Source organism: Pogona vitticeps, chromosome 1, assembly GCF_051106095.1.
Source record: "Pogona vitticeps strain Pit_001003342236 chromosome 1, PviZW2.1, whole genome shotgun sequence".
In the NCBI taxonomy this organism is placed as follows: Eukaryota; Metazoa; Chordata; class Lepidosauria; order Squamata; family Agamidae; genus Pogona; species Pogona vitticeps.
Genome location: NC_135783.1, coordinates 246,085,749 through 246,333,406, shown reverse-complemented (window position 1 = coordinate 246,333,406; position 247,658 = coordinate 246,085,749). Strand labels below are relative to the sequence as shown.

At 42.6% G+C, this 247,658-nt stretch overlaps 6 protein-coding genes and 1 long non-coding RNA gene across 27 annotated transcripts; 3 read left to right on the top strand and 4 right to left on the bottom strand.

The window, feature by feature from the left end:
- The first annotated feature begins 4,698 nt into the window (after nucleotides 1-4,698).
- Nucleotides 4,699-7,444, top strand: LOC144586017 (uncharacterized). The gene is made up of 2 exons (XR_013540696.1): nucleotides 4,699-4,893; nucleotides 5,493-7,444. It is a non-coding gene; the product is annotated as an uncharacterized LOC144586017 (long non-coding RNA).
- A 2,639-nt stretch (nucleotides 7,445-10,083) lies between these two features.
- Nucleotides 10,084-86,709, bottom strand: CTNND1 (catenin delta 1). 14 transcript variants are annotated; one of them, XM_020792451.3, is made up of 21 exons: nucleotides 86,078-86,709; nucleotides 56,726-56,841; nucleotides 54,185-54,493; nucleotides 44,250-44,321; nucleotides 43,100-43,258; nucleotides 39,857-40,389; nucleotides 28,115-28,578; nucleotides 27,842-28,025; nucleotides 26,283-26,400; nucleotides 25,142-25,295; nucleotides 24,715-24,732; nucleotides 23,896-23,964; nucleotides 21,473-21,600; nucleotides 19,268-19,418; nucleotides 18,521-18,713; nucleotides 18,269-18,383; nucleotides 16,593-16,680; nucleotides 14,683-14,730; nucleotides 12,917-13,008; nucleotides 12,518-12,577; nucleotides 10,084-12,230 (listed from the first exon to the last, which is right to left on the bottom strand). In XM_020792451.3, exons 3-21 carry the CDS (start codon nucleotides 54,377-54,379, stop codon nucleotides 12,219-12,221), a joined length of 2,853 nt encoding a protein of 950 aa, XP_020648110.1. In that variant the 5' UTR covers nucleotides 54,380-54,493; nucleotides 56,726-56,841; nucleotides 86,078-86,709; the 3' UTR covers nucleotides 10,084-12,218. The 14 variants fall into 14 exon arrangements, with proteins under 14 accessions (XP_020648110.1, XP_020648113.1, XP_072841551.1 ...); XM_020792454.3 differs by having other exon boundaries at nucleotides 10,084-12,227; XM_072985450.2 differs by having other exon boundaries at nucleotides 86,460-86,709.
- Nucleotides 86,710-102,930: 16,221 nt separating this feature from the next.
- Nucleotides 102,931-116,108, top strand: BTBD18 (BTB domain containing 18). Of its 7 annotated transcripts, none has more exons than XM_072985439.2 (4): nucleotides 102,931-102,994; nucleotides 110,832-110,997; nucleotides 112,776-112,999; nucleotides 115,935-116,108. In XM_072985439.2, the coding sequence occupies exons 2-4, from the start codon at nucleotides 110,871-110,873 to the stop codon at nucleotides 116,061-116,063; spliced, it is 480 nt and encodes a 159-aa protein (XP_072841540.1). In that variant the 5' UTR covers nucleotides 102,931-102,994; nucleotides 110,832-110,870; the 3' UTR covers nucleotides 116,064-116,108. The 7 variants fall into 7 exon arrangements, 6 of the variants coding, with proteins under 6 accessions (XP_072841540.1, XP_020647968.1, XP_072841539.1 ...); XM_020792309.3 differs by lacking the exon at nucleotides 102,931-102,994 and adding an exon at nucleotides 106,132-106,779; XM_072985438.2 differs by lacking the exon at nucleotides 102,931-102,994 and adding an exon at nucleotides 106,133-106,773.
- A 5,398-nt stretch (nucleotides 116,109-121,506) lies between these two features.
- SELENOH (selenoprotein H) lies at nucleotides 121,507-125,951 on the bottom strand. The gene is made up of 5 exons (XM_072985433.2): nucleotides 125,814-125,951; nucleotides 125,221-125,349; nucleotides 124,153-124,298; nucleotides 122,154-122,282; nucleotides 121,507-121,727 (listed from the first exon to the last, which is right to left on the bottom strand). Exons 2-4 carry the CDS (start codon nucleotides 125,346-125,348, stop codon nucleotides 122,182-122,184), a joined length of 375 nt encoding a protein of 124 aa, XP_072841534.2. The 5' UTR covers nucleotide 125,349; nucleotides 125,814-125,951; the 3' UTR covers nucleotides 121,507-121,727; nucleotides 122,154-122,181.
- Nucleotides 125,952-128,867: 2,916 nt separating this feature from the next.
- On the bottom strand, nucleotides 128,868-139,481 carry TMX2 (thioredoxin related transmembrane protein 2). Its single transcript, XM_020792347.3, has 8 exons — nucleotides 139,205-139,481; nucleotides 137,494-137,554; nucleotides 134,529-134,642; nucleotides 133,596-133,672; nucleotides 133,367-133,473; nucleotides 131,481-131,546; nucleotides 131,185-131,314; nucleotides 128,868-130,134 (listed from the first exon to the last, which is right to left on the bottom strand). The coding sequence occupies exons 1-8, from the start codon at nucleotides 139,391-139,393 to the stop codon at nucleotides 129,988-129,990; spliced, it is 891 nt and encodes a 296-aa protein (XP_020648006.2). The 5' UTR covers nucleotides 139,394-139,481; the 3' UTR covers nucleotides 128,868-129,987.
- Nucleotides 139,482-139,751: 270 nt separating this feature from the next.
- MED19 (mediator complex subunit 19) lies at nucleotides 139,752-143,386 on the top strand. The gene is made up of 5 exons (XM_020792348.3): nucleotides 139,752-139,986; nucleotides 141,213-141,469; nucleotides 142,442-142,538; nucleotides 142,685-142,779; nucleotides 142,976-143,386. Exons 1-5 carry the CDS (start codon nucleotides 139,782-139,784, stop codon nucleotides 143,042-143,044), a joined length of 723 nt encoding a protein of 240 aa, XP_020648007.1. The 5' UTR covers nucleotides 139,752-139,781; the 3' UTR covers nucleotides 143,045-143,386.
- A 20,718-nt stretch (nucleotides 143,387-164,104) lies between these two features.
- On the bottom strand, nucleotides 164,105-243,366 carry ZDHHC5 (zDHHC palmitoyltransferase 5). Of its 2 annotated transcripts, none has more exons than XM_020792352.3 (12): nucleotides 243,140-243,366; nucleotides 222,528-223,922; nucleotides 183,846-183,967; nucleotides 180,657-180,814; nucleotides 174,886-175,058; nucleotides 174,641-174,743; nucleotides 174,474-174,565; nucleotides 171,199-171,331; nucleotides 170,669-170,792; nucleotides 169,590-169,702; nucleotides 166,719-167,608; nucleotides 164,105-165,820 (listed from the first exon to the last, which is right to left on the bottom strand). In XM_020792352.3, exons 2-12 carry the CDS (start codon nucleotides 222,629-222,631, stop codon nucleotides 165,655-165,657), a joined length of 2,178 nt encoding a protein of 725 aa, XP_020648011.1. In that variant the 5' UTR covers nucleotides 222,632-223,922; nucleotides 243,140-243,366; the 3' UTR covers nucleotides 164,105-165,654. The 2 variants fall into 2 exon arrangements, with proteins under 2 accessions (XP_020648011.1, XP_020648013.1); XM_020792354.3 differs by lacking the exon at nucleotides 243,140-243,366 and adding an exon at nucleotides 242,989-243,126.
- Nucleotides 243,367-247,658: the final 4,292 nt, after the last annotated feature.

Genomic DNA, 247,658 nt, shown 5'->3' with positions numbered 1-247,658 from the left:
GCAAGCTTGCTTACCGGAAGGTGGGCCGTCACTGTAGGGCGGATGCCAAGACAGCTCTACCAAATCTTGTTTCCCTTTTAGCTCTCGTGTCCAGCCTGTAATGGGAGATGAATGTGGACACTCTGGACCAGGTGGCCGTCCTGCATATGTCAGGTAAGTCAATCCCTCTTAAGAACGCTGTTGAAGAAGCCACCGCCCTGGTGGAGTGGGCGCGGAGGCCAGCAGGAGGAGATTGATGCTGAAGCTGATAGGCCAAAGCTATGGTAGTAACCAGCCAGCGGGATATTGAGGAGGGAGAGGCTGGAAGACCTGTTTTACAACCAAAATAGCAGAGGAAGAGCCTTGGGGATAGGCGAAAGTCCTTGGTATGGGCAACATAAAAGGAAAGTGCCCTCCTGACGTCGAGGGTATGGAGCATGCGCTCGGTATCGTTGGTAGGCTGAGAGAATAATGTGGGAAGTATCAATGGTTGATTCAGGTGAAACTCGGAAACGACCTTGGGAAGAAAGGAAATATCGGTATGTAGGACAACTTTATCCTTGAAAAATTGCAGGAACGGTTGGTCAGCTCTGAGGGCAGCCAGTTCGCTGGCTCTGCGGGCAGATGTGATGGCTACGAGAAACAAAACTTTAAGAGACAACAACTTAAGGGAGCAGGTAGCCAGAGGTTCAAATGGAGAACGCATAAGTGCATTGAGGACCAGGTGTAAGGACCACTGGGGTACTAAAGGTCTCATCGGTGGACGCAGGTGCGTAATTCCTCTGAGAAAGGTTTTAACTGTGGGATGAGAAAAAAACCGAGAGGAAGGGGAATCTCTTGGCTGAAAAGAAACAATAGCCGCTAAGTAAACTTTCAGAGTAGAGAGCGATAATTTGAGGTCGAATAAATGACGCAGGAACTGCAGCGTAGTGGAAAGAGACGCTGGTGAGGCTTGAAGTCCCCTGGACCTGGTAAATTTAAGGAAACTTTCCCATTTATGAGAATATAACGTGGAGGTGGACGGTTTTATGGAATTGTCTAATATCTCCCTGATCTCGGGGATATCCTCCACGCAGTGAGGTGTAGCGTGTTCAGGTCCGGATGGCAAACCTTGCCTGCATCCTGTGTGAGTAGAGTTGGAAAATTGGGGAGTCTCAAAGAGTCTATTGCCAAGTCCATGAGGGTTGGAAACCAGGGTTGTCGAGGCCAGAAAGGTGTCACCAGAATTGCTTCTGCTGACTGAAACCGTAGTTGAACCAAAGCTTTTTGAATGAGAGGGAATGGAGGAAATAGGTAAAGCAGACGGTGCCTCCATGAGACCATGAAGGCATCCCCCATTGAGTTCTGTCCCCTTCCTGCCCTGGACGCATACAGAGGGCATTTGGCATTTCGATGGGTGGCAAATAAGTCTATTTCGGGAGTGCCCCATCGATGGCAAAGCTGGTGGAAGACTGAGTCGTGGAGCTCCCATTCGTGCATCTGGTTCATGGTCCGGCTCAGCCTGTCTGCGATTACGTTCTTGGTAGTCGATATGTGGACCGCTCTCAGAAATATGTGGTGCTTGTAGCACCATTCCCAGAGAGTTACTGTTAGGAACAGCAGGGACTGAGAACGCGTGCCTCCCTGTTTGTTTATGTAGTGGAGGGCTGTGGTGTTGTCGGTGACAATCTGGACTCCACGGCCCCGCACCAGGGGAAGAAAGGCTTTGAGCGCCTTGAAGACAGCCAATATTTCTAAATGATTGATGTGTAGTGTTCGTTGTTGTGGTGACCAAAGAGCATGGACACGATGTGGACCACAATGCGCCCCCCAGCCGGTAGGACTGGCGTCCGTGGTGACTTGAACAGTTAGGCGGAGAGGACGAAAAGGTCGTCCTATCTGTAGATGCGGCACATATGTCCACCATTGAAGTTGTAACGCTAGTTCCTGTGTGACAAGGAGGCGTTTCTTGTGATGGTCCTGAAGAGGATCGAATAGAGATAGGAACCATGCTTGTAGGGACCTTAGCTTGAGACGTGCATGAGCCAACGCTGGAGTGGTTGATGACATAAGTCCCAGTAGATGTTGAGCAAGTTTGGCTGGTACTGTATGTCCGGGTTGAAACTTCGTTATTGCTCTGCGGATCTTCATAATTCTGTCCATTGGTAGGAAGATCCTTCCCTTGCGGGCATCGATTGTGGCACCGATATAATTTACTACCCTGGATGGCCTGAGATGTGACTTTTTGTAGTTCACCGTGAGACCCAGACTGTTTAGGACATGAAGGGTGAACTTTGTGTCCTGTATGGCCTTTTTGCTGGAAGACGAGACCACTAGCCAATCGTCTATGTATGGGAAAACATGGACACCGTTGAGCCTGAGGTATGCCGCCACCGGGGCCATGCACTTCGTAAAAGTCCGAAGTGCCGTTGCCAACCCGAATGGTAGGGCAAGGTACTGATAAATAGTGTCCCGGAAGATGAAACGGAGGAATTTGCGATGATCGCGGTGAATGGTGATATGAAAATAAGCGTCCTTTAAATCAATGACTACAAACCAATCGTTTTGTTTTAATAGGTGAATAATGGATTCCAACGTTACCATCCGGAACCGTCGGGGATGCAGGTAAGTATTTAACTCTCTGAGATCGAGGATGGGTCTCATGCCTCCATCCTTTTTGGTTACTGCAAAATATCTTGAATAGAAGCCGTTTGCAATGTCCCTTTTTGGTACCTTTTGAATGGCACCCTTTCGCAGCAAAGAATGAACCTCCTCCTCTAGGACAGGGTCGAATGTAGTATACTCTGCCCGACCTAAAGGAGGATATTCTGTGAACTCTAGACGATACCCTAAAGAGACGATACTTAGAACCCAGGAGTCGGTTGTAATGGTGGACCAGTTTGGAAAAAATGGTAGCAGTCTTGTATCTGGAGTGGAATTTATCTGTGATACCTCTGAGTCAAAGATATTGCTTGTGCTTTCTCGTAGGTTGCTTGAAAGACTGTCGACGTTGGGATGGCACGTGCGAACGGTAAGTAGACGTTGCGGAAGCGACGGGGGGAGGTCTCGATTGTGGTTGGGTCTTGAATTGTCTGTATTGTTGAACCGGCTGATTATATTGAGGGGAGGACTTCTTCCATTGGTATCTGCTAAATCTAGGTTGGGGTTGGATGTAATACGATTTGGCAGTTCTTTTAGCCTTATGGAGTTCTTCAAGATGATTATCTGTCTTTTCACTGAAAAGACCAGAACTGTCAAAGGGCAATCCCTCCACCTTAGCTTTCACATCCTCAAAAATATTTGCAGCATGCAACCAAGCGTGTCTGCGGAGGGTGACAGCTGTAACCAATATCCTTGCTGCTGCCTCAACTGAATGTCTAGTAGCAATCCTCTGATGCTTCGAAACAGTCTGCGCTTCCTCGTAGATGTTAAGGAAAACCTGGCGGGTGTCCTCAGGTATCATTTTCAAACCTGAAAGGGTCTTAAGCCATAACTGTTTTTGATAAGCTTCCAGTGCGGTTTGATGGTTAGCGACACGGAGAATGAAGGAGATCAGAGAATAGAGACGTCTGCCAATCATTTCCAATTTCTTGCCCTCCTTATTGGTGGGGACAACGTGGGCCTTGCCGGATGGTCTAGTACAACTTGTCTCCACGATAAGAGAATTGGGGATTGGATGCTTAAGTAAAAATTTCGCATCAGTCCCATTGATTTTGTACATATTCTCTGTGCGTTTTGCTAAAGGTGTGGAGGCTGAGGGGTGCTCCCATTGTTCTTTAACGATGTCCAATAAGGCTGGCAAAAAGGAGATGCTAGGGGGCGGGGACCGGTCCTTATTAATATCACCGAAAATAAGGTCCTCCTGAATAGGGGCTGGATCATCTACCCGCAGCTTCAAAGTTTTAGCAAGGCGCGACATCATTTGTGAATACGATGTAAAGTCCTCTGAGGGAGAGGGGTCGTGCGGGTCACCTGTGTCCGACCCCACAGTCTCCCCTTCTGGCAATTCCTGAGGCTCAGGTTGGGGAGTAGGCTCCGCCTCCGAGCTCGAAGACCGAGAAGAAAATGAAGCGTCCTTGTCCGACGAGGAAACATGCCCCCTCTTTCGACGTGGAGATTGAACATGCGGTAATTTAGGAGTGGGGCGCTGTGGTGGGATGTGTGCGCCCGACGTCGAAGGTGGGAGAGAAGGACCGAGCGGAGGTTGCGGCAGCGATGGAGGCTTTTGAGGGTTAGCCTCGGCGCCTCTGTGGTGTCGACGTTGACGCCTCCTGGGCGGAGTCGACGCGGAAGATGTAGAGGAGACGTAGATGTATTTAATCTTGCGCCGATGTCGATGGCATTCGGGCGACGTCGACGTCGAAGATGTGGATGAACGGTGCCGACGGCGATGCCTACGTCTCTTGCGCCGGTCAATGGAAGAGGAGTCATCCGACGTCGATCCATATTGACGCCGGGAACGTCGGTGTCTCCCAGCGCCATCCCTGTGAGGGGATCGATGGCGATCTCGGGAGCAGTGTCTCGTCTTTCTCACCCGTTTCCTCGGTGGTGAAGGGTGGTGAGAAGACACTGGAGACACAGAGTGAGCCAGAGAGCCCCGCCCGCTGGATGCGGGGCTAACGGGCAAAACCCAAGCTTGTAGTGGCTTGTACAAGCTGACTTGGCGTCGGTGATGTAATGCCAAGGGGTAAAAGCGGCTCAACTTGTCGAGGGGGAAGCAGTGCAAACGCTTCAGACACAGAGTCCTTATCCCTCGAAGAGTCCTCCAAAATAGGGGACGGGAGGTTTGTGGCTATGGCGGACATCTGAGGAGTGGGGTCCTTGGATTTAGCCGACCCCTTTGATTTTTCCTTCTTTCCAGGTTTCGCAGCGGGGGCTGTCTTAGGAGCGGCTTCTTCTTTGGAGCGGACGACTTTTTGGTTGTTTTTTCAGCAGGTACGTCCGCCGCTTTGGTAGTTAGTGACTGGGTTGCTGATCCTTCCGTATGGGAAGTAGAAGAAGAAGCAGGGAGCTCCATAGAGGATGGTGTAGAGGCAGAGAGAGCGGTGTTCCACAGATGTAATTTTAGCCGCTGCTGCCTCGCCTTCAAGGCGGCCCTAGTAAACGCCTGGCAATGCTCACAGTTTTGGGGAGAATGGGATTCCCCTAAACAAAAGAGACAAGTATCGTGTCCGTCCTGGAAAGGGATCTTTGCAGAGCAAAGGACACACCAACCGAAAGGGCCAGAGGGTGGAGGCGGCATAGACACCCCAGGGAAAATGGCCGGTAAAAAGGGCGGGAAAGGGGGTAACGATTCACCAGTGAGTCGAGAAAAAACGTAGGCACCAGAAAACAAGTCCGAAGGCTTAGAGAAGGTCCGTAACAGTCCAAGGTCGAAATCCTAGTTGACAATCCGAGAAAAAACAATAGAACAAGCAAGAAATAGCAAGAGCTCAAGCCGAAAGAACCACTTCACACAGCGGAGAAATGGAACTGAGGTTGGGGTGGGCGGAGCATGCGCAGTATAGGCACTCCTAATTATGTTTCTTTTACAGAGCTCGAGAACGTTCCGAGGGACCCGCGCAGGCGCTGACTTAACCCTTCATTGTGTGCATTCACAGAAGACCACGCTGAAGAACTTCCTGTTTTACATGTGGAAATAAATGTTCTAATGTATTTTTAAAGGGAATTGAATTGAATTGTCTTGTGACTCACCTTGAGTCCAGGTTGTGGGCACAACGTAGGATGAAAATAACACACAATAAAAATTATTCTATAACCCTCTCAGGAAGACTATGAAAAACTGCTTCACATGATCTTATCCACATTCGTTCTCTGCTCTTCAGGAATAATCTCCTTTTTTTAAAAACCCAAATTTTGCTACTTCTGAAACATTTCCTTATTTTTAAAAATTCTCCTTTTTGTGGTGAACAGTGAGAGGTAGTCTTCCGTATCACTAGACTAACTGTAGTGTGTGGTGATTGAGTGTGCGGTGGTGGTGCATTACACCTTGGAATTAGCATCAGAAGTTGTGCCACCAAAGAAGAAGCTGCACTACAGGAAAAAAGGGATTCCACATTCTCAGTCCACAGAGATATACCTTTACTGACAGTCACAGCACAACTCTGCAAGTAAAGTGTGCATGTAGATTATGTTAGCCCTACAGAGCACAATTTCCCCTGGTAGCACTACATCTACTGAAACTAGTCCAGGCTTATTGACTGTTCAGGGCCAGTCACCAGTTTTACTGTAAAGGAACAAAACTTTTTAACAAGCTCCTTGGGGATTCTAACTTGTATTCAGAGTCCCAAGGAAGGCTGATTCTGGAGAAATACGAACGTGTAACTGTTTTCTAGTTCAGTCAGGACTGGACGAGCTGGGAGCATTTCCTATGTTTGTTTCTTCAAACAGCATCCTCTAACCATCATAATGGACACTTTAAGGAAATAGCAACAACCACAAAATGGAAGCAACTAAGAGGCACAATTATAAGTCTTCTGAAAAATTCTTAATACTCTGCTAGTAGGTGGGAATTTGTTTTACCGCAGACCTCAACCTGATCTTATGGGTCATTTCAGGAGGCTGACACAGTTCATCTCTGACAATCATCACCAGAGTCTTATCAAGGCCGAACAGCAGCAATTCCACTAAAGAATAGCAGGTATAATTCATATATAAGGTGTTGTGCAGGTTTGGGACAAGAACTGCACAGTTCTCCTTTAAACATCGAGTGTTCAAGTACATATAAAGAATGCACTGTCATGAGGATTCCAACTCTATGAGTGCAAAACACACACACAGTCTAGTAAACGAAATTAGCACAAGTCTATTTAAGCTGTCAAACCCACACATCATAACACAAATACTGTACTTTAACAGGAGCATGAGGTAAAACTCTGCTGCAACATTTGCCATTATTAGCTGAAATACTGTACCTAGTACAAAACATGACAAGAGAGCCAACTCCAACTGCCTACTGATTTTTTTCTGAACAGCATTCCCCTGATCAAGCAAAGCCCCTTAGAACTGGGTCATATAGATCTGTGGTGGGAGTTCCTTGTTGGTAGCTTTGCAGCTGCCTAGCATAGAGGCTGGCTGAAATTTAGAAAGAAAGTGTAGACACAGAGCAACCTGTGGCTCTTTGGAACTTCCTTCAGCCTCTTACTAACATCAACACAATTCAGGCTGGACAAGAAAACACTGAAAGTGTGAATGGACGTGATGAATGCTTTTGTATAAATAGCAGCAAGTGCTTGTACAAAAGAAAATGCAGATTTTCCCCCTTCCGCCACCCATATCCCAATCCCATTTAAATACCAGTGAGACACCATCCGCATAAATTCTTCCGGTTTGACAACAGACGCTGGCCAGACTTGGAATTGTTCCAACTGGGTTAACTAGAAGCATTACTGGCCCAGTAGCCCCAGCCTGACTTCCCACCCGCCAGCATTTGGTTTCATTCCAGGCACAAAATCTTTACTTGAAATTAAACATAAGTCAGTAATGATTCTGTATCTACCTTCTGTTATTTGTGTGAGAAATCTCAGCAGTGACAGCAACAAGAACATGTGTGGGAGAGCTTCAAATTACTGTAGCTTACTTGACTGTTCAAATATTCCCAGAAAATGTTCTCACAGACTTTTATCTTACTACACGATTTTGCCTTATTACACCTGAATGGGAGGAAGGACTCAGAATTCATTTTGATTATTGCATTTAACAGGCTCCAACAAAAATGCTCCCCCTCAAAAACGGGGGGAGACAAGTCACAGAATCAGAGTTGGAAGGGGCCTATAAAACCATCGAGTCCAACCCCCTGCTCAATGTCGTTAGAATTCTACATTGTTTGGGGGGGGGGATGATTTGTTTTTGGTGTACAAGGATCCGGGGCCAGAGGTTGGTGGTGACACGTTTTTTAAAAATGCCCAGCATTTTTAAAGGCTTCCAGAAATTGTTACTCACATTTTTGCCAGAAAAATATGAACCTAGAGGCTTTTGCCCACTCCTGTTTTAGTAGCACCAGGAAAAGCAAGGATTCCAGAACTGGAGAACCAGCTGAGAAGATGAGAGAGAGAAAAAGGCTACATGGCCACTAGATAATCCTCTGGCTGCCTGCACAGCGCATATTTTCAGATAAGACATGAGGGAAATTTAGCTCTCAAAAGACTTGAGCGTCTTTGTTTCCTATGCCACTACTAGGTTCTGCAAATATTTATTTTGCAATCTGCTTCACCTCTGCTGGAAAACACGTGTGAATATGCATGAAACATTACGGAAGTCGATGTGATACTTGACGTTACCAGGATGAAAGGAAAATTTAAGAGTTCTCAAAAGGGAACAGACCCTGGAAAAATGATTCGATTCCCCATCCTCATGATTTGCTAAGAGACTGCCCAGGAAACTGCAACAGAGAAAAGGCAGTGTCTGCAATAGTTCTGTTCTCCGCTACCATTAGATATACAGTGGACCCTCGACTTACAGACGGCTCAACTTACAGACTTTTTGAGTTACAGACTTCTCTGGCCGCAAAATTCAGGTTCAACTTGCAGCCGGAGAATCGACCTACAGACCAGAAAACAAAAATGGAACAAAAATGGAACAAAAACAGCCGGTTACAGGATTAATCGATTTTCAATGCATTGTAGGTCACTGGAGACTCGACCTACAGACTTTTCGACCTGCAGCCACCGTTCCAATATGGATTAATTCCGTAAGCAGAGGCTCCACTGTAGGAGTTTAAAGAGTAATGAGCCCAAGGTGTCGCCAAGGACAATAAAGGAACCAAGTTCCTTTCTTGCTGAAGACTTTTTCCGTCTGATGAATCCAACTGGATGATGGAACTTGGCCACACTGGTGTCTACTCCTGCTTGTGACATGCAGATGGAAGAGGCTGGGAAAGGCAACTTTGACAACTGGGAGAGGGTTACTGTAAATGCTTTGTCCTGTTTATGGCACTTACATTTGGTCAACTTGTCCTGATCTGCTCTGTGCTAGTATTGGGAAGGTGACAAATGGCATTTGCTGCAGCACGAAGGGAACATGTATCCTGAAGGTAGTGGAACGGCAATTCTGAAAACTGCTGCTGAAGGCTGCGGCAGTCAAGTGGAAGGAGCCAAATCAAAACCAATTATGTTCAGATACTAACAAGGGAAGCAAATGAATTGAAAAAGAATAGTTGCTCTAGCCTCATAAACTCTTTGCTAGAACATGCATCACAGCTCAGTTATTTCAGAACAGATTCTATTTTTAAAAGGTTTACATTTTACAAAGTGAACCCAAAGGAGAGACACTTCTTATTGCCATGTCAAGTAAATTTTGGCACAAAGGTGAAGGTGGAAGCAGCACTGGCAACAATGGCAGTTTCCAAGGAATGTGAATCTTGTTTTTCAGGTAATCAGAAACTGGCTGGATAGCTCAGTGGTTTAGATCTCTGGCTGCAGAGCCAGAGGGTCAGAGTTCAATTCCCCACTGTGCTTCCTGTGAGTAGAGCCAGCCTGTGTGGCCTTGGGCAAGCTGCAGTCCCAGGGCACCCCCAGAAGGGAGTGATAATACTCACTTCTCTTTCTACCTGAAAAGCCATGAAAAAAGGTTGCTAAGTACAAATTGATTTGGCAGCACATAATTTAGTCTCCCAGAAACATTGATCAGATTGAAACCCAATGGACCTTGCTGTAAAGGCAAACTGCACACCCCCTCACAGAAAATTGGTAATGCCCCTCCCACCAATTTAACCTTTAAAATGGGACTATAAAGAGGACACACCTTGTCTTCAAAATAATTAGTACTACCCATCAACTGGATCACCAATCCCTGAAAAACAAGGAGTGCATTTTCTACACACCTTCATGTAATGGCAAAGTACAGCTTTTTTTTCACCATGAGTGCTGTAGCACAAAAAACAGAAGAAAAGCGGCAATCAGGCTGAAAATCAACATGCTGGGGTGTATTGTGATCTCTGCATTACCCCTTCCTTCTAAGGCTAACATCAGTGCAGGCACAAATCCATCATTTTCACACGTGAATCCGTTTGGCCAGGGGGAAAAATCATCAGCAAATGTAACATCTGCAAGAAGAAGAATCCGTATTCGGGCAGTAGCAGGTCCCCTTGAAGGACAGACTCAACAAGATTTGGACAAGGCAATTCCATTTTTAACAAATACACACTTTAAAACTTTATTTATATAAAAATCATTTTGTTTTAAAAGCATTACAGAGTGAGCGCAGGACCCAAAGAACAACAGGATGCCCCCCCCAATCCCCCAAGGGTGCAAAGGAAAAGCAAAACAACGAAAGTCAGTGAGTTATTAGTTCCGCCTACAGCACTGAATTGGTCAGAATGGGAAGGGGATTTTTGGTTCATCTGAAATTTTTTTAAAAGTGTTTTGCATTAGAAAAAGGTTGAGTGACCCCACCTTGGAAGGCTGATTTACCTGCTTTCCGACTCCTCCCCAAAAATGAGGGGGGCAGAGGGAAAACCTTGGGATTGCTTTTGCTTTAGGCCTTTGCTCTGATACAGTGTGGACTGCAGATGCGGCAAGAATCCCACGCGTGGAGGGCAACTGAGTCCCTTGCAGTTATTGGGCTGAGGCAGAGCTTTGGGGTTGGTAGGGCAGGATGAGGGAAAGGCTATAGCAGTCCTCTTCAGTCACTAAAAGGGGTGGAGCCACCAATATGGTGCCCAGAACTAGTCATAGATTCCCCCTTTATTGCTGCTACACTGCTGAGGACCAAGAGCTGCAGAAACAGGCCTTAAATTCCTCTTGTTCCCTGAAGAGGGCGAGACATTAAGGTGCACATCATGATCCTCACCCACCACCCCCGTGCTTTCACCTTTCCCTCCTCAGCCCCCAGGGCCCTTAAAATAGCTGACATGTTCGTTTCTAGTCTCTCCCAGCTCCAGCTGCCAATACGGACCTCTTAAATTTCAGTATCAGAAATGGTGATATCAGAATTCTGGTTCCAATGCAAGGAGTTGGGGGAGAGCAGGAACAACAATGAGCTCTGTGTCAAAATCTACCCTCACCCCACCCCCACTTCACTCTCCCGTCTAGGCACTCTTCATACCTTCCTCACTCAAAACTGGTAAAAAGCACCAAGCCATTTCACAGTGGCAAAGAAAGGCACGTGTAAATAGTGACAGCTAATAGTTTTTCTCATTCCCCTGCCTGCATGGGAGGATTTGGGCAATATTTACAAAACAGCCTTCTCTCCCTCACGCACTGTCCACATCATCCTGCTTCCCACGCCATCTGCCCTCTTCCCTCACCCTACTCTGCACTTTACAGCCCTGTCTAGGCATCTATCACTTACCTCAAAATTAACCAGCAACAACCTCAAACCAGACATTGTGTGTTGTCCCTGACAGGGTAGAGCAAAAATGGCCTCCCCTACGTCAGAAGACCCCTGCCCCCGATTTCCACCAACTCCCTGGTAACATTACTGTGTCCTCTCCCCACCCCCTCAACTCCCCGCAACCCTCCCCTGAAGCTGCTCTTTCCCCACAAATAAATAGCTTCCTAAAGCTCTGAGTTAACCCATTGCAGATTAAATCACCAAGAAGCAAATAAGAAGTATGGCAGCCCACCCATTCTTTCTCCGCTTATAAGGATCCACAGAGCTCTCATCCCAAAGATGCACTCCTCAAGGCCATCTTGCATTCAGGTAATTCAAGGGTAGTCACTCATCAGCTGTTCCTCCTTTGTCGTCATCCCCCCTCCCTCATAATCATCATCATCACCACCACCACCCAACCAGGAATGTTCCAGTATTCCCAGCATCCTTTGTTGCAAAAAAAATGAATCACACACGAAAATATATTTTATAGGCTACAAGAAGGAGGAGATGGTTTCTTTTTGAAGAAAAGAGCCAACATCTCCATAAGAAAATCTAGTTCCAGTATGGTTTGAGTTCAATTGAAAGTTATCCATCTGCACCAGCGGTTTCCATCCTCGGTAGTAGACACGGCATTCACTGGTATTGTTTTTAAGAGTCTGCCTTAGTCTCTCAAGTGAGATCCATCAGGAATATTTGGTCTTCAGGAATTGCTGCATTTTTTTTCTTTTTTTAAAAAAAGAGAGACAAAAAAGTGACCCAGAGAACTGGATGTGCAGCCATCTAGAGGGAGGAATGAGGGGCTCTGTGGGCATGGGAGAGGGCAGTCATTGGCTGAGTGGCTGGACTTGTGTGCCAGGAGATTTAAAAAAAAAGTCAGTCCATTTCACCACAAAGAGTTACACATGGTATGTTATAAACCCAAAACAGAGAAGGCAGAGATGGCATGTCTAGATCTTCTGCTGTGGAGAGAAAGAAAGAAAAAAACGTTAACATTAACAGCATACAAAGGTTGGCAAGCAGCAGGTTTACACACGGCAAGTGGGATCAGATGCAGAATCTAACTGGCAGTCAAAGCACCCTGTTGTCCGGGTGCCCCAACTTTTTGAAAGGTGATTAGTTAAGCAAGAACCCAGATTTGATGCTACAAGGGTTTGATTGGAGTGTCAGACCAGAATTTCCTACCCCATTGCCAACATGCCCCTCAAGCCCTGAAGCAGAAGAGCCCTATCAGGAAACCAGGACATACCATCGGAGGAGGATAAAACAACTGCTCATTCTCCTCAAGGGATTCTTGCCCTTCCTCCTGCTGTAGACAGAGGTATTGTTAGTAAAGGTGGTGTGATATGCAGAAGAGGGAGAAAATGGAAAATAACTGGAGAAAGTGAACACAGAGAAGTCAGTAAGGTTTGGGTTAGTTACTTATTTGCCAACAAGAGATAAGGAAGGAAATGCTCACATTATTCCACCAGCGCTGCTTCCTATCCATTCTCTAATCCTTGTAACCTCTGTCCTATCAAGCTTGGGATAGTGGCAATCACAGGCGTGCCTCCTTCAGGGAGGGCAACAGCCTCCGTGGCCTAGAGACATCACCCCCGCCTTGGTAAGAGAGCAGTGGGCTCAATCCAGGGGAGTCTCAATTCCTTACCATCAGTGGCGCTCCCTTCAGAGATTCCATTTCCTCTCCAGATCGGTCCAATGTCCTATTGTGGTCCCGTTCATTCAGTGTAGAGTAGTTGTCTGAAATTAAGAGGAACCCTTGGCATGAAATAAAATTTAAAAAATAACATCTTCACAGAAGCCTAAAGAGGTAAGAGCACAAGATGCTGTTCCTCCGAAACAGCCACCCGATACTACAAAAGCTTCCCTCTACCAGCTGTTCTGGACGGCAACTTGAACCTGGAAACAGTACTAGCACCATCTCATTAATATTATATCACTGATGTTACATCAAGAGTCATTTGTTGGCACTGAACAGTTTAAAAACATGTGTAGAATTTGTTAATCTGTTTTATTGTTAAATTAGAGATAATTTAAAATTACTAAAAAAAAAAAGCCCCCACTAAAAACGCATCTCAAAATGGAACAAACAAAAGCGACAAGAAAAGTTAGCCATTATTGAAAATAACAATCTTGGTACATAGTAAGCAAATTAATAATTTTTTTTATTGTAGCTGGATCACTTCACAAACACAGCAGCAAGAAACTGATTGTAGCACATTACTTGCGAGCTCTGACTGCAGCCTTCACTGACCTCTGCTAAACTGGCCAATGGGGAGGGATGGGGGGGGCTGGAATTCAAAAAATCTAGAGGGCATCAGAGTGTGGAAAGCTGCCTTCAAGTCTAATGAGGTTAATGTCCTCCACATCTCTGAACAAGGCTAGTCTTAACTCTGGGATAGGCCTGCCCGCCTGCAGTAATTGTGCACACATTTGCTGTGGGCACTTTGAAAAGAGGTTAGCTATGCCAAAATGGGGCATGGCCAGAGGGCTCCGCTTCTCTTCACCCTGCCTGGGAAATTCCTCTTAATGGCTGCCTGCCATAGGAGGAAGTGTTTGCTAGCAGTGCACAGAAGCAGGCAAAGTGAAATTGGGAAATGTATCACTTCTGAGAAGTGCACTTGGCATTTGTTTGTTTGCTTGGCTTTTATACCTCCCATCTAGACGAATTTACTCTGGCCGGTTTACAGTCCAAAAAAAGCAATAAAATTAAAAACATTAATAAAAAGACTAAAACAAGCAAACATAATCCAAGATGGAAAAACCAGGGGAAGAAATTATGTAATGTCAGGAGGGAAGGCCTGCCTGAAGTTTCCAGTGGTGCCTCGCAAGACTATTTTAATTCGTTCTGTGAAAATCATTGTCTTGTGAAAAAATCGCCTTGCGAGGTTCCTTATGCATTGGTCTCAAAAAAAAAAAAGTCTTGCGAAGCATCGGTCTAAAAAAAGTCTTGCGAAGCATCAGTCTCAAAAAAAAAGTCTTGCGAAGCACGGTCATAGAAAACAAGTCTTGCGAGGCACCATAGTGATCGCAAAAACAAATAATCTTGCGGGTTTTTTTGTCCCACAAGGCAATCGTCTAGCGAGGCACCACTGTATGTCCCTAAACTTTGACATGCTTGTTCCCAGCAAGGGGTGAGAGGGCCACATTGGCGAGAAACTCAGCTTCCTGTGTCATGGGATATATTGGCAAGGAGTGAAATGGACTGCAATACTGAACATCCAAACACACAATACATCTTGAATGACAGAGCAGCTGCATCACAGCAGATTTTTGAGATAGGTATAGAATGCCTATGGAACCAAATAGAAGAAGGGTGGTCAGGATGTAGCCTTTATTGACCAGCTTCTTCCCTGGACAGACCAAAAAGCCAAAACACCCTCTTGCTCTCTCTGCTAATGAAGTTCCCCATACCTGGTCCCATGTTGCCCATCTGGATCTCCTCTCGAGATGATTTCTTGTCTAGGTAAGATATAAAAATTAATAGTTAGAGTCAACAATGTATCTCCTAGCTTCCGCTCCGTGGTATTTATCTACCTCTTCTAATACCTCTGTGGAGACCAACTCTAGGGCTTTTGGCAAATGTTTCTCATGAGTAGGAAAACTGCAGGAAAATTAAGCTACAAGAAATGAACCATGATTAGATGTTCTCAGTCTGATGATCCCTCACTAAAATACTGTTTTAAAAAGCTTTGAATTTTGACTTTCTTTATAGCTTATTGTACAGGTGCTCTGTTTCTTTTTGAAAACAAAAGCGTGAATCTGATTTATATAACGTTCCATGTATGACTGATGGTTCCTCATGGCTGCCCACTACAAAACCATGACTTTTTAAAATTACAAAACAAAAATATAAGCAAAAGCAGTCATAAGAAAATGATTTAAGGAAGGCCCAGAATCATTCCCACAAGGAATTTTTAAGGAGAAAAGGCTTTTATCATCCTTCTAAATGCTTGAGAATATCTTGCCTGGATACCTGCCACTCACATACAAAACTGCTAACACAGAGAAAAATATTTATGTTATATAGCCCTTGAAGAAGGCTGATAGGCCAACATGCATTGGGCATTTTATACTGGAATAAAAAGCATTATATTTTCTACCTCCTGGGGCTACAGTTTTGTCATCTCATCTCTCTCTCTCTCTTGGACCTAATGTTTCAGTCGATGTACCAGGAACTGAACACAGAAATTACAAACAGACTGGAGGGGGGGAGAGGGATCCCTGCACTGCATATGACTGCCTTACCCACCCACCCAACCCTCCAAATAACTTATTTACCCTATAGCCTGATAGAGTGGACCCTCGACTTATGAAGGTCCCTACTTACGGAAATTTCAAGGTACGAAAAGCTCCAGCCGCAAAATTTTAGTTCGACTTGCGGCCGGAGCTTCGACCTACAAAAGGCAGGGGGAAAGGGCGGGAAATTTAAAGCCACCCCCACTGCCCTTTTGTCTCCTGTCCCCGGTACCCTCTGCCTCCTGTGGAAGAGACAAGAGGGCAGCGGGTGCAGCTTTCGAAGCCCCAAAAGCCGGCAGTGGGTGCGGAGGTCGGGGTGGCTTTAGGCTTGAGGGGCTTGGAAAGCTGCACCTGTTGCCCTCTTTTCCCCTGTCCCTGGTGCCCTCTGCCTCAGGAGACAAGGCAGCCTGAGGCAGAGGGCACCGGGGACAGGAGGCAAGAGGGCAGTGGGTGAAGCTTTCTAAGCCTCGCAAGCGAAAGCCGGCAGCGGGCGCGGAGGTTGGGGCAGCTTTTGGCTTGCCGGGAGGCAGAGTGCACTGAGGACAGGAGACAAGAGGGCAGTGGGTGCAGCTTTCGAAGCCCCAAGAGCCTAAAGCGGCCCTGACCTCCACATCCACTGCCGGCTTTTGGGGCTTCGAAAGCTGCACCCGCTGCCCTCTTGTCTCCTGTCCTCAGTGCACTCTGCCTCCTGTCCCCAAGGGGACAGAAGGCAGAGGGCAGCGGGTGCAGCTTTGGAAGCCCGGATTTTTTTCCCCTTTGGCTCAAACAGATTAAATGGTTTTCAATGCATTCCTATGGGAAATGGACCCTCAACCTACAGACTTTTCGACCTGCAGTCACAGTTCCAATATGGACTAATTCTGTAAGTCGAGGATCCACTGTACATATAGCTCTAAAAAAATCTCTTCCAAAACTGAGCGAAAAGTGGACCTCTGGTCTGACTCTGTGTGAGATCATCTCCTATGTTCTTTTTTTTTTACTCCAGCAAAAGAAGACCACAAATAAAGTATGAACCAAGCCTCTTTCTTTCTGGCAGAAAAGCTGAGGTTTCAGATACACCTAACTCCTACTAATCCCATACATACCTCCTTTTTGGTTCTTATCAATGAGGGGCAAGGTGCTGTCGTCAAAAGAGTTGCCACCCTGGCTTCTAGAACTGTTATTCAGATTCACCTAAAGAGAAAGAGTTGTTGAACACATGGGTGTTTATATTCCCAGATACACTGACAGTACTTGGCAGTGCGTCTTGCCACTTAGTGCCTTGGGAGGCATTAGAACATATATTCATTCAGCATCATCAAGAAGGGCCATGACTAGAGCAATGAGCCTTTGGGGATGAGGTAGGCAGCTTAAATGCACAAACTGGACCTTCTGGACTGGACCTTTTGTTACGTATGCTCAACCACTATGGATGAGGCAGTTAGAGCTCCTCAGACTTACTCTGAGGAGATCCAGGCTGACATCCCCAGTTCACCACGTTGCTCAGTGGGTGACCCTAAGGCAGTTATTATCACTCAGCCTCACCCCTTCAAAGGGTTATGGTGAGGAAAAAAGGGGGAGTGTTTGTGTACCAAACATGGTACACAAGGTAGGATATAAATGTAAGTATGCGCCTACCTTGGTCTCGAGATTTTCAGGAGAGACCTTCCTTTCTGTCCCAACACCTTTGCAGGCATATTTGGTAAGGACATGAGATGCAGCCTTCTCAGTGGCTGCTCCCAGAGGGAGGCTACACTGGCCCTTCTCTGCTGATCTGGGCCTTCTGACAACAGATATTATTCCTTTTGGGTGTTGGCTTCAAGTAGTTTTTAGTATCTGTTTTAATGTGATCATCTAATAAATATAGTTTAAATACTGTCATTTATTCTGTTTTAAAGTCAAATCTGTCGTTTTAATCTGATTTTAAATGTATGTTCTACATCACTGGTTCTTAACCTTGGGTTACTCAGGAGTTTTGAACTGCAACTCCCAGAAGCCTTCACCACGAGCTGTCCTGACTGGGGTTTCTGGGAGTTGCAGTTCAAAGCATCCGAGTAACAAAGGTTAAGAACCACTGTTCTACATCACCTTGGTCCTACAAGGGAGAAAGGCAAAAGGTGAATTAATTAAATAAATAACAAATAAAGTTAAATGGGTCACCCCACTCCCCCTCAAATCCTGGGACCCAATCTGGGCCTGCTGTGGTTCCTAAGCCTGCCTTCTGAGTTTCCACGGATACCTTTCCCCCTTGCCTGGGATCCAGTGGTTTCTCGGGTTTTGTAGTTTCTTCCCCCTTCCTAAAAGACTGAAAAGCCTCTTTGAGGTTAATTAGGGTGGGGGTTTTGCTCCCACTCTCTGGTCTTGGGCCCTCACCACCACCACCACCGGCTGATTCCAGACCCAGAGAACTTCCCTGAAAATAAATTTAGCCCTTGGGCTGAATGAAGGAGGTTTCCCCTCCCCGGATGTAACATGTAAAATAAAATATTAGTTCTGCTATGTTCTCAAGTTTTCATGGGGGGAAATGCAGCCAAAAGCAAGGACCGGCACAATCCTATATTTCCATGAAACAGCCACTGAGCATCTTCTCAGACCTTTTGCCAACATGGCCCATTTTATATTGGCTGCAGAAGCAACTCACAAGAGCAATCGCAGGTCTGATCGTACATCCTACAGAAGGGCCATAAAAGACCCTTTCTCACTTTTAGTCTATGGGATCAATTTCAAAAACCTCCCCCCCCCCCCAAAAAAATAAAATGCCTGTGCTTCAGCCCCAAGGTACCTGGAAGTCAGACTTCTTCCACCCTTCTTTCTCCAACGGTTTCCGCAACTCTTTATAGCCCCAAATGGTCTGTAATACAAGAGCAGCAGCTCTGACTTCTCTCTCCGAGCGATTCCTAGAAGGAAGGAACATAAAAGGCTTTACAGGAGAACGAACCGCCGAGGGCGAAAGCTCTTTGACCAGAGGAGGCTTGCAGAGCCGGAGGAAAAGCTTCCTCAATCCCTGGCCCCACCGTGGGGGCCGCACACCCACCCAGACTTGTTGATGAGCACCAGTTTCTCAATGCCTTGCGTCTCCCGCAGTTTCTTTGCTGCTTCCAAATTGTCCAGTATCACTTCGTTTATGGTGTTCAGCACAGAAACCACCGTGTCTTCAGAGAGGTTTCTGGCTGGCGACTGCTGTCCGCCCGGCAAATTCTTCACTAAACTGGGGATGGCGTGTTTACCTGGAAAAGGGGTGTAAAGACCAGAAGGCACAATTAGGAGAAAGGGACCTTACGGACAGAGGCAGGGATCACTTGGCTGACAGCCCTTTTGGCAAAATGTTTCTGGGATTTCTACGTTGGCCCATCAGGAGTGTGGCTTGGGCTGTTTTGCTAGGGACGGAAGAGTCGAATTGTAATTTGGTCCATGAAATTGTCGTTCCATTTGGCGAATGAAATTTAAAAAAAAGCCAGAGTGATCCCTGCAGAAGTGAGCAGAATAGCAAAAAATTAAAATTTAAATTTAAAAAAAAGGCCTCTGAGTCCTGCAGACTCAGTTTGTGTTCTTCCTGGGCCCTTGGGAGGCTCTCCTGATATAAAGGATTGCACATAACTCAAAAGAGCGTAGTCTCCTCCCTTCAGGAAATAATTATCTAGAGAAACGGTAGCAAAGGGGTTATACCCCAGGCTCTCATCTGGGTCTGATCCTTATCATTCATGAACCGTGTACTTCTAGTCTTGCTAGAGCTGCCTTCCAAAAGTTAAGTAACACCCCACCCCCACCCCCGTAACCTCACCTATCAGCTCTTTATTACGGGAATCCACCGCCAGGTTGCGCAGAGCTCCGGATGCGGCTTTTACCACACGCTCTCCGTCATGTGTCAGGAGGTCAGCTATTGAAGAGAGCCCTTTCTCCTGGCGTACTGCTGCACGAAGGTACCGCCCATACTGTAAAAGAGACGACAGTGTCACTCGGCTGGAAAGGACAAACACCTGCGCATGGATGGGCCATTCCCCATACAACACGCTGCACTTCCTTCTCATGCTCTTAGAATACAGTGGACCCTCAACTTAGGAAGGTCCCTACTTAACGAAAATTTCGAGGTACAAAAAGCTCTGGCCACAAAATTTTAGTTTGACTTGCGGCCGGAGCTTCGACCTACGAAAGGCAGGGGGAAAGGGCAGGAAATTCAAAGTCGCCCCCCCGCTGCCCTCTTGTCTCCTGTCCCCACAGAGGCAGAGGGCACCATGGACAGGAGGACAGAGGGCAGCGGAGGGGGTTTTGAAGCCCGGGAAGCCGAAAGCCGGCACGGATTTAATGCTGGAACGGATTAAATGGTTCCAATACGGATTAATTCCATAAGTCGAGGGTCCACTGTATAATGTCTTAATTTATTGAGAACCTCTCTTAAAAGAAAGCTTAGCTTCCTTACCAATTCCCACAGCCACCGTCAGTCCACAACTACTGGTTGCATTTCACAGGTAACTTGCAGCTAGCCAAATGCTTTTTTTTAACTTCAATGGTATCTCTAGTAATCTTTTCTGGAATTTCCCCACTGCCCCATGACTGGAAGAGAGGTCTATCAACTCTCCATTTGAAATCGTATCTGAAGGGGATTTGGATAGAGGGTTCCTGCAGCCACAGAAGCAGCACTAATGTCCTTTTTAACTTCAAATTTGGACCTATTCCCATGTAAGAAAGCAGAGCCTATGTGGGTGCCGTGACTGTGCCAACAAAGGAAGGTGGGTGGGAGAAGAAGCACTTGCTTTGTTTTTTGTTCCATCTCCCATGTAGTTTATTCTACAACCTAGCTGGAGCCCAGCATCTGACATAGCTCTTTCCTCCTCCAAGCAATTTCTTACTAGGTGTGCAACAGGGATGGGCAAAGTGTAGCCTATGGGTCACTGGGGTCAAAATATACCCCCCAAGCCCCTACGCAGCCTGTAATGCTCTTCTTTAAAATGTTCATACATCCTCTTTGTGCCCTAAAGGGGGTAGGAGAACCAATTTTGCCATGAACTGTCTCTCTCAGCCCATGTTTTAATTTTTAAAAAACCTTTAGAAATATACCACTAGAGGCCCAAAGTTCCTTTTTTCCTCCAGGTCAAAAACAAGAAAAATATTTTGGGCTATGTACGTGCAGGCCTTCAGGACTGTCATGCATGGCTGTCAGTCTTCATGAAGTAGTTCATTCCTAGTATACGAAGTCAATCAAACAGGAAGTAAACTCTTAACGCTGCAGATGGCAGATGTTTCCCCGTGATTACTTTTATTAGCTACTCTTGACAGCTACAAGTGAACAGAGTTTGGAAAACTTGAGACTTGGACATGGTTCATTCTTTAAATGAAGGAGTTAAGTAGCAGGAATCTTTTCCCCATGACGAACCAAAAGGCACTTTTCCCACCCCGTGGAGACTTAGAAATAGGATTTTACCCTCTTGCCCTGTTGTATGTAACTTGTGAGGATCAAAACATGCCCCAGTTGACATTGCTTGCAAAGACAAGAAACTACGAAACTTCATATTGCTTAAAACAACAACAACTTGCACGTCAAACCTCCAAATCTCTCCCCCTTGCAGTGGTGTCAAGTTTAGTTTGCATGTAATTTACTGTGGATGAGTCAGGCCCAGAAGGATAAAGAGCGTAAGCAGTGGATACGGCAAGAAGGGAAGTCTTACATCCTGGTTCCAAGGAAACCTCATTATATCTTGTGTTGTTAAGAACAGCAACACCCCACTTCTTTCCTCCTCTGCCTTTTTACCTCCATGGGAACTAAAACCAACCTTGAGCAGCCAATACTTGTTTATGCCAGTTTGTCCATTTCAACATGCTTCAGGGTAGATCATGTGCACGTCAGCCTCTGTATACACAATGAAGCCCTTTTTTTTTGTTCTGCCCATTGCCTGACACATAATCCTTTTGTGGTTTGTGGGTTGCTGTTGTTTCTAACCCCGCACAGGATCCCATTGTCAGTCGCTGCCTCTCTCGTGTGGTCACTCACCGTCCAGCGGCCAGCGCAGAGATTCTGGATGGCTCCGGCTGAGGCTTCTAAAATAGCTGGGGTCTTGCTCTCCTTCAACAGCGAGATATAGATACGGACAATTTCTGGCTGGAAAAGGAGCTCGTAACCTAGCAAGAGAGAACACAACTGAGTTATACATAAAAGCCATTAAGCTCTCCGCTAAAGGTCACCACCATTCATGATGAAGTGACCAGTAAGCAGAAAGGCAGCTTTTTCTTTTACAGTACCCTAGGGTAGAGCGCCACCACCAGGGAAAGGCCTGCCTGGCCCCTGGTTCCAAATGTTGCACAAAGATATTTTCCCTTGCTCAGACATTTGACACCCACCACCCCACCCCCATATGTTTGGCACTTTGTCATGTAGTTCATCTCACTTTTGGAAACTCTGTGAAGGATGGAATGGAACATTTTAAACAGATAAAAGTGGGAGAGAAAATGAGTCCCTCTACGTGTATTTATTTTTTAGCTTAAAAGTATGGACCAGAATGGTATTGAGAATTTTACACCAGTGTACATGTAGATGCATATCATGGCAGCAAATTGCCACTGATAAACAAGTTGCCACTCACATTCCTCATTACATGACAAATCCCATGCCTGGTACACAAACAGAAATGTAATCAGCAACTCTTAAGTGAATGAAAATTCGTCACCATGATTTAAAGAATTACACTTATGCTGCTTGAAATCCCCAGTACGGCTCTGTCCAGTATTTCCTGTTCCTGGACGCCTACAAGAGCAAAATTCTTGCTATAAGGTGGGTGTAGGGCCTCTTAAACACCCCTCAAAACTTAATTTAAAACAAACAAAAAACACAAATAAATTTCAGAACTGGAAGTGGTTTTTAAAAAATGCTTTGTGGGTCCAGTAAGGCCCACATGGATCCTGGAGGTGAAACACTGGCCCCAGACCGTCGGAAACTGTTCACCCCTCATCCTACCACTCATCCAGGGTTTTAGCTTTGCCCCAAGGCAAGTTTTATCTGTGGCTTTAGAGAACAGGCATAGCTCAAGCTACTCCAAAGAAAGAGAATTACACCTTCCAGATACAACCAGTTGCTGGCCATTCAAATTCAGCCTTCCACTTGTGTAAAAGATATGCCAACGACTAAGAACGGCTGCTGCCACTACAACCCTCTGAAGCAAGATGACCGAGGCTTAAGAAAACTGGCTGTTTTCCTAGCACACCTGCATGCCGCACCTTTATTAGGCTTGGAACCCTTCTGCACACTGGAGAGGGAGGGGAACACCCTGCCTGCACCCAACCAACCAATAAAACACATCTCAGCAAGCACATGACTCACAGGATTTGCCTGCACGAAGGCTAAGCATGCAAGAGTACAGCAAGCCACATAAAGAGATGATGCAGCTGGAAAACGAGTTAAACCACTACCATCCCTCACGGGAGTGGGGGGGGGGGCGGGGCAGGGAGAAGGAATAGAAAAAGAAAAAAGTAGGAGAGGAAAAGGTACCTATTACATAAGGAACTAACTCTAAAGTCAGATGTTTGTCCACCTAGCCCAGTATTCTGGCTGGGAAAGGCCCTCCAGGGTCTCAAGCAGAGTCCTTTCCCACCAACTGCTTCCTGGTCCTGTTACACACCATAGGTTCAACATCAGGCCTGTGTGTGTGTGTGTTTTTTTTCCCCCCCATTTTTCTTTTTCCCTGTTTCTTCCTCTTTTTTCTTTTCATTTTTGCACTATTATAATTTTCTGTTTAGACCTACGGTAGTTCCATTTAGCTGTTATGTGTTCTTTCTTACTTTTAAGTAACCAATTTTAAAAAATGAAACTGACATCCCCCCCACCCCCAAATCACACATCCAGCATGCCTATGAGAATTACCATATTTTTCGCTCCATAAGACGCACCAAATTTTTAGAAGAAAACAGGAAAAAATAATCTGTTTTCTTCACTCCATAAGACGCACAGACTTTCCACCTCCCTGTTTTGTATAAAAAAGTGTATCATAGTGCGAAAAATACTGTATTTTCTTTTTCACTTATAATAAGCATATAGGGACTGGATTCTACCACGTCTGCAGTCAACGGGTAGGGGATGATGCGAACTAGTTCGGGCTTTGTTTTCATCCATGGAGGTTTACACAAAAACTCAACTCTAATACAGTGCTTTCCCTCTTTTTTTCTACTCCACAGGAAAAAGGGCAAAACTGGGTTAGGTTTGGCTGAGAGAGTGGTTTAATAAACACCCTTAACTGCAGACAAAGTCCAATTAGTACTGGGCTTCTCTCTACACTCACTTACATTTCAGAAAATGAGTAAGAAAATAGCTCTCAGCTGCACAGAACACTTCTAATGTTTAATCTTGTACACAGGACCTTCTCCAGGTGAAGCCTAAGTGCTCCCAATGGGCTGCCGCCTCCTCCCCCACAAAAATATCCATACCTTTCGCAGGGGTTGTTCTTTTAGGGAAGTCCACTGTGTCAGCAGAAGGATCCTCTGTTGGCTTTTTGCCTTTAAATAAAGAAATGTATTATGGGGTGAGGAAAGGATGAAAAGGGAATTTTCCTCATGCAAGGGATCCCTACGCTGAGTGACGAGGAAAGTGCAACTTGGCTGTGACTCCACAATAATCTTTAGGAAGGCCCTTCCCAAGCACTTTTAACAGAAAGCCTATAAATGGTGATGCCAAGGATGGCGGTACAGAGGCAGAGGGTGTACTTGGCCATTAAAAGTTTATTTAATTTAAACTCCCAAGTTTATCCTCTTGGGAGATTCACCTCTCTAATTCCTGGTGTCCTGCTGTCTCCCACAACAGCCCAGCATCAAAACTAGAAGACATGCCTCCTTCTTCCCTTAAGCATTGGATGCCACCCTACTAGAGTTTAGAGGAAGGACATCCTACTTCTTCCTTTTCCCCAGCTGAGCCAGAACGGGGATGGGGGTGGTGGAGGTCATGCAGCGTGCAATTCAACACAATGCCTTTGACATCTCAGTGGGTACAGGTTCTGCACACAAAAAGACGGCCAAAGGGAAAACTAACCAGAATAATATAAAACTGTGACTTTATTACTTATTCACAAGGCCTACATTTCTAAAATCACCACAAACGGCCATAGCAGTAGAACAAGTGCGCCTCACAAAATGGCGGCTTTAGCCATAGTGGCAGGGTTAGAGCAAAGATTTGGAAAGAGACTGCAACACCATGTGGTTCACAAGGGCATGCATGGTATGGGGGAGGAGGAGGAAAATGATCCAACTCACCTCTTGCAAACCATTCGTCTTTTGTCGGAGAGAAGGACAGGGAAGAAGGGAGGCAAGAGAGAAGAGATGCCAGCAGGATCACAAGCCGTTTGGAAGAGAGAGGAAAAACGCAAGGAGAAGGGGAGACAGGACACATATTAATCGAAGACCCAACCATCACCTCGATTTGACACACCAAACAAAAAGGCAACTGTGTGAGTCCTTAGGCCATGAGAGCTAAGGAGCAAGAAGAGTCAGGAAATTACTGCAGCTACAGAACGCTCCCATGGAAAGCAGAAATAGTAGCTCGCCCTCTCAAGCCAAGTAGGGGTTAGATGCTCTGGAAAATGGCCTTTTTCTTCCTCTCCTATCCTTGGCTTAAACCCACCCACCCCCACCCCTTGACTCCCCAAGAAGTTGGAGAGGCAGCAGAAAGTAAGTGTCCTACCTTTGCCCTTTTTGGCACCAAAGCAGCTGGCAGGGTGGGGGCCAGTGCTGTTGGCAGCACTGAGAGGAGCTTCCTGATAGCGCTCCGCATGGGGGATCTCACGATGCACTTGATAGGAGAGGTTCCTCAGGAGGCAGACACAGTTTTCCACAAGCTGGCAGCAGAAAACAGACAAATCCTCAAGTTAGCCATCGAGGACACTAAAGCTAAAAAGGTCCACAGAGTGTATGCATGAAAGAACAAGTGGGAGAAAAGAAAAACCAGTAGGCCCTCAACATGTTCTGCATCTCCCCGAGACCACCGGCCAGTGACAACCAACCAAGGAGGTCAGAGCAGGACCTGATAACCTTTTATACCCCATCCCAACTCAGGGTGAATGAGAATGCCAAACACAAGCATTAGAACTGGCTGTGGGATGGTGAAGTGAAGAGACTGGAATAAAGGGTGAAGAAACGGGTATATAAACCATGATAAAGGAACATGAGGACTACAGACTATTCTCTGCAGATATGCTGGAGGACTGGGGGAACTTGCTTACTTATTACATTCTCTATGCCAAGCAAAAAAATTCAGCAGAGGTACAGATACCGATAGTGACTGAAGAGAGAGCAAGGAAGCACCGGGACAGAGGCAGCATTTCCTGCTACCAGGCAGATGTTCTAGAAACAGTAAGGCTTCCCTGCTTTTATTTCCTTCCACCTTGCACCTTCTGGGGATATATTAGCATTCCTATAAAGCATCTTTCCAATAACCTACAGAGCCTCAATTGCAGTGTCGCTTTCTTCATCGGCACATCTCTGTAAGAGCTCTGGAAAAAGAGCTGGGGGAAAAGACATTTCCTGCCTTACCTTGCACAAGAGGGCTCTGGAATAAGGGAGGAGAAAACATGCCCGTGTTGCCTTAAGGAACACTCTATTCATAAAATGGGGGAAATTATATTCTAAGGGTGATAATCGGAAGTTTCCCCCTCAAGCTCTAGGTCTCCACCAAAAGATAATCTCTTCCTTCACCTCCTTTAATCAAAGGAAACAGACCATTTTGGGCTTGGTGTGAAAGAAAAGCTTTGATGACATACACTTTCCCAATGAGGTGGGCAAGCTACAACCCGGATCACGCTCCCTGTCTCTCTTGCACCCCATACCTTGCTATCTAAATCCTTCTGGCCAATTTCTGATTGAACAATATATATGAGGGCATCCACAAGTCCATCACACTCTCGCAGCTTTCGGCGGGCTTCGCTTCTCTCTGAACTGACGTTTCTGAAGAAAAAAAGAGAAAAAGTGTGATAAAGGCAGGGACACCAGCTTTTAAAACACACCAGTTCTGCTTTCTGTTGCACACTAAGCTTCCCACTCCTACTTTGGGCCAGGGTTGTAAGGATGGACATTTTAGCCTCTAGTGTTAATCTCTACATAACATGGGATAAGCCTCCATGAAACTCTTTTATCACATACTTCATTAAATCTTTAGACTTTAGTTCAACGCCACACACCCAGCTAGCTGATCCCATGCTCTCTCTCTCTCTATCTCTCTGGGCTTTGTCACAGCTTCCTTCACACATTTCACAAGTCTTGGCAGCGGTAAGAAAGCAAAGGCAGCCAAGAGCTTCACCCTACATACTCTTCTCAAGGCCCATCTTTTAACTCCGACTCCAGTCTGAGATAGGACACCAGACAGCAATACCTAAAACAGTAATTTCTAACATCATTCCTGATCTAAAGCCAGGAATCTGTCATGACAACAAACAAAGCAGGAGTTCCTCTCTAAAAGCAGCACCTTCATTTTGTTAGAAGTCACTAACTTTACCAAAGTTTCTCCTTCCTTTCTAGCACTGCATCCTACCACTCCCAGCAAGGTAATCAAAGAGCCACAGATACTTCCCAATAAAAATAATGGGTGCAATTTTGCAATCAGAATTGGAGATCTAGCTTCAACTCCCCAGTGAACCATGAAATGACCCTGCACCAGTTGCCTTGTTGAACCTGACCTACTTCACATGGCTGTTATCATAGGAACATAGAAGAATGGAGTTGGCAGGTGCTTATAAGGCCATCGAGCCTCCTGATCATCCTTGTGGCCCTCTTCTGAACTTGTTCCAATTTGTCAGCATCCTTCTTGAAGTGTGGTGTCCAGAACTGGACACAATACTCAAGGTGAGGCCTAACCAGAGAGAACTAGTGCTTCAATGATTTGGAGTGTATATTTCTTTAAAAGTAGCCTAAAATAACATTTCCTTGTTTTACATTGTTGGCTCATATTCAGCTTGTGATCTATGACAATTCCAAGATCGTTTTCACTTGTAGTATTACTGAGCCAAGTATCCTTCATCTTATAGCTGTGCATTTCATTTCTTTTCACCATTAGGTGTAGAACTCTGCACTAATCCCTGTTAAATTTCGTTCTGTTGTTTTCAGCCCAGTGCGCGAACCTATCAAGATCTTTTTTAACTTTGCATCTGCCTTCCAAGGTAATAGCTCTCCACCCAATGCTGCGTCATCTGCAAATCTGATAAGTTAAGAGGATGAACTAAGAAGCAGGAGAGGCGGGTGTGCTTCACTGAGATCATGGAACACAAAGCAGGATATAAAGCCAGCTAATACATGATTTATAAATCAACACAAGCAGGCAAATCTCAGTGCCTTCGGCAGGAGACAGTCTATAAGAAGATGCATTCATGGCTACAAGACAATTGCAGCTTACCTAAGGCAGCCAATGGTATTGGTGAGCACCGACTCCCACTCTATGTGGCGAGGCTTCGAGTTCTCGCTGGGCTCTCTCTCCCAGCCAGAGTGTGGAATGATCACTTCATCGGTGAGGGCATGTAAGGCATTATCTACAATGGCCATCTTTATCGAGTCATGAGAGGAGAGGTTCCACAGCGTTCCTGGGATAAACAGCACACCATTAGTAAAGAGCGGGTACCTGGAAGCTCAGAATGGCCTGCGCAGATGCTCCGTCTCCTCCGATACTCACCTGTGATGACTTCGGTGAGATCCATGTCACGCGCCTTCCTCAGCAACCTCACCAGAGCAGGGACGCCGTCACAATTCTTGATGGCAATCTTGTTGTCCTGGTCCTTGCCGAAGGAGATGTTCTTGAGGGCCCCACATGCCCCATAGTGCACCTCCTTCTTGGGGTGGTCCAGCAGCCCCACGAGCACAGGAATGCCCTTCAGCTTGCGCACCTCTGTTTTCACCTTGTCGTTACGGAAGCACAGGTGCTGCAGGTAGGCCGCAGCGTTGGACTTCACCGCATCCAGACGGAACCCCAGCATGGCTATCACCTCAGGGAGCTCGGGCTGGCGCCAGTTGCCTGGAGGCTGGCCTCCTTTCCGCAGGCTGTCCAAGCTTGCCAGGCTGCCTCTCTCATGCTGGGCTAGAGGAGCCCAGTAATACTGGTCTCTAGCCAAGTCATCTGCCAACATGTCTTCATAACTCCTGCAAACAGGGGAAGGAAGGGAGGAAAGAAAGAAAGAAGAAAGCCCATGAGTAGACCACTCAACCATAACCACAGAGAAGGCAATCGGGTCAGATTTTTCCCATTTACAAAAGCAGTCTTCACAACCAGGATTGGAGAGCACAAATGCACACTCTCTCACACACACACACAAATAAGCCTTGGATGATAGTAAAAAAATGGCTAAGTACCCACGGGAAATACAAGGATGCATCACCACCACCTCTACTACACGGTAAAAAAACAGGTGTGCAACTGAAGGACTGCTTTCTAATGGCTGATTCTTCAGGAGCACCACTGGTGAAGCTATCAGAGGCAGCAGCATCGCTTATGCAAGGTCAACATAATCAAGCACTGCATTCTCGGCCTCTGGTCCTCCAAACATGTTGGCATTCACCTCCCAGAAGCCCTGGAAAACACGGGCAGCTGCTATACATTCCAGAAGTTAGAATCTAAAATGGGGAGGGGGGGCGTGGCAAAGACTGAAAAACACCAATCTAATAAGTAGTCCACTGGCCCTTGCATTTGGAAGTACAGTACACAAAACAGCCAATGATTGCTCATCGTTCAATCTAATAGCTCAAGCATTTACAGCAGAGGCAGGGTGGGGGTGGGGGTTGTGCCTTGGGGGCAACAAGTGGTCTCGCCAAAGCTGCAGCTTCCTGCCCCCTCCCTTTTTCATCTAGTAAAAAAGAAAACTCCAGCTATAGAAAGTGAAAGACATGCAACAACGGGCTCAAGTTAAAGGAAGCCACATTTCAGTTGAATACCACGAAAAACTTCCTGTTAGAGCAGTACAACAGTGGATCCAGTTACCTTGGGAGTTGGTGAGTGGTCCAACACTGGAGGCATTCAAGAAAAACTTAGATAATCACCTGGCAGATATGCTTTGATTTGTATTACTGCACTGAGCAGGGGGTTGGACTTGATGGCTTTATAGGCCTCTTCCAACTTCAGTTTTCTAAGAATCTATGAATGTCATATTATTGCCTTTTTTCTTTTTGCAGAAAGCTAATTTGGTGTCAGTTAGGTATTCTAATGCATTATTTTGCTTCTAATTCCATAAAAATTAAAAGTTAAAAGTTAAAAAAGCTTTTAAAAGCTCAAATGGCTCCCCAAATAACATTGTGAAGAAACAAATAAAAGTTACTTATTACGCCTAATCAAAGGACATTAAACAATGGCATTATTACTTCAGAAAACTGCAGCTTAGAAGTCTCACAGATCCCCTGCATCATTTAAAATCCCCAGATGTCCATGTTTTACAAAACTGGAAGTAGATCCCTTCCAGCTCTGCAGTTCTATAATGATGACAACTTCCGAACATTTCTGATTTCCTTGTGTGTGAGAGGGAGGGAGGGAGGGAGGAAGGGAGAGATTTTTTGGCACTGACCGTCTTTGCAACCCTGCGGGAGGGGTTTGGGGGGGGCAGAAATTTGGCTCTTAGAAGGTGGTGCATTCAGTTTAGAGACCTAGAAAGATCATGGCTCTTGAGAAGGAACGGCTTTTAAATATGGCTCCGATGAATAGCAGAGAGCAAGAATGCTGGCAACTAAGCTGACTGGGTCGCTGCTCTAAAGAAGGAAAAAAAATGTCTCCATGCACTGCAAAATGACATTATGCCAGGACAGTTACATGGGGTTTTCCCAGCTTTTGCCTTTGGAAACTGGCGCCTGAAATACATAAATTACTAATTCCGACCACTAGAGGGCAAGTCAGTGCCATTTATGTATGACTGACTAATCACAGTTTTCCTAAGGCCTGCCCTCTTTGACTTACTACCTGGGGGTGACAGCACTTGCAGTCAAACACTTTTCTTTGTGGAGACCAGGTAGAGGCAAACGTTATTTAGCCAAGCTGTATGACTCAAAATGTTATCAAGATTTAGAATTCCAATTCCAAAGCCTTTCTCGGCCCCACTGTTTACTTTGCAACGTCCCCCATTTTCAGCTGCTTCATCCAGACAGAGGACTTGCCCTTAGGTGAGAGTTCAGTGATACCAGATTCTTAACATGGCACGACTGAGCTGCAAACAAAGATTCCATCCGTAGATCTGAGCCACAGGTTTAGGTCGAAAGCTTGAGAGTCAACTTTTCAAATGATGTGTTGATTTCTTATGTCTAGGTTCAGAGGTCTCTGCATCTCCCATTTAATGCTGGACAGGTCATCAGATCAGCTCTCTGTATATAGAGCATCTACAAGCTGCATTATAGATATGTGAAAACAAAGTCCATGCTTGTTCAGCCTCCCCCCCCCCCACACACACACACACAGGCTGGGTATCATTGCCTTCACTGGATCTTATGAGTCTCTTTACATGAATTATGCACTGCCGACATAGTGCTACTGAAGTAATCAAGGCAGGAGAAGGTGGCAAGCAAGCTCTCTGCCTCTCCCCGCACCTCTCTTTTTTAGCTCTAGGGAAGACAGAAGCTCCTCTCATCACGAGTAACAAACAATGGAAAGTTACAAAACAACAGTCAGCAAGTGCTTCTGCTCCAACAGAGACAGAGCCCTGGCCTCCACACTTGCATTTTCTTATGCATGGACATACTCTATGCTTACATAAGTCATGTGCAAGCATAAAAACTGGAATAACATTTGATTCTGAAAGTATTTGATTGTGGAGTCAGAGGCTGAGAGTGAATTCTCCTAAGAGAAGGGGCAACCTGTGTGGCCTTGAGCAAGGTGCACAGAGTCCCAGGAAGCCCCGAGAACAGTGGCCGCGAACCTTTTTAGGCTCACGTGCCCAAACTGAAACAAACCAACCAACCAGTGGGCTGCGCTGGAAACAGAAGTGGCGGTGGAAGGGGGGGAATGCCTTGAGACCCCAACTCTAGATCCGCCACCAGTGCCAGCTGCTCCGGATCCGCCTGTTGAAGCGCCAGCACCGCAGCTGCAGCTGCCCTTCTCAGGTTTGGCTGCGCGGGGGGGGGGAGAGTAGCGATTCAGCAACGTATGGCTCACATGCCCGCAGAAAGGGCTCTGCAAGCCAGCTGCCATCACTGCCCTAGAAGAAGGGCATAATAAAGTACTTCTGAGCACTGTCTACCGGGAAAAGCCTGAAAAAAGGGGTCAAATAAATAAGAATTAACTTGATGGCACATGATTGTTATTGTTATACAGTCCCACTTAAAAGCTAAATTTTAGAAAAAGGAGCAATAAAAACAGTGCTCATAAGAAATGGGGAGGGCTTGCTTCAGATGAGGAGGCAGGGCAGGGATTCCTGCAACACTGCCTTGGAGTGGGCAGCTGCTGGAGGAGGTGGGGAAGGGGAGTCCATGTTCCTGCTTGCGACTGGATGGTCTCTCAAAGAGCAGGAGACAAGCAGTGCACACCAGCTGGTGAGTGGGGGAACCAGCCAGGGGAGAGAGGCCCACAAAGGGAGTCATGCCATCTCTAGTGCTCATCACAAAGGTTGTAGAAGAAGGTGTACAGCACTCCCATTGACTGCTGCCTAAATTTTTAAAAAACTACCTCTCCCAGCAAAGCAGCACGCAGAGCATCTATACCTCTGATGGCTGCTCTCTGTCCTTCTCAACCAATCAGACCTTCTCCACAAAGGCAAAAAGAAAGAACCAAAACACTACAGTCTTAATTCTGATGCATTGTTTACATCATGAATCCAAAGGGAAAAATATTTTTTGCTGCTGTTGTTGAAGAATAATATCCAGTTTTGTTCCACTGCATTTTTACCAAGCTGTCCAGCCTGGTTCTTGAGTACTGTATCATACAATTTCTTCAGAAATTCATCAGTGGGGTGCTTTGACAGCAGACAGTTTTCCTAGAAATCATTTCCTACCACTGTTTCACTTTCTTGCAACATATCTTTTCATCAAAGGAACATTGTTTTTTATTTTGGTGGAGAAGTGGGGTACAAGGATTGGTGGCTTGCAGTAGATTGCCTAGGATTTTTGATTCTCAATCACTTAAAAGTGACAACAGCTTCACCTTAAACTACAGTACTGGGGCGGACGGAACACAGTCTGGAATAATGAGGAGCAGATTTCTTTTACGTGGCAGGGCTTTGAGTTCCATTCAGTTCTGAAAAGATGCCTTTTGCACCAGCGTTCTAGGAGAAAATCACAGCAGATTTTTGCACATCTGAAGTCTGCCCGCTCCATTTTAGGGTACACAATTAGTTCCTCTGGGGTATCAAGAGAGGTGCACTTTCAGTTCATTCAATGCAACAAGACAACCTAAAACGTCCTTTTAAGCATGAAGGGTATAGTCTGAACAGAAGTTCCTTTTCGGAAAAGCCAGTATGGAAAATGTGGAAAAGGTACTCTCAGCGAAGGGAGTCTGAAACAGAGCTTGGAAATAAATGGGAGGAGGTAGCAAGTGGGGTACCCCAAGGTTCAGTGCTCTTCAATATTTTTATTAATGACTTGGATGAGGGAGTGCAGGGAACGCTTGCCCAATTTGCAGACGACAAAACTGGGTGAAATAGCTAATACCCTGGGAGACAGAAACAAAATTCTAAATGACCTTGAGAGGATAGATCACTGGGTCGAAAACAACAGAATGGAATTCCACAGGGATAAGTGCAAAGTACTGCACCTCAGAAAAAGAAACCAATTGCACAGTTACAAGATTGGGGGGGGGGTGTACCTGGCTCAGCAATACTACAAGCGAGAAGGATCTTCTTGGAATTGTCATAGATCACAAGCTGAATATGAGCCAATAGATTTGTGGCTACAAAAAAGGCAAATGCTATTTTAGGCTGCATTAATTGAATATAGTTTCCAAATCCCACGAGGCGCTAGTCCCCCTCTATTCAGCACTGCTTAGGCCTCACCTTGAGTATTGTGTCCAGTTCTTGACACCACACTTCAAGAAGGATGCTGACAAATTGGAACAAGTTCAGAGGAGGGGGACAAGGATGATCAAGGGGCTGGAAACCAAGCCTTATGAGGAAGGGCTGAAAGAACTGGGCATGTTTAGCCTTGAGAAAAGAAGACTGGGGGGTGATATGATAGCATTTTTCAAATATTTGAAAGGCTGTCATACAGAGGAGGGGCAAGATCTGTTCTCTGTCATCCCAAAGTGAAAGACATGCAACAACGGGCTCAAGTTAAAGGAAGCCACATTTCAGTTGAATACCACGAAAAACTTTCTGTTAGAGCAGTACAACAGTGGATCCAGTTACCTTGGGAGTTGGTGAGTGGTCCAACACTGGAGGCATTCAAGAAAAACTTAGATAATCACCTGGCAGATATGCTTTGATTTGTATTACTGCACTGAGCAGGGGGTTGGACTTGATGGCCTTATAGGCCTCTTCCAACTTCAGTTTTCTAAGAATCTATGAATGCCATTACATATTATTGCCTTTTTTTTCTTTTTGCAGAAAGCTAATTTGGTGTCAATTAGGTATTCTAATGCATTATTTTGCTTCTAATTCCATAAAAATTAAAAATTAAAAGTTAAAAAAGCTTTTAAAAGCTCAAATGGCTCCCCAAATAACATTGTGAAGAAACAAATAAAAGTTACTTATTACGCCTAATCAAAGGACATTAAACAATGGCATTATTACTTCAGAAAATTGCACATTGGAGGCAGCGTTGTTGCTTGGAACATGTTACTTCCAGTGTCTGATCTGAAGACCACCAAGCCAGACAGCCAAGTGCTTGAGGCACTTTCCAAAGGCAGACTGCCCTCCATTTTGGAAACTTGTTAATACAAGATACTAACATAGTTCTAAGTTAATTTTGAAGCTAAACAAACTGCTCCTTGAAAGCCTTAAACTCCTTATTTACACACTACAGTATATAGGAGACCTTCCTCCTCTTTTAGCTCCACTGGTAACAATTCTGAGAAACTGCATCAGAGACCATAATCTCCTGAAGAAATAGCAAATGGAACCAAGAAGCCACTATAACCCTCTCGCTGTGAAAAAATTAACACAAAAGGGAAACGGTCTTTGTAGTGGCTTAAGGTAGAGTCTCCGGACATTTTGAGCATACTTCAGATGTTTAGCAGAACCCTCACAAGTGAGTTCTCTGATCTTCATGAGAGATTAGGAAGCTCAAGGTCACTGAACACAGTGAGGATTGGGAAGGTCTTCCATTACAAGGGCAGACTGCCACATCACAATGCTTTGGGAGGCAGCCATGTTAGCCTGTGGCTGCAAAAAAAAATAAAAACCAAAAAAGAAAAAAAACTCAAACCCAACAACAAGAGTTGTGGCACCGTAAAGACTAACAAATCTATTTCAGCAGCGCAAGCATGCCAAGATGCCATTGGTCTAGCTACCTTCCAGAAGAAGAGAAGAAGGGTGGGGAACAAGGAAACAAGGCTCCGGGGTCAGGGTGGTAATTAAGGCGGCAGAAATGAGGAGCCAACTGCAACAAATACATGGATTCCACAGATTTCTGCAATGTTTATCAGTCTGCACGGAGCACAGCAGTTTCACAATGGATGGCCAGAGGTCGAAATCCATACACGCAGGTTCCGTTGGAGCAGCTTTTATAACAGTACTAATTATGTGGTCACGAGTCAGCCTGGTGCAGTACAGAAAGCAAATGGCACTTTTATATTACAGTGAAGGCAGGCAAGCTGTTTAATCATTCACTTCTCTGGCCACGTTCAAGAGGCAATATTGCTGGCAAGTTCATTTCAACAGCCACAATCCACAGCCGCTAAGACCCTAGACGTTTATTTTTGTTTTAGGAACAGAGGACTAGATCTAACCAGAGTTTTTCAGGAATGATTACTTTTTGTGAAATTTGTTATCCCACTTTTTGTCCAAATTATAGCTGCCCTGAGAGTCTCCACTTGAAGTGGTGTGTGGACATTCATCAATCGTGTGCGCCACGACGACAATAACAACAATCCTTCTGTCGGCTCCCCTGGCCAACTGGCAGTGGGCAGCGGTTCCTGATGGCTGGCCATCGCTCCGGCTGCCTACACGGTACTCAGACTCTGTCGAGTCTTCACGCTTTCCATTTCTGGCTTCGCTGAGGTCCATCATCAACTGGCTGAAGTTCTTTGACAGCTGGTGTAGTGGCTGCTACACAGTGACAGCTGGAGGAGAGCAGAGCATGATGTGGGAATTTCTCAGCAGAAGTAATAGTGACCATGCCTTCTTCTGTTCCCTTTGCTGACGCATGATGTGCTTCCAGATGGCAGTCGGAGAAGGAAGAAGTCTGATCAGGGGGGTTTCGTCAAAGGAACCTTTTGTTCATTTCCCCTGCAGCAGCTTGATGCAATAGTTACTGGAGGAACTTTTCAGCGGAAAAAAAAGGGCCAAGCTGGTATGAGGCGATACGGAAGATCCACATTCAGGATCTATTTCTCCCCCTCTGTTCAAAACAAGAGGCATTTACCAAAGCAACCTCAACATTCAGATTAAGGATGTGGAATGAGAACTTCATGGCCACCTCTCCCGATGGCTTTCACAATTTATGTTGTTTAGGGGTTTGCTTGGTGTGCTGAGAGGGAACTTACAGCTATTATTCCTGGGTCTCCGTCCTTCACTACCAAAGCTCCAGCAGGCACCACACATGCTTAAGAGCAGTTGTGATTAGGGACTTCATTTGGAGGAGGAAGGATAATCCCTCCCTCAAAACAGAGCAGTCTCAAGTGGATTTGGTGACTGGATGTTGTAGCTTATATTATTCGAGAACCTTACAGAGATCCTGATCACAGCCATTCTGCATCACATCCGGTCTAACAACCAGAGAAGGAGGCCAAAACTGGAACAAGTTATTCACAGGCTCTCAAATAACAGGTTCAAATGTTTTGCAGGCTTTCGGTCTTATTGCTATCAATCTAAGCATTTTATCAGTTCTGAAAATATTTACTGTTTTATTTAAAGAAAAAAATACTCAACATTCTGCTTGAAAAATCACCACACCGGGTAAATTAATAGCTAAGTTAACGACCTCCCTTCACCTATTCCAGACTTCAGCTCAGAGGCATCAGAAGCTACCACCCCAGACTGTTCTAGTCAGAAAGGGACATACCTCAAGGTTTAACAAAAGGGCCTGGGATTCTACCTCTTCCCAGTTCAAGAAGGGAGGAGGATTGCACAGATTGGTCAATCTGCATACTTCCCATAAACATCCTTTAAAGCAGCTGCAGCATATAAAATGGAAGGGGTGGCCAGAAATGGAACGTTCTAGCATTATCATGGATTAAGGGTGGCAAACTAAAACATAGGCCTCTGGGCGAAGGGGAAGCAAAGAGTATGAAAACAGACTGAGACCACAGAAGAGGGATGGAAAGAGAGCCAAATAAATAGTCACTGCCCGGCCTCATTTTACTAGAAGCCACAACCACATCCTTCTCTTTTGTGTGCACTGAGGAAAACTGCACATTTCTACTAACAACCCCCCCCCCCAAAAAACAGACTAGTAAATCATGGGGTACGGTGCGTGTTTTATTGCGCGTTCCAATTTCGTATCTCCAGGACTGTCCAACAGTCACCAGAGATTCAGTAATTCAAGGGCAAAGCTTTACACCAGAGGCAAGAAACCTTTTACTCTTTAGATGTTTTTGACTCCAACCACCCAAACAGGACGGCCAAGGGCAAGTGATTACATTGAGCTGCAGTCTAAAACATCAAGAGGGCCAACGTTTCCCCTTCCTTGCTTTAGCATCTCGTACTGGGAGGCAGAAAGCTTTGAGCATCTCCATAACCAGCCACCAGCCGCTTGCATGCAACAGATAGCTACGGGGCCCCTTGGCTCTGGCAAGCCTGCAAAACAGCTGCCAAAGCAAAGCAGGGCAAAGCCTTCTGTCGCTCCTAGCTTAAAGCACCTTTAACAGTCAGAGGAAGACGAATACTATATATTACTACTACCATAAACATTTCATTTTGGGCCGTCTCATCTGGAAGACAATGCTGGGAAAAAGTTGAAGGCAGCAGGAAGAGAGGAAGACCGAATATGAGATGGGCTGATTCCCTAAAGGAAGTCACAGGCTTGGGGTTTGTAAGAACTGATTAGGACTGTTGAGGGCAGGACATATTGAAGATTGCTCTTTCATGGGATCGCCATGAGTCAAAGGCAATTTAATAGCACGTAACAACAACAAGCCTGCTGTTCTTGTATGCCATCAAGTCACACCCAATTTATGGCCCTCTCGCCAAGGCATTATGTCAAATTGTATGTGAGAAGGCTGTGGGATATTTAAGGAGTTTTAATATTGCCACCCCCCATTCATTTTCCATGGCAATGCAGGGATCTGAACTCAAGTCTTTCAAGTTCTCTACTCCTAAGTTCATCACTCTATCTCCTGCACTACACTGGCTTTTTCTACAGTATACACTGACAATTTACTGATACTTACAAGCACCTTAGGGTACCTCTTGCAGGTACTCACAGTAATTTTATCCAACCAATCTGCAAAACAAGCTAGCATGATCTCTGCTGGACAGACAAGGGACTGCTTTGCATGAGATCACTTAGTAATGCCTTGCTGAGGGAGAGGTCTGAAGTGGGGATTTTCCATCCAAAATTCAGCCGTGACACCAGCCTCAAGCAAAAAACGACTAAGGGCAAAGAAAAGGACACACGCTTCATTGTCTGATGCAAGATCACCAGATCTATTCCGCTGTACAAGTCTGCACACATCAGGTGGGATGCATACAGTAAGCCATTTAAGGAAGGTTTGTTGGGGCGGAAATGTTGTCCAGCAAGTAACTCGTAGAAGACAAACACTTTTCTCTCAAATTTATTTAGGGCAGAGGTAGGGAACCTGTGGTGCTCCGGACTGCAACTCCCAACAGCTGTAGCCAACATAGTGGATGGTGAGGGATACTGGGAGTGGCCGTCAAATCTTGACATCTGGAAAGCCACAGGTTCCCTATGGGGAACCTGCGTTCATGCTCACCACAGTGATCTGAGCTGTACCTCCTTTAGTTACAGGCAGGGCCTATGCGACCAAAGATGCCTCTAAATGTATAAAATAAAGTTCCTACACACAGGAACCAAAATGTTGGGAAGAAGGCTAGACTAGTTTTTGCTGATGTTGTTATTTTAGGTAGTTCCACTCCCCCCCTCTCCCCCCCTCTCTGTTACAGTCCCATCTAATACCACCCAGGCTTATTTCACTGGCGAGAGCTAGTCCTACATCACTACGTTCTGCACTGCTGAGGCAACCAGGCAGCTCAATGCAGTTTTGATGCAACACTTCCCACGCTGTGTGAACTGCATTACCTCAAAAGGGAGCCTCATATATAAACATGGTCCAGGGAGCATTAGTCCTCACACTAGCTTCCCTGGTGTGACATACTAAAGGATTTTTTTAAAAAAAAAAAGGGGGGGAGGGAGCTGAAGGAGAGGAGCAGCAGTGTAGGGAACTGATAAAAATAAAAAAACATCTATCCGTCCCTAAAACCTGAAGTGAAATTTGAAACAGATGGCTAGTTCTGGAATCTGTTCTACTCAGCAAGACAAACTTAGATGTAGCACAAGGTCAGGGAAACGTTTAGGTCCTGGGTCTCCTTCCCTCAGAAATATCTCTGTGTATCTTTGATAAGAAGAGGGCAGGTTCTCTTCTCTCCGCACTGTCCTCTTTACCTCTCACACAAGTTTCTCAGGGCCACAGGGAAAAGGGAGCTTGCCCAGTTGAGCCATGTCAAGCAGAGGAGCAGCAGGAGAAAGGCCCACAGGCAGCTGGCCCCACTGTTCCTAGTACGTACTATCTACTGGGAAGAGGATGGGAAGAAAGCATGGGAAGGAAAGCTGAGAAAAATATCACAAAACAGAACAGACTCCTGATACAGAGAAACTGGGGGATGAGACAAGAATCATAATTCCCTTAACTGGCTACAGTGCTTGTCTTATATTTCAGTGAATACCAATCACCATTAGATGGATTAATATCAGGAAAATACCGCTCATCCCTAAAGATGAACAGCGTATAGCAGAGCTTCAAAGCTCTGAAACTACACCAGCACCTCAAAGGGTAACAGGGGAAAAGTCTTCTCCACTGTATTGCTAACGAAAGGACACAAATGCAAGGGTCCAGCATTGATTCCCTGAAGATATTAATCTTGGCTGATTTCAGGAGCTAAGCAGGGCCCAGCCTGATTAAGGCCTGGTTGGGGACTATTCAGATACATCGAGAGCTTCCGGGTAGGGCTAGGGAAGGATCCTACCTGAAACTCTGGAGAGGTTCTGCCAGACCTAGCAAACAGTAGAGGGCTAAATGGAGCAATGGTCTGACTCAACACAGGGCATTTTCCTAAGATTTAGGCTATGCTTCTAAAAACACAGCAGAAATGCCAGAACATCCCAATCCTGATATTCCTACCTTAGCCTCTGACGGGGGTCAGAGGGAGTCCCGGTCCGTCTGGCTGTACCATAGTCTGGCATTGTGCCATAATCCAGGTCCTCGTAGCCCATGCTGCGCTGGTCATCCTCCAACACGTAAGGCTCTGGGTGGAAGCGGTTCAAGTCCATATTGCTTCCCCCAACCCGCACCTGCGGCTGAGGCCCATAGACATCCTGGCGGCTGGGAGCCCGGTAGCCATCCATGGAGGGACGGTAGCGCTCATCGATGCGGGTCACACGGGACAGGCTGCCATAATTGTGTTCACTGCCATGATAACCATCCTCATAGGGGCGGCCATAACCATCTGGGTAGTGGTAGTTACGGGGAAGGGTAGCTGTGCCTGGCTGGCTCATGTAGGCACCAGGGCCACCGTTGGTGTTTTTCCTGAAGTTCCTATCAATGGTCTGAATGTAGTTGTTGGGAACTGGAGAGCCATCCACAGGTAACCCATCTGGACCAACCGGAACTTGCTGCACTGTGCGTGTGGTCATAGTTTTCACTACTTTCTTCACCTACAGAGGAGAAGCATGACCTCTTAGTGACCTGGCACCTGTTTCTCTCGCCCCATAGCAAGTTTGGATCACTGCTCGTGCAGCTTACTCCCTCATTACTTCTGCTAAATAGCACTTTCCACACTCTGGACACAGTGTCAAAAACTCTCAGCTTCTCTGCCAACCTTGACACTGCTTGGAATGTCAGTTTTGGGGACGAGAACCCTCGGATCACTCTAACCTAGGCATGCACAAGGGTAGGACTAAAAAAAAAAATTATGGTTCAAAACCTAGCACCTTAATACACAATTTTGTGGGTGCCGACAATACTACGTACAGCAGGAGAGTACAATCTGACTCTTGTTTGCAGGCCAGGGAGGCCAGTGGCAGAAATCTAAGTGAGGTTCTTTGAATTCCACTGCTCAGACTTTGATATGTGATGCATCACGGCAACTGTTTAAGCAATGAGAAGCGGAGGACAAAATCACATGTTTGCTTCCTGCTTAACCATGATGGTTTTTGGATACTCTCCTAAACTGGCTGTCTTGGTTAATTCAAGCTCAGAGGTGGCCAACTTGTGGTCCTCCAGATGTACAACTCCCATCAGCCTTAGCCAACAGCAAGAGTGGTGAAGGACAATGGATGTTGCAGCCCAGCAAGACAGGGGAGGGCCACAAATTACTTACTCTTGTTCTAGCTGCTGCCAACATCACTGCCAATAGATCTATTACAGGTGGTTAGGGCACACAGGTAGAACCAATGCTCAAGACAGAGGGAGAAAATGTGCTATCTTGCAGTCATTTCTCCACTGGCAGATTAACTGACAGTGTTACACCAGTATGCTAATAAATGGAACAATCCACCATGGGAAAGCTAGTTCAAATCAAAACAACAGAATGGGCCACAGCAATAATAAATGGGTCTTTCCTTGAGGGCAGGTTTCCATCTGCCCTCAAGGAGACACTCATTAGGCCCATTAGAAAGAAACGTAATATTTCGGCGGACGAGATTGGCAATTATAGGCCCGTCGCCAATGTTCCTTTCATGAGCAAAGTGGTTGAGAGGGTGGTCGCTGATCAGCTTTAGGCCCACTTGGATGAGACAGATGCCCTGGATGCATTCCAGTCGGGCTTCAGGCCACGCCACGGTACAGAGACGGCATTGGTCGCCCTGTACGATGACCTGTTGAGGGAGGCTGACAGGGGCAAAGTGTCTCTGTTGGTTCTCCTTGACATCTCGTCGGCCTTTGATACCGTCGACCACGGTATCCTCCTGGGGAGGCTCTCCGAGTTGGGAATAGGTGGCTTGGCGTTAGCCTGGCTCCGTTCCTTCCTGGAGGACTGACCCCAGAGAGTACAGCTTGGGGAGAATGTCTCGGCCCCATGGAATCTCAATTGTGGGGTCCCACAGGGGTCGATTATCTCCCCAATGCTGTTCAACATCTATATGAGACCGCTGGGTGGGGTCATCAGGGGGTGTGGAGCCTCGTGTCACCAGTATGCTGATGACATCCAGCTCTACATCTCCTTTTCACCAACTGCAGGTGATGCCGTCCTGTCCCTCCAGCACTGCCTGGGGGCCGTGCTGCAGTGGATGCAGGAAAATGGGCTGAGGCTGAACCTAGACAAGACGGAAGTTCTGAGGGTGGACGTCCTAGGAGTTGGTGGCCTGGGTGGCTCTCTCACATTTGGGGGGTGACCCTGGTTGCTAAGAGTGGGGTTCACAGCCTGGGGGTACATCTGGACCCGACGCTCACCATGGAAACGCAGGTGGTGTTGGTAGTTCGTACCAACTTTTTCCACCTTTGGTGGATTGCCTGGCTGCGACCCTACCTTGACATGGGGACGCTCACTACCTTGGTACATGCGCTCGTAATCTTAAGATTAGACCACTGTAACGCACTCTACGTGGGGCTGCCTTTGAGGCTGATGCGGAAACTTCAAGTGGTGCAGAATGCAGCGGCCAGACTCCTTACTGGAGTGAGAAAACACCAACATATCTCTCCTGTTCTGGCCATGCTGCACTGGCTGCCCACCCGTTTCCGCATTGAATTCAAAGTTCTAATGCTTACCTATAAGGCCCTAAACGGTTTAGGACCTCGATACTTGGCGGAACGCCTGCTCCCACCAAGATCTACTTGGATCACCCGCACGAGTCAGGAGGTGAGGCTGAGGAGCCTGACGCCGAAGGAGGCCCGGAGGGAAAAGACTCGAAGCCAGGCCTTCTCGGCGGTGGCTCCTCGCCTTTGGAAAAACCTTCCTCCGGAGATTCGCGAGACCCCTACGCTGGGTACTTTCAAATGCCAGCTGAAAACATGGATGTACATCCTGGCCTTCCCTCCTGTCAACTACTGATTTCTTTTGCTTTGCTATTTATTATTTATTTATTCCTGCACTATTTGTTATTGTTGCATGCTAATGTTTTTATGTTTTTTAATTGTTTTGATATTCTGTAAGCTGCCCAGAGTGGTAGAATATACCAGATGGGCGGGATATAAATTGAACAAACAAACAAAATAAATAAAATAAATCACTCCCTGGAAACAGATGAAAATCTAAAACAACACTTGGTTCTGTTATCCCTTATTTTGCTTTTTTTAAAAAATAATTTTGCCATTAACTATTCTGCCTGTGCTATATATCACAGGCACACCCAACTATCCTCTCTTTCTACCCATTTTATAAAGAAGGGATACATTCCACAATACTATAACCGCTCTCCAGCCCTTTACCGTCGTCTCTGTGCGGCGAGTTGTCCCATCATCGGAGGTCTCAACAGAAACAACCGACATAGCACCCTCCGGGTCTTCTTCCATGGTGTAAGTCTCTTCCACAATCTGCCCTGGATCTTGCATTCTAGGAATGGTGCTGTATATAAGGTGGCTGTGGTCCTAGGAAAGTGAAGGGATGATAGGTAAAGGTTCCCTTGACAATTTTTGTCCAGACGTGTTCGACTCTAGGGGGCGGTGCTCATCCCCGTTTCCAAGCCATAGAGCCAGCGTTTGTCCGAAGACAATCTTCCGTGGTCACATGGCCAGTGCGACTTAGACACGGAACGCTGTTACCTTCCCACCGAGGTGGTCCCTGTTTATCTACTCGCATTTGCATGCTTTCGAACCACTAGGTTGGTGGGAGCTGGGACAAGCGACGGGTGCTCACTCCATTGCGTGGATTCGATCTTACAGCTGAAGATCTACAGACCTTACAGCACAGAGGCTTCTGCGGTTTAACCCACAGCGCCACCACGTCCCTCTAGGGATGCATACAGAAGGGATGATATATCAGCGCAATTCAGGCAATTTTAGAGGAGGTCATTCTCCACAATTTCAGCACAGAGTTTGGAAACAGTACTTTGTAGACAATATGCCTAGAACCCCTTTTCCAATCTCTGCCTCAGCACTATTTGCAAATTTTCTTTAATAAAACACAAGCAAATAGAACACGCAAGCACAAGCTACAATTTTATTTTGTTAGTTAAACCTGTTAAACTCACATTAAGGTGTCAGTCAGCACACAAAATAATGGATGGTATTCAGGTTTGAGTGACTTGGTCTCTTTCTTTGCATGCTCTAAGCCACTTACACTTTCTCTCTCCAAAAGACATATCCTTACAAAGCAGGGATAGGTGGCCTGTTTTCTTGCAGGTATTTTGGACTATGCTGCCCACCAATCCCTGACTGCCACTCACACTGGATGGGCCTCTGAGAGTTGTATTCCAAAATATCTTGAAGGCACAACATTGAATGATCTTGATTAAAAAGCCTTCTTGGCATTTTACAGAAAAATATAGGCTCCCCCAAATCAGGGATGAAATCCAAATACTCTGGTTTGGATTCAAGCAACCCAAACAGAAGTATCATCTTCAATTTCCTCTCTTTTTACCTGTGGTCCGTTGAGTTTCAGTTCTGAGAATTTCTGCCTCTCCAAGTCAGCATTGCCCAAGAAACGGCCGTTCTGCAAAAGACAAAAGGGGCAAATTTATGACCAGTAGGAAGGGGCCAAGGTGTCTATGGAATCCTCTTGTAGCTGTCAAGTGCCCTCCAGCCATGCAACCATACTATGTCTCAGGAAAGATCCCAATAACTATAATATATGCCCATCTCACCATAAATTAAAGAGACTAGAAGGCTGGATTGCCACAATTTGAAAATGACACAGCTCATACTGGCTGCACACTGAACACAGATCCTTAGAGGTTTCTGTTTCTCTACCTTTTTGGAGTACCACATACAAGTCCTCCAGTCAAACTAACCAATTAGGAATGAAATGGCAGGCTACTCACCTGTAATTGTAATTCTTCGAGTGGACCTCTTTGATTCACACTGTGGGTGATCCGCGCCTGTGCGGAGCTTCTTCAGAAGATTCTAGAGCTTCTGCGGTAGCAAAAATCACATTAGAATAGACCCCTCCCCCCTCAGTATAAGTACCTTGGCACCAGGTCTTTCCCTTCAGTTGTGTCAACGGCAGCAAGGAGAAAAATATTTCATGGCATGACAGAGGAGAGGTCAGGTGGGATGTGTGAATCACAGAGGTCCACTCGAAGAACTACAATTACAGGTGAGTAACCTGCCGTTCTTCTTTGTGGCCTCTGTGAATCACACTGTGGGTGACTAGCAAGCTGTCTTACCCGGAGGCCGGGTGTCATGCCAAGGCGGAAGCCAAAACATCATGTCCAAATGCCGCATCAGACTTCTGTCGAACATCTAGTCCATAATGTTGGACGACGGTAGATGGTTTTGCCCACGTAGCCGAGGCGCAGATGTCGGAGAGAGGAAGGACCAGTAGTTGAGAGAGAGATGAAACTGAGACACTACTTTAGGTAGGAAGGAGACATCAAGGAACAGCTTTAATTTATCAAGATAGAACTGTATATAAGGATAATATAAGGATAATCATGGTGTAGGGCCACAAGGTTGCTTGCTTGGCGAGCTGAAGTAATTGCAATGAGAAAGGCCATCTTGACGGAAAGTAGATGGATATTCGCTGAGGCTAGCGGTTCGAACAGAGGTTTAGTGAGTTGTTGCAAGACTAAGGTCAAGGACCATTGTGGAGAGGGCAGGTGAACGTCTGGGTCAGATTGTGACAATCCCTTAAGAAAGCGCTTGAGCGTGGGATGTCTGAAAAAACAAGTTGCTGGAGAGGTCAGTGGTTTGTATGAGACGATTGCCGAGAGACAGACTCTAACAAGACAAGAGAGAAAGACCAGAAGATTTGAGATGGAGCAAATATCGGAGAACCGTGGAGAGAGACGGGTTGACGGCAGGAAGGGAAAGAGCTGTAGTAAAAGATTGATTTTTTTCCATTTATACAAGTAAGCTTTTCTGCTTTGCTTGATTGAGAACATCCATCAAGGAGGGAGAATCCTCCACGCTGCCAGGTGCAGAGCAGGTAAGTCGGGATGAAGGATCCGGGAGTTGTTTTGCGTGAGGAGGTGTGGTAGGTGGGGGAGGTGATAGATTGGAGGACAGGTGGTATGGCACTGGGAACCGGGGCTGTCTCATCCACTAAAGAGCAATGAGGATGGCGTTCGGTTTGTTCTGTTTTATTCGGACAATTACCTTGTGGAGGAGCAGGAATGGTGGGAAGAGGTATGTGAGGGTCTTGGGCCAGTGGCCAACGAACGTGTCTCCTCAGGAGTGTTTGCTGATCCTGGCACGGGAGCAATAGCGCTTACATTTCCGATTCTTGTGGGAGGCAAAAACATCTAGAGTCGGTTTTCCCCCATTTTTGCACAGGTGGAGGGAAATTGTTTGATCTAATTCCCACTCATGGGGTTGTGAGTTTGTGCGGCTGAGAAAATTGGCTAGGTCGTTGTCCTGGCCTGTGATGTGCAGAGCTGTGAGGCATATGTGGTGCGAGAGGCACCATTCCCATAGGTCGACTGTCAAATAGAGGAGGCTTGGGGAGTGGGTGCCTCCGTGTTTGAGAATATAGTACATAGCTGTGGTGTTGGTGGTGGCAATCTGGACCACCTTGCCAGCTAGAATGTTTACGAATGCTTTGCATACCTTTATTACTGCTAATAGTTCTAACTGATGTGGAGTGAACGTTCTCTGCGGGACCAATTGGCGTGTATTTTGAGAGAGCCGCAATGCGCTGGTAAGGCTGGCGTCTGTTGTGACTTTTATTTGAGGACGTGGTTGCTGGAAAGGGCATCCCATAGAGAGATTTGGGATGAAGCACCACCATTGGAGTCGTGAGGCCAGTTCGGAAGCAACTCTTAAAAGAGTGTTGGGAGGATTTGTCAGTGGGTTGAAAAGTGCAAGAAACCATGATTGTAGGGACCTCATCTTCAGGCGTATGTGTTGTACAACTGAGGCCATGGTGCCTAGTACACGTTGAACGAGGATGGCAGGAACCAAGGCACGGGGGAGTGAAACCTTGGAGGAGGGAAATGAAGTTGTAGGGCTCATTTTGGATTTTTGCAAGACCAAGATTGCGAAGGAGGGATAAGGTGAAAAGGGTGTCTCGGCAAGCTTCATGGTGGGAACAAGCTACAAGGAGCCAGTCATCTATGTATGGGAAGACGAGGATCTTTGGAAGTCTGAGAAAAGCACCACTGGGGCCATGCACTTGGTGAAGACTCTGGGAGCTGTTGCCAATCCAAAAGGAAGTCTTTTGAATTGGTAGGCTTGGGACCCAAGTTGGAATCAAATAAACTGACTGTGGGAGGAGTAGGTGGAGATGTGGAAGTATGCATCTATGACTGTGAACCAGTCGTTTTTTCTGAGAAGAGGTAGAATGGATTCAAGGGTTACCATATGGAATTTTGTGGTGATGACATATTGATTGAGTCCTCAAAGTCTAGAATAGGTTGTAAAACTCTGGCTATTTTGGAGACGGTGAAATAACGGGAGAGAAACGTTGTTTTGCTGTATAGGTTCTATTGTGTCCTTGATGAGTAAATTTTTAATCTCTTCTTGCAGAGTTTGGGACAGTGGAGTGACAATATGATGGGATGGAGGGAAATGGATATGGTATCCGTTTTGGACAATGGAAAGAACCCAGGTGTCGGTGGTGATGGACTGCCAGGCAGGGTAAGTGTTCCCAGAGGAAATGGGGTTGATTTGCGATCTTGGTCGGGAAAACGTCAAACATGATGTTTGGGTTTGCGGTCATTGCGCCTTTGGATAGATTGCTGGCAAGGTTTTTGTTTGTATTGTTGTTGTTTCAAGTATGGTGTGTAAAGGTTCTGACATTGGGATGCGTGTTGGAACATCTGGTAGGAATTGTAAGGTTGCCTCCATTGATTGCACTGAGGGTGCTGTTGATAGGTGGGATAGACACCTCATCTTTTGGCAGTGGAACATTTCCTTTGAACATTTTCCAAGATGTCATCAGTTTCAACATTAGAGAGACCGGTGCCATCAAATGGGAGGTGCTCGGGCATCTTCTGCAAGGCCGGCTGTTCTTAGCCAGGAGAAACGTCTGAGCGCAACAGAGGTAGCCATGGATTTAGCTGTGGTGTCTACTGTGTGTTTGGCAGAGAACGTTTGCTGTTTGGCGACAGAGAGACCTTCGTGTTGAAAGGTTTGTGCTAATACTTTTTAGTCTTCTGGTAAAGAGTCAAGAAAAGTGGCCAAGTCATCCCAAAGGAAGCGTTGATATGCCCCCATAGCTCTGTGGTAGTTAGCTACCCTCATAGTAAAAGCCACTGATGAGTAAAGCCACCTGTCCATAGAGTCTATTCTTCGACTGTCTTTGTTAGATGGGATAAGGGGCTGTCAGTGTCGAGATCGCGATTGTGAGGCCTCGACAAATATCAAATTTGGGGCCGGCTGTTTCTGGAGAAAAAGTGCTCCAGATTGTGTATCCCACAGAGATTATCGATTCTTTTCAAGACTGAGTGAGAGGAGGGTGGTTTAGTCCAAGATCGATGAGCAGTGCTAAGAAGAGACGGTAGCATGGAAATAAGGACTGGGGTAGTTGTGTCCTTAGAAATAGGATCATAAAGGTGATCTGCTGGTTCGGTTGTGGGGTGATGGATTTGAAGATTGAGTGACTTATCATGCGGATCATGAGTTGAACATAAGTTTGGAAATCCTCTGCTGGGGATGGAGGATCTACATCTGCAAGGTCGGAATCTGGTGGTGTGAGAAGCACAGATGGAGTTTGTGGTCGTGAACCATGTTCTGAGACCTCGGGATCGAGCCTGGAGTTGATAGAACGTCGATCGACTTCGGTGTCAAGAGAATGTTGAACACAGTAATGTTGACGGTGGTCTGCCACTGAAGAGTGTGGCATGTCCATTTATTTATTTATTTATTTATTTATTTATTTATTTATTTATTTATTTGATTTTTACCCCGCCCCTCTAGACCATGTCTACATTTGTCCACATCGACCGGTATCAATGTCAAAGGTGCATCCATGGACAGAGGTAAACGAGATGGGATCTCAGTGTCAAAGTCTGTGTCTTGATATTGACGGACTGCGTGTCTAGGTTGGTGCTGTTGTTGAGGGCTAGCACCCAAGAAAGATCAAAGTGGAGCATGCATGGACCAGGATGGATACTGAGGGTCGTCGATATCGGAACCAGTGTCTCTATGGTGTCGGAAAGGCGGCTGAGGCAGATTCAGCGGACACATAGGTAGGTCTGTAGAGTAAATTGAGGCTGGGGATGCCAAGCGAGAGGAGTGATTTCCATCATTTTGAGCTGGAAAATATGTAATCACAGGGGCTACGAATGCTCATGGGTGGAAGCGTGTTTGTCGGTGGCCCTGATTTTCGCCGGTGGTTGATGAAGAGTCATGTGATGGCTGCATGGAGGTTTGATGCGCCTCATCTAAACAAAAAAGGCACTTTGTGTGACCATCCAATCGTGGGATCTTGTTAGAGTAGAAAAAGAAAAATCGGAGCGTGGGAGGGGGAGGCTGAGGCACGGAGAAAAACTAAAAATAGTGTATGTATCTTTGAAAACTAGTAAGAGAAAAAGATTCTTAAGTTCAGCAGTAAAAAGAAGGACGGGGGTCTTCGACCCATACTGGATTTGAGAGATCTCAACACCTACCTCAATCCTCGGAAGTTCAGGATGATTACCCTGGAAGGGATCGTCCACCTGCTCAAGAAAGGAGATTGGTTTGTAGTGGTGGATCTGAAGGATGCTTACTTTCATGTAACAATCCACGAGGCTTACAGAAAGTACCTTCGACTGATCTTCCAGGACACCATATACCAATTTGTAGCCCTGCCATTCGGCCTCTCCACCGCCCCACGGACCTTTACCAAGTGTATGGCCCCAGTGGCAGCTTATCTACGTCTCCAGGGGATCCAAATTTACCCATACATCGACGATTGGCTGATCGTGTCAAAGTCCGAACACCAAGCCTACCAGGACACTCATCAAGTTCTGCAGACCCTACAGGCCTTAGGCCTATCCATCAACTACGAGAAGTCTCATTTACGACCCTCTCAAGTGATGGACTACATAGGGGCCAGGCTGGATGCCGTGCAAGCCCGTCTGTTCACACTTCCAGAACGTGTCTACAAAATAAGAAAAGCAGTTCTGAGGTTCAAGCCAAGGAGGACAGTATCGGCAAAGCTAGCACAACACCTGCTAGGCCTCATGGCCTCAACAACGGCCACCTTGCCCCATGCGAGACTCAAAATGCGCTCTCTACAATCTTGGCTGATGGCCCTGTTCAACCCTGTGACAGACAGTCATCACAAGCGCCTCAGGGTCACTCCAGAACTTGCAAGGCAATTACAGTGGTGGCTCTTTCCTCCACATCTGCTAATCGGAAGGCCTTTTCGTCCTCTACAACTCACCATACAGGTGACAACGGACGCCAGCCCGATGGGATGGGGAGCCCACTGTCTACATCACCAGATACATGCTCTGTGGTCCCCGCAGGAAGCATCCCTGCATATCAACCATCTGGAAATGCTGGCGGTGATAAAGGCCTTCAGGGCGTTTCTCCCTCTTCTCAGGGGCACAGCTGTACAGGTAGTAACAGACAATACCACCACGATGTACTACCTGAACAAGCAAGGGGGCACGAGGTCCAAGTCTCTGCTGTTTCTCACAGTACATTTCTGGGAATGGTGCTACCTGAGGCACATTTTTCCAGTGGCTATCCATGTGGCCACATCAGACAACCAGTTGGCGGACGAACTCAGTCGTCGCCCGTTCCAATCCCACGAGTGGCAACTGGACCAGAAGGTATTCACCACCCTTTGCCAACGATGGGGACATCCACTGGTGGACATGTTTGCCACGCAATACAACACGAAGTGTCCACTCTATGCGTCCCGCGCGGGCAGAGGACAAGACTCCCTCGGAGACGCACTTAAGTCAGCACTTGTGCTGGCCTCTCGGAATCTTCTAGAGCTGCAAGAGAAAAGTAACAATGTTCAGGTTGCCCTGCACTGAGCATGCTCAGCCCGCCAACGGCTCAGTTCCCCATGTCCGCCATGTGAAGAGTTGGAACCAAGAACACTCCTCAGTGACGGACAAGTGGGGAGGCCGGGCGGGACGTGTGTATTCATGGAGAATCCACTTGAAGAACCATGTTTACAGGTAAGTAACCTGTCCTTCTTCAACGTGGTTCTCCATGAATCCACACTAATGGGTGACTAGCAAGCACACTTACAGGATGGTGGGCCGTCACTGAAGCAGTGAAGTCAGAACAGCCCTTCCAAATTTGGTCTCAGCTTTAGCCCGAAGGTCCAACTTGTAGTGGGTAACAAAGGTAGAAGCATTGGACCAAGTAGCCGACCGACAAATCTCTTGGATGTCGATTCCCCTTAGCAGGGCCGTAGATGTAGCCATGGCCCTAGTGGAATGGGCTTTGAGACCTTCCGGCACAGGTTTCTGCAGCAGTTCATATGCCAGAGAAATGGTAGAGACTAGCCACCTGGAGAGGGAAGAGGAGGAAGCAGGAGAGCCTTTGCGAGGCCCATAAAAACAAAGAAACAGTCTATGGGCCTTTCTGAAATCTTTAGTTCTGGTAACATAATAGGCCAGTGCTCTACGAACGTCTAAAGCATGGAGCATGCGTTCGACTTCTGTAACTGCATCAGGAAAAAGGGTTGGTAATATCAACGGCTGGTTAACGTGGAAGGTAGACACAACCTTAGGCAGGAAAGTCACATCAGGATGCAGGACCACCTTATCCTTAAAAAATTGCAAATAAGGAGGATCGGCACGTAGGGCAGCTAACTCACTAGCTCTCCTAGCCGAAGTAATGGCTACCAAAAACAGTGTCTTGAAGGACAAGAATTTCAAGTCACAGGAGGCCATAGGCTCGAAAGGATGCCGCGTAAGACAATGCAAGACAGTCTGTAGCGACCACTGAGGTATCGGTCTTTTAGCTGGAGGCCGCATGTTGTCAAGTCCCTTGAAAAAGGCTTTAAGGGTTGGGTGAGAGAACCATCTGGATGACTCTGAACCCGGAGGTTGAAAGGCCACAATAGCTGCAGTGTAGACCTTCAGCGTTGACTTAGACAGGCCCAAATCGAAAAGATGCCTGAGGTATAACAGCAGAGTCGATAAGGCCACAGGTGAGGAATGCAGGCGACGTTCCTCAGTAAATCTGAGAAAATTTCTCCACTTGTAGTTGTAAAGCAACTTAGTGGCAGGCTTCCGTGCCTTGTTGATGACCTCTGTCAATGATGGGAAATCCTCCACGCAGTCAAGTGGAGTGCATCGAGGTCTGGATGGAGAACATTCCCTCCGCTCTGAGTGAGTAAGTTGGGCTGCGATGGAAGAGTTACCCTGTCCACTGACGCTTGAGACAGAGTGGAGAACCATGGTCGACGTGGCCACCAAGGGGCAATTAGTATTGCTTCTGCCCTCGTCTGTATTAGTCTGACTATGACCCTCTGAAGGAGTGGCAGAGGAGGAAACAGGTAGATGAGGTCTCTCTTCCATGGGACCATGAACGCGTCTCCGAGGGAGTCTTGTCCTCTGCCCGCGCGGGACGCATAGAGTGGACACTTTCAGGCTCTCAGAAGATAGACGTACGAGGCTCTTCAGCATGGCAGTTGAAAGAAACTGAAGGGAGTGTCCTGGTGCCAAGGTACTTATACCGAGGGGGGGGTCTATTCGAATGTGTTTTTTGCTACTGCAGAAGCCCTAGAATATTCCGAAGAGGCTCCGTGCAGGCGCGGATCACCCACAGTGTGATTCACTGAGGCCATGAAGAAGAACTGGTACCTTCCAGAAATAATGCAAGCACAGACTCCATGCTCCTAAGGATACTTGCAGAAGCAAAAAACTCTTACTATGCAGTAACTGACTGAGACACACAGAAGGTTATCTTGAGAGTCAAGTTCAAATCCTGGGAAAAAGAACCCACTAATGAATCAACTCAAGAAAACCTTGTCTGCATCCTACATATCTTTGGGACAGTTAACATAGCAGAGAACACAATCGTCACTACCCAGAATGAAATGGGATTTGAATGTAAGGCCTTACACTGGAGCACTCCAACTGATAGACTTAGAAGTTCCATTCTTTGCCCCATCAACTTGCAGTTCGAAATCTGTTTGCGTGCATCTTTCCAACAGGACATCCCAAATAATGTCTATATCTACTGGGTCTGGGACTCAGAATTGCTGAGCTGAATAAGACACACAAAGTACCATGTGCAACCCTAAAGCTTAACACAGGTATTCTTATCCCATGGCACTGCCTATTTTCCTCATCTGCATGCTTAAAGGGAAGAAGGCAAACAAACAGAAACAACACAAGAGATAAAAAGCTAGTTGAGTTTGGTGTATAACCCGAAGAAACATCATTTGAGCTTGCTCATATGACTGTAGTGTCCCTAGCTGTACTTCACTCCTGTATGCCTGAAAAATGAAGAACCGATACCTGCATGTGGGGGACATTTTAGTGCCTTAGACAGGTACTGCCACTATGGGCAAGTAGGCCTTCATTTTACTGTCTGGCACTCTCTTCAGTTTATTAGTTGTTTTGTCTGTCTCATCTGTTCCAAGAGTTGCTTCCTGCCAGATATATGATGAGCTGCTAAGCAAGGAGACTTCAGTTGCTTGTACAGCACTTTGGAGGAGGCATCGGCAAAGAACATGTAAAAAAAAGTATTAGGATAATGACTTTAAAACCCAGAATGTTTTCTAAAGCACATCAGCTTGCCAAGGCTCTCTGATGTTCCTCCTGCTGCATCTTCTTCACACACATAGCAGTCATGCCCTCTCAGCTATCACCACAAGCATATCTCCAATAAGCACTGAGAATGCAAAATTTTCCATGAAGAGCTGGGTCTCAACCAGAGACACTTAACCTCTTACTAGTGAGAGTACATACAGGGGCTGACCCCAAACCAGCAAGGTTTCTGCTCACAAACATCAGCAGAAAAGATGCCCCGTGAGTTGGTGGCTGCCACCAAAGTCCCTACAGCAGCCCTCTATGGTTTGGAAGGATGCCAAGATGCCTGTCTATGTCACAGAGCCTTACTAACCAGCAGGACAGAGTTTCTCCTTCTTTTCTGGAAGGGAAGGGTGGAAATTCTTGTTAACTGTGTCACTGACCAGTTTTGTTACAGTCTAAAGGTGGGGACAGTATGTTAGCCATTCCAGCCTACTCTAGTTATTTGACTTCTCTGTCACACCATTTCTCAACAAAGCAGCTTTTATGGGAGCAGGTATATTTTATGGGAACAGCCAGTATATCAGAAAGCACATTTGCCAACCACTCAGCTACTCAGGACACAGAAAAATGAAGTCTTAGATCAAGGTGCACCTCAAAGTATTTCCAACGAAGCTCATGGTACTAAGACGGCACTTCAGCAGGCACCACTTAAATCAGAGGTAGACAAGCTTCTGGCTTGCCCACTCCACCTGGGCAATGTTACCTGGTGCCGGCGAGTGAGGGTGCCGTTGGCCATGGTCTGGCTGGCATCCTGTGGGGAGACACGGACGCGCTCCAGCTGTGCAGAGACATGGCGCCGTTCTTCCTCCAGGGCCCGTGTCAGCTTCTCAAACTGTGCCTCCTGCTCTTTGACGGAGGCAAGTATACTGGCAGTCGACTCCACTTCCGAGTCATCCATGTTGTGAAGGCCCCACACGGGGGGGAAAGTGGGTGCAAGACAAGAAGGTGCCACAGGATTTGTGGGAACTGGTGTCACACAGTAAGGAGGGTGGCGGGGGAAAGGATCCCCTCACTTCATACACATACACGCACACACCAATTGGGGAAAAGGGGAGAGAGAAAGAGAAAGAAAAGTCTTAGGTCGGGGAAGAGTGAGATTTAAAAATTTATGAAAGGCCATCTTACATCTAATTTTCCCCCTCCCACCAAATCATCAGAGCAGGAAAAACCAAGGCTACCAGCCTCCCTGAGGCAACAATTACAACAGATTAACTATGCAAGCACAGTGTGTGAAAGAAAATCTTATTCACATGGGTACTCCCCTTCAACGGTGAGGGGGCATGTTGGAGGAAATCGAGGGGGCATGCTGGAGGAATCTAGGACTGTGGCCTAACAATTCCTTCTCTTCAGACTTTTCTCCATGAAGAGGCCCACTTACTGAGTATAACAGAAATGGTTTCTTGGTATCCACATCACTGTGGTGCACTGAAGCACAGCTTTAATGTTAAACACTCAGGATTTTGCCTCTTTATGGGCTCAAGCTATACCTCCTCATAAACAGATGATGGGTTTCTCTACTTCTAGCTCACTTGCTCCTTGTCACTTTAGCAGTAAATTACATGACTATCTGCACAATGTTAAATGTACTACTATGTGTTTTACCCTGCTTACAGTATATGTAGAAAAAGGAGACAGCACATCACTGTGTGGTTTATTTAGAACAGTGATTCTTAACCTTGGGTTACTCAGATGTTTTTGAACTGCAGCTCCCAGAAACCCCAGCCAGCACAGCTGGTGGTGAAAGCTTCTGGGAGTTGCAGTCCAAAAACACCTGAGTAACCCAAGGTTAAGAACCACTGATTTAGAACATCTGTAATACTGCACTGCCATGCTAGTGCTCTATGCATGGGAGAGACCTCTGCCTTGAAGCAAGAGTCTGGATCACATCTTCAGCCCAATTCTTCCTGTAAACAAGTCTCGCAGTGAAAGCACTCCTTGTTTTAAAACAGTGAACAACTGATTGTTAACCCCTCTTATTATACTATACATTCATCTGCTTATTGTCTTCTACAGATAGCCAGCCGTCTTTAAAGAAGGCCACTTCATCTTCAACATATGGCCTTTATATATCTAGTGTAATCTGGCTGCAGTTTCCATATTCTACTGTATCAGCACTTCCAGATCTAACTGGCCTGGCCACGCACAAGCCCTTGTCTTCTAACCAAGAAGCTCGAAGCTGGCTTAATTTTAATGCACTATCGCCAGAGTGCAACAACCTCTACCACTTTAAAGAGTGGCAGCTGGGAACATGACATTAGCTGACCCTATGACCTGCTAAAATTGTGCTTGCATCAGGCAGGAAGATGAAAAACTTGTACAGTATCAGAAAAGCAGAAAGGGATAACTCCTAAGAAATTGCCATGTCTTTTTTCAAGCACATATTCGTAGGGTGGGAAGCAGCAAAAAAAAATCCCACCATGAATTAATACAAAATGCTTTTATATGGAACTATTACAGCAATACCCTGTAGATGTCATTGTGATTACTTGGTTTTATCCAGTTTATTCTGTCCAAGGTATTTTGAGGGGTAAATGTTAATTTCCTTAGCTATGCACATATTTCTCTATGGTCTTTACCAGAGTGGTAATTTTTTTTAAGTGTTTGTATGCATTCACTCTATGTCTTCCAGAGAGCCTCAATTATGGGGTAACTTGGAAGCACGATTGAAAAAATGACCAATTAAGGAGTGGGAAACAGTACCACTTCTTAAATCTTCAGATGACTTCTTTTTTTTAATAGTGCACTGGTATTTCCCCATGACACTTCCCTTCTAGAAATCCTTCTTCACCCCATTTTATAATGTCAAAGCCACACATGAACGGCTGTAAATCTTGATGTAACTGTCAACCATCAATAACACATATAATTAGATGGTCAAAGAGAGGAAAGGTTTTTTTTTTTTTTTTTTTTTTTGAAAGCCAGATTCCTCAACCTAGGATTAGTGCAAATGGGCAGGACAACAGGGCATCAGTCCAAAAGGAATGTCTTGAGACACAATCTATTTAAAGAGTTCATAAAGCTGACTTTTTGGGAGGCAACACAAAGGAATGGGTGGATATGGAGATCCTGGAAGGAAATCATACCCATGTTTGTATATCTTCCCAACCCTTGGGATTTCTACTCCTCTTACCATAGAAGTAACTCCCAAAATTTTAAGACAGTTAATCTGGAGGAAACAGAACCCACCACCAAAACCAACAGAACATTATAACAGCAAAGATGGATTTTTCCATATTATACACACCTGTGAAGGGAAGGCCGGTCTGAATTGATTGATTAAGGCACAGCTTGTTCTAAGTGCAGAAAAATCATGGGAGAAGCAGCCCAGCCACCAACAGGAAGGAAGCAGGAGAGAAAAAGCTGCAGAAACAGCAGAAAGGGAATAAAAAATACAAGTGTGAATTCAAAAAAAGAAGAAAGCAAAGAAGGTAAGTGAGGATCTAAGATCAAATCAGTAATTATTCATTTTTTTAAAAACCCACTATACTATCCCACCATTTACGCAATGGATAGAAAATAAATTGTACAATTCTAAGGCTTGTATAGTTTCTGCCCTATTCTGAACTGGGCATATGTCAAAGGAATGAGGCACCTTTGGATCCACCAGATCAACAGCCTTTTCTGGCACACCTCCTACTGGTCCTTCTAAAGGAGACAAAACAGGCACCGCCCTTTCCATTGCCACAAGCCAGAAAGGCTTCCAGGGCTGTTCTTCTTTTCCAAAAAGAGAGCTCTTACTGCCCCAGAGAGGAAAATTTGAACAATCCTATGACCCCTGGGAGCATCCCAGAACTGCCTCCGACATTTATGGTGTTCCAATTTGCTGCTAGGTGATTGTCATTGTGAAGTTTTAAACAGAGGGCTCGCTCATGAAAGGGCCTCTAGGAGGTGGCTAAGAAGACAGGCTGGGGAGGGGGAAATATTCCACACTCTTGAATTGCCAGTTCTGGTGGGCTAAGCAGCTTTAAAATCCTCTGGTTGCTGGAAAGTAAAGAAGGATGGGTTGGTTTCCACCAGCACTCATATCTCACCTCAGGAATGCCAAGTCTGAACATGCTGAAGTTTCTCCAAAAAATCCAGCAAAAGAAAAATTCAAGGCAGGCATGACAAGCTTGGACAAGTCTAGCTTCCAAGACAGATAGAGCCTCAACCCAGTTTCCCACGGTGTTAGTGACACATCAGCCACTGGAACTGACTGATCCTTGAGCCCACAGGCATAGTAATATTAGAAGGGAAAACTTGTTTGAAGAATTCCCTTTGAAAAGAAACAGAAACCAGCAGAATCCCATGACCACTGTCTGGAACACACTGGGCCATTCTGCCAAGATCCATTAGCTCCAGCGTAAAGCTTTCTCTAAGTTTTCAGGAATATTTTCGTCAACTAATCCCATGCGAACACACTCAGGCAAAGGACCCTTTTGAAAATTAAACAGGCAGCTTTAGAAGGTGACGATCTTTAACATCATCTCACACCCAGTCTACTGTGTGTTCCTAAAGCCAATCTGATACCTTCAGAGAACCACTATGCAGAATTGGTTGTTCTCCTATATAACACAAAGCCACCTCTACCCATCACATTTTAGAGGAGACTCATTTTTACAGTGTTTTCAATCATGAAATGATATACATATTGTGGAAATATTTGTGTTCCATGAATTAGGTGTTGGGGGAAAAAGCATGCACATGCATATGGGACGTGGTGGCACTGCGGGTTAAACCACAGAAGCCTCTGTACTGCAAGGTTGGAAGACCAGCAGTCTCAAGATCAAATTCACACAACGGAGTGAGCTCCTGTCGCTTCTCCCAGCTCCTGCCAACCTAGCAGTTCGAAAGCATGCAAATGCGAGTAGATAAATAGGTACCACCATGGTGGGAAGGTAACTGCGTTTGCGCTGGCCACGTGACCACGGAAACTGTCTTCGGACAAACGCTGGCTCTACGACTTGGAAACGGGGATGAGCACCGCGCCCTAGACTCGGATACGACTGGACAAATTGTCAAGGGGGACCTTTACCTTTATTAGCCACTGATGAGAACAAACTAGAATTATAGCAGCGTTTCTATCTGCTATGGAGGCTTTGTTTACTGGAACACAAAACTCACAAATTCTTAACAAAAATCAAGGAATTGGCAAGAAGTCAACCCATCCTTAATTTTGATGGCTTTTAACCTCTGAATATGCAATAGTTGGCCTGAAGAGAAACATGTTCAAGAGAGGGGAATGTATGTCACAACTGTGGACTGTAAAAGTAAGATGCACCACTGTCACATTTTTAGTCACATGCCTTAAATTTTTGCTTGACAGTGGAATGTTTTCAAACTTCTCTTCAGACACCTTGGCACCAAGAGGACTTTGACCCAAAAGAGATTGTTAGTTTGCTATAGACAGTCTTACACTTTGCCCTCTGATAGACTCCACCCTGTAATCATCCTCTGCAAAAGACCAGTGCAAATCTACAAGGAACACACAGGGCATACTCCCTGTTCTTTCCTTTCTAAGGCTGCTGAGGAAGATCATGTGGGCAACCTAGCCAATGACCAAATACAGTACACACATGATGCCACATGCCTCAAAGGCAAAGTTACAACCACTTACGTACTTTTAAAATAGGCAATTTAGGATCCAATGACCAGGTCACCAATGGAGCAGCACCTCCTAAATAGAGCAGAAGCTACACAGCAGAGGTAAGCATAGACTGCTCTCTTCAAGGCAAAACAGACACTCCTCTCCTCCTGATGAAAGGAGCAGAGACCACCAACAGTAACTGCCCACCCTATTCTTTTCCCAAATAAGCGGCTTGAACGCAACTTTGCTCTGCTAAACTCTAATCTGTTATGAGAGCTGGACAAACAGAGAATCACAGACACGTCTCTTTATCACGGTATATTTCTTCCTACATTCTGAGGTTTTAACATATGCAGAAGCTTGCTCTTTTTATCATCAGCTACTGCTGCAAGGGAGACAGTTTTGGGATATCAGCTGTCTGTTTCCTACCGTGCTATGCCATCTCCTTTTTTTAAAAAAAGGGATATGATGGTAGAGAGATAATACCTACTTCCGTACCATACTTCCTGCCATTTAAGGCTTTCCATTTCAAAACCTAAAAGTGACTGACACTAAAGACGTTGGCCTCCAAAGCACAGTGTGCATCTGCACCGCAAGCAGTTAAACGCAGCTTTCCCACACCTAGATGCAGGATTAATCCGCCGACATGGAATTGGAGCCTGTTTCTTTTCTCTGGCAGGAGGGTTCAATGCCACTTTCTTCTACTTCCTCAGAAGCAAGAGTCCCTCACAGTTCTGGTGAATCTTCCAACTCTCTAGAGACTTTGGGGGCAGATGGAATTCAAGTACAGCAACATGCACAGAGAGTGGGGTATTCTATGCCTGCAGCAGGCAAAATAATACGTATTTCTTCTTTTAAATGATGCTGATGTTGTCCATGAAGTTGTCTCTGGACTGGCAACACAAAGTGATACTCTTCCAAGAGATTACATTCCTTAAAGAGGCAGCAGGTCAGACCCACCTCTTATTTTCTTCAGCTCCTTGGCAATTCACAGGTGATTATCCTTGCTTATTCAATGTGAAATGTATTTACACAGCGTTTCCTTTAAGTATTCACAGCAAATAACCTGTCCCATTGCTAACTTTTAAGGTCATCCCTTAAAACAAGCTAGTGCTTGGAGATATTTTTACCTGCTTTTAGTAGTACAGTACTGTCTCCTTATCAGAGTGGCTTGTCAATGACATTCAGGCAGATGAGTATTCAAGAGTGGACTTCGCAACTCACGGCCCATGCTATTTATCTCAACCATAATATTTTCCTGAACACCTACATATAACATCTGTTATGGTGAGGTTGTCAGGCAGCTCTCTGTGAGGCTCAAAAACAGCCTGATGCCCTTCTATGCCTAGCACTATGTCTATTGGCCATGTTCTTTTAAAAGCTGCACTGTAGAGAATACGGGCAAAGACCTGGTAGAGATAATCTATTTAAGAAAACAGACCCAGAAACTACAGCACTGACTCCGAAGAGGCAGAGGAGCAGACCAAGGATCCAAACTAAGGGTGGGCTGAAGGCAACCCAGAACCCACTTTTTCAGAGCTCAGCCTCCACAGCAGTGGACGAGCAGCACCGGGTCGGTTCTTGGATGCAAACTGTCTGCTCTACCTACCTAAGCTGCCCGTCTTTTATCTAAATTAACCTCGAAAGCCAATCAGCCAGAGTGTGCTTTCATATAACAGTTAGAAGTGTGTCCTTTTGGACTGCAATACTCAGAATTGTCCAGGAATCCCCAAAGCATAATTCTAGCAGGTCCCAGAAACTTAAGTCTGCAAATCCGCCTCCCAGTTATTTAACCCCTGCACTGCCTTCTCTGGCCTGGTTCTCATTTCAAAAACAAGGAAGGCACTGCAGTGCTACCTGGGAGTTGTAGATCTTCCTAGGAGTCACAGTCTTTCAGTAGGAGCACTCTATAGGGCTTTAATGGGGAGCCAGGACTATCAGTCCCAGCATCCCCCACACTCAGAAGGGCCTGCCCCTGCTGGTTGATCAAACCACCATGGTTACATGACTGACCAGAAGAGGCACAGGCAACACTGGCAGCCTGCCTCCTTTCTCCCTGACTATGTCTCCTTAATTACCATCAGGTTTGTCTGAGCAATAGAAAAAGTTCAGATCAACTTTGCACTTCGGAAAGGCAACACGATATTTACCGTGTTGCCATTCTGAACAGTCAATTGAGTGCTTACCAACCTGGGGGGGGGTGTCACATTTTATATGTGTTGTAGCCTTTGTTAAATATTTTCTTCCTGAACCTTTGGGAGCGAGATCTTAAAGTTAGCATGTATGTGTACATATGAGAAACAGGACCTCTTAAGGGAGAAAGCAGCCTCTCTTTTCTGAGAAGGGACTGACTTTATCCCATTAAAATGCTTTTTATGCAAACATGGTGGGGATGGGGGTTTCCACAGGTTACCTGGCTACAGTATTATAAAAGGGAGTTGTGCCTTGAAAAAAGTTGGGAACCGCTGGTGTAATTGAATCAGATCATACTGTTTTCAGTCATGATAATTTTGACAAAACTGGCCTTATCTGAGGATGCTGTTAGTGGCCATTACATGCAATCAGAACCATGTCTATATAGTGACCTCACACAGACTTACTTGAATCTCTCTCTTGCACATTCAGGCTCTTGCCTCACCCAGCAAACAATTGCAAAAACTATTTGTGAGGCTGTCATACCCCAGTTCAAACTTGTACTTAAGACATCACACTGGACTCCTGGAATCAAAGGCAGACAGCAAGCCAAGATACCGCCATGTATCTTGGAATTATCAGAGCAAAGATTGGCCAAAGAGATAAACTGAGCAGCACTCTGAAGTTTAAAAATGGTAAAGTAACTATGAATCCAACAAGCAAGCCCTACTCCATTAGCAAAACGAGATTTAAACTCCAGATGACTGGAGCTTCTGTAAATGATGTCCAAGGGGGAAATGTCCCCTCCATAACTAATTCCACGTTATTCAGAAACAGAAATGTCTACCAGAAAGAGACAGAAAATCTAGTACTTGACACATATTCTGGACCACAATAGTCATACTGTAATTGTTGACAATTAGTTGTGCTGATTGTCTCTGGGAGTTGTTGTCTAAAATATATGCTAGGTATCAAGGTGCCTACCCCCGTATGAGAGAAAGTACAAGATTAGGGTTTTATCCATCAGAGTTAAAAGCCTGATCTTCTAGAAGTTTCTGGTTTTACTTTCATGCCTATGTGCGTTATAAATTCAGATCTGAATACCCTATTTCAAATTTTGCTAGTGCAAGTTACCTAATAGAGTATTTTAAAAATCTGACCACAAAAGTGTTTCATACAACACTTTCTTGGCTTTGATCAGAGACAATATGTTCACAGACAACAGGAAAAGAAGTGATAGGGTAAAAATGACTACAATCTTACAAGCCACATTTGGCTTGTGGGGCAGAGGTTGCCAATCCCTGCTCTAGGGTAAACGTAAGTGGATGTGGGAATAACCAATCACAGCCATAGCTTTAAAGGAAAAGCAAGACTGAATGCCTCTTGCTTAGCCATTGGTTTCTGGTAACCGAGAACAGAATTTATGAAACTGTGTGTCATAGAAACCTGGTGGCTGAGATGCTGTGTTATAGATGAAGATACTGAAATAAATGAAACTGGGCCACAAAGAGGTTTAACCTATGTCCATGGTGTGCATTTTTTAAATAAAATGAACCAAAGAACAATCTGTCAGGATCTGTAGTAAAACGTTTAGAATTCAGGAGGTGTGAAAGTTCCCAACCCTACTTTCATAAATATCTTCTTCAGGCAGGTTTTTATAAGTAATCTCAAGAATGCTGGTTTTTAACTTATAGATTTTTTAAATGTTTTAAATTTCTTTTTAGTCTTGTTTTTTTAATTTTAATATATGTTTATTTTTAAATATGGTATTTATATAGAATTTAACATTATTTGTTTTATTGTTTTCTCTGTTGTGGGTTGCCTTTGCATTGCTAAGATCAACCTCATGCAGTTTCCTAGGCCAGCTCTGTTGGAATATGAAAAGTTTCTTCAGTTTTCAGTCTGATCCTCCAATGAACCCAGTACCCAGCTAATACACAGGATGCACACACAGCTCTACAGAAAAGGCATGACTTCAGTGAATTTATTTCCTTTCTTCCCTCCTTTCTTGTTTTCTTTCTTTCTTCCCTCCTTTCCTTCTTTCTTGCCACAAGTAGACTTAGATTGCTTCAGCACAATCCAATGCACAAAGAAAGAAACATTTTTATGGGTTAAGCCTGCAAGGAGACACAAGATGTCACTCTTAAAGAGTATTCGCTCTTTTCACAGCTAATGAGCAGAGTGCAAGCAAGCCAAGATGAGGTCAGAGCAATCTCAAAAGCCTTCTATAAAAATCTTTGCCAAATAGAATTAGGTCTCAATATTTACTGTCTAAGCTGTCAAGGAGCCCACTCCCTTATTAGGGGCTCCATGTCACAAAATATGAAAAGCTGTCTCAAGCTCGTTACTACCCAGGTTTAGCTTAAATATCTAGCACAACCAGTAGCAGACATTATATGTCAATCTGAATCAATACAAGAACTCACCATTCCCTCTAGGAGAGAGCTTTGGCATACGAGTTGCTTCTGGGAGAACTGGGACAGCTACTTGTTGCACTTCCATTTAAGAGAGGATGATTACAATGTCAGCAAAGAAACAACACTGGAGGGCAAGGATTCTCTCTCATTCACAGCAGCCTATACATTAAGGACAATAAGATGGACATCCAACCAGTGCAAGCATGCTGTCTGTCCTCAGAAACACAGAAGTGTAAATTCAGAAAGGATCCCAAGGGTCCCCTAGGTGTGCCCCTGACACTGCAGGCATCCATCGTAAAGCATCCCCAATAGCCAGCCAAACAACCTGTGTTAAAAAAAGATTCTGACCACAGAAGATCCGGCCACCTTCAGAGATAGACCTTTTCTCTTCCACCATCTAGGAATGGCATATATTCTGTTGCTTCTACATGTGCTCATAATGTTTTTGCCTAACATGTTTAATATTATTACTTCTTCTTTAACATATGAATAATTTAGCGTTTTTTGCTTTGCCATGTAAGCCACCTTGGGCCCTTTTTTAGGAGAAAGGCAGGATAAAAAATATTTTAAATAATTTTTTTAAAAAATTGTTGCACTGTTGACCTGACCTGCCCCTTACACATGAGGAAGTTGTTCCCAACATTTATTTGGAATCTCTCAAGTCTCCCTGTCCACCACAAACAAGACAAAGAACTTGAAACAGATCCATATTTTTGCTGACCTCTTGTCCCCTCTTTCCCAATCCAGGATCGGAGGGTCAGACCACATGAGGCATTTAAGACTTTAAAAAAACACACACTTAACCAAATCATTTTATCCTGGAGTAAAAGTGGCCGTCGGTTTCCAACCCCCCCCCGCCCCGCCCCAAGAGCTTTTGTGAGGTGAGGGTGAGGTGAGGGCAGGAACAGTCAGGATGGAGGAATTCCAGCCTATCTCCTCCACCACCCCACACCCACACCAAAAATGTAAGGACTCAATGTGATCTGGGAGCATTTGCTGGGTCAAGCCCCAGCTGCTTTTTCTCCAGCACAAAATGCAACCATGATGGAGGCACAGTTAAACTAGGGTGATTAGCCTCATTTGCAGTATGTCACCTAACTGGGATTTCCCAACACTTAACAAGCCATGTCAAACTTTCAGACGACCAAAAATTCATTAGAAATCCCTTCACTTTTAAAACAAAAACATGGATTCTCATATAGCTATGAATACTCCGGTGATGTTCACAACAACATTAGTGCAGTCCGGTGAAGTCTCTCAAGGCAAAAAGCAAAATATTAACCAATGTTTACTTAGTCCAACTCAAAGAACAAGACAATTACATTGTTCAGTACGAATCTGTTATTCAAACACCGACTGAATGGACTAAAGGATGAGTTTTAAACCCACATATGACTATAAAAGGTACTTTTCTCCACCCTTTAATCACAAAAACATCAAAACCACTTTTTATTAAAAACATGGAAGTTCTTCAGAGTTTGTTTGCAAATTACACACTAATCCTCCAGAAATTCTAAAAGCTTGGGAATCTTATCTACCACTGCTGTTATCCCCTCATTCATTAGGGACAAAAGCAAAGAGAGTCACTACCTAGCAGTACTTCCCAGCCTTGGGTCCTCAGATGTTCTTGGACTACAACTCCCAGAAATCCTGGCCAGCACAACTAGTGGTGAAGGCTTCTAAGAGTTTCAGTCAAAGAACATCTGGGAACTACTGAATGAAAAGAGTTCCAATCTGTAGCTCTTGCTCTTCGCCAGTTCCATAGCACAGCAGCTGACAAAAGCCAGGTAGATCAGATCTACTGGTACATTTCTGTGTGATTTATAGTACAGCCCAAATTTCCAGCTCTCAATTGTTTAGCAACAGCAACAACAGAAGTGTCTACCTCTCATCTGAAATTATACTTCTAAATTGGGGTAATCTAGAGATCTGTTCTTTTGTTTCTGGTCATGGGGCTTTCTTGGCAAAGATACTGGAGTGGCTTGCCACTGCCTGCTCCAGGTGATTGGTTCAAAATTGGGAAAGGAGTACAAGGCTGTATATTGTCACCCAGCTTATCTAACTTATATGCAGAATACATCATGCAGAAGGCTGGACTGGAGGAATCCCAAACCGGAATTAAGATTGCCGGAAGGAAATCAAGCCTGAGTGCTCACTGGAAGGACAGATCCTGAAGCTGAGGCTCCAATACTTTGGCCATCTCATGAGAAGAGAAAACTCCCTGGAAAAGACCCTGATGTTGGGAAAGTGTGAAGGCAGGAGGAGAAGGGGATGACGGAGGACGAGATGGTTGGACAGTGTCATCGAAGCAACCAACATGAATTTAACCCAACTCTGGGAGGCAGTGGAAGATAGGAGGGCCTGGCGTGCTCTGGTCCACATGGTCACGAAGAGTCGCACATGACTAAACAACGAGAGATCTGTTCTATTTCGGTACTAAGAATTTTAAGTGGCTGCCTTTTTCAACTGGACCTTAATGGGTTCTAGAGAGAAAAAAACAGACCCAGTAACCTTTGAAATCTATTCAATTCTCTCTAACCTTCTTCTCAGGGGAGACAGCATGGAATGAAGCAGGCACAGAAAAAGTGTTGCACCACACTCCAGGAACATGGATATGCCAGATTAGCCATTCCTTGTTACAGAATCCAAGAGCTCTTCAGGATAAGTCTAAGGGGCAATTCCTTTCTTAAAACCCGGTTTGGAGATCACATGAGCACTTTCATGGCACCTGCTCAATGTAACACAGAATTTAATCAACCATGATGATTTTCTCAATTAAACTGCCTCTCTGTACTATGTGGTGATCTTCTGGACAACTCCTTAGACAGTGGCAATTGGTCCCAAAAAAGTGAGTTCACCCCTAACAGTCTGCATCTGATGGAAAGTGCACTTACACAAAAGACAGAAGCCCTGTACAATAAGCTAGTCCCCACTTTTTCAACTGCCAAGGATCATTAAAACATAGCATTTCCTGTAAATTTCTACTTTGGGACACATTTCTTAGAACACCTTCCTTCTCTTCCCCATGCTCCCACCCCAACATTAAGCAACCATCAGGAACTCCTTCAAGCTCTCACAACATAAGTTAGGGTGTAACTTGATGCCTGCCTATAAAGACAGTGGGTTCCAGTCTTCAAAGCACCCACATATATGAGAATCAGCTTCTATGCAAGCTTTCGCCCACTGGAGTAGGTTAGTCTCTCTGTTGACCAACTCTTTCCCAAAACGGTGTCCTCCCAAGTGTATCCGGACTACAATTACCATCATATGCTGACTGTTAATGCCAAGCTAAAATGGGCCTTCAGTACACTAAGTTTGCAAAGGTTGGTTTATACTATCTAAAGTATCTTTTTAGTTTTCACTCATCTCCATGTTTTACAGGAACATAAAGCAAAAATCCTCTCACATAGAACATTACCTCATTAGAACTTCATTGCACTATCTTCTCACCGTTTGGCTCATAAAAATATTTCCATCTTCAGCAAAATCATTTGTTGAAGTCACTGTTGAAAACAATGTTCGGAAGAGGCTACAGAGTCAATAAGAGAACCTTACAAATCTTGTATTAAGGAGGTTGGTAAAAGGAAAAGTACAGTGTAGAGCTTGACGTTACCAAGCTACTAATAGACATATGCATGTCCTCGTGTTCAGAAACTCCATATTCCATCTGTGATCATGCACAAAAGGATACATTAAACGTGTGTGTTGTCCAGTTGCATCTACAAAGACATGCAAGGATTTTTAACCAACTTTGTATCCGCGCAAAACGGAATGGAGGAGGTTGTCCTATATCAAGCTGAGACTATTTACTCATCTAGCTCAGCACTGTTTATGCTGAACCAGCAGCAGTTCCTAAGGTTTCAGGTAAGAATCTTGCCTGATTTCCAGAAACTGAACCTGGGGTTGTTTGTAAACAAAGCAAAGCATGGGCTCAACCATTGAACAACAATCCTTCCCCTGCAACATCACTGCAGGAAAGGAAACATATGCTGTGTCTTGGACTATAATCCCTATTACTCCCAGCTCCTCAACCATAATGTTTATGGTTTGGGGAAATTTGTAGTCTTAAAATGCATGCAGGGAGCTAAGTAGCCCTGATGTGCTTCAAAAGATTCCTTTGTCCTTTTAATAAATTGATACAATTTTGAAAAGTAAACACTAGTAACTATGGACATTGTGCGGGTATACTCATCTGGGAGCCACAGTTATGACTCTTCACCATGGTAAATGTGTGTTTGCTATCATATGTTCAAACAGCCTTCTGCTTTTCTAGGAGTTGTAGTCTTGCTGCCTTTCAGGCACCTGCTAAAGAACTATGATGCTTAGAAACCATGGCTGCTTCCATTTTTGTTCATTAACAACAGGAAGTAAGCCCAAGACAGGCATGGAGCCTCCAAAACAGGTTCTGCTCCAGATGGGCAAAATATAGGTGTCTAAAGTGTGGTTCTGCAGGCATGATGTCCCAGAATTCTGCCTGGAAAATTCCAGGGACATTCTGGAAGAAGGAGTCAGAAAAATATGAATGGAACTTCCCCCCATTCAGAGCCATAAAGCTACCCTGTTTCTCCGAAAATAAGATGTAACCTGAAAGTAAGCCCTAGGATGATTTTTCAGGATGCTCATAATATAAACCCTACCCTCAAAATAAGCCCCAGTTAAGTGAAACCCCACCCTCCACCATTGGGCAGCAACTAGAAGATAACATGACTGTATTTGAATAAATGTAGATTATTGTACATGAGAAACAATAAAACTTCCCCTGAAAATAAGCCCTAATGCATTTTTGGAGCAAAACTTTGGAGCAAAAATAAGACCCTGCCTTATTTGGGGGAAAACATGGTAGGAAAATATTTTGCAAGAGCAGTCAAGATTCTATACTAGATTACAGAGTGTCTGCAGCCAGACACACTTGCAGATATTTCTTTCTTAGATCTGGGTGGGACTGTGTTTATTTTGTGATCACATATAGTTAAACTTTCAATTAAAAAGCAACCATATTCATCACCCCTGAGTGGTAAAAAGATGTACATTAATACAGGAAGGGGATGCCAGAAAGTGTAAGATGGCAAAGCGTACACAAATGCCCCAAGGTCATGGGGTGAGGGTCATCTTTCAGTGCCCTGTTTAGGTACGTATGTGTACGTATACACATACACACCCCGACAGCAGAAGGAAACCATTTTTGTTGGGTACAATTCCCATGTATTAAAGTGCTATGGTTTGTACAGGCCACAAAATGCACCTTTCTTTTGTTTAGAAACAGAAAGTGACTTTGTTCTATAGCAACATAACTCAGGCTAGTCGTAACATTTTAGTTAACAAGATCATCTGTTCTATTTGGCAAGTGGTCCAGTAGCAAGGAACACACTCACACCCTTACTTGTAATGCAGTACTCCAAAGGAGAAGCCTGGGACTAACGGAAGACATTCCAAGTCTTTGAAATGCTGACTAAATTGCTCTACAACAGCCACAAAGAAGCTCCAGGTTTGTATTTCATTCACCTGTTTCTCATTCTAAAATGTAATTTTCATATTCCTCCACCAATTTCTGCTTTTACTGGAAAGGCACTTTCTTCTGCCAAATATGACGGGGTGGAGCAGAGGTGGAGAAATAAGCCATGGCTTTGCCTATTGCTATTACTTTGGACACTTTGCCAGTCCTTGCACCAGCCAGTTCCTCCTTTGCGTGCAAGCATGTTAGGGGCATGACAAAAGACCCTTGCAGGTAAATGTGCCCCCTACCTTCCAGAGGGTTGCCTCTTCCCCACTGCCCATTCCTGGTAGCCAGTCTGACTTAAGCAAGAAAGCTTGGGCTGCTCATGGGGCGTGTCCCACACCTGATCAGAACTGGCCCAAGGCAGAAAGATAAAGCTTCATCCCAACCTCCGGTGTTTTGTGTGTCTGCATGCATGAGTACATATAAAAAAAAAACAACAGAAAGAAATACTGGTTTAACTAGTTGATTTGAACCCTTCGTCTGGCTTCCTATCCTACGCACTGCCACCTCTACACCCTCAAGAGTTGAGGATTACATGCTTAATCAGGAAGAACTCTTGCACATTATTAGTGTCCCAGTTTACATTCACGAATGCCTCACCTGCCCATATAAGGGGAAAGCTAAGCCACCAGGAGAGGCAGATAAGAAAACAGCAATGATAAAGGGGTGGGGGGAGGAAAGAGAGAGCTGTGATGTACATAGACTGCTGTAGAGAATAAGAGGGACGTGGTGGCGCTGCGGGTTAAACCGCAGAAGCCTCTGTGCTGCAGGGTCAGAAGACCAACAGTCATAAGATCAAATCCACGCGACGGAGTGAGCTCCCGTCGCTTTGTCCCAGCTCCCTGCCAACCTAGCAGTTCAAAAGCATGCAAATATGAGTAGATAACTAGGTACCACCTTGGTGGGAAGGTAACAGCGTCCCGTGCCTAGGTCGCGCTGGCCACGTGACAATGGAAGATTGTCTTCGGACAAGCGCTGGCTCTACGGCTTGGAGAGGGGGATGATCGCCACCCCCTAGAGCCGGACACCAACCTTTACCTTACTAGAGAATAAGTGGAAGACATGAGATCATTGGGGGGTGGGGAACACCCGAGATCAACGCAATCAGAGCCCCAGAAAGTCTGAAGGAGAGTTCAACACAATTCTATAATGAAGATTAATGCATTTTCATGCATGGGAAAGTAGTAGCAGCAGCAACAACAAAAAGTATTAGCCTTGTAAGCTATTTCTGGGAACTGAATGGAGAAAATGATGCAAGGAGAAAAATAATTTGTATAGGAGATATACAAAATGAAAATAAAGTTCTGGCAGTCTATGAATATACAAAAGCTAAAATAAGCAGCCACAGGCAAGCAACATGCTTGTTAGGACAAACTAAAAATGGCACAAAAGTGTGCAAGTTTTCCAGGACACTTCATCAGGCCAGCTGGAACAAAATATTAAAATAAACAAGATGAAATCCTTAAAATCTCCCTATAGCTCCAATACAGATTCCACCCACTCGTCCACCCACCATCCTCTGAAGTGTCCCTCTTCAGGGAGCTGGCTGGACTATAACAGGAACCCTCCTGCTGGTGGAAATTCAGCTTTCAGGTACAGTACATTTAGAGATATACAAGGTCAGCACCAAAAGAATTTTTTAGGAGGGGACTCACAGGAGGAGATTAACCGCAATCCATGAAGCAGTAAGAAGGAAAACAGCAGAACCCAGGGAAACATAAGCCCCTGCTTGCTTAGATCAAGGGTTACGCCCCATATGGCTCTCAGGAAGAGAGTAGCAGTTCTGAGCTGGGAGGGAGAGAGAAGGCTGAGCAACAACAGCAGCAGCAACAGCCCCACAGCATACACAACAGGAAAGGAAACCTTGCCGAGCTTGGAGCAGAACAGAGGGAAGGGATTGTTCCCAATGGTATGTCAGCAATCTGGCTGCAGGGCAGCTGTCCCTCTGGGGAGTCAAAGAAGGGTTTGTATGCTCCTGTTTTAGATAGGGTTGACTCAGTAGGGGTACACAAGTTTAGCCCCATAAGCTAGAGATACAGCTCACCACTGGCCAGACAATGGGAAGGACAGATTATGTCTTTACAGGCAGCAGTAGGATGGCACTGCAAATTCAGATGGTCAAGAACATGGACCAGAACCTTCCATAACTGTAACAAAGAACTACCATGTACCACTTTTAACAGGCAACAACATGGCTTGAGTAGCTCTCAACTAGCAAGAGAACCAGGAAATCTATGGCCTTGAAAGCTGGCAAGAGACATATTTAAATAAATAACAATGTGAAGTTCTGGTGAGAAGGCATGCATATTACATTCCAAACATGACAAACTCCCTGCAGAGAAAGCCTGCAAGTCTACAGTAAGTGAAGACATCCGTCAACGACAGTTCAAAAAGTATACCTGCATCACAGTTAGAGGAGGAGAGGGGAACCTTTAGCCCTTGAAATATTTTGGGTGGCAATTCCCACATTCTTTACAATGGCCACAGTGGCTGAGACCAATGAAAACTGAAGGCAAATGACTTAGATGACCAAACCCTACTCTGAAGCTACAGCCATAAGAGAAGACTCTAGCATCAGTACAGGCACTCCCTTGGCTTCCCACTAAATAAAAACATATTTACCAGTGTCCTATGAAATGCCTGGAAGGAACGTGGTGGCGCTGCGGGCTAAACCGCAGAAGCCTTTGTGTGCTGCAGGGTCAGAAGACCAGCAGTCGTAAGATCGCTTTGTCACAGCTCCTTGCCAACCTAGCAGTTCGAAAGCATGTAAATGCGAGTAGATAAATAGGTACCATCTCGGTGGGAAGGTAAAACGGCGTTCCCTAGTCACGCTGGCCACGTGACCACAGAAGATTGTCTTTGGACAAGTGCTGGCTCTACGGCTTGAAAAACGGGATGAGCACCACCCCCTAGAGTCGGACACGACTGGACTAAAAATGTCAAGGGGAACCTTTACCTTTATGAAATGCCTACAAAGACTCCCCATACACAAACATACACCACACCAATCATCAAGGGATTGGTGGGGAAGGAGAATTTCTAAAACTAAAAGCAACAGGAGAACAACTACATAGGTAGGAAACAGTGCTCTACTGCCACATAGGTGAATACTGGTGCTGGCATCTCTTCCTGAAAAGGTAGGTTATGTATCTAGAACACCTGCATATATAAATAGTAATGTGTCCTGTGTAATCTGACATACTCGACGTGCAACAGGAGCTCCTCTAATGTGCTGTGCACATACCCAGTAACAGAAAAATATGACACCAAAGGGATTTCTTCTCATATACCCCTTACTTATTTTATGCCCTAAAAAAAGACGCTGATCTCTGTATGGAGTTGGTGGGCAGGAGAGCCTGGATTCACACTGTCAGTCTTCTCCGAGCAGCAAAGCCACACAAGTTGGAAACCCTTTCACAACACAAAGGGCACTCTTTTCTCTGTGGGAATTTGCAGCTGAGCTCTGGGGACAAAGGGATTTCACAGGCACATACACAGACGTCTCCCTTCTCCCCTCCCTCCCTCCCTCCCTCCCCCTCCCCTCCAGCTTCCCCATTTCCTGTCACAGTAGCACCAGACCTCAGGCTCAGAAACAAACAAACACAGAGGACTGGATTCTGGGAAACGGGCCAGAGCATTCCAGGGCAGCTTGGCCACCAATCAGCAACAAGAGCCCCCACTTTACCCAGTTCGGCTCCTTATCACATAAGAGGAAAAACAACTCTTCCTGACAACCCCCCCCTCACAACACACACACACACACACACACAAAACCAGGATTTGACTGAAGAAGAGGGAAGGCTTGGATTGTGGTGAAAGTGTCAAGGAGATGGGAGGGGCTTGAGAAGGAAGGGAGAGGTTGCTACCAGATACAGTAGTTGGCCATTTTGCTACAAGAATGCTGCCAGCAGGTCTATGAGGATGCACTACAAAACCTACAAAAGTGCCCACCGTCGCCGTCCCTGCCAAAGTGGTCGGTCAGTCAATACCCCCCCGGACACAGGCTTCCAAAGGCTCATACATGAGTTTCCCACTAGTATCAAGACATCTCCCTGCTACACAAAAATGTCTTTTTTAACTCATGGGCAGGTGTTCCATTTCAACAATCATTTCAAAGAACAAACAAGAAAAGTGTGGGGGAGGGAGAGCAAGCTTTCGGCCGACAGTCCCAGGGCAAATAACAATCTGGGTGTTCTTTGAGATAAGGCCCTGCCTATCTGCTAGACAGGAGCAAAGTCCTTTGTAGCCCACAGCCAGGAGAGTCATAGCCTGCCCAGGATACTGATAGCAGGAAGCAGCCACTGGGGATCGGTCTGCAGCCAACGCCCAGCTGGCTATTTTGAGTATTCTTTTCAAGCCGAGAGGGAGTGTTTAGAAGGAAGGGCAGCAAACACAGCATTGCGCGCCTGGACATCGACCTCAAATATCAAGACCTTTGGTTTCAAGCCCCAGTTTGAAACCTAAAACTTCGTTGAATCTCATTTTCATCCTCACTTCAGTCACCCCTAAGAACACAGGACAAAGGTTTTCTAGCCCAGCACCAGCAAACAGACCACAGCCAGCCTTGGACATGTTCCAATAACAGGAGTCAGGGAGAAAAACTTCACATCACACATAATTCTAGTCATCTCCCAACATGTTTCTGTTCTCTCACTTTTTCTTCCCTCAGCTGAACAGGCCTGAAAACGGCAACTTTCCTTCACAGAGGAGTTATTCCAGTCCTTTGATCGTCTTGGTTCCTTTTTCTACCTCTTTCCCAGCTTTACAATTTAGGCCACTCCTCAAAGCAGTGGCACAGAACCACTGTACGGTGAAGAGAGATTTACCCAATATCAACTTAGCACCCTGCATGTTGGGGCATTTATTGTGGGGAAGGGGAGGGGGCACTGCTGGAAAGAGACGCAATGCAACACTCCTTGAATTATGGCACTCACCAAGAAACTGGTCAAATTCAAAAGATTACAGAAGTGTGTTTTGCCTCAGAAAACCGTTCTCTTTCCCGCACCTAGTCCAACAGAAGATAACCAAGTCATTTGGGACTTCCTGGTTTAGGTACATACAGGATCTTAAAACAAAGGTGCTTACTCAGGCTAGGTGCCACACTCCAGACTTTGTGATGGAAGCATGTTTTTACCAACGTGACAGCTCTTATCTCGTCTATCATTCAGCTCTCAAAAGACTAATTAGCCCATGCTTAAAGAGGAGATGGAGAAATCCTTTCTGAAGAGGAGAACTAGGTACAATTTTGGAAGGGTCGCCAGAGTGGCATTCTATCTGTGGATGGAACTAAGAGCACACAATAGGGACAAAGCAAGAGATGAGGCCAGGTGCAATTCTCACTTTGCCATCAATCCCCTTTTGGAGAGCTGAGTTTCAAGCAAGTCTACTCAGGAGTAAGCCTCCATGCAGCAGCTTTCATTTACACAAAGCACAAGTCAACTCTATGGTGCCCTACCAAGAATAAGCCCCAATGCAACTATCATTCTGATTTGCAAAGCAGAACCTGATCCCAAAATAGCTCCTGGGACTTGACACTTTAAAGTGAGGTGGGTGCAATGCAGCCGTCCAGATACAGAGTTAATGGGAGTTGTGGTCAACATCTAGAGAACCATACTTTGCCCACTCCTGCCTTAGAGCAAACAGGAAGAACCCTAGTAAATACTAGGTTTAAAGTACTGAAAGGCCACATGAGTGGCTGGCACCTAAAAGTTCAAAGTATTTCCAGTGCTATATACATGAGAGAGATGCATTCTACAGCACCACTATTTCCAAAAAAATGTTTATCTTCCACTTTCTATAACTCACTCTGAATGCAGAGATCTGGGATTATACATTTTCACAGCCTATCATCATGCTGTGGTTCCCAACTGTGGGTCCCCAAATATTCTTGAACTACAACTCCCAGAAATCCTGGGCAGCACAGTTAGTGGTGAAAACTTCTGGGAGTTTTATTCCGAGAACATCTGAAGACCCAAGATTGGAAACCACTGATGTAGAGCATGAGATGCTTTTTGTACCTCTCTTCTTTGAGTTCTTGTTTCCTTCATGCCTTAAGAGTCCTGCAAATGGGTGTACGTATTAGGAATTATGCTATCAGTTAGCCATCTTACACTTCAAATACTGTATGTACAGAGCAACTATATGACTGTTGATTGCAAAAACGCATTACACACTGGCAACTGATCAAGCTGCAACCATGGTACCAGCCAGGTCAGCAACTTAGTTATTAAAATATCTGTCATAAACATATGTCTCTTGTATTCTTGCTGCTTTACAACTTCAAAAGATCACACTAGCTGTTTACCTACATGGAAAACACAACAACTGATACCAATACCTGGAAAAGCTCAGAAACCCAAATGCGTTTGATAAGGGAAGAGGGCAGCTTCTCTTTTTCATAAGTTAATGGTTTATTGCTTTTTAACCACCTCATCCCCAAAAATCTTTATCCCTTCTGTGCTCTGCCACTGTTCTTTGAAATTTCAAAAACACCTTTAAAGTACAGCTCATGTAAAACTGGATAGATTTTGCCCTAAATACAGAATGTGGTTTCTTTGCATTAAAATAAATTGTTGACCACCACCCCGCCTACCCCAGGGAGTCACTGGAATTATGCGTTCATCACAACTGAGCACAGAATTCAGATTCCCAATATGCCTGGCAGAGTTACATGCGCACAGGATTTCCAGAGACTGGTGGAGAGGTTTTAGAACCTGAAAAAATGCTGCAAAATTGTGTCATAAGTTCTGCTTTCTAACATCCCTGTTGTCATACCAGAGACCACCACGTCAAGCAGCAAAATACAAAGTCACCTTATACCAGGTCTTCCACGGGGAGAGGATACACTGCTGTCTTGAAGGGGTTGCATATACTGTACGTATCTCCAAAAGGAAGTCTAGGCACCAGGGCTTCCAGTCCAACTCACAATGCCTCCACCCCCATGCCAGACTCAAAAAAGTTGCTACATCCCTTTCTGCCTCAACCAAGCCATTTCCTCTTTCCCTTATCTGTCTACAAGATCAAAAGAAAGCACAAACAACATGCAGACAACTGGATATGTTCAGCTAGCCAACAAGAATAACATGGCACAACTCTGGAACAACAAGTGCTGCAGGTTTACCGTATGATGCGTACCAACAGATCTGCACATGAACTAGATGAAGTCATGCCTGACGCAGCTGTGGGTGTGGGCTCTAATAGATTTCATCTACAATAACTCAGAAATATCACATTCATGAGGATCCAGGCTAGCAATCAGATGTGCAACACCGCATATTGCTGCCACATCATCACCCCTCCTTTTTTTGGTGAGGGGATGGGAGAACAAACAATTTATCCCAGACGTGGGCCTTATAGCAAGAGGCTAATTTGTGCAAGATAACCTACAGAATCCCCATGGAAGCACCTATTCCTCAGAACAGAACCTTTTTGTAGTCTGCAAGGCCCAACCTTTCACCTGCTAGGCAGTGGCTATTCCGCGTTTTAAGATTCGTTCCAATTAACCATCTTCACTTTCAGTAGACTGACTATAGTTATTCTTTGGAAAGCTGGAAGTACTTAACTGATTTCTTTCCTCACAATGTTATGGTAAACCTTCCATTCAAAACCACCTTCCTTTTCCCTGTGAGACCTTTCAGTCAGAGATGTCTTGCCATTGCACCTAAAAGATTTAAGACAGAAACCACGTTCTCCACTCAGAAGCATGCACTTTACAAGACTACTTGTTACTGCCTAATAGATCCAGTCACTCTCATTTCATCATAAAAAAGAGCTACTTAAGAGGTGCTTGATATGGGAGTGGCGATCAACGTGTTTTGTACAGCCACCTAACATAGCTTTATGAGCAGAAGATGGGGCTGATGCATCTCTTCTGCACACACATACAGCGCTGTTTTCCACAAAGATAAGACAGTCTCTCTCCTTGCAACATAACTAAACCCTTGGTATGAATGCAGTACATTAAACACTCAGATATTTCTACACGCTACCTCTGCATTCCGTCTCTGCTCCTTTCAGTGCAAGTTTCCTTTCGCTTGGACCAACCAAGGCAAAGTTTACAAAAATGAGGCAAGCAAGTGGCAAAAGATTTAAGGTTTCAACCACAAGAAAGGTAATGTAAGTTGGGTATTGTAATATTGCAGGCATCACAGTATACAATTTGAACACTTTCTCTCATGTTTGGGGCCTAAAGAAGACATTTTAGGACTCATGTCTGCATATTACCCAGACAGAACTTAGCAAAGTCAAAACATTCCCTATCATATCTGTTTACTGTAATTAACCAACACTGTGCAAGATATAAAGTAGCTGTAGCAGCAACTTCACAGGCTAAGTTAACGAGTCTTCCTGAATCTCTTTTGCTTAGCTGGAGGGAGGAAACAAAGCCATCCAAACAGATTTTAAGTCCTTTATTGTTAAGGCACAAAGGAAGGAAGGAAGCATTTCCTAGTCAGACAGGAAGTGACATTGTGTTTAGAAACTTGCAGGAAAGCAAAGGAAAAATTGCCTACTGAATGCTACACTTTGCTTTATTGGATTTGAACAAGGGTGCAGAATGAAGAGAGGGGAAAATATAATAAGAGTATGGCACGGATACTCATTCTTATTTTCCAAAGTACAGTATTTGTAATACTTTCTTTTAAGTACGTGTTCTTTTAAACTCCAGATTGTAACGGTCTTCCACCTAATAAATACTGTATATAGCCCAACCTGAGACACAGAGTGAAGCTTCTCTCAGAGATCCTGATTTTTTAAAAAGAGTTTTCCTTCCTGCCAACGCCTACATGTAAAATACTGTCACTCAAAGCTAGAGTTGCCACATAAGAGGGCAAGGCATTCAGAACAGGCATTTTTAAGTTACTCTTTCATTTACAGCAATGCTGGCTGATTTCATCCTGCCAGACTACGTTCCTTGTCATGGAAATTTGGTTGAAAACTTATAACAAAAACCCTCTTCCATTTCAAAACAAGGTGCACTGAGAGAATGCTCCATTTTTCAACTTTCCTACATTAACCAATCTTCTGTAAAACTAGGTGCACAGTCCCCATACTCCTTGGTTTAGAACAGCAATTCCCAACCCTGGGTAACCAGATGTTCTTGGACTGCAACTCCCCAAAATCCCAGCCATTACAGCTGACTGAAATTTTGGGCCGTACAGTACAGTACAGTAGAGTGAAGTCTTCTGGGAACTGCAGTCCAAAAACATTGGGTCACTCAAGGCTGAGGTCCATAGGTTTAGAACGAAAACCCTTCTTTTCCTAACTGCTACCACACTGCTGCCAAATACAGTGATGGTGAGGGCCACAAAAATGATGGGGTTGCCCAGTATATATTGCCCAACCTCAATTAACCCATCGCAAATCTCAGTTCTATCACTGTCTGAATAATGAGATCCACCCTTTAATGAGACGCTATATAACCTGTAGTTGGGGACATCAGAGCCAGTTCTACTGTCAGCCAGTCAATTATCAAGCATTTGTGGAACACTAGCGTTATTCCCTCACTAGTTCCTATGGATAAAGAAGATGTGAAACTTAAATGTTGCTGCCTTATGACAACCACATCATGAAAAATCAGACCCGTTATTTTCAGAACTGTTACAGATAAGAGTTATGAATTAGCCTAGTGGGGGAAAACCTTCACCCAGACATATTACTCAAGACAGCAGAAAATATTCAGAAGAACCAGGTGGCATCGCCTATGTGTCACTGATTGGAGATACTCACTTTCAAGGAGGGTATTATTGTGTAATAGGGTGATGTGACAGCTAACAGAAGTGGGAAGGAGCAAATAAAATGAAATGGAGGGGAAAAGAGATGGATTACCCAAGTCACTCATTTCCAGCCTCCTGGGAAGGAATGGCTCAAGCATGATGTTTAACCCAATGGGATGCAAGCGCCACAGGCTTCTTCCTTGCAGAGACAAAATTGTCTCACTTGATTCATAAGCAAGGCAGTGGAAGAAACAGTGCTTGCAACAACATGTCCAGAAGAATGTATGTACTACTCTAGAGGGCTGGGAAAGGGGCGTGCCAGTAACAAGGAGAGACCTGTACTGTACTGCCCTTCTATTATGCAAATCTACCAATATAAAGGAGGGAGGAGAGGATCCAAGCCTGGCAACCCACAAACTGTACATTGAAATAGATGGTTGTGTTCATCAAGCACATCTTCTCTAGGAGGAGGTGAAAAGGAATGGAAGAAGTGAAAAAGCAACTAGGAATCCAGCTCACTAGTAATGGAGAATTAAAATAAGAAGAAAAGGACACTCCCCTTTAAAAAGGCCATCTTTTGCTTCCTTTCTGGCTGATCTAGAGTCCTCTCTATGGGGGAAAAAAAGAACACTGCTTTTTTTCCCTGATATCCTGAGGCTTGGGTTGTTCCACATATTCAGCACAGTACAAGTTAAACCAGCCTGGCCACCAAGTGTACACCCAGCATAGAGGTGCTGCTTGCTGCCAGCCCTGGAGCGCCAATGAGTGCTTCTATACAATACACATTTCTAAATATTGGTCATACTCACATGTCGGATTTTTAATTTGTGAATTAGCTTGCAACAAGTGTGTAATGGGGATAAAACTAAACCCCAAGTCCACAAAAGTCCTGAAACATAGCCAGTTATACAAATCTCTTAAGTGTCCTGTGTGATCAAGCTGAAGAGAAGAGATGAGCAAAATGGGCTATACAATTTCACTGGAAAAAAAAAAACAGCCTTTGAGCTGTCACAGAACCCCTAATACCTAGTCAGCGGCAGCCACCATGGCCAATGGTCAGGGACGATAGGAGCTGCAAACATCTGGGGAACCAAAGGTTCTCCACCCATGTTCTGTTTCAGCAAGACCATTTGCTGCTTTGTTTTGTACTTTGTTTTCTACTTGTAGAGACTGCAGCAGCCATATTAACCATCTGGCAAGCGTCCATCCACATTTGGCTTTGTCTGAAGATTGTGGGTGCTGGCAGTAGCTGCAATCTGAAGAACTGCACAAGGGTGTGTCACAGGACTTACTCCTATCCAGCCACAAAAGCAGCAAAAACTCTTGCTCAGAGAAAGGCAAGCAGATCTCTTTCTTAACAGCAAAGAATACCATCAGCTGGTCTTCATGAGATTATTACAAACTCGTTTTTCAACAAAACTGTTCCCAAAACACTGTAGGTACTTTGTCTACATTTGCCTTAAACCAGTCTTCAAAAAAGAGAACAAACGGTCTTACTGTTAGTAATGGTTTGTTCTTCTCATCATCATTCCAGCTGCCTTCCCTTCCCAAGCCATACCTCTCAACCAGAGACATAAGAACAGAATATACACTTTCTCATATTTACTGGAAATACTCAGTTTTGTAAACCAAGACTCATGTTCGTACTCTCCCCCTCCCTACAAATCCTCAGAGTGTCCAAAGTCCAAGTTAACTTCATGGGTTACACAGCAAACACAAGAGAATTTGCTCTCCAAAGCCAAAATAAAATAAAATAAAATCAAGATGGCACACCTTCCTACTGCAAGAATCAAACCAAGCTGTAATGTTTCTTCAAAAGAGAAACCGGGCTAAAGTCTTCTACCATAGGAAGAACTAGTTTAAAGATCATTGAGTAGGACTCATAGCACAAACCAAGCCTCTTCTCTGACAATTTGCCACTGCCTTAGGCAACTCCTTCGTCTGCCTACGGAAGGGCTATCAGCTGGATCAACTATAGATTCATTTAAACTATCCCCCCCATAACAAGAGGACTACCACATATCAGCTTGACAAGATATTTTATGGTTTTACAAAGGAGTAAGTTTGTGACTCTCATCTATATAATCGGCCAATAGAAGGCATTTCCAATGGATTCTATAGGCAATGTCAGGACACAGACAATAGTCTCACTTCTCATATAGGTAAAGGTTCCCCTTGACAATTTGTCCAGTCATGTCCAACTCTAGGCGGCGGTGCTCGTCTCCGTTTCCAACCCATAGAGCTAGCGTTTGTCCGTAGACAATCCTCCGTGGTCACGTGGCCAGCGTGAATAGACACGGAACACCGTTTACCTTCCCACCGAGGTGGTACCTGTTTATCTACTCGCATTTTTGCATTTTGCATGCAAACTGATAGGTTGGCGAGGAGCTGGGACAAAGCGACGGGAGCTCACTCCGTTGCGTGGATTCAATCTTACGACTGCAGGTCTTCGGCAGTTCAACCCGCAGCACCACCACGTCCCTACTCATATAGCTCAACAGCTAAAGCATAATGGACGGCCAATCTGCCCCAATTTTGACAGACTAAGAAGGAGACAGAGAGAGAACCAAAGAGGAAAGAAATGGGAGAGGTGGATGTATAAGGAATGGATGCATGCGTGTTCTGCCTTCTGTCACCCAGAAGATGTTTGACCCAATTTTATCTCTGCTTTCTAAATACACTTGCACACTTTCTCCTTTTTTCAGTTCTTGTGGTTATACATGGGCCACAAAATAGGAAACTCTTGTAGAGGTAAAAGCCACCATGATTTGTACTTCTTTTAAGAAATCAGTAGTGGTTCAGACTTTGATGACTCAGGTAATGATAACTACAAGGTTTATTCCTGTCCTTCTGCTGCCCATTATTTCCTGTCCCTATATCTAGAATAGTTCTACAAACAGTTAACAAGTCCCTCACAATTAGTCAGTATTTCAGCTGCGTCATGTTTCATCATCATGAATGAGCCAGCCATCACTGGTAATGTCACCATCACTTAATATCAGCGACCTCAATGACTTCAATGAACTTAAAAGATGCTTTGTTCTAGATCTCTAGTTCTATCGTACTTATATCCAGAGAGAACTAACTTAACAGCCATTTAGAATACAGTATGAAAACTGCTCATTCCCTACAATGGCATCACAATTAACTACTGCTATCCATCGGCAAATATCTAAATTTGAAACCACAATTTTACATCACCATCCCACTACAGGAAAAATGTACAAAAGTTATGATCTCTCAACACCTTTCAACCAACGTGTTTCAAATTTAGACATGAGTTGGATCTGGACCTAGTTATGATCTGAGCAAATCTACTGGAATTAACATGACAACTCAATCAATTTCACATCCTACTGATTTTAACGGGTAAGTGCAATGAAGACTGGATCCTACTGTTCCAATTTAGTTTCAGTTCCTCAGTCCAATCACAAAAATAAAGGGTAACCACAGTTATTCACAATACAGAACCCAGATCCATTTACTCAATTTTGCTGGTTTGTGGTCTAAGGCAGTGGTTCTTAACCTTTGTTACTCGGATGCTTTTGAACTGCAACTCCCAGAAACCCCAGTCAGGACAGCTGGTGGTGAAGGCTTCTGGGAGTTGCAGTCCAAAACTCCTGAGTAACACAAGGTTAAGAACCAGTGGTCTAAGGTACCTTTTAGTGCCACTGTAACTCATTAAACCTATCTGGCCATCCAATGAATGAGAATAAAACTGACCTGGTAGCACAGTGCAAATTACATGGGGGGGGGCGAGTAGTCTTAATTTGTACTTTGAAAATTAATTTTCATTGTTGACTTAAAATTAAACCTGTTACAGTTTAAGAAACCTGCTCATAGGCCTTTTAAACCAAAAAACACACACAACTCTGAATTTTGGCAACTTCAGCTACTTGCTTCTGACATATGGTAGAATTAATTGGGTGTACACACAAATTTCCAATAGAAGGACAGCTACAAAAGCAAACAGAAGACTCTTTCGCTTAGCCTTTCCCGGCATGGACCTTCCAGAGGCTTTGGACTTCAGCTCTCATCAGCCCTGAACAATGGTAAAAAATGCTGGAGGTGAAGTCTGAAATATCCAAACGACACCAAGCAAGGTTTATAACACATCTCACCTCCTTCCTAGAATTTCAGAGACAGATCTGAAACAAGCAACATCTGTGATACTGAATTGTTTAAAAAAAAATTCTGTCCCTAGCCACGTAACTGGTGGTCTCCTTTCTTAAACCCACTTGAAGATACAAGATGAGAACTGCAACAGGGGGCCATCTCAGCTGGGTCTACCACTTCTCAAGGGCGTAGCGTCTGTAACACAATGAACTGGAAAATGAAAAATCACTACTTAGAACCAATGCAAAGGCAAGAACTAAGTAGTATGGCAAGTTCTGCCACTATTACCTCTCCTAGTTCAGCCCCCTCTTCTCTTTAAAGCAGAGCTGTCAAGACACATTTGTTCTGCCTTGCATCACACTGTCCTATCTCAAATATTCAACTGTGCTAGCTAAGCACAGAAGTCAGTTCCTAGTTCTTTCCAGATTCTAAAGTAGCCTGTTGACACATGCATGCTGTGGGAGACCAGTTGTGCAGCAACAAGGCAAAGGCATACTGAGCTTTATTTCAGGATATTAAAAATAATAAACTGAGAACCCTTTCATCTGTGAAAGGCCTGTCATGTTTTTATGCTGCTCTTTCTCCAAGAAGGTCAGGGTTGCACGTATAGGTTCGATTCCCTTTTATTTCACAACAAACCATAAGATAGTTTTTTAGAGCTAAGCACAGGATTTCTTGAGGATGCGTCTGTCTGAGGAACAACACTTTGGCTAAAGGATAATACTATAATTTTTATCACAGGCACAAAGCCTCTTACCTAAATGGGGATCTGAAGCAAGACTTCTCAAGTCTGACACACTATCACAATTTATTATGAAGGCCTCTGAAAACCAGAGCTGCAATTGCAACAAGTAAAAAGTCCTCTAATTCCAACTTACTGCTGGCCTCTAAGTGGTCATGGTTCTCTCTCATATGGAGATACTGTACAGGGAAACTCCCCTTAATGTGCATTCAGCCTTGCCCCGCTCCAAAGTGCAAGCAATAATCTCCTATTCTGGTACCCAAAAGCTGAACTCTGCTTCTTTAAAAAGCAGCCAATACATTTTTATATCATAATATCTCCCAAGGAGATACCACTCAGTTCAGAAACAGTTTCGGGACAAAGCCCATGAGCTGCTCTGTTACCAATAATGTTCTGCATTTATCCAGGTTGGAGGTGGCATCCCAAGTTGACACCTCCACCCTCTCTTTCCAAAATTATTTCTTCACTGACAACAGAAGCAGGAGAGCTGGTCTGTTTAGAACTAAATCTCCTTTGCCACAAAAATGCCTGCAGTCCTCGTTCCAAGTGCTTCTCCTTTCCAAAGCTTATACGTACATTCCGGCCTAAAAGCACCACGGTCTCACCATTGTTCACCTTTCCAGGAAATGCAAAGCTCAAGTGGCATAATTATATAATAACTTTTAAATTATTGGCAACGCTAATAATTTTAAACAGCCTGACCCCCTAAAACGAAGATATTTCACATGTAGGTCTCAAAGGAGAGGGGGAGGGGAGTCGAGTAATGCCCAGAATGTCAGTCTTATCCTTTCTTTATGTTGGTGAAGATGGTTTCCTTTACATACACTTGTCTATGCTGGCAGAAGAACAGGATCTGTAGCATGAGAAAAAATGATTGTGCTGAGGGTGACTGGTAAACCCCCACACCACACACTGTGTTGTTCTAACACTCCGAAGTCGAAAGCCCCTCCCCTGCTCCCTTTTGAAGTGTCTTTGTGTTCTGCCTCCACAGAGAGCAAGCTCTTTCCTATGGGGCTTGATGGCCCACAAAGGTTACTAATATAATTCCAAATAATTATTTACCTCAGATGACCTGAACGGGAACAGCAAGAAAGACAAAATGGCACAGAAGAGACAGGACAGGAATTCCTCCAACAGCTACATTTTGAAATCTCTTCTCTTTTTTAAATTCGGTTCATTCAGCACAGTATCTTTCAGGTACTGTACATTAGAAATTACTGGCATTTTTGTTGCAAACCACCTTTTCCACAACATCCAGAATTTACTAAAAACAGTCCCAATGGACACCTGCTTATAATAATAATAATAATAATAATAATTTAAAAAAGAGCTTTCTTCAGTAGCACCCACCCCTGAATAATATTTATTAAAGTTAGTAAAATTAAGTATCTCTGTTAAAAGATTTGCAGCCCTAAATTCAACGAGGGGGGGGGGGGGTGCAGAAACGGACCAAATGTGAACAAACGCCTTTAAGGGCTTTCCAATTTTAAGAGTGCAGCCAGCCAGGAATACAGATATGCTTAATACCTCCAACTAGCGGAGATAAATCCAAATGGGATTCAAGGCTACCACCAAAAAATGACCCCAGCATCAGCTGGCTATGAGAGCATTCCTGTTTTTAAAGGAAATCCCCCTCTATGAAGGCTAGGGAACAAGATAATGGCAGGTGAGGGTGGGGGTGCTGCAAGGGATCCGAATCCAGCAGACAAGCTCACAAGAGTTCAATGTCTTAACGCATCTCGACGCTTCGATCGAAAAGAAAACATTACTTTTAACTCCGAAAGGCAAGAAAACAACCCCAAAGCAGATACTGTAGTAGACTCCAAACAGTTCTCTCTCCCCCCCCCCTCCGTTACCTCCCAGTCGCCTGATGGCAGGGGGCAACTCCAAAGCGAGCCTGGGCTGCCCTTCCCCTTCGGTTGGGGTTGCGGGAGAATCAGGATTTTTACAGTATTCCAGCTGAAGAGCAAAGTTCTGGCGGACCCACTGCGGAGCCGACTTCGCAGTAAGAGCTCGGGAACACCCAAACGCACCTGGGAGAAGCAAAATGGGATCCACCCAGCACCGTGCCCTTTGAAGCGTGGCTTGACAAGGGAGAGCGGCGGCACCGTCAGAGACTCGCTCCCTCTCTTCCACCCACCCCCCACCCCCCCCAGCCCCTTTTCTCTTGCCTTCTCGACTTGGTTCCCAAAAGTACTTTTTGGTCAACTGCGAAGTCAAATCGCAACCCCGCCACCCCCCAGGACCTCCTTCACATTCCTCTCCTTCGGTCTTTACGAGAGAGGGGAGGGGGAGAGGTCCCCCAGCACAGCCCCGGACAGCAGCTATCACAGCACGCAGATGCCCATCCAACACCAAGCCCTAAAATGCGCGCACACACGCAGACACGCGTTTAAGGACCCGATCACCTACCTTTGGCTGCTTCTTTTTCTCCTCCTTCCTTCGGGAATCGCGCAGCCTCTTGGGCAAGTTTTACTTCTTCCCCCCTTTAAGGTTTTCAGGAAAGGGGGAGGGAGGCAAAAGGCAAGCTTTGTGCTTTTATTTCCCCTTGGAATTAGGAAAACTGCTCCCCTGTTTGTCTCCTTTTTGCCGTTCAGGCTGACAACTTCGTGTTAATAAAAGACACTTGTGTGGGACTGCACACGCCTTTAAAAAAAAAAACACACACACACAAACTGGTCCTTGGGCAAATGCAAAAGAGGGGGGGAAAATAAGCGTGCCGTTTCCTAACAAAGCCCCGAAGAAACTAAGCATAAAATCTCTGTCCAGAGCAGCTTTTTTTAAAAACACATACAAAAAGGAAAGAGTCGAAGAAAAGCCGAGCGGCGGTGCGGTGCGCCGAGCCTCTCTCTCTTCTTCTTCCTCCTCCTCCTCCTCCTCCTCCTTCGCCGCCGCCGCCGCCTCTTCCTGCGGGACCTTTCTCTGGCTTTTTTCCCCCCTCGCTCAGTTCCAACACCTAAAATGGAAGTTGCGCCCAGCCAAAGGCAAGGCAGGCTGGGTGGTGACAAACGGTGCGCTCCGGCCCGGCCCCTCTTTTCTCGAAGTGATGTCAGCTCCAGCACCGCTCCAATGGGAGGCAGGCATCAATCAGGGAGCCTCTTTTCTCCAATAGGAAACTCCATTGTAGAAATTCTTCTTTTACTTATTTATTTATTTAAAAGCAGACAAAAGTGGGAGGGGGGGACTAAAGCCGTAGAAGAAGGGAAATACAAGGAAATGTAACTTTATTAAAAAAAGAGAGAGAGAGACCATAAACAAGGCGTGCCACACTTCTATTAAGAACCTAAGACGTAATGCCATTGCAAGAATCGTGCGCTTGCCAGTTGGAAAAGGAGAACTTTTGATTTCAGTAAAGAAGATCCAGGTGTAAAAAAGTCGAGGGTTCCCCCCCCAACCCGCATTTTTTACATTTTTTGCAGGGTCTTTTCAGTTTGTAGCCACGTACGGTTACTTGGAAATAAGTTCCAGTCAACTGGACTTACTCCGGTCTTGCGTAGTCATAAAGGTTTTTTTCTGAAATAAATTTCGGAAGGGTTAGGTTTGCAGTCCCAAGTTTTGTACCCCAAGGTTTGTCTCCTACTGTGTGCATTTTCCTCTGTTCGCTCGTGAGCAACGCGCTCTCTCAAGAAAGGAAACGAGTACCTACAGGTACTGCCGCTGAGGCTGTCCTACTTTGGGCACATCATGATTCTTTGGGGAAAAAAATAATGCTAGGGAAGATGGAAGGCAGCAGGAAAAGAGGAATGCCAAATACGAGATACTGTAGACAGACTTCCTAAAGGACCCACAGGCTTGCGTATACAAAAGCTGAGCTGAGCAGTTGGATACTGGACATTTTTGAGATTGCTTATTCATAGAGTCGACATAAAAGGGGGGCTTCTTGACAGCAGATAACAACACCTGACACTGCTTGTAAGAAAATAAATGCAAGTTTAGAGGATACTTTTATTATTTTAGGTCTATTAGATTATATTTAGGTTCTGCGATATGGTATATAGTCAGGCTTTGACGGAGAATTTCCCATCACTAATTGCCACCAACTGTCAGGCATTATTTTGCATGTAATTATGAAGAGGAATCCAATACCACAATGAATAAAGCATTTACTTGTCCTTTGCTGTCTTCCTTCTCCCCCCCCCTGTAGAAAAATATTGTTTTGCGTATTTAATTAAACTATTTTTTGGAATTTTTACAACAGAAGGCTTGTCTTGATTTCTGATTGCGGTTTTAAACCTGCACATGGCTGGGTCCTCTGCAAATTTAGAAAGAACTCCACCAAGTTCAGCTTTAATGTTGTTTTATGCCAGCTTACATATTTTGAAGCTGGGATATAACTGGTTGAAGTAACAAATGTGGACCCTCAAAGACTAACGGACTGCAGCCTATTCAGATGCCCAGTTCTAAAAGGTGATCGCTGGCAGTAAACCATGACAGCTTATGCCAAATGCATTAGTCATTAAGGCCGCACAGCACTCTTGATTACTTTCCCACAATATACTTACAAAACTTTGCTCCACTTACAGTATTCCCATGTGACTGCATGGAATTGTTGTAAGCCGCCCAGAGACGTTTGGGTAGAGTGGGCGGCATATAAGTTAAATAAACAAACAAACAAACAAACAAACTGCATGCCTGTTTGAGGATATTCTATTGATATTAGCAGAATTTACTATGAGTAAGGTTAGATTAAAACATTTTAATTTGAAGATAAATTAGTTACATGTTGTAACAATAGCTTGGTGGCTTCGGTATGATTAAGAGATCGATTCTCTACTGTGCCTCCTTGAAAGGACTTGATCATCCATAAGGTCCCTTCCAGCTTTGCAGTTCTAAGAGGAGGAGGAGGAATATGCTTCAGGTTGCACTATTGTTTCCCACTCTGTTCAATCTGTATGCAGAACATATATGGAAATCTGGATTAGATGTAGATGAAAGGGAAGTGAAAATTTAAAATATGCAGATGATAGTATGTTGCTGGCAGAAAACAGCAATGACTTGAAATCACTCCTGCTGAAGGTGGAAGAAAAAAGAGCAAAAGCAGAACCACAGTTGAACACCAAGATGACAAAAATGACTACAAAAGAATAATAAAACTTTAATACCAACAATGAAGAAACTGACATTTAAATTGTTAAAGGCTGTGTACATCTAGGTTCAATCAATCCAGGTGGTCACTGCGGCCAAGAAACCAGAAGAGTAAGATTTGAAAGAGCAAAAATGAAGGAAGTAGAAAAGACTACCAAGTGTAAAGATGTGTCAGTGAAGACCAAGATAATCCATACCATAATATCCCAAATTACTATGTATGGATCTGAAAGGTAGACAGTGAAGAAAGCAGATGGTTAATTCAAAATAAGGTGTGAGAGAACAACTTTGTAGATACTATGGATTGCTAGAAATATTAACATATTGGTGCTAGATCAAATCAAGTCTGAACTCTCCCTAGAAGCAAAAATAATAAAACCGATAGTGTCATACTTTGATTATATCAAGTGAAGAGAAAACTAGCTGGAAAAGAAATAATGGTGGGAAAAGTTGAAGATAGCAGAAAAAGAGGAAGACAAATATGAGATCAATAAAGGCTTGAGCTTGCCCTTATTGAGCAGAAGCTGTTAATGATAGGACAGTGTTGAATTTTACCTCATTATTTGATTTATTTAAAAATTTTACATTGTGTCTGTGTTCCTACTCATAATAGATTAGCTGAGAAATGAAAATAGATCTTCCCAACAGTAGTAAATTGTTGTGAATTATCCCTGTTCTATATCTATGAAGATTCTCAGTCATCCAGGTAAAGTTGTCTGGTAGTTGAATTATGGCAACTGGACTTACAGTATTTCTTATTAGGTTGAAATATTTTGCTACTTGTCCAAGTAAGAGAAGCTACTTGGATGAGTAGTGAAACCTTTCAACCTAATATGAAATAACTCCAGTTACCATCACTCAACTTCCAGATATCCCTGTTCTAATGCAAAGTGTTTTGGGATGGTTTTGTCCTGAATGAGCAATTAAGACCCATTTATTTTAGGAAATACCTGCTGCTGGCAAAAGATGACAAGTTTCTAGTGATAGAGATCAACACAGCTGCCAATTCTCCTATCAACAGTATGCTGAGATGAGCACCTGTTGTTCAAAATTTACCATTGCATGTGCATCATTTGCTGAATGTCCAATTGTGTTGCAATTCTTTTCCATATTTTCACAATTAACAAAAATCATACACAAAAGTGACTCACATTAACACCATGCTAAGTGTGCAGATGGAGTGTTGCCAGCTTTGCAAGTCAGCTAATGACTAGTGGTATTTGTTTTAGCTCTTGACAAAACGACTGAGTAGATAGCCTTCCATAGCCATCGCCCCACCCCAAAGCCATCTCCCTGCTCCCAGGAGACTGCATGTTTTGTCCACTTCTAAAACTGCCCTGATCTAGAGGCCAACAGAACTGTAGAAGGCACCATATCACATGAGAACTTCCATCAAGGTTGTTTGTATGTAGCTTCCAGCAGAACTTGGAAGAGTCAGTTTTTGAGATTACAGTTCCCAGAATCCTTTAGGGTTAACTACGGCAGGGTATTCTGGGACCTATAATCCAAAAAAATGTCATGTTTCTCAGTACTGCTTGATAGGAACTGCTCTGTGCCTCTGTCAAGTAGTAGCCTACAGCAGAAGCTGGTCCGTGGTTTTCGCTGGAGTGTCCATCTGCTGTGTAACCATCCCTCTGATCAATTAAAATTCTGTAGAGGACCACCTACCTTATCTTAGGCAGCAAGGCTGAGGTCCATGATGCTGCATTCAAAAACACAACTCATTTATTTCTGTGTAGAGGAGTTTCTTCCACAAAGGAAAGGCTTCATATATATAACAGCGTTATATCTAATTCTACATCGGCTTTATTGGGAGCAAGGGCCACTGAACTCAACCAGACGTGGTTCTGAAAAGGCAAGCGTTGTCTTATACTGTCAGTGCATTTTAAAATTATTCTGTAACTGTGTATGCTCAGAATCACTTGAGAAAACAATATTATTTCCATGTATGTTTTAACATGGGATACCTAGTATGGTGTCATGGATAGAGTCACAGGCTAGGACTCAGGAGGTCTAGGTTCAAATTCCTGCTCAGCCATGGAAACTCACTGGGGGAGTGGAACGGGTATGACCACTCCTTAAATATCTGACTTACCTTGGAAGCCCTGTTGTTTTGCTTAGTCATGAAGTCGTGTCTGACCCTTCGTGACCCCATAGACCAGAGCACGCCAGGCCCTCCTATCTTCCACTGCCTCCCGGAGTTGGGTCAGATTCATGTTGGTTGCTTCGGTGACACTGTCCAGCCAATCTCGTCCTCTGTCGTCCCCTTCTCCTCTTGCCCTCACACTTTCCCAACATCAGGATCTGTTAGCCCTTCTAGGGTCACTATAAATCGGTTCCAACTTGCCCACACATAACAACCTATTTGAACACGCCTAAGTGTAGCACTTTGTTGCATTAAAAAATCCAGATAACTAAGGAATCAGGTGGCCAGTTTGCAGTCCTCTCCATTACAGTTTTTAGTGTCAGCCAAAATTATACAATAGTTAGTACTCTCTAGTTTAATGAATCCACAATAAAGCAACATGGTATTTTCTCACACAGTCTCAGTTAAAGAACCCGGCTATTTTTTTGTTATTTTATAATCTTTTCCAGGTCAGTTAATCAAGAATAAAAGAAAACAGAGGAGAGCACAAAGAGTAAAAGTAGGATATTTTCCTAAACAGCACTCAGACTGTTCTTTGTGAGCTGCTTCCCCCACATTTCCTGCAGATATTGCATAACAATAACTCTGAGGTTATAATGGGGAGAAACTGGAGAATTGGAAGGCCACCCATGTGACTTGTGGGTTTAGCCTTTGCATAGTCTTTGAGGAGAGTTAACCAAATCAGTTTCTGGATTGATCTACTCAAATAAGCAGCAACTTTCATAGTGTTTTAAGAGAGCTGGTAATCATTTGTTTTGAAAGGATTAGACTAAATAATTATCTAAGAATTACTTACAATATGTTACTGATTTCGCTTTACCAATACAGTATTAGTTGTAGTCTTACCAAAGTTCTGAGCTTTAGAGTCCCAAATTACATTTAAGTTAGGTGGCTGTCTGGAGTAACGATATAATTTTCTCATGGGTAATTGCTTGACTAGATTTGACACTGACTGATAATTTGCATATAGCCACAACACTATTTGCATGGGAACTATAATTTGCCATGTGGTGGTTACTTTTCTTTATACAAAGGTCAGCACATCTTTCATCCTGAAATAATGTAATGTCTGTGTTTTATGCACTTCAGGATCATTTGCTTGTTCATCCAAGGGCACAATTTGTACCCTACCGTTCCCCTAAGATAACTGCATCAGAGATGAACTGTTCTTATAATTCCCACAAGTACTTTGAAAATTTATGTTGTTCCATTTGACTTTTATTTTGCATCATGACACACTGGTTTCTGTTATAGCCGACTAAAAGCCCTCGGCATAGCAGTTGTTCCATGCAGCAACTATAATACATGAGAATTGTTCTCCACAAGGCTTGTCTAAAATGACCTCAACATTTTTTCATAGTCCATGTGTTGAGAGCAACTCGCAAGACGTGACAGCTGCCAGCCTTCAGTTGCCTTTCCAACCTCTTTCCATCAGGTGATCATAAGATAATAATGAGCTGTGAGGGAGTGTCTTGACAGAGGATGGAAACCCAGCTTTGCATCACTTATTTGCTACTATAGAGCAGTGCTTCTGCTTCCTTCTTCTTCATACAATCTTTCTTTTCAGTTTTCAATGAAGAGATTCCTTCAGAGTTTCTCTCTCAGCTGCTTGCAAAGAGTTAGCATGCCTTTTTCTAGTTTTAGTGCTTCACTTAGCCTATCCCTTATTTGCATTGCTATGCAGGCTGCTTGAAACCAAGCCATCGAAAAATTGTTGGACAGATATGGGGGAAATTAAAAATGCAGAAGGCCACTATGTTGTGCTCAGGAGAAGAGGAATATTAGTTGCAATCTGTAAATCCAAAAATGCTTCTAATAGGGTACAGATGTGAAAGAAGGCAAGTAGAGCTCCGTCCTGATTATGCAGAAATAAAACATAACTGGACAAGAATGTGAAAGCATTAATCAAAGTTTTGGTTGGAATCATTTGGCATTTGCAGAGCACATACTACAATGCAATAGCGTCAACATATGAAGAGAAAATATCTCCATGCAAAGAGAAAATAGCAGGCAAGGGGAAAATATGCACAGCTTGTGTTGCATATGGTAAACACTGTAATGAATCACAACCGTTGAATATAAGAGCTCTAGATGTGTGTATTACAGTGAAACTTCACTTGGGAACACCTACCATTAATGGTGAAAGATCTTAATATACTTTTGGCATGATTACAGTATGTGGGACTACTTCAGACTTCAGCTGCTGTCCATGGACATTTGCCAGATGTGCAGAAAGAGTCACAAATTGCCATTTTCTTTGATTAGCCAGCTTTAAAAGTACACTGTTTCTCAACTTTTTAAAAGTAATGCCAAATGTTTTAAATATTATTATGTTTTATATATATTTTTTCCCAAACTATATGACGCTTCTGAAATCCTTATAGCCCTCCTGAAGGGGGTATGATTTCAATTCATTCTAGTTTGGCTAGAAAAGTGTCAGTTGTTTTTGTTTTGTTTTTTAAACTGTGAGGAGACTTCTACATATTCTCTTATAAATTTCCATTTCTGTTTTTATGAAAGTTAATCACACAGATAATCCTGTATGTGGGCAGCCCATCGACACACCCACTCATATGACAGGATCAGAAAACATGCATTCAGATGTAAGATGTCCATGTCTTCAGAACCAGGTGCAGCTATAACTGCACAATACGTTTATAAACACTGTATAGCTTTTAGAGTAACTGAGAGCCGTGTTCCATGGAACAAAAAGTGAACCGTCCTGAAATGAGGCCATTAAAAATCTCATTTGCTCAGTTGTGGAGAAAGCAACAGTGTTGCTTTCAGTTTAAAAACACACACACACACAGAAAACAAATACTGTAGCCTGCTACCAAGTGCAGCTCAAGGAGAATAATTATTGTGTTCTTTGACAGGAGATTGCAGAGGAGAGATTTGCTCCTGGATTCTTCTGGGTTTACACCATCCTGACCCACAGAAAATCTAGGAGGTAAAAACGTAGCTTTGGAAGGCTGCAGCAGTGTCCCTAAAACATTTTTGCCAGGACGGCTTTGGCCGCTTAGTCAGACTAGTTCATCTCCTCCAATCTCACTATAATAAAAGGATGACAGATACGATCTAAGTTGCTTGGCTTCCTAGTTCTTATGTTGAGCTCATTTTGTCTGGAAACGGTTTCAGTATCAATTAGGGTTTGTCCATATCACACTTTCAGTGCAGGTCTCATTCATGCTGAAAGCAGCTTCATGAAGCGGTTAAAATTTTGAATAACCTTTGTTAGGCTTCAAGGCCATCTTTGGCCTCTGTACTTGCTTTACAATGGAAAATGCTTATGATCCGTACAGGTTTAGGCATGTTTTATTAATTGCTGTTAATGTCTTTTTTTCCATGTACGAATGTGTTCAAATATTGCAGGAATTAATGTCTCAAATTGCAACAGTTTTTTAATGTGTTATTCTTATTTCCTCATACCTGAAGTACTGATTTTTCCATCTGGAAAAAAGTAGAGATGTGTACTTCTTTTATATTATTCTTCTGTGATTTTGCTATGACTCCATCAACAAAGAAAAATATGAACTACATTAATGTTGGCAAGTTGTTGTATTTATTGTGAGTTCTTAAATACTGTTTGTTGCTTTCTAGTTTCTGAAGAAAAGGGGAAATAAATAAAATTGCTACGTCTACTATTGTTGAGCATTTCTTGTTTTTCATCTACGAACATATATCTAGTTTGTTATTATCCTTTTGTTTGGTTAATATTTAAACTTTGTCCTAGTAAACTGTGACGCCAGCATTGTCTAAAACTGGATTAGGAGTGTTCATGTAATACATGGTGAATTCTATATTAAGAACATATTTTGCTGAGAGAAATGCTTATGTACCTATTTAGCAAACTGATTGTATTTTGGAATACTGCAAGGCACTGCATCCAATGATTATATAAATCTACAGTTGTAATGTCTAGTTACATCTGGGACATAATCTAGTATTGTTAATATTAAAATCAGGTTGTATTTATCTGGTTTAAAAAAATTATGTCAACTACTCCCTTTCCTTGCAAAGAACCCATAATGGCAACAGCTTGCATTAAATACAGTATAACATTTGTGGCCGTGCACTAATATAATCAGAATTCCAGGGTTGTAAAAAAATAATAAAGCACAATAAAACAAATGTTATAAATGTAGCTCTTGTCTATTCTCCAAAAGCTTTCATAAATAAATGCATTTTATTTTATTTTCTATCAGCTGGTATACACACACACACACACACACACACACACACACACACGGAAGTGATAACGAGGAGGACAACCAGACCTCCTCTAGGAATGAGTTCCAGAGCAGCAATGCAGCAATCCAACTGACAGGGCAGATTCCCCTCATACTAGGGACACCAGGCGAACAACATTCTGTCCCCTAAGATCTTAGGGCCAAAACCTGAAACCAAGGGATGGGCGCTTGCGCTGTCACCAAAGGTAAGGCAAGTAGGATTGGGAGGATTATCAAACCTGCTTCTGTGCCAGCTGATTGAGGAACTTTGTATGAAAGGAATCTGACTTCTGCTGCTACCAAGGCTTGTGCCTCAAGAACATGTTGTTGTTGTTCTTGTTGTTATTGTTTTGTTCGCAGCCTCTCATGCTATAGGTAGTTTATGTGGCTGAGAGCGACTTTTTGAGCTGAGATGATTGTATACAGTATATGTGGAGCACTAACCAATCGTTCCTTTTGGAGAGCCCTGCCTCTCTGCTGAGTGTTTATTTTCACTCTCTTTCCTCAGTTGGAAGCAGTTGTTTGTTTGCCATTAATCTGTTTGGTTGTCAGTATGAGTGCAGTAAAAAAAGTAAAAGTATACCCAAGCCTGTAATTTTAAGCAACTATAAGTAAATAATCTTTTTTATTCTTTATCCTACAAATGTCACAGAGTGAGTTACTGAGACTTTAAAGGCCAATTGATGAGAAATAGGTGGACTCTGGGGAATTTGTAGCTATTCTCTCATGTGGATCTTTGCACTTCTATTGCACAGCAAAAGGAATTTGACCAGATATTAAAAACTCTGCAACAGAAGGCTCAAAAAAAAAAGAGGAGCCATTGGTACACAACACCCTGCACTGTTCCAAATAGCACAGTGAGTCTGCATGCACACATAAACAGTACTATATTTTTAACTCCAACCCCTTCCCCTCATTTTTGGCTTTATTGATACAACAACACTATCTAAGCACAATACACACAATAAATGTTTGTGCTGAACCAGTGAGCCCTGACTTTAAAACTAACTTACATACAAAGCTACACTTTTCCTTCTTCCAGCACCATGTGTCCTGAGGTTTATAATCTCTCCCTAGAGAAAGGAAGAGGCAAAGTAATTCCCTGAGACTCTATTTGGGGCCCTGAGCCCTAGCAGCCTTACCATCAATTGATCTTAAATTCTACATTAGTATGAGCAAAGGTGATCCTTCTAGCACTTGTAAACAATTACACTCAGGGTGGGTGGAACATTTTACCAACTGGCTGCACTGGAAGATTAGTCATCTGTAGAGTTCACAGTAAGAACTCACATTGTCTAAGATGCAGCGCCAACAGTTTCTAACCTACAAGTTTTTTTTAAATCTGTTTTAATGATGCTTTTAGCTAATACTTGAAATATAATGTTTATTTAATTGTTTTAAATATCTGTATAATTTACTCTTTTTTAGTTTTTAAACATTGTGTTTTTAATGATGTAAGCCACCTTAGGTCCTTTTGTAAGACAAAGGTGGAGTAAAATATTTTAAATAAATAATAAATAAATAAATACAGGCTGTGAGTGAATCTATATGTTATACTAGGTGATACGTTGTGTGCTGTCAAATCAGAAGTGAGTTATAGTGGTCCTAATAAGGTTTGCAGGGTAAGAGTTTAAGGAATACAGGTAGTTTTCTCAATCTCCCTCCCACTTGATGAATTTCCATAACCAAGTACGGATTTCAACCTAGGTCCTAATTCTTTCTGAATTCTAGTCTATCACTCTCTCCACTGATTACACCATACTGGGTACCACTAGGTGCCATACCAGGCAATACTCAACATCATTATCTACTGAAGATACCTATCTCTTTGTATGCAGTAACCATTCTGCATTACATTCAGTAAAACATGGGAACAAAAAGGACAGAAGATCCAGCCTTCCACCACTTTCTCGTTCCTTTTCTCCCGCCCTACTTACTTTGCACAAGGGCCTGCCTGATGTAGAAAGTTGCTCTATTGAAAATTTGCACTGTTTTTCTTGCATACTTTTTTTCTTGATCTAGTAAGAGGTATCACTGTAAGTATGCATTATGGAATTTGTTTTGCGTGAGGGTGGTTGTCTGATTTTGCAAGTTATCTGCAGTTCAGATGTCTTCTGTTTGATGTGTCTGCTTTGTAAGTAACCAAGGATGACTTACAGAAGGGTTTGCTAACATTCCCTTCATGATAGAGCTAGATGCTAAAGACTGGATCCTGCTATGGCTCAATGGTACCCATTGCACAAACTGTTCACCAGTAGCAAGGATGTAATAAATGGCATTTTCCCATTATACCTCCACATTTGCAGGTTATCTGCTCCTCATATGCTATAGTTTTCTTATTACAGTACTGTATCTGGATAAAATTTATGTTAGCTGCCTTGCCTCTCCCTCTTCTACTGTGCTTGCTTTTGGCCCGTTCAATTGTTCTGAGTCAGAAAGCAGTCATGAAAGCATAATATGCATTTCTACCTTTATGAAAACAATCAAATTGTTTAGTGATCACAAGTGACCGTGAAGAATTAGGTCCCATAAGAAAGCCAACGGCATCCACACTCTTTGTCTAACTGGGATCTGATGGTGAGCAAGGAAGTGTACCACCTACTGGAGTATCTGTGCTTTGCCTTCTCCTTCCTCTGGGTATCGATGTTGTTTAAACTTAACCTTTGGAATCCGTTTGGAATCTCTTAACCAAAGCTTCAGGTATGCCAAGAATGTGCTTTGCAAACTGCCCCGGGATAGATATTATCAATTCAAACATGTTAAATAAAATATTCTCAAGGAGAAACGATAATGGGGTGTGATGGCTGTTTATAGGGTTAGACAGAGTGAAGCAGCCATCTCAGGCAGCAGCTTTTGGATGTTTTAAAGGGCAGCAATTGTTAAGTAATGTATTATTATTATTATTATTATACTTCTTTTTCAATACCTGGAAGGAGAGATGTATTTTTAGAATTTTCTGCCTCATACAAAAACAACCTGACTCCATTTGGGTACCTTAACCTGTGGGCAGGGGCTGCGGTTTCCTTATCTGCTTCAGGCTGCTAAAAGCCAAATTATTCTATATTAACTATATATGAGTCTCTCTTCCCACGTCTGTGGCAGCGAAAATCCCACAGAAATAAATGGAGTTTATGTTATACAACATTTTGAATGCTGAGGCTTGTTACATGAACAAAGTAAACCTGCACAGTTTTATTGTCTAGCATTCCTTTCCTTATTCCAGGGAGATTTACAGAGTTTAAAAAGAAGAATCTTATATGCTTTAATAAACTTCTTGCTCATCATGATCCAAAAATGGCTTGAGATTACCATGACAGATCAGAACAATAACGCATTATGTGTTGTTTTCCAAAGCAATGTTTCCTCAAGACCTCTGTGGGCTTCAGTGGGCTTGTGTGCACAGAATCCAGTAAAATCTTATATTATATATATTGAATAGAAGTCAGCCACATGACTTCTACAATTACAGTCACATTCTAAACTAAAATGCCATATGAAGTACAAATATGCAGTTATACACACCCTACACCTATATAGTAATTAGTGTTATGGGCTCTCAAGCTAGTACCAACCTATGGTGACTACCAGAGGGTTTTTGAGTTACTGTATGTCCAATGCTCAAAGAATTGTTTGCCATTACTATCCTTTCCATGAGTTTCCAGGACTGAGTTGGAATTTGAATTCAGGTCTCCAGCATTCTATTCACTACACAATACTGTCTCTCTCTATATAATTAGAATTATAAACAGAAAGACAGAATACTGCATTGTTTCTATATTGTTTTTATTGTTGTACTTTGTACTGAAACCATAAGATACAGGGCAGAACATAAATGTTCTAATTAAACAAATAAATATTATGGCAAGATGATTCAGCTTCAATCTTTTTCAATTGCTCTCAATCAAAATGTCTTGCCTCCAAAATGTTTCTCAAACACAGCAGACTGAGTATTTGAACATGGATTACTGCAGATGTTGTCTTCTGAGTTCAGGCCATGAGGTGCTACAATACCAATTCTATCAACTGAGATGCTCTCCTTTTCTTCTGATGTAATGGATCAGGTGGTATTTCTGTCCCAGTCACTAGCAAATCAGATAGGTTGTGATATTTGGAATTAAAGAGTCTTGCTACTGGTTGTTCTAGTTTGTTGTTCCGGGTCAGAAATGTGGACTTCAGCTTTTCTATTTTGTTAGTCATTGCACTAAATACATGAGCTAAGTTGTTAACCACATCCTTCTGGGATCAAGAAAATACTTGTTTGATGTCATGTTTGGTGTTTTCAAAATCATCTCTCTTTCCCTTGACAGATAGATAATGAACATTAACTGGTAAAAGTTTTTGTCTATGTGATTGCCCCAATAGTATCCAAACTTGGTTTATGGGTCAAGGTGAGGTGAGTCTTACATTCAACTCTCTGACAGAATGGCTTCCCCAATGGAACAGCCAGTGGTTTGGTTACTGTGAGAGTCATAGTCTGAAACATCAGGAAGCCAGAAATTCACTAGTGCTGATTTAGGACCTTTTCTGAAGACCTGTAATAATGACGTCATTTAGCATTATTTGCCATATTCCCAGGCTAGCAATGTTGTTTTGTGGACAACATTCTGTACTTTTTCGTTTTGCCCTCGCTTATACGTACAAGGAACTCTGGACAGAGTATGTTGGCCCCATATTAGGAAATTTCCTCCTTATTCAGCAGCAACCTCTTTCTCAAGAGTCCACACCACCCTGACTCATGGTCCTAGAGCTGAATGACTAGCTTTCCAGGGCACCTTCCTCAGAAGAGTGTGAATGGATAGCGCCTGAAAACCTGGTGGTTAATACCTATGGAATGTTAAGACATATGATGCATTGGGCTCAAGAATGTGTGCTTTATTTAGATCATGGCTTCTGGCACACTGGCCTGAAAATCCAGGGTCCTCTTGCTGGCTTTTTAGAAAAATTTATCTGCTGAACAATTACTGAGTGCAAACTTATTTACTTGTCTTCCTAGAAATCTAACTACAGTATGTCAATGATCTTTTTGTTTTGTTCAGATTTGAAAATGTAACCAATATACCTTTTAATTGTGTCTTTTAAAAAAATTCCAAAGGTTCATAATGTTATGCACTGTAGGATTTACCTGGGGTCATCTTTATATGAAACTCAAGTAGGTATATTTAAATAAACCCTCTTCTACTCTTACACTCGCCCAAACCTGTTTTGGGTTAAAATGTAGAGCAGTATTAGGATGGTCAGATGTAAAGGTGGACAGGGTGCACTTACCTTTAATAGCAATGAGAATATTTCAGCAAGTGCAGTTTTGTATAACAGAGCATACTTGCTGAAATTTGCTCTTCTGCATAACTGTTAAAAGTGCAGGACACCTTTCACTTCTACTTTAGATATAACTACTCCATGTTCTCGCTCACCATGAGAAGGAGTACTTGTATCTCCTTCAAGTGTAGTTAATACATTACAGTTAATTGGAATAAGAATTCCTGTGTGCAAAGCATGTGCTTACCGCTGAGCTGCAGACTTCTTTCAACTAAAGTACTGTAGTTCTTGGTATGTGATACCTTATGTAGTCCAAACGGTGAGTTGGGATTACACAGCACCATCAGAATTATTCTGACTGTGAGGTGTAATTCCACCTCACTACATGTCATGTTTGAATTTCCCCCAAAGGAATTTCATTTTTTACAGAGATCCTAAAATAAACAAACCATGGTGTAGACACAGGCAAAGATCAGGTTAGATTTATCTCCGAAAGGGCATAGGGTGGACTTGGCCTTGACCTGTGTTCTCTTATTTGGGTACAGACTGGCTTGGAGAGGCAGTGCACATGTCTATTTTCCATGTTGCCTTTTGTTCCTTCTCTCACATTTGTAGCTTATAGGTGGAAGAAGATAAATTACCTACTGGTAATTTCTGCGTTATCAACAGACCAATAAGGATTCCAGACTGTTGTTTAACAATAGCAACAGCAGAAGAGTCTCTCATCGTTTAAATTATATATCTGAAATGAAGAAAGTGTGAGGTTTGCGTAACCAGATGAAGATCTGTGTATGGAAGATGGAGTGTGGACTCTGTTCACTTTTGCCACTCAGAAACAAATTCCTGAGCTCAGAATTGTTGAAGTCTACTAAGTGGATGTCTTTTGCACCTGGTTCTGATTGATAAATCCACAGGGTTCTAGTTAAGAGGAATGCAGCAAAGTAGATCCTTGGAAGCTGCCCATCCCTGGCTTATATAAATAATGCAACACCTCTAGTAATGTCTGAAATGTTCAGTGTTTGAAAAATACTGCAAATATTTCCAGGTTTTTTTTGTAAACAATTAAAACAAAAATTTAAAGGATAGTAATGGAGAGACTGATTCACATTAACACAATGGTGCAAACTATCATTTTCACTTCCCCCATACTACTTTAGGCATCATTACACATGTTTATAGTGAGATGATGATAATGCAAGAGATGATAAGGCTACTGCATCTGTAACAGTTGTGTAAAAGAGGAAATTCCAGCTTTTGTGATGCAATGGCAATTGCACTTTGTAACATTTCCTCTCCTGCAAAACTATTTAAAGGTACAGGAGCCAGAACTCTATTTTTGCAAGTGACCACCTTATGTCAAGCCTAGTTTCTGTTCACAAGATCCTAGCAGATACCATAAAATTGTAGAGTGGGAAGATATTCTCAAGAGTCCTATACAGTAGTAAGAGTCATATAGTAAAATCCCCAGCAGATGCAGGAAATACATAGAAAATTAATCCATCGCATGTGGCCCTCCAACATGTGTATCAAACCTTCAATGAAGGAGAGAATTCCTTCCAAGGCAGTCCATTTCAGTGCCAAATTCTTCATCCCATTAGAAAATTCACCCCAGCCCAGCCAGTGTTGCATCAAAATCTTTGGGTTCAAACTGTTTCCTGACAGTGATTTTGGGTAAGCGTACATAAAGAGGGCAGGTACAGCATGTCTATCCAACTAAATACTTTTTTAAAAAAAAGATTCTGCATCATGAAACCAGTCCAGCTGCTAATGCAACACTGTGCTGACACTGTGTCTATTTCTTTTTTGCTGGCATCCCCTATTCATTGTGAACACTTCTCCTTTGTTGGTGCCTAGTTCACACTCTGGCAGGTTCTAGAGCAGTGCTCCAAAGACCAGCCCTCATGTAGCCACAAGTGGCAAAGATTTTTCAAGATAATGAATCTAAAGAAAACAAGTTCAAAGGACAGTAGTACTGTACAGGACTGCCATATTTGAAAGGGCTGCCCACTGTTGCATTTGTGAAGAATACATTACAAATATGGGAGATTCCACACTTTCTCATAGTGAAGTGAATAAGTAAGAAACATGGTTTTAGTCACACAGAAAGTACTTTTTACTGCCTCCTTTCAGGATCAATTCACATCAGTGCTCCATGTGGTGAAATCAACATGTGTTGGTGAGTTCAGGATTAACTCACTGCAAGTCTTATGATTATTTTCTTTAGATTTCAATCTCCTGTATCTTTCAAAATCCTCAAAAAGTAGGATTAAACCAGAATGTGATCTTGAGCGTACCTGCATATGTGCAGATATAACCTCACAAGATGACAAGAAGCATGAAAAGAAGAATGAGTCACCTACACATTTACTTGTAACATGCAATGTGGCTATGTGTTAAAGATATGATAAACATAAATAGTCTACCATTATGTGTGTCCCTGTTAGTTCTGCTGGACCTCTAAGTGGCTTTAGATACCATCAATCATGGTATCCTTCTGGCCAATCTCTCTCTCTGGGATGGGATTTGGAGGCACTGTTTTACAGCTCTAAATGGATGCAAGCTATCTCAAGGACATCTCCCTTTATGAGCCTACTTGGGTGTTAAAAACATCAGGTACTTTGGTGGGAAGAGGCCCTCCTCTGTTACTACTCCCAGATTTTGGAACTGCCTTCCACAGGAAGCTAGGCTGGCCTCATCTTTGTTGACCTTCTGCAAGCAGGCAAAGACCTTTCTCTTCAGGCAAGCTTTCCCTTAGTGACTGGCTGAGTGGGATTTTGTAATGGATTGTTGTGCATTATTGCATTGAATGTGTTTCTAGTGTTGCTTTTGTTTACCATTTTTAGTGTGGTATTTGTCTGGTCCTTTTAAGTACTGCATCTTTACTGTTTTTAGCTTTAAATATTGTCTTTTAATTATCTAAGCTGCCTTGGGCCACTTTTAAGGAGAAAGGCAGGGTAGAAATACGTTAAATAAATCAACAAGTGAACACAGAATTTGTACTCCTAAGGTCTAAAAAAGCAGATTTTGATCCATGAAGGTTCACACTGAAATAATTCTTTTAGTGTTCACAGTTTCACAATATTTTGCCCCCTTTTTCACCTTTTCCCTCCCTTAATTTTGCCAACATACTGAAACAGACTAACATACCTACTTCTTTGAGAAATTGCTAACACAGGTTAATTGTTCACTGCTTAAATCGGTTCTGATTTTCCTAGCATTCGTGTGTGTGAAATGATGTATGTACTGTATTTATTTTCATACCATACCTTCCATTCCAAAAATCTTCAAGATGACTAACAAACATATGAATAAAAATAATTCATACGAAGCAAAATAATACAGTTAAAATGTTTAAAATGACAAAACATGACTGAGTAATGCAGCAACACATAAATGTGAGAGGGAGTAAGGACTATAATAGATATTTCTTATTCTGGAGCAATACACCTACAGAAAATTGGATTAAAATATTTTTCAAGCTCTAACATCTGCTTCTAATCTAGTACAAGTTACAAGAAATCACTACAGTGGAAATGTAAACAGTTTGATATTAATGCTCATGAATAGTTCCCACCCCCCTTTACTACAGATTATCTGGCCAATTAGTGTGAAGCAATATCTGATAAAGAAAATATAAGTAGAGCACCCACATATAGGGCAACTATGCAAACCACTGATATGGGTGCACCATGTCTACATGCACAGTGCAACATGTGGAGCAAGAAACTGTTCTAGCTAAAAAAAAAATCCTATTGCTTAACATAGTGAATCACATTAGAGTAGGTCCATTAATCAATGAGCTTTTAATGAGTCAATTCCTCTGTAAGTTCCAATGATTTTGATGGGCCTACTGTAACTGCAACTTAGTGTGCCAAAATAAGTTAGTTTGAGTAGTGTCATTTGAATCAGTGGAACTTAGAGTTGACTCACCAAATTGCCTTTGATTCAGTGGGCCTTCTCTAGATCAATTTGCTATGCAAAGCCACAATATTTTGGCCATTAAAACAAGCAGGCACATCAACCTCAAATGTTAATGGAACATTTGGTTCTTCAGATGCTTTGATGTACAACTTTCATCAGTCTCACCAGCAAAGCTAGTGGAAGGGGACTATGGGATTTGTAGTCCATAATAATAATATAATAATATAATTTATTGTCATTGTAAGTATATACACAGTATACCATACAACGAAATTCACAACTGGAGGGAGTTTCTCGGAGAATTTAAAATACATAAAATCTCAGAAGTCCTTCATTAAGGTCTTTATGCTATATAGTTTGAATACCATGTCATAGACATATTATTTACCATTGTAAAAGCATATTCCACATTCCATATTTCTTTTCCATTTTTCCATAAAAACAAAAACTAAAAATAGCTTTGGAAAAGCACAGAAAAAGAACTCCCCCGCCCCATTTTTTCCAGGCCTTTTAATCTCTAGGAGGAACTAATGGTCCCAACTTCTGCATTACAGAATACCTGCTACTTCATAAAACAGTAGTTTTCAACCTTGGTGCTCCTGGACTACAAATCCCAGAAATCCTGGCCAGGACAGTTAATGGTGATGGCTTATGGGAGTTTTAGTTCAAGAACACCTGGGGAGCCAAGGTTAGGAATCATTGCTAAGCAGGCCATACAGTGAGGGTGGAAGCAAGGCCTTTTGGCTGGGGCTTCAACTTGAGTGAGGTAGCAGGCAGGGTGGGGAGAGCTATTCTCAGCTAAGGATGCATGACTGCCATGTATTCTGTGAATTTCTTTTTAAGGCCATTCTTTAAAGTACTGTATCTCTAACTCCAGCTCTCACTCTATGGAAGTGAGAGCTGGACCATAAAGAAAGCTGACCGCCGAAGAATTGATGCTTTTGAACTGTGGTGCTGCAGGAGGACATTGAGAGTCCCCTGCACTGCAAGGAGAAACCTATCAATTCTAAAGGAAATCAACCCTGAATGCTCACTGGAAGGACAGATCCTGAAGCTGAGGCTCCAATACTTTGGCCAACTCATGAGAAGAGAAGACTCCCTGGAAAAGCCCCTGATGTTAGGAAAGTGTGAAGGCAAGAGGTGAAGGGGACGACAGAGGATGAGATGGTCGGACAGTGTCATTGAAGCAACCAACATGAATTTGATACAACTTCGGGAGGCAGTGGAAGATAGGAGGGCCTGGCGTGCTCTGGTCCATGGGGTCACGAAGAGTCGGGCATGACTAAACAAACGAACAAACTCCTCTTACCAAAGGAGGTCACCTTGCAATGTGAAAGAGCCTGAGCCTTATCTCAATTCTTGGAATACTTCACTATAAGCAGCAGCTTTCAGATGAACCAACCTATAAAATTACTCAATCTAGGCAGAACTAAGAGCACCAAAGCCGTAGGGTTCAATACAGGCACACCTCTGAACAGGATTAGACTAAATGTCTCTCAGCTGTATTCTGTGTTTCTACTCTTATATCAGGGAGCAGCAGTTGTGTGTGGCTTTCCATGCGACTACCACTCCCTTCATCCCTCACCATTGGCTATAGCTGATGCGAACTGCAATCCAGCAACCTTCTGCTGCTCCGCTTTGAAAAGTGAGAGCCCTTAAAAATCTATCACGACCCCTAACCTCTCGTGGCTCAGCACAGACACTCTTTCAAGCCTCCCTCTCTGTTTAAAAAGTCCAGATTTCTCGCGCCAAGAGCCTCCCTCTCTGTTTCTACTTGTTGGGGCCGCAGCCAATGGAAGGGCGGCTTCAGAGGCTGGGCGCCGCGAGAGGCGCGGAGGCGTGGCTGGCGCGTGCGGGCGGGCGCTTCTCTCCCTCTATGGTCCCTCCGGCGTTGGGGACGTTGGGAAGCCCGGCCAAAGGGGAGCGCTGCCCGCGTGCGCTCGCTGCGCGTGTCGCCGCCGCCACCGCCCCCCTCGCCCTCCCGCAGGGGTGGTGCCCAGTTGGCTGAGGGACGCGTACCCTCGGCGCCTAGCGGGAGTGAGGGACTCGGGGACCGACCCCCTCGTTCAAGCGAGGAGGGAGTCCTGTAGTGAAGGTGGGGCGGGGAGCCGCCTTCCTTTCGAACTTCTTTAGTTAGTTAGTTCAATAAACGAATGGAGGGAGGACTCCTTTCTCCTAATTGCAGGTGCCTTTCTTAATTGAGGGAGGGGGTGTGCCAAAAATGGCGGTAGAGAGAAGGGTAGAAGGAAATAGAAGTTGTCTCTGCGGGTGTAGATCATTGCACCTACGGGTCACTTTGTTTGTTTAAAATACTTAGGTGCCGCCTTCATGCCGGCAACTGGAGATCTGGAGTGTTTCATAAGTTTTTAGGCTATATTGGGCCCTCAATTTATTTATTGTAAGCACGTCGATTTCTATTTCTGTTTTCACTTGAGTTATTAGTTGCCTCGAAGGCCCAGCGAGGAGGAAAGGTGAGAGTGAGTACTCTTAAAATATATACAGTATTAGTATAACAAAAAACATTATTTCAAATATAAAGTCAGTAAAACAAACCAGCCACTGTCAGGCTGGACATAAATTAACATTAAAATACTGTAGTTTATTTTCCCTAGTAGGGTTTCACTGAATGGACTTGGATAGAGTTTGGGTTATCCTTTCTCACTGATAGTGAGATTAGCTGGGGAGGAATGGAGAATGTACACCGAAAACTGGAACTATTGCCATACAGTGGTTCAGAGTGTAAAGATAGTCAAAGACACTTTACTAGCTGTATGTGAGCTAGTGAAGACACTTAAGCTGCTGGAACTCTACCCAGAACAGTGATCTTCAAAGTGCTGAGGATAGTAACCTGTGCAATTCTATAAATGTTTAATCATAAGAGTAATCTATGGTCTGTGTAGCTGGGGTTATTTCACCCTGAAACTTTGGGGCAAAGCACTTCCTGCAGGCAGACATCAGCCTCTGATGAGTCTAATACAGTGGGGTCTTGACTTGAGAACTTAATCCGTATTGGAAGGCGGTTCTCAAGTCAAAAAGTCTGTAAGTCAAGTCTCCATTGACCTACAGTGCATTGAAAACCGATTAATCACGTAACAGGCCGTTTTTGTTCCATTTGGTTTTTTTCTGGTCTGTAAGTCAAATCTCAGTCTGCAAGTCAAACCTTAAATTTTGCGGCCAGAGAAGTCTGTAACTCAAAAAGTCTGTAAGTCAAGCCGTCTGTAAGTCAAGGGTCCACTGTAATCAGAAGGGGTGCGAAGTTAAACATGGCCACATCTTCAGTTTCTGTTTACAGTATCAAGAAAGGGATTCTGCTTCATGATAGTGACTACAATATTTTGAGAAGTAGTACATGCAGTGTGTTAATGTAGAATAAAAGAGTGTGATTTGCGCTGTGGGTGCAAAGGCATGTTAAACATGTATGTACTTGGGCATTTACCCTTCCATCTGGAAGTGCTTCAATGGGGGCTTCCTATTTTGTGTGTAGAATGTCTGAACAAAGTATTGTAGCAGAAGAAAGCGCAGGAGGTAATAAAATTATGGTTAGGAGTAGCAGCAGGATGGACGTTGCCTTCCCACAGTCATTGTCAGAAATAGAATGTTGAACTAAGTTACCCATTTGTCTGATCTAGCATGGTGTTTCATACATTCTTAACCTACTTCAGATGCTACTGCCTGAAATCCTGCTGTTTAGTAAATTACAACTAGAGTAGCTGGGCCCATGGAATTATTAAGGGGGAGTTGGCTCATCAGATCCCCACTGATTCATGGGCCTACTCTAGTTGTGACTATGTGAGGCAACAGAATTTCAGCATTTTTGTCTTTTAACATTATCCTTTTAAGCTAGGTGTATAGGCAGAACTCTTTGTCTGATACATGAATGTGCTTTCTCCAGTTTTTAAAATATATAAGAACATAGTCTTACTAGATTGAATCACATACCTGATTGTACTGTGTACTGTGGTGCTTCTGACAAGAATAAAGAGGACCATCATTCTGTGCCCACAACGGCCAACCAGATGCCTGTTGAAGTCCAAAAACAGGATATTCTGGTTAGGATATTATCTTTGTTTATTATAGCAGGCTAGCTCGTAGATCGAGCTGAAATTTTCAGCATGTATACATTACTGAAGCAGCAACGTCTACGTTGGCTTTGGCATATTGTGAGAATGACTGATGGTCAGATTTCAAAAGATCTCCTATATGGAGAATTAGTGCAGGGAAATTGCCCCAGAGGGAGACCACAGCTGCGATACAAGGATATCTGCAAGCGGGATCTGAAGGCCTTAGGAATGGACCTCAACAGATGGAAAACCTTGACATCTGAGCGTTCAGCCTGGAGGCAAACAGTGCATCATGGCCTCTCCCAATTTGAAGAGACTCTTGTCCAGTAGGCCGAGGCAAAGAGACAGTCCCGGGAGCAGCAAAATCAGGGAGCTGGACAGGGTACAGATTATATTTGTCTTCACTGTGGAAGGGATTGTCTTAAATTGGCCTTTTCAGCCACACTAGACGCTGTTCCAAGTCCTCGATACAGAGCACGTTACCATAGTCTCTCGAGACTGAAGGATGCCTAAGAAGTATAGCAGGGTAACTGCTGATACATTCTCCCTTCTTTTTACGCCTAGAGTGGTCGAAATGACCAGATAGGTGGGGTATAAATAAATAAATAAATAAATGCCACCGGAAGTGCATGGCTGTAAACAGCACATCTTCAGCAGAGAATATTTTTTCAGTTAATCTGTGCAATTTCAGATTGCAAATACAGAGTGAAAGTTTACTACTTAACATATTTCACACTTTATTCAACTACCACAGTACTATCAGCAGTTAACTAGAACATCAGGGTAAAGGGAGATTTTGCATATCATTCACCTGTAAGTTGACTGGGGTTTGGCCTAGGTTAACTGATAAGAGGACGAGACTATGGTAACGTGCTCTGTATGGAGGACTTGGAACAGTGTCTAGTGTAGCTGAGAAGGCCAATTCGAGAGTGACAATACCTTCGACACTGAAGACAAATACAATCTGTCCCCTGTCCAGTTCCTGATTTTGCTGGTTTTGGGGTTGCCTCTTTGTCTCGGACGGGCTGAACAAGTGTCTTTTCAAATTGGGAGAGGCTATGCTGCACCTCCTGACTCCAGGCTAAACGCTCAGATGTCAACATTTCACATCTATTTTCCTTCTTTATTTGCCACTTTTATAAACTTAGCCTTTGAAGTCTGCCTAGCTCAACTTGATTGATGTTGTCTGGCAATATGGTTTGCATGTTCTATTAGTTACATTCACACCAGTCTTGTTCTTCTCTTCTTTCAGTTTGAATGTATATTTCCCAAAATATTATTACTTTGTCTCCACAGAAATCATATACATAACACAGAAAGTATATTTTAAGTGATACCTGAAGCTTGCGAGGTCAATAAATCTTCAAATTGTTTTTTTTCCTCCAATAAGGGAGTGTAATGAGTGTATGTTGAAACAGGATGTAAATCTTCTGGAAGCTGGATTTGATAACCTGGGTCTCTTTCAGCTCTACAATTATCACAATAACTGTGCTGCAATAGTGGTATATTTTTTGTGGAATGCTGTGAAATAATTGGGTCATAAAATAAGAGATTTGCATTAAAGTTGTGAAGCTCTGAAAGAGATATCTGTCTGATCTCATTGTGGAACACGAACTTTTTTCATTCTTTTTCCAGTCCATCAAGTGGTGGATTTTAATAATACATCGACTCCAGTGCCCTTCATTCCCAATCACTTTGGCAGATGGCTTTGTGTCTGGGATTATTGTGAAGCAAACAAATATATATGGAGGAAAGCACACATTAAAATATAGTAGTTAGTCTTTAAGGTGCTACAACAGTTTTGTCTTCTTTATTTTGCTTCTGTTTTTGCCTGATATGCTAGCACAAACTAACTTGGCTACCTCATCTAAAACCTATGTATAAGGAAGGCGCCAAGACTGCTATATAATAGACTCGGACAACTGTTGGCACTATTTGTTGGTTTAAAAGCTGCTCTTAATCTTTTTAGCTGTCATCTTTACCTTTAAAAATGGATGTTGTGCAGCTGCAGTTTTTGTGATTTGTTCTCTGTGTCCCACATTTAAATGAGCAAGCTGAATGATGGAAAGACCTCTATGTCCAAATGGACTACTAGAATATTTTGCAGTGTCACTTGAGCAGCTGTCACAATCAGTATGGCAAGAGTGAAAATGTTGGTACTTCTGATAATTGGGAACACTTTGGGAAATCTCATTTTAATGAAATGCCTTGCACAAGTGAAATAGCTTTCATCAATGGTGTGGTGGGAAGACTACTATAGATTGACCTACTTTGGCAGAGTTTCTTGTGGCTACATGCACTGCTGGAACCCAAATTCACAGCATATGGCTTATTCCTGTGCATGTTTACTTGGGAGTAAATTCCTTGGCACTCAGTGGAGATTACAGTACTTTCATGTCAGGTTGCATATACTCAAGAGCATTGCTGCCTGGATATGGCAGATACATTCCTAACTCTTTATTTCTCAGAAATCTGGCACCTGACAAAGGAAGAGAGGTTCTGCTGCCATGAGTTCCCAAGCTCCAAATTCCAAGATTCTGTATCGGAATTCCCGCCTGCTCCGCATGGTGTTCCTGCAGCTGCATCACCAGCAAAGAGCTGACTTATTCTGTGATGTTGTCCTACAGGCAGAAGGTAATTATTTTAAAACTGGGAGGATATAAGAGAAAGAAGTTAGATCTCTGAGCTAGAAAGTTCCAGCAATCTTGGCACTCAGAAGCTTTGTTCCAAGACCCATTCATTTTCAACTGTGTTTTCATGTTCGACTGAACATTTTGATAGCAGTTCCTCAAAATCTCAAGTTTTTTCTAAAGTTCTGACTGGTACTTTGATTTTACAGTTACCAGAAATATCTCAGATCCATGTTTGTTAGTATGGTAGCTTCTTTCCTGAAGAATTTGAAGAGTGGAGATCTTATAGACTAGTTCTCAGTTTGGCTGTGATACCTGAAGTAATTGCCCCAAACTATCTGTGCAATCCTTGTCCCTCACCACTGAATACCACAATCTACTTGCACTCTAGTTAGAGGAAAGAGGTGCTTGCAGGGGGAAATAAGTACATGTATCATATTTTAAGCACTAAGTGGTGGCAATCTCACAGCAATTGACCATGAAAACCCTCCATCCTGAAGCCCCTAAAGGCTTCTCAGGGCAAAGTGGAGCCCTAGGAAATCTCCAAACCTGAAGTGGAGGCTGGGTGGGGTTAGGGTTGGATAGGGAACTTTGTGTTAATTTAAATCATTTACTTCTGGAGCCAGGAACAGGTTTACACTGGTGTAACTGCAGCAACAGGGTTTTGCCCACTGTGTTGTTGATTTTTAGATACAAAATGTGAGTGAGTGCTTAGCTTAGAATTATTGAGCCTTTTGCAGTATTTTGTTTTTGTCCAGATCATCTTATAGCTTTTATACATTCACCCCACTTGCTGTAATAGAAGAACATTCATTTTACCGTATTTTTTAAAAAATATTTCAGATAGTTATTTATCACTTTTCTGCCTACCAGGGCTCCCATTTCTAAGCAAGCCACACTGAAACAAAGGGTAAATTTATATTAGGAAAAGTCAGTATCTCCATGTAGCTACAAAAAACGTATAGCCCAATCAATCATGTGTTTTGTAGGATCAGAGTGCCTTCACAGTTGGGAAGAGTAGTGTGAGTTAAATGAAATCTTTATTCTATCTGCTACTCTGTTCTTTTAATTTACTTGCACCTCCAAAAGGAGTTATAGAAACAAGTATAGCTATTTCAGCTGAACTGCTGATGAATAAACTACAGTGGTGCCTCGCTTAACGACAATAATCCGTTCCAGGAAAAATCGCCGTTAAGCGAAAACATCATAAAGTGAAAAAAAAAACCATTGAAACCCATTCAATGCGTTCCAATGGGGCAAAAACTCACCGTCCAGCAAAGATCCTCCATAGGGCGGCCATTTTCGCTGCCTGTACAGCGAGGAATCCATCCCTAAACACAGAGGGGAGCCATTTTAATCACCCAGTGGCCATTTTGAAATCGCCGATCAGCTGTTCAAAAACCGTTGTTTTGCGAAGAATCGGTTCCCGAAGCAGGGAACCAATCATCGCAAAGCAAAATTTCCCCATTCGGACCATCGTTTCGCGATCGCAATTGCGATCGCAAAAAGATCGTCGTTAAGTGGTTTCATCGTAATGCGGGGCAATCATAAAGCCAGGCACTACAGTATTAAAAAACAAACATGGCAGAACTGTGTTATCATTGCTTGTAATGAATATTGAACAGTGCATCTCTTAATATAATTCCCTGAGGAACTGTGTGGGAAATCCCATGAAAATGGTTTATTGGGGACTGGAACATTTGGGGGCCAGCTTATAGGGAGGATTCTCTCGCTGGGCTTGTCTGTTGATAAAATAACTACTAATGATTATGTTGATTCTAGGGGAAGCTGTTCCAGCTCATTGCTGCATCTTGTCAGCCTGCAGCCCCTTCTTCACTGAGCGTTTGGAGCGAGAAAGGCCTCCCAAAGGACATAAGGTGGTGCTAGAGATCCAAGGGTTGAAGATTGGGACCTTGCGGAAGCTGGTGGACTTCCTCTACACTTCAGAGATGGAGGTGTCTCGCGAAGAAGCACAGGATATTCTTGCTGCCGCACGGCAGCTTCAAGTGTCAGAGCTGGAGTCTCTTCAACTAGAGGGAGGGAAACTAGTAAAAAAATCATTGGGTCCACGATTAAATCGGGGCTGTTTGCAACTCTCCAGTCCAATATCCATTTCAAAAGCATGTTTGATACAGTCACCCTCTATTAGTGATGGTCACAGCTCTCTGACATCTTGGACAGGTACAGGCAAGCAACATAGAGTGATGAAACCTCCATGTGCTAAAGTGATCAGTAATGATAACAGTACGGAGCAAAAGGAGATTAAAAAGCAAAAATCTTCTGTAGCATCGTTGAGTGGTGACAAACAGCAGATATCCAAAGGCCCAACAGTCACAGCTGAACCACTGAAAACAAAAGCTAAAAAGCGTCCTTCTGGCATGGTAAGGAGTATACTGGACAACAGTGAGAGTGGTGCTCTGCATGAAGAAGAGACTGGCACAGTACAGAGACAGCCTATAGTAAGTTTGAAGGAGTCAAAAATGATTAAGCTGCATCGCTCAAAGGTCTCTTCAGCACCTTCACCTGTGCCATTTGCCACCAAAGACCATAGCACTATGATGTCCAGCAAGCTCTCAAGGCCCAATAGGCGCCTCTGGAGGCAGAAGAGTCACCCTGGTAAAGATGAGGCAAAAGATGCTGAAGATAGTATCCATTTACCAGGCTTATTGAGTCGTCCTCTCCTTCCAAAGCCTAATAAAAGCAGGAAGCGCAACTTCAGTGAGCCAGCTCCCAGCTCTGACATTCCCTCTGGGGCAGGACAGATTGGTCGGGTAAAACTTAGAAAGGTTATCGATGGCAGCTGTTGGGAAGTGGTGCAGGAGTCACCTGCCACACAGCCTGCAAGAGCAGCAAACACTGCGTGCCCTTTGAAGGGTGAGGTCTCCCAGCCTCAACCTAGGTACCCTGTATCAGTAGCGGATGGGCAACAATCAGCTAACTCTGCTAGACTCCTGCCTGCAAAACAAGAGACTGTGTGTTGTAGCGAGGAGAACGTGGTAAAACAGGATGAAAGCAAGGTGGCGTTTGTTGAAGGGGATAGTACAGCTGGGATACCGTATGATCTGAACATGTTTATGACGGAGTATGTGGCTGAGGATGAGCAATATGACAGCCTGGCTTCAGCAGGGGAATTGGAACACATGCTAGATTTGCTCCTGGTAGATGCTGCTGCTGGTGAATCCCAAGTCACTGCTGTTCCAGAAGGCACACATATGGCATGCCCTGCACAGGGAGGAAACAAGAGTCCTCTAAAAAGTACTGGGGCTGAAGAAAAAGGTGGAGGTCTGACAGAAGTGTCAGTTTCTGCACTATTGGTTGAGATAGAAGAGAGCCTACAGAGGGAGCAAGAGACTACTGACTTAGAAACCCTCAAAGAAATTGATGGTTCATCTAGTGGATGTCCCTTGCTGGACCCAGTTCTCCGCTCCCCTTCCCTTGCAACAAATGAATCCATCAGTGATTCTCCTGACCTGTGCAGGCCAGTCTCTCTGAATGATGGGACAGTGCCAAAACCTCTGTTGTCTGTCTTAGAGAATGGGGCTGCAAGGTTTACTGAACCTCTGCCTGTCACTTTGAGATGTGATGAGGACCAAGAGGCGCTGTCTTACAAAACGGAGCTCTTGGGTACAGAAACGAAGCCCCACATTCAAGCTGTGGACTGCAAGCTGTCGTGCATCTTTGCCAGCTTAGAAGAGGACGAACTAGATGTTGGTGGGGTAGAGGAACTTTATGTTTGTTCTGAATGTGTCCGTCCAGATCCCTCTCCTGAAATTGAAGTGGATATTCTGAACTAGGGAGTGCATGCTGGGGCAAGCAGTTGCTTTGATTATCTAACGATGTGGGACAGGCCTCAATATTGCACGTAAACTTTGATAGCAAATAAGTATTATACATTTTTTAACAGCACACTTCAAGTGTTGGGAGATATTCAGAGGGGTTTCTTCCTCATCACTACTCCCTACTCATTGCTCACCTTTATCCAATCATGGTTATTATATTTAAGTTATAATTAATTATAATTAATTTAGGTTTTCAGACTGCCAGAATTCCTTGGGACCTGCTTAGTGGGATTCAGGTCTTTCAAAACAAAGCAAAAACCATACAGCAGTGGGTCTGGGAAGAGCAATGAAACTTTTGTGTTAGAAAAGAATTTTTGGGTTGAGCAAAGATTTTATATGGGAATACTGTTTGTTATATTTTTGCCCAAATAAAAGAACATTATGTAGGTCTCCCGTGATGAACAGAAAGGCGTTTAAATTACTTGCCAAAGCCAGCTTGTCTCCTCTAATTCAGAGGATGAAATCAATTTTTTTAGATAAACAGACTTGTTTACTGTGTCATCCTTAATTGTTCAAACCGCACTTTCATCTGTAAGCTAACTTTTAAAAAACTTAACAGTTGGGTGGCTAAATCTACTTTTCTATATGTTGTATCTTAACAATTACAAGTTTTCATGTGAACCATTATGCTGAGTCATTTGTCAGCAGTGGGATGACAACACTGGTGCTTTTGTTCTTTTTGTCCCCTTCAGCTTTGTATGTTCGTTCCCGCCATAAAGAAGTGTAGACCAGCAGTACAATTCATTATTGCTCACTGCTCAGGAATTGACTACACTTCCCAGGAGTGGGTATTATTCAGGTTTTACCGCAGCATCGTAGCAACATTATTTGTAGTTGCTTATCTGAAGATGTTAAAGCATCCTCTAATGCATTGGCACAATGCATTGCTATAGGCTAAAGTCCTTACCTTCCTATTTCACTATGTACAGTATCTGCTCAGACAGCTTGCCTGCTGTATTCAGAATCTGATGCAGTTGAACAGTTGTGTCTTACCAACTTCCTGAATTTTATATAGAGAAGGTTCCCAGGGGCTTAAAAATAAATGCAAAGGTGTGTGTGTGTCATTGAACCCATCTCCCTTATGTTTACAACTTCTTCACAGAGAGATGTATTCAAGTGCAGTGATCCATACTTCCACGAAGTTGTGCCAAATTCTTCCTTCCCTCACACCCCAACGCCTTCAGTGTATGGAGAACATTCTGAGGAGCAGATGGCACAAAGAACAGAATAAATGTTGAGTTCTAACTTGTTCAAATAAAGTTTTGAATTTTCTTAAGACTTTGTTTTATTAAAATTGCATCACTTATAAATCTACCTGTGTTGCAGAGGAGAAAAAAAAAGTCATCTGCACAAAAGAATTTTAGAAATACGAAGGGGAGGAGGATTAGGGAAAAGAACAAATGTTGCAGATTTTTGATGCATATAAAAACTAAATAGGTGCAGCGCAAGAGTATAGTTAAGGAATCTTGAGGGTGTTTTTTTGTGTGGAAGGGTATACAGTACAAACTGAACAAGATTTTGGAAAGCAAAGGGTTAACTCAGTACTGGATAGCTCACAGAATGTGTGTTATTTCCAGTAGATTTTGGGTCCTTCAGTTATAATCTTGGCACCAAAACATTAGCAGTAGATCTGTAAGTCCTGGAAGTTGCAAGGTAGGCCTCCGTGGATCAGATTTGGTGTTGCAGCACATCCAATAAATGCTCCATTGGATTAAGATCTTGGGAATTTGAAGGCTAAGACAACACCTTTAACTCTTTCTCATGCCCCTCAAATCATTCCTGAACAAATCTGGTGTGTTAGGGTGCATTATCCTGCTAAAAGAAGCCACTGCCATCAAGGCACACTTGCTACGAAGGAGTGTATGTACAGTGGTACCTCGACTTGAGAACATCCCTACATAAGAATGATTCGAGTTAAGAATGGCTCCGTTTGCAAAAAGTTGCTTTGACTTGAGAATGGAGCCTTGCCTTAAGAACCAAAAAAATAGGGGGGGGGGACACCTTTCTTTCTCCTATTTTGACCTAAGTTCACCTTAGGTCAAAAGAAAAAAAAATTAAAAATGGCCTGCCCCTTAGTGGTAGATACGGATTAACTGGCTTTGCATTAGCTCCTATGGGAACTAATGCTTCGATTTAAGAACGAAAAACATATGGATTACAGTTGTGTTCAAAATTATTCAGCCCCCACTGAAATTGAATGTTTTGGCCATTTTGACATTGATTTTGATCATTCAGTCATCTTGCTTACATTTACATGAAAGAGGCACTTGTAGGTCAGAGAAATACAACCTTAAGTTTATAATGAAATAACCACAAATGTCTTTTCTGTGCTCACATCATTAGTTTTTATTCAACCCCCAAGTGACATTCAATCTTAGTACTTAGTACAACATCCTTTTACAGTTATAACAGCTTTTAAACGTGAAGCATAGCTTGACACAAGTGTCTTGCAGCGATCTACGGGTATCTTCGCCCATTCTTCATGGGCAAAAGCCTCCAGTTCAGTCAAATTCTTAGGCTTGCGCACTGCAACTGCTTTCTTTAAGTCCCACCAGAGGTTCTCAATTGAATTTAAGTCTGGTGACTGTGATGGCCACTCCAAAATGTTCCAGCCTTTCCTCTGCAACCATGCTCTAGTGGACTTGGAGGTATGCTTGGGATCATTGTCCTGTTGAAAGGTCCAACGTCTCCCAAGCCTCAGGTGTGTGACGGACTGCATCACATTTTCATCCAATATCTCCTGGTACTGAAGAGAATTCATGGTACCTTGTACACGCTGAAGCTTCCCTGTACCTGCAGAAGCAAAACAGCCCCAAAGCATTATTGACCCTCCGCTATGCTTCACAGTAGGCAAGGTGTTCTTTTCGTCATATGCCTTGTTCTTCCTCCTTCAAACATAGCGTTGATCCATGGGCCCAAACAGTTCTAATTTTGTTTCATCAGTCCACAGAACACTATCCCACAACTTTTGTGGTTTGCCCACATGACTTTTGGCATACTGCAGTCGACTCTTCTTATTCTTGGGAGACAGCAAGACAAGCCTGGGGGTTCTGGCATGGAGACCTTCATTACGCAGTGTGCGCCTTATTGTCTGAGCTGAAACTTCTATATCCACATCTGACAAATCTTTTTTCAGTTCCTCAGCAGTCACACGGGGACTTTTCACCACTCTACGCTTTAGGTAGCGCACAGCATTCGAAGTCAGCATCTTCTTTCTTCCACGACCAGGTAGCATTTCAACAGTGCCCTTTGCCTTGAATTTGCAAACGATGCTTCCTATGGTGTCTCTTGGTATGTTTAACTTCTTTGCAATCTTCTTATAGCCATTGCCCTTCCTGTGAAGACAAATCACCTCTTCTCTTGTCTTCCTGGACCATTCTCTTGACTTCACCATGTTTGTAACCACACCAGTAAATGTCTAGAAGGAGCTGAGTATCACAGTCATTTTAAAGCTGCCTAATTGGTGCTTATTATGCTTGATTGGTGCTCGGTGACATCCACAGGTGTTTTCAATACCTGATCGAAAACACCTGAATGAACCTCTCTTCTTCAGAGTGGTAGTCTTTAAGGGGTTGAATAATTGTGGCAATGAAGAAACCACAAAAGAAACATTTACTACAGTATTACATAAACAATTGATGTTATTTTAGTTGCATTTGGTTCTTTAAAACGTCCTTGTAGGATTTCATTCTGAATACAATTCCAAATGTACACTATAGTCCCTAAACCCCTTTACAGCATTGGGGGTTGAATAATTTTGAACACAACTGTAAATGGTTTTCAATGCACTCCTATGGGAAATGGTGCTTCGACTTAAGAACGTTTCGACTTAAGAACACAGTCCCAATACAGATTAAGTTCTTAAGTCGAGGTACTACAAACGGCCCTAGTTACAAACATTTCAACTTACAAACCGCTCTGATAGAAAAATATTGACTCGACTTGCAAAGTTAGATTCAAGTTACGAACTGGAAAAACACGTGGGAGGTGGGGAAGGTGCGAAATTTGAACTTTCTAGTTAACCGTTGGCCAGTGAAGAGGGTGCCTCTCTGCTTCCTCGCTCTTCCCAGCGTTTTGAGTGGATTTGGAGCCAGTCTTCAGACTTCCTGGTACAGTGCTGTACGGACGATATGTTTATTCTTTGGCTTTTGAAAAAAAAGTGATTTTTGGATTTTTAAAAAATATTCCTTCCCTCCTTTACTGCCCCTTTTCCCCCCAAAAGGTGCTTGTATTGGCTTGTCTTGATTGAAAAGGTGCTTTTTAAGTTGATCTGTTGTCTGAGAGATGCTTGGTTTTTCACAGAAGGTGTTTGTCTTGGTTGAAAAGGTGTCTGTTCCCTCCTTCCTTCCTTCCTTCCTTCCTTCCTTCCCTCTTTTCTTTTTTTTTTAAACCTGTCATCTTAAGTTAAAAGGAAAAAAAGAAAAAAAGTTCTGCCCTTAGTGCTAGGAACAGGTTAACCAGCTTTACATTAGTTCCTATGGGAACTAATGATTTTAGTTATAAACCACCCCTCGACCTAAGAACAAAAAAACAGCCTGAACAAATTAATTGGTTTTCAATGCATTCCTATGGGAAATGCTGATTGGACTTATGAACTTTTTGACTTCCTTCCGGAACGGATTAAGTTTGTAAATTGAGGGTTGACTGTACTGTAGTCTGCAACAATCTCTAGATAGGTGGTATCTCTAGATAAGTACTGTAATATCCACATGAATACCAGGACCCAGGTTTTCCCAGCACAACGCTGCCCAGAGCATAATACTGCTTCCGCCAGCCAGCCTTCTTCCCATAGTGCATTCTGGTGCCATCTCTTTTCCAGGTCAGTGATGCACACACACCTGGCTGTCCACCTGATCTAAAAGAAAATGTGATTCATCAGACCAGGCAACTTTCTTCCATTGCCCAGTTCTCACACTTGTGGCCCTCGTAGGCACTTTTGGTGGTGGATAGGGGTCATCATGGGCACTTTGACCGATCTGTAGTGTGGGAAAATAGCCAGGGAACTATTACCAGGCCTGCCCGGCAACAGTTGATGAGAGAACTCTCTGATAAAAAAGACACTGCAGACTTTATCTTGTTAGTATTCAGGTACCGGTAGAGAAGAAGAAGATGGCTACCTTCTTCACCCCAGACGTTTTTATTAAGCATGCAAAACAAGCAAAATTAGCATAAGATAAGAATTTGGCCATAGAGGCGTCGTGTGGTTATCAGTCTTAAGGCATTCCACGCCTGTGCACAACGAGAATCACATAACAATGGGATGATTATAAGGAGAATCACAGGAGAATGCATGATTATACTAAAATAATGATTATGTTAAACATCACTGATGTATCCCTAAATAGCCACAAGATGGAACTTTAGACTAAAACTTCCCACACTGTAGCTACGTAACCCCATATGCAGCAAACTGCAATACACAGTATGTTCAGATACCTTTCTGTCAGCATTTTGAGCTACAGAAAATCTGTGTGATCGAAACAGGCAGGCTTTGCTAGCCCGTCATTAATGAGCCTTGGTGCCCACAACCATGATGCTGGTTCACCAGTTGTCCTTCCTTGCACCACTTTTGGTACGTACTAACTACTGCATACCAGAAACGCCCCACAAGCCTTGCCATTTTGGAGATGCTCTGACCCAGTCATCTAGACTGGGTCCTTGTTGAAGTCACTCAGATCTGTTTGCTTGCCCATATTTCCTGTTTCCAGCCTACAAAATTCAAGAACTGACTGATCATTTGCTGCCTAATATATCCCACGCCTTGACTGGTCCAATTATAATGATATAATAAATGCTGTTCACCTGTCAGTGGTTTTATTGTGGCTGATCAGTGTAAGCCGTTTTATTTATTTATTTATTTATTTATTTGATTTATACCCCGCCTATCTGGTCTAAAAGACTACTTTTCTTCACTTTTGGATCTATCCTCATGTGGAGATTCTCCACAAGAAAGGCATTCCGTGATTCTAAATATCTAAGGGCCATTGGATATGCTGGGTGGAAATCTAGGAAGTAAAAAGTAACTTCTAAAATTAGTTACATAATTGCACAAAGCAAATAATCAAGTCTGTTTAGGAATAATCATATAGACATTAAGTTAGAGCCCAAGAAGATTTTTAGTGGGGAGCCTGAAGCTACTGGAGAAATACAGAAAGTGGGGACAAAAGCATGTTAATACATCCACCATTTGAAATCCATGTACTGTTACACAGGATTGTAAGCCCACCATCATTTTCTTACTGAACAGTCAGGTAGGTTGAAAAGGGTGCAACCCTTCTACCACTGATCTAGGAGGGCAACTTGATTTAGAGAAGCACCAACATTCTCTTTAGGAGTGTGGTTGTGGAACTCCCCGCTAGTGGTCACATTAACTACATCTTTACTCAAGTTTCAGGTCTGCTGTAGGAAACCTGTTCAATCAACTTTGAATGTTTATGATACATGATTTCAATATTTTTGGCTTGTCCTAAACAACATTTAAGTGTTATCTTTTCCCCGATTCTATGTAACTGCATTGTATTTTTACGGAATATCATTGTGCAAGCTGTGATAGTTAGGAAAGCAGTCCATTAAAATGTTTAACAAAATATACTGCACCAAGGTATACCTAGAATGAAGCTATTTCAAGGCATTCATTTAACTGAGCAGAATTAATAACTAAACACACATAGAAATTCATTTTTATTCAGAAACAAGGTTTATTATCTCCAAAAGTTTCAAACAGACTTTAAAATAAAAGGTAGAAAAGCAGAAAACAGCAGCTCTGGTCCATTTCTCTCCTGAAAGAGGAGCAGCAGCTTCAGAGACATGACAGGAGTTTCATTATTTACCCCACTTAATCATATCCCATCATATATGCTCCAACTCACATGGGGTAAATGGTTCGCCAGATGTGCTGAGAGGGGGGGAAAAAGCTGTTAAGCACAGATCAGGCTTGCTACATTGAAGGGTAATGTACCTTGCAGTAGCCAAGATACGGAATCAATTTATTTATTTATTCATTCATTCATTCATTCATTCATTCATTCATTCATTCTATATCCCGCCTATCTGGTCTTGCGACCACTCTAGGCGGCTTACAAACACATGGAACAACAAATAAATATAACCAAAAAAAAAACCGAAAGAAAGAAATTATTACATCAAATAGGTATAAGACTAAGTTTGTTTTCAGCTTGCTTTCTTACTCTGCTGCAGTGGTAGTTATCTTAAACAAATAAATCTGTGAGTCAGCATCAGGCAACTGAAGCAGAGAGCTAGGCTTCTCAAATTATAAAGGGACTTCCAGTAGAAGAGGAAACTTTTTTTAGTACCAACTTACCACTGGCAACTATGCCCAATTGTTGACTTTAGTCCAAGTTGCCCTTCAGGGTTTCAACGACATTGGTTGGTTCTGGGAACTTCAACTTGCGTGGTGGCCCTTTCTTAAGGCCGCTCCATAACTCCACCTCTAAAATCAATAAGGGCACAAGACAAAGACATATCAGGCACATTTACATTTACACGACTGCCAACAAATGCTCAACCACAGAAAACCTCTCTGTACTGGTTTGTAAACAGGACTATGTCTGTAGATTGAACAGCTAGTTACTCATACAAAGTAGTGAGACTAAGTGCCAGGCAATAATCACATCTAAACTACATGGAATTACTCATTCCCTTTATTAGTCTAGTTCTAATGCCTGCGTAGAGTAGTAGAAAGAGAAATCTTGAGGATGTCTGGTCTTATGGACCAGAAATCAAAGAACTGCCATATGGGTTGGGCCAAAGACCGCTCAGGCCCTACCATGTGTACCTGTTCACAGAGAAGTCCTGTCTAAACATTCATCGAATGAAAAGCCTTTAGTAGTTCCCAAGAGCTTCCGAAAGAGGCTTCTGAGTACAACCTTTGTCTGCACTACTGATTCACTCGTTCTTCTTGGCCTTATGACATGAGAGGAGAACAGGAATGAGAAGGCAGAGTGTCAAGACACAACTGATAGAGCAGCTTCAGAAAATGGGATCTGACTGGTGATGGCACCACTATGTCCTATGGTCACCTGATGGTTTATCAACCAAGACCTTTATTCACTGACCTGGATGTGAAACAGGACTGCATCTCCACATAAGGTGCCCAAAGCGGTGCACAAGGAGGGTAAAATTGTTGCCCAGTTGTTGGGAATTCTTAATGTTGCTGCCCATTATTAGACTACACTTTCTGGGATTCACAAATAGTATCAGGCAGCTCCCTCTTTTAACAGGAAGTAAGGCGAGAGCTAGGCCACTAGGTCCTTTTCCAGCTGAGTAAAATGTAGGTCTGTCTGAAGGTATCTGTAAGTGTGGGTCTGTGGGCTGGAACTCCAACTGCAATTCTCTGCCTGGGGAATTATTAAAGAATCCTAGAAGTTGGGAGTCCAAAAAATTTGAATAACACATCATCACTAAAGAACACTACTGAATGATTGCAGAGGGGTTGTTGTGGTGGAAGTAGGAATTGTGACTTCAGAAGACTTTAGTTTCTTGGTTGAGAAATTTTTAAAGTATTTCTCTAGTCCAGAGACATGAATAGTAAACTAAATAGATGCTACACATGTCTCTCAGCCTTTGAGTACCTCTTCACTGGTCCCAGAAAGTAGATGCTGGTTCCATATGTGTTACAGGAAAAGGGATGAGCACTGCACCCAATCCCTTGCAATCAGATAGTCTGGCATTTTGCTAGGCTCTCCAGAGTCCTAGTCCATCACGTTATACACTACACCACACTGTTTAAAATATAGCATTTATTATTTGGGCAGGGGCTGCCAAACCAGCAAATCAGGAATTTAGTGACTGTTGCCAAACCCTGCAGGTAAAAGCATTCTGAAACCAAGTTCATACAACAGATGTTCTACGGGTGATGTTTCAGCTCCTGCATCTGTAGAACCTTCTGGTGGATCCACAGATAGATGTTGGCTCAGTTTACTGGCCAGTTTTTTTACTTCTGGAAGCACACATACCCTCCACTGAAAGGCACACAGACCTACAGCAGTCCTTTCTGATTTGCACTAGGTTTTTGAGAAAACAAAATCAGGAGACGAAGGCTTTTTAGCCTTCTCCAAACTGCCTTGCACTGCAAATGAGAATGCCTGCAAGAGGACTTGTATGCTGTTTGACGTACTACGTGGATTTATGGTGGTACACATTCTGTCAAGTCAAATGCTATGCCAAGAGCTACTGGCACTGCAAGTGATGATCTCAAACAACGAACCTTTCCCTGGAATTTTCACACACTAGATATGGGTACATATGGCAACTGCATATGGTCCCCCAGCCTCCCACCCTTCCTGGGACAAACAACTTACTGGTGCCATCTTCCTTCAGCAGAACTACCTCAAAGCTATTCCTGCGGGGCTTCTCAGGGTTCACCTCTAACAGGATATCAGGAAAGGTCTGCCGCAATGCCTGGCTAACAGCATCAGCATTGCGCCCAAAGACGCGTCAGCTTTTGCTAGAAAACAAAGAAAAGCATTTAGATGTTTGGCTCTTCCCGAGCCACTACTTAAAAAGCACCCACTGAACCAAAACAGAACCACAGAAACAATATCTTAAGAGAAAAGGGCACCCTCTCCACTCCATGCGGAATTCACTGCAGAATTTCATTCCTTTTCTTACTTCACACGAGCCATTTAGCATCGCAGAATGAGATCTACAGTTCAGACTTTACATATTCTCACTTGAGCTACAATCTTTACCTGACTAAAAAAATGAAAATTTGCTGAAGTTTTCTTTTTCTTCCCAATCAATCCACATTACTCTTGAAAAAAATTCTTATGACCCATACTTGTAAGAACTACTGATGACAAGTACCATCTTTAAGTGAGAATAAAAAAGGGGGCACCCTCCAAATTTGTATCATCTATATTTGTAAAAATAGCAAGAGCTCCTCCCTTTGGATCCACTGTATTCCACGTGTACAAATACCAGTAATTTAAACTCACATGTTTAAAGGGCTAGTTCTTTTACCAGATGGCCTACTTATTTATGAACTTATTTAAACATTTATAGCCCATTCTATACCACAGAATCTCAGGGTGGGTTACAAAGGTGTATAAAACAATTGCACTGAAACCTGCACAGGCCACAACCCTGAATGACCAAAGGCTCTAATACATAGCATATCTTGACCTGACTTGGTGCCGAAATGATGCCAGTGTCTGTGCCAATAGAGCGTCGAAGGCAAGGGCACTCAACAGCTGTGGCAGAAAACGCTCCCCCTCGGGTGTGTCCACATAACAAACTGTTCTCAAGGGTGGGGCACGCTGAGATGCGAGAATACACTGGAAAGTCTTGAAGGTCCCCCACAGGCTCCCCTCCTCCTCCTCCTCCACCACCACCAAGCAGGAGACACGCGTGGAAGGCCAGATGCTCACCAATGCTCAATGACGACACGAGGGCCCGATCCTTGCGTCTCCTTCGGTTTCTTGGGCGACTCTTCTGCACCGTTCCTCTCCCCCCGCGGGGCTGCCTGGGCCTTTCTCTTCCGCCCTTTGGGGGCCATTCTACATCGGGATCAAAAGAGGAAAAAAGTAAGAGACACCATTCTGCCCTGGCCCCCCGCGGACTGAAGTTTGTGTTCTGTTCAATATCTTTGTGGCAGTGATTAGTGAGCGTAATCACTAATTAACTCAAATCAAATCCATTAACAGGCCAGTAACAAGGTGATCACAAAGGCCGCCCCAGGCAGCATCAACAACAGCAGCAGTAGCTTCCTGAGGGGGGAAAATGATGTTATTAAAGACCGAGTGAAGCAGGCTTAACTAGCACCGATTATACAACGCGCTAAGAATTCAAAAAGAGAGGAATCCGACATTCAATTTAGAGACTGAGCCACCCCGAAGGGGAAAACTCCCCCCGCCCAGCCCAGCCCCCAAATCGAGAGAGAGAGAAAGAAGGAGGGAGGCAGACAAGTCACAGACAAATTCAAAGACCGTTCCCACTTGGCCGAAAACAAAACCACCCTCACCTCGCTTCCTGCGGCCAACGCTGCAGCCACCCACGTGTAGCCCCGGATCGGGAAAGAAAATGGCCCTGTGGCTTCAACCATTTCTGCTAAGGGTGGTGGAGAGGGGATGGAAACAGAAAGGGGGGAAATCTGTGGTTGGGAAACGCCACAAAGGAACCGTTGTCTAGGGCTGGACTCAAAAAGCGAGTAGCGCTTGCACGTTTCTACCTCCGCTGCCAAGACAGTTGGACATAAAGGAAGAGCGGCGGTGTGCCTTTTACTCCCCCCCCTCTCTTTTCCAGTCTTCCGAGATGGTAGCTTCCGCGCTCCTAGAATTTATACAACCTCTTCGAATCGTAATGAAATGCCGCAGCAACCAATCACCGTTCGTGCCAAATCCTGGCTTCTAGGAGCCATTGGTTAGCCGGAGCTTTGAGATGCTGCTTGTGGGTCGGTGGGTGGCGTCCTCAAGGCCATTCCCACTTCAGGCGACCCTTGCAGGATTCTAGAGGTATCTATAATAAATACTGTACAGGAACAGGTGATATCTTTAATCGACCATTAAGAATAGGAAACAAACAAAACAGAACAAAACAAAACCAGAAAACAAAAAACAGCGAATTTTCGGTGACAACGCATCTTCATGGCTGTGTATCAAGTTCTTGTGGGTAGTTCCGATTTATATGCAATTATTAATGTCCCAAATCCACATGGTTGATGATGTTGAAGCCAGGTTCGCTTCTTAGAGGATGATAATGCAGTATGCAAGTTATTTTCAAGCTCCTTCCCAGCTAGCAATCTGGAATTTATGGCCTATTGCATAAAGAGGCCAGCCAATCTGGGCCCAGATTCGTAGAAGTATCTAAGAAGTCGTTGTACTCTTACATCCCCTCCTGCAGTGAATTCCCGTAGTGGAGAGAGGACTTGAAGTCGGGTCTACTGAGTCCTTAACCAACACTCCATCCACTACACTGCACTGGCACTCGAGAGCCAACTATGAAATAGAATTTAATACAATATCCCAGATAATTCCTCTCTGGCCCTACTCCTGTTTTTTTTTATTTTATTTTGTTCTCTCATGCTGTGAAAGGAGAGTAAGACACACCACAGAGGCCTTGAACACAGAAGCTACAGTACTGCTGTTATGTGCCATCAAGTTGATTCCAACTTGCTGTCACATTATGGACAAAGAAATTTATGAAAACTCCCATAATTAACAGTCCAGTGTGGCTCTTGCAAAGTAACAAATAGAAGAGCCATAGTATTTCATGTTATACCTTTTTTGAGACTTCTGTCATTCAATGGGATTATTTGCAGAATTTTACAATCATTGTCTTCTTTCACTTGTAATTCTCTTGTGGTTTTTTTCAATTGCATTTTAAAATTTTGTTTTCCTTTAAAAAAAAAAAAGTCCTGACAAGACTACGTGGGGCTACCCTTGAGGCTGATGCGGAGACTTCAACTGGTCAAGAATTCGGGGGCCAGATTAATAACTGGGGTGAAGAAATTCCAGCACATCTCCCCCACTCTGGCTGCCCTTCATTGGTTAACAGTTTGTTTCTGCATCGACTTCAAGGTTATGATAACATTAAAAGTCCTAAACGGTTTAGGACCTTGGTATCTAAGAGAAGGCCTCCTCCCAGCCAGATCTGTCCCTAACACCCATTTTTCACAGGCAGGGCAGTTGAGGGCCTTGAGCCTGAAGGGGGGCCTGGAAGGAAAGAACAAGAAGCCGGGCCTTCTCAGTGGTCGCACCCTACCTATGGAACAATCTGCCTATTGAAATCTGCCCAGCACCCTTGCTAGATGGATTCAAAAGAGCATTGAAGACCCAGCTCTTCCGCCAGGCTTTCCCAGAGCACTAAGATCTCGCCCTCCCATTACCCTTTTTACCACCTTTATTGCCATCTTGTTTTTTTCCCCTATTTGTTATGTATTAATTTATTTTTACCGTGTTTTAATATTGTTCCTAATACTGTTATTAGTCACCCAGAGTGGCCTGGTTGCCAGATGGTGCGGGATATAAATTCAACAAATAAATATTTACCACACATGGTTTCCATTGCAAGAAACCACCAGAAAATTCTGTTTATCTTTCTTACAGTGTATCTAAAGATTCTAGACAACTGAAAGTCCATCTACTGTATTTGATTCTGTGGGTACTGGAATGAGAAAAAAAAACATAGGCAGAACCAATGGCCTTGTGTAGAGGGACTGTGAAACCAAAGCAAGAGCTGCATATGTAACTCAGAGGTATCCTTTTTTGATTCTGCTCTTGGGCCGCTATTCAAATGGCAAACAAAGCAGATCTCAGAAACATGAAGTCTGCCCATTCCTGCACCTGACCACTTTTTCAGCTTCTCCTCCTATATAATGTGTTACCAAGTATTGCCCTGTGTTTGTATCTACATTTTAATATGGCACAGAAAGTGTTCTTCATGCATAAGCAAACAGCTGTTGCTACAATGTATTTTTTTCTTTCCTCCCTACAGTGGCACAATCTTGATACCAACATGCACACTATAAGCAACACATCTCATTCATGTTTTGACCCAAGATACACTTTCACAATAAAAAAAATCTAGAAGCTTGTGCTACACAAGTGGAAGATGTTTCCCTAGTTTAATCTGTTTCCTCTTCTTACTATTTATCCCATAAGCGAAAATACTAATTATCCATTTGGACAGGGGAAGAGCAGAAGGGGATGTATTTGACTGCCATCCAAACTACAGTCACAATTAAGATGAGCAGTTTTTCCACTTTACTTGATTCACTATAGATTTGACTGTACACTCTCTTTAAAACATTTTCAGTCCTAGCTTAGGTCTTCAGGTTTCTTCAGAGTGAGCGTTATCTGCCTTCTGCATAACATTTATTATTGTAGTCTAACAGAAACCAAAGGCAGGAAAGAGCAGCCAGATATTTCTTGCATCAAGGATGAGCTCTACACAAACCAATGGAACTAGTTCTGTATACTAGAAAACATGTATTTCTTTAAATGAAGATTTGGGGGAAAGAGCCAAACAATAAATCTGTATTAACAGATCATACAAATCCACCACACAGGAACAAGACTTTCCCCAAGTTGTTTATTAGAAGCAGTCTAATAAAATAATTAATGGGAGATGAAGATGGTCATGCTTGATGACACAGAGTTTCTTACTATGTATCAGCAATGAAATAGCAGCAACTGCAATAATCTCTTAAGTCAGCAACTCTGCATTTTGTATAGTATATCAAAGATAACAGAAGTAGCAATTCCTCCACTTGCTGGTACAGCACACATTGGCTAAAAGCCTGTTGCTTAGCATTTGGCCTACAGTAGGCCCATTTGAATCAAAGGAACTTATAGAAGAGTTGACTCACCAAGTCTCCACTGATTCAATGGGCCTACTTTAATGCAATTTACAACTTGACACAACAGGATTTCAGCACTGAGTACTTTACACTAGATGAGTGGCTGTTGATGGAAAGAAAAGGACATCATCCTTGAAGGCTACATGGTAGCCACTTACTCTCTGCCACAGCAGCATGTTCGGATTCTGCTTCTGCCTGTCAGCTTCTAACTCCCAAAATGAAGGAAGGGATACCATTAAGTATCATCTAGCATTGTAACAGAAGGCAATGGCTAGCAAGTAGCAGAAATTGCTAACAGAACCCGTACCTTCTTGGTTACAAGCACCTCGCTGTGCAACAGCAACTCAAACTGGAGGGTAGTGTACCTGTTCTGAAGAAAAGGAGGGAACCAATTTTACAAAAACTCAGTTAAGATTTTCTAGTGAGTCAGCGTGGATGAACAAACAATGGCTCTTTCCCTCCCGTTACAGTATCTATTAAGTTCCTGCTTTTCTCAGTAGTTCCTGTCACTGTTACAGAAACACGCATCCCCTCCTCATCCAGAAGCTGCAGAGTTTTCTTGGATTCTACCTCCATAAGCAATGGGGATGGAGGGAAAGGTCTCCTCTTGCTGGTTCTAATCTACTGGAAGTGCCTCTGGCTGCCCCTGGGAGGAGGAGCAGGGGCCAAAAATGCAAGGCAACATATAGAAATCAAATGGCCACCTGTAGACAGAGACTGAATCCAGGAGGATGGAAATTCTCTGGCTATGACACTCATCTTCCCACAGTGTGAGTGTCTCAGAAGAGAGAGGGAGAGGGAGTTAAACAGGAAGGGGCTGTGGACCAGCCCCTGGGCTCTATTTGTCCTTTTTGCTCTCTCCATTGGGCAGCTGAGCGACAGCAGGGTGTTCTGGAGATTCTTCAGGCCTTTCCTCTGGCTGCTTGGAGAGTTTCTTGGCTTTCTGGTACAACTCGTTCAAGTTGAATTCGCGGATCACATTCTCCTGTGACAAGAAGACAGACCAGCATTATTTTGGGTCACTTGCATGGCTTATTTAGTGGAAGCCTCACAATCCCATCCTGATACCCACTCTGCTTTACAGATGGAATAACATCAGAGGGCTTGGTCAACCTTAGCTGTGTTTGGGGGTATGGGACTGCTTTTCCATTTTGGGCAAATAATGATGCACTGAAACATCAAAGAGAACTGTGAGCCAGGAGGTGAGTCGGGGTCACCGCTCGCTGGAGCGCCGTCTATTCTCACAAAGGAAACAGAGAAAGGAGGAGACTAAGGACTCCTGATGCCTCCAGAGAAAACCCCAGAGGAGTCACACCAGGGGGAAGAAGAGGAGGAATTACCCCAGAGCTAGAGGGGGATGGGAGTAAAGGAAGAGCAGTTAAAAAAGGCAGGAAAGGGAAGTAAAGAGAGGGAGGAGATAGAAATGGGGGAAGGAGAAGTAATAGAAGAGGGGCATTACCTCCAGGTTGGGAATGGATCTGGTTGGACCCAGAAGTGGGAGAGACTGAAGGTGCCTAGGGAGAAGGCCGACCATAGGAGAAGGGCTGTGATTCCCCCACACCATCTTACTGGGGAGAAGCAGAAGAGAGGGAGTGGAGGAAGAAATTAAGAGAAGAGAAAGAGTAGAACAAGAGAGAAGGGAGAGGAGTGAATGGCGAGCATGGGAGATGATGAAGATGGCAGACTGGAGAGAGCCTGGGTGGCGCTGGAACCTGGGGTGTGTCCCAAAGTGGGAGGATTTCCTTGGAGACACGTCCATGCCCCTGCTGCCTATATGGATGGGAACAACAATGAAGGAATGGTTGCCAGCTGAACCGCCAGGACCATGGAACTCCTTCATTTTAGAAGACTGGAAGCCCCTTCCCACCCCGTTGGAGGAAGGTGAAAGAAACTATTTTCTAGTTCAAGATTATGGTTTATTTGTTAGTTCAAAAATAAATGTTCCATCTTTACCACTGCAAATGATGTCTGGTGAAGTTATTGGGGAAAAGGAAGAGTCACAGGATTGTCACTTCAAACCCTCACAAGAACATACCTCAGAAAAGGTCCACGAAACAGCTCGTCCCTTTTTATCGATCTGAGGGCGGCGCATCACCTCCTTCCCACCTTGGAAAAGGATTAAGGTGGGCAGTTGTTTAGTGAGAGGAGAGGTGCTGACTTTGTACCTACACAGAGTGAAAGAAATTAAAAACATTTTAAAAAAATGCCTCCCCACAACAAAAGATGGTCCAACCAGTCCCCTCCACCTACAATCATAAAATGGTTCTGCACTGGCTTCCGCTTGGCTTTCCAGAAGAAGCCTCCTACTGTGAAGACGACTGAAAAACTCACCTGGTGCTTACATCAGGGTAGCGGCCCACATCCACCTTCCCAAAGTTCAGTCCGGCACAGTTATATCTGGTGAGAGACAATGAGGCATGCAGAGGCAGAAATGCTATGAAACAAAATAGCACAAATGTACTTCTCATTACCATTGAGACATTTCCCTCTCCTTTCCCCCTGAATGGAGCTCAGCATCATTTTATATCCAAGCACTGTCAGAATCAAGGCCAACTTAGTTCAAGGAAGGCTGTGTCACTACATGACTTCAAACCATATCCTGGGAATCTTCCTGTGCTAAGGCAACATCAACAGATGTCTTTAAGCAGCATAATGGTTGTTTTCTTCTTCTTCTTCCAATTAAGCATCAACCTACAAAGGAGTTTTTATGTTAAATTACAGCCATCCTTTTTCTTCATCAGCTACAATTACTGAAATATGTAACATTTCCAAAAGGCATGAATTTTCCTTTTGATTAAAAATTAATCTTGCTGCAAGAAGGCCATCTACTGGCAATCACTAAAAGCAGCAGGCTATTTCAGAACCAAGTTGGAGATAACTCTCCCCTTACCACCTCAACAGGAGAAGAAAGACCTTTGTATCAGCTGAGTGTCAGTTGAAAACTTGGGTTTTTAAAATATGAACAGCCAGTCATGAGTGATTTACTGACATTCTGCATCATTCAGTTACAAATTCCAGGTCTTTTCTTAGTTTTGTAAGAATAAGAACACTGAATTCCCACCAGAAAATATCTCTCCAGTTTAAAACAATTGTTTTATATTACTTTTTAATCCAAAGGGCCTAAATCCTTAGATTTTTCTTAAGTATTTGTTAGATCTCATAGCCCAATTCCATGTTCTAAACCAACCCCTGGTCCAAGGCCCGGTGCCAATCCATGGACTTGGCATGATTGGGCTGCGGAGACAGATATCCTGGCCCCACACATGCCCGCCTGCTCGCCTAGCCTGCGGAATCTCACCCACAGGGTGCCCTGCCCCCCCATGAGCATGCCACACCCCCACGCATGCACCCCCTGCACCCCAAGAGTGCCCCATCCCCCCCGTGAGCATGTGCCCTGCCCACCTGCAAGCATGCTCCATTCATGCACCCCCGTTCACCTGCAAATGTGCCCTGCCCACTCACACGTACACAAGCATGCCTTGCCCAAAGATCAGCAGTATAGGACAGGAATTATTGTTCTTTATCTCTGCGGTTAATTCCAACATGATTAAGAAACTAAATTACTGCTATTTATATCTGCAGACCAAAAGAAAAGCAGCACCTTAGTGAATGCAACTCATTCCCTGGCTTCAGCAATATGATTTATACATTCTGAACATGTATCTTACATGCCCTCCATAGAAGTATCAGCACAAGAAAAATGCTGAAGTTTTCGAAGGAGAGCAATCCTAATCATTCCCCTCATTTCTGATGCTTAGGTTATGAAAGCTATAGATTACACCAACCTCATAGCAACCTATGTAGCCAACCCCACATGAGAGGCATAAAAAGGCTCAGATGTTTACAAAATTGAATAATAACTGTGTGCCTTTTGACATATGGCAACCCTTTGCAGGGTTTTCTAGGTAGAGAGTACTCAGAAGTGGCTTACCATTCCATTCTTGTGGCAATTTTTATAAACTTCTGGAAAGTTTACACATGTACTTTAGAAAACACCTTAAAAGTGGCGGGAACTCAAACAGCCCAAAGGCATCTGTTGCAGAACCCACTTCTTCTGCTTGAATGTCTTATATTGGTCTATGAGGGGGGTGACACGAGAGCTGAGATCCCTCAACTGTTGAAGAACTCATGTCTCTAGCCAAATGAAGAGACCTAGAGAGGTCTGAAATACTCCCATCCCTGATAAAGACATGGCAGGGGAAGAGCTATCTACTCACTTGAGAGACAAGTCAGCATAGATAGGAGCAAATGACTGACACTCATTGGACCAGTTAGCAAAGAATTCCACAATCCAGGTCTCTCGCTTGTCCCGTGCTAGTTCCTCCTGCAAAAAAGAGCTATGGTTGATACCATGGCAGTTGCTCAAAAAGTGTGCATGAGTTGGGAAAAAACAGTTTCACCCAAATCACCCAAGAACAAATTCCACGCAGACAGTAAAATACTCACATCTATAGTTTTATCACTGAAATATTTGATGTATTCAGGACCCATGTACAGAGGTGGCTTGCAGGTCATCAGGAACACTGAAAATGTACACACAAGGATGACTTAGCACAAGGATTTTGCTAGAAGAGGATAAAGGAGCTGCTTTATACCATATTAGACTAATCGTCCATTTAGCCACTCTACTGAGCATTCAAGGATCTCAGGCAGAGGCCCTGATCCTTTTAACGAGAGTTGCTAAAGACATGAGATAGACCACAGGCCTTCCCTTCTTTAAACTTAACAAAATTCTCAAAAGGTAGCAATTCCCCCTTGGCACTAGCCAAGTTTTATTCAATCTATAGCTCTCTCTTTTAAATACTGTCTTTTAATTATGTAAACCACTTTGGGTCCTTTTTAACGAGAAAGGCAGAGTAAAAATATTATAAATTAATAACTAAATTTATACTCAAGCAAATTCAGGAAATAATGTTCATATGCTGTTGGGGATATGACAGCAATGGAATAGTAAGTGGGTAATTATCCCACAATTAATATTTATCCTACAATTTTGTTTGGTTTTAATCAGTTCTAGGCTTTTTATAGAGTTATTTATATTTATGGTCATAAATTGTCTGTTGTATCACCGTATTGTTTGAATCATATTTTTTTCTATTGTAGGTTGCTGAGACCTTGTGAGATTTAACCTGGTGTAAACTGCTCAATCTAAGAACACGGGAACTGGGAACGGTTTGTTCTGTGATACCTCTGGTGTCCAAAATAGAAATGCACTAATCTTGTGGGAAGAAAACAGTCAGCCTGCCTCTTGTCTTGAACTTACACAAATTCACAAAGCACCAACCTCAAACTTGCAAGAGTCCAAGTACTATTACTTTTGGTGTCTAAAACCTAAACAAATGGCATTACTTCACACCAACCTGCAACCAGAGGTCTCACCTATGCAAAGTGTTAGGTAGAGCAGCCCCATGCGGATGTCAAGACGGAAGAAAAGGATGACGTTGGCTACTTTGCTGAACATGAAAATATTCCCCACATGTTGGTCAACAGTGACTAGGAAGAGAAACACACAAAACAGATTGTTACCATCAGTTGCCTACACTGGCATTTGGTCCTGTAACAATTACCAAAGAGGTGGCAGCTTTGCTGGATCAAGAGGCCAATTCCCCTCTCCTCTGGATGCACTGTTGCTATACTCACTCCTAAAATATGTTTTTATTTATCCACTTTTAATCAAATGTAAAGTTTCAGTTTAAAAAAACACAACTTAAGCACTTTTAAAGTAAATGTGTCAGCCATGTCCCTTGCTTCAGAGGAGAATCACCTTGTTTTAAAATGCAAAAGAAATTCACACCAGTGATGGTGGTCAAGCTCCAAAGTACAAGACGGGGGAAAGCAAACCTTATGTTGCCCACCAGGTCCTACAACAACTTCAGTAAACTTCGCATTGAGAGTCATCTTCTAACAAATTGTGGGAACTGTATACCCATGGATCCAAAATGGCCGCCGGAACAGCCGAAATGGCCGGCCGCAGCATTTTCGCGCCCTTGGTAAGCGAGGGGAGGGCGCGAAAACGCTGCGCGCAGCCATTTCGGCTGTTCTGGCAGCGTTTTCGCGCCCTCCCCTCGCTTACCAAGGGCGCGAAAACGCTGTGCGTGGCCATTTTGGGGTCGCGCGGCGGCCATTTTGGACCCGCCGACCAGTTGATCGGCGGGTCGCAAAGCGAAGGTCGGTAAGCGAACCGCTTACTGACCTTCGCTCTGTGAATTATGCCCTATCTAGGTGCCGTTTTGCGATCGCTTTTGCGATCGCAAAAACGGCACCGTTGCGCGGATTCGTCGCTCTACGGAGCGACCGTTCTGCGAGGCACCACTGTATTCATAAACAAATATCCGTGCACAGCTGGAGCCCCACTCTCTTCCCGCTCAGCTAGACATTCCAGGCAAGAGGAGGGAGGACAAATTTCCTTGCACAGCTGCTCACTAGCTGAGCAGGAAGAGAGCAGGGCTCTGGGGTGATTGGAAGGATGAGCGAGGCCACTGCTGCTGGTGGACATGTGAGTGGACAGTCCCACCTCTTGTTAATTCCAGCTGCATGGGGATATTCGTATATGAACACCCCCATTTCTAATAATGACTACCACAGGTTTCTTCCTTTAGTGAACCTAAACACTGGGACCTATTGACTGAGTTAGCTCTATAGGTTATTTCTATGTTTAGTATATCCTTTCATTTTAGCTAAATGTCCACTCAGTTTCTCCGTCCCTCCATGTCCTTTATGCTGTCCTTCCCTTTACTCCACCCATAACACATAAAGGCTAGGCACACAAATGCTGTGCCTCTGGCCTCCATATCATAAGTAAGCTGTAGGAAACAAAAGAAACAGCAAACATTTTGTGAAGCCACTCCTCTAGTAAGAATGCACAGAGAGCCTAACTGATAGTAAAGGAAATGTACTTGAGGGGCACTGAGAAGCACAGAGCCTTGGGGCAATTTTTCTCCTTTATACGAGAAAGAGATTTATATCGTAGAGAGACAGAAGTTTACATGTACATCCCAGACTGAATTAGCTATTTACTTAAGTTGAACTGATGTGATTATTTTTTTAAGATAAGGGTTAGGAAAAAAAGATAATTCAGTACAAGAAACAGTTGATGTGAAATGCCATTCATCTGAACAACAGAACTTGTGTTAGGCAGGGTCCCAATGCTTTAACTTCCTCCTCGGTTCTCCCACATAACCTGATGATATGTGAACTTTGAGAGATCAAAGTAAAAAGGTAAAGGTTCCCCTTGACAATTTGTCCAGTCGTGTCCAACTCTAGGGTGCGGTGCTCATCTCCGTTTCCAACCCATAGAGCTAGTGTTTTGCCCGCAGACAATCCTCCGTGGTCACGTGGCCAGCGTGACTAGTCACGGAACGCCGTTTACCTTCCCACCGAGGTGGTACCTATTTATCTACTCGCATTTTTGCATTTTTCATGCTTTCAAACTGTTAGGTTGGCAGGAGCTGGGACAAGCGACGGGGGCTCACTCCGTCGCGTGGATTCAATCTTACAACTGCAGGTCTTCTGACCTTGCAGCACAGTTTAACCCGTAGCACCACCACATCCCTTTTGAGAGATCAAAGGAAAGCCCATAAAGTTTTCCCACCCACACATTCTTCTCTATAGCAGTTACGTTGCTTGCATGGAATTCAGACAGATAGATCTTAGCACTTTAAAATATAAACATTAATCTGGAGATCTTTGTATAAATGTTTCATTCCTCTTCTGGACAGAAAATAAGTTACATATTTCTCCTGATTAAGTAACTGTCTCTTCAGCCATTCTGTCATTTTATTCTAATTTTGAGTAGAAAGGTGAGTTAGCCAAGCTGATGCTACTTTATATGCTTTTATTTAATCTACATTCTATATACAAGAAAATCATCACTCCAAAAGGCAAAAATGTGAAGGCATCAAAAATGTACACTCAGAAAAAGGTATTTCTGCCATATTAAAAATGCATTGAATGTATTTAATGGCCATAAGTAATTATTACATTGACATACACCAGGAATTCATAAGAGTCTCTTACTCACAGAATGATACCAGCATAACAACTGTGAATTATATATAGACCATGGTGGCAATTTCTTTTCTTTCCTCTCCAAGCCAGCTTTCAGCAACTAAGCTGATTTTAATAATTTTTTTGGTCGTGACATCACCTGCAGTTTGTTTACCTTCAATCAGTTCTTATTAAACATTCCTAGCTGGCACTGAACTATTATTCTTTGCAAAACCTTGCTATCCTGGCACTAATTGTCAAAAACTGTTGAGTCTTACTGATATTTGAGCTTTATTGGGATGCTCTATTGCAGGAAAATACTTTAGGAAGATGAAGAACAGGTACAAAAATTACTTACTGGATCTACGGTTTTTCATCATCACAATGGCACTGAGAAACATCAGGATCTCCACTTCCCGCTGGGGGGAAAAAGGTGGGATGAGTAAAAGAATAAAGAGTGGACTATATTAAATCTGTAACCCTAATTTTAATATGCTCTCATAGCCATTTTCCAAATATTCCTGCTTCATTAGCTGATACATACAAAAAATAACTTTAAAGTTACCACAAAAGTGTTTTTCTTTACACTACATTCATTAGTTGGCACACACAGAGGTTTTACCAATTCTTACTGAATGAATTGGCCCCAGGTTCCACATATTATTGTCACTAACATATGTCCGTGCACTGCTCTTGCCAAGGGTCACTGAAGGTCCTTGACATTACCTGGTCCACATCAGGTTAAATACAGAGAATTATAGAATCAGAAAAGATGCAATAAATCGATTCTGTCAGCCTGAAACACATGTATTCTAATGACTCTCTCACTATGTCTTTCTCAACTTCTTTGAAGACCTTCCATAAACATGATTCCACAGCTATAAGCTGCTCCTGAGATCAGAAAATTCTTAACAGTAGCAGACAACCTTACAGTATGAGAAATCTCTCACAGTTCAAAGGCAGGGATCAATTTCAGAGAAGGTATCGGGCCAGATTCCAGTGCTGGTCAGAGAAAAAGGCTAAAGGGCAGCACCCAAATGTCAGCCTGTTAGCTTAATATTTTCACAATTACCTCTTAGCAGAGGCAATTTGATATTCTAGATTGAGAAACCCCATACAAAAACAGAGAACCACCAAATGGTGATGCCATGAGGAAGAGGGCATGGCCCTCTAGGGATTCTCTCCAGGAAGTCCTCTCAATTCTTCTAAGGAGAAATTCAAGAGGGGTTGGAGCAAACAGAGCAACTCCTAGAAGAGGGAAAAATTTAGGCAACAGCATTAAGTAGATAAAACTGGGAAGCAGTTCTTCTTTCACTGTTGCTCACATTGCCCGGCCGGTTAGTAAGATATAGTAGAATTCTGAGTGTTACCAACATGCTCCCCAAATACATTCTAGGAAAAAAAGGCTTCCATCCCTCACTTCTTTTTCCTGGTGCATTGCAGGCTGGTTCTCCATGGTGGAGGAAAGTTGTCTAAATAAAAGGAGCTGTAAATAATACTAGACTACTGGACTGCAGAGAAGGGAGGAAAATGACCATGTTTAAAGCCAGATGAGTGTGAGGGTCAGCAGATATAACTGATGGGTCATTCCTTCCCTAGAAAGTGGGCATGAAATGGGAAACTGCCGAGTGAAGCTCATTACTACAGTTTATACCTAAAGCATTTAGACCTTGTCTTTTAAAACGGTATGTCTCACACTGCAGCTTCCTAAACCAACAAACGAATACGATACATCGTGCAGCAGAACTACCCAGAATAAACGAGTAATTTCGGCACCTAAAAGATGTAACCAGCCCTAAAAAAGGGTCAAAACGAAACGGGTGTCGTTTACGGGAAAAATCGGGGGGGGGGGGGACCAAAATGGAAAGGAACCTTTTCCCGCGGCAGACCTCGCCCTGGCATCTCCATGGGCAAAAGGGGGGGGGGGAGGACAGCTCCCGAAATTGGGGCCGCACGTGCGGAGGGGCCGGGGCCGGCACCCCTTTGAAATCCGCCCCGCAGGAAGCACCGAGGGAGCGGCACGGCGGAGGAAGGCGGAGGCCAGGCCGGGTCGGGTCTCTCTCTCTCACCCAGTCAAAGTCGCAGGGGTTGCCATCCTCGCGCTGGCTGGGCAGCCCATGGCATAAGGGCGGGACCTTCCGCACCAGCAGGAAGGCAGCGGAGAGCAGGAGTGAGAACGGATAGTAGGGCTGGGCGAACCAGCGACAGATCCCAGGCACGGAGTAGATTAACGCCAGCAGAGGAGCGAGCACCGCCATCTTCACCTCACGCTGACCGAGACCCGGCGCTGCACTAACTACCGGCCTCCGCTAGGACTACTCTTCACAATTCATTGGTCGGGAGAGACGTCGATCAAGAAAAAGGCGGAGCTCGGAGGGACATTGCGCACCTTCATTAGTTCACTCTGAATCCTTTTAAGTTACTCAAAAAAACAAACAAGATCCTGCCTTCGGCGCCTAATGACGTAAACTGCCATCTTAATCGCGTCACTGAGCAACCCGCCGATTGGAGGCAGGGAACGTTTCCAGGATCGCTAACCAATCACGTGTCGAAGAGGGTTCACGGCTGCCCAATGAGAGCAAGGCAAGCGGAGGGCATGGTCAAGACGCGAAGCCAATAGGAGGAGACTGCGCGGAGCACGCCGGGATGATGGAGAATTTTTCCGCTCTCTTCGGAGGGACAGAACCTCCTTCGTCTGCCGCAGCCGCTGCGCTAGGCTTTGGCCCAGGGAAGTCGGGGGGGCCTGTGACCGGGCCGCCTCCCGTACCTGCGGGGACTCCTGTCGGCGAAGAGGCGGCGAGGAAAGCGTCGTCTGCCAGCGGCCCCTTTTACCTAATGCGCGAGTTACCAGGTAGTGGCTCTTGGGGGGGCGGGCTTCGAGGCTTCCCTTAGCCAACCGGGATTTAGAAGCGGGCGCTGTGTTCTCGTCCAATGCTTTTCGGCAGGGCTGAGTCTGATGGGCACTTTCTGTGGGGAATGGGGTCCCAACACCCGTCGAAGCTGGCAGTTGGGCGGAAGCAATATACGAAGTGACGACACCTGATGGGCAGCAGCTGGGGCCAATGAGGAGCATGGGAATCTCCAGGGGGGCGAGCCCAGGTCTGCGCTTGGCGCTGCCAAAGCGGAAGCCCCTGGAGTTCATGGTTGAAAACCAGGTGGCTCGCTGTGGGCTTCCTCGGGAGTAAATTGGCGTTGAGTTGAATGGGGATTACCTCAGAGCAAGGTCGGTGTGTAGAGGGAAGGCGACACACCATTTTACTTTTATTGGATTTGTACCCCGCCCCCCCCTAGACAAAGTCTACTCGGGGCGGCATTACATACATAAAAACATAGCAAACAGCATCCTAAAAACATCTAAAACATCAAATTTTTAATAATTATATAAATCCTTGCCAAGATGGAGTGATTAAGAGAAAAAGTAAAGATCAGATTGACTGGAGGGAAGGCCTGCCTGAAAAGCCAGGTTTTTAAACACTCAGCGAGGGTACCAGATGGATTTCTGTTGGGAGGCTGTTCCAGAGCCGAGGGGCCACGGCCAGACGACCAGAGTCTCTCTTCCACGGCGTCCCCGCTCATTACTTAGCATATCTGAGGCGTTCAAGTATAGGAAGTATTTGCTCAGGTGGACAAGTACCTATTAAAACTGCTAGTTCCCCTGCTGCAGGGGAAAGCAAGGTTATGGGTGTTCTTGCCCTGTTGCATGTGTTATTGGGAAATCCTGGATACAATGGTGTTTGCACACACCACACAAACATCAGGTTTCAACCTTTGAATTTAAAGAATATGCTGCCTTCCTGCCTATAAGTATTCATATAGACCAGAGATTAGCAGTATGTGGTACTTCAGATGATGGGAGTTGTAGTGCAAGAACATCCGAAGGGCCTCAAGTGGCCCACCCCAATAAAGATATTACCAGAGAAGAGCCTTTGGTGCTTTTAACCACAAAATAAGCCCTACCTGAGTATAGAGTGAGTAATTTTGAGGGTACCTTATAGTAATATAGGGCATCTTTTCTTTCTACAGTGTTTCAATCTGTCATTGTTGTTATTACAAAGTATTTTCTTTCTTTCTCTGCAGGTACCACTGAACTAACAGGAAGTACAAACCTGATCACCCACTACAACCTGGAACATGCCTACAACAAATTTTGTGGCAAAAAAGTGAAGGAGAAGCTCAGCAACTTTCTGCCAGATCTTCCAGGAATGATTGATTTACCAGGTTCTCATGACAACAGCAGCTTGCGTTCTCTAATTGAAAAGCCTCCTATCTGTGGGAGCTCATTCAACCCTCTCACTGGTACCATGCTTACAGGATTTCGTCTTCATGCAGGCCCGGTGAGTTAGAACATGGGGATGAAGGAGGAGGATGAAAGATGGAAGCCATGTTTTTGAGTGGTTAGATACCATAGTGTCTTGAATGAAAGAAACTCTGCAAGAGTATTTGTCACAGATGGGCATGCTGAGGTGATATTGTGGAAGTGAAACAGATTTTTGAGAGGAAATGTGATTTCCTGATAGTGTATGTAAATTATGATTGAAGTTTAAAATGGATTTTTGATTATTTAAATTAAAAATGATTTTTTTATTATTGAAATTTTTTAAAATTAAATTTAGATCAAGATTTAAAACAATTTGATTTTTATCCACTTTGGCACGTATGGCTTATGGTGTATTTGAGGATTGGCTTTTGAATTCAATAGCATGGGTTCCATTTGCCCTGCTGAACTAGGTGTTGTGGATAAGGAAGTGAACCCTGGGAGAGAATGAGGAGGCTTGTTCTTGTCAAGTATATTAAATTAATTAATAAACGTAGTCTTTGCCATTTGGAAATCCTGATGGGTGAAATTTGTTGAGATGACACAACATAGAGGTAGTCTCAGCATGTTGGAATGGCAGCAGCATTCTTTCCATGTTTTTCCTGCTCTGGGGTACTTTTCTCAGAAAGTCACAATTGTGACATTTGTTAGAGCTTTCCCTAGCTAAAGTATTTCTGAAATGATTAAGGAGGGAACTGGAGTGGACAATTTTTTAATGGGTTAAAACTCTGCAATGCTGTACTTGGAAGATTGGACTAGGAGGGACTGGGATCATTGTTTTGAGTGCAGCTGTTTCCCTTACCAGATAAAAAGTCCCTGAACTTCTGAGGTTTGTTAATACAAGTGAACCTAATAGGAGCTTCCCCTTTGCAAACTCTGGAAGGAAACATTGTTGAGACTGGATCACCAAAGATTATCTTTTGTCATGAGAGAGATGGTCTTCTGTGTACTAATGTACCTCTTTATATCTTTTTACACACTTTTGACACAGTTGCCAGAGCAGTGTCGTTTAATGCACATCCAGCCACCTAAGAAAAAAAACAAGCACAAGCACAAGCAGAGTCGGACCCAGGATCCTGTCCCTCCAGGTATGGAGCTTGCCCTTCAGGCCCTGTAAACATCCCAACTCCCCAGCATATATCAACATAGCATTCTGCAATCCAGCTGCTTAAACTACCACACTTCCTGTCCTGTCAGAAGTGTCTGTCTGAAATTCTTATTTTTTCATCAACAGAAACTCCCTCAGATTCTGACCACAAGAAAAAGAAGAAGAAAAAAGAGGATGATCCTGAGAGGAAAAGAAAGAAGAAGGAGAAAAAGAAAAAGAAGGTAGGGTGGATATATGTTTTTTACCATCAAGCACTATATTTAGTACTTCAGAGATGGGAGAACAAAGCTAAGGGCTCAAAACATGGTTTGAGATATGGAATTTCTTTTCATGGTCTTGAGTGCCTTTTTTGCCCTCTTTAGAGTTTCAGTTTTCATTTGTATTGTATATATGTGTCTCTTCCCCCCCCCCCTTTAGAATCGACATAGCCCTGAGCACCCAGGTGTGGGCAGCTCTCAGGCCAGCAGCAGCAGCAGCCTCCGATAAAAGTCCTGCAACAGACAACGGTGGGGAGATCTCTCCAGAAAGGACTTGGCAGACAAAAGGAGATGGAGCATAGTGTGGGAACCGCTGATGACTCACATAATCCTCTTCAGCTTCTGGATGAACACGTAGACAGTGACTGCTGGGTGGAACTTCTGGAACTCTGTTGGCCTCTTTCTGGGGAACACAAAGTTTTGCCTGGGACATGATACAGGCTGGTGTCTTCAACTGAGAGAGCCCGTTACTTTTTCTTTTGATTTTGTACAAAATAATCCTGACTTGGTTGGGATATGTCTGTTTGATGTTTAATTAAATCTCTGTTTGAGGAGATGGTAATGATTTGAAGGAATGGCTTCTGGAACCTCCTCCTCTCTTGTCATTGGCTTGGAAACCATTCTGTGTGAATCTGTGAGTAACAGATGATGAGCAGAGACTGCAGATCTCCTTGTTGTTGTGGAGCATGGCCAGGGCCTGATGGGTAAGTTAGTAGCCTGACTAGAAGGAGTGGATATGACCAGGCTTTTTCTAAATATGGAACTAAGAAGAATTTAAGGGGGAAAGAGAGACAAGAACAGGGTTGGATTTCACTTTCCACTATAATCTTTGCCCCTAAATAGTCTGATTTCATATCAGGTGGACAGCTAAGTGAAAAGCACTGACCAAAAAAGTCCCATAACAGCTGTAACAGGCAGAGTTCTGAAGCTGGTCCTTGAATCCAAGGATAAAATTGTTCTGGGATTCTTTTCCCCAAGGGCTCACTTGTTGGATGAAGGCTTTTCTACAGGTTGTTCCTTAATTCTATTTTAACTGAGAAGATTTAATGTTTGCCTCCAGAAGGGAGAAGACAGTGACAAATACCCACAGAAGAGATGGAAGCATCTTGAAAGCTCTTGAACTTGGCGAATAGAAATCATTCATCTGCTTTACTCTTCTGTAGCATAGTTCTCTTTTTTTTATATTACTACCTCATTGTAAGCATCCTGGCAAAAATAGCTCAACTTTTTGCTGTTTTTATCTGTGTTTCTTTTTGGTATCTAAACAGAGAAAAGTAACACATCTGCTCCATTTGTGAAAATGGCTGCAAATGTAATCTCTTTGGGGATAATTGGCTACCAGACCACTGTGCTTGTTGATAGAAAGGGTATTCCATTTAGTTCTTAATGCAAAGATGGGAAGGAGATGGGGTATCTTTGCTTTGATCAGTGTCCCTCTTACAGGCAAACCTAATGTTACAATAAACCCTCCTTCAGAATTCTTATGCTTAGATCTTCTGCTAAATCTGTGGAGATGGTGCAGGGTCATGGCATGATGTAGCTATTTTCCTAGAAAAATGGCAGGCTTCATGCAAGAAGACAGCAACAGTGTGGGTGTCTTTTACTTTCCCCATAGTTAATAACTGCTTCTGCTACACAAAGTTTTGTCAACATGGAGAATAAAAGTTTAACCTTCCATTCAGTGCAGTGCAACCTTCCATTTATGCAAATAAATAAATGTTAGAAAATCAGCTCAGGGTTTTCCCTTGCAACTTGAATATCCTTCCACTGAGCTGAAGAATGACAATATGTGGAAACTAGATGGAGATATTCTTAATGCCTTTTTTTCTGTACTCTTATGTGCACCAGAGGTGCTTCATCCCAAAGGAAAATGTCCCATACAGGAGAGATACTCTTAGATCAGTGGTGTCTTGCACACATTGCTAATCAGGAGAGAGCCAGAGAGGGTGGAGCACATTTTGCATCTGCAGAAGAGCCTTGAACACAGAATAGATGTATTTTTATAACAGAGCTGTTTATGCAGAATAAGTACTTTAGTGGTTATAGTTTAATAGCATGTGTGGTGATTTAGATAATAGAGTGGGGAAGTAAAAATAATGGAGTTTTGTTTATGCTGGATGTAAAATCTTGTGTAACTTTATGTTCAGTACATTCTGGATCATGTACTGAAGATGTTTGGTTTACATTAGTTAAACACCTCCTATTTTGTAATGGTTGTTGTGGGTTTTTCGGGCTCTTTGGCCGTGTTCTGAAAGTGGTTCTTCCTAACGTTTCGCCAGTCTCTGTGGCCGGCATCTTCAGAGGACAGCAAACAGCACAGTTTGCTGTCCTCTGAAGATGCCCATGGCCACAGAGACTGGCGAAACGTTAGGAAGAACCACTTTCAGAACACGGCCAAGAAGCCCGAAAAACCCACAACAACCATTAGATCCCGGCCGTGAAAGCCTTCGTGAATACTTCCTATTTTCTCCCCTGTTTTAGGCCTCAAGGCTCTCCTGGGCTCCCTTTGGTCTTGGGAAGCCCTTGGAGTCTCAGGATCTTTTTGATGTTGGGGAGGGAGACTTCAAATGTTAAAAATCACTCCTAGATTGCTGCCACCAGGATTGGGATTGCTGGCAATGATGCAGCAATCCTGATTGGGATGATTTTTTTAACTTCTAAAGTTCTCCCCTAAAATGAGGGTCCAAAAAGTTTGCCCAGGGCAAAAGGGACTCAAGGGGAGCCTTAGAACTAAAATGGGATAGAAAGCTTTAATTAGTGTAAACCTAAACATTTCCTGTGCCCAATCTAGATTTTGCTGAGTACAGAATTTACACAACAGGATTTTGCCCAATGTTAGATTTCCCATGCCCCCAGATCAACTATCCAGGTGCTTGGAAATTGTGTTCAAGTGCATAAACACTTAAGCTAGAAGGAGAGCAATAAAATAATGAGCTGGGAATTGCAGCTGCTTTTTGTGTGTCCTATTTGGACTAGAGCGCTACATATTTCCATTCCAAAATTTGCTTTCTGCAGAACACAGGAGGTAAATATGGTTTGTATTCTCATACATCACAAGTAACAATAGGGAGAGTTGTAGAATCTCTGCACCCATTCCTCCGTCCTTTGGCCCTAATCACCTCTTGACCCAATTTCTTTCATGATCCATTGCTGCTGCTTTTGTCCCGTATAAAAAGGGGTTTGTATGTCAGAGGAAACTGGCTGAAAAATTCTACTATTGTTTGATGATCTCTTCACTACAGATGATTCTTTCAGGATAATCTCTTGACCACAATATTCTAGCAAAGGTTGGAAAGCCATTCCTTCTAGAGGAATGCAGACTCCCTCCCCCACCTGCAACAGGGCTGCCAGTTACACCTTTTAAGAGCTGGCAAACATTAAGTGTTGCAAGATATTCTGCTACAGGAGAAATGTGGCAAAATGTCACATTCACTTCAGACATTGACTGGTTACCCAGAGAACTTAGCATTTGGGAAGGAACTTGTTGCATTGCTCAGTGCTTCTCATGGGCCAGGTCGCCATTAGTGTTGCTCTAACTAGCATAAGTAAATTTGCTTTTTTCAAAGGCTAGAAAAATATCGTGAAGTATTTTATATATTTTAAATTTTTTTCTTCCACTTTTCCCCTGAAAAAGAACCCAAGGTTCTTAATTCTGATACTGCTTCTTTGATATAAAAATACAAAGACAAAGCATCTTTCCCTTACTGCTTAGGGTTGAGAAGAGGATGGCATAGAACTTGAAAATGGCTTGTCAAAATGGTTTAAATGTACTTTAGAGTAATTTTTGAAAGTAATTGTCACTTGTTACACTTAAAAAGTAAATGCTGGTTAAGCTTTCGCTACCTAGAGGTAACTAGCTACTGCCAATCTCTGCTGTGTAGCATATGTTTTGCAGGCTTGCTCACTTCCCTTTGACTGCAGTGATTCCCTTTATGAATTCCAGATATTTGTAAGGCTGTATCTCATGTTTTCTATGTGTCTGCAAACCATGGTTGCCTTCCTTTTCTGCCCTCTACACAATCCTCCCATGTCCTGCTCTGGAGGGTTCGGAACATTTTTGAGTAGACCTCAAGAGAGAGAGAGCAGAGGGAAGTCTTACTATGTAATCATAGTTTGGCCATAGAAGGTTAAAGTTATAATTTATCTCCACAAGATAACTTTTTCCACCTCTGGTATCTCATTCTGGGCTAGAAGCAAAATGTGATTTGCTCTACACAGGGAACTGCTATGAAGGCACCAGCGAGCTGGGAATGAGAACCATTATTGTTTGTGATTGCTGCCACTGAATCACTTCGATGATCACTTCTTTTACTTATGCTACATATCTAGACCCACTGGACTTTAAGGAGCTGTAATGGATATGCATTTTGTCTACATTCTCTTTCCCAAGTTGCCAAGTTCCATGTTAGGGGGGAAAAGACAAGAGTAGAAATAAAACAAATACAAGCAGGAAATCCCTCACCTCTGTCATACATACAACTCCTATAGCACATTCTGGTTTAGTCATTAAGCTGTGTCCGACTCTTCATGACCCCATGGACTAGAGCATGGCAGGTCCTCCTGTCTTCCACTGCTCCGGGAGTTTGGTCAAATTCATGTTGGTCGCTTCAGTGACACTGTCAAACCATCTCATCCTCTGTCGTCCCCTTCTCCTCTTGCCTTCACTCTTTCCCAACATCAGGGTCTTTTCCAAGGAGTTTTCTCATGAGATGGCTAAAGTATTGAAGCCTCAGCTTCAGGATCTGTCCTTCCAGGGAGCACTCAGGCTTGATTTCCTTCAGAATGAACAGGTTTGATCTCCTTGGAGTCCAAGGGACTCCCAAGAGCCTCCTCCAGCACCATAGCTCAAAAGCATCAATTCTTCGGCGGTCAGCCTTCTTTATGATCCAGCTCACTTCCATACATCACTACTGAAAAAAAACCATAGCTTTGACTATGGGGACCTTCGTTGGCAAGGTGGTGTCTGCTTTTTAAGATGCTGTCTAGGTTTGTTATTGCATTCCTCCCAAGAAGCAGGCGTCTTTTAATTTTGTGGCTGCTGTCACCATCTGCAGTGATCAGGGAGCCCAAGAAGGTAGAATCTGGTTCTTCTGGGTTTTTCGGGCTCTTTGGCCGTGTTCTGAATGTTGTTCTTCTTAACATTTCTCCAGTCTCTGTGGCTGGCATCTTTAGAGGACAGCAACCTGTGCTCTGGTGCTCACCAGAGCACAGGTTGCTGTCCTCTGAAGATGCCCAGCCAGAGACTGGCAAAACATTAGGAAGAACAAGCTTCAGAACACGGCCAAAGAGCCCGAAAAACCCAGAACAACCATTAGGTCCTGGCCGTGAAAGCCTTTGCGAAGGTAAAATCTGTCACTGCCTCCATATCTTCCCCTTCTGTTTGCCAGGAGGTGATGGACCAGCAGCCATGATCTTAGTTTTTTTGATGTTGAGCTTCAAACTATGTTTTGCATTCTCGTCTATCACCCTTATTAAGAGGTTCTTTAATTCCTCCTCTCATTCCCTCATGGAAGGATCTGATGATGTTAAGGAGTCAAGGTGGACATCCTATCTTGGGAAGTATTTTAAAAACTGCTAACCAAATCAAAGGCCTTTGTGAGATCTATGAAGGCCACAAAGACTGTCTGTTCTCCGCATTTCTCCTGCAAATGTCGGAGGGAGAATACCATGTCAGTGGTGGATCTATTAGCTCAAAATCCACAGTGATTCTGGATAGACTCTGTCTGCAAGCACTTGGACCCTCTTCAGCACAACACGGGCAAGCAGCTTCCCTACAATGCTAAGAAGAGAGATGCCACGATAGTTATTGCAGTCACCCCTGTCTCCTTTGTTATTGTACATTTGCATCCTTCATGTCCTGTGGTACTCCACCTTCCCTCCAGCAGAGACGAAAGACTTCATACAGTTAGGTGGTCAAAGGGATCTGATGTTGAGCCGTCAAAAACGACAGTCCCTGGAAGGAGTAACATCCCTGTTGAAGTGCTGAAATGCTGTAAGGAGATCATCACCACCGATGATGGGGCTGAGGCAGAGCCAGGGTGACAACGAGGTGGCTCCTGCAGTCACTTTCCACTTCTCCCCTCAACCTCCTCTCTCACGCTAGAGATTGTGAGGCTGGAATTTCAGTAAGAGTTGAATGCAGGCTGGGGATGAGCCCCCACTGTCTGCCTTTAGTTCAGGAGATAAAACAGAAGCCAGGCTGAGGTGGGGCAGTGCCACAACCAGTGTTAACAAGCCAGTCATTGGGAAGTGTGTGCTATGATCTTACACCCCAATCTGCAGTTAAGTAGTATGTGGGGCATCTTAGTAATTAACTCATTTATTATGTTGGAGGTTCTTTTCTGAGGCAAAATGTATTCCCCTCAGCTGACTCACATGTATGCATACTTATTGCATAGATAAATGAGTACATAGAAAGAAAACGGCTGAAGAGGGGAAGGCCCAGTGCAAGAGGCAAGTGTGTCACTTGACTGCCGCCTCCATCAATGAGACCCAGCCAAAAAGAATAAACAGCTCATCAAAAAGGGATGGCTCCTCTTCATACTAATGAATTGCCAAACCATGAAATACTACATAAAAAAACTTATATATAACTCAATTTGGCTTAACTTTATTAAGACAAAGTTAGGGATACCATCAAGGCTGCAAATGAATTCTGATGCAGGAACCTTACAGCAAAGTCTTCTGCTGAAACTTTTTTGTGAAAGCAGAACCTCATTCAACTCTCTTACAAACTGGCAAGATAGATGTGCAGGACATCCTGCAACAGACATGACAGTTGCCGTATTTCAAGTAGCAGGTAAGAGTGGGTTACATCCAGTCTGAAGAGACTGTTTATTTGCTGGATTTGATGGGGTCACACCTTCGTTATCCCCGCCCAGTGGTGTGAGGCACTTTCCTGTTACACCATAGATCCTGTTGGCTATTTGGGGAATCTGTGCATGTGGCGAGCTGCTGACCTACGGGAACGTTTAGTGCATCTGGAAAAGCGACCTCTCACCTTTGGAACTACACGCCACAATAATTTTTATTTGTCTTTAATGTACAACTGGATTATAGAGTAATAGACACAGATTAACATTTTTGCAAGAGAGATCCTAGTGCTCTCTTGCTTGGTGAGAAATTCTTTCTAAATTGATGTTACAGTACTTTTCCTCTCTTTGTATCCTCATAGCACAGGCTAGGCAATCTGATACCCTTCATTTGTTGGCCAGGAACCCTTGGAGTCCAAAACATCTGGAGGGGAAAAAGGTACACTTGAAGTTGTTTACCACTTTTCCTCTGTGCCATTTACCTTACTCGAGATATCTGACCTCCCCTCTTTTCTTCTTCTAAACAGTAGCAGTGTGTATTGAAAAGTTTCTCTCCACAGTTAACACATTAAGGGTCAGAATCCAAGCCTCATCTGCAGAAAGCAATTACATTTGCACGTACACCCAAATCAGCATTTTCTTGTTACCTATTTATACAGCTGGCTGGATAGCTCAGTGGTTTAGGTATCTGGCTGTGGAGTGACAGGTCAGGAGTTAAATTCCCCATTGTGCCTCCTGCAACGAGAGCCAGCCTCTGTGGCCTTGGGCAAGCTGCACAGTCCCAAAATGCCCCTATAAGAAGGGAACGGTAAAAGACTTCTGAGTTTTCTACCTAAAAAACCCTGAAAAAGCTTGCCATAAGTCAGAGCTGACTTGATGGCAGATGACTGATTCAGAGATAGCAATTATTAGCACTAATGCAAACTTCAAATAATTAAAATAACAAAACAATGATTAAAATGCAACACAAAGGAACCTACCTGGCCAGTAACTTCAATCATGCATTTTGGAACTTTGATATTTCTTTTGCACCAAGGCCAACCCTGTAATGATAATCATCTGAGCTGAATTCGCCCATTCCTCTCCATTTTAGTTCACTGATGCCCAGGATGTCGATGTTTATTCTTGCCATCTCCTGTTTGACCACCTCCAGCTTCCCAACGTTCATAGATCTTACATTCCAGGTTCCTATGCAGTATTCTTTGCAGCATTGGATTTTCCTTTCACTTCCAGGCACGTCCACAGCTGAGCGTCCTTTCGGCTTTGGCCCAACCACTTCATTAGCTCTGGAGCTACTTGTACTTGTCCTCCACTCTTCCTCAGTAGCATGTTGGACGCCTTCCGACCTGAGGGGCCCATCTTCCAGCATCATATCTTTTAGCCTTTTGTTTCTGATCATGGGGCGTTCTTGGCAAAGATACTGGAGTGGCTTGCCATTTCCTACTCCAGGTGGATTGCGTTTAGTCGGAACTCTCCACTATGTCCTGTCCGTCTTGGGTGTCCCTGCACGGCATAGCCCATAGCTTCTCTGAGTTACTCAAGCCCCTTCGCCACGACAAGGCAGCAATCCATGAAGGATTGCTACATTCAGTATGCCAGCAAGTTTGGAAAACTCAACAGTGGCCAGAGGATTGGAAAAGATCAGTCTACATCCCAATCCCAAAGAAAGGCAGTGCCAAAGAATGCTCCAACTACCGTACAATTGCACTCATTTCACACGCTAGCAAGGTTATGCTCAAAATCCTACAAGGTAGGCTTCAGCAGTATGTGGACCGAGAACTCCCAGAAGTACAAGCTGGATTCCGAAGAGGCAGAGGAACTCGAGACCAAATTGCTAACTTGCGCTGGATTATGGAGAAAGCCAGAGAGTTCCAGAAAAATATCTACTTCTGCTTCATTGACTATGTGAAAGCCTTTGACTGTGTGGACCACAGCAAACTATGGCAAGTTCTTAAAGAAATGGGAGTGCCTGACCACTTTATCTGTCTCCTGAGAAACCTATATGTGGGACAGGAAGCAACAGTTAGAACTGGTCATGGAACAACTGAGTGGTTCAAAATTGGGAAAGGAGTACGGCAAGGCTGTATATTGTCCCCCAGCTTATTTAACTTATATGCAGAATACATCATGCGGAAGGCTGGACTGGAAGAAACCCAAGCCGGAATTAAGATTGCCGGAAGAAATATCAACAACCTCCGATATGCAGATGATACCACTCTGATGGCAGAAAGTGAGGAGGAATTAAAGAACCTTGTAATGAGAGTGAAAGAGGAGAGTGCAAAAAACGGTCTGAAACTCAACATCAAAAAAACTAAGATCATGGCCACTGGTCCCATCACCTCCTGGGAAATAGAAGGGGAAGATATGGAGGCAGTGTCAAATTTTATCTTCCTGGGCTCCATGATCACTGCAGATGGAGACAGCAGCCCTGAAATTAAAAGGCGCCTTCTTCTTGGGAGGAAAGCGATGACAAATCTTGACAGCATCTCGAAAAGCAGAGACATCACCTTGCCAACAAAAGTCCGAATAGTCAAAGCTATGGTTTTTCCTGTCGTGATGTATGGAAGTGAGAGCTGGACCATAAAGAAAGCAGACCGCCGAAGAATTGATGCCTTTGAATTGTGGTGCTGGAGGAGGCTCTTGAGAATCCCCTGGACTGCAAGGAGAACAAACCTATCAGTTCTAAAGGAAATCAACCCTGAATGCTCACTTGAAGGACAGATCCTGAAGCTGAGGCTCCAGTACTTTGGCCATCTCATGAGAAGAAAAGAGTCCTTGGAAAAAACCTTGATGTTAGGAAGGTGTGATGGCAAGAGGAGAAGGGGACGACCGAGGATGAGATGGCTGGACAGTGTCTGCGAAGCAACCAACATGAACCTGACACAACTCCGGGAGGCAGTAGAAGACAGGAGGGCCTGGCGTGCTCTGGTCCATGGGGTCACGAAGAGTCGGACACGACTAAACGACTAAACACACACACACAACCCTGTAATGTTCGTCCTGATGAAGACTTCTGTAGGAGTCAGAAGTCTAGCTTCTCTTTGTGGGATTTTAGTGGCCCGATGCAGGTGTCACCATCCTTTTCTTTGGATAGAGGAAGAAGCACTCTCTTTGTATGTGGGAAAAGCAGCAAAGGGAAACATCTAGCTTGTCCTGCAACTATGTTCCCCTTTCTTTCATAAAGACTAGGAGAACCTATTTTATGGATGTGGCCATACTATGGTAACAGTCAAATGCATTTTGGCTGCCCACGTTTGTCACAAAGAGAGCAGTTTGTGCTCTCATCTCTGTGGAACATACACAATTCTGTTTTAACTAGCATGAGTATATTTCATTTTCTGGGCACCTGCTTGGTACACAAGGCCATGACTGCAGATATTTGGAGAGCATAAAGAGTAAAGCTATGTAAATAGGCTGTTAACTAGCCAGACTTACAGAGGTTTGAAAGATGCAATGGAAATTACAGACACTTAAAAATTAACAGATGCTGAGAGACTGGAGCATGTACAAGACACTACTATTAGGACAAAATATGAAGCAGCAGAAGAGTCCTCCTTAAGGAAGGTGTGAAAATGGGTGGAGGACGCTTTAGTACTGAAGCTCTGCAGTGAGATCGTATGACTGGCACAAAACAGTAATTGATTGATGGTTGATAGTGAAGAAAGAAAAAGAAAGTGCAAAAGCAAGATTAGAGTTTAATATTAAGAATGCAGAAATAATAACTACAGAAGACTTTTACTGTGTTCCACTAAGTCATTTCTAATGTATGGCAACCCTTATAGGCATTTTTAGGTATAAAGTACTCAAAGGTAATTTACCAGTCTCCTTCTGGTAGCATTCCTGGACCAAGGCAGGGCCTGTAACCCCATCAGCCATACCTGCTCCAGTGATCTGCTTGTCTCTTACTTGTGAGGTGCAGTGGCAATTCACACTCCCAGCTCCAGATATCAGGACAGGCAGCAGCAATCCATTGGCAATTTTTGGCAGTTAAAGGCTCCCTTCATCCCAAGGCTGCCAAAGGATTTCCCATGGGAAGAGGGAGCCCTAGGGAGCCTCAGAGCCTGAAACAGGAGTATGAAGCTTTCAATTAATTATGGTGTCTGGATTTGGTTTACGATACTGTAGCTACACCAACAGGATTTTGCCCATGAAAAGTTATGGATTGCTGCAAAGGAAATGATGTACTGCAGTATTTGATTGCTCTGGTGTATAACTTGCAGTTGTTTACACAATAGACTATTAGGACAGAATACAGAGAGACAGAAAGGTTTCCAGCTGGCAAAGGTGTCAGTCAGGACAGTGTCTCTATGTTTGATCTACAGTATATGCATAACATATATGGAAAGCTATGTTAAATGGAGATGGAGGAGTAAAATCTGGTGGAGGAAACATTAATAATTTAAGATATGAAGATGATACCATATTACTGGCAGAAAATAGCACTGCCAAGATCCTGTTACATAATTTATACCTACAATAGTGTGTCGACATCACACAATTTCCTGACTTTTGTTCTGCAGCTCTTCTGATTCCCAAGTAATCCCTTTCATTGTGCAGAAACTGTGGCGGCTCTAGGACAGAGGAAGTTTTTTTTAAATCACTGGAATCTCCTCCTGCCATTAGTGGCACCTGACAGCAGCAAAAAATTTTGATACTAAAAAGTATTATGAAGGAATTAGGAAAGCTGTGGAAAAGACATTTTTAATCGATGGTTGTTGTAGGTTTGTGCCAGCCACAGAGACTAACGAAACGTTAGGAAGAAAAACCTTAAGAACACGTCCAAACAGCCCGAAGAACCTACAACAACCATCGGATCCCGGCTGTGAAAGCCTTCGAGAAAACATTTTTAATTATTGAAAATTGTCCTTTGCCATTGGTAGTCATTGTCCTTCCACAAGCATAGTTGTGCTAACTGGATTTCAGTCATGGACTTGAAAAGACTACTGATTAAGGCTAAAGAAGAAAGTACTAAAGCAGGATTTTACCAAGTCAGAAATCATGACTATACTGTAGAAGGATTACACAGCTTCATTGTTGATAATAGAGAAATCAGATTACTGTATTAGAGTTTTTCTAACTTAGTTTAATTATCAATCCAAATGGAGACGGTAACCAAGAAATTAAAAGAATGAGAACTAGAAGGGCAGCCATAAAACAACTATAGAAGATCTTTAAATGTATGTGTTGCTTGAGACCAAAATCATTCCCAGGTGCAGTGTATTGATGTGAAAGCTGGAGAATGAAAGAAGCTGAAAGGGAGGGAAACGATTCATTTGAAATATGGCATTACAGGGAGACTGTTGATACAGTGGGCTGCCCAGAAGATAAATCGGTTATAGAGAAAATTCAAACTTTCAGTAGAAGTTGTGTGTGTTCAGTCGTTTAGTCGTGTCCGACTCTTCATGACCCCATGGACCAGAGCACGCCAGGCCCTCCTATCTTCCACCGCCTCCCGGAGTTGTGTCAAATTCATGTTGGTTGCTTCGATGACACTGTCCAACCATCTCATCCTCGGTCGTCCCCTTCTCCTCTTGCCTTCACACTTTCCCAACATCAAAGTCTTTTCCAAGGAGTCTTCTCTTCTCATGAGATGGCCAAAGTACTGGAGCCTCAGCTTCAGGATCTGTCCTTCCAATGAGCACTCGGGGTTGATTTCCTTTAGAATTGATAGGTTTGTTCTCTTTGCAGTCCAGGGAACTCTCAAGAGTCTCCTCCAGCACCACAATTCAAAGGCATCAATTCTTCGGCAGTCAGCTTTCTTTATGGTCCAGCTCTCACTTCCATACAACACTACAGGAAAAACCATAGCTTTGACTATTCGGACTTTTGTTGGCAAGGTGATGTCTCTACTTTTTAAGATGCTGTCAAGGTTTGTCATTGCTTTCCTCCCAAGAAGCAGGCGTCTTTTAATTTCGTGGCTGCTGTCTCCATCTGCAGTGATCATGGAGCCCAAGAAAGTAAAATCTGTCACTGCCTCCATATCTTCCCCTTCTATTTCCCAGGAGGTGATGGGACCAGTGGCCATGATCTTAGTTTTTTTGATGTTGAGTTTCAGACCGTTTTTTGCACTCTCGTCTTTCACCCTCATGACAAGGTTCTTTAGTTCCTCCTCACTTTCTGCCATCAGAGTGGTATCATCTGCATATCGGAGGTTGTTGATATTTCTTCCTGCAATCTTAATTCCAGCTTGGGATTCCTCCAGTCCAGCCTTCCGCATGATGTATTCTGCATATAAGTTAAATAAGCAGGGTGACAATATACAGCCTTGTCGTACTTGACAATGACTAAACTGAGTGTTGAATTTTGGACAAAATTATCTGGAAAAGACAATAGTGTCAGGAAGTGTGGAAGGTAGTAGGTAAAAAGGAAGACCAAATGAGAGATGAATCGACTCAGTAAAGGAACCACAGCTTTTAGTTCCGAAGACTTGTGCAGGGCTGTTAATCGCAGCACCTTCTGGAAGCCATTAATTCCTGGGGTCACCAAACATCAGAAGCAACAGGACAGTGCCTAACAAGCTGAGTGGCAGAAATCCCATGCTATCCACTTGTGTTATCTGAGAGAACATTATAATTAATAAAGTCTGCCGCACCCGATTACCAAAATGACTTACACTCTTTGCCATCACAACAACACTATGAGGAAGGTCACTACTATATCCCATTTTAAAAACATGGGGAACTGAGAGTAAGAATGGTTTGTTATGACAGAGGAACGAATCGAGTAGCAGTCTCCCATCTAGCTCCTAGCCCTGTCCTTTATTCACTAGCCCATTGGATGGCAAGAAAATAATTGCAATCCTGGAAATATATTACTGTGCTCTGGAATACTACCTGTCTGGTGTTGAGATAATAACTATCTTGCATGCTTTCTAACACTGGGTATCAGTGGGAGGGGGAGGGTTTTTAGGACCTAAAGAGATTCTCCTTTCCCACTAAGCTATTGATAAAGTTACTTTTTCCCCACCTCTGGCTTGCCCCTCCCCTCTTCCCATTTGTTTTGTTTGTTAGTCTCTTTCTCTCCTGACCTTTAAGCAGGCAGGAAGCATAGAAAGGTCCGTTTTTCCTATTTTTCTCCTGACTATAACTATAGACAACCACTACAAGTGAAGATATTTTTCCCCAGTTCAAAAGGTTTCCAGGGTGATTTTTAACCTATAAAGTGCTAGTCACTGTGAAAATAGGTGGGCTACTGAAACTTAAGCTATTATCTCACACTTTTTCTGTGCAATTGTTATTTGTACCTCATACTCTGCCAATTATAAAAGGAATTAACCACATTCTCCAGTATTAGGTTCTTGTAATCAAAGCAGGAGAAGGGGACGACAGAGAATGACATGGCTGGACAGTGTCATCGAAGCTACCGGAATGAATTTGACCCAACTCCGGGAGGCAGTGGAAGACAGGAGGGCCTGGCATGCTCTGGTCCATGGGGTCACAAAGAGTCGGCCACGACTAAACGACTAAACAACAACAACAATCAAAGCAGGGACTGGAGTCCAAGCCCAACAAGTCGCTCATCATTCATAGCTTTCACTCAGCAACCAAATGGCTTAGAGTACGATTTTCAAACGGGAAAGGATCTATAGGACATGGCACAGAGTTCTAAGTTTGCTTCTTTCTTTCCCTGTTATAAACAAAGTGTTACTATGCTCTCAGCCAGGTCAGGTGCTACAAAACCAAAACCAATCCCATTTGTATTAACAGAAGCATTAATACTACTGTATTCTGCACCAAAGGGTTGCAAATGATATTCAAAGAAGGGGAAATTATCTTTCATGACCATTTAGGTCAGGTAAAGAAAAACTGAAGGAGTTGAACCTTTTTAGGTAGCAGAAAAAATATTAAAAGTTGTCACTGGGAGTGAAATAGGCGAAGAAGAAATTACTTTAAAATTGAAGGAGAAACTGCTTAGAAGGCAAGGATGTTTAGGAATGTAACTAGCCATTTAGGAAGGTTATAGATTCCCCCCTCCCCAAGATTGCCAACAAAATGGCATATTATAACTTCAGAGCCAGGTGACATTCTAAGGTCACTGTGAGAAGGTAGCATCTGCCATATGAGTCACTTACAATGCTTCAAATTAATGTTATTTCTATAGTACTAAAGTATGTATATAGATTTTCCAGACAAGAAATCTGAGAGAGTCACTACCCAAAGAACTTGCCACCTAAAATGGCACAGGGAGAGATGGGAAAGGGAAATTAGAAAAAAAATAGGGGAAGATTGAGTAATAATTTTAATATATGTGTTTTGGCTTTGAGAGCAGGACAACTTTAGATGCCCAAACTCAGACTGTCAGCAGATCTGATGGTTCTAAGTGATTCTATGAAGTATACTAGACTCAAGAGAAGTCACCTGCTATTGGACCCTAGCTCTGTTCAGCAGCCACTTTCCCTTGGGAAGGAAATGCCACCTGCTTTTTAATCTGGTGGAGGCTCTATATGTAACTAATATGTGCTAACTACAAATTCAGGGGTGCAGCATTCCTCCTCACTGCATTAGCAATTTAAGGCAAGGTTAGTTTAATGCAGACAGAAGGGGACTACACAGAATGGGAATTTGTGACTGATAAGAAAACAAACCATGACAGGGCATACTGTCCAGAAAAGTCACATGGCGATACTTGTCTCCATCAGATAATTAGAAGAACGGCAGCTATGTAATAAGTCTTTTAGAGGAATCCTAAGGTCACCTGAATTAGCATTTATTATAAAGCAGCCCAATGACTCCCCCACCCACAGGGTATTGGATTTAAGGCTTTCAACAATCCTGTTAGTCTGGATAGGGAACTCCCTTCTCTTACAGATTGCCTGATATGAGATTATAGCCATCTTTCATGAGAATGCTTATCAGATGTTTTGTTCCCATTACCACCTTTACAAGAGTCTCGCTCAGCTCTTCCATGTGATAAACGGGTATTGTGAGATACAGTACAAGTTAATTTCATATATTTCTTCTTGAGGCAAAAGAGAACACCAAAGCTCTAGCTCAGAAATGTAATTGAGGCAATTAGCACTCCTGATGCTTTCAACAGGGCAGCTTGCTTGGAGTCACCAAAGAGCTTAAGAAAACATTCAGATACAACTATAAGTAACACACAAAGGTCAAAGTATGGGTACAACTATGGAATCACAACTGGAAGCCCAAACCTGTTGCCTCTGTACCCAAGTCCCATTATCTCCCAGTCAGTTTTCAAAATACAGAAATTTAGGATAAGCTGTTTCTAAAGTTAAAACACACAGAATTAATGGAATCATTAAAAAAAGGCTTTCTTCATTGACTTCTTGCTTTTCCCTTCAATAACTGGTCTGAGCCTCCACTCCCCAGCATGCTTGCAAAAGCTTTTGAAGGGATCGGTCAAAATCCACTACATACTAGGCTGCAATGTCTAATAGTGGAAATTGATTCCCATTCTCACTGTTACTTCCAAGCATCAGAGGGCTGGGAAGTCCTCTGGAGCTAACTTTCAGGTGGCTCTTGGGGCTGCAGAGGAAAGGAGAAGTCAACTCTGTGACATGCACCAACATCATACTAGATTTCAGTCATCATATTTGAAATAAGACAAAAGTACACAGGAATGCATTTGTGTATATGGTACTTTTATCCTTATGTTAGCTGAAATTCGGAGACTCAAAGCAATTTGTATATTTATAGTACTATGTGAATAATATCTGGCACACACCAAGTTCTTAACTGTATCATTAAAATAAATAAAATGTAGGCATGAACACAATCCTATTCTACTGAAATGAAGCAACCTTTTTAGTGCCGATGGCTGGATTCTACCTTTTACAAGGCTCATTTAGCAGCTATTGCTGTACAGATTGGCGTATCACATGCTCACAGATAACTTCCCAAATTCTTTATGACCTACAAACATTCTGGTATGGATTGTTTTGGGTTTTGGAAATGGGGGACTTTCTTGACTGGAATGCCCTCTAAAAACCATTTTTTGCTGATGTCTTCAGGAGCAGGAAAAACATAGGCGTGCTTGTGATTTTTGTGTTATTTTTCTGACTTGGGGCCTTGTGGGCCACTTTGCCCACTACTGATTTAGCTTCATTCTTTATAAAGTACTATGATTACACGAAAAATTGTTTGCATCAACTGAGTTCCATCCTCCTCAGGAACTGTGTTAACAGCTGTAGCAGAATCAACTGAGGACTTTTAAAAAATGCTATGGTATAGGATCATTGTGCACAAAAGATTTGGGTTATTTGTATCTGATAAAAGGGCTGTCATTCCTGATAGATTATACCATAAAAGGGGCACACAAGACTTTGTCATTTTCTATCTATGTGGTCTAACAAAAGGGACAAAGGAGCAAACCTGGGGTTGCGGGTGGGGGGAGCCATATATTATGCAGAAATAGTCAACAGCAGTTATAAACCACTTAGGAAAATGCAAAGGCCATTCAAAGTAACCTATGAAGAACAACTGAGCTTATAAACAGCACTGAAGACATCCACTCTCCTCATGGAACAGATACCCATGTCATACCAGTTGCATGTCATGAGAAAAAGGGGAAAGCTTAAACAGAGTATCAGCTGCATAGTACAGGATTTTCTACAGCTTTAGGTAATTCTTCCACAGTGTGAAGTTATCTTTAGTATCGCCTTCACTGTTTTATTCTGACAATCTTGCATTTTCCCCTTTGCACAGAGTCCATGTGTGTGCCTGCACAAAGATCATAAGGAAGAACTCAGGATGCAAACATTTTAAAGATATATTTTAAAATATAATTTTAAAGAAGTATCTGTTATGGAAACTTCAGGGTCACTGAAATGTCTATACACTTGACTCATACATATGCACAAGTATCTGAAAAAAAAAAACCCTTTCCTCCTCCTAAAAAGAAATATAACCTAAATGTAGTGTGCTATTAAGTAATTTTAGGTGCATTAATTCTTGATATCCAATATTTACAGTAAGGCATCTAGTAAACACAGAAAACCTTGAAGGATAATCAGTATGGATGGGCAATCTACCAATTACAAACAAACTCTGTCCCCCAATTCATTTATTATTCTTTGGACATTTGTGTACAATTATGCTCACTTTTGACAGAAAACAAGGTAGCAATATTTGCATTTGTGTAAGTGCATTGATTTGTAGGATTATTTCAACTTTCACTTTGTAAGCCTCTTTTGACTTTAAAGCAGGGTAAACATTTAAAAATATGAGACTGATGAGCAGAAAGGAGAGTTAAGAACTAGAGATAAAATATGGATTTTTAGTTCCACAAATAAATGGCTGAAAGCAGTAGCTGAAATCCTTTTTCTAGCAGAAGCCCAAACATCTGTAAGCCCCCTTGTAAGCAAATTAGTGCTGCCACAATTCTTGGGAGTGGGTGGTGGTCACATACACATGGATCAAGCCAGGGTGCATATGCACCTCCAAGATTCACAGTAACAGTGCTTTGTTTTTAAGAGAATAACAGACCATAAGTTATGCTTCAGTTTATGAATAGGATTTCAGTCAATATGTCTGCATTTCTACAAAAATTACTTAACTGATAACTTTACAATAAAAAAATACATTTAAGAAAAAGAACATTAACGCAAATGTTGATCTATAAATTTGGGCTTAATTAGAATATTTTAAATTGGGAACAAATTGCTAGGACCATTTTATAGAAGAAGACATTAGCTGCAGTTTAATTTCCACTGTATAATGACATTTAAGAAATGTATTTATTTATATCCCATCCTTCTCCTGAAAGAACCAAAGAAATTGTAATTAAGGTTGTGGTGTCCTGACACACACTTCCTGAATTTCTGGAGTCAAGAGAGATGTACACATAGAAATGCTAGGCTGAAAAGGTTGCTAAACATTGCATTCCATGTCATTGTGAAAGCAGACTTTAATTCTGATTGTCATGTTTGAAACAGAAGGAATTCCCTCTTCCTTATTATTTCATTCACTGGCAATTTTGAGGCTTTCACGGCTTTCACAGTAGCATGCCCTCATGTTACATCATTTCTCTAGCCCCAATCACAGTAATATTGCCTTGTCTATTCAGGATATTGGGTGCAGATATTTGCCTTTGTTTAGGAATCAGCTACTGATCTCTCATTTTACAGGCTAATTGTACTGCGAATGTGTATTCACTGAGTTAGAATTTTCACTTGTTCCTCAGATGGCTTTTGAAACTGTTTTCAGACTATCCAATCAAGGTTACACACTCCACTGGAGCACTATTTCAGCACTCTTCTCCATTTATAAGTACCATCTCGTTGGCCACCTTTAACAACACAGTCCAAATGAGCTGCAGCCCCATTATTAAAGCCCCAATCTTTAGTAGGCAACCTCGCTTTCACTCTTCTTAGAAATGTGCATTGCAAAACATTTTAAGCCACAACATTAAAACCACCAACAGGTGAAACAGATAGCATTTATTAAACCATTACAATGGCATCTGTCAAGGCATGGGATCTATTAGGCAGCAAACGAACAGTCACTTGTTGAATTTCCTATGCTGGAAGCAGGATATATGGGCAAGTGAACAGATCCAAGTGATTTTGACAAGGGCCAAATAGTGAAGGCTAGACGATTGTGTCAAGAGCATATCCAAAACAGCAAGTCTTGTGAGGTGTTTCTGGTATGCAAAAGTGGTGCAAAGAAGGACAACTGGTGAACCAGCATCAGGGTTGCAGGTGCCCAAGGCTCATTGATGCACATGGGGAGCAAAAGCTGTCCTGTCTGATCACATGCAGAAGAGCTACTGTAGTTCAAAATGCTGAAAATCTTAATGCTGGCCAAGTCATAAAGATGTCAGAGCACATAGTGCATTGCAGTTTGCTGCATATGGGGCTGTGTAGCTGCAGACTGGTTAGAGTGCCCATGATGACCCCTGTCCACTGCCAAAAGCACCTACAATGGGGACGTGAACGTCAGAACTGGACCACAGAGCAATGGAAGAAGGTTGCCTGGTCTGATGAATCACATTTTCTTTTAGATCAGGTGGATGGTTAGGTGTGTGTGTGCATCATATACCTGGGGAAGAGATAGCACCAGGATGCATTATGGGAAGGCTGGCTGGCGGAGGCAGTATTATGCTCTGGGCAGTGTTGTGCTGGGAAAAGCTGGGTCCTGGCATTCATGTGGATGTTACTCAGACACATACCACCTATCTAGAGATTTTTGCAGATCACATGGCAATAGTGTGCCTTGATGGCAGTGGCCTCTTTTAGCACCAGTGCACCTTGCTGCACTGCAAAATTGTTCAGGAATGGTTTGAGGAACATGACAACGAGTTAGAAGTGTTGCCTTAGCCTTCCAATTCCCAAGATCTCAGCCTGATGGAGCACCTGTGGGATGAGTTGGAACACCAAGTCCAATCCATGGAGGCCTCACCTCACAATGTCTAGGATTTACAGGATCTACTGCTAATTTCTTGGTGCCAGATACCACGAGACACGTTCAGAGGTCTTATGGAGCCCATGCCTTGACAGATTAAATCACAAGAGTGACTTACACGATATTAGGTAGGTGGTTTTAATGTTGTGGCTAATCAGTGTATAGTTTATCATGAATTTGGTGTACTTACAATTGGAGTAGCAATGTAATCAAAGTAGCTCCACAGGTTAAAATTGGGAGCTAAAGTACCTGTGATGTTAATTGGATATAAGTAACTGATGTGCACATTTCTCTAGATATAAACAGCCACAGCAAGAGAAGTGTTAGAAAGAACTGGAATTGTAACCCTTTATCTTCTTGCCGTGGTCCAAGCAATTTACATACTGCCCAGAAACAGCCACTTGCACTGAGAGAAAAGTTCCTATCAGTACCAATGGAATTTCTTGCCCGATGCAAAACATTGTTTCAGAGAGAAGGGATGTTCTGTTAAGATGGCAAAGAGGGAAAAAGTTAAGCTTCCCTACTTAGCCTGCCACAGTTCTGCTTCTTCTCATTCCATAGGGTCTACTTACATGAAAATATAACACCCATTAATTCCTTTCATGCAACTCATCTAGTTTGAACCTTAATTTATTCCAATCTCTTGTTGTTTGGGATTGAAAAAGGAATTATCATGCATGTGAGGCTGATAAGGGGAGTTTCCCTTCCCCGGTGGTCGGTTTGGCTTTGCTTGTTTGAATAAGCTGGAACCTCTTCGCTTTGTAGTTACATTCTGAAGGACACATACTCTTTTATTACGGTCTGGACTGTAAAACATAAGGTAGGAGATGGTAAATGGCTAGCCTTGGTTTGTACTAGACAGCTGTCACTTCTTTTCATCACCTGTAGATGTCCAATCTCTGCATACTAGTTGAGATACCTGCACCAATACCTATGAGCTGGTCTTTTATAAGAACAAGAATAAAGTGTCAATTTGTTATGTCTTTGAGAAAAGCGTTTTCCATCACTCAATGAACCATTCTAAATGGCAAAGCCAGCAGCAATGCTGACACCCAACCACCAAACCCCCTCCCCTCTGATAAGAAGTTTAAAAAAACTACACAAGCATGGAGGGAGTGGCTCATTATATATATTTTTATTCCTCATTTTAAAATGGCTAGTCATAATAAAAATAAAAGTGTGGCTCAATGGAGACCACAGTTACGATATTGCCATAGAGAAAGAGTCAGTAGCGACTAGAAACCGTTAAATTCCTGGGTTGTTCTGGATTTTACTTTCATGGGCGTTTATGGGTGGAGAGAATTTTTTGGCATATGGAAAAATATTGCTTTTTGGTTTGTTTGTCTTCTCCTCTTCTTTCTCTTGCCCAGTTGGGAATAAAGAGTGATGATACAACTGGAAATCAATATGAAGCAATTCATTAAAATGATGCAACCCCCCCCCCCAACTGAGAAATCACCTGGGAGACTTTACTTGTACTGTATTTATATCTCCACATAAAGGACCTAGCCCCAATACCAATGCTACTGTCACCCTCTCTCTCTCCTATGCACCTCAAGCACCTTAACAGTACGCATCTACTGTCTTGAATGCTAAGCTGCCTGTACAGAATGGCCATCTGTATTCTGAGTCACTTTCTTGAGAAAGCAAAGTCTAGAAGCTGAAAACATGAGAAACCACTGGCTACCGCAGTTCTCCTAAACCCTCCCGGTCTCTCAGGAAAGAACTCATGGGGAAGGTCTTCCATCATGACATAGCCCAGGTGAGCAGTAATAAGGAAGGAGGTGGGCTTTGAATGCTCCCTTGCAGAATGGACAATGCAAAGCTGGGCACAATAAACCAAGCTCCTACCTAGCCAAAGATACAGGGACAACCAGGCCAGGTCAACTGACACACTGCCATTTTCTCAACCCTGCATGTCTTGAGAGTGGTAGTTTTTTAAGATGTATTTTCTTTTGGGCTACACAACACAATCAAGTGGTTGACCCAATATATCCCCCTAGATTCCCTCAAACACAAATGCTTTATACATGGTTTCCTCATGCGCAGCAAATGGCATAGGCCTAGGCCTCCCTCCCTCAATATGGGTAGATATATAATTTCTTTTTATATTTATATTTATATATTTATAGATATTTATATATACACACACCCAGTAACTCAGAAGAGGAAAAAATAGAATTCGTAACAATAATAAAAAAAATTAAAAATGATCCACTCCTACCGCACTAGGCAAGTGATTGCACAAGGTCCACAACTGACTGTCCTGTTGGTAGTGGGGCAGGCTGGAGCCGGCACATTCTTCCCCCCCCCCCGCACCCACAGGGGTGCTGACAAAAGGCCCTCCCCTTCTCTCTCGGCAGTGCATGCTACGAATTGCAGTCTCTTGGTTGGCTGAGAGTAAAAGGACAGGTTATGGAGGTGGGCACGGCTGGGATCCGGCTGTAGTGTTTAGGAATTCTCTCAATTCCAGATAATTTAGGTTAAAAAGGTAGCTGTCCCTTGGTTCTTCCCCATCCCACCAAACCTCGATTTCTTTAAAAAATAAAGGTCCATGCATGTGATGAGACAACCATTTGCTGAACAAGTTTCCAGTCTCCAGCTCATCAGAGACAGGGTGTTTTGGAATCAGCCAAGGAGGAGCAGACAGCAGGGAGGTCACCTCCTCATACAGAAATCTCATACGTAGTCCCACCCACTCCAGAGACCTTCTTGACTCCTCCACGAGTGGGGCTGCTGAGAGGTGGCTGGCCAGGGGTGGGCGAGGTTGAGCTGAGGCTCTTGGGTTGCCCATTGGACTTGCTGTAGGAAGGTCTCATCTGCACCTCATCTCTGGGAAAAAGGAAGGATACAAGGGTGTCAGGAAGTGACCATTCATTCAATGGAAATGGAGGATGTCTCACACTCAAATAGGGTACGGAAAGGAAAGCTTGGGACACATCTTGCACTGCCTGAGGTTATAGAAGGAAACAGAACTGTGGACTGTTGTGATTCACAGATAACTGGCAGGGCACTATGAACATTTTACTGTAACAAACACACACCCATTTAGAAGAGAATGGGAACCTACAAATTTAGAACTATTAAGAAGCCACATACACACAAAACAGCACTTTTCAGAAGGAATAAAAGAAAGGGGCTGTGGACTCAAAACAGTGGCAGGAAAGAATCATACTGCCACCATCTTCATAAAGACATACCTCTTTTTAGATACTGTCTCCAAAGGTAGACTCAGTTCTCTTTCATACACACACACACACACACACACAAACAAACAAACCTAGAAACAGATATACATAGAGGGAAGGGAGAATGAAGGGCAGTCTCATATATAATATTTTTATATATGAGGTAAAAATCAGGCAGGCATCACATAGAAGGTCTAGGGGTCTCACACATTCAGGGAAAGTGAGGATGCTCATACCCAACACCTCACAAACAGGAATTTGACTTTATAGGATCTATATGGCATGATACAATGAAGGGTGAGGAAATGGGATAGTTCACACACTGGAGGACAGGAAGGAAGGCAGGAGGGAAGATGGGGATAGACGAGAGCAGGCACAATTGTAGATCAACCCCCAGCAATTCCCTCCAAATGCTGCTGAAAGGAGACCAAATTATCTTGGGCTCCTTGGTTAGAAAAGTGATGGGGCAGGGCTGAGAGTTGTTCATCCTCTACCAAGTCAAGGAACACTTTAAAGCACGAGGCAGTGTCACTTGTACTTACTTTGGTGCCAGTAAAGGCTGCAAGGCCACCTCCTCAGTCTCTGGGACAATGGCCTGGGGTGACTGTTTTTGGTTGCTGTAAGACACAGATTTACCCAAGTGTGGGGCTGCAGGCTGGTCTGGTGAGCCGAGGGAACGCACTCTGAGTGCATGTGTTGGTTCTGGCTTGCCAAACCGAGGTGCCACTGGGCGAGTGAGTGGGTTCTTGCCCAGTGGGGAGCGCTTTGAATCGTCCGAGGAGGAGCTGGTACGTGGGGCATGGCTGGAGCCTGGAGTGGACTGGATGCCTGAGTCCCCTAGCCCTGTATCCTCTTCTCTGGCCAAAGGCGGTGACGCAGAAGACTGTTGCAGAAGCTTCTCCCTCTCCTGCATGGAGGCGACAATGTGGCGTGAAAGATTGTCATAGCGAACAGGGGAAGAATCCCGGGGTGGCTGGTGCTTGGGTGAGCCAGAGCTTGGAAAACGGCTGTGCAAGTCAGCCTCCCGCTGTTGAGCAATACGAGCAGAAAGGAAAGGAGAAGTGTAACCCATGGGTGGTTCAGGCTCTGGACCTGCCTGCACTGACTCAAAGTCAGGACTATCTGAGGGTGTGAGAAGACTGTCATATGACAAACTCCCGTTGCGTGTCTGGTTCACCAAACTCTTATAAGATGTGGATGTGGTGCCCTCAGAGCGGATTGATTGAAGATGGCCCATTTCAAAGCCTGTGCCTTGTGCAGACTTGAGGCTGGAGGAGCGGGAACCACTAGACAGAGGATCAAAATGGAAACTCTTTCCAAAAGTGGGAGACCGAAAACTCTCTGGTTCCAGACTTGGTTCAGAGCGATAGCTGGGGTTTCGGCTGCTCTCAGCAATGGAAGTTGGCTCTTTCAGGCTGTCTCCTCGGCTTAGCTGCAGTGTGGAAGGATAGACACAATGGTCATTTGCAAGTCTGCACATGGTAATTCAGAAATATGGGGTACAGAATTTGTTACCCCAAAGCAACCCACAGTTAATGGCTTGTGCTTACTGCAAGAAAAGAAACTCACTAAATTGCAAAATGAGGCCAACACTTCAGGTAACTCATCAAGTGGGCTGAAATCTGTGAAAATATGTTATGCCTACAATAAATGTATAAAACACACTTGCCTGGAAGCATGCCTCACTGAACTCAATAAGACTTCCTTTTGAGTAAACAAGCTATGTTTAACTCTCCTAGTTTTCGGATGTATCACAATAATGTCTATTAGTATAATATGAGGGGGTACTGACAAGTATTGAGCCTTACCCAGAAAAAATTGAGCTAGGAAGCTATAATTTGCAGGTTGTATTAGCCAATTTGTCTGTATTCAATGATGCAAAAATCAACTACCTATGATTTTAACTTATCTTTCATGTTCAGGTCCAAAGTGAACATGGCAGCACCTCCATAAAAGTTCAATGTGTAAGAGCATAGGACCATAATCAACTCCCTGTTTCTCCAAGGGAAATGTGCAAAGCAGATCCATATTGAACTGTCACAAACTATGGGTGACAGTGACCCTTCATATGCAACAGTTAAATGCTGGGCTGTCAATTTTAAAACTGGCCATTTTGGTGTTGAAAGTGAGAAACCCAGTGGAAGGCCTGTTTCTGTCTCTGTGCCTGCAAATGTGAAAGCCATCCATGACATGATCATGGAGGACCGCCGAATATCAGCCAAAGGTATTGCTACATATCTGAGAATATCACATGAGAGGGTTGGTGCCGTTATCCACAACAACTTGGAAATGAGAAAGCTGGCAGCAAAGTGGATCCTCAAACTTTTGACAACCAAACAAAAGAGGAAACGTGTGGAGTCATTGGTGGCTGTTTTGGAACATTTTGCAAGAAATGAGCGAGATCACTGGTCACTGGTGATCTACTGTTATGATCCTGAGACAAAGAAACAGTCTAAGGAATGGATCCTGAGACTAAGGAACAGTCTAACTTATTAATTAGTGGTTCTCCCAGGCCAAAGAAGTTCTGAGTGCAAAGGTTGGTGCAGAAGCAAATGACAACAGAAGGGAGTTCTGCTGGTGGACTACTTCCAACAGGGTTCAACCATCAATGTAAAATATTAATGTGCTTTATTCATGGAGGCAAAACATCAAGGAAAAACATTGAGGAGAGCTCTCCAAAGGTGTCATCCTGTTGCATGACAACACCTTGTCACACACTGCAGGTGAAACAATGGCAAAACTGACCACCTTAGGCTTTCAAGTGATGCCCCATCCACCCTATTCTCCTGACCTGGCTCCTTCCGACTATTATCTGTTCCCCAAACTCAAAAAACACCTAAAGGGACAACGGTTTGGGAGTGTTCTGGAGGCAACTAATGCTTCAAATGAGTGGTTACACCAGCAGTCGGAAGAATTTTATTTGCAGGGACTTAAGAAGCTGCAGGAGAGATTTCGTAAGTGCATTGACTTCCTGGGGGAATATGCAGAATAGTGTGGCAGTTACAGCTTCGTAGCTCGATTTTTTCTGGGTAAGGCTCAATACTTGTCAGCACCCCATCGTATATATAACACAAAAATCCTTCTATATAGGCCAGAGTTGGTCAGAAGGCAGATCAGGGTTTTATTCAGTAGACTTTTGGGCAAGTAGGGTCAGCAGTAGGGTCAGCATATCTCCACTATCCAGTTGTTTAACAAAAGCAATATTAAGGTCTTATTTGAATTGTTAGAATCCCTGTACTAAACTGAATCATATGCACAGAATTTAGTGTTTGCTTGCTCCCCAAACTATTATTCTGTATTTGGCTCCAGTTGGTTAAAATAAACACAAGCTGAAAAGTCTGCCTTCTCCTGACAGAGGAAATGCATGCCAATCAAATAATTCTTCAAGCTAAACAAGCAAAGCTCTTCATTACCTTGGCGCTAGTAGAGTGAGGCATTGCAGCTGAAGTGCTGCTGCTGCTATAGCCAGGTCGATACTTGTACATGGTTGGAGTTGGAGGGCTATCTTTGCTTAGCAAACTGCTATCTGTAGAGAGAAAGGAAGAATACACATCCACTAACAAGCAATGTTAAATAAAGTCACTTGAAACTTCATCCAGGAAGTTCCTCTGAACATACTACAGACTGATCCACAAGAACCGGGTAAGAGCCTCAGGAAGGTGGACAAACCACAGACGTCAAGGAATCAGTAAGGGATATAATAATTGGAGTGAAGATGAAATGGAGCAAGAGGAACACTTTCCCACCAATGAGATCACAAAGTCACGTCCAGCCTGTGCATGCAAGCCTTACTAGTCCTGACCGCTGTGCCTCCCCATTTTGAGCACTGCTATACCAGAAGTAGCAGAATAGATAAAAGAACTCTATAGATGAATCCGTAAAAGAATCTTTCGGGGATTTCTTCACATATCACATTTTCACTTAGGTTGCTGCTTCCTCTGGGAACACTTGGGCAATAGCAAAAGCAGTCAGTATTAAACCTAAAGGTAAGGAAGTAATTCTTGACTTTTCATAGTCCACACCAGCTCTATGATAGCACAGCATAGCAAAGCAGCCCCACCTTCCACACATATAAGGGTGTAACCGTAAAGTCAATCAATCCCCAAAGGCCAAAAGCTGCCAGCAATCCTCACACTTGAACAAGAGGTCATAGTTTTAAAATCCAAATAACTTCTGAAAGGATATAAACCTAGCTACCAGCTCAGTATCTGCTCTGTTAATCTACTTGAATCTATCTATTAAAAGGCAAGACAAATAGGTCTGTGTTGATCATGGTAATCCTGCCCCAGTACTACAGCAACAGCAACAGAAAGCTGGCCTAATCATTATTCCCCAACAACAACAACAACAACAACAACAACAACAACTGTGTTTTGTTCACTGACCAATTCTGCTAATCTAGTACTGCATTCAGGCACTACCTTCCTGATGGTAAATCACTGTACCAGCACACAGCTGACTGTATCCTTGTCTCCCTGGCATGCTCTCTTACCCTCATTGGTGGTCAGGGTTAAATGCGTCCTCAGACCTGTGTATCGGCTGAGGTCTGGCTTGGGTGGGGGCGGTGGCTCAGCATCAGCAGATTGGCTCTCCATCACTTCAAGACTTCCTTTGGACTGCAGAAACAAAGTGCAGAGGAGCAATCAGAAGAATGAGCCAGGACTCAAAGTCCTGAACACTGTCCCCAGCTTGACTAGGATTCATATGTGATTGGAAGAGCCTGCAGCTATCTGGCACTTCTAGAAGTGTAAGTGAAGACTGTGCATGTCAGTTGCTGGATGAGAAGGGAAGTGGGAAGCCAGAATTATCCAGGATACAAAGGGAGCAACTCTCATGTAGCAGTTGCCACATGGGAGGGAAGCAGACCTTCACTTGCTGTAGAAAATTGGAAACAAGAAGTGAAAACATGCAGGAAGAATGTCCATGAGGCTCACTTTACTCTTACTCACGTATTCAGTGGTAGCGCGGCAGCAAAGTTTTGGGACAGATACTGCCTGGACAGCACCTTCATGCCCTCCTCACCTTTGTTCTTGTCAGCTCAGCCTGGATACCATTGTCCATTATCTTTACTGCAATCTGCCCATCTGATATTTCTGGCCTCAAGAACGGTGGCCTTACTAGTACAGTCTGCTCTGCCTTTGGCCGTCCAAGATACCTATGCATTGTGGGGAAAAGAGAAAACATGTGTTAAACATATATTTGTCTAGAAGAGTAGACGATCCAACATACCTAGAACAATTAAGAAAAAAGGATGTATCTACTTTTCAAAAAAGGAGAGTGGAACAGAGCCTCCTGTAAGTATGCTATGACTTGATGACAATGTTTGCCTTCTCCAGCTAAACAGTCTGAAACCAGAATAAATTGTTTAAAGCAGAGGTCGTCAACACCCGGACTGGGCCGCCGAGACAGACCTCACACCCCCCGCACTCCCTTCCCCACAGCTGATTTGCACACGCGCATGCGTGCCAGCGTGAGCACTCCTCCACCCCTTCACGCATGTGCCTGAGCGAAGGTGTGCTCCTGCGCATGCGCAAAGGGGTGGGGGAGCACTGGCGGGCACACACTCTCCTACCATTTCGTGCATGGACCTGAGAGCACACACGCATGCGAGGCTCAGCCGGTCCACAGTCCCAAAAAGGTTGGGCACCACTGGCTTAAAGCATCAGATTCCTTGGCTGGAATCCTCAGTGTTCACATACAGTTTGTGTTACTTGCTTTGGCTAACTTACAAGATGCCAGGGCACATCTTGGTTGTGTAGTCAGGCCTGTGACTAGATACACAACCAGGACACACCCCAGCTCATTATTTAGCTGCAATTGGCCATGGCAAGTTATGCAGACCTTACATTAACGCCAATATGATTCTGGTCCTTGTATCCAAATCTGCATACAGCAGTATTTCCTGACCTGAGGCTGTGACCCCCAAGGGGGTCACAAAGTGTTCTCGGGAGGGGGGGCTCGCAGGTTGCCTTATATATGTTGTAGCCCTTGTTCAATAATTTGTTCCTTGCCCTTTTGGAGTAGGATATTAAAATTAGTCTGTATGTGTATGCATGAGAAATAAATCCTTTAGGGGAGAAAGAAGCCTCTACGTTCTGAGAAGGGATTACTTTTTATGTAAACAGGGTGGAAGGGTTGCAGGTTCCTTGGCTATTATAGAAGAGGGTTTCTACCCCCCAAAAAGTTGGCAATATGGGCCTACAGGCAGAATTGCCACTACATGAAAAGCTTAGCTGCCAGTAACAAGTTCTCCCAGAAATGTTGTCCATATGACAATCTGATGGAATTATAATATCGCCTGTGGACGAGTGTTCCTGTGTCCCTCCTGCCAATACGAAATGCATTTAAGCACTATCTTTCCCGCAGCTTCACTGCTACCTAAAGTCACACTGCCACACTCCCATGTAACTGTGAAAGGAGGAGGGCAGAAGTCACACAAGAAATGTCATGTTTGGTAGAAGTCGGGAACTTCTGAATGTTATTCAAATGACACCAATACAATTACTTTTCTGTAAATAAAATATTAACCCAAATTAAGTATAAGAGGTTAAACTGAGTATAGGAACAGGTCATCTTTTTTATTCTCTTCTTTTATCTGGATATGAAGTTAGGATTTTAAAACATGAATAATTCAGTGCTCTTCAGTGATACAGACAAAAACCTGCATCCTTACATCTATTTTCAAAGAAGTTGCCATATTAGTATGTCTTAGCATGTTGGCAAAAGAAAAAGGAGAACAAAAATACATATTACAACATTGTAAATATTTTGTTTCAGTGTGAGCTTTCGCATTCCTGTGTTAAGAAATCAAAGTCACTTTGTCTATCATCTGTACACTCGCTTGTGGGGATATGAATATACCAGTAAAGCATTTGTACTCCAGTATCTGAGGAAGTAAACTATGATCCACAAAAGCTCATACTGAAATAAAATTGCAAATTTTTAGAGTGCTACAATATTTTCTCTTTTTTCCCTTTCTCCCTTTTCTTTTTCTAGCATCCTTGCACTTTAGAATACTGGGCAGGAAAATCACAGAAAAGTAGTAACTCTGTAAGGCACCAGCCACAACAATTCCAAAATAGAGGAATGACCTACAAAAGGCATTGTGATGCCATGACACACATGCATTCTCTTCTTTTAGGCTTTTTTCCTATAGTCACTGCTGTAATGAAAAGTAAGATTTTTCACATGCTTACACTTGCAGGAAATTGCAAAAAGTGCGCAGCAGAGAGCACACTGAAATAATTTATGCACAGAGCATTAGTAATGCTACAGGACTGTGGCTTAAATCCAGTAGCTAATTTGTGTTATGCAAGGTTGATAACATCATGAGCTATGTTGATTTTTCAGAAACTAAGCATTTCTCATTTTCTATCAATCCCCTGCTCCCCCACCCCAAATAGCAAGGTTCTTTTGAGATCCCTTTCACTGTGGGAAAGCCACCGGGAGCCACATGACAGGGATAGGAGAAACAGCTTTCCAACAATGGAAGGGATCCCAGGGGAGTCTCAGGACCTTAGGAAGGGGGATCAGAAATTTTTGATTTCCAAAAAGCTGCTGTAGCTCATGACATCATCAGTCTTACATGGCATCAGTCACATTATTAGATTTCGGCCACTGATCTACACAGGAACAGTCATATATTGCATTTGAAAACAAAAGGTAAACCTGGAAGAAACACATTAAGTGTACATGAATGCAATATTTCAGATGACAGACCTTGGAAAGGAAACTGGGTTTAATATTTAGTGACTGGTTGCACAGTTAACCATGGAATTTTGTTCTCTCTAAATTACACAAGCAGGTTTAAGGAGCAAAAGATCATGTGAAAATGTGAGAATGCCACAGACTTAATCTGTAGCTAATGAGCTTTCCACACCACCTTAAGTAAGTGTACTTTATATAACATACAAATGGCTCTATCTAAAAAGCTAGATGTGAGAGATGTAAATATAAAAATAAGCTAGATGTGAGAGAGCTTCCAACCATCTCATGTTTTTCCAAATGTATAGTTAATTGAACTAAGCTAAGAGAAGACAACAATCCCACCTAAAGTCTGATTATACCTATTACTATGTAAAGGAAATCAAAAGCACATCAATAGAGTGCAAACAGCAAAACTTATAAAAATTAATTAATACTACTCCCACATATCTAGGTACCCACCAGCTTACCGTTTATTGCAGCTATATTAAGGCTGAACCCTGAGAACCTCCCCTAAATTTGCTCTCCTCAAATAGCAATCGAAACAGAGAAGCTCTTCCCTTTCTAAATGTCTTACTTGGGGCAAATCTTACCTGGGAGCTGGGGAGCTGCACAGAACACGACTGACATTTTTACAGCAACCATTGGTGAATGGGTTTACTCCACCCCGGAATTTGCCTGTAACCTAAAATACAAAAGGTTGGTGAGATAAATCAAAGTACCGTGAAGTGAAGTGGAAAACCACATGCAGAATCCATACCTGTTCATTAGTAGTGCGGCCCCTTGCTACCAGTACTACGTGGAATCCTGTAAGGCCAGCTACAGGAATGAAAAACAAGCCGGCCACACACATTACAGCCATACTGACAATACAGTTAAGGATTGACTCATGGATCACTAAACAATTCCTATTCATGACCACACCAGGTAGCACAATTTCAGGTGGATACTTCCATTTCTAGACAGAGTTCCCATTTTTATTAAGAAACTCCTCACAAAGGATACGTCACAGCCATGCGAATCCCAGAGAGCTCTTCCACTTGATACAGAACATATAATAAGCCAAAACCAAAAACTCCCATGATATGTGCTGTAAGTGAGAGCAGGAACAGGAAGAAATAGCGATAATTGCGTCGCCCAATGCAGTTGTTCACCCAAGGACAGTGGTGATCAAACTCCTGCCAGTGAAAATATAAAAAGCAGAGTTAAAAACTTCAGTTCTACAAAACCATGCTCCAGTCATAATGACTTCCAACTTGTTACAGCATCACCCTAAATTCTGATTTTCACTGATGGCAACATGTAACTCCTATAACAAGGATATTGACTGTGGCTAATTGGGAGACTACAGATTGTAGTAGATCAGAAAGACTGGTACCTTATACCTAACTGCCTCTTCTTCCTTTAAATAAAAGTGCTTGTAGTACACGTGTGATATACAGATGGATGCTAGAAAGAAAGAGGCCCAGAAATTGCATGTATGTGGTCCAACTTCCTGTGTAGATATTTTTGTAATAGGTAACCAGCCTCTTTCTTGTTCCTGTCCAAGGTTCTGTGTTCCCATGAGAGAGATGAAAGAAGAAATTAAATGGGTGATTCCCAACTTTCGCTGCTAATGATCAAGATGTAAATGTAAAAATAATTGGGAGGGAGGAGAGGGAAGCCCACTCCTCACTAAGAAAATTGTGATACCTGCAGGAGGAACTGCAGATCTTGATTGGGGCTGGTGGGCATTGTGCTGACATCTGTTTTTTTCAATGCGCATACACTATTTTGATCCTTCAACATTTGCCCTGGTATCTACTTTTAAAGCAAACTCTATTGGCAATGTTAACACAAAGACTCATCTAGCTATAAAAGTGCCAGTGCCACTTTTTATCTCCTTTGAAGAAGTACATCAGGGTTTTGACAGCTGCTACACTAGCATCCAAAGTGGATCTGAAGCTTTAGAAGCAGATTGCTTTGCTATGATGAAGACCCATTTGGCTGTGGAGAAGGTCCAGAGACTTTCACAGCATCCTGTTTTGGTTCAGTTTTTTGGCTTCACACAAAGTCGATGTACTTCCCTACTAAATAGTAGCTATGACGGGGATGATTATGATGTCTGGAAAGACAGAATTCTCAGACATGGCAAAGCTCAGTATACTTGCTGTAGTGTGAACTAGAGATGGGAAGGCCTGGAAAAACCCCAGAAAAACTGGGTAAAGAAACTGGCTTTTTTCAGTTTTTTTTAAAAAACTATTTTTGTTTCCCCCCCAGAAAACCTGAAAAAATCAATGGAGTGTGCAATATGTTCTTTTACAATGATAAATAATATGTCTGTGACATGATATTCAAACTATATAACATGGACCTTAATGAAAGACTTCTCAGACTTTATGTATTGAAGACTTCTGAAACTTTACGTATTTAAGTTCATACTGTGAACACATATGAATGCATGCATTTTTATACATGTTTTGAGTTGTCCTTGGAACTAATGCAAACCTCAGTTGTTTCATGTCTAAAATAGGTTTTCTAAAATGTCAATTCCTTCTTGCATGTATGTGTTTTGTTTAACATGGCTTATCTGACTCCGTTAATCTACTGGAGTAATATATGTGCTCTTAGTTAATTATTAAGATTAATTTAATTATTTTTCTCAAAAGAAATTCCAGATGATTTATAGACAGAATATGCAGAACTTGAAAAACAACAACAATATCATTTCAAGAATACAGTGGACCCTTGACTTACGGAATTAATCCGTATTGGAACGGTGACCGTAGGTCAAAAAGTCTGTAGGTCGAAGGTCCATTTCCCATAGGAATGCATTGAAAACCATTTAATCCGTTCCAGTCAAAGAAAAAAAAAATCCCAGGCTTCCAAAGCTGCACCTGCTACCCTCTGCCTTCTGTCCCCGCTGCCCTCTGCCTCCCGTCCCTGTGGGGACAGGAGGCAGAGGGCAGCGGGTGCAGCTCTGGAAGCCTGGGAAACCGAAAGCCGCTCTGTGCCCGCTGCCAGCTTTCAGGACTTCGAAAGCTGCACTCACTGCCCTATTGTCTGCCCTCTGCCTCAGGAGACAAGGCAGCCTGAGGCAGAGGGCACTGGGGACAGGAGATAAAAGGGCAGCGGGTGCAGCTTTCTAAGTCCCGAAAGCCGGCAGCAGGCATGGAGGTCAGGGCAGCTTTTGGCTTGCGGGGCTTAGAAATCTGCACCCGCTGCCCTCTGTCTCCTGTCCCGGGTGCCCTCTGCCTCCTGTGGACAGGAGGCAGAGGGCACCCGGGACAGGAGACAGAGGGCAGCAGGGGCGGCTTTGAATTTCCTGCCCTTTCCCCCCTGCTTTTCGTAGGTCGAAGCTCCGGCTGCAAGTCGAACTAAAATTTTGCTGCCAAAGCTTTTTGTACCTCGAAATTTCCGTAAGTAGGGACCTTCATAAGTCGAGGGTCCACTGTAAATTGTAGGAATAATCCATTAGTCTAGAGTGAGTTATATCCCCTTAGATGCCAGGTGTAGGGAAATGTCTTAAACTTGTGACAAAAAGATAATAATAGGGCAGGTCATCACTGAAAATGGCTGCTGACTTCTATGCCCTTTCCAGCCTCTCTTTGAGGCGGTACTATGCAAACAGTCTTTCTTTGTGATTATAAAACAGCTATGGATCTATGGTTCCCAATCTTGGGTAACCCAGGTGTTCTTCCCAGAAACTTTCACCACCAGCTGTGGTGGTCAGGGTTTCTGGGAGCTGCAGTCCAAAAACACCGGAATTACCCAAGGTTGGGAACCACTGGTCTAGACTGCTGAACGTGATATCCTAAATAATGTATATATGGTATCTTCTGATGGCAGGAGACTAATTAATAGACACAAAAGCACTACAATATGTCATGTATAGCACAGGTACAGTCTGCAGGCACACAACCAATCTGGGAAACAATGTACACCATCTTGCCTTCCATTATGGATGAAAAGTGGGATATAAATGTAAAATAAATCATGAAAAAAGAACGAACAAAAATTTTATGGACGTATGTGACTTGCTCTGTCCCCTTTCTGATCCTATGATAAGTGACATTAAAAATTAGGTAACCTGTAGCCTGACAATTGAACAAGTCCCTGAGCCTGACCTCAAAAAAATTGGACATTTCAAATTCAGTATTCATTGTTGGACAAGCACTATTAGTTACTTTAGCACTCTCCTCTTCCATGTTTTTTTTAAACTTTAAAACTTTTTTATATAGAAGCAAAAGCAAGCAAGAAAAAAGAAAGAAATACCAAACAAATAAAAAAGCCCAAAAACAAAACAAAGAGAAAATAGCTATAACATCAGTGACAGAAAATAGCATTTTAAAATGTTTTTCTTTTATTTTACACATGTAGACAATGTAAGTGAGCTATATTGGCTGTCTGTAGTTTTTCTATATACTTTTAAATTTTATTTAAAATTTATTTAAATAACTATGTTTAACCTCTTTTACATCATCTGAAGGAAAGCATGGTACAAAATGACTGAAATCCAATAGCAAAACTTACACCACATAAGGCTAATAATGTAATCACCTGCAGCAGTTTTTGTAAGTTAAAATTTTCTAACTCCATGCTTCCCGAAGGCCCCCTGGGATCCCTTTTGTCATGAAGAAACCACAGGGTGCTGCAGTCTGGGGTGGAGGACCCTTAAGTTCTAAAAATTGCTGCCACTGGCAAAATCACCTCAACAAGAGTGACTTTTTATAAAATAAAGACTTGCCCTCTTTCATCCCATGGTCCCCAACAGCTCCCCCAAGGATTCCCAAGGGAGCCTAAGGACCTTCAGAGAAAGGGGATTGGAGATTTTTAATTTATAAAAACCTGTTGTAGTTTTTTTAAAAATATCATTTTTAGTATCATTTTTAAATAATATCATCATTAGAGATGGGGACAAATATAAAAATGAATCAGTTTTTTCAATGAATATAGCCGATTTGTCAAATATTTGTCGATCTGTATTCGTCAATTTTTGAGTCTCAACGAATATGGATCGACAAATATTTACCCATTTTTATTTGTCACCATACAGAAAAAAATCTTATGGCTTTTCCATTCTGCCTACTGGCCTGCTGATCAGCTGATCGGTAGGCCAATAGACAGCCACCCACCTCCACAGCTACCCACCCCCACAGCCTACCCTCACCCCCTTTCTCTCCCTACCTTAGCCCCCCTACCCCCACCAACACCCCCTTACAGTAATTGTTGTTGCCACCGAGATCTCCATCAGGCCTCTGCAGCTATAGAAAGGGAAACTGGCTGTCCTTTGCAAAGATGGCGACTGTGGCTTCATTTCAGGTAGTGAAGCTACAGCTGCCATCTTTGCAAAGGGCAGACTGGATTCCCTTAGCCTGCATTTTTTTAAAGTAAACCCCATGAATCGACAAATAAATTTGTTATTCATCACTTCATGTGGGCAACTTCGTGCTTCGTGAGTCATCAACTTTTGACGATTCACGAAGCAAGATGACTCGCCAAAATGGTCGTCCCCATTTCTAATCATCATCCTTATGCAGTGTAAGTTCTGCTACTGGATTTTAACCATTGTGTAAATCTAAGACTTGCAAATACGCTGAAATCATGTACTCTTACTAACTATTAAAAACCTATTTTAAGGTGGGTTTAAGTTTATGTCTCAATATGGTACCATAGCTACCGTATTTGCTGGCGAACAAGACAACTTTTTTGGCCCAAAAAACATGCCTCCAAGTGGGGGGGGGTTCGTCTTGTACACTGGGTGCACTTCATTTGGGCCAGGAAGGAGCTACCGCCGCTGTTGAGTGAGTGACACGGGGCCGTGCTGGCCAGGGAGGAAGGCAGGCGGGCAGGCAGGCAGTTGGTCCGGATGGAGGGAGGGAAGCAGAGCTGGCCATGCCTGAGTGGCCAGAGCCCGCCGCGTCCGCGCCACTAAGCCAACTGCGCGCTCGCTCGCCCGCCACCCACCGCTTCCCCTCTTCCTCCTCCTCCCACTGCCCACCCAGCCGCTTCCCCTCTTCCTCGCTCTCTTGCTGCTGAGCCAGCTGCGCGCGCGTGCTTGCCCGCCACCCACCCACTTCCCCTCTTCCTCCTCCTCCCGCCGCCTGCCCAGCCTCTTCTCTTTCTCACCCTCCTCCCCGCCGGCCATGAACTTCCAGGGTGGGCCCGGGCAGAGCCCCGGGCAGCCAGCGCTGCAGCAGAGCCGTCCACTCTATATTTTGAGTGGAAATGTTGGGGGGTCGTCTTATACGGCCAGTCGTCTTGTACGCTGGCAAATACGGTATATATACCAGGCTTTCAAAATTTAAAACTATGCAATTTTCCAACTTTTTCTTACTACTCTCTAAGCAATCATCAGCTGGAGACTGACTGTTGTTGTCATTCTACCTCATGAACAGGCTAAGTGTGTTGCAAGGGATGAATTTTTGGAAGGTATTTTTGCAGCCCCAAAGTGCTCCCCAGAAATATGTATGTCTATTTTATACCAAAAAAATCAATAATATAAAAAAATGTTAATTTTTTTTAAAAAATGCCTATTTTGCCTATACAAGGCCTGAGGAGCAGTAAATTTCTCCTCCTCCAAACCCAAAAGAATCCCATTCAGGTACTTTCTGTTTAATTTTTCTTTTATGGTAATTTTTGGGAACTTCTAGGCCCCATATGGCCATGGGAGACAGGGGATTTGAATTTGGTCCCCAAGCCCTCACACACGGCTCATCTCATTTAGTTCCTCTCAGATTATTTATAGAGCCAGTGCTGGTATGGCATATATAATTTGACATGTATAACATTCTTACCTCTACACAGTTGTCGCAGACACTGCAATGAGAGCAACGTGGGGGGCGGTAGAAGCGGCATGTTGCACACCATTTCATGCGCACCTGAATACCTTTTATTTCCACAGTCTTATATAGTGGGGCTCGGAAGTCATCTTCTTTATCTTCATCTTCTTCAGCTGAAAGAAAAAGCCAATAAAGTATGACAAAGCAAGCTCAAATACACTACTTCCTGATTTCACAAATGCACAGAGCTTGCTATTTGCATTTGTCAATGTTCTAGTGAGATTTCCTTCTGTTCTTCTGAGCTGGTGGAGGGGGAGGCATTGTATGGGACCCTGAGAAAACTCTGAAAGCAGCAATATGTTATAGTGCTTTCCGAGCCTCTCTGAAGCTTAAGAGGATAAAGTAAAGAACAGGTTACTTACCTGTAACTGTGGTTCTTTGAGTGGCCTTCTGTGAATTCACACACATGGGTCCCTCTGCACCTGCCAGACAATCTTTGGGAATGTTCCAGAGCTTCAACGGCCTTTATCCACCTCCCTAGTATGAATGCTCCACTCAACAGTTTGTCCTCAGTTCCCTCGACCTGCCACAGGTCCCAAAATGATGACCCAACATAACAGCGAGTAGGTTGAATAGGTTGGGTGAAGTTACAGATGACCACCTGAATAACCACAGCTACAAGTATGCAACCTGTCTTCCTTCTTCATGGTCAGATATTTACCAGGCCTTGATGGGATCACATTATCCGTGAAGGATCAGGTTTGCAGCTTCGGGGCACTCTTGGACCCAGCTCTCCACAGAAACATAAATACCGTTTCCCTGAAAATAAGATCTAACCCGAAAATAAGCCCTAGTATGATTTTTCAGGATGCTCGTAATATAAGCCCTACCCAAAAATTAAGTCCCAGTTAAGTGAAACCCCACTCTCCACCATTACGCAGCAACTAGAACATGACATGACTGTATCTGAATAAATGTAGATTGTTATACATGAAAAAAATAAAACATCCCCTGAAAATAAGCCCTAATGCATTTCTGGAGCAAAAATTAATATAAGACCCTGTCTTATTTTTGGGGAAACATGGTATCTGCTGTGGCCAACAGTGCCTTTTATCAACCTCATTTGATTGCCCAGATGTACCACTACCTAGATAATAAACAACAGAAGTTCATGTACTGATCATCTCTAAAATAAGAGTACTGCAACACTTTCTATGTAGGGCTACCTTTGAAGCCCATACAGATAAAAAATGCAGTGGCTAGACTGGTTACAAGTACCAGCAGATATTAACGAATACAGTATCCCCAATCTTGGCATGCCTTTTTTCGCTTCCTGTTATTTTCCATTATCAATTTAAGGTGCTAGTCATAACCTATAAATTCCTTACAGTTTAGGGCCTTGATATTTTGTGGAACACATTTCCCACAAAACAGTTACCCATCTCATCTGCTCCTTGCAGTCCTTGGTGTTAAGAACAGAAATACCCGAGGAATCCAAAACAACCAGCACTAGGAACTGAGCTTTTTTGGTCATGGCCCCTTTACTCTGAAATAAGCTTCCTACAGAGGTTTGATATGTGCCATCCTTCTCAGTTTTAGGAACCTAATTAAAACAAAATTATATAAAACTGCCTTCTTCCATTGGTGACTATTGACTTCAGATGCTCAAAGGGTTTTAATTCGTACATTTCTATTTAAAGGCAGGTTCGTTGTTTTAGCTAGCGACAAGGTTTATTGTGCTTTATTGTATTTTTATAGTATTTATTACACTGTGTTTTTATTGTATAATTTTATTGTATGTTATGGACTACCGTGTTTTCCCGAAAATAAGACAGGGTCTTATATTAATTTTTGCTCCAAAATGCATTAGGGCTTATTTTCAGGGGATTTTTTTCATGTACAACAATCTACATTTATGCAAATACTGTCATGTCATCTTCTTCCGGTTGCTGCACAATAGTGGAGAGTGAGGTTTCACTTAACTGGGGCTAGTTTTGGGGCAGGGCTTATATTACAAGCATCCTGAAAAATCATACTAGGGCTTATTTTCAGGGTAGGTCTTATTTTTGGGGAAACAGGGTACTCTGAGAGTGGTAACACTAATTCGGAGATATAGAAGTGGATATAATAAGCAAACAAATACATGTATTTTTTGTTCCAACACTAATACTCTCAGTGTAGGAGAGAGTCCTCTCACCATTTTCTATATAAAATGAGATTGTCTGAAATTTTTTCAGCCTTCAATGTTGAGCTATGTTCCTTACAGTGAAGAGTATCTATTCTGTTGTTCAAGCTCTCTTCTGTTTTTATCCTATCAGTACTGATGTTATTAATATTACTATAATTCTCTTTCAATGTTGAGGATCAGGATTAAGCTCATTGTGGTGGTGGGAATGATGAGCCACCATGTTTATGTGAGCGAGATTTTATTATTTTGTAGATATGAAAAAGAAAGCAAAAAGAGAGAGATGAAGGTAAGTAAACAAACTATTTACAGATCTTAAAGAATTGATATTGAAGAATAATTGCTCTGGAACTTTCTCAAGGTTCTGCCTCAGTGGTGGTTAAGAGGGAACTGAGGAGCAACTATTAGGTGAAGGGTGTGTACTAGGAAGATGGAGTAAAGCTCTGGAATATTCCCAAACAGTGTCTGCACAGCAACAGAGGAACCCATGCTGGTGACTCAGAGAAACCACAAAGACGCCCTTGCTCAACCTGAAGCTGTGGATGAAGGTGGGGCTTTATCCCCAAGTTTGCACTAGAGTCTTATGAGTATTCCAGTAACAGCCTTCACCAAGTTGGGTCTTTTTGTATAACATCATATCCTACCAGCAGCATTTAGCAGGGGCAATGGTCAAGGATGATGGAGTCTGCAATCCAAAATCCAAGGAACTCAACTCAGATAAGGCTGTTTCTGAGGATATCAAAAGGATTTTCCAAGTTTTCATTTTCCAGTGGCTAAGTGACATTCAAGGACTCTGACCGTCAGTTTACAACTTACATAATGTAAGTTTACTGTACTGCAGTGGCCAAGTGTACATTTTATAAACTGCATTTAATCTTTGTTAACACCTCTTCATTTCTGATCACCAGGATCCTGAAATATTATGCACTGGGTCTGGAAAACTAAAATACGTATTCCCAAATAAAAAAGGTCATCGTCGGTGCATTGCAAAATTCTTCCTGGGCAGGAGCACCTCTCACCTCGAGGAAATATGCCTGGATCCATGAAGGTGGCCATACTGAAGTTGGCCAACACAAAAAGAAAGACCACAGCATTGTAAATGGGTATAATGGGGGAGATATAGAAGCTGAGCCCTGGGCACCTGCAAATAAACAAAAAACAAAGAAAAGATAAGACACCACAGACATAGTAGCCTTTTAGCTATAATCACTACATTTTGTTTCAGCATAAAATAAAAGCTTTCAGACCTTTTCATCTAAACAAAGCTGGAAGATTACAAGTGCACACTATTTTTTTGTTTTTAATTAGCATCTCCAGTATAGTGTTGTGGATAGAATACAGTGGGGTCTCGACTTACGAACGGCTCGACATACGAATGTTTCGACTTACGAACCGCTCTCATAGGAATATACGGACTCGACTTACGAACTTAGATTCGAGTTACGAACTCTTCCCCCCCCCCTTTTTTTAAAGCTAAGTCATCTTAGGTTAAAAGGAAAAAAGAAAAAATATCCCCCTCTAGTGGCAGAAGGCGGAATAGCAGCTTCCCATTAGTTTCTATGGACGAAAAGAGCAGGTACGGATTAAATGGTTTTCAATGCATTCCTATGGGAAATGCAGATTCGACTTAAGAACTTTTCGACCTGAGAACTGCCTTCCAATACGGATTAAGTTCTTAAGTCGAGACCCCACTGTAATGGCTCAGGACTCATACCTAGGTTCAAATGGTAAAACTCCTCCTTAAATATACCTTGGAAATCCTGCAAGGTCACTTTAAGTCTGATGCAACTTGACAGCACATAAGGCAAAAGCAAAACCTCTCCACATACCCAGACCTGGATTGCTAGAATGTTCAAAAACAGAGGTCTGGATTGCATATGGACCAGCATATTGGCTAGTACAAACCAGTCACCCTTCCTGAGAATAGGAGTGCTTAAACAAATCTTTGATAGGTGACTGGTTTAACGGTTTTTCTGAACCTTATGGGAGCTAGAATGGTAGTATGCCTCTCTTTTAACTAGTAAGAGAAAGAAGTCACAGTATATTTTAGGGTTGCTGCTATGTCTTGTTGAGTGTGAAACAAACTAGAGCACCGATTCAAGCTGGGTTCAGGTATCACAAATTTACCATGCCCAAAAGTTCTGTCATTTGCTTACACAATCTAATTTGAAGCAAGCATCTATGGAGTAAGAAGAGCCAGTTATCTCATGTTGGACAACAGACCCCGAACAAGGTAAGTACTATCTTTAAAGAAATACTATCTAATATGGAAAGGACAAACTAATATTGACATCTGTTTTGGGATGCACATGTTTCTTTTGGTCTTTGGAAAGATAGTCCAATAATTTATATGTAGTCTTAGACTCAAGTTCACACTCTCACTAAAAATTGTTGGTACTGATCCAAACACAAACAGGAACTCATTAGCTCTGTTGATTTATTGCCCTACCAAACCAAATTCAATTTGACTTAAACATCTCCAATGTGCTACCCCAAATACCTGGTTTCAAAAACAAAAAGTGAAGTTATTCTAAAGTTAGCTTAATTGGATAATAAATATATGCATTATCTCCCAGAAAAAATATTTTCTAATCTGGAACAAGAAGATTACAGACTACTTGAAGATCAACTCCTCCAAACTGCCTCACTGTTCCTATACTATTCTTTTGAAACTCTGTAACTCTAACTCTGTACAGACAAAATAGAAAAGGTCTCCTTTACTTTTGAATGTAACATACAAGCAGTAATTTCTCACTTATAGCTGCAGATTTTTAAAATTATGATGCTAGCAAGGCAAAAAGACTGAAATCTCTTCTGCTGTATGTTAACACTGGCAATGCCACCACCTTTTCAGAGATGAGCATAGTAAAAAAAAGGTTTTCAATCCCAATTGCATCAAAAGAAATTGATTAAGAGCTCTCACAAAATGCTGTTTACATCTTCACTGCAGGCACAAGGGATGTATCTTATTGAAGCCTAAATAAATATTTGACGTTAATAGCCACTCCAGTCATCCAGAACCTATTAACAACCCAGTTACATTAACATCCATACCCAAACTCATTCTTGACACTGGTATAATAAATTTTAACAGATGTCAGTGTGCTCCTCCCACATTTATGCAAGTTCATTTTTTGTGCTGCATGGCTAAAGCAAGTGAAATCCAATTTGGGAAATTCAGGCTCAGATTTTACCTCAGCTGTGAACTTATCTGATAGCCTTAGTAAACAACTCCTCTGAACTTCACTTACCAATCAGGTAAGAATACTATTAACTGGTTCACAGTTTACAGAGCTACTGCAAGGATTACCATAATAATGCTTAGAAAGTGCTTTGAACTCCTTCAAAAATGAGAATAAAATATAATTTTTACTCTTCTATCCACCAGGACCTTCAACATGCTGTATAATTCAAAGCAAACAATAAAAATTCATGACAATAGCAAAACATAATCATAGACTGAACTTTCCTTCAGACAAACCAAAGAACAACTATAATTCATAGAAGCCCTTGCAAAACAGTACAGTTCTTACTGTCTCTGTGAACCAAACTATTTAGGGGGTTTCAAAATTGGGGTGCTGTTACAGTAAAAGTCCTACTACATACCACCAAACTAGTGTTTCTCAGTAGTACATAAGACACACAACAGAGCTCAGATAAATACAGCAAATTATGGGCAAGCTCATATGGGGTGGGACATTAATAGTGCTCTTGGATTTTTCCCCAATACTCTAAATCAGGGGTCCCCAACCTTTTTCACCCCGCGGGCCGGCTGGGGAATGTGGGGCACATCCCACGCTCGTGCGCATGAGCGCATGCATGCGCAAATGGTGGCGTGGTGCTTGTGCAATTGGCAGGGTGGCACTCACGTGGGTGTGCTCATGTGCAAACGATGGCAAGGTGTTCATACGGGTGCGCTAGAGCGTGCGTATGCACAAATCAGCTTTCAAGGGTGAGTGTGTGCAGGGAGGCGGGAGGTCTGTCTCCACGTCCCGGTCCAGCTCAGGCCACAGACTGGCACCAGGCTGCGGACTGGGGGTTGGGGACCTCTGGTCTAAATAAAAGAGTGATCTGACTTAGCATGTTTGACTTAATTAGAAACACAGTTTGAATATTATATTGAGACAAATTCAAAATTTTATACAAATTATTTTTATTAGAATGTTTACAACATATATTTTCTTATTTTCTTTGTTTATAAACATAAAGAGAAACATCACTCTTTATTCTTGTATTGTTAGCATACTCCTAGATATAATATTAACGTAATACTACAGTGACACATGCCTTAGTTACATCATGTTTGGATTATTGTAATGCGCTCTATGTGGGGCTGCCTTTGAAGAAAGTTCGGAAACTTCAGCTGGTGCAAAACTCTGCAGTCAGACTACTGACTGGGGCCAGCTACAGGGAGCATATAACACACCTGTTACAAGAACTGCACTGGCTAGCAATCCATTTCCAGGCCCAATTCAAATTGCTAGTCATCACCTATAAAGCCCTATACAGCTTGGGTCCAGGCTACCTGAAGGACCATATCTCCATATATGCACCTTCTCGGTGATTAAGATCAGCAGAGGAAACCCTCCTCTCGGTCCCATTACTAGCACAAGCACAGCTGATGGGGACACAGGAGAGGGCCTTCTCTGTGGCAGTTCCTAGGCTATGGAATGTTCTCCCTTGGGAGATCAGGATGGCCCCCTCCCTGTTATCCCTCCAAAAAGAGCTAAAGACCCATCTCTTCAGGCAGGCTTTTAACAATTGCAACTGAATCCCTAAACACAATTTCAGCAAATAATTTTATTTTTTTTCCATGTTTTAATCTTTTAAATCATTTTAAAATCATATATTGCTTAATTTATCTTTTAAGTAAAGGTAAAGGTTCCCCTTGACATTTAGTCCAGTCATGACCGACTCTAGGGCGCGGTGCTCATCCCTGTTTCCAAGCCATAGAGCCAGCGTTTGTCCAAAGACAATCTTCCTGGTCACGTGGCCAGCGCGACTAGACACGGAACGCCGTTACCTTCCCACCAAGGTGGTACCTATTTATCTACTTGCATTTGCATACTTTCGAACTGCTAAGTTGGCAGGAGCTGGGACAAGTGACGGGAGCTCACTCCATCGCATGGATTCGATCTTATGACTGCAGGTCTTCTGACCTTGCAGCACAAAGGGTTCTGCGGTTTAACCCGCACCACCACCATGTCCCTCAATTTATCTTTTAATATTTAACTAATTGTGTTTTTAAATTGTGTGAATTTTAATGTTATGAGCTGCTTTTGGGTCCTTTGTTGGGAGAAACATGGCACATAAATAAAAATAATAATGATAATATTTACATATGCCTCCTTCCTTCCTTCCTTCAGAGGTTTCACTATAATAATGCAACATCCTAAGACCCCCCCATCTCCACTTACATATTATGATTTTGAGGACCTGTGAGGTGTAGTAGATGAAGTGTCAGACTAAGATTCAGGAGACTTAGATTCAAATTCCAGCTCTGCCATGGAAATTCACTAGAACTTAGCAATATGAACATCTCACATACCTTGGAAGCCCTCTTAGTGTTACTATAAGGAAACTGACTGCATATAACAATGATTTTATTTTATATCTTGTTTAAGTCAGTACAATATATTTTGTTTATAAGTCAGTAAAATATATGTGGACTCTTACACATAGTTTCTGAGCATAATCGTACAAAAAAGAATATACAGTGGTGCCTCGCACAGCGAGGGTTAATCCGTTCCGGATTAACCCTCGCTGTGTGAAACATCGCTCAACGGAAAGTAAAAAGCCATTGGAACGCATTAAACAGCGTTTAATGCGTTCCAATTCGGCCGAATACTCACCGTTGTGCGATGTTCCTGGATGGCCGGCAGCCATTTTCGCGCCCTCCCCTCGCTGAACGAGGGCGCGAAAACGCTGCGCGCGGCCATCCGAGACCGTGGATCAGCTGTTAGGTGGGTCCAAAATGGCCGCCGGAACAGCCGAAATGGCCGGGCGCAGCGTTTTCGGGCCCTTGGTAAGCGACAGGAGGGCGCAAAAACGCTGCGCGCGGCCATTTCGGCTGTTCTGTGATTTTCCCCCTATCTACGTAGGTGCCGATTTGCGATCGCAAAAACGGCATCGTTGCGTGGATTCGTCGCTCTACAGAGCGACCGTTGCGCGAGGCACCACTGTATTACAGTGGACCCTTGACTTACAGACGGCCTGACTTACAGACTTTTTGAGTTACAGACTTCTCTGGCCGCAAAATTTAGGTTTGACTTGCAGACTGAGATTTGACTTACAGACCAGAAAAAAAACCAAAATGGAACAAAAACGGCCTGTTACAGGATTAATCGGTTTTCAATGCACTGTAGGTCAATGGAGACTTGACTTACAGACTTTTTGACTTGAGAACCGCCTTCCAATACGGATTAAGTTCTCAAGTCAAGACCCCACTGTAAAAATTTGAATCTGCCAAATTTGGCAAATATTGCATGGGTACCTGTGTATAAATGTTATGAACCATTTTTGAATGAAACTTTTCTACAGAAATAGTAAGCATTAGATATTTGTCTATTAATTTTTTACATTTATATTAGCTTTTACCACTGGTATTTATGGCTTACCAGTATCTCTCTGGTGAATGAGAAAGTATTACCTAAAATATTTACTTGCCTGAACAATTCATGATGTGTATATGAACCCTACAAGCCTGGGAGTTTTGATAAACTAAAAGCGTCTGCAACCCAGCTTGTCAAGGAGCAAGATACAGCAAGAAAGAGAAACAAGTCTAGCTTGTCTGACTGGAAGGTCCTTGTGAAGAACCACATCCCACATAAAACCTGCAGTAAAACTATGCTGAGGGAAGGAAGGGGACAGCAACAGTTAGCTTACAACCAAAAGTGATAAACTCTAAAATGTATACATGTTGCAGTATGTGTAATCAAATTAGAACCAACTTACAGTAACCCTAATAGTGCTTTTGATGTAAGTGAAATATTTAAAGAGTCGTTTTACTAGTACCCCCACCCCATTGAGTTTCCATTGCCAAGCAGATATTTGAACCTAAGTCTCCTAAGTCTTGGCCCATCATTCTATTACACCACACTGGGCACCACCTAAAATGTTTATCTGCTAGATTTAAACTATTAACAGAACTGCATTTAGACAGATTGGGGCAAAGATACACAGAATAGCACTTTGTTGTTGTTTAGTCGTTAAGTCGTGTCCAACTCTTCGTGACTCAATGGACCAGAGCATGCCACGCCCTCCTGTCTTCCACTGCCTCCTGGAGTTGTATCAAATTCATGATGGTAGCTTTGGTGACACAGTCCAAAAAATCTTGTCCTCTGTCGTCCCCTTCTCTTGCCTTCACACTATCCCAAAATCAGGGTCTTTTCCAGGGAGTCTTCTCATGAGATGGCCAAAGTATTGGAGCCTCAGCTTCAGGATCTGTCCCTCCAGTGAGCACTCAGGGTTGATATCTTTCAACATGGATAGGTTTGTTCTCCTTGCAGTCCAGGGGACTCTCAAGACTCTCCCCCAGCACCACAATTCAAAAGCATCAATTCTTCAGCAGTCAGCTTTTTATGGTCCAGCTCCTACTTCCATACATTGCGACTGGAAAAACCATAGCTTTGACTATACGGACCTTTGTTGGCAAGGTGATGTCTCTGCTTTTTAAGATGCTGTCTAGGTTTGTCATCAGTTTCTTCTAAAGAAGCAGTTGTCTTTTAATTTTGTGTCTGTCACCATCTGCAGTGATCAGGGAGCCCAAGAAAGTAAAATCTGTTACTGCCTCCATATCTTCCCCTTCTATTTGTCACAAGGTGATGGGACCAGTAGCCATGATCTTAGTTTTTTGATGTTGAGCTTCATACCATTTTTGCACTCTCCTCTTTCACCCTCATTACAAGGTTCCTTAATTTCTCCTCACTTTCTGTTATCAGAGTGGTATCATCTGCATATCTGAGGTTGTTGGTATTTCTTCTGGCAGTCTTATTTCTGGCTTGGGATTAATCCAGTTCTGCCTTTCACATGATGTATTCTGCATCTAAGTTAAATAAGCAGGGAGACAATATACAGCCTTGTCGTACTCCTGTCCCAATTTTGAACCAATCAGCTGTTCCATATCCAGTTATAACTGTTGCTTCCTGTCCCACATATAGATTTCTCAGGAGATAGATAAGGTGGCCGGGCACTCCCATTTCTTTAAGAACTTGCCATAGTTTGTTGTAGTTGATGCAGTCAAAGGCTTTTGCGTAATCAATGAAGCAGTGAAGCAGAAGTAGATGTTTTTCTGGAACTCTCTAGCTTTCTCCATAATCCAGTGCATGTTAGCAATTTGGTCTCTAGTTCCTCTGCCCCTTCGAAATCCAACCTGTACTTCTGGGAGTACACACTGCTGAAGCCTACCTTGTAGGATTTTGAGCATAACTTTGCTAGCGTGTAAAATGAGTGCAACTGTATGGTAGTTGGAGCATTCTTTGGGACTGCCCTTCTTTGAGATTGGGATGTAGACTGATCTTTTCCAATCCTCTGACCACTGCTGTGTTTTCCAAACTTGCTGGCATATTGAGTGTAGTACCTTAACAGTGTTGTCTTTTAAGATTTTAAATAGTTCAACTGGAATGCCATCACCTCCATTGGCCTTGTTGTTAGCCATGCTTTCTAAGGTCCACTTGACTTCACTCTCTAGGATATCTGGCTCAAGGTCAGCAACCACACTATCTGGGTTGTCTGGGACATCCAGATCTTTCTGGGATGGTTTTTGTTGATGCCTCCTGTACAATGTTACAAACGTCCATCCATAGTTCTTCAGGCACTCTGTCCACCAAATCGAGTTCCTTAAATCTGTTCTTCACTTCCACTGTGTATTCATAAGGGATTTGGTTTAGATTACACCTGAGTAGCCCAGTGGTTTCTCCGACTTTCTTCAGTTTAAGCTTGAGTTTTGCTATAAGAAGCTGATGATCAGAGCCACAATCGGCTCCAGGTCTTGTTTTTGCTTACTGTATAGAGCTTCTCCATGTTTGGCTGCAGAGAATATAATCAACCTGATTTTGATATTGTCCAACTGGTGATGTCCATGTATAGACTTGCCTCTTGTGTTAGAATAGCACTACTACCCAACAAAACAATGTAATTAACCTAGAGTTCAAGATGATATGAATGTAGATTCAGCCTCAGTATATAACTCCTTCATGAATTCAGACTTGTTACTGAAGATACAGTACAAATGTTCTTCCAACCTGATACAAAATGGAAGAGAAATAAGCAGCATTTGCACTTTTAAGGCAAATATTTCAGACACTTCTCGTTTTTCAATTGTTCCTTTCACATATTCCCACTCACTCTGGAAACGCAGACCTATGAAACACCGTAATTTTTCACCCTTTTAATGTATACTTCTATGTATGAATTGGAACATGTGAGTACAAAAACATTTGCAACTGCAACAATTTTCTATGAGAAGGGTTACATTTTCTGAGAGAACTGCAAGGGTGCCAATAGTTTTGGCCATGACTATATATGTATATATACAGTCATGACCATGACTCTGTCTGTGTATGAATGAATTGGAATATATATCATGTTGCATATACAATGGTGCCTCGCTTAACGGGCGTCCCATTTAACAACGAATCCGCACAGCGACAAATTTTTTGCGATCGTTTTTATGATCGCATTGCGATGTTTCTAATGGGGAAAAATCGCTTTGCGATTATCGGTAAGCTGTTTCACTTACTGATTTTCGCATATCGATGATTTCCCAACAGCTGATTGGCAGTTCCAAAATGGCCACCGGTTAAAAAAAAATGGCTGCCCGCTGTGTTTTCGCCCGGATTCCTCGCTTACCGGGCAGTGAAAATGGCAGCCGTATGGAGGATTTACGCATAAAGGTGAGTTTTTTTGCCCATAGGAATGCATTAAACGGGTTTTAAGGCATTCCTATGGGCTTTTTATTTTCGCATAGTGATGAATCCGTATAGTGATGATTTTTGCTGCACGGATTATCGTCGATATGCGGGGCACCACTGTATATATAAGGAAAAAATCCTCACTTAGTGGAGACAACATACAGCTCCAGCTTCCAACCTCATTTGGAAGCTGGAGGTGCTCCTCCAAACACTATTCAGTATTCCCTTTATCAACCATCCCAAGACTGCATCCCAAGACTGCCCAGCTGGAACTAATGGGGCATTCATCCATCTGAGTACATTTCTCTGTGTATGGAAGCATGCAATCCAGCTAGGTCATGAGATTATCAGATATAATTTGTATTGGACCTTTTTCCAGTTAAGAGCCATGTATAGAAATATATAAAATGATAGCTGTTAAAATCCTTGTATGCCAAACTTACAGTGCTGTGTAAAATTTAGCATGCTCCTTCTGATATATAGTGGTGCCTTGACTTACAAACTTAATCTGTATTGGAACAGTGGCCGTAAGCCAAAACGTTCGTAAATCAAAGCCCCATTTCCTATAGGAATGCATTTAAAACCAATTAATCTGTTCCAGCTGTTTTTTGTCCTTATGTCAAGGCACGGTTCGTATGTCAAAGCATTCGTTCCCATAGGAACGAATGCAAAGCTGGTTAATCTGTACTCTACCACTAGGAGAGACATTTTTTCTTTTGTCTTCTGACCTACGATGAACTTAGGTCAAAAAAAGGGCAGGAAAGGGTTTTTTTCCGTTCCTAAGTCATTTTTCTGTCTCAAGATCTCTGCAAACACTGGAACTTCCCAACTCTTTGGTTTCTAATCCTGGTGACATCAACATAAGAGTTTTCTTACTAAAACAAGTTGCGTGCAGGTTATCATCATTAAACAAGCGATGGTTACCTATAAAGATCACAATGTACTGAGATGCAAACATTTCATGAAACAAGTACAGCTCAACCAGACTTTAGGTTTACAGTGCAATGTGCAAAGCTAGCAACCAAATTCATCACACATAGTTCTCCTCAGAAGGTTTCATTTTACTGTTACAAACCATTTTCCATAGTATGCCCATATCAATTTTTATTTTAACTTCCGTATTCACCTTTTAAAAATATATTCAAACTTCTGATTCATCCAGTTTGACAATACATTGTGTTGTTCATTTCATTTTTTATTTTGTATTAGTATAAGTAGCAGAAGCTGAAATATGACCAACTGTTATAGCTTGCACACTGTGGCTAGATTTCAAAGAATGTACAAGCACCTAAATCTTAAAACATTTTGCTCAGTTTCATTCTAGAATGCATACATGAACCTAATCTATACCCATTTCTAGCCTTCCCAATACATCCACAAAATACACAGAGGAAAAACAGAAGAAATGTCTTACAGGTATTAGACAAATCCCCTATTTAATGAACAGTTCATACAGGACCAATCAAATGCCCATAGGAAGCCCACAAACAGAACAAAGGTACAACAGTTATGCTCCCTTTTTCTTTTCAGACAACTCATATACAGAGGTATATTTTTCTAGTACTGGCAAAAATATAGTACATATCTATCAAGAGGGGTAGTCACTGAACCCAGTCCTCTGTAAATTTGTCCAACCCCCTTTTGAAGTTCTGTATATTCAAGCTGGCAGCCATTTTTACTTGCAACAGAAGCAAATTCCTCTTTAATCATTTACCACATGAAGTACTTTTTTTCTGTATACTTCTCAACTTCAGTGGATGACCCAATGTTTTAGTATTATGACAAGAAAACTTTCTTCCCACCCATAGTTTGCATATCATGCATCATTTTCCTCAGCTCTATCATAACACCACCACCACCCTTTAAAGGTAATAGCTTCAAATTTTGTAACCTTCCTTCCTAAAAGGTTGCTCCGTCCAATCCCTGTGACGTTTGCCCCTTGTGGCCCCTGTTTGTCTGCTCAAAAACAGAGAGCTCACGAAGGCAAACAAAAAACAAACAAACACCTTTTCACATGCTGCCACCAGTTGATTTCTTTATCAACGTACTTTACTTATCACTGTCTTTTGAATAAAACAGATTTATTGATTATAGATGTTTATATAATAATTCATAAGTATTTACTTCAGGTTCAACTAGCATCCATCTTCTATTTAAATCTCACAGGTTACTATTCACTCCTCAGACTAATCACTCCCCAGATTCCCAAACTATCTCTCTCCCCCTTCAAACTCAGATCCAGACTGTAAACTAAACTCCTCCTCACTGGTTCCGCCTTTTAACATCTCTAGTGGCCCCACCTCTCAACCACGTCAGCATAAAACATGTATAATGCATGACTTATTTAACATAATAAGGATGAACTCCACAGCCCCTTTTAAATATTTTTTTCTGGTTCTAAAGCAAGTACAGTGGTGCCTCGCATAGCGACGTTAATCCGTTCCGGATTAATCGTCGCTATGTGGAAACATAGCTAAACGGAACGGAAAAACCCATAGGAACGCATTAAACTTTGTTTAATGAGTTCCTATGGGGCCCAAACTCACCGTTCAGCGAAGATCCTCCATAGTGCCGCCATTTTCGCGCCCTCGGTAAGCGAGGAAACAGCACGAAAATGGTTGCGGCGGCCATTTTGGAACCGGCAATCAGCTGTTTAAAAAACATCACAATGCGAAGATCGGTAAGTGAAACACTTACCGATCATCGCAATGCGATGTTTTGCCCATTAAAACATCGCAATGAGATCGTATTAGTGATCTAAAAAATAGATTGCTATGCGGATTCATCGAGGCTGGGCTGGATTGTACATCAGTCTCTGAGTGGCCTGTGCTAGGCTAGCTATTGATGCTGGAGCCTGTGCCGATGTCAAGGTTTGTTCATCCCTGTCAAATGTCGAGACAAGTCCCTCTCTTGATGATTCCTCCAAGATCGGTGATGGAATCATAGTCTGTGGTGGTTCAAGAGTAGTTGGATTTAGATGTTTTCTTTGGTTTCTTTGATTCGATTTTATCTCTTTTCTTTTTCATAGGATCTTCTGAATGGGTTTGAGTTGTAGGTGTGGAGCTCGAGCTCGATTCTGAAGTTTTATGCACTTCTTTCTGTCTGTCTGGTACTGGTGTCTGGCTCAACATCGAGCCATCTGCTTGAGATGGTTCCTTAGCTGTTGGAGAGGCTATAACTTCCATCACTGGATTGAGCAATCGCTCCCAAAGGTAAGACCTGAGGCATTGTAATCTTAATTTGAGTGCTGATTTTGTCAGTTTTTTGTTGTTGCTCTCCCAAACAAAATAAGCATTTATTGTGCCCGTCAGTAAGCAGTATTTTATTTTGGCAGACAACGCACTTAAACGGTCCCAGAGGAGCCATAAAAATGGGAGAGAAAGGGAAGCAAGTGAAGGGGGAAAGGGAGGGTAGAAAAAACGTGGGAAGATAGAAATTGTTGAATGAGGGTAAAAAAACAACAGGCTAATCACCGGGGGAAGTAAATAATAATAATAATAAAGCTCTGATTCTATAATAATCAAGATGAAAAATCGGGCAAATTCTATTAGAATACTTGCTTTTTTGCTCTAGCTGTTCCTAAACGTCCTACCAACACGGCGGAAAAAAGGAACTGAGGGGACGTTTGGAGAGCGGAGCATGTGCTCCACAGGAGGGATGTCTCATTGTCAATTTTTTTTAAGCTTTAGAAACTTTCGAAACATCCTGCGCAGGCGCAGAACAACCCATATGTCTGCATTCACAGAGGCCACGAAGAAGAAGCCAATTTTAATAATCTCAGAACAATGGTGAATAAGGTCCCACGGCAAGAGATCCTAACAAGAAAAGGAGTCCAAGAAGGATGGGAGTTTCTGAAAAAAGAAATTCTAAAAGCACAACTACAAACAATTCCAATGAGAAAAAAAAGGTGGGAGGTAACACGTCAAGGGTAATTTCCACGCTGAGGCAGAACCAGGCCTGTGATAATCAGCAGCCATGTTGGACAGGTGGGCAAAGTGCTGAGTCACACAAAATGTGTATTGTAATATGAAGTAGTGTCTGGGTGATATAATGTCCATACTGATTGGCTATATGTAAATATGCATGTGTATAAATTTGTGGACATGTGGAGAAGATGTTGGATCTCTTGTGAGGAATGTTATGCTGTCATGCTGCAGTTTGGACTGCTAGAACTTCTGTATATACTTGTAAATATATGTGGTGTTGGGAAGAAGCTGCCTGTGTGTGTGTTATTCCACTGGACTTCCCGGACTGGCACAAAAGGTCTGCTAAATGCTGCAGATTTGCACCAACACAGCAAAAGAGGCCAGTGTGGCTTCACAAAAATCTCAGGGATGACCTGAAAACAAAGCAAAAAAAAAAAATGTATCGGAGGTGGAAAGAAGGCCAGGCCACCAAGGAAGAGAACAGAGAAGTAGCAAGGAAATGCAGGGATGGCATTAGGAGAGTAAAAACTGAGATTAACTACAGACGCTAAAAGCAATACAAAGCATTCTTTGGGTATGTATGAAGCAAAAGAAAAAGAAAAGAAACAGTGGTGCAGCTACTGAATGGAAATGTAAAAATGATAAGAGACGACAAAGAAAAGGCAGGAGTGCTCAATTCCTATTTTAGTTCAGTCTTTTCCCACAGGACAGATTATGAATCTCCAGACAAATGTGAAGTGGAGGGGACAGGATTAGACAAAGAATACTTTGCCACCTTGAAAAAGTTAAAACTCCAGGGCCGGATGAACTGCATCTGAGAGTGCTGAAGTAATTGGCTGAAGAACTCTCAGAACTGCTCTTTTCTTGAAATCATGGGAAACAGGTGAGGTGCCAGATGATTGGACAAGGGCTAATATTGTCCCTATCTTCAAAAAGGGCGAAAAAGAGGAACCTGGGAACTTCAGGTCAGTCAGCCTTACATCAATCTCAGGGAAAATTCTGGAACAAATTATAAAATGGTCACTATGGTAGCACCTAGAAAACAATGCAGTAATAACTGGAAGCCAACACGGATTTGTCAAGAACAAATCCTGCCAGACTTATCTGATGTCATTTTTTGATCAGATAACCCTCCCTGATAGACAGAGGGAATGCTGTAGACATAATATATCTTGACTTTAACACAGCTTTTGACAAAATGCCCCATGATGTCCTGATCAGCAAGATAACTAGGTGTGGGCTGGACAGATTAAGTGTCAGGTGGATACACAATTGGTTAAAGAATTGTACTCAAGACGGTTATGATTCATGGCTCCTTCTCCAACTGGGAGGCGATAAGAAGTGGGGTACCCCAAGGCTCAGTCCTGGGGCCAATGCTATTCAACATTTTTATTAATGACTTGGATGAGGCAGTGTATGACCAGATAGGTGGGGTATAAATGGAATGAATGAATGAATGAATGAATGAATGAATGAATGAATGAATGAATGAATGAATGAATGAATGAATGAATGAATGAATGAATGTAGGGAATGCTTGTCAGATTTGTGGATGACACAAAATTGTGTGGAACAGCTAATACTGGAAGACATAAACAAAATTCAAAATGGTCCTGATAGCCTGGAGCACCAGGCGAAAAATAAGAGAACAAAATTTAACAGAGATAAGAGCAAAGTACTTGGAAAAATACCTGTAAACCAAATGCACAGTTATAAGATGGGGAATACCTAGCTCAGAAATACTACAAGCGAGAAATATCTTGGAATTCTCACAGATCAAAACCTGAACATGAACCAACAGTGTGATGTGGCTACAAAAAAGGCAAATTCTATTTTTGGTTGTATTAAGAGAAGTATAGCTTCCAAATCCCAAGAGGTGCTAGTTCCCCTCTATTCAGTACTGGTTAGGTCTCACCTTGATTATTGTGTCCAGTTTGTTTTTTTTGTTTTTTTGTTTGTTGGTTGGTTGATTGATTGAGTGATTGATTGATTGCATTTATATGCCGCCCATCTAGACATAGTCTACTCTGGGCGGCTCACAACATATAAGATAAAAACAATTTAAAATATACACAGTTTTACATTAAAAAAAAGATATAAAATATAATATCGTAAATTTACAATTTTAACAATTAATTTAAAGCAAACAGTCCCAAGATGGCAAGAATCAAAAGAAGAGAAATAAGAATGACTTAATTGACTGAAGGGAAGGCCTGCATGAATAGCCAAGTTTTCAGCTGGCTTTTGAAAATGCCCAGCGAGGGTGTCAGACGAATTTCGGTAGGAAGGGTGTTCCACAGCCAAGGGGCCACCGCCGAGAAGGCCCTATTTCTTGTTTTTTCCTTCCAGGCCTCCCTTGGCGTCAGACCCCTCAGCCATCCCTGCTGGCTGTGTTGGGTGATTCGGGTAGATCTGGGTGGGAGAAGACGATCTGCCAGGTATTGAGGTCCCAAACCGTTTAGGGCTTTATATGTAATCATTAACACTTTGAAGTCAACGCGGAAACGGATGGGGAACCAGTGCAAAGCAGCCAGAGTGGGGGAGATATGTTGGTGTTTTCTCACCCCACTAAGAAGCCTGGCTGCTGCATTCTGGACCATCTGAAGTTTCCGTGTCAGCCTCAAAGGTAGCCCCTAGGTTCTATACACCACACTTAAAGAAGGATGCTGACAAATTGGAAACAGGTTCAGAGGAGGGCAACAAGGATGATCAGGGGGATGAAAACCAAGCCTTATGATGAAAGACTGAAAGAACTGGGCATGTTTAACCTTGAGAAAAATAAGACAGGGGTGATATGATAACACTTTTCAAATACTTGAAAGGCTGTCATATAGAGAAGGGGCAGGATCATCCCAGAGTACAGGACATGCAACAATGGGCTCAAGTTACAGGAAGACAAATTTTCCTTAAATGTCAGGAAAAAACCTCCTAAATGTTAGAGCAGTACGACAGTGGAACCAATTACCTCTAGAGTGTGTGCTCCAACACTTGGAGGCATTCAAGAGAAACTTAGAGAACCACCTGGCAGATATTCTTTGATCTGTATTCCTTCATCAAGCAGGGGGTTGGATGTAATGGTCTTATAGGTCCCTTCCAACTTCACTATTCTATGATTCATATATGCTTACACCAAATTTTATTTTCCATTTTAATCTGAAGACATGGCTATACAGGTAGGCCTTTCCTACAGCCATCACCTTGCCTATTTCTTTCCCCCCCCCCTCTCTTTTTCCATCTTGTACTCTGCAATCAATTCAGATTTTACCTTTAGTTTATTTTTTATGCTTTATATAAACCACCCAAAGTAGACACGTTCTAGATGAATGTAATATAACTGTGAAGGAGAGAACACCAGTGTCCCGTCCTCAGTAGAACAGAACGTTGAGGAAAACTGCGGTTGTGTGGAGGGAATATTGGTGGAAATAGAGCAGGAGAGGGAGGAGTGGAAAGGGTCACTGGAGGTCTGCTTAGCAGATGAGAAAGGGGATGAGTTAGACCTAATTGTCTGGGAGGAGGATATAAAATAGGAGGGAGGCGTGCGAAGTTTTAGAATCCTAACAAGCAGCGAGCAACCGGAGAAAAAGGATCAAGCGGTTCAGACAAAGCTGGGCTATGGGCATGAGGACTTCGATAAACTGATGAAGGATTTTCCGAACCTCCGGACCGGAGGAGGCTTGCTGCCGGACCCTAAAGACCTACAAGGGAGAGGAGGAGATCTAGAGCCCATAGAATGGACCGTGGTGGTATATCCACGCAATCAAAATGGGGGGAAGAGGGTGATCCGTCCCAGTCCCTCTTTACTCCAACAACCGTGCGAGGGGAACTGGGCGAGACACCCCTGTTGTGGGACAGTTTGTGCCATGAGGAGCACCCCGCTGCAACCAATGACCGATCAGGAGCAGTTTGGACCGTTCCCAATATAAGTGATTTGCTGACACCGGATGTAAAGGTGCGAAGTTATAGAGCACTTCCAGAATTGAGTTTATTAGACCCGTCTGAAACAGTTGATTTGAATATGTTAAATAAAAGAGACTATGTTAAGAATAATAAACAGCCTCCAACTCTCCTTCCTGAGCAACCCTTGGGGTTGCCCCCTGCAGATGAAGAACCCAATCACAATAATTTCAATTAATTAATCAATTAAATATTAATGCTCATTCCTCAATCTGCAGAGGTCAGTTAATCTAGGTTTAATCATTTCATATGACTAGTTATACCAATTTATTCAAATTCAGTACAGTGGTGCCTTGCAAGACGGGTGCTCCGCTTAACGACGAATCCGCATTAAGAGGTTTTTGCGATAGCAAAAGCAATCGCAAAATATTTTGAATGGGGGAATTTCGCTGCGCGATGATTGGTTCCCTGTTTCAGGAACCGATTTTTGCTTCCCAACGATCAAAACAGCTGATTGTCGGGTTTTCAAAATGGCCACCGGGTGCTCAAAATGGCTCCCCGCTGTGTTTAGGAGCCATTTTTCGCTGCACAGGCACCCGAAAATGGCCGCCCCTATGGAGGATCTTCGCTGGACGGTGAGTTCCTAGCCGATTGAAACACATTAACCAGGTTTTAATGCATTTCAATGGCTTTTTATTTTCGCTTTACTACGTTTTTGTTCTACAGCGATTTCGCTGGAATGAATTAACGTCGTAATGCGAGGCACCACTGTATTTTAGATTATCTATTTTAATGATAGGTTCAGAATATCATTGTTACAGAAAACTCTTGTTACTATGTTTAGACTATTTTAGAGTTAAAACACACTTCAACTAGAACAGATTTCAACCACAGATCTCTTCCATAAAGGAGTAGGTAGTCCTTCAAATTATGTGATTTAACCCTACTTTGTCTTCTGATGGTACAACAACTGAACTTCAGATACCGTATTTTTCGCTCCATAAGACGCACCTTTCCATAAGACGCACCAATTTTTTAGGAGAAGAAAACAGGAAAATATGATCTGTTTTCTTTGCTCCATAAGACGCACAGACTTTCCACCCCCCTGTTTTGTGGGGAAAAAGTGCATCTTATGGTGCGAAAAATACGGTAAGTGTAATACAGGAGGATAAGAAGAAACAACTCATGCTGGACCATCAGAGAGGTAATACTGTACATTTTGCAACTTCTCTTTTTTGGTGTTTTATGGCTCAGTAAGTTATAATTGGCATGAAAAGCCTATGTCTTTGGTGACACTGATTATTGTGCAGACTGGAAATACTGGGAGTTGTGCCAGTACATACACAACTGTTCTGGGAAGGCAAAAAGTTGTTAAAGACAGTTTGTAGGGACTGGCATATCATGCTCCTGCAGCATTTATAATCTAACTGTTCTTTAATTGACTATTTAATTAAAAGGTATACAACTTACAACAAGACACATTTTATTAATATTATTTTCATGGTATTTGTAATTGTATTTACTATATTAACTAAGTGAGAGCTACACCTTGAGTCCTCAGTGGGAAGAAAGGTGGCATATTTTAAAAAATAAGTACTGTACAGTACAGTACAGTGCCAACTTTGGGTTGAGGAGCCTCAGATATGTACACAAACAGATGGGTATGGGTAAGAGCGCGCGCACACACATTCCAAAATGGAGGCACACTGCAATCTCCTGGTTTAGACACAATTCAGTTTTTCCTCCAATCACATTAAACAAAGCCTTAGTTTGGGATGGAGACAGCTTTAGCTGATTTATTGGACAATCTATAGCAGGAACTAGATAGCATGTATTACTATTGATTGTGCTACTGCGGGTTTTCATGTATCTCTGGATCACAACAGGAATGGGCTCTGGGTGCACTGTTCTCTGGTTCCAAGTCCTTGCTGGCAGATCAGTTAAAATAACTATAATAAGGGACTCAATACTTTGGTCTTCAGCCTATGTATCACTCCATGTTGTTTAACATCTACACAAAACTCCTGAAAGAAATATTTAGGTCAGGCTTGTCCAACCCGCGGCCCGAGGGCCACATGCGGCCCAGGTCAGCTCGTAATGCGGCCCAGTGCAATTTTTTATTTTAAAAGAAATTCCAAAGTTTCAAGTTACACTGCCGGCGCTTGCAGCCGGAATGTGGCCAGAGCATGTCACAACAGTAGAGGGGGAGAGAGGGAAGGAAGGAAGGAGTGGGAGGGGAAGGGGACAGGGGGGCTGCGCGACTGTATTGCGCTGTCCCCGTCAATAGCTGGATCCCCTCCCGGCCCCATAAAGCTGCCGGAGTCAAAGCTGGCAGCCTCTGCTGTCTGAGATCGCAGCTGCCGGTAAGCACGCTTGGAGCGGGGCTGCAGAGGACGGCTAGGGCTGCCCCCCCCCATGCAGCCCAAACCAAATGTATGTGCGGCCCGAACCAAATTTTCATCTTCTAATGTGGCCTAGGGAAGGTGAAAGGTTGGACACCCCTGGTTTAGGTGATTTAGTATGTCTGGCAATCTATGCTCTTTTCCCTCCCCCCTTTTCTGATTTAAAGGAAGCTACTGAGGGTCTAAAACAATACATGGCCAATGTAATGGGCTGATTGAAAACCAATACACTTAAACTTAATCAGAGGAAGACAAAGGCATTCTTGACTAGAGTAAGTGAATACCTGCAGATGAGATTCAACTTGTTTGAGATGGGTTTATGTTGTTTAAAGTACAAGGGAATTAAAATTGTTAAATAAAGTGTGCCAAACAACCACATTTTGTTTCCTGATTCATACTCTAGTATCTCTTCAGATTATATACAGTAAATATTTTGCTTTTTCACTTTTATCTTATCCATCCATCTATCCATCCATGAATGATTCAGCATTGGCAATTCCACCTTCAATAACTCTGTTACACCTTTAAAATAGGAAGGGAGTCTATCCTTCTAATGGTGTTGTTCTCAGCTTCCCAGACACATTCATAGGCATCCTTCAGTCTCGAGAGACTATGGTAACATGCTCTGAATCGAGGAGTGTCCTCTCCAGAGCATGAAGCCCGGGTAAGGTAATATGGAGGACAGGCTGTTACCCAAGCAGCAGATCCCCCCTCTCCACATTGCTGAAATGGTCCAATGGAAAGGCAAGAGCCAATACGACTGGTTCCAGCAACGTCGCAGGAGTTGGCAGAACGACACGAGCTGCCTTCGGGACTCCAGCTCCGGATTTTGCCTCGAGGTTAACTCCTGAAGCCTTTTCCATTGGTGGATATAGCCACAAGGCAGTGGAGGTTTGAAATCGGAGTTTTCCTTCTCCTGCCAGACACATTAAAACCCCTTTAACACATTAACATGTGTATCCAAAGCGAGTTAGTTTCCCATAGTAAGATTAACTGGTCTATTTGCTTCTACTTGGTGGGGAAAAGCTAAAGAGTGTTCAATGTGACACAACATGCAGGCCCAGAAGACACCAGGAGAAGTAGGAGTAATACATAACCAACTGGGTTGGCTCACTAGAAGGTGTCTGGCACATTCAGTGGTGAACTAAGAATGCAGTTGTGCATCCAAATATTCTAGCTGGACAGCATATCTAAATGCTGTTGAAAGCTAGATTGTACTAATTTAAGCTGCCTTGGATACTTTTAAGGAGAAAGGGGTGTGTGTGAAAATATTTTAAATAAATAATAAAATAACTAATTTAAATTAATAATCTCTGGACATGGAATAGGACATCAATCTGTAATATAAAACTTCTAATGTGGCACAATGGACACACTGTCCATAAAAGCTTTATGCCATAATAAATTTCTTAGTCTTTGTGGTGGCTACTGACTTTGTTATTTTCTTTATTCGTTTTTTCAGGTATGGTTATGTTTTCTAAATCCAATACAATTGTGTGTTGGGGAAGATACTGAGGACACTAGGGAAGGGCAGATGCTAAGCCAGAAGGAAACACAGGTAGAATCTAGGTCATAGGGTATTAAGATGGTGGTATTAACCACTTCCCTAACAGTAAGAATGGTTCAATAATGCAAAAATTGTTATGGTAGATGGGCTCTCTTTTGCTGCAAAAGCTAAAAATGGGCTGCCCCTCCTTCACTAGAAAAGAAAAGGATAGACAGCCCACATTTTGCAATATTTTTGAACTGTGCGGCAGTAGCTTTGAACTGCAGCAAGCACTGGATCAAAAACCTGAAAGTGCTTTACAACTCTAAAGCTATATTATGGGAATATTGTTTTGAAGAAACCTTTCTACAGAAAAGCCTGGGATCAGGACCCAGTGGGCTTCCCCCTTGAAGACGCCAGTGTAATACCCTAATCTTCTTTGCTGCTGGGAATTTAATCCCAGAGATTTAGGACAGCATCTGTCCCTCTTTCCCCAATCAGAGCAGTCTGTGATAAACAGATGGATTTAGAAAACAGGAGCAAAAAGATGGGAAAAGATATGCATCGTTACCTCAACAAAATAACATATGGAGCAAACCCAGTAACTGACAACATACTCAGAGCCTATAAAAGGTGATACAGGCCACATTCTAGATTAGCAACAGGTGTATTCTTCTCCATATATTAAAAATGTCCCCTATCACCAGAATATCTACAAGGCTGAGCCATTTCAATTCTATCTTTCACTTGTGGGTCAGTGGGAGCACAAGTTTAATCTCTAATACAAGGAGGCCACAGCAGCAACTAAATACTGACTCAACAAATGTCTGCCTATTGGCAGTGGACCTGCTAATAATTATGTGACATGAATGGTTAGATGGTTGTTGGAGGCAGGGAGAAACTCGGTACTGCAGTGTATTCTAGCCACTGCTTTAAGCAACATACATATACATACGAAGCCAGAAAATACGATGAACTGTCAATAAAACAACGTATAGAAAAGTTTCTGGAAACGCTGAAGAAATGGATTTTGATTCACAAAAGTTCACACTGAAATAATTCTGCTAGTCTTTAAGGTGCCACAACATTTTGCCTCTCCCACAGCTCTCTTACGTTGCCAACATGGACAAGCGAAGTGATAGCAATTCTTTTGTACCTCTAGATTAGAGTAATCTTTACTTTTCCTCATTCTTTTTCTTAAAGCAATGGTATCACAAAGTGATGAGGTAATTTCAGTTTTTGTTTATTTATTAATCATACATACATTTAAAAGAAGTTAACATTCACAGGGAAAAAAAGTTTAAACGCAGACAACAGAGAATTAAAAGTCTCCAGAGAAGTGAAGCAGAGGATAAGATATGACAGGAAATACTGATAATCTACTCTTCTGCAATGGAAGAATCAAAGGAGGTGAGAAAAGCAGAATAAGGAAAAAAGTGACAAAATAAAGTTGAGTAAATTGTATAGGCAGGTGCTAAAGGCTCCACCTTGATGGAGGTGATGTTCAAAGAGACATTCAGGCAGATCTCTCCCAGTCTATCCCAGTAATTAGCCCAATTTACTTTTTAACTTTCCCCCTCTACGCTAGAAGAGATAATCTGCATCAAATCTCCTTTCCAAAGATTGATCAACACAGGCACGTCAATCTGCTTTTATATTTTTACTACTACACACTTGCTTTGTGCTTAAATAATCTACGTTGAAATCAAATGCTATTTCTGACAGGAATGAAGACATTTTATGGGACCTGGGACTTTGGCAACAATCTGTTTTTGTAAGACACTGAGAAGATAGGTCTTGAATAATGGATGTACAATAACTGACAAAGAAAATGGAATAGAAAGTGCTTCTGCAGGTATCAGAAGTACATCCTGATTCTTTTAAGACACCTATATATATGTAGTTTAAAGTCCACTTCTGACCAGGAGCTACAGGGTACAGCAAATATAAAATTCTATTATTTTTAATCACTTGGTTTTCTAGATCGCTAGGTAGTGAGATGTCCTCTACATATATTTAAGAAGTTTAGGAAGAATCCTATTGCTATTCCACACTTTCTTACAAATTCACTTTCTATACAGTGGTGCCTCGCATAACGTTTTTAATTGGTTCCAAAAAAAAACCTTATGCGAAAAAAACTTTATGCGAAACACCATTTCCCATAGGAATTCATTGGAAACCGGTTAATCCGTTCCAATAGGCATGGATTGGCGTCCTTAAGCGAAAAAACCCATAGGAAACATTGTTAAATGATACAATGTTTCCTCCATTGGAATGTATTGAAGCCGACTCAATACATTTCAATGGCTTTGCGAAGTCAATTTTTGCAAATTTAAGTGTGTCATAAAAGGATCAAAAATGGTTTTAAATGCTTGGATTAGCTTCTGCACCCTCTAAAACGGATGCAAAAGTTAATTTGGCTTTGATCTGACTTTTCGTTAATTTATGGTGAATTTTTTCCCCCAACTTTTGACAGCTGTCAAAATCTGACAGCTCCATTGTTTCCTATGGGGGAGAAAAAAATTCACAAAAAATTAACAAAAAGTCAGATCAACGCCAAATTAAGTATGCACACATTTTAGAAGGTGCACTAACGATTCCAAGCATTTAAAACCGTTTTTCAACATGTTAAGACACTTTTGTAATTGAAAAAATGAACATCGTTAAGTGAAGCAGGGGACCTAAAACCAAAAACGTTAAGCGAAGCATGGTCCCAAAATTGCTATGTGAAAATCACCCATAGGGAAAAACGTTATACGAAGCACAATCTGACTCTGAAAAAATAAACGTTAAGCGAAAAAAACGTTAAACGAAGCAAACGTTATGTGAGGCACCACTGTATTTCCTTTTATACCTTGTTTGTTATACACAGAACAGAAATCAGTCACTTGAATTTGAGCAAGACAAGTGGCTGTGTCATGTACACTAGAAAAAAGATTTCAAAGAACACAAGATTTTACTGAAATTCCAGTTACTAGTATTTTGAAGACTACCATGAGACAGCTATACTTCAACTGCACTCTGCATATTCCCAGGCAAAAATCCTTATTAGTCCAGAGAACCTCTTTGTTATGAGGATTAAGTTCCTTCTCACATGACTTGAAGTCACTGTAAGAAATCCTCATCTAATTTTCCTGCCATATGAAATTAATAACATTCCACAGTTCTGAGAGCTGCTCTGTTTAATTTGTATTTTAATATTTAACTTAATGTGCTTTTATTTGTTTAGATTTTTAATGTTGTGAGCTGCTTTGGGTCCCTTGTTGGGAGAAATGTGGCACATAAATAAAACTAATAACTAATAATAATAATAATATTAACATGGGATTTACTTATCTCCACAAATATAAATATGCCTTTCAAAACAAAGATTTCCCAATCTAGCTAAAATGATTTAAAACTATATAAAAACAAGAGTTGAGCACAAGATGAAATCCTATCACAGCCCATATAACACAGAAAGCAGAAAGTTAATGTGAAGAACACTTTCCTAATTTGCCCTGTGATTTATATATTATCATAGAATCAGAGAATAGTGAAGTTGGAAGGGGCCTATAAGGCCATCAAGTCCAACCCTCAGCTTGATGCAGGAATACAAATCAAAAGCTACCTGCCAGGTGGTTCTTTAAGTTTCTCTTGAATGCCTCCAGTGTTGGAGCACTCACCACCTCTTGAGGTACAGTGCTGCCCCGCATAGCGACATTAATCCGTTCTGGATTAATCATCACTATGCAGAAACATCGCTAAACATTTAATTCGTTCCTATGGCTCCCAAACTCACCGTTCAGCGAAGTTCCTCCATAGCGCCGCCATTTTCACGCCCTTGGTAAGCGACGGCAGGGCGTGAAAACACTTGCAGCGCCCATTTTGGGCACCCGGTGGCCATTTTGGAACCGCTGATCAGCTGTTTAAAAAAACATTGCAATGCAATGTTTTGCCTATTCAGAACATTGCAATGCGATCGCATTAGCGATCTAAAAAAATAGATCACTATGTGGATTCATCGTTAAATGGTGCGCTCGTTAAGCGAGGCACCACTGTAATTGTTTCCACTGTCATACTCTTAACAAGATTTCCCTGATATTCAACCGAAATCTAACTTTCTTTATCTTGAACCCATTTTTGTGTTTCCTGCACTCTGGGATGACAGAGAACAGATCCTGCCCCTTCTCTGTATGACAGCCTTTCAAGTATTTGAAAAGTGTTATCGTATCACCCCGTCTTATTTTCTCAAGGCTAAACATGCCCAGTTCTTTCAGTCTTTCCTCATAAGGCTTGGTTTCCAGCCCCGTGATCATCCTTGTTGCCCTCCTCTGAACCTGGTTCCAATTTGTCAACTTCTGTTAATGCATCCCAAAATAGCATTTACCTTTTTTGTAGCCACATCACATAGTAGGATGGATTAAAAAACTATTTGGGCCTCAAGTCTTTGAGTTTCCTTCCCAGAGTTTCAAAGTCTGACGTGATCTCTTCATAGCTCCTCTTGGCTATGTCATTTGTTCTTACACGGACAAGAAGGGATACGTATCTGTGGGTTTTATGAGCAATGGCAGTCCTTCTGTCACATCCCTTATCTGACCTCCAGGGAGACAGCACACCTGGTAAAACCATGGATTCAAAAGAAGCTACAATGTGCTCCTCATCCAATGTCCATACAGAAACCAATGTCCAAGCAATCAGAAGAGTTCTACACATATTGAGACAATTGGACTGTAGCAGGAAGATAACATGGAAATTCTGTGGGCAGCATACAATACAACTGGAAACAAAATAATATCCAGTATGAATAACGACGTCTCTGGAGAGTGCCATAAATCCCATGAGACTCTGGATACAGACTACAATTGTCCCTTCAGCCTAGGCTCACAAATCAGTTACACTTGCTAAGATCCCAAACCTCTCAACTTGAAGAAATGCCAATAAGGCCCATAAGAATAAAAGGTTGGTTGAAACAATATGAGAAATGCAGCATTTGTATTTTGACTATTGTTTCTAGAAAATCACCAGTCTTTTCAGGGGTCAGTGGAACTGAGAGCTCTTGAAATTACTATGAAATGATAAGGAACAAAAGTAGGTGGTTCAGAGGCTGCAAATGGTACCAAAGATACCAGTACAATGACAAAAAAGTGGATATCAGGGCTGAAGCAGGTAAATCCAAAGCAGGAATCAAACTGAATTCAGCAATTTCAGCTTGGCTTGCTACAGAAGTCTCTCCTACCATCTGACATCTTGAAATCTTGGGAATTTGGAGAGGATAACACTGTGATGTGCAACCTTGGTCCCCAAGTTGTTCTTGGACTAAAACGACTAAAAGCCTTCACCATCAGCTATGCTAGCCAGGATTTCTGGGAGACCAATTCTAATGGCTCACCTTGCAACCTTCTCAATTAGAGCTTTAAATGAGTTATAATCTGAATCTCTATTTAAAGAAGTTGTGGTCCCCCACTCAGATCAAAAGATGATTTTGTAATTATGCAACAGTACTATGGAAATGTTATTTTACATAAAAACTGTAATGCATATAACCCTCAATGAAGTGCTACTTATCTGGACACTGTTCAAATTCCACAGTATGATGCATCATTTCAGAAGTCATTTTCTATCTGTGGAGTCTGAACACAGACTACAGCTCAATGTAGCAACAAGTAGAGTAGGCCCATTGAATCAATGGAACTTATAGAGAAGCTGATTCACCAAATGCCCACTGATTCAATGAGCCTATTCTAACTGCAACTTACTGTGCTAGACAAGATTTCAGCCATTAGTACATGCCATAATATTACTGCCAGTCCACTCCTGAGTAAGGGAAACTATATAGGGCTTGGTGGCAAATGAGGCTCCTATACTTTGGCCATCTCATGAGAAGAGAGGACTCCCTGGAAAAGACCTTAATGTTGGGAAAGTGTGAACGCAAGAGGAGAAGGGGATGACAGAGGATGAGATGGTTGGACAGTGTCACCGAAGCAACCAACATGAATCTGACCCAACTCCGGGAGGCAGTGGAAGATAGGAGGGCCTAGCGTGCTCTGGTCCATGGGGTCACGAACAGTCGGACACGACTAAACGACTAAACGAAATGAACGGCAAATGATTGCTCATTACTGAAGTGCCAGTTGTGCTGATGTGCATACATAGGAATTCAACAACCACCTCATTAAAGAGAGGCTATTTGCCAACACAACAGACATGATTTCCCTACTAAAGCAACAGAATTCTGGCCTATGTCAGCTAACCACAGGATACATGTGTCAGAGATACCATCTCCTCATAACTGGACTTGAAACAGCTTTGAGTTTTAAGGGCTCTTCTACTCTCACACTTCCTCGCCCACTGTGACTATTCCATCTTTTACCTCAGTGCATCTGTATATAAGAAGGTACTTTGATAGCTGCAGATTGTACTAATGGAACATAAAGATTTTTCTCCAAATTTTAATAATTATTGAAATATTACAATATGCATCTTTTGGAAATTATGTGAATATTTCAAAGTACAATAAAGCTTCAAAGTGATATCTGTTTTGAATGGTAGTTATTTCACAGTTTGTAACAAACTCAGAAATCCAACAGCACAAAATCACTAATTTACTATCCAATTGTGATTACATTAATGCTGTGAACATGGGAATATTCCTCACTCCAGCTTGCTTAGGCTGTCCTCCAACAGAGCAATCAAAAAGGAAAAAAAAGGTCCACATCCTCTTCTATAATTATGTAAGTGGTGTAACTTTTGGAGGCTAATTGCCACTTGTGAGGAAATCACTGTAGACATTATCAGTTGCATGCCAAGTCACACAACTCTGTATGTCGGTGGTCCCCAACCTTCTGGGACATGGGGGTTGCATTAGAGTGCCCAATGCCTAAACAGGGCCACATCTTAAATCAAAAAGTAACAAAATTATTAACCTACTGATTTATTTATTTATTTATTTATTTATTTATTTATTTATTTTATATCCCGCCTATCTGGTCGGTTAAGACCACTCTTATATAGATCAAAAACAAACATTTAGAGGTCAATGAAGAAATGTTAACTTGAACATAATCCATTTTGGAACAATACTTTACTGTGGGATTCTTTTATCTAGCTACACATGCTTACTTTGTGAGTGTGATTTTTGTCACTGTCTTCTGCTAGCCATGGCATTAACGTCCAAGTCAAAGTTTGTGACACACACCCTTAAAATGTCATGTAAATGTCCATCTGCAAGTCTTGACCTAAACTTGGATATCTCAATTGTCATCTTGGAAAAAGTTTCTTCACAGATGTGGTGCCAAAGATTAAGAACATGCTTACAGAAAATTTCTTTAGGCTGATAAATATATCAAGTAGACCAGAATAGAAATCTAACAGACTACAGTATTTTCTTTGTAAATATCTCTGACATTATCACTGGCTTGCAAATCAATTTGTTCCATCTGAAAAAAGTTATTTGCATCTTCTGGTACTACTTCAAATGGATTCTGAAACATTTTTATTTCTTTTCCATGCTTATGGCAATCAGTGAATCTCTTCATGAACTCTACCTGCAATAGGGTCAGTGCTTTGATGTGTCTTTCAGCATTGAACTGTACTGTATCTGTTCCAGTGGGAGGCTGCTCTTTTACTTGCTCTTTCTCTCTACCTGCCCTTTTCTGGAGGGTCCCCAATTTTTAATTAGCATGTACAGATTTAAATCTCAAGAAAGTGTGTTTATTAAGAAATAAATCTACAAATCAATGCACTTAGGATTGCAACTCTGCAATTTGGTAGGTCAGATTCATAATCCTTTTAAAAAAATTCTTCCTAGTCTGTGCATATGGCCCAATATTCCTGAGAACTGCAGAGGGAGGGGGCTCTTCTCTTTGTCATGGTCAAAATGAAAATCCGTAGCTAACTGAAGCCAGAGTGGGGTTAATTTGATGGGAAAAGGAAGAGTCTGACCCCTAAAACTATACTTCTTGTATTTTTATTTATGCAAGGATAATACTAAAAATCTACTACTGGTGCTCTGCTAAAAATTCTGTAAGATGTCTGTAAAAGAAAGTGCTGCTTCAAATTGTAGGTGAGCACTGTTTCTTTAATGACAAATGGACTACTGAGTACCTTGTTTCAAATAAGAATAAAGCAGTTTGCCTGATATGTCTTGAAAGTGTCTCAGTATTAAAGGAATACAATGATAAAAGGCACTTTGAATCCTGTCACAAGAGCTACTCAATATATCAAGGTGAGAGTGAACAAGATACATTCTCACAAAAATCAATGTTTTGCAGCAAAATAATTTTAGAAATGATCATGAGGAGAACCTGTTGACTGTGAGGGCCAGCTATCATGTTGTTAAATGTATTGCAGAGAATGGTAGGCCTTTCACTGATGCTGAATTTGTTAAAAAGTGCATGGTTAAAGTAATGGAAGAAATGGGCGGAAGTAAAACTGATGTCATTGCAAGAACCAATTAAGAGATATTAAATGTTAGACTTCTCATGCGATTTCACTGCATCATTCATCAGCAAGCCCTGTGTAGGATTCTTCAGTGGGAAAGTGTGATGTGTATTGTTGTATCCAGCATTAATTACACCAGCCACCATGGCGTTACTCATTGTTAGTTTCACAATTTTGTCTCAGAGATACATGTTGAATATGGAGATATATTGTACCATTCAAAGTCAGGTGGCTTAGCAGAGGCAAAGTCCTTAAATACCTTTTCAATCTTCATTATTAAGTTGATGTTCTTCTCAAGGAGAAAGGAAAAGGTGGAAAATACTTTATTAGCCTAGATGGATTTTTTTATTTGGCTTTCTTAACTGATATCACAGAGTATCTGAGCACACTGAAGTTGCAGGGAAATGGAAAGCCTGTGTGTGACACGTATTCTGAACTGAAAGCTTTTTGAATAAAACAACATTTTTGTGAAGCAAGTTAGTGAAAGTAACTTTTTAAAGTTCTTATGCTGCAATGACCTAAAATTTGAGAATGGTGGCAGTTTACTGTCTTCAACATAGTAATGCATGGGGTTTTTTTTTTTTAAAGCTGAGTGATATGGGTACCTAAGTTCCTACTGGCTAGCAAAGCACCCAGAATGACCAAAATGCTAGCATGGAGAACAAGACCAAGAGGGCCCTGACAGAAAGAACCATGAAGACCAGAAGAAACAATGTTGCTTTTTTTGTGCAAAAAATGGACAGGAAAAACAGCAGTAGATGCTGCTGCTTGAATAGAGATGGGAATGCCTAGGGGAAAAAAAACTAAAAAAATAGGGGGTTTTTTCCTGTTTTTCCCCAAAGCTGTTTTTTTGTGGGGGGGGGGGGGGTTTAGAAAAATTAAAAAAATATGAATGTTCTTTTACAATGATAAATAGTATGCCTATGACACGGTATACAAACTACAGTATATAACATGAAGACCTAAATGAAAGACTTCTGAGACTTTATGTATTTAGGTTCTCTGAGTGGCTTGAGGAAGGAACAACAGTGTGGGTGTGAGGGAAAACGCCCTGAGGGCAATAGCAGCAGATAGGTGGAGGGCTGCACAGAAAGAGCTCGGGGAGCTGCAGATTGGGTATCCTGCTGTATGTACTGTAACAGGCAATGTCTATGGTGACTTCTTAACTTAAGGCATTTTCCCTCCAAAAGTCACACCACTTACGTTACACCAGTGTTAACCAGTTAAGATGATCTGGGCCAACATAAAACAAAACAAAAATACTGATTAGTTATGATGAATCACACAACCTAGTGCACCTCCTAATTAAGTACATAAATTAAATAGACTTCTTGGCCCAGAAATTTTAATTCACAGGCTAGTAGTTTGATGAGGCAAGTACAGCAGAAGTGCAAGGATGTTACTCATGATCAACATATAATTATAGAACTGTAATCCTGTTACACTTGAGAACATGCTTAGAATAAACAGAGGGAAAAATACAGAATCAGCTTTTAAAACGTCTACAAAAAAAAATCTCAAAAGCTAAGCAACTGAAGTCAAAAGTGATTTTTTTCTTTAATTACTCTTTTCAGTTGGATCCCTGTAGACATTGTTTTAAATTTTCTAAGTACAAATGCTCTGCAAGAAAAGCAGTATAAATGTCATAGCTCTTTAAGCAAACTTGAAACAAAGCAACTGCCTCTGAACAATCATGCAATTGGATGTAAGCAGCACTGGTTTCCATTGCTCTGAACAAAGGGGTAACTTAACTTATACAAAGTTCCATCAGTGTGCTACTGCTGCTGTCATACTGTACTTCTATTACATTGAGAACTAGCTCTGCTGATGAACAGGAGGCAGTGTATGTTCAAAACCCTCTTACAAAATCAGAATTCCCCTCTAACTAAAAATGATGAAGCAATTATGGATGGTTGGGGCAGTGGGGGAAGGAAAAAAAGTGTTCACAAACATATTTTATAGAGTGCCACATCCTCCCTTAAATGGGCAATATATATGAGCATGCCACCACAAAGTTTAATCTGACAGAAATGTCTTATCAGGGACAATGCCTCAAAGGTTCATATTCAGCAGCAATTAGTCAAAAGCTGAGAAATCTAGCAAGATACATGCATGATGAAAGTTGGCCAAAGTTATCATTGTTTTTCCTAAATGTCACACACTAATGTTTCTGAAAGAAACTATTATGTTCACTTCTCTATACCTAGATCTGAAGATCTGTGAAAATGCTATACAGTATGTCTTTGTCACATTGGGCAAAATATGAGACACACACATGTTGGGTGAAACCTATTGCGCAGCTATGCTAATAGTATAACATTTGGAGGCAAATTGCTGCAAGTTAAAAATTTTCCATAGGCACTATCTGTTGCATACTAAATACTGCAACTCATCATGCAACAGATAATGCCTATGGAAATTTCTTAAGTGGTAATTTGCTTCCAAATGTTACACTAGTGGACCTAACTGTACAACAGGATTTCAGGCACAATATTTTAAGAAGACTGTGGTAAGTATAACAGCACACTTCTATTCCTCAAAAATGGTGACAGACATTCCAGAAGACAGAAATTTACACATATGAAATAGGGCAAAAAAGAGCACGCCATTTAATCACTTTCACCACCAAATCATTGTCAGTATCACATAGCTCTAAAAGAGCTTGAATCTCAAGACTTTCTTACCGCAAAATGATGATTTCGTTTTCTTCTGATGTTGTAAAGTGTGTTAGCCAACTTTTAACTGATCTATATTTATATGGTTGTTCTCAAATACGTTTAATCTGAACAAGGAATTCAACAGCAAACAAACACAATCAAACTGAGTTATACTATAATGCAGACTGGAAGTATATTTTTGTTTACAATTATTACTAATATCTTGTATTATTTATTATTAAATTTAAAATTAGTCTTTCTACTAAAAATTGCTAAATTAAGATAAAAATGTATGGGTCATAACTATCACTTTAAATTGTGCTTAGAAACAGCCTAGCAATCAGTGACGCTATTATAATGAGAGTTATGGCTCCCTTTGATTTGCCCATTAGCATCATGGCTGTAGTGTTCTGAGTCTGCTGAAGTATTCAGAAGTTCTTCAAAGGCAGCCACATTTAAAGCCTGTTTTTGTAGTACAAACTGGATGTAACTAAAGGATGTTTCACTATGGCTAGATGTTATCTCTCCAGGGATACTTACATTCTTGTTTTTTGTAAAAAAACACACACAAAAAAAAAACACACACACACACACACAAAATCAGATATACTGAGTGGAAAGCCTGTCAATAACCTAAACATTAGGTGTTGTGGATATGACCTTTTACAACTGTGGTGCTGAATCAGTCTCAAGAAATTATTTCAAGTCTCTTTCCAAAAAGGCTTTGCTGCTATGCCTGAGCTTCTCCCATAGAGCTAAAATGCTTTTCACATGAAGATTTATATACATCGTCAAGTTAGCACTACTAGTATTCTCCTTCACTGACTTATGCATAGGATTCCACTGATGGAATGTAACTACCTTCAGTCATAGAAGCAATGACAGCTTTATGTGTGTTTTGGATGGAGTTGCTAACTAGCAGTAAATAATGTTATCCATCTCTGATCATGTCCTCTTTGCTGTTAATTATTGCTTGTGCAAATAAGTAATAGTTTACAGCAAAGAGGTCAAGAAATAAAATATTGATTTGTTTAACTCTTATTAGGCAATCTGCCGGCAAACCTAATATTTGTTGTAAGATGAAGCCATAAGATCACAACATAAAATGATATTACTGTACTCTCTTTATTCTGGGAGCAGCAAGGATATTGCCTTAAATCTTTAGTTTCCTATTTCAGATTGAATTAACTGGGTACCAATTACTGTACAATGTGGCCATTAAAAAACAGCAGCAGCTGATTGTGACTGACATGCTAATGCTGCACAAATCAGTAAAATAAAACTGGGCAGGTAACATTGCTTTGAATGTATTGAAAAATGTCTTTCGTGGAGATTTATTCAAATTTTCAAATTTCACAGAACCACCTTCTAAATTTAAGTTTGCATGTATCACTATCAAAAGTTCCTGTATAAGGTATGGGTTTACCAGGAGTGCTATTTTAGTAAGGCATCCCTAAGTTCATAATGCTATTATGTAAACCAGATTTAGAAAACTGTATGTAATTCTGGTCACTCAATCTGAAAAAGGGAACCACAAAGAGAAAAGGTCAAGTGAATTATTCAAGTGGTTAGCACACCTCTCCTTTCATTAAAGGATAACATCTGAAAAAGATGATACTGATGGTTGAGAAAATAGTAATAATATGAGAAAGATTAGTCTCTTCCCCACATTATACTAGAATTCAAGTCCATGCAATAATATAAATTGGCAGCAGACTTGGGACAAGTGACTTATGGTGGATTGTAATTATTAATGTACATATTTGGGGGAGAAGGAAGACTGCATCATCTTAAATGTAATTATCTCTCTTAAATATAATTTCTATCACTGCAGCTGAATTTTGCAGTCCTCTTCTCCCCCTAAATTTAAAAATGTTCCTCTGGAACTTAGTATTTTTAGTGTCTTCCCCACAGTCTTGAATGAAAGACAACAAATTCTTCCCTGCCCCCTTATCTCCACACACATCAACTCCAGAAGGTCCAGAAAAAAATTAAAAACCTTTGAGGGGTGTCTTGCCTCCATAACTTTAAAAGAAAAATCAAATAAATTAAAATTTGGGAGAATATAGAGGACTGAAATCCTGTTTGTCTAGGTTCCACAGCATAAGGCAAATGACGTAAATCTGCCAGGACAATATTTCTGGAAATTAAATATTTTGTTCTCCTGCCAACACTTTCTCTAAGCTGTGTTCTCATGTGGTGCTGGATCTGGGCTGCCCATTTGCTTCTGATCACAGCCAGAACACCATGTGTAAAAAGCAGGGCTCCCATGCAGCACTCTAGAAAGTTAGAGGGAATGTTGCCTCCCACTTTCTGGCCTCCACACGTCCTGAGTTATCTCTTTCACTGTCTGAAACCTCTGGAGGCTTCAGGACAGGAAGGGGTAGTCTTTCATTACCAAAACTCACCACCACCGGTAAACTCATTTGGGCAGTGGCAATTTTCTTTACTTTATTTAAAAGAGTGAAATGCTTTTGAAGACAAGATTTTGTTCACAAGATCTATTTTATGACCGACCTGGATGTAAAACACTCTGCAGCATTAGAGAATGAGATATGCTGTTAAAATGCTTTGTTGTTACAAGGTTTCAATAGTCTACCCAAGTACAGTATACTGCTAGTCCTTAGTACTGTGCTGTATGAGACTACTTCTGTCTAAATAATACATTAGCCTTACCCATTTTATGCCCTCCAGCTCAAATAATGCAAAGTTGGTTGAGAATGATGGGAGGCTGTAACAAAATGCTTTTTGTTTAGTACAAAAACTATGGCTTCTACTTTCAAGCTTTCTCCTTACTTTCCTGATATTAAAGACATACATAGACATACATAGATAGCTAGTACTGAGCAAAGTAGTTTATAGCTCTCTTGTTGTCAGTGGGTATATCTGTAACTTTGTATAGATAGATAAAACAATTTTTACTCTCGAGGAAGCAATCCAATACATGTTCATTTAAAAGAAAACTCCATTAAACACAGTGAGTCTTCCTTGTAAATAAATAAGCACAGCTCTTATGCAAGTGGCCTTGTTAGTGGCTTCATGCTTTTAAATAGATAAAACTGCTCTTTGTATCCCATAAGTACAGCAAATACTGTACTTATACAGGAAGAGGCAGAGGCACTCGAGACCAAATTGCTAACTTGCGCTGGATTATGGAGAAAGCCAGAGAGTTCCAGAAAAATATCTACTTCTGCTTCATCGACTATGCAAAAGCCTTTGACTGTGTGGACCACAACAGACTATGGCAAGTTCTTAAAGAAATGGGAGTGCCTGACCACCTTATCTATCTACTGAGAAACCTATACGTGGGACACGAAGCAACAGTTAGAACTGGCTATGGAACAACTGATTGGTTCAAAATTGGGAAAGGAGTACGACAGGGCTGTATATTGTCCCCCAGCTTTTTCAACTTATATGCAGAATACATCATGCGGAAGGCTGGACTGGAGGAATCCCAAGCCGGAATTAAGATTGCCGGAAGAAACATCAACAACCTCCGATATGCAGATGACACCACTCTGATGGCAGAAAGTGAGGAGGAATTAAAGAACCTTGTAATGAGGGTGAAAGAGGAGAGTGCAAAAAATGGCCTGAAACTCAACATCAAAAAAACTAAGATCATGGCCACTGGTCCCATCACCTCCTGGGAAATAGAAGGGGAAGATATGGAGGCAGTGACAGATTTTATTTTCCTGGGCTCCATGATCACTGCAGATGGAGACAGCAGCCACGAAATTAAAAGGCGCCTGCTTCTTGGGAGGAAAGCGATGACAAATCTTGACAGCATCTTGAAAAGCAGAGACATCACCTTGCCAACAAAAGTCCGAATAGTCAAAGCTATGGTTTTTCCTGTCGTGATGTATGGAAGTGAGAGCTGGACCATAAAGAAAGCAGACCGCCGAAGAATTGATGCCTTTGAATTGTGGTGCTGGAGGAGACTCTTGAGAATCCCCTGGACTGCAAGGAGAACAAACCTATCAATTCTAAAGGAAATCAACCTCGAGTGCTCACTGGAAGGACAGATCTTGAAGTTGAGGCTCCAGTACTTTGGCCATCTAATGAGAAGAAAAGACTCCCTGGAAAAGACCCTGATGTTGGGAAAGTGTGATGGCAAGAGGAGAAGGGGACGACCGAGGATGAGATGGCTGGACAGTGTCTGCGAAGCAACCAACATGAATTTGACACAACTCTGGGAGGCAGTAGAAGATAGGAGGGCCTGGTGTGCTCTGGTCCATGGGGTCACGAAGAGTCGGACACGACTAAATGACTAAACAACGACGACGACAGCAAATACTATTTAAATTCAATGCACAATGCAAATGTATGTGGTTAAAACATGTCTACATTTGGTAAAAATGTAAATATGGTCTATATTTCAAAGTTCACAGTTTTTATATTTTCTCCCCTCGCTTCCATATTTCAGGAAATGTTATATCTCTTCCTATAAGGTGGGGGGGCCCTGTTTCAATCAGTAGTGGTGGAATCACATCTAGCAGCTCACTTTCAACTCATAAAAAGGTCTAATTGGTACGGTTTCAGAGAGGTCAAATTTTAATTAAAATGTAGTAAGAATTTCAGTTATAGTGGTGCCTTGCTTGACGACGTTAATTCGTGTAAGAGAAATCGCTGTAGAGCGAAATTGTCATCAAGCGAAATAAAAAACCCACTGAAAAGCATTGAAAACCATTCAATGTGTTCCAATGAGTGAAATACCTGCTCGTCCAGCAAAGATCCTCCATATGGCAGCCATTTTCTGGTGCCTGTAATGCGAGGAATCCATCCCTAACACAGCGGGGAACCATTTTCTACAGCCAGTGGCCATTTTGAAACCCGATGATCAGCTGTTTGCTGATCATCGTAAAGTGAAAAATCAGTTCCCGAAGCAAGGGACCGATCAACATTAAGCAAAATTCCCCCATCTAAACATCGTTTTGCGATCGCAAAAGCGATTGCAAAAACTTCAACATTAAGCGGCTTTGTCATCAAGCAGGGCAATCGTCCAGCAGGGCACCACTGTATAAGGAAAAGTTACATCTAAGTCCTAATGTAATGTTCTGGCTATGCCCTAGAAACAGTCCTCTATGACTGAAGAGATTGCTACTACATGATATCAATGTTAGCATATGGGCTAGCCATCCACAAGATTATGATTCATGGTTAGAGATAGGGGTATTCGTATATGAATACCACCGCACAGAGGGTCTGCCCCCCTGCAACTGTTGCAGACTCCGCGCTGCTGCGGGCCTTCCACTGCTGCTGTGGACTCTGCACTCTCTTCCTATCACTCCGGAGCTTGCGGTCGACTAGACACTCCTTGCAGGACGCAGGACAGCAAGCCTCCTTACCAGGTTGAAGAGTGGCCTGCTGACCAGGTGCTCTGGAGCGAATGAAAGGGAGTGTGGAGCCTGTAGCAGCAGCAGAAGGATGAGTAGACAGTCTGGCCCAGGGGGCCGGACCATAGTTATGTCCACTCCATCTCTATTTATGGTATAAAAAGGATTAAACACATTTGCTGTAATGCAACTCAAGGTGACAGACTTGTTACTAAAGAGTAGCATCAGTAGGGTAGCTGAAGGATTGGAGATTATGGAAAGCACTTGCAATTGCTAACATTTTCTTTCAGCACATGTATGATACACAAACACACAGTATGTATCTAGACTCGTGTATTCCTCATTTAGATAATACAATATAGCACACAATAATACATAATACAGTACCCTGTTCTCCACATAAGTAATTGCACCAATGACCAACCCTCACACCTCTAGGCCTTCAATAGTTTCAATTTATGTGCAAGAGTGCTGTTGAATCTCATTCCAGGTACACTGCCATAGATGAACACACACTACATCTGTCATTCCCTGATGCAGTGGTTTCCAAACATTTTGGACTTGGGGCTCCCTTGATTTACTGACCACTGGCTGCAACTGTTTGGAGGGGCCATCAGAAGTCCCACTGCCAGCAAGAGCAGGATCTTGACACCCTTCCTCAGCCATCCCATCTCACCACCACCACCAAATATCTCAGACGGACAAATTCTTTCCAGGTCCTGACACAGGAAACTCACAAGGCCAAATGGCAAATTCCTCCACCAGGAACCATAGAGATGGGGCATGGAGAGGCAGGCACATGGCCTTCACTCCTGGTTACTGGTTGACACAGACATATAAACAGCTCCTCTACATGCTCCTTTTCTCATGGTGCTCTGGCTCAGATCCTGGGTGCCCCATGGAGTTGTGACACACAGTTTGGGAACCCTGCTCTAATGGCAGATTAAGACAACTCAATATGTTGTAGGCATACAAAACAGCATGAAAATATAGGTTCTCTCACATAGAGGCTCTTTACTTTGGCATATGAGGCGAACAGAATAGCCCTATTGATAGAGGATAGAAGATCCTCACTGCAGCTTCAAACCAGAACAAGTACCCCGGACAGAACAGCCCTCAGTACAGGGTGGGGGAGATAAAGGTTGTCTATGAAACTAGAATTCCCTAGCTTATATGACTAAAAAATTAATGTGCACAAAGATCAATTCATCATTTTTCTTATATTGCATACTACTGAGTCTTCCCCACGTCACTAAAACAGTCATCATAAATTCATATAACCAATCAACATATTTAAACCACAGATTGTATGCAACTATTTCTTCAAATGCGTGTACAGTATAGTTTTTAAGTTACATGGCTAGAATTATTTAATATGAAAGCAAGTGTTACAACTTCAATAGTGAAAATGTATAAAAGCTGGTAAAGTAACTACAGGTCATTTTCCCAGTCTATTATTAATTCCAGATCTAGCTCTGTATCAGACAATGGTGAAATTAATGTGTCCTGCTTTATACATGTTGTTACTTCTGCAAAGCCAAAGTGATAAAAAGAAGAAACAGCATCTTTTAATCAAGTGGTACTGGACTTTCTTTATACAGCTAGTAGTTTTACAATACTGGCAGCCCAACCCACTTTATCCACTCCATATACTAAATTATATTGACTCACGTAAAAGCGAAGAAGAGAGTTGTGGCTCCTACTAGGAAGATTGCAGCAGCTGATACTGGGACATACTTGCTGGGTTTGAATCTCTTTCCAGATGCTGCTGGCATGTTGGAGCTCTGGTGGATGATCTGCCCTGCAGCATAGCCTAGGTCCAACTGGCGTCAGAAAGGACAAGAAAAAGGGGAGAGGGACCTTCAAAATGAAAAGCAATTGTATGCAGGGAGAGGTTTAAAACATTATCCAAGTTCTTGAAATTAGCTATTGTCAGATCAGATAAACAGTAAAATCAAAGTGGAACTGATATAAAAAATAAAATTAATTTGGTAATACAGTATTTGGAGTGAAATAAGTCTCACAGAACCAGCAAGGGAATTCCCAAGATTTCTGCGGGGCAAAGGGATTTAAAAATATAAAATGTGAACTTGTACATCAGTTTTAAGTGTTAGTGATTGAGAAGAATGGGCAGAATTATGCAGGCTTGTTATGAGGCAAGTTCAGAACAAAATGCACCCCTTCAAACAGCTTTCAGAGAAGATCCTGTGTTGCAGGTGACACAAACAGTTGAGAAATGTAGCCAATAAAGTATCTGGACTTGGACTTTTTGGTGCAAGCTGGCAGGATGACAGAGGAAAGCACTTAAGACACAAGGTCTCCACTAAGTTTTTGGTGTTCTCTTATTCTGTTTTCAGAATGCTCACAGTAATTTCCAAGGTAGATTCTGTGGTAGGTTTTTCCTTTTTAATCTGCTCTTGGTATAAAGCAATACAGTACTTTCTTGTTGCTGTTCAGGGGAAGGTTATCCTGCCAGCAAATCTGCCAGTTCTGCACATATCTTCCATCCTCCAAATGTCCTCTTCTCCTAATGGAAGATCACTCTCCCCTGAATTCATCAGGAACTGGGGTTGTCTGTCTGGCAATCGGTGTTTAATTTTGTTTATTTCTCTTTTGACTGCTAAATCCGGGTAACAGCTGGTGCAAGGTTGAGCTGTAAATCCTTTTCCTTCAAGGGGGAGTCATGAGTATGCTAGAGGGCTGGTTGTATTCAGTTTTATTTGTGGCCTTGTGTGCAATGCCAAAAATATCCCACGAGTATACTTTTTAAAAACCAAAAATAAAGTTTTAAATCTCTTCTTCAATGAGCATCAGTTGCTTTAGACTAGATCCAGAGAGAATGACAAAATTTTCAAATAAAGTTTTCAAAAAAATCCAAAATGTACTTGTAAAGGGGAGAAGTGGTATATAAGCCCTTCACATCCATGTTCTAAAGCACTTCCTTTGCTCCAAGCTGCTCCATTGTCACGTTTGCATCACAGCAGCAAGATTAATTCTTATTTATTCATATTTGCTTGAATGTTCTGAATATTATTAGAAAATTTGTCATCTTGAGCACTCCTTTACCTAAAGAAAAAGATATATTAGATATTATTTATAATCATTTACATATTTAAGGGGAATTTAAGACAAAACAAGATGTAGTACTGCAGATGTAGTACTGCACCCTTAACACAAACTGTACAGTCAAATGAGAAAAAGAAATATCAATTGAAAACCTGTAACCATGGATAACTGTCTTCTATTTACTTAAGTTTTCACATTCAAAAACTTGAGTAATTGTTGTCCCTGTGAAGCATGGTATATTTGGAACAAGCAGGACACATTTTGTGCTCAAGGAACTTTGATCATTAGTCTTCCTATGGGATGAATTATCTTACTGTGTTTCCCCAAAAACAAGACAGGGTCTTATATTAATTTTTGCTCCAAAAATGCATTAGGGCTTATTTTCAGGGGATGTTTTCATGTACAACAATCTACATTTATTCAAATACAGTCATGTCATCTTCTTCTGGTTGCTGCACAATGGTGGAGGGCAGGGTTTCACTTAACTGGGTCTTAATTTGGGGGTAGGGTTTATATTATGAGCATCCTGAAAATTCATACTAGGGCTTATTTTCCGGGAAACAGGGTATTTTGTCATTAATGAAACTGACAATCAAACCCCAAATTGCTTCTGTTCACTTTGGGCAGAGCAAAGATCCCACTCTTTAAACATAAATCTATGGATTCATTTTAATCTCATCAGTTTCTCTCTTCTGCAGGAATTATGTAACTGCTGAACAAAATGTTAAGCTTGATAATATCCACTAAGAGGCACCAATAAGAAATGTGGACGTTTGTTCTTTACTCAAATATATAATGGCCAAAATCCTGTGGTGCAACTTTACACAGTGCAAGCAGTATAAAGTAATCACTACATGACCAGAATAGTTAATTTAAATTAATTTTAAAATGTGGAGGTTTGATAAATGGAATGTTCTCCAGGGGTGTCATGTATTTTTTGGGGGGTGGGGGTGGTATTGCCATAGTTATTTTCACTTCAATTATTTTTATATTTATTATATTAAATATGGTACACACAATGTTGTTTTATTTTAATCCTCCTGACCCACAGATAATTTTAATCTGAACCAGAACTGCAGTCAACCTGGAGCTCTTAGTTATTTCTGTACTTCGTTGAGCAGATTTTCCTTTTATGCGTGCTATCATTCCTACCCCCTCTGAAAGAGTCATTTTCAATTGTTTTTCTCTGCTCCCTTTGAGGACTGAAATCAGCCCAGTTCAAAGAGGCTTGAATGAGGCAAGTGCACTCAAGATAGCAGGATTCAAATGTTGTTGCAGTAGCACCTTTCACTCTGCTTGAATCTCCCACTCTTCCAGGTTCAGCAATGGCAGTGCAGTAAAGGGAGAGGGGACCTGGGCAGGGAGATGCCTCTGGGCTTCACCTAAGTCATGGAGGAAGAAGGCAAGAGGAGCAATAAGGGAAATGTTTGTTTGGACATGAGGGGGAGGGACTCTTCTTACTGAGTGGTCCTTTTTGGGGGAGGAGACATGAAGGAAGGGTAGTTTCCACACCCAAGAAAGGAAATAAAACTGAAAGTGTATTGATATTTTTTCCCTTTTCATATTTTATCTGCTAGGGGCAGATTTATCTCCTCCATAATTATGTATTATTACATTAATATTAATATATTAGGTTAGAATTATAGTCTGAAAAATCTCTTTTAATGTGTTTTCTTTACCCTATCAAAATGCCTTTTTATGTAAATGTGGCAGGGAGTCAAGTGTACTTGGCTATTATAAAAGTGGTTTGTGACTCAAAAAAGACTGGGAAACACTGCATTAGAGTTTATTCTTATAACTCTGTCGTTTACTGTAAGGCTCAGTTCAACCAAAATTACCTATGCAGTATTTGTGAAACAAATATATAACATTTAAGGCAGGAATGGTTAACTTGTGGCCTATAGTTAAACTTCAATACCCATCAGCTCCCACCCATGTTAAGGCATGTTCAACAACATCTGGAGAAGCAGAAGTTACCCAACCGTGGTTTGTGGGTTGTACAGTATTTCACATGGGTGGAATGTGTGGCAGGTTTCTTTGGAGTTTGTTTCAATTCAATTATGTCAAACTGTTGTGAACACTTTTAATTATCTCCTATATAGTCTAACATTTATACTCTTTGGAAGTCTACTGTTCAATTTCTGTCCTTTTATGTACCTATGCTACATTAAAAAATAAACTTGTATAAACTGAATCCTAACTCATTTATTACACTGCTCTTGGATTTTACTAGGGCAAAATCAAGTTTCCTAATGTCATTTCTACTTTATGCATTCCATGCAATAATTAAATCTCTGTAATCACAAACAAGCAAACATAATCCCACAAATCACCCCATTTCCTACAACATATCACTAGCAGTGTGGAAGAACTGAAACACTGGCTTTTACAGTGACAGTATCTACAAAGAGCAGATATGTTAAGGTCCAATCCACAGTTACATAAGCTTCATTATCCAAGGCCAATGTCACCCAACCAGTTCTTCATGGGTCTATAAAGAAACTATACCAACTCACAGAAGATAAGCTGTTATTTAAAACTGCATCTTAAAAGAAACAGACTTGGAACACATTAAGAGTTAAATCATAATTCTGCTCCTTATAAGTATAATATGCAAAGATTTCTTTCAGGAAACACATTCCGAAATGAGTTGTGTTTCACCAAAAGATAGTCTGACACAAGGAAATGGGTGGGGCAGGAGAGGCTAGGAAACCACAACTTTCAACTCATAATTGCACATTGCATTGTCCACCTGGTTAAAAGCTGAAACAGAGACCTCAAGCTTTCTGAAGAATGGCAGAAGTAGTAGAACTACAGGATCAATTGAACAGATGTAATAAAACAGTCTGCAAGATTCATTTGAATGGAAGAGATAACATGGAACCGAGTTATATATACTGGCTAGAGCTATAAAAGTAACCATCTGACCATCCTAGACAGGACAGTACTGTACTACAATCCTTTTATTTAGTTTTCTTTATTTCTTCCCATCTTGACCAATGTTAATCTTGTTAATTTAAATTGTTTTAACTGTATATGTATATTGACTGATGAATGATTTTATATAAGCTGTCCTGAGTAGACTTTGTCTAGAAGGTGCGGGATAAAAATCTAATAATAAATAAATAAGTCATGAATCAACAAAATAATAATCTTAAAATGGAAATAGCTCCTCAAATGCAAAATATTATTAAGAGGAGGGAACAAATAAGAAATACAAACCTATAAAGAAGTTTGCTTTGGGAGCCTTTCTACTACTTACTAACTGGCACATAAAGTTTGTGTTACAATTTCCATAGTTTTTACATTCCCAAGAAAATAAGATAATAAATTCAAGAGTGAGATACATGATAGAGAGAAATGTAGGTAACAGACTGAAAAATTAATGTTCACTTTTATTTTTATGTAAATGTATTGTGGCACTGTTCCTCTCTCAAGAGTAACATAGATGACATGACGACAATCCATTCTGGGAAAATCACTGTTAAGCGAAATGTCATCATGCAAAATCAGTTTTCCCATTGGAATGCATTGAAACCCAGTTTAATGCATTCCAATGGGGAAAATACCTTGTCGTCCAGCGAAGATCGCCCATAGGGAAGCCATTTTGCGAGTGCCGATCAGCTGTAAAAATGGCTGCTCTGCGAAGTATGGGTCCGGAAAACATAGGGCAGCCATTTTGTGGAGCGGAAAAAATTGTCGTCTTGCGAACAAACGGTTTGTGAAGCATGGACCAAATCGGCGTTAAGTGAAAATCGCCCATTGGAATGACTGTTTTGCAAATCGCTATAGCAATCGCAAAAAGTCATTGTAATGCGAATTCAGCGCTCAGCTGGGTCATCGTCTTGCAAGCTACCACTGAACTTCCTCTGTGGGTAAAGCTAGTGAGATTTCTGAATGAGTGAAACATTTGTTAATAAGATTTATTAGCACTCTCATATAACTTGACTATGGAAAAATAACTAAAATGGTGCAAAAGCAACTATTTCTTTTTTAAAAGTGCAGCCTAGATCCAAACATATGTGGAGTTGTAACAATTTCACAAGACACAGAGGATATGCAAGCCCAAAAGAACTGAAATTGTAACATACTGTGGTATCCAGAGTGTAAGAGGAACTATGATAAATTTAGTTATCTCAGTAAAACACAATAGAACACTGCAGGATGGTAACATATGAACTGAAATGGAATTGTCAGAATTTGTGCAATTCCATGTTATCCATCTCCAAGATAAGAGAATGGTGATCAAATTACAAGGCTGATATTTTTTTCGAATTTGACTTTTGGAAATAAAATAGGAACTAGTGAAGAACTGCAATTTGAGTATATACACAGCTAAACTATAAAGGTTAAACATGGAGATGCAGCAATTGGAAAGTTCTTCATTTCCAGGTGATGAAAATATTCTGAAATTTAAAATAATTAGTATAAATGTTTATGCCCAAATTAATGAAAAAGATTGCATCTTAAAGATCTGGAATTATATAGGTGGAACAAGAAAGATTGTTGGGAATATTTTGCATTTTTATCAACATTAATTAATGATTGCAATTTGTGGGTGTGGAAAAATCAGACACTCAGAAGTCCAAGGAGGTTCATATTATTCAACAGTGGAGGAGGTGCTGACTTGCTAAGGAATGGCTTTATGTCTACAACAAACTCAAAGTTTCAGCTAGTATGGGGCTTTGCAATTTTGTTGTTTAGTCATTAAGTCATGTCCGACTCTTCATGACCCCATGGACCAGAGCACGCCAGGCCCTCCTGTCTTCCACTGCCTCCCAGAGTTTGGTCAAAAGGGCTTTGCAATAAGTAAATATAAATGTAGTTCTTGCTGCATTTCCTAGGAAATAGCTTTATACCTAGTATCCAGAACAGATACAGGGGAGTTAATTTGAACAATTAGAAATACCCCAGAAAATTATGACTCTTGCTTAGTACAGGAGAGATCCGTAACTAGTATTAGAAGTGAGACTCATGCATGTTAAAGTCTTAAATTGTATATTCTTATGGAATTATTTTTACAGTCGTGCCTTGCTTTACGATTGCCTCGCTTCACCCCGAAACCACATTACAACGATCTTTTTGCAATCGCAATTGTAATCGCAAAACCATGGTCTGAATGGGGTTTTTTCGCATTGCGATGATCGGTTCCATGCTTCAGGAACCAATTCTTCACAAAACGACGATTTTCAAACAGCTGATCGGCGGTTTCAAAATGGCCACTGGGTAAACAAAATGGCTCTGTGCTGTTTTCTGGGACGGATTCTTCGCTGCACAGGCAGCGAAATTGGCCGCCCTATGGAGGATCTTCGCTGGACGGTGAGTTTCCAGCCCTTTGGAACGCATTAAATGGGTTTTAATGTGTTTCAATGGGCATTTTTCGCATTACGTTTTCGTTCTACAGCGATTTCACTGGAATAAATGTACGTCGTAAAGTGAGGCGCCTCTGTATACTATTAAAGTACCTAAGATGGGCACAGGTATTCATTAGATTACTTTTAAAAGATAGGGGGTTTTTTTCTGCTGCACACAGTTGCTCAATTCCTGTTTGTCTAAGTTCTACAACATAAGGGTGATGGCATCATTAGCTAGGCAACTTTAAAAAAAAAAACACCACACATTTCCTCCTCTGGTCCTGAGGCTTCCATGGTCCTAATCTTTTGCACTGTCAGGGCTGCACAATGGAAGTGGAAAGACTTTACAGTAATTACTAAAAATCACCAGTACTACTGTAGTAATGTCATTCTGCCAGTGCAGCTTTTCAGAGATCTCCCATTCTGCGATCCTCATGGGTTCCTAACTATGTCATGGACCTTAGGATGGGAGCAGAAAATGAGTAAATTTTTTTAAAAGCCTACTGATGACATGGAACAGGATTTCAGTAACTGTGTGATCTACTGTAGAAAAGGAAATACAATAATTTTGTATTTACTTCAATAGAAAAAAGTTTGGGATCAGGAAAGGATATGGAAAAATAACATGTCAAGGATACCTAAAAACATTTGTTGTTGTTTGTAATGTGCTGTCAAGTTGTTTCCAACACTTGGTAACTATTAAGAGTTTTTAAGGTACAGTACTGTATGAGAGTTGTTCAAGGAATGGCTTACCATTGCCACAGCCCAATTAGTTTCCATAGCTAAGCAAGAATTAGAAGTACCCAGAGTTCTAGTACAACAGTCCATCTGTTGCCATGTTGGCTTGCCTTATAAACCTTATAAAGATTTAGTAACTCACTGCTTTTTTCTATTAAAGTAAATCACACTTTCGAAAGCTATTCTCATAATGTGACACTAATCTCTTTCCGAAAAGACCATCTTAGCATCAGACAATGCCCTCTTAGTATCTTGAAGAATAATAGTTACCATAAAATCCCGCTGTACAACATCATGTGTATGTGCATGAAACCTAGATGTCAATAAGTTCATGCTAAATTCATGACAATATTAATCAAAAATGTGTTAACCTCCATGTCCAGCAAGATGATTTATCTGCTCATAAAACAGTGTCTACATCATTTTAAAATCTTTTCAGCTAGTTGTCATAAGTACAACTTCTAGTAGTAACTTTCTTACAGTAATTATATGTTGTGTGAAATACTTCCTCTGACAGTCCTAAATATTACTGTCAGCATCAGAATAACAAAGTCAAAGTTTAGATGGGTCCTATGGTATCACCTGAGAATCCTACATAACTGTTTTATGTTCCCCATTTGGGGAAGACAGAAGAAGAGTAAAATGACATCCCTGGCCTAAGCAAGACTGGGTCTGATTATCTCCACCTATAATCTATTCTTACTGTATCCTTGTGTTTACTCAGGTACCAGTTCTTTGGGAACCTGTCCTCTTATCACAATTCTAAAAGATCACGACAATGTATTGCTTCCACTCAAAGAATTTTAAAAGATTAACTACATTTTCCACAAGTCACTGGCAGTTATGTTAGATTACTGGACATGCAACTACCTGCATCTTGACAACTAATATGCTAATTACATCAGCAGCCTTTCTGTTACAGCTATTGGCTGTTAGCTTTACATTTTTTTGAAGGACAAGTCATCTCACAAATAAATTTGAGTGAAGTTTAACTCCAATGATGGCCTATAAAATAAAACACATTCAGTCCTATTCTTTTACATGCATTCTGAAAAATGAATTTTTTTGCCATCTCAATTTATACTTACCTCATTCATAACAAAATCTTAAAACAGTTCAGGCGAACACCATTTGCATTACTCTTCACTGAAAATGGCACTGGTTTGGACTATAACATTAGTTAAGAAAGTTCATAGGAAGTTTCACATTCTTCCCTTCTGCTTGCAGCTATCGAACCTCTATGAAAAGCATATGCTCCTAAACCATTTTAGATAGATTGGCAACCTTCCCTCTTCATCTTAAGTCAGCAACTTGTTCTATAACTTCTTATTTCTGCAACCCATCTTCCTATTCTTCTAAATGCATTAAAGCAGATAGTGTTTTCACTTCTATTTTCTTCTTTTGGACAAACTTTTCACATTTTAAAGAAATTATTTTTGCGTGATAAATTGTACTATTTACCCACACAGACACTCTTTGTCTCATTCATATACTTTTCAATATCCCTCTCATCCTTCTAACAGCAAACAAAAACCTTTCTTTCAGAGAAGGCTTTTAACTGTGGTGGCTTCATGAAATGCTATATTGTATACTGATTTCAGAATGCATGCTTTTAAATAGTGGTTTTCATGTCAGTATTTGTTTAATGGCTTTTTAATGTTTCATTTCTCCCTTCAACAACACTGGGGTTAAGGGTTTTGGATCTCCTTACAGTTCTTATGCCCCTCCCCAAAGTAACCACAAAGCACAAACTGTTGATTAACACACAGAGAGACATACATATACAGAACAGTTCTATCAAGGTTCTCTTCCATAGTGTTGACAATCCTTTCCATGTAAAAGTGTTAAAGGTCCTTATGACCTCCTGATCTAGATGCTGAATTAGAGATGTGTTTGGGGACAAGTGGATCATTTTGACACCTTCAAGTGTTGAACTGAAAGCATTGAACTGAGGTTCTGGGTAGCTGGGGGCAAAATTTTTATTGAAAATTTATTTACTTTAAAAACCCATGCAGAACCAAAACCTTAACGTTCAGGCCCATGCAATTCAAGGGAGAAATGTATATTTATGGCGCTTTTAGATGTATTTATTATATTTAGTAATGTACTGTATGCTACCTTTGGGAGATAAGTGGCATATGAAAAAATAAAACTGACTACTGACTGTTTTTAACATGGCTGCTACAATATATATATTTAAGCAATTATTACCTTAACTTGAGTATAGCCCCATCTTTTTCCTGACAGGGCAAATAAACACAATGGATTTGATTTACATAAAATTGATTTAAATCATGATTTAAAGCTCTGCAGGGTGGATAAAACTCAATGATTTTTTTCTTTAAAAATTAAAAACCCAATTTATATAAATTTAAAAAATCTAATCTAATTTTTTAAAAAATCATTGATTTTATCCATCATGCAGTGATATAAATTATGATTAAGTCGATTTGATTTAAATCAAATCCATTCTCTCTCTCTCTCCCTCCCTCCCCCACGTTTTCCCTTGAAAAGTACCCAAGGTGACTTACAACACTGAAAGACAAATATTTGAGTTGAAAACAATGAGTACAGAATGGTGCTTAACATAATTAAAAGGCAATATTAGAGCTAAGTACAATATACAATTAAAAAAAACCTCAGTGGTACCTTGAGACATGGAAAACACAAGTAATACTATAAATTGTAAGGCGCCCAGAGACCTTTAGGTAATGTAGGCAGCATATAAGTTAAATAAATAAATAAATAAATAAATAAATAAATAAATAAATTCAATCAAAGCAATACAACAATTCATCTAAAAAAATCACACATAGGTAGCTAGTTACTGTGGGAAGGCTTGCCTGAAGAGAAAGGTTGTGCTTGCTTTCAGAAGGACAGCAAAGATAGGGCCAGTCTAGCCTCCTGTGGGTGGGAGTTTCAAAATCTGGAAGTAGCAACAGAGAAGGCCCTCTTCCGTGTCCCCATCAGACACAGCTGTGAACGTAGTAGGACCAAGCAAAAGGATTCCCATCATGATCTTAACACCTGAGCAGACCCATAATGGGAGATAGCTTGGACCCAGGCCATTTAGATCTTTATAGGTTAAAACCAGCACTTTGTGTTGTGCCTGGAAGCTGACTGGCAGCCAGTGAAGCTACTGTAATGGGGTGTGTGTGATGTGATCCCTGTAACCAGTCTGTCAGCAATCTGGCCGCTGCATTTTGGACCCACTGAAGTTTCCTGACACTTTCCATTGGCAGCCCCCCATAAAGCATGTTACAGTAATCCAGCTGGGAAATAACTAGAGTTTGTATGACAGTGGCCAGATCACATCTCTCAAGAAACAGACATAGCTGGTACACTAATTTGAATTGTGCGAATACACTCCTGGCCACCACCAAGACCTGGGCATCCAGGCTCAGAGATGAATCTAGGAACTCCCACAAGCCGTGCACCTGTTTTTTCAATGGGAGGGTAATCCCATCCAGTATTGGCTGCATCCCTGTTCCTTGACATGCCTTTTGACTGACCAGAAGTACCTGTTTTTTGTGGATTAAGCTTCAATTTATTCACCCTCATCCAGTCCATTAGTGATACCAAATAGTGATCTAGAGCTGAAGCAGTTTCCTTGGATTTAGTTGGCAAGGAGAGGTTAGCTGGGTGTCATCTGCATACTGGTGACACTGAACTCCAAAAACTCCAGATAATCTCTCCCAGTGGTTTCATGTAGATGTTAAGAGACAAAACAGAACTCTTGAAAGAACTACAGGTCAGCAGGCTGAGTGTTGTACATGAATCCCCCAGCACCACCTGAGCGCTCTCCTCCAGGAAGGGCTAGAACCATTGTAAAACAGTGCCAAGTACCATTCCAGAGAGACAGGTCAGAAGGACACTGTGGTTGATAGTATTGAACGCTGATTTCATGTAGATGTTAAGTAATGTAAGAGACAAAAGGGAACTAATCTCTCCCAGTGCTGAGAGGTCCAGCAAAACTAACAGGGACACAGATCCCCTATCCAGTTCCTGGTGTAGGTCATCTAGCAAGGCAACCAAGGATGTCTCTATCCCATCACCAGGCCTGAAGCCATACTGAAATGGATCTAATCAGTCTCATCCAAAAGCCTCTGAAGCTGAGAGGCCACAACCCACTCTAGCACCTTCCCTAAGAATGGGATAGTAGATACTGGTCTGTAATTATTCAATACTGTGGGGTCCAAGGAGGGCTTCTTTAACAGTGGTCTTATAGTACTAAACTATTTACAGCAATGGTTTGTTGCAGGTAGTTTGTTGTGAATGTAACTGTGGTCCCTGCTTGCCTCCTTTAAGCATGATCGGATCCTACCCTGTTGCAAGGAGGCGTTCACCACGCCTCCTTGCACCACGCCTCCAATCAATCAGCCCCTTTCTGGCAGCTTTTATGAGCCAGGAACGCTAAGGATCCAGCGAGCACCTAGTAGCCCTCATCTCCCAAGGGTCTTACCACATCACCAGGCTACAGAAACCGAAACTCATCTATTAACACAAGGCAAGCAGGGACCACAGTTACATTCACAGTAAACTACCTGCAGTAAACTACTGCTGTAAATAATTTATCTGATGCTGCTCCCCATCTCAAAAGCATGAATTTTCATTCAATTTACAACAACTGCTATTCCACACAAATGTGCTGAATTTCAACTAAGTAGAGATACAGACACTCAGTGATGCAATGTTGGGTTATTTACCGCACTAATATATGCACTGACAAACTAGAGATGTGTCAGTGACTGACATGCAAGATACATACAGTACAGTATTTTTATATCTGATGCTGGCCTCATGAAGCTGACCATTTCTTTTAGGTAAAAGCTTTCTTAAGGGGTTTGACTCAGCTTGATCCAAATAAAACTTTAATAGTACAGTGGGGTCTCGACTTACGAACTTAATCCGTATTGGAAGGCAGTTCTCAGGTCGAAAAGTTCTTAAGTCGAATCTGCATTTCCCACAGGAATGCATTGAAAACCATTTAATCCGTATCTGCTCTTCGTCCATAGAAACTAATGGGAAGCTGCTATTCCGCCTTCTGCCACTAGAGGGGGATATTTTTTTCCTTTTAACCTAAGATGACTTAGCTTTTAAAAAAAGGAAAAAAAGAGTTCGTAACTCGAATCCAAGTTCGTAAGTCGAGTCCATATATTCCTATGAGAGCGGTTCGTAACTCGAAACGTTCGTATGTCGAGCCGTTCGTAAGTTGAGACCCCACTGTACAGTAACTCATTATGAAACTCAAACTCTTAGTTTATATCAAGTCTAAATACAGTCCTTGACGCTCTGATTTCAATGTTCTGTAATATCCCTCTTCAGTTGTTAGATATGAAGCAAGAACAGCGGCACTTGTTGGGCAGATACTAGCCACATGCCCAATATTCCCATGCATTTTGGCCTTCACTTCAATGCACAAAGTCTCAAGTATGTTTCTATACATATTTGATAAGCAGAAAACCTTCATGTAATGTAATGAATCCTGCTTTATCATGAGGAAACTCCAGTGAGACCTCTTTTCAACACACAAAGGCCAGAGACGGCGTGGGCAGAGATAGTACACATAGCTTCAGGTGTTTACACAGTGTTATTTTGAATTCAGATGTAGTTTCTGACTCTAACAATCTGACTCTAACATCTCTTTTCCATTGTCATATCTGATCTTCCTCCCTCTTATCTTTATTCATACTAAAATACTTGAATCTGAAAACCTCACTATCTACCCCCACATTTCCCATAACTATTATCTTCCTCACATAGGTCATGAACAAATTTCTGACTCCTAGAGATAGATTAATGTGCAAGTTACACTTTCTTCCACATTCAGTTTTTAAAATCCCACACCATTTCTATTTCTTATAAAGAAATGTGTGGATTTAGATGCACTGCTGTTGGTTTTGAATGAACAAAATTATTTTGCACCAGTCAAGCTCAGTAAGTACAGTTATTCACAGTCTGGAGGGACCTTACATATCCACATGGAATGTAGCTGTTAAAGATTAAAAATATATTTTAAAACAAGGAACTTTCACATGGCACCAAAATACAATCAGATGCACAGAAACACTAATTTCTCAGAAGCACACCCTGGCTGATGTCCTGTTACTTTGCATAAGAAAACTTGCAATATTCAGTCTGTTCCTAGCACAGGAATTCCTGGTGCAATTCTTGAGGGTGCACTCACACACACCAAGAGCTCTTTCTTTGCCTGTTAGGAACAAGCTGAATATTATGAATTTTCTTACACTAAGCAACAAGATTTCAGACATTGAAAGCCTTTAATTGTCACCTACATTAAGAATCTTGTCATTGTATTTAGGATCAAATTTGCCAATTTTGATAACTTATCAAAATCAGAAAGCAAATACAGTAAAACATAATTCTTGTTCAATTTTACCTCAAAGGTCTTCCAACTACTGTACCACAATTCTTGTTTTTTAAAGGTTATAAATAGTAGTCCTGAAACTAAACCCCTGAACTCAATCTTCATATTCAGAGGCTTACTAACAAGAAAGAGGTCCAAGAATGCTTTTTTGTGTCTATGTACTTGGTAGGTAACCAGAAATCAGTGATACTTAAGCAATGCAAATCTGCCATTTAAGTCACGATGCAAAACACTGCCATTTATGTTGCTATTCTTAAACGGAAACTATCTGCTGCAAAACACTTTGCACAATATTGACTTAACGTAAGGCTAATGCTAAGTGAAGGACAGAATAGAAACAAAAGGCTAAAAGATATGATGCTGGAAGATCAGCCCCTCAGGTCAGAAGGTGTCCAACAGGCTATTGAGGAAGAGGAAGAGTGGAGGACAAGTACAAGTAGCTCCAGAGCTAATGAAGTGGTTGGGCCAAAGCCGGACGGGCGCTCAGGTGCCTGAAAGTGAAAGGAAAATCCGATGCTGCAAAGAAAAATACTACATGGGAACCTGGAATGTAAGATCTATGAACCTTGTTAAGCTGGATGTGGTCAAAGAGAAGATGGCAAAAATAAACATTGACATCCTGGGCGTCAGTGAACTAAAATGGAGGGGGATGGGCGCATTCAATTCAGACAATTATCATATCTATTATTGTGGGCAAGAATTCTGTAGAAGAAATGGACTAGTCAACAAAAGAGTGGGAAAAGCTGTACTGGGATACAATCTCAAAAATGATAGAATGATTTCAATAACAATCCAAGGCAGACTTTTCCACATCGCAGTAATCCAAGTTTATGCACCAACCATCCATGCTGAAGAGGCTGAAACTGACCATTTCTATGAAGACTTACACCTTCTAGAACTGACACCAAAGAAAGATGTCCTTCTCATTATAGGGAACTGCAATGCTAAAGTCGGGAGTCAAGAGGTAAAAGGAACAACAGTTAAGTTTGGCCTTGGAGTTCAAAATGAAGCAGGGCAAAGGCTAATAGAGTTTTGTCAAGAGAACAAGCTGGTCATCATCAACACTCTTTTCCAACAACACAAGAGGCAACTCTATACATGCACATCACCACATGGGCAATACCAAAATCAGATTGATTATACAGTATTCTCAGCAGCAAAAGATGGAGAAGCTCTATACAGTCAGCAAAAACAAGATCTGGAACCGATTATGGCTCTGATCATTAGCTTCTTATAGCAAAACTCAAGCTTAAACTGAAGAAAGTAGGAAAAACCACTGGGCTACTCAGGTATAATCTAAACCAATTCTCTTATAAATACAACGTGGAAGTGAAGAACAGATTTAAGGAACTCGATTTGGTGGACAGAGTACCTGAAGAACTATGGATGGAGGCTCGTAACATTGTACAGGAGGCAGCAACAAAAACCATCCCAAAGAAAAGGAAATGCAAGAAAGCAAAGTGGCTGTCCAATGAAGCCTTACAAACAGCAGAGAAGAGAAGGGAAACAAAATGCAATGAAGATAGGGAAAGTTACAGAAAATTGAATGCAGACTGCCAAAGAATAACAAGGAGAGACAAGAGGGCCTTCTTAAATGAACAGTGCAAAGAAATAGAGAAAAATAATAGAAAGGGAAAAACCAGAGATCTGCTCAAGAAAACTGGAGATATCAAAGGAACATTTTGTGCAAAGATGGACACCATAGGTCCCTAAAATTTTTGTCCTTAACAGAAGCAGAAGACATCAAGAAGAAGTGACAAAAATACACAGAGGAATTATACCAGAAAGATCTGGATGTCCCAGACAACCCAGATAGTGTGGTTGCTAACCTTGAGCCAGACATCCTGGAGAGTGAAGTCAAGTGGGCCTTAGAAAGCCTGGCTAACAACAAGGCCAGTGGAGGTGATGGCATTCTAGTCGAACTATTTAAAATCTTAAAAGATGATGCTGTTAAGGTGCTGCACTCAATATGCCAACAAGTTTGGAAAACATAGCAGTGGCCAGAGGACTGGAAAAGATCAGTATACATCCCAATCCCAAAGAAGGGCAGTACCAAAGAATGCTCCAACTACTGTACAATTGCACTCATTTCATATGCTAGCAAGGTTGTGCTCAAAATCCTACAAGTTAGGCTTCAGCAGTATGTGGACCAGGAACTCCAAGAAGTACACACTGGATATGGGAAGATATGGAGCCAGTGACAGATTTTACTTTCTTGGGCTCCACGATCACTGCAGATGGTGACAGCAGCCACAAAATTAAAAGATGCTTCTTGGGAGGAAAGTGACAAGAAACTTAGACAGCATCTTAAAAAACAGAGACATCACCTTGCCGACAAAGGTCTGCATAGTCAAAGCTATGTTTTTTCCAGTAGCGATATATGGAAGTGAGAACTAGACCATAAAGAAAGCTGACCGCTGAAGAATTGATGCTTTTGAATTGTGGTGCTGGATGACGCTCTTGAGAGTCCCCTGGACTGCATGGAGAACAAACCTATCAATTCTGAAAGAAATCCATTCAAAAGGAAATCAACCCTGATTGCTCACTGGAAGGACAGTTCCTGAAGCTGAGGTTCCAATACTTTGGCCATCTCATGAGAAGAGAAGACTCCCTGGGAAAGACCGTGATGTTGGGAAAGTGAAGGCAAGAGGAGAAGGGGATGAGAGAGGATGAGATGGTTGGACAATGTCATCAAAGCTACCAACATGAATACGACTAAACTCCGGGAGGCAGTGGAAGACAGGAGGGCCTGGCATTCTTTGGTCCACGGTGTCACAAAGAGTTGGACCCGACTTAATAGCTAAACAACAACAAAAACCTAAGGAACTGTTGAAGGAATGGACATGACTGACATTCTCTGACAACACTCGGGCTGGCAGCTTCCACAATGATAGGAAGTCAATTTCAATAACAGAAAAGGGAAACACATTTTGGTTAGATAAAATTAAAGCTTACAGACCTAATCTTTACCCTTTATTCTTTAAAAAGGTTTGAATAACTTTTTAAAGTATGTTCTTCAAAATATCTCTTCTACTGTTTTCAGATTCCATGGTTTCCTTGTTTTTCCCATCACTGCCTTTGCAATCTTTTTCTGTGGTATGTCCTTGCTGAAATAGGTCTCATTACTAGCCCTTGTGTTGCTTATCTCCTGAACAGGGCAATGTTCTCCTTATACAACAGAAACCTTCTGCTGCAAAAATCAGATTACAACTTTGTCTTTCTTCCTAAGCATTAGTACCTCAAAAAAATAGAATGTGGGAAACATATCACCACCATAGAGAAGAATTCCTTTGGATTCCAGCAATATTACCTTGGATAGTTGGGGCATCTAAGGAGAATTTCCAAAGATAATCTTGCAATACAGGTAGTTACTTTAGTATGGCTTAAGGAAGAGATGGGCACCAGCCTCAGTTTGGAATTCTGCCCCAATTTGTTGTCATACTCACACACGTGTTCTGAGGGCACGGTGCCATCCCCACTTTTGCTTCCCCAGCATGCTCACCCACTCCTCAGGCAATGCACGCTTCTCTCCCTGCCTCCCCAGTGCAGCATCCACTCCCCTTTTGCAGCATGACACCTACTCAGATGAACAAACAGGTCAGGGATTCCTGCCATGCTGCCTCTGATCGGGTGGCTTATGGAGAAGGCAGTAGACAGAACAGCATGCTGAAAAAGGTGCGTGGACGGTTGTGTTGAGGTGGGGAGGGAAGCATGTGTAGCCCAAGGAATGGGCAAGCATGCAGGGTAGGTGGAGGGATGTCATGCCTGCACAACACCTGTGTCTGCACACTGACAAATTGGGCCAAACCTCTGATGGGTTCATAGTTTCAAGCACTCATTCAGGTGCCCAAGTCCCAAACCTTATAAACGAAAAGACTGAACACTTCAGAATTCTGCTTAAGAATAGGACAGACATTAGTGTTTTCAGCACTGGCAAGGTATGTTCTTTTCAATTGGTCCTAGTCAAGTGCTTTATAGCAGCATTTTTTCACTGATAGCAATTTCTAAGACACCCTCACATACATCACATTATAGTCAATCCTAATGAGCAACAGTGGTAATTCAGATTTTTCTGGTGTTGTCATCAGCCATTGACACTGCAATGCTCACCAATATCTGAGATTCACTGGATGTGCTAGTTGTAAAAGTAAAATAGCTCTTTATTAACGCAGAGTTCAGCAAATATGAGTAGAGATAGGGAGGGGGGTATAACACATGAAGGAAGAGAGCGAGAGCAGTATGAGATGGGGAATTGACAGATATGAGCAGATAAAAGGACAGATAGAGCATGTAAAGTCGTACAGAGATGGTGATGGTGAGGCCCATAAATATGGAAATAGGAAAAAGGAACAACCTGAAAAGGCAATACAGGCCAAAAAAAATATGTACGTGCTATGAGAACAGATAGAAAACTATAAAAGTAAAGTGGGGAGAGGAAACAATACAGTAAACAGGAGATCTGCAGCAGTGAACAAAGAATATATACACTACTGAGCTACTAAAATGAAGTCAAACATTAATGGATATTAGATTAAAACACAAGTCAATCTGGCAGGGAGGCTCATCTTCCTTCCTTCTGCCAGGAATGGCTAGTTGACCATGAGCTCTGGAGTGATTGGAAGGGAGCACCAAGCTGGCTGCAGTAGTGGATGGGTGAGTGGACGGTCTGGCCCTGGGGGTGGTGGTCAAGCCCTTGTTATGCCCACCTATGTGGGGGAATACTAATACCCCCTTCTCTAAATACAAAGAACAAACAAATATGGCTACAATGTATTCTTGAAAGCTACATTAATATAGCTACAATTGAATCAAGATTGTATACAAGTTATCATTTTCTCCAAGTTACTGTAGTTATATAGCTTTTCAGCAAGCACACAGTGTGATTTACTAGACAGAGTGACAGACTAGGACTCAGGAGGCTTGAGCCCTGGTTTGGCCATGGAAGCATGGGATGGCAGGGGGACTGGTAATGATACTATCACTCTTTAAATATCTCACTTACCTTGAAAACCTATTATTTTATTGTATTTATTTATTAGATTTCTATTCCGGCCTTTTAGACAAAGTGTACTCTGGGCAGGTTCCATTAAACATTGTAAGCTAAAACAGTTAAAAACAATTCTAAACAATAGTGATTAGTAATGCTAAAGATGGGAAAACAGAAAATTATAAGTTAGGGACCATAACTTGATAGCATGTAACACATACAACCTTTCACTTAAAATCTCAAACAAGCTGTTAATTTGTTGGAATTGTGCATTCCTGCCTGCCTGATTGTTCTAAAAGAGTTCAGAAAGTGAAACACATATACACTTTGATTCTTTGTGTACTTGATCAAACAAATGTTACCAGAGGAGGGCCTGCTCCATCCATTACTAAGATGACTTTGTGCACCACAAAACGACTATTTACTTTCTGGGAAACATAGCACAACACGCTGGGAAACATTTATACCTTTTAGTAAATCTATTTCTCACTGGGTGTATACTGGGGTGCAGAAAGAAAAGTGTGAGAAGTAGAAGAATCTTCTGTAAACCCACAAGAAAAATAACTAATACTTTTCAACTACTCTTTATATGGACCCAAAGAGAAATGGAGGTGTGTGAGAGACATAGGCCAAGTACAGATTGTGGGACTGACTCCAAAAGTACAAGTTAATGAAAGTATTTTATTATTTTTAATATTCCACTCATCAGTCTGAAGTCTCCTGGAATAGTCAATATTAACAAGATCAAAGACTTTCAATTTCCAATGACAGAATACAAGAGCAAAAATTAAAAAAAAAAAAAAAAAAGACAGGAAGAAGAGGAAAAGCAAGTAGTTTTTCCCCAGCATCAGTGAAGTGGTCCCAATTCTCATCTCATTCTCCTCTACTAATCTGCTGGTATATGCCTTTCAATCACATGCTTCAAAGGGGTCTGAATATTGTTGAGAATATATAATGCTTCCTACATTTCTAGTTGAACAATGTGGTCACCCATTAAAAACAAACACTAAACCAAAAATAAATGTAAAGCTTATTTCCTAGCGCTTCAAGAAAGTTGTATGCCACCGCACACCTCCAAACGCGACACACAGCTACATTTGCAGATCTAATATTAGGCAGTTGCCACACTTCAACAGTAGCCGCATATAGACCACCCCTTTGTCAAGCAGTCACAGTTTTATGAAACCAGAAGGAGAAAGATGGGGTGGAGTGGGATAGGATGGGGAGGTGCAGCAAAGTTAGAAGAAATTAACTTGTGTAAGTTCACGACTATTCGTAGACAGGACAACCTATTGCTGTATTGCCGTTAAAGGAAATGAGGGAGGCTGAAATAAACCACATAGTACAGTATTAGCCGAGGTCGAGTGCCGTTTCGGGTATCTCGGAGAGGCAGCCGAGCCTCAGAGAGCGCAGGGGGCGGTGGGTGCCACATACACGGGAAGAGCCCTGAGGAAGTAAGTGGGTGGGTGAGGGAGGGAGGGAGGGAGAAGTTCCACTCGCGGGCCACGCACGGCTAAACAAGGTGGGAGAAAAATGGCAAACCGGGAGAAAGCGGGCGACGCAGCCACTTCCCTCCCTTCCTCCCTCACTCTTCCTTACCACGGAAAAAGGCAGGGGAGTCGTTAGGCCCACAGAGCTTTCCCTCCTTGCCGGGCGAACTCCTCTCCGAGCCGGCCTCGCCCTTAGGTGGAACTGAAACGTCTTTCCTGCCGCCACCTTTAACTCTTGACCCGCCGCGCCTGACACTCACCTGCCAATAAGGTTCCCTCCGCGGCTGTGCTTGGCTACCCCCGCCCCGGGAGGCAGGCAGGCAGGCAAGCGAGCAACACACACACACACACACAGAGTCGGTCGGCCCGAGCAGTAAAAAAGAAGCACCAGCTCGGGAAGCGAGGCGCGCACGCGCGCTCTCAAAGCTGTTCGGGCTCGCGACGGGGCTCGCCGGTTGGTCAGGTCGCTGCTCGCCAGCGCGCGCGCGCACGCTCACTGCCCTTCGCGCGCTCCGTCCCCGCCTCCCCGCAGCCGCTCGCTTTCTCCTTCTTCCCTTCCTCCCTCGCGCTCCCGTGGCCACGCGCAGGAAGTGATAGGCTCAAAGAGGGAAATGATTCGTCCGCTGAAATGGGGAGGAGCTCTCCGTCTGCAAATCGGGACTGAAGGCAGACGAGCGCAGGAGCAATAGCAACAGGGCCAGGCATGGCCTATTGACACCGTAGTTTTGAAAGGACCAGGACCGTGGGTTTAGATATCGGGATGGGCGGGCAGGCAGGCAGGCAGCCACGCGTAGCCCGTCCGTTTTGGACGGTTTCCTCACATTCTCGTTTCGAGAAGATAGCCAAACCTGCTCTCCCGCCACTTCAGTTAACACCACAAACCAGTAGTGTTATGGATTTAACAATTAATTGTTCGGTTGAATGTGTGGCATTTTTAAAATGTAATGTTATTATAATTATAGATATAGAGGATTGTCCAGCAGGCCGAGGCAAACAGGAAGTCAACAAAAGCAGCAAAACCAGGGAGCTGGACGGGACAGATTGCATTTGTCTTCAGTGTGGAAGGTTGTCACTCTCGAACTGGCCTTCTCAGCCACACTAGATGCTGTTCCAAGTCCTCCATACAGAGCACGTTACCATAGTCTCTCGAGACTGAAGGATGCCTAACTAAGATGATACCTATCATTTATAGCTTGTTTTCTACGTATTTAAATATAGGCATAAGTAGTGTGCAGCTACATTTTAATATCAGCAGGAAAATATTCAGCAGGACATTTGAAAGAGCATTGTTTAAATGCTACGGGGGCAGTCTTAAACATCTATGTCTAGAAAAAAGGCACAACACATGACAAACTACTCTTGTTCATAAAGTCTTAAAAATTTAGACAATATTTCAGATGTTTCTTTGTTTTGCCATAGTAAAATTTATACTGAAAAGGGTTACTTTACCCATATGCCAAATATGTTTATAATATGTTACCTACATATTAAGAGGTATTCCCTTTCTTTCCATCTGTCTGCATGTATCTGAAGAACTTTGACTCCCTTCATGCTCAGAATAAAAGTCACACGAATACCTGGAATTAAGGAGAGAAATTGATTGAAGATGAGGGAAGAGAGAAGGTACCTGCTATAGGTTCCTTAAGGTTTGAATTGTGGGGCGGGGCTTTGTTGCGGTGCTGCCAGCAACTCCAGAGAGGAGCCCTCTCTGGAAAAAGCTGGAACCCTCCGGTCCGGGATCCCCCTTTTGAAATGGGGATCAAAGGAGAGTCTAGAAGAAGTCTCTCTGAAGCAGATGGTGAGCAGCAGAAGGAGAAGAAAGGGAGGCAGACCCGGACTTTTTTCTTCTGAAGAAATCACCGTGCACGGACTGGAGCGGGCGCCATTTTTTGGCACTGAGCCGCGAGGAACCCTTTACCGGGGGAGAGGAGAGCAATCAATATAAACTAAAAATATATAACAAGTAAGTAAGCCGAAGCCTCTGATTTATGAAACAGCCTCATTAAGCTGAAATAAGAATGAAAATATTTGGCTGAAAGAATAAACGCAGCGGCGGGTTTATCTTATCAGTCTGACTCAAAAGTGAAACTAAGCTTCTCCAAGTGAACTGTTAAAACACCAGGCTGATTCTAAAGCCGAGAGTCTGAGATGGAAAAATAAATCTTATGTTTCTGGAGAAGAATCCCAGACAGCAACACCGTCTGACTGGATTTAAGAGACTTCGGTGGATGCAGTGTGGCTGGGATACGTTACTCTTTGCCTTCTCTGGACTTTGTGAACTATAAATAACAGAATCTGGTGGTTTTCGGGAGAAGGAGCTGACGTGGCCGACTGGACTAAGGAGCATTAAGGGGTTAATGAAGATCACAAGACGAGCTCCAAGGACAATCTACTGGACAGTTTGAGACTCTGTGACTGTTGTTTTGTTTGTGACCGCGTATGAGTCTAATAATAGAAGCTTGCTGAACTCAGGAGAAGAAGAAATAACTGTGTCACGGTTCTAATTGATATTGTATTTGCTGGGCTAAAAGGTGATTTTTATACTACAATATTTGGACAAAGATTGGAGGGAGATCTAAGGGGAGGTTTATGATGAGGGGTGTGAATTGTTGATAAAATTGTGGAAACTGTGGAAGGATTTCTAGGGGGTGATTATTGTGGTATTTATACAAACCCCAAAGCCTGAGATGGACCCCAAAAATTCAAAAGAACAAATGGAGACTTGGTCTGTTCAATCCCAAAGTTCTGGAATAGTGGTGCAAGAAATAGAAAAGGAATGGCAGATTAATATACAAAGGCTAATATTATCAGGGTTCCAGCAAGTGAATGCAGGTCTTAGTAAAATAGAAGATTTGATGAAAGGGACGAAAGAGGGGACAGTAGATGCCAAACAAAACTTAAATGAAGTTGTACAGACTTTAGAATCGTATGTATTAGACATGACACCAGGTAATATGAATGCAGTAGAGAGTTATCCAGTGACCCATGCAGCTTCCAAAATTAAAAAGCATTATGACAAAAATCTTAAGGAGGCAGAGATACTGAAACCAGATAATTTTATGGTGAAAATATGGGAAGTGAAAAAAATGGATATTCTGTCAGATGGGCTGAAAGACTGTTAATTCAAAAAGAAACTGAACGATGGGATGTATTGTATAAATGGCAGCAGCTACCAGACAATGTTGGAATAACATAGAATAAAATTAAAATTAAATGATAAGATAAAAGCAGGAGGGTAATCAAACTGTGAAAAAGCAAAAAGTTGATATGTATTAGTAATATGAATTGATTGGATGATGTTATACTCTATGCTCTCCTATCCCCCAAAACCATTTTTCCTTTCCTATCCCCTCTTTCTTTTTGTACCCTCTATCACTGTTCCTAAATAAATAAATAAAAAAAAAACAGGGAAAAAAAAAAGGTTTGAATTGTGAGGGACATGAGGACAATATAGTAATGGGAAAGACATAGGTGGCAACATAAGAAGAGCCCTGCTGGATCAGGCCAATGGCCCATCTAGTCCAGCTTCCTGTATCTCACAGTGGCCCCACCAGATGCCTCTGGGATAGGGTTGCCAGACGTCCAGCAAAAGGAGGGAATGTCCTCCTTTTGAGCCTAATGTCCTCCATCCGGCAGGCAAAGATAAAAACCTTTAAAATGTCCCGCGTTTGTATATTTTGTGTTATAATTTTGGATGGGAGGGGGAGAGGTGGAATGACCCCCCTCCCCCTGTCCTTCCCCGCCCCCCTGTTACCTGCCACCAGCGCCAGAGCACAACCCTTGCCCCCTCCTGCCACCACGGCGGCTGCTCAGTGATCTGCCATGCCCGCTCTGCCCAGAAAGGCAGTGCGAGTGGAACGCCGCCCACCGAGCCAGGCAGGAGCAAGCAGCGCCCGAGCACATCGATGGGAAGGCAAGCGCCAGCACTGTGTGTGTTCAAAGTCCCTTCTGGGGACTCCAACTCCTACAATCCCCAGCCTTGATCTTATGACCTTTGGGGGAGGGGAGGCTGCCTTATTTGGCTTTGCCTGGTGCTGCTTTCCCCCTGCCTGCGCCGGAGCCTTGTTTGGGTGTCCATATTACCAAGGTTGCCACTGAGCCTGTCCAGAGTGCGAGTGGCCAGGGGATCCTGCAGCCCGGCCAGGGTGGGTTTGGGTTTATTTGCTTTGCTCCCAATTGGAAGCCGCTGTTTCTTGGTAGGCCCCCTTCCTGTTTGTTAAATGAAACATTCAATATGTCCTCCTCTGGCTTCTTTTTTGTCTTTCTATGTCCTCCTCTTGGTACCCATGTATCTGGCAATCCTACTCTGGGACCACACGAGACAAGTAGATACCTGTCAACTGATACCACTTCCCTAATCTGGCATTTTAAGCCTGGAGATTATACATCCCCATCATGGCTTGTCACCTACAATGGACTTTTCCTCCAGAAATCTGTCCAATCCCCTTTTTAAGGCATCTACGTCAGATGCCATCACCACATCCTGTGGCAAGGAGTTTCACAGACTAACAACATGCTGGGTCAAGAAATATTTTCTTCTTTCTGTTCTCACTCTCCCAACATTCAATTTGAGTGGATGTTCCCTGGTTCTAGTTTTGCATGAGAGGCAAAAGAGCTTCCCTCTATCCCCTTTATCCATCACCTGCATAATTTTATATGTCTCAGTCATGTCCCTCCTCAGGTGCCTTTTCTCTAGACTAAAGAGCCCCAAACACTGCAGCCTTTGTAGTTCCACTATGTCTTTTTTGAGGTGTGTTGACCAGAACTGTACGCAATGCT

Coding starts and splice junctions, on each gene's coding strand:
- CTNND1 (XM_020792451.3), bottom strand. CDS start 54,379: ATGGATGACTCGGAAGTGGAGTCGACTGCCAGTATACTTGCCTCCGTC. Junction 18,384..18,520: donor GTGCTCATCAACAAGTCTGG/GTGGGTGTGCGG, acceptor CCTTCCTTCTAG/GAATCGCTCGGAGAGAGAAG. Junction 16,681..18,268: donor GGAAGAAGTCTGACTTCCAG/GTACCTTGGGGC, acceptor CTTTCTCTTTAG/GTGAATCTGAATAACAGTTC.
- BTBD18 (XM_072985434.2), top strand. CDS start 113,198: ATGAAACCTCCATGTGCTAAAGTGATCAGTAATGATAACAGTACGGAG. Junction 114,710..115,934: donor ACGAACTAGATGTTGGTGGG/GTAGAGGAACTT, acceptor ACTTCTTCACAG/AGAGATGTATTCAAGTGCAG.
- TMX2 (XM_020792347.3), bottom strand. CDS start 139,393: ATGGCGGTGCTCGCTCCTCTGCTGGCGTTAATCTACTCCGTGCCTGGG. Junction 133,673..134,528: donor CTACCTAACACTTTGCATAG/GTGAGACCTCTG, acceptor GTACATTTTCAG/TGTTCCTGATGACCTGCAAG. Junction 130,135..131,184: donor TTTCGTGGACCTTTTCTGAG/GTATGTTCTTGT, acceptor TTCTTGTCACAG/GAGAATGTGATCCGCGAATT.
- MED19 (XM_020792348.3), top strand. CDS start 139,782: ATGATGGAGAATTTTTCCGCTCTCTTCGGAGGGACAGAACCTCCTTCG. Junction 139,987..141,212: donor CCTAATGCGCGAGTTACCAG/GTAGTGGCTCTT, acceptor CTTTCTCTGCAG/GTACCACTGAACTAACAGGA. Junction 142,780..142,975: donor AGGAGAAAAAGAAAAAGAAG/GTAGGGTGGATA, acceptor CCCCCCCTTTAG/AATCGACATAGCCCTGAGCA.
- ZDHHC5 (XM_020792352.3), bottom strand. CDS start 222,631: ATGCCAGCAGCATCTGGAAAGAGATTCAAACCCAGCAAGTATGTCCCA. Junction 180,815..183,845: donor TCCAGGCATATTTCCTCGAG/GTGAGAGGTGCT, acceptor TTTTTCTTTCAG/CTGAAGAAGATGAAGATAAA. Junction 174,566..174,640: donor GCCGCACTACTAATGAACAG/GTATGGATTCTG, acceptor TTTGTATTTTAG/GTTACAGGCAAATTCCGGGG.